The following is a 233,106-nucleotide window of genomic DNA, read 5'->3' on the forward strand; positions in this document are numbered from 1 at the left end:
ACCTAGATTTTATTTAAAAATATGGAAAACTTTTCTGACAGTAAGATCTGTACACCAGTGAAACATTCAACCAATGGAGATTATGCGTTTCCTATCTATGGAGGTTTTTAAGAGGAGAATTAAAGGTATCTCTTGAGGATGGTTTCATTGTTTTCCCTGCACATTGCAGAAGGCTGGATGGACGAGATGATCCTTGCAGATTTTTTTTTCCAGTTTCACAATTTTATAATTCTATCAACTGTTTCTTATAGGGCTTGGTTTCTAGACCATCTGACCATTTTGGTAGCACTTTTCTTAAGTTGTTTCAAGTTATTGCCCCTTTTTGCACAAAATCCAGTCTTCCAAGTGGAGTCCTACCAGGGCAGACTGGAGTGGAGCAACTACCTAATTTGGACTCTGTGGTTCTGCTCATGCACCCAACATTGATTGCTTTATTAGCAGATGCATCCCACTGCTAGCTCATATTTAATTTGTGGTTGACCAGGACATCCAGATCCTTTCCACAAGAACAATTGCCAAACCAAGCCTCTCTCATCTACATTTCTCTTTAAGTTCTACTCTCTTCATTTCAACCCATTGCTCAAAGCTATCAAGCACTCTTTAAAACTTTTGTCTCTCTCTCTTTAAATTAAATTAAAGTGGGGAGAGCTTGGATAGCCTGCAGACTTTATTAGCATCCCTCAACTCTCTTATTCAAGAGAGTTGAGCCCTATGGCACTCTGTTTAATACCGTACTTCCCTCCAACCTGAAGCCCTCAGTGAGTACTATTTGGATGTGATTATTCAAGCCAATTTTGAGTTCTTCTAACAACAGTATCATCTCTCCCATATTTTATCACTTGATGAAGGAGACTATCATAGGATACTCTGCTGAAAGCTTTGCTGAGCTTCACATATTCTGTATCTGTGACATTCTCCTGTTCTGCTAAGCTACTGTAATAACCCCTAAGAAGAAGAAAAGATTGGTCTGACATGATTTCTTTCCAATAAAACCCCTGCTGGCTCCTATTGCTGTACTTAATAATAAGTCTAAGTACTCACAGATATGTGGTTTGAGAATCTATTTGACTGCCTTGCTTGGCACAGAGTCAAGCCGATAGGTCTTTTGCTTCCCTGGACCCCTTCCTTACCCATTTTGAAGATGGAGACAACAGCCATTTTTCCGGGACCTTATCAATCCTTTGGAAGTTCTCTGTGTGTCTAGAAAGCAGTTCCACAATCTCATTCATTAGTTTTTTCAATACTTTAGGATGTCATTTGTCTATCCCTGGAGCCTTTAATTAATCAAAATGAGCATGCTTTCCTTCCCTAGCTTTTCCAGGTCTATCCTGAGCTGCAGTGCTCTCATTCCCCAATGGTATAATAGTGTCCAACTAGGATTCCATTTCTCTTCTGGGAGAAGACAGATGCAAGATAGAAAATAAGAAATTCTGACCTTTTACCATCACCTCTTTTCACCACTTTCTCCTTGCAATGGATTTATATCCACCTTGGCTTTCCTTTTGTTTTAAGGAAAATCTGAAACACAAAGTATATTCATTACCTTTTTCTTATCAAGTTTTAATTAAAACTGCAGCCAAGGGTTTTCTTCTAACTTCCTGAAAGTTTTCAGCCTCTTGCACAAGTAGCTTTTTGCCTTTCTAGTTCATTTTTAGAGTGCTTTAAAATTTCTTTACAATCCTTGCAAATAAACTGTGAGAACCCTAAAAAACTACAGATCCTACCTAGACAGAAGATTGTAGACTGAGAGATAGAAAATTCCCCTGGAAACTTCCAGTTCAAGTAGTTTGTATCTCACCTGCAATGGTTTCAATCAATGAATTATTCTTCTTTGGACATGTCTTCTTTGGAAGTATCTATCATTCAGTAAGAACCGAAGAAGCTTATTGGATGAGAAGCGAAACATCTCCAAGGAAAAAACATAGAAAAAGCATCTTTGGGATGTCTTCTTTGGAAGAAAACAATCTTGGTCAAATTCAGTGAGAATTGTTGAAAAAAGTGCATCTTGTTGAAAATGCAACATTTTCATGCATCTTAAAGTAAAAATATTTCCCATTTCTGTCAATAGAAAAACTTAAAGAATTTTGATAAATGCCTTTGTATTAAAATTGGTTCTCTTCTGTTTTATTACCCAATGCTTGCAATTTACACATTCCAGACTAAAAGGCTTCTTTTAGCTGAGTTTTAGGAAGTGGCCCTGAGGCTATAAGTCAGAAGATCCTCTGCCTGTGTATAACCCATTGAAATTCAGTTTAAGATTGCCCTGGCAGAACAGCTTTTAATAGTACAATTGAGCAAGTGGAAAGAAATACTGTATAGAATTTTGCTTCCCTAGAGATTAACATGCTGAAATGTCTTGCAGTTGCATTAAAGGTCTTATTTTACAGGCAGTAATACAGCTTTTGGTGATCCTTATTGGACGTAAGAATTGGAGTCTGTGTGTGGTACAGCTGGTCACTGTATATGCTTCTCACCCTCTCCTAGAAATCTCCAGTTAGACAGGCCTTAAAAACTTGGGATTTTACTGAACTAACAACCAAGGTGGAATTAAAAGGATAAAGCCAAAAGCGGTCCATACGAGTTTAAAAATTAAGCATATTTTGCACTGCATGCCGAGTACAAATTTGCATAATGACCACAGCTGATTGTAAGATTTTTTTTCTCTTTTCACTTCTAGCCTGGCCTTACATTTATGACTAGAATTCTAGATTTTAAGTCTTTGGCAGTCTTATGCAAGGAGCAGTGTGAAAAGATGTATTTCCTGTGGTTGATGAAAAACTCTGTATATACCCTTGACTTACGACCACAACTGAACCCAAATTTTCTGTTGCTAAATGAGACATTTGTTAAGTGAATTTTGTCCCACATTATGACTTTTCTTGCCACCGTTGTTAAGTGAATCACTGAAATTGTTAATAACATGGTTGTTAAATGAATCTGGCTTCCCCATTGACTTTGCTTGTCAGAAGGTCACAAAGGTCTCCATTGCAACCGTCACAAATATGAGTCAGCTGCCAAGCACCTGAATGTTCATCTCATGACCATGGGGCTGCTGCGATGGTCATAAGTATGAGAAACGATCATAAGTCACTTTTTCCAGTGCCGTTGTAACTTTGAGTGAACTTTAGTAAGTCAAGGACTACCTGTATTGGCTTTTAGGTGAATGATACTAGCTTTTCACATATTTTGTGAAGGAGCCTTGACTTCTGCGTGCTTTTACTTACATAGCGACTAGTGTATAATGTTGACGAGCAGATTCAATAAGGAGGACCTCTTGAGCAGAAGTATTTGCTTGGTGAGTGTTCTGGGGCACTTTAATAATTAAAATGCCTTTGGCTCTTCATGAATATGAGTTAATAAACATCCTCGGTATCTGTATTATTAACCTGTTAAATGTAAGACACAGTCTGGCTTTGAAGCTTAAGTGTGATCGGCATGTACTACCTTTGAGTGGAATCTTGAGCGACACATTCTGTCAACAAATCCACACATTCCATGAAGCTTGTATTGACTAGTAGGTGGGAGAAAGGGAGGCCTTTATAATGTGGCTCAGTGGCAGCTTAGGACTGTTTCATTCTCTGACTTGTAAGGCTAGATTTGATTACAAGCGGAGTCAACATGTCAGGGCAAGGAGAGGAAAGTTTGCAGAGGGCAGGTGTCACTTCCTTCTTCTCAACACAGCACCCCAGGGAGGAAAAGTGTGGGGTTTAATTAATTAATACGTTGCTTTATTCATTCATTCAGTTTTATATCGCTGTCTCCTGCTGTGCCGTTTTTAAAAGTTTTTTTTTTAAAAAAATTCTGTCTTTATTATTTTTATGAATCACTCAAGATGGTGAACGTACCCAATAACCCTCCCTCCTCCTATTTTCCCCACAACAACAACCCTGTGAGTCGAGTTGGGCTGAGAGAGAGAGAGTGACTGGCCCAAAGCCATCTATATCATTACAGGCTTTATTAATATAGATGATAAACTCCCTTATGACTGGCACATTTTTGCTGTGCTGTGTTAGAGTGATCTCCCTACTAGATTTGAGCTCCGATAGGACTCAAGATTACAGCGCTTCAGAGCTGAAATGTTTCTGGAGGAAAATATGTTTCTGGATTGCAAAACAAAGTGTTTCTCTTGATACAGATCCACCTAGGTTTCCTGATCTAAAAATCAAGACTAATATACAGGCACACAAACTTATACTGTACACTAATTCACATTTCTAGTTTTACACCATTCATAATCCCAGATTTATTTCATGGAATACTGGGGAATATATTATGATAGCAGTATGGATATTGCATATAGCTAAGGATAAAAAAAATATGGTTCATATCTGCAATATTTTCACATGAGAGGCTAAGCATGGCTTAATATTACCCTCATTTAAGAAATTAAGTACTGAATATGTGCAGGATATAATGACGTATCGGTTGTTTCCTATCCTCTCTTCAATTGCCTCTATGTTGATTTGCTGACACTTTTCTGATTGCTTTTATGAAACCAAAGAAAAGCCTCTGGGGCCAGAAGCATTGTGTGCAAAAAGGTTGAGTTTCCTTCCCTTCCCTCTGTGCTCCCAGTTCACACACCACACAAACTTGCTCTATGTGGGGTGAAAACAAAGTTGGAGTCAAGAAGACAATGCTGCAGGAGTAACCTCACTGGTGCAACTGTATTTACTCCCTAAATCTTTTTATCCTGGAAGTGGCTTATAACACAAAGAAGGCATTTGTCCTGAATTGGGTAACCCAATAGAAGATGGATAAGGTAAACTAGCCAATACTAGCATGGTTGCAAATTGTGTTTATGCTGGTCTGCTTTAATTGCAATTTGACCTGTGATCTGGGTTCTGATGGCATGCAAATCAGCTGCATTATAGCTTAATCTATTATATAGAATATAGAATAACAGAGTTGGCAGGAGTCTACCCTGTCAGTATGTGCAAAAGAAAGGAAAAACCATTAAAATGAGACCAACAGACCTCTTTTCTGCTGAAAAAAGAAAGCTTCCTAATCAGTGCAACGTAGATATTGACCAAGTTTATCCCAGGTGGTTCTTGTTTATTTAGAATAGAATAGAATAGAATAGGAACAGAGTTGGATGGGACCTTGGAGGTCTTCTAGTCCAACCCCCTGCTCAGGCAGGAAACCTGTATCATTTTGGACAAATGGTTGTCCAATCTCTTCTTAAAAACTTCCAGTGTTGGAGCATTCTGGAGGCAAGTTGTTCCACTGGTTAATTGTTCTAACTATCATGAAATTTCTCCTTAGTTCTAGGTTGGTTCTCTCCTTGATTAGTTTCCATCCAGTGCTTCTTGTCCTTCCCTCAGATGCTTTAAGAGAATAGTTTGTCTCCCTCTTCATTGTGGCACCCACTTGCATATTGGAACATTGCTATCATGTCACCCCTTAGTCCTTCTTTTCATTAAACTAGAAATACCCAATTCCAACAACCATTCTTTAGTTGTTTTAGCCTCCAGTTTCCTAATCATCTTTGTTGCTCTTCTCTGCACACTTCGTATTGTGATTTTCCTTGTTACTTACCCTGCATTGTTTTTGTTTAATTTTTTATTTGTTTAATTTTCCTTAACTTTTCTTGAACTGATATCTTGTGATAGTCCTGATTTTCTTTCTGCCTCTTGCTAGTCAACCACTGATATTAATTTTCATTTTCAACCTAATGTTGAGATTAGATCTAATAGAATAGAATAGAATTCTTTATTGGCCAAGTGTGATTGGACACACAAGGAATTTGTCTTTGGAAAAAATTATTTGGAAAAAGAGCTTCATGCCTGGATTTTCCAGTTTGGCCTTGATAGTCATTGATCTGCAGCTGTTAAAAAAGTTATTCTTGTGTATATTTTACAACACAGTATATCAAGATTCAAAAATTTAGAAGCATGCTGTACTCCATTGTTGGTATATTATAGCTTATTCTCCAAATTTATTGAATAAGAAAATTTCATCCTGGCTAGTGACTACAAGTTTGGAATACAAGTTTGGAAATATTAATGTTTTTTTTCCTTGGCTTGGGTTATACCTATTCAGGATTGCAATAATTACTCATTAAACACACATATTTCCTGTGATATTATGCAGTTGATATGTTTCCTATCTCATGTAAGCAAGTGAAGACTGCCATCCAAGCCACCTTAATACAGAAGTAGCAATAATTATGGGTTAAATTGAATGTATACAGAATTTTGCATTATTTTGACTGGGAGCATTTGTACCTAACTTTTTCACAATGTTTTATGTAACCCTCAAATCATAATTGACAGAAATGTAGCTTCATGCCTATCATGGTCATGTCTTCAGCAGGTGTCAGCAAGTAGCTAAACCTAGCAAGACTTGAAAAGCTAAGTTGGATCAGACCTGTTTAATACTTGAGTGGGAGACCATAAGGAAACCTAGGCTAAGCTGGAAAGTAAAAAAAAAATCTTCAGAACGTGGCAGTCCCACCTTCTTCTCTATTGTTGCTAAGAAAATCATATGGTCACATAACCATGGAGTCAGCAGGAGTGAAGATTTATGCTTAGTCACCCTTTTTATTCACTCCTTTGCTATGGATAATGAAGAATAGCACATCAATTTATCTAAGATTTCATGACAGAAGATTGCTAATTAATTATTCTCAATCAAAAACTAGTTCTATTTGTCATAATGGTTGCTGTTGATCCTACTTTTTAAAAAAAAATAATTTTGTTTTTTTCTGTGGTATAAAATGTGAAGCTCCTTCTCTTGCCTTGCTTCTAGATTTTTAATGACTTTTTTGGCTAAATTTGTTATCTTGACAAATTATTAATGAAGAAACTGAAATGTGTTATTAATGGTCTAGGAATATTATCAATTTGTTCTTGTGTTTTTGTATAAGCCGTTAAACAAATGGAAATGAGTGTATCATTGTTTTATTTCTTATGGGTTTAAATTATAGTCCTAAAGGACTATAAGCAAGCAAGCTCCGAACTGGTAGGAAATTTTTTTTGAAACACACCACTGGGGCTTAGCATATGTGGTTAATATCCAAAAAGCAAGAATTCCTTCTAGTTTTCTTTAGTATAGAGGTTTTGAAAAATTTGGATGTGTAGAAGACTTGGAAAGGGGCATGAAATTGTAAGTGGAATAAGATGTTGCTACATAAAGATTCCCCCCCCCCACTCTATCCAAGACATAGATGAGCAGGTTGAAAAGACTCTAATCCTGAACTTCCGGTTTGAGCTTCTTCGGCGACGGACCGAAATCCGCGATCATGTGTGGTTTCGATCCATGCACACCACCGGAGCACCCCAAGCTGGATGGATTTGGGGCTAAGCCACCCCGTAGAGGTGGTGAAGAGGGAGGAGACCACCAGCAGGGTCGAGGAGAGCTGCATCTCTCCTCCCTAGCTGGCCATTACTCCCTTTCCTGAAGGCGGTTGCAGCGGTGGTCAGAAATGGCCACCTCAAAGAAGAACTCGACTGGAAAAGAATGTGCAGGAGGAAGATAAGAGAAAGTTTTGGTTGACAGGTTAAACTGAAAAAGCAATAACATAAGGTACCCTGGAATTTGAACTATTAAGAATAACATTGTTCCCAAAGAAGATTTTGAAGCGACGAAGGAGAGAGGGAAGGGAAAGGATTTGGCTTTTTTTTTCTTTCCTTCCTCATATTGACAGCTAAAATATTTAAGTAAGAAACTGACAAAAATCCACTTTGACATCAATAGGCATTCAAGCTGAAAATAAAATGTCAAAGGGATAACAAAGACTTTTGGATATTCAAAAACCTTTAAAAGAAGGAAAGGAGAGAAAAGGAAAAAATAAAAGGGCGGGATCTGGAAAAATGGAGGAGACTGCCTGGAAGTAAAAGGAATTTACAGCGAAACTTCAACAAGAATCCTAAAAGATACATCCTAACCGAAACTTTGTAACAAGATAATAGAACCCCAGGAAGAGAAAGTGATAAAAAGAAGCAAGAAGAAACAGCTTTGGATTATTTGGGTTACTTGGTGATTTTTGGATTTTTGGTTATTGGATTTAAATGACTAAAATCAATCAGGTGGTTGTTTAAAAGTGTTTAAAATGGCATCACTCTTGGAAGAACTAAAAATGGAACTTAAAAAACAGAAAGAAGATGCACAAGAAGAAAGAGGCTTTTTTGGCTTCGTATTTCAATTTTTAGAAATGGAGATCTGGAACTATGAGAAACAACAAGAAGTGCTTGTAGAACAAGAAGGGTGGGACAAGGAAGAAGCCATCTTTAATGACCAAGTAATTTTAAGTGGGGAAAAAAAGGAAAGGAGGGAAAGAGAGTGAAAAGTTTAAGATTTGAAAAAACAACCCCCCCCCAAAAAAAGAATAGTTTGAAAAGTAATTACAATACTAGGAAGAAACAGAAGAGTGGATTACAGAAGAGAGAATTAGAATTAGAGAGATAAGGGGGCAAAAAGGGGAGGGAGAAGAAGAGGGGGGAAAAAGGAAAGGAAAATAAGTTATAAAGGACAGAAACAAGATATAGAGAAACAGGGAAAACATACAAGGATTAAAGGTATAGGCCTATTTAGAAGACATAGAGATAATGGGTGAAATTTAATTGAAAGAGGGATTCTGCAAGGGTACATAAGATAGTATTGTTATATTAGAAATAGAAATAAACTTAGAAAATATGAAACAAGTGTGATTAAAATGATAGATAAAATACTTACTGTAATGTAATAGAATGTTTGTTAATAAATAAGAAAGAGAGAATGAAATTGAAAGGATGGGAACATTTTAATTATTATTAATGATTTATAAAAACTTAAGTGAAGAGAAATATGAAAGAAATATGGGGAAAATTATGGAAATATTATAAGTGTTCATAAGGAAGTAAGATATTCAATTGAAAAGAAATGTTAAAGATGTTAAAGATTGTAACTAACATTAATGATAGAGCTGAATTGGAATAGAATAAGTGTTTTATTTGCTATTGTTATATATATATTTTCTCTTTAAGAACATAGTGTGTATTTTAAGAATGTACCAAGCAGAATTCGATTGGAAGTTATGTGTTATATTGAATGTTATAAATTGTAAAGGCATAAATTGAAGTTTAAATAAGAGTTGAATGGACAAAATTAAAAGATACAAAGGTGTCATACTTCAATTAGTAACTACAGGGGAAAACTTGTTTAATGAGTAAAGAAAATATGAAATTGAAATAGGACAGACAAAAGTATAAATATAATGATTAGAAAGACATTGAAACTTAGAAAAAGATATATAATTGAATTTAGATAGGTATGAGATAATTAAAAACAAAGTTGAGAAAACTAAGGGAGTGAAAAAATTATGGCGAAAATGTTAAAATAGTAATAAGATATGGAATAGAACACAAAGACAAATATGAAATTGAGTTTGTGTCTGTATGGAGAAGTGATAACCCAGGATCATGCTATTCTCAAAAAAAGATGTTTTATTTGTATTATGTTTTGTGAAAACCCAAATAAAATTTATTTTTTGAAAAAAGAAAAGACCGTAATCCTGCTCTTGTGCAATAAAGATTTCTGGTTCCTGACTCACTATAAACCACCAAATGTGTCAAGTACTGCGCTTATTCTAATGATAGATGCCTATATATAGTGTTAGGAGCAATCAAAAATATCTTGTTTGCTCTATTTTTAAAGTAATAATTGAATTACTGCCCAAGTCTATTTTTTTGTACATATTGATTGGTAAATGGTGGCTGGGAGTGTAGGTGGGAAGGACAGCTAAGTACAACTATCCCTGAGTGTTTTCCTGTAGCACAGCTAAATAAATACTGGTTGCCTTTTGAGAAGGAAGGAATAGAATAAGAATAGAGGAGACACACCTAGTCACCAAGGTTTTTTTTTAATGTACTATTTATGCTCTGATTTTTATCTGACCAGCATGCTTAAAATAGCCAACAAAATATAAATACAGAACTAAATTGGAAACAGACAGATTGAAACATTATGTGTACAGAGAGACAGACACATACACACATAAAATCATCAAAACACGAGAAATCCATAATTAAAGGATTGCTTTGCCTTTCCTCAGAATGAAAAATTATCCACTTAAATTATGATTGATTCCATAGAAAGCAAATACCAGTGTTATCTTCTCTTTTCACATTTTACTCCTTTTTACATTTTGTTTTGTTCCTTATCTACAGGTGCTTCCTCCACCAAATATCCCATTTTTTGGAGGATACAATATGTTCTTTTTCTTTGGATATTACACAAGAGGGAAGAGCTAGATAGAGGTGCACACTGTTCTTTCTTTTGACACTTTTTAAAGGAAACATTTGCATGAAATATGTTGGCAGCATGCATTTGAAAGATGCAAGGAAACTATGCTTTGATTGCTTTTGGCAGAAAATACAAGTTTATTCTTCTGCTGGCCAAAGAAAAACCAGCTTGCTGTTTGATGTAGATGTCAGATAAAAGTAACTTGAACTTGTACCTTTAAAACAGCTTGCAATTAATATGTATTGTAGTTTTGAAGTGGACATTTGTTTATATGATTGGCATAGACTTTGCATTATACAATAGCTTTTTAAAAAAACAATTAATGCATTTAATGCAAATTTAGTTTGTGCTAATAGTTCGCCTGGTCTTTCCCAGCCTGAACCTGTCATAAAATACACTATTTATTCTTTGTACCAATAAAGAACATTAGATAATTATCTGACGTATCCACTGGATAATCACATTTGCATTTCCATGATCCAAAGAATATGTTGTGTATTAATTGGGAGAAAGCTGGAAGTTAATGCAGGTGAGTGCTTTTTTTTTAAGGAAATAAGTCTGCTATGAATTAGAAACAGATTTACAGAAAGGCAAATGAAGATGTTTGTGTATCTTGACTTTCTGTTAAACACTTCTGCTTCAACTTGCAAACATAATGATATAGCAGTGGAATTAAAAATGATTTAAGATGTATTTGTAAAAGTCCAGGTGCATAGGGAGAGCTTCCACCAGTTATAAAAAATCATTAAGATGTCAGACAAGATGTTCTCAGGAGAATCCTGTAGGGACAGGGGTTGGAAGACCAGAACCCTGAGACATAGAGGGCTTTAAAGATTTAAGGTAACATTTTATTAATTGTGCTTTGGAAACTGACATTTGATGAAGTTGACAACACTTTTTTTGTTCAACTAGAATATCTACAATCTAACAACAGTGTTTGAGACTGTAAAGTGTTCAAGCCTCTTGTTAAAAGAGGCCAGCCTATGTTAAAAGTTTATTTTTTTGTTCTTGTTAATAGCTGGATTATGGACACATTTTGTGATGATTTTATAACATAATATATTGTAACTTAGTTTTCGATCAAATCAAGGGATACTTCCATTACAGGACTAATAGTAATTTATCTTAATATTTTCCAGGCTGTAGGTCTATTGAGTATTTGAGAATCCATAAAGAACTCAGACTTTATTTGCTTGATGGTCTGGCACTGAAATTGAATGAAAACATTAGTAACACTTGTCTTTTTGTTATAATTTGTTAAAGTGGCTTTAAGAAGAAAAGGATAAATGACTGAGGTTCATACATACAATGGAATAAAAGAATAAGTCTAAAGCAGAGCTTTTCTACATTAGATGTTCGGGGATTATTGTACAAGCATAAGTGTAAATACTGTGGAGGAAACATTTTGCTTACAATCACTTTTACCGATTACTATTGCATGTGAATGGAAGATTGGTGTAACTTCAAAAAACTCTCTGATCTGTGAGGTTATATGGTGGGTAATCCACAGCTATAGAATGCATATGGCTTCTATACTTCGTTTCTGGAATCCTGGACATAAGTGCTGAAAATTAAAGATGTAGCTTAAGCTTACCATTATTTGAACGGAGGGAATACAAAAACATTGTCACTATGTGCCACCTTCAGTCCTTGGTCTCTGCACTTTCCAAATGTTGGATGTAACCCGAGCCATGCAAAAGTACAGTAGAAATAACACTAGCACTTGGACTTCTATCTCTCTCTGTAGTGCTTTACCATCATACTCTCTGAGTTGTTTACATAGTCAGCATGTTGTCCCCAACAATCTGGCTACTCATTTTACCAACCTTGGAAAGATGGAAGGATGGGTTGAAGTTGAGTCCATCAGGATTGCCTGCAATGCTGTATTCTAACCACTGCACCATCAGCAGCTCACTTATTTTATCACTTTGATAAAAATGGTCTTTATCATGATGGGTATAGCTGACTGACTGTGTAGTTAGTAACTGTGTCAGCCCTCACTAAATTGGCTGTATCTCTGCTGCATTCCTTACGCTATTTAATTATTCCATTTCCCCCTTTCCCTGCTATTGATTTTTTATTACTGCATTTGATTTGACAGATTATTTAAGCAGAAATTTCACATGATTATTCCTCTCTAATACAGCCTTATTTTTTCATTTGCTTTTTTTTAAAAAAAGAAATTCCAATGGTCTTTTCTAAATTTCTAAGTACATGTGTACTTTAAAAAGAACAAACCCAACTCCCTTCTTTTTTAAAGAGGAAAGGAATTTTAACCAGGTAACATTTCTAGCTTTCTCACCTCATCGATTTGGATACTGAAAATAAATTTTTGGCAGTCAAAACCTTAAATATCTTTAATGAGGAAAAGCCCCCTCAAACCTCTGTTAAGGTCTACATTGCCCTTCCATTATCGGAGTACATTTTAGATGTACTGGATAATAATTTCTATTGTGCTCAACTAACAGTTGATGTTAGTTATGTTAGTTAAAATTGGTCATGTTTTCAAATGCATTTTGATAGCAGCAGTTTGGGGATATTGATGCAGGTAATAAGAAAAATATTTCTGGTTCTCAGTAGCTAAAATTATGAATCTTTATATGAGGACCATCCATACATTGATTCCAGGAGGGGGATTCTACCAGTTCGCACCTATTCGCTAGAACTGGTTGTTAACCTTCTAAGCAGTTCGGAGAACAGGTTGTTAGAAGAAATTACTGGCCTAATCTTGTAAGGAAGGCAGGAAGGAAACATTCTGGTGTTGCTTACAGAAACTGCCTCTCCGTTAACCCTTATTACATTCTTGGCAGGACTGGACTTTCTGTCTCAGGAACTTCTCAGGAGTTTCCCCCACCTCCTTTGCCGGTACTTTGCATGTGTGGAGTGACCATTCAAAGTTACAATGGCACTGAAAAAAGTGACTTATGACCATTTTGCACACTTAACAACTGTTGCAGCATCCCCACAGTCATGAAAGGCCAGGCGAGGAGATGTGTGCCTCGATATAAGTGATATTGAGTTGGCCACGCCCAACTCACCAAGCCACGTCCGAGCACATCCACCCAGTCACATGACCACCAAGCCATGCCCACCAACTAAGCCATGCCTACAGAACCGGTTGTTAAAAAATTTGAATCTCACCCCTGATTGATTCTCAAAATATACATTATAATTAGGCATTTCTTGTTTGCTCCCATTGTCCTCTCCCTACCCCCAAGAATACATTATGTTCATCTCTATCTGAAGACTTCCATTGAATTGCTGTGTATATTCAGGAGTAACTGTGTAATTGCACAAGTCCTTAGACATTGTGCTTGGCTCACAAAAATTGTACTCTCAGATTTCCAGATTCAGTTTCTGCTAAGTTATCTCCAAAGAAATAAACCATATGATAGTGTAATATTGTGGCCGATTCTCACAGTATGCTTAAAAACAAATTCCAACATGTTGAATCATAAACTAGCCTCTTAAACTAGATGTAATATATTGTGTCAACCCATCCCATCTGTAATATGTCTGCGTAACCAGGAAGTTTCAAACACTTGAGAATGGGAATTTTGAAGGGAAGGAGATATAGTCTACATAGGATTGGAATTATTTGCAGTCATGCTGTTGCTTTTTTCCCCTTCTGATCCTTTTCAGATCCTTTTCAGCTGCTATGCCTGGAGGAAATAATACCAACACTGCAAAGGATGGGTGAAGGGAAAACAGACATGATACTGGGAAGTAGTAGTACACTCATCCTCTTGAAATGCTTAGAGATGGACCATATTGAAGTGAGCAGAGCATCAAAACATTTGCATCTTTTCAAAAAATATTTCAAGTAAGATGCACATTCCTGTTGAAAAACAATAAATTAAATTGGCATTATTGTTATCAATATCAAGAAAACACCTTTTGCCTTTTCTTTTCCATCCTTGTTCTGGACACCATAGATCAAGGATCTTCAAACTTGGCAAGTTTAAGACTTGTGGACTTCAATTCCCAGAATTCCTGAGCTAACATGACTGGAGGAGGAATTCTGGGAGTTGAAGTCCACAAGTCTTAAAGCTGTCAAGTTTGAAGACCCCTGCATAGATGGACAGACACAGCCTCTTTGCTTAGTTCAAATGCAGGAGGAAAGAGCCTGCTCTCCTCATGGAAAGAATCGGATTTCCTTTAATTTATCCAGGCAAGCAGCTCCTGAGGACTCAGATGGATTCATCTATTAAGCTTTCTTGGCATGATGTCAAAATTTTGTGATTGCTTTCACCTTTTTTTTTTTTTTTTGCACTTTCCAATCTAGCCAACTGTCTTGATTTTATGTGATGGTTTTCCATCCAGGAACTTACCAGAACTGATTGGCTTTCTGGATCAGCTGAATTACCACTCATGTGAAATAGGATATTTTAATGTGATGGCTTTCAACCTCCCTGCATTCCTGGAGGTACTTCAGGAGCAGGAGAAATGTGAACCCAGCAAACCTAGGTGCTTTAAAAGTGATGACTAACTAGCCCAAAGGTTTGTTGATTTTAAAAGCTCAATAAAAGCGAATTTCCCTTGTTTGCCAAACATGGCAAAATGTTTAGTTTTATTGAAGTCATTTTTCTCAAATAACAAGAACAAAACAGGGAAAAAGACAAGTGAGCCATTTATTTGGGGACAATATTGCACTAATATAGTGAATAGGCTCTAGATTTGTGATCTTAGAAAGTGTGTATATTTCCCAACAATAGACTCTTTTTTATATATATATATATACCATATATATACATGTATCACTCCTTTTTTTCTTCCTGGGAAATATATGTTTACCCAACTCATAAACCATGACTCTGGACAGTGTGCAACAGTATTCTTTACATTGGTATACTCATGCCTTATTTTTAATAAAATTGGGTAATATGCAGGAAGAGAGCAGAAGAAGATTGAGAGCAGTAGCTTTTAATTTTGCTTTCATTTAAGTTGAAAAGTATCACCTTGGGTTTTGACATATAAAGCTATTTCTATCATTTTAGCATCGTACACCATGTATTTAGCCCTACTTGTTTGCAATTTGCAAATAAGTCAGGAAGTTTGTTTTATGGAGAGTCTGAGAAATTTGAGCAGGGAACAGGTCATATTATAGAATTAAGGTTATAAAAGCTGATACAAAAGCCAATTACCATTACAGGGGGTTTATAAAAAGGATAATCTAGTTGCTTTATTCTTGGTTAGAATTCAAGAGGTCCTTCTGTATTCAACGGTACCAAGTATTTCTCCTTCAGTAACTGGTTTTATGTTACTATTGACAATGAAATTATTTATTTTAAAGGAAGCCCTCAACCTATGACCACAATTGTGCCGAAAATTTCTGTTGTTAAGTGAGACAGTTAAGTGAGTTTTGCCTCATTTTACAACCCTTCTTATCACAGCTGATAAGTGAATCACTGCAGTTGTTAAGTAAGTAACATGATTGTTAAATGAATCTGGCTTCCCCATTGACTTTGCAAAAGATGATCATGTGACCCTGCAACCATCATAAATATGAACCAGTTGCCAAGCACCTGAATTTTGATCATGTGACCACAGGGAATGTGAAAAACATCAATGAGTCACTATTTTCAGTGCTATTGTAACTTCAACTTGTCAGTAAAAAAAAATGGTTGTAAGGCAAGGATTACCTGTATTAATTTTGCATGTGACTCCAGTTATTGCTGACTCTGAATACCCATCATCTGTAAACAAGATTAAAAGTAAAAAATATGAACATTTACAGTAACAGTGCCATAATGGGAACACCCTTTTTAAGCATGAGGGAATATCACAACTGAGCTGAATGAACATTTCTGTGGCCTATCTCTTGCTTTATGAAAGTCTTTAGAAATACGAATAACCGATTAAAGGCAACATAATCCTTACATGCACTTGTCTGGAGAGAATGTTTTGGGATTGACTATGTCACAGGATGATATTGTGTCAGGTAAAGGACATGCTCTTGGTGCCATTTATTAGTGATGACCTAAGCCACCTGTCAGTGATGCAGACTATCAGCCAGATTTTCATGCAAGGAGCCTCACCTTTTTTGAGATACGCATTAAAGAAGCTTTCTTGATCTAGTTTATTTGAGGAGACTTCCAACTTGCTTTGTGATCTCAGGTAAAAAAAAAGGGGGGGGGGGATCAGTATTATTTGCTAGTTTCAAAATTTGTAGTTCAAGAGCTCATTGTAATGCTCTGCATTATGTCTACTGATGCATTCAATGCTTATAAAGTGCTGCAGTTGGCAAATTGCTGCCTTTTATTACTGCTTAGCAGCGTAACAGTTGGTTATCAGCCCAAGAGTAGAAGGCAATCAAATAAAAGCTATTCTGAATGGCCATAGTAATGGGAGGGCAGTCTTTTTCAAAATCTTTTAAATGTAAGAGCAGGCTTTGAGGAAGGTTATATTGAAGAGACATCCTACCTTCCAGGTTGTGCAAAACATTTTGACTTAAACATGTTTTGGTGCTCAAAATGCTCGTCAGAGGTCAGTCAGAGATATATTGATATACTTCCTGGTAAATATTTTGAATGTACAATGTTTTGCACATAAGGGATTGTTTATAAGCTTGCAGGTTCAGAGGCAGCTGACCCCCTGAGCACGAGTTATGAAAAAATGCCTTTGTGGTTGGGACTAGGACAAGGGACTGTTGCCTTTATAATTTCTTGTTATTGCTTTTGTTTCACAGAGGCATTATTTTGACAAGATGATTTAATATGATATCCAAGTTCGTAACTTCTTGGGTGTAGAATTAAAAAATAAGGTGCACAAATGTTTTCTTGAAACCTCTCTTATTATATAGCAAGGGACTCTTTCAGAGAAAAATGAGTGAAGAAAGTTAGGAGTGTGTGCCAGGAAGTTGGGAGTGTGTGCCACTCTCCAGAGCAGGGGTCTCCAACCTTGGCAACTTTAAGACTTGTGGACTTCAACTCCCAGAATTCTCCAGCCAGCAAAGCTAGCTGAGGAACTCTGGGAGTTGAAGTCCACAAGTCTTGTCAGGGTTGGAGACCCCTGCTCCAGAGGATTGCACAAGGCATGAAGGTAATTCTTGTCTGCCCAGCTGTAGGAAACAGACACCTGTATTGGGTAGCAGTGATACAGGACAATGCTGGAGATGGATGATCTTTTCAGTGACAACCACAAAGGCACTGTTTCACATGACATGGAAGAAAGCAAGGTAAACCACTCCTATATTTTAGCAAAAAAACAACAACCCTCATGGATAAAGTAAAGTGACTGATGATGTATAACAGTGTTTCAAGTTGGATGATGCAAAACATTCCACTGAGGAAGAACTTAGAATCTTTCAGAGAACTAATTGTGTTTCTGGTGTGGCTTCAGGCTATCTAGTTGCTGATGTTGCCATATAGGAAGAAAAGTCTGAAACCGCTAAGATAGTACTACAGTGAGAACATGGAACATAAGAAGCATGAACATGGGGAAACACGATACAGTGAAAGATGAAATGAATCAACTATATATTAACTATATTCTAACTTCTTAGCAAACTGAAATAGCTTGGAATTGGACACTTTCAGAACTACTCAAGGTCAGCAAAACATGAGGAGGAGCAGCATTGATTTCATAGTCAGGGAGAACGTAGGAAAGATAATACTTGAGTACAATGCAACTAATGACCAAAACAACAATTAGACTTTGTGCACAACTCTTTAATATGATATTCAACTTCATATTCCAACCACTGATGCAGAAGAAGAGGAGGCTGATACATTTTATGGTTAAGTTCAATTAGAAATTGAGAAAACATGAAAGCAAGATGTGCTGCTTGTGGTTAGAGACTGGATTGCCAAAATTGAAAAATATTAAAGAAGGAAATATAAAGTAAGTAGACTTTATATTGATGTAGGAAATCAAAATGAAACAAAAAAAGTTTCTGCAAATCCAAGGATTTCTTTGTTGCTAATGAAGTAATCAGACAACAAAACAACACATATAAATAGACATCACCAGATAGAATACACAGAAAACCATTGACTGTATGACTGGTACAAGGAAGTGGAAGAGCTCAGTTATAATAGAAAAGACATTGCCAGAGGCTGACTGTGGAACAGATCATCAACTGTTTCTGTGCAAGTTCCAAGTCAAGCTAAAGCAGGAGAAGAAAGCTAGCCAATTTCCATGGTACGATTTTGAGTACAGGCCCACCAGTTTCAAGGAGAACATCAGGCATCATTTTCAAGTCTTTACCTCTTATTGATAAGGAACCAGTGGAACTGTGGAATGAAATCAAAGCTGTTGTTAATAAAGAATATGAAAATCAAATGGCAAAAGATCAAGACACAAAAGAAAGTAGTCTGGATGTCAAAACAAACAATGGAAATTGTCAGTGATAGCACGAATCCAATAATTGAGGTTGCTCTACAGCACAGTTCATAAATCATTGCTCTGGTTTTTGCTGTTGAGTTAGGTGGGACAGGATTATCCTCAATCTAAATGTAATATTTAGGCATTAATGTATGTGTGTATAGCATGTGTATGCAAGGGGGGATCTATCTGCTCTTTTATGCCTTGTTTCCATTCAAAATATTTGGGAAAACTTTATATATATACAATGCAAATACATACATACATACATACATACATACATACATACATACATACATACATACATACATTTTGAGAAGGTCAAAATGAGCTCACACAGCACAAAGGGATTTAAATTTGTAAAATATTCATTATAATGGGAGAGAAATGGCTTCTGATCCTACTGTGAAGCACTGTGGTAGGTCCTAATTCTAGTGCTAATGACCCATAGTCTTTGCTTTCGCATGGACCATACTGTAAAACAATGGCTGTGGAATTATTTCCAAAGAGGATGATTCATAGCACAAATCCCAAAGCACAGGATTTCCCTTTGGGTGGGAAAGTGCAGAAATTTTGTGGTTAGAGAAACATTCTTTTTTAATTCTTCTAAATAAATAAAATGGGCTCTGGAATCTCTGAAATGTATCCATGTCCCGGAGCATAAATGTTCCATCTTGTACGTAGCCTTTTAGATTATTTTCAGATATGTCGTCTTTTTTTATGTATGGAGCATGAAATAATTTCTGTGGTGGGATCACTTGTACTTCCCACTTGTACTTCCCAAATATCAGTCAGCATATTTTACATCTAATCTTTTTTAATCCAAAATTGCTAATATAAAGACTAGCTTAGTTGTTTCCTCTTCTGTTTTCTGCTAAGAAACTGGGTAATTCTCACAGAATAAAACATTTATTTTTATTTTAACAGCTGAAATTTATATTTCTACAAATGGTGGTCTTAACACTTTTTTCCTCCCTAGTTAGTTTTGGGAGGCCCTGATGCAACCTAATAATAATACTTTGAACATGAAAAGAACCAGGTTTCATATCTGAAGGTTTGTTGTCCTAACAACTAGAAATGAAATAGGTATAGCTATATATAAAGATTATATATATAAAGCTATATATAAAGATTAGTTGTGTTATTACTCCTGCCCTTTCTTCCTGACTTCTCATTTTCCTGATGAAATTTCTTGGAAATTTGAAAACTTGAAGTTTAAGCTTCAATTGGTGTAACAAAATGTTCTTCCCTAATGGCCAACATGTTTACTGTAGCTTTTTTGTATTTACAAACACAATTGTAAGGATTTGAATCTGGATATTTCTTTTTTTTCCAAATTTCAGAATTTTCATTGGAGCTCTAAAACAACTGTTCTTTCCATTATGATTTAGCTCAGGTTCAGATGTTATATGGAAGCTGAAGGCACTACCTCTTCCTAGGTATGGCCAGGTCCTTTCCTTATAGACTTTGTAGATAACTTTGAAAGTTCTTTTTTATCCATACTCTTTGCTTCTGTGGGTCTGGGGTAATAAAAGAAAGCAGAAAAGGATCAAAAAATTAGCTCAGACTCTAGCCAGTTGATCTGGAGAACTTCTATTCAAAGCTGAATAGTTAAGTAGGGTCCTTGGTGATATGGCTTTCTACTGGATGAGATTTCTCTGTCTTCTGTTGTCTGCAAGTTGATCATAGCAACTGGATTTCTTTTCTTTTTGGTTTGAAACATTTTCCAGCTTATCAAAATAGCTTCTTCTGTTTTTTCAAAAGCTACTCGGATAAGCAGTGAAACATTTCAAATCAAAAAGAAAAGAAGTCCAGTTGCCATGACTCAACTTCCAGACAACGCTGCCTGGATGACTGAGAATCTTCATCAACATTTTCTCTTTGGCTGTTGCAGAATAGCAGGTTAGCACAGTGGAAATCCTAATGGCCAGAAACAGACCTGGGGAAATGGAGTGGATCATCTACCAAAATATAATAGTAATAACAAAGGGGTAGAGTCAAGGAAAGATAGAATGCATGTAAGGATTTGGCTATTGTATAACATATCAACAAGAATCTTAGAAACTATTCTGCTTAGTATATAAGCAGAATTGATTGCATGGTTTGTGTTGCATAGTACATAAAATTATTTTATTGACCATTTTAGCTTTTGAAATATGTAGCTTGTTTGTGGGATTCAGTTCTTCTGCACAAAAATATTTTTTGCTCAGCATCTTTGCTTCCCCTTTATTGGAACCACACTAGAAATACTCTGCAGGATTCAATCTACTGCTTGAAAATATTTGGGACCTGAAATATAAAATATTCTTTGATAGTTTTCTGAGTTTACCCACACATACTATATCTGCACTTGCTCTGTAATTTACTCAGTTAATGCAACATAAATAATGATAAAATACTCCATCTCATTTCATCTTGCTATGTTTTGGAGATTCATGAAGTACCAGGCACTGGCAAAGAGATGACTGTTCTAATTTAGATTAAGTCTAGGAAAGAAAGCATTCACTGTAGCAGGTAGTGAAAAGAGAAAGGTGCGTTGGAGGTATTAAAGAGTTTAGATTTCACCCCAGGCATTTGGAGAACAAAGGCTGTGCTGTTCATTCAGTAGCTGATGTATCATCAGCTGCTAGAATCAACTATTACTGGGTGAAGCTGCAGATCTTGCAATATTACTTTCTGGCAGCCTTCAATTCATTATACGCTTGTGTTTGTTGCTGCTACCATATTACAGCTTAGGGTTGAATTCTAAGGGGAAAAATTCTTATCCACCTATTTTAACAGTTATATTTAAAAAAAATACATGTGACTCCTTTTTTGCTCATTCCCAAGTTTGAAAAGTAGTACTTTAATAATGAAAGCACCCAGTGACATTAATATTTTTGGGGAGAATAAGAAACTTCATCATGGATGGTATCCTTCTAATATTTGAGTTCCATTGTATTGTAACAATAATTTCAAAACTCAGCAGAAAATTTGTCTTAATGTTCTTTATGAAACTTAATCACTTTTTTATTCAATAAAAATATTTTTCTACTCACATAACAAAATCCATGAAATTATTTGTGCATGTCTTCTGAACAGGAAACTTAACTGTTTTCCTATAGCATTTAAATATATACTGTATATTTATAAACACATACTAAGTAATTGTCATTTTTCAACAGCCTTAAGTTTGAATTGTTAATATCAGTATAAACATATTATGAATCACAAAGCATCCCTACTTCCTGTGTTCTAAATAATCAAGGACTGCTTGATTTGTGTGCTTTAGATTTCTTGGGTCATGTTTAACATCTGTTGCCCATACTAACAAAATTTATAAACAAACTTCAAAGGTTTAAAAACATCACCCTCTTCCCATCTGATGTCCTTCAGTCATATTGGATATCAATTTCCAGCCAATGTTATAATGCACACTAAAACTTCTGGAGCTTGTAATTTAGCACATCTGTAGATTCAAAAAACTTGGCCTATAATGTGAAAATAATGGGAAGTGCTAAAGCCTAGTCTGTCCTGCTCCTTTGCCATCTGAGGACATTTTCCCATTTCTAACTTAAAATACTCCCTATCCGTTTTTGAGCTAATTGAAAGGCAAGATATGCAGTAAAATTATACCTGGGTAAAATTTTCTATTTTCCCCATTATCATTTCTTGTCCCTGCATCTATGACCCTTGTTTACATTCAGGCAAATGTAAATCACCTCCAGGGTATCAAGAAATCAAGCTAAAAAGATTTTATATACTCATAGACCTTATTGAAATAAGAGGTGCCTCTTCAGGAATCAAATGAAGACATTGTCATGGGAATATGGCAGGAAAATGATGTTGCCAGTGCACATTTGTATGATGATCAGATGCAACAGGAGAGCGGCCTTCCATCTTACCTTATTATTATTTTAAATCTGCTCCTTAGTCTCTAGCTGTGTAAAATATAATAAAAATCTACTTACAGATTTCTGGGAATGAAACTCTGCCATTAAACATGCAAACTATTTGTTTGTTTGTTTGTTTATTTAATATCCAAAGTATATAATTTATAGCCTTATAGTGTTAGATGCAGCAGGTAAATAGAAGGCCAGATGCAAATGGTTAGATGAAGTGACCTGAAGGCATTTGGAGTGAGATATTGCATGCAAATTCCACAATCAACCTTTACCTTCATTTCTCAAAATTGCTAACAACTGTGGTTCCTCCACCCCCCCACGCACACACCTGCTGAGCTGCCACTTGGAGAGAAAAGTTTAATTTTATTTCTTTGTGATTTTTTCCCCTATGGAATAAAATAGTTGTGGTTTGCTTTTTTATAAAAGTAAAAAAGCCTAATTGGGATCAGACCTAAGAGAAAGGCTAAGTAAGATGTGATAGTCTCAGTAAAAGTCTTCATTTGCCATATTTTCTTACTGTGCAGCTGCTACAGGATAGATGAGATCAGCAGATGTTTTGGAAACACAAAGAATCTCTCACTGGCTAGGAATAGATAGCAATTATGACTGAAGGGCCAAGGATCCCTGACCTATAAAAGATAAAGGTTTTCTTATCCAGTTGTGTCCACCTCTAGGGTGCAGTGCTCATCTTGGCTTCTTGGCCATGGGAGCCAGTGTTGTCTGAAGACAATTTCCCTGATCATGTGGCCAGCTCTATAGTACATGTACATCATCTGGGCCAGAAAGAGCAAAAGCATCCCAATGAGTCAGAGTATATTTTATAAGTTAGAAGTAAAAGAGATGGTTTCCTTGCTCCATGTAGAAGGTTTTAGAGCAAGGGCCTTCAAAATTGGCAATTTTAAGACTTGTGGACTTCAACTCCCAGAATTCCTGAGCTAACATGACTGGAAGAGGAATTCTGGGAGTTGAAGTCCACAAGTCTTAAAGCTGTCAAGTATGAAGATTCCTGTTTTAGAGGATTAATTAATCATTGTCACCTTCTGTTAAATCTACTAAAATGTTGACCACTTAGGTTGACAAAAATTATAGCTTCTTTCAAGTCAGGATCAGTTTCTAGTGACCATGTAGTTTTCCTGAGAGTGCTATGAAAGTGGTTTGTCATTCCTTCTTTTAGGGGTGTTGGGTCAGTCTAGTCACAAAGCACTATAATTCCCAAGGGGTTCCCCCACCTGTGTTCAGCATGTCTGCACTGAGAAAATATTCACGTTTCTCTATGGAGTAGTCATTTCTCCTAGGTGTTATAACTTTTTAAAAAAATAATATTTATCTTTACCAGTACAGGTAGTCCTCAACTTACAACAATTCATTTAGTGACCATTACAACGACACTGAAAAAGTGACTTATGACCAGTGGCCACACTTACAATTGTCGTAGCATCCCTATGGTTCTGTAATCAAAATTCAAGCACTTGGCAAGTGGCACGTATTTATGCAGTGTCCTGCAGTCATCTGCTCAGTATATGTGACCTTCTCAGCTTGCTTCTGACAACCAAAGTAAAGGGGGAAGCTAGATTTGGTTATGATCATGGGATTCACTTAACAGATGTGGCAAAATAATAATAATCATCATAAAATCAGGCATGACTCACTGAAAATTTCCTTGCTTTGTAATAGGAATTCTGATCCCAATTGTGGTTGTAAGTTGAGGACTTTCTGTAAAAGAAAGGCAGTGAAGGTTCACATGGGAGGAAGTGATCCATGAGATATCTTATTTCCAAATCATTTGAACAGACTATTGTAATCACAACTAATTTGAATCATGCCCAGAAGCAGCCTGAATGCCAAGCAGTGCAGATGATGTAGGACTAGAGCAATGTGGTGTTATGTATGTACCTGTTAGCCAATTGCCACAGCTCCTAGAGCCTCATCACAGGTAACTCCAGATAGAGTACATAATAACAAATAACAGAGTACATAATAACAAAGGGCTGCACTAAAGATGCAGCTCAAGAGGATATCTCAGTACGGAGCTGATAGAGGTACCAAATAGTACCCATCATTTGTTGCTAGCTATAAGACTTTGCCATATTTTTCTTATCTTGTAAAGAGAACCCAGTGGTGTAGTGGCTAAAGCAGCATTTATCAATCTTAGCAACTTTGAGATCGTGGTCTTCAACTCCCAGAGTTCCCCAGCCAGCATGGGAATTATGGAAGATAAAGTTGTCATATTTCAAAGTTGCTAAATTAGAAATGCTGGGCTAAAGTGTTGGCTTAATACCTGAGAAACTCAGGTTCAGATCTGTCCTTACCAGGTGATACCAGCTAAATCATAAGCAGGATCCCCAGTAGGATCTATCACACATCTATACCACTTGTCAAGGGAAAATGGCTACATTGATATATTAAAAATCTTCTTGGGTCCCACAGAAATACCTGGAGTGCCAATTAACGAACTAGTATAAACATTGGAGCTGACAGCTGCAGCAAGGTTTGGAGGTGCTGGCAGCATGTCTTTCAGGATAGTTGTAGTGGAAACTTACTGCTTTAAAAAAAGCAAAACATGGGCCTGTTTTGTTTTCTAAGATAGCTGTTCCAGCCTTCCTGACTTCCAGGTGTGTTATGCTTTCACTGCTTGTAATTTTGGGCCAGTGGCGAGGCATTGGGCATGCCAGCAGTAGATTGATAATGGCTGATGCTCATTGGAGTTAGTGGAGCTGGTCAAAGGATCACCACTGATGGATACCTACTTCTTGTTTACTTTCCACTTTCTTGTGAAGTAAGGGCTTCACTTGAAGTCCAACACACCTGAAACTCACTAGATTAGGGAAAGTACCTTTACGATCTCCTGGCAATCAATTTTGCTGCAAGTCAGAATTCAAGTCTCTTGCTGTCCAGAATCTGAAGCTGCAAGTAGCAAATAATGCACTGTGCTCAGTACACTTGGATGTGAAAGTATAACTACACAAGAAAAAGCAACACACTAAGGTAAAAATGAAGAATAACAAGGCAGTGTTGCAGTGTCTTGCACTTAAAAAAGAATAAATGAAAATGGGGGAAAGCAATTATCCCTCCGCAGAGCACGGGAGGTAATAATCTTCTTTCAGTTTCTTCTTGGCTAATTGAAGAATTGACATTATCCCATTCAGTGAAAGGACTCTTTGTCTGAGTTGGTTGCTGAGCAAATCAAAATCTTGGCAGTTGGATTGTGAGGCCTGAAATTCTTCTCTGGACATCACTTGTCTTAAAACAGGTAGTTTAATGGCCTTTTCATCTTTGATAATTTCTCCAATCAGCCCTGCTCCCATTTTGTCCTAGAAATAATTTGCTTTTCTTAGAATGGTCACCAACTCATGAACCCAGAATTTTTTTGCCAATTATATCCATCCAAGGGAAAGGTCAGGCAGTCTAGACGTTAATCCAAAAGTATGACATTTTTCCCCAGCTAGTTGCATAGCAACATGGATTAATGTTTAAGAATGACGCTGACAGTCATTGAATCTTGCTCTGGTATGTGGTGCCAGTGTTGTACCTCCTCTTGATTTCAACTTGTGCTCAGCTTGCAAATAGAGTTGCAAAAGCCTTGTCTTGATCTTAAAAAAAATGTTAGTTTTCTGTAACTTCTGGTAGTGGAAGACAGGCAAATATGGTCAACAAACTGTCTCAGTAGCTTTTTTTTTTTTTTTAGTTGAGAGAATTATTTGCAAAGTACTATTTTTTCATTGTTTAGGTTGTTCCTTTTTGTCAAAAAATAAATAAATCACAGTGACTCTCCAAGAGTTTGCTCCAGAGCATTAGTGCTGCACAAATGTCCCTGAACAGTACAAAATTAGCAATGCATGATCACTGTTCTTACTATTCAGAATTTTCAGAATTGCTTTCCTCAATTCTTGAGGTGTTTTCTTCTTCACTTATTTCCCTATATCTTAGAATGGCATTCTCTATGAGATTGGGCTGAAGAGAGAGACAAACACTAATCCTTCAATGTCCAGATCTTCATGGCTAATCTCTCTCTCTCCCTCTCTCTCTCTCTCTCTCTCTCTCTCTCTCTCTCTCTCTCTCTCTTCCCCTTACTCTCCTACTGTGGTGCAAAACAAGAAAATTGATTCAAAAAGGGGAGTTTGAGTTCACCCAGATTAGCTTTCTCCAGCCTCCTCCTCATCCAAAGTGTAGTTTGCTTAAGCCTTTATGTATTAACCATGTCCATATGCATATGAAAGTACCATCCAATGTCTATGGTTGAACTGTTTGATTTTTTTTTTTTTTAATTTAATCATTTATTGGAAACAATGGGCAGAGTGTTCAGTTCATGCTCATAAATGAAAATAAATATTGGCCAAGTAATCTGAATACTTTAATGAATTCTGTTTGGACAAGGGGATGTACCTACTTGACAGTCAAAGGAGGTGATGTGTTGAAACCACAATCCTTTTTAAAACACCTTTCATTAATTTTGTACTGTATCATAACTAACCTGAGATTTGCTCTCTCCCCCTCAAAAGAGGCGTAGCTCAGCATTGTATCTCTGACAGGGCCAGCCAGTTGCCTCTCTAGCAAGTCCACAGAAGGAAGAGGAAAGCAGCAACATTCATCAGTATGTTGTTAACAGCTATGAATCAGTTTCATAATCCTGCCTCAGAGTTTTCCTGTATTCCATGGCTGAAATCAATAGATTGAATTTTATAACCTTAATTATTATTACAAGCGACAAACGTCAGCCTGAAATACTGGAAGAATGAAACGACTTGATTCAGGGTGCTGTCAGGATATAATCTTAGGAAAAGAAAGAACAGTTAGAATGACCAGCCCCACCAGTGGGATTCATGCCATTGGGGTGCCGGGTGGTGATTTTATCTTCTTCAACCATTTGTACAACTCATATATTGTACAACTCATATATTGTTGCCACTTTTCCACTGAGAAGACAAATATGTGGTGGAGAAAGCTAAGATAAGAATAATGGATAGAGTGATAGCTGGCCAATTTTGGCATTCTCTGGCTGGTCAGCTGGTGGAAGCATTAATTAGGTTTGGTAGGTTCTCAGGCTGGCTGCAGTGATGCAATCACATGGCCCTTGAAAGATTGGCTCTCATATTCAGAGAGTGATGACAGAGGCTGCATGGAAGGACCAGGCAGAGGATCAACACAGAACAAAATGAAAATAAATGCACATGTAGATTAATTTCTACATAGACTGTCCTTAAGAGCAGCTTCTTAAGGAGAGTACCTATAAAATAACAAAGGAATCATAAAGGTCAAGGCTGTGTTCTCCTACGCTGTTAAATCAGAATTTGTTTTGATCACAAAACAAGCCAGATTCAGTCCTGCAGATGAGTGAAGCCATTTCCTGATCCATTAGTTCATTTAATAGATTTATAACCCTCTGAAATATATTTAAAAATATAATATAATACTTGGCACCAGGCCCCAAAACTCTGTTTTTCTGGAAGGTAGATAATGTCAGAGATAAATGAATTCTAGCAGGAGGTCCCTGCCCATCACAGAAAACAATCCTTTTAGGATTTACCTCTTGTCTTATTCCAGATGGGGAACAAGCAGCTGCAAGGAACAAGGAAGTGGCCAGGGCCAACTCTAGTATGTGTTACATTCCTGCAAGTTACATGGAGCGGTGCCTTAAAGTTTTAAAGAAGGCTTTAAACAGGGGTGTCCAATCTTGACAATTTTAAGACTTGTAGACTTCAACTCCCAGAATTCCCCAGCTAGGTTGGACACCTCTACTTTAAAGGGTAAAACCAGCCCTTTCCAAGTACTTTGCCTCTTTCCTCCTTTCTTCAGTCAAGAGACTCAATATTAATTGGAACATAGAATGCAAATTAACCAATAATTCCAGGCTCAGAAATAATGACAAGGCATTCTATTTTCAAAAAATTTGTAAACAGCAAGAATCTGTGTACAGATTGGTTTGTTGCTCCAAACAGATCACATTTATTTCTTTCACAAGAAGTTCAAAATGAATACTGTTATGGCATAGAGACAGGCAAGAATTGTGCCATTGTGCATGGTCAGTTGGGCTGTGGTCATCCCAGAGAGAATTAATATAATGTGCTCTACATGAACTGCCATTGAAGAACAGTTAGATGTTGCAATTGTTGCAGAAGGTGGTGATGTGCATAATTATGGGCATATCTTGATATGCACATGTTGCATCTTTTCTATGTGAGCTGCACTGGCTCCATATATACTTCTGTGTACAATTCAGTGTGCTGGTTGTCATCTATCAAAGCCTTCATGGTGTGGCAGGCAGCAGGGTTTCCTTTCTCCAGTTGTTTCTGCCTGTTCCATTAACTGGAGAAGTGGGACCTAGTGGGACCCAGGAAGCAAGACTTTTCTATTGCCTGCTCTGTGGAACATCATCATGTATAGAATATCATCAAAATAGAATGAGCTATACCCAAACACAGATAAATTATGTTTTCTGATCTCATTAATAATCAGAAGATATTCCCATATTTCTGTGGCTAAAAGTAAGTTGAATGGGATACAGTTTTATTGTTGTTATAGATGTATATGTTAGTTTAGAAAATAATTATCCTTTCATATGGCACCAGGCCATTGACCTAGTATGTTTGTCACTCTTTACGGTGGGCTTACAATTTAGGCAGAACTGTCTGGGGATGCTGATTGCATAAACTTTCCTATGGCAGGAGGAACAGCAGCTGTAGTTGCACAAACTTAGATGCTTGCTTATATTATGATTCCAATGTTGATACCATTTGCTGCATGATCCTGGGCTACTCTGAAGCCCACCAACAACTGTGATTCAAAGACAGTAGTTATAGAATTAACTTGGCAATCTAGTTTGTTTGTTTTTTGGAGGGCTATCACAAATAAACCTTACATGAACTGGATCCAGTCGCTTTACATTCTGCTTTCATCATACAGTGTGGAATTACATCAGTGGTGGGATTCATTTTTTTTTACTACCGGTTCTGTGGGCGTGGCTTGGTGGGCGTGGCAGGGGAAGGATACTGTAATATCTCCAGTCAGAGGGGGTATTTGCCGGTTCTCCAAACTACTCAAAATTTCCGCTACCGGTTCTCCAGAACTGGTCAGAACCTGCTGAATACCACCTTTGAATTACATATTGCAGTGCCTGAAAAGCAGAACTTCATAAAGGTCGTCAGTTAGTTGCCATGTCAGTCAAATGCTAGCCTTCCTAGAAAAGGAAAATATGAAGTATGCGGCTAATAAATAATCTGGATTTTTGTACCTTCAAATCTTTTAATCCCTTTGGCCTGAGTCATAATGTGTCATTCTGAACATAAAGCAGAAAAATAGGTGTATCGTTTAATTATTTTTTAAAAAGAAAAAAGTATATTCATTAGAAAAGTTGGGCCGGTTGACGTTCAGCACAGGTGCTCTTTCTCTTGTCCCCTCCCCTTTTGGTTGCTCCTAAGACCTTATTTTGGGGGCCTTTATTTTTTAAAAAATATTTGTTTTGACTATTTGGATGGCATATATGGGAATCACTTCTTGTGTTATGTTCTCAGCAGTCTCATAATAAATTCCAGACAATTTTATAGAACTAGTAGATGGCATCAAAGAGTGGGAGGTCTATGTAGCTCTTTGCTGCCAGCTGGCAATCATCTGGATTTTTGCAACCCAGATCTGATCATCCTACATGTGAAGTAGATGGGATTGAAAGAAAGTGAGTGACACCCCCCCCCCCACAAGTTACCCAGTGAGCTCTATTGAATGAGTTCTATTGAACCACATCTCCTCAAACCCAGTGTTAGTTTTTAAACAGTACAACATGCTAGCTCTAGAATTATTCTAAGAGTTACAGATCCAGGATATCTGAAGAACCTGGAAAGCAAACTCATGGGATAGGATAAATTCCTATCCCGTGTTCAGCCAAGGTATTCCTTGATCTCTATCCACTATATGACTAAACTCTCCCGTTGCTTGTTTTTAAAAATTCCTGGTGATTCTATATAACTAATTGTGGAAACTTCTAATGAAGGTAGGGGGAGTTATATATTTGCTTTTTCCCACCAATTTAATAAATTTTCTACATGTGCATAATATTACTTTTATAAATAAATTTCCTGATATATAAAATCATTTAATCATCTAAGAAGCATATGGTACCCAGTTATTTTAGATTTTATTTTAAGGATTTTTTTTCATTTTCTTGAGTTGCTCAAATACTAACAATGCATCATTAAAATACCCTGTTCATGATAATATTAAGTCTGTCTTAGAATTAAAATCCTCATTATTTGAGGAATTACATTTAATTCTTTCTAACTTCCTAATGGCCAATGATCAGCCTAGTATCATCAGATTTAATTTCCTCAGAGAATAAGAAAATATATATAAGTATGGAGAATTCCTGGTGAACAGTCTCAGTGATATCATTACTTAAGCAGAATGGGCTGAGCTGATGAACTGACTTTTTCCTCAGTCTTGAGCAGATTTGACACCCTTCAGTTGCACGAAAAAGAAATCTGCTTGCATAATCTTGGATTTAATCCAAACCTGGATTTTCCAATTTTAAAAAAATGAAGGTGAAAAATATTGCTAATTCCTTCTTTACCTTGAATGTATCTCCACAAAGTTGCTTCAGTGGGATAAAGCAATGCAGGAAAGTGCAGGTTGAGAAGTGAATACATAAAAAAGTTGTCCAAGGGAGGCCATCGTTTCTTCTGTGGGTGATAGAACACTTCTGAATCCATTTAAGCTATTTTTCTATTCAGTAGGCTTTTGTGATCTTGTTGCCAGGGATTTCTGATCATCCTCAATATTGCTTATAACTTCCAATGTGGAAATGGAGATTACTAGGTTATGTCTTCCCTGGTTCATTAGTTCTTTTCTGTTCTGTTTTATTTGTACAATATTTAGAAGAGAGATTTTCCTCAAATGTGAATTAAATGGGAGTTGTTTTTCAGAATAGTTATGGAAAATAAATTACTGCTGTGGAAATGGAAAATACTTAAAATTGAAGATTAGCCTAAAAACTAAACCTACTACAGTTCAAAAGGAGTGGTGAATTTTAACTTTTTTAAAACAACATTTTGCCCTTCCCTTCCCTTTCCCATATATCCATATGAGGAAAAATTACTTTTATAAATTCCAGTATTTCACAGGAAACCATTATTAATCTGAGTTATTAACTTAGTAGTGCTCTATCTCTTCCGTTGTTTGACTTCTGAGTGGTGACAATACGCATGCACATGATTTATAGAAAACATCGGTCATCTGAAACTGAGTTTAGAAACTGAGATTCCTAGCCTGACAAATTGAGGAAGATGGCCATTGTATAGATTTTTGTATCTATAATATAAATTGTTTCCTTTCTTCTTGGGGGAGGCATCATAAATTCAAGGCTAATCCTTATTTTTGAGTAAATATTGTGAAATCTTTGCTTCTGCTTGAGGGAACTCTGTGGGAGAAGACATGTTACAGATGTTTGCCTTGGCCATCTGAATTGGAGGAAGAAGTTAACCCTATCCTGTTACCCTCCTACCTATTACACATTTTCACCCTTGAGTCCAGTTTTCCATTTTTGTAGGCTGGGAATACCACAGCTTTTCAGTTTGTTAATAATTAACAATGGAGAGCAGAACAACAGTGTCATTGTAGCATAGAAAAAGAAGATCTAGGAGGGAATTCCTCTGTGCAATATTACGATTCTGTTTATGCTGCGGTAATTTACAGGATGAATATCCTTAGGACTCTTGATGCCTTGATTGAAAAGCCAGTGTACATTTGTCATGTACACATACTTATTATTAATTTGTGTAATCTTCACATTTACTTTCCATAATTGGTAATATTTTTACTAAGATTAATCAAAATTTCAAATGATACGCAAGTTTTTTTACCTCTTCAGCCTCAACCATGATATATCATTGCTATCCTCATTTTATATATGGAAAATAATGGATTGTGTTAGACTCTGAAAACAGATCACCTGTTTCCTTATGCACTAAATTAAGTGCATGTTTAAGTTAGCAGTGAGGTCTCATCTCACTCTGGGTTTTTAATGAGGAAACTATTTCCTCCCAATAGTATTTTAATGAATCCCTTCTGCCTGTATACAGTATATTGGAATGTACATGGTTTTTTTTTCAAATTTGGAAAACTAATTCATGATTACTTATTTTCCTAAGTCACCTCTTGCTGACACAGGCATTTGGGAGAATTAGCCTCATGCTGACATAAGAGAACTTTCTCCAGTATAGTAATAAGCATGGAGCTCATCAAACTTCCCAACCCCTTAGAAATATTATTTATATTCAGTCTTTCCTAATTGCAATGATAACATAAAAAGTAGCAGTAGAAAAAAAGGAGGGAACAAAACCAAGAAAACATTATTTGAAAATCCAAAAACAGTTTAATCCTAACACCCTCAGGCAGCAGTTTATAGCCCAAATAACTTTATAACTAGAAAATGTTTATTTTCTTCTATTTTTTTCATATCCCATTGAAAAAAGGTAAGGTCAATTACACCAATCAAGTTCAGTGGTGGATAACTTAATTTAGTTTCATAGTTTTGTTAAAGAATCTTTCTAGCTGTCCTATTTTAGGACTCTTTTTCTAAAGAATTTTCATTGCCGTTCACTTGAAAATACCTTGTTAGCTTTCCTCAAGATTATTGAATTTGCTAGCTGGCCTAAAATAATATGCAGCAAAATAGCAAACAGCATAGCCTAATAATTAGTTATGTGGATGCAAATATCATAGGAAATCATTGAAAGCTGGTTCTACAGGTCATTACTTTGTGTGATCTGCATCAGTGTTTATTCCAAGTCTGGTTTGGGGGGATCTGTGCTGGACCAACAACCCTCTGTGACAATTATTGGCCAATTCTATGTAGAAATACTGTATTAACTGATAGCAATATAATAACATTTTTTCTTGGAATCATTGTCATTGGTCGATGCCCTTTGTAATGTTTCTCATTGTGCACATTCTGATAATAGCATGAACATGGGTCATAGAAGAGGAATGGAACATCCTATCTCCCACCCAATGCCTCAAGGCAGGATCCTATTTATTATTAGTCCCCAAGTCCATGACTTGGTACTTTGTACTACTGAATTTTAAATAGAAAAAGAGCAGTTACAGAAATCCTTCATATTGAGCTTTAGGCACAAATCATGAATTACTAAATTCATGGTTGATTTTCACTTCTCATCAAGGGTTTAAGAATACAGACATAGAAAGTTCCAAATAGAGAAATTGTTGTTTTATTTAAAATTATGTCCTTCCATATTTTTGTCTCGAAGATGATGATAAATTTTACAGACAAAAACCCATTTCCTTTTTAAATAGAATGGCTGCATAAATGGAAGCCCAATAGCGAGCAACTTTCAGATATTCAGCTGGCCTTTTGTGTTCTGTAAACAAGTTTAAATGCGTATGTTTTTTTCTGCCTAAGTGTGGGAAGAGAGGGAATATTTTGCAAGTCTGTGGGTTGCCCTTGGAACAAAAAGATCTCATGGAAAATTGTGCTGCAGTATTTTAAATTCGGTCATGCTGTCTTAATCTGGAGTAAAAGTAATGAGAACCTATTTAAGTAGCAAATCTATTTCGTTCCTTGATTAAGGTTACTTGATATAATGTGTGTGAACCTTTTGAAAAAAGAAGCTCTACTCAGTTAATTCGGTTCTGGTATTATTATTATAATTAGTTTTATATCATTTCAAATTCTATATTTAAGAAGTTCCCAACTTTTGGAATAGAGAGCACATATGAAATTTTGAGGACTGTGAGGGAGGTTGCAGCAGAATGGATCGCCAAAATGGAAGCAGTCAATCACATATATGCATTTACCAGAAGGAAAACTGATGAGTTTGCTCCTCACAGACTTATCTTGCCTCCCTGAATTGTCCCCAGTAGCCAAGTTTATCTTTGTCTTTTGCTTGGGCAGGCAGGTTCCTGTGACATTTGCGGACCTAAACACAAAAGTGTGGTGCAACCTCCTCCACTTCCCCCGCTCCTAAGAATGCCTCTTGAAATTGTGTAGGGTTGAAACTGTGTAAGGCCCATTGACACTGACAGAATTACAGATTATGTTGAAGGTTGGTGCTCTGTATAGTACAAGGGTGGGCAACTATGGCCCCTTTACGACCTGTGGACTTCAACTCCCAGGATTCCTGAGCCAGCCTGGCTCAGAAATTCTGGGAGTTGAAGTCCATAGGTCATAAAGGGGCCATAGTTGCCCAGCCCCATCTTAGTAATATGCTAGCTGCTCTAAATAAATAAATTGTGAAAGCAATCAGGTGGGGCACAAAGCCAAGAGAAATTGTTTAGACTATTAACACTGCTGGGTGCTGGCTTGTGATCCAAGCACAGTTTGAAGCAGAACAAGGCTCTGCCCCTGTGAATTATAAGGAGTGTGCAAATACTAAAATATCTAAAATATCAAGACATTGCATGAGTGAACAATAAAGCCGAGGTAAAAGAAATACAATATGTATCCACTGCTTGGAGCTACAGTACAGAATTTCTAAAGGATTAATACCATAGAGAGGTTCTTCAACTGACCTGTACATTTTCAGGATGGACTGAGCCATGGGGAACATTTAATCTTTATTATTGGAGATTTAAGAGATGAGTTGAGAGCAGAAAGGGGAACAGCTGGAAAATATACTCTCTTGGGAACATGTGAAGGACAATACTTAGATATGGAATTTGAAGGCTACCAATGACCAATTTCCTCTTGATGCTTTTATGGGTCTTAGATAAGGAAAAGAGAAATCATCTTCATTTCTCTAAAAAAAAGTTTGAAACCTTCCCAGGAGAATCTTCTCCAAGCTACATTTGCCATATACTTAGTCATTCAAACATCAGACTCTTTGTGTCATGGCCATAAGCCTTCTGGGTCAGAAAGGAAAAGATAAGCCCAAGCTAGTTGTATGGCCATAAAAGCAGGAAATGTATTGAATGCCTGCTGGGCTCACAGGCATGACTGATGGGAGCTGTGTTTGGCTTGGTGGCTACAAGCTAGGCAGGTGGGACTTAGGATGCTTTTGCCATAGAATTCTCTAAAGAACCTGGGTGCCTGAGGGTAGAAAGGAGCAGAATATTTTGAGTTTATCACACCCTCTTGCTATCACGCTCCGATCTGCATGGAACCGTCTCTGAGCAACTGCGGTGCCTATGGAATGCATTACTCATATGCTGTCTAGATCACCTGTACAAAACATGCCTTTCCTTTGCCAGTTAATTTTCCTCCCAGCCATGATGCATGCTTCTTCCATGAACAGATCTTTAGATAAAGGCTTTCAGATCGCACTGAAAAGTTTCCTGTATTGATAGGCAGTTTTTGAAGAAAGAAATTAAGTTGATGAATCTCATTCCCCCACTGTGTCTCCTATCTAAATCAGACTAAATCTCTGTGGCTGGCCTTTTTGAGGAAAGGAAATTACATTAGGGAATTCCAATTATGGCACTTTACTGAAATGTACAGTTTGGCTGTAAGGAGCCAACAGAAAGAATTAAACATCTGTTCAAAAGGCCTGCAGTATAGATGGGTGCCTAATAGCTTTGTTTGAAAAGACGGATCTTTTGTTCTGTTGTCTTAACTTTTGGATCTTGTGTAACGTCTGGATTATTACATTTTATTGCTTTTTTTCTTGGCTTAAATTTAATATGGATTTTGACTTAGGTCTGGAGTAGAAAAAAGTGCACTGCACACATGTTGGAATATCAAGTGAGGTTATATCAGGTAATACAATCTAATACCGTTAAAATGTCCATGAATAAGCAGCCTCTAATCATGCTTTAAGTAAAATAACCAAATGTTCATAATGTTAATGGTGTGTTTTAATTTTCTTTTAATGATGATCTCTTGAATTGGTTTTGCAATGGAAACTAGATCTCAATAGACCACAATACTGTTCACAGGTAATCCTCATTTAGTGGCCACAGTTGGGACCAGCAACACCATTGCTAAGCGAAGTAGTTGCTAAATGAGTAATCACAAGACCACAGCTGTGATTTCTGATTCAAGATTGACAAGACTATTCAGTTTCACATCTTTGTTTTTTTCTTGCCTTCTAACCATTCACCCTGGCACTGGGATAATTAGCAAAAAGGGAATTGGTATTTGTATTTACTTTCATTGTAGAGGAAGAGATTCAAAGACACTAAGCAGGAACACACATTGAAAGTAATGCACTGTTGCTGGCTGTTTGCCTAGCCCACTCCCTCATTCCATGCTTCCAGTCCGTTAGGAGACAGAGAAAAATGGTGTGAAACTGGTTAAAGTCTTCTCAGGTACAGGTAGCAGCTGCCAGCCAGCTAATTAAGGTCACAAAGCTGAGCTACTTAATTTGACACTTTTTAGGGAGGGAGAAAATCAGCTCAAGTGAGCTTGTCTAAGCAATCTCTATGCTGGGGTGGGGAGAAAGAAACAAAAACAGTTCTGGCACAGGACATAAGCAAACACATAACCGAGAGACTGAAGAGGTAAATGTGTGCCTTGGTCACAAAATTATTTTTTCAACCCATCTTAACTCTGAATAGCTGCTGCATGAAGCAATCAATAAATGAGGTCTACCTGTATAACCACTTTAAGTTGATAGTCCTGCTGTGCTGATTATACATACTTTTGGCCAAGGCAAAAAGTTTCATTTTTTGAATGCAGACACAGAGCAATGAATGAATGAGCAAGAAGGAAGGTGGAAGAGCAGTTCTTTGCAGCTCTATCTCTCCATTAAGTAGCGGCTAGGCTTGCTTACTCTTTGCCTTCTGACTGAGAAGCTCCTAGTGCTCCCTAGTCAATGGAAAAGGACAGAGGATGATTTCATTCATCCACTTAGACATATCCATTTTACACACTTTTGGTAAAGACGTCACAATATTTATTTACCAGAACTACAGTGATGTACAACATTCAGATTAACTAAAATTATAATTAAATAGTATGACACACAAATTAATAAAAAAACATTTCTGATGTTTCAATGATTCTATACTGATCAATCTCCAAAGCCATTCTGGAAATGAAAGGTTTTGAAAATAAGAGCTCCTTCATCTCATATGGGAAGGGATCCTCAACAGGTCTTCTCAACTTTAAAGAACAACTACAATGCTGGTGGGAAAATACCGAACAAAGCTATAAGGCCATACATGTAAGTACCATGTAAACTTATGTATGTATATATATATATATATATATATATATATATATATATGTATGTATGTGTTGGCTTGTATGTGTATTTTCCCAAGTCATATATATATATATTTATAAGTTATATATATATATATTATATATAGAATCTCATCTGCCATCATCAGGCTTCTATCTATCTAGATTCTGCTATCTAAAGAGATATATATATATCTAAGAAAGAACTACAATGTGTGTGGGTGTGTGTGTGTGTATGTAATGTGTGTGTGTGTGTGTGTGTGTGTAACACCATATATATATATTATTCAGCTTTTTGTTCAGGTATTTTCATTATAGTTGTTCTTTTAAAGTTGTAGCAACGTTTCGGCAGAATCTCATCTGCCATCATCAGGCTTCTGTATTATGTTCGTCTGTGAGTCAGACTTTTACAGTTGTTTCAGTTTTAAATTTGGGGCTAGCCTACTGCTGTGCCAGAATGGTTTTTTTCTTCATCCTGATTGGTTGGGAGTCTTGGTCTGTGTTTATTGGTCTTGGAGTTTGCTGTGTTCTGCTTGATTGGTGTTTCTAATATCTTCTGTCTGTTTTGTGGCTCTTTTTGTGTCTTGATTGGCTGGCAACATTGTGTTCCTGTATTGGAGGCTTTTAGTGCAGCTTGACTCCGAGTAAATGGATGGCTATCATTTGTTAGGAAGCTAGGTTTCATCTGGGTGCCTGGTTGGGGTGTGTTTGAGCTGGAGGTATCAGGGGGGATCTGTTTGTGCCCAGGTGTTTGCCTGGCTTGTGGTGTGGAGATTTTTTTGTTTGTGAGTGCAGGCTTCCAAATAATTGACAGTCTGGTGGAATCATCTCTTCTATTCATGCTTTCAGGTCTTTTTTCAATCTCTATGGCTTCTCTGATAATTCTGTGGCTGGGGTTTTCTATAGTGGCTAGGGTTTTGGTGCCATTGAAGTTGATGCTATGACCTGTGGCTTTCATGTGTTGGACTAGTGAGGAAGTGTGTTCCAGCTTTTTTACTGCATTTTTGTGTTCATCCAGGCAGGTACTAATTCTTCTATTGGTCTGTCCAATGTATGTGGCCAGGCATGATGCACAGGGGACTTTGTATATGCCTTGGTTTTCCAGGTCAATTTTATCTTTGGGGTTTCTAAGGATGGCTGCTATTTTTCTGTCTCTTTTGAAGGCAGTCTTGATGTGATGCCTGTGTAGCATCTTACTGATTTTGTCTGTAGTACCTCTTATGTAGGGCAGGACAGCTGTTCCATAGGTCTGTTCATCTTCTAGGTCTCCAATATGTCTCAGTGTGTTTTTGTGGATCAAGCCCACACACACACATCCAAAATTCAGGACCAAAGCGTCCTTCAGTCAAGCTTAGTATCTAAGGTCAACATGATTTGTTATTTTGGTGATCTTGTGGTTTGGGGATGGGAGGCTTTCTTTTTCTTGATTGTACTCCAGTCTCAAGACATGACTGCACCATCTCTAGTTTAGTACATGATGAAGGGATTGTGAAAACAGCATTATTGATAGAAGGACTTTATGAGACTGAACTTCTAATGTCAATTGTGGCTCCTTTAGTTTTGTCCTCAGTTGCTTTGTTAAATATGCAGAATGGGAAGATCTAGTGGAATGACAAAATAAACATTTCCCCCTCTCTTTTTTTTGCTCTATTGAGACTGTCTTCTGTTAAGTTTGGCTGCTAGGTGATTTTTGTTTCAGTTTAGGACTTTCTTGTCCTAACTGGAGTTGAGAGAATTATTATTTTGCAATTCTGGCTCATTAACAATCTTTGTTGGAGGGAGCCAAGGTTGCTTATTAAATGAGAGCTTAATGTTCTTGCATCATGTGTCTGGATGCTCTCCTAAGTTTTTCCCAGCCTCTAGGCATTCTTGGCATTTGTGGCACTTTTGTTTGAGCTTGTGTTGCACCTTTTGATGATTGTAAACTGCATGATGCAATCTGACAATATCAATGTAATCGGATAGTGTTTGAAGCAAGGACCCCAGTTTGATGCCATCTCCCAGTTGGATTGGCCTGCTGTTGCCCACAGTCACTGGGGATGCTGGGAGTTCAGTTCAGTATATTTGGAAGGCATTACATTCTGTGACATAGTGTGTTGTTGAAATATAATATTCTGGTAAGTAATGTGCTGTCAATAATAATAATAATAATAATAATAATAATAATAATAATAATAATAATAACAACAACAACAACAACAACAACAACAACAGAATTCAAGAAAGTGTAGATCAGCAAGGCCACTGAATATGGCTTTTAAGTTCTCTATTTAAAAGGAACCCAGAAATATTTTCAGGGAGGAAAAGTTGAAGCAAAATTAATTAACGTTAGGTTGAAACAGAAGTGATTATATTTTTATGTACTGCTCACCCTGAGAATACCTCTGAGAGGTATCCTACCTCTTTTTTCTTTTGCAAAAAGAAAAAGAAAAGAAAAAATATTCCTTGGGTAAAAAATGAGCTTTTGATTCTGGTGTATTAAAATAATTAAAATACAGTATATTTGGCTTATTTCAGAAGCTTGATCAAACTATGGCTGTGTAATATCCTCTTAGGTCTGTAACCTTGCAAGGTTCTGATCTTGCTGTACTATAGATTTCATTCTGCAGCTTATTAATCAGAGACCTTTGCAAAGAGTTGTACTTGGATTCAACTCCTTCTATAAAAAGGTAAAGGTTTCCCCTGTCCAGTCATGTCCAACTCTAGGGAGCAGTGCTCATTTCTGTTTCTAGCTGAGGTAGCTAGCATTATCCGAAGGTGTTTCTGTGGTCATGTGGCTGGCATGATATACACTGAGGCGCACGGAATGCTGTTACCTTCTTACCGAAGTGATACCTATTTATCTACTTGCATTTGCATGCTTTTGAATTAGATTGGCAAGAGCCGAAGCAAGAATGGCAGCTCACTGCTTCTGTACCAAGGAATTAATTCTTTCACAGCAGTGGCATAGCCCAGTTTTTCACAGCAGGAAAGTCCACCAGGAGAGATCCATTTCAGATATGGAAACATGGAGTATTGCATATGAGTGTGTTTAGTAGCTGAGTAGACACATAATGTACAATTCACAGTAATTTAGAAATGCCAGAGAAATGACATGATCACAGTACACAACATAGTCTCTTCTAACTGACAAAAGGATGTCAAAGGCTCTGAAAATACAGAAAGGCTGATCCTGTGCTCTTTGCACTTATGAAAGAGTTTTTTGACACAGAATGTCTTGGGTGAACTCAGTGGTGGGATTCAAATTTTTTTTACTACCAGTTCTGTGGGCGTGGCTTGATGGGCATGGCAGGGGAAGGATACTGTAAAGTCTCCAGTCAGAGGTGGTGTTTGCTGGTTCTCTGAACTACTCAAAATATCCGCTACCAGTTCTCCAGAACTAGTCAGAACCTGCTGAATATCACCTCTCTGGGTGAACTGTACGGTTTATGTATTTATTTCATCATACAATATTTATAAGGACATCCATCTCATAGATTAAGTGTTTAAATTAAAAACAGATCTTATTTTTGGCTGTATATTTATTTGTTTTAGATCTTTATGAAATTTATCCAATATTATAAGTGAATAATATATTGTTTGTTTCAAATGTCTGTAATACATACACACACACACACACATATACTATGTCAGATAGATAGAGAGACAGATACATTTGAAATAATATATCTGTTACTTATTGTTATACATTTGAAAAATATCTGCATGTGAGTCTCTAGGTAATGCTTTACTGAGGTTTTAAATGTTTTAATTATTATATGAAGTGTGACTACAATCTGTTATATGTATCTCTCTCTCTCTCAGTCTCTCTCTATAGATAGATAGATAGATAGATAGATAGATAGATAGATAGATAGATAGAATGTCTGTTGTTCACACACTTATAGAAATACTCTTTTCAGTTTGTTATACATGTACATATTCTTCTATAGCTGATTGTCATAACCATATTTATAAGTGATTGGTTCATTACAGTACCTTTTTAACTTCAGGAGTTTTCTAGAAACACAATTGATTTGATGTGTTGCTTCATTATTTATTCAGAAATCAAAGCTAAGGCTTTCCAAAACAACAACAACCCAGAACAGAACAGAAGCAGGCAATGACTTGTTTGTTTGTTTGAATTTGTTTCTTAAAATGAACCCCAGTCAAGAGACTTTCACCAGATTTCAGTTCGGCCAATAAAATGTCCATAGTATGATATATATTAAACACACAATGAAATAAGCAATAAATAATTAACTAAAAATCATAAAAACAAGCATCCAACAGGGAAAAAAAGAAAGATGAATCAAAAACTCCCTTTGGCCTTATGAAATAGAAACTGTTCAAATCTCCTTTATATATTTGGAGATCTAGCTAAAACAAAAGTCTCAGATGGAAAATCCATTTTAAAACTATTACAGTATTGACATTAAGAACTATCTTCAGATGTAACATTCTTTGATGTACTGGGAGGGAATGGAGATTTTGCAGTATCCTTCCCCTGCCACGCCCACCAAGCCACACCCACAATACCAGTAGTAAAAAAATTTGAATCCTACTACTGGGTGCTTTAGAAAATAGCTTGACCCCTTCCTCTCGATTTCATTGAGGACCACATCAGAGTTGTGTTTGACCTTGGGGGGGCGGGGAGCTGGGTGTGGCCAGGTTGGGCATGGCCAGCTCAACATCACTCATGTCGGGGACACCTGTGGTGGCCTGAGTGCTCTGCCAGCAAAAACGGGCTCCCAAGCTCCATTTTCAGCTGTGACAGCCTCCTGCAACCCTCTGCCAATGAAAACAAGCTCGGGAGGGCTGCCTGTGGCCAGGACAGCCCCACAGGCCAGATCTAAGCACCCATAGGCCAGATCTGGCTCTTGGGCCTTGAGTTTGACACCCCTGGTCTACTAGAAAGCATAGATTATACATCTGTGGAATTAGATCCCTCTACAATTTTGTGTTCCCAAATTTTGCCATGTGTCATAATGTACTGGGTCAGTCACGCACAATTTAGCAGTACATCTATTCTTGGATGAATATAAGCACATGACTTGCCAAATGGCATTATTTTCAAGGGCGACAAAGAAATTTCATACAGGGTTTTGAAAAAGAAGTGTCAGCTGGCTGTAATAACTATTATTTTGAATAGACTAATTTTTAAGGATTTATTTTAGCTTTGTTATGTGTGTGAAAGAATTGGAAAGCTTAATTGCTAACATTTTAGGTCTATGCTGTAAATATTTGGTTTTTATCTATCTACTGTACTTTTGGTATGCAAATACAAATAAATATTTTGATTTCTATAATTCTGAATGAAACAAATTCATTTTGTTTATGAATACTTTAAAAAATATATTATTATAAGATAAATAAGCCAGTTTGGTCAAGTGGTTGAGACACCAGGCTAGAAAAGAAACTGTGAGCCTTAGCCATGAGAGCCAGCTGGGTGAGCTGGTCCAGTCAATCACTCTCAGCCCAACCCACCTCACAGGGTTGTTGTGGTGGGGAAAATAGGAGGAGAGAGCTGTGTTGAATATGTTTGCCGCCAGAGGTGGTATTCAGCAGGTTACTACCAGTTCTGGAGAACTGGTAGTGGAAATTTTGAGTAGTTTGGAGAGTCGGCAAATTCCACCTCTGACTGCAGATTTTACAGTATCCTTCCCCTGCCACGCCCACCAAGCCCCGCCCACAGAACCGGTAGTAAAAAAAATTGAATCCCACCACTGTTCGCTGCCTTGTGTTATTTATAAAAATAATAAAGGTAGGATATATCAACAAACAAACAAAGTCCCAACTGCAGGCAAAGAACTCTTGCATAACTGATGCTGTGACCCTCAAAATGTTATGCAAGAGTTTTTTGTTGCTTTACTTGGGGGATTTCCCCCCTCCCCAAAAAGACCATTTTCTGCAAAAGCCAATTGATAATTTTGGCTCAAGTACAAATTATTTTCACAAAGGTGTCCAATCAATGTAATTCCCACTTTTGCTGAGAACGAGGTGTATCCAATGCCCATTTTCAGTCTCTCTGAAAGATTTAATGCATGAGTGGAGCTGCACAGCATGGGCGAATAGATGGAAAGTTAAATAAACTATCTCCAGCTCTCCTAGCAAGTTAGTTAGTTGAACATTCTCAGATCCCATTCTGTCCTTTTCCGTCTTGAAGGTAATTTATTAATGGGGAAGGGGGCTGGGAAGCACTGTGTGAAGAGGTCACATTCCAGTCATATCCCCCTGTCACCTTATCTCTGGTCTGTCAATTAGCCCTAGGTGAAGTAAAACAGAGTCAATTTATCATTCAGTGAAAACTTAGAATGCTGGAGTTCTTCCTTTCCCTCCCTCATCCACTCTTACCCAAACTCCCTCTGTATTACTTCAATTAAATGTCTAAAAGGAGATCTGCAAATAGTATGTCTAAATTGTTCAGATAAATGGCTTATAATAACCCATTAACTCAAACTGGGTCCAGAAAAGAGAAAAACCGGGGCACACAGAGCTTACTTTTGAATAGACATGTATAGGATAGTGCTCAAATACAGATGTTAGTGATATTTTAAAAATAATATTAACATACCTTCATATGTGTCTTCATGGTATGTCATTTTGGGTATAAGCAACATTATGCAAAGAGCAGAAAAAGAGAACAAAGAAATAGCCAAATAAAAGCATGAAGTCAGAAAAAGAAAATACAGAGATCTGGTTTACACTAATACCACACCTTTGTAAATTATTCTTGTTTCCACCAAATTCATATTTGCTTCATCCATTCATTGCCTTTTGTTCTTAACATTTTCCATCCCTCCCTTTTAAGCCATACATCATCTCCTTCCACCCACAGTGTTCTCAATTTCCCCCTTCCATTTCCCCCATTTTTTTCTTTGTATATTTGATTTGTAATCTAATCTTCATTCATTTTCAAGATGACTAAACCAGTCAAAACAATCATTTCATTATGGTCAGTCACTTCACATTTCTTTATCACCTATTCATTTTGACACAATCTGCTCTTTTAGCACATGTAATGCTTAACTACGCCAAGCCTGTTGGATTCATCTTATTTCTCTCTCCTTGACACATACAACTCTCACTTCTATAGGCAGAGGTGAGTTCATTTTTTTCCCTTTTTTGACAAACATGTGAAAGAAGAAAGCAGCATTTGTAATCTTAAAATTTCTCAATTTCCCCAGTAAACTCTCAGGTAAACATTGTACGAGGTATTGTATGATATTGATCTACTTGCAGTAATGTTTCACCATTTATGCACAACTATTATTATTCACTCTATATTCTTTGTTGAATACAATTTCCTTTCCTTTCATTTGTTTTTGTTTTCTTTTTATTATGTTGTTATAAATCTTGATACATTGTGTTGTTTTGGTACAGTGGAGAAGAGAAAAAAACCATTCTATCAATATTAATTACAATTTAGGACATCAGTATTACAAACATGAAATTATTTGACTTTTTCACCCAAAGTTGAGCATCACATTGAAAAAATGAATTGCTTTGAATTGCATCAAGGGCTTTGTTGTATGATAAAGGTTTTGATCTTAAGCTGATTATTTGGTATTAAAGTCTCCATTGTATTGTTATACAGTATGTCAATAGATTAGGTAGATAGATAAAGCAAATTTAAGAAGAAATATCAAAAAGTAGAAAAAAAGGGGAAAATGAAAAAAAAAACATTTGGTTTTCTGTTTTCCCCTTTTTCTACATCTACTAATTTGTAATGTTTGTAGGCATTTAGACTCCCTTTGGAGTCAAAGGGATTGATATAAGTGATTATTTTTTTGCCATTTATATATTCATTTATTTGCTTGTATTCCACCTTTATTATTTTTACAAATAATTCGAGACAGCAAACATATCCAATACACCTTCTTCCTCGTTTTTCTCTAAAACAATAATTTTGTGAAGTGACTTGAGCTGAGAAAGAGAGTAAGTGGCCCAAAGTCACCCACCTTTCATGGCTAAGATGGGACTAGAACTCACAGTCTCATGATTTCTAGGCTAACCACTAGATCAAACTGGCTATGCTATATGAAGTATGGTAATAATTCTTGGTTAAATTTGGTTAAAATTCTGTTGTGAATATATACTGTTAGTTTTGCTACTGCTGCATATTATCTACATTAATGTTCTCAATCAAATGTTGTCAGAAATATATCTTTCTTCAAGCGCAGAGCAAAATTAATTCTTGCTGCCATGTTGTCTAAGGAATTCTGGGAGTTGAAGTCCACATAAACCCTTTTCTATTTTGCTTTGGGAAAGCTTTAAGTACATATCCAGATATATGTAGATAATTCTCAACTTACAACCATGGCAACTGGCATGAATTTATGATGGTTGCAGTGTCCCATGGTCATTTGATGACCTTGTGCAATCTTCAGACAAGCAAAGTCAATAGGGAAGCCAGATTCGTTTAAAAACCGTGTTACTAACTTAACAATTGCAGTGATTCATTTAACATCTGTGGCAAGAAAGGTCATAAAATGGGGGCAAAACTCACTGTGTTGCTTAGTAACAGAAATTGTGATTGTAAGTTGAGGACTACTTATAACTGATAATTGGTAAGCTTTGCAATCTGGTGATTCAAATTACTGTCAATATGTTATCAAAAAGTAAAGTACAACCTGTTTCAAAAGTAGCAATTTCCTCCAGTGCCCAGGGAGAAAAAAGAAGAAAATGACTGGTTTCTGAAATCCTGACCTATTATTTCCGGGCTCTGGCCAAACTGAGATTACCATCAGCCCAAGTAGTAAAGTTTAAAGATACCATCTGTCTCCAGATTTCAGCTAATTATTTTAGTCCTTCCTAGCTCATAAACATGCTTAACCTCAAGCTTTCACTTTATCTGTTTGACTAATTGACGTTAGGCACTAACACAGGATCTGATAACCTCTGTTTTGGACAAAAGCAGCTTGATTAGTGGAAAAGAATTTGTGAGGTTTGTTATCCACAACATTTGGTTATTTGCCTATCTTGGATTATTGGAGTTATTTAATTGTATTTCTGGGTAGTACTGTTCCTTTCAGTTGTACAGTTGTGCTTCAAATTTCCCAGGAAACCAAAAAAGGGGGGATTCCCCATATATTTGAAACAAATGCTTCTTTGTTTAGAAAGTATGGCTCCCAGCCTTGGACTGCAGAAATCTAGACAACAATTAAATGCCAGTAAAAGTGTTTTATGTATCTACTTGCTGCCATCTTGTGTCTGTCCCTATTTTTATAGCTGAGATGAGAAGTGCAATCAGAAATCATACTGCTATCTGATAAAAATGATAAGAGATGTAAAAGAGTTTTTTAAAAACTAAATTTGAGATGATTATGATCATGAATGCATTGGCTTTCTTAATTGTGCATTCAAGGTTGCTGTGTGAAAGGCAAAAGAAGAGTGATCATCTACCTAGAATTAGACCAATGTTTAGCGTGTGAGGCACACATGACCCTCCAGGTGTTACTAAATCCCATTAAAATTGAGGGAAGCTGAGAGATGTAGTTTATACAGATAATCAGAGTTGGAAGGGACTAGTCCAACGCCCGCCCAAGCGGGAGACCCTACACCATTTCTGACAAATGGCAGTCCAATCTCTTCTTGAAAGTCTCAACTGATGGCGCTCCCACAACCTCTGAGGGCAAGCTGTTCTATTGGTTGATTGTTCTCACTGTCAGAAAGTTTCTCCTTGTTTCCAGGTTAAATCTCTCCTTGTTCAGTTTCCACCCATTATTCCTTGTCTGGCCTACAGGAGCTTTAGAAAATAGCTTGACCCCTTCCCTCCCTGTGGCAGCCCCTCAAATACTGGAAGACCGCTATCATGTCTCCCCGGTCCTTCTCTTTACTAGACTAGCCAAGCCCAGTTCCTGCAACCGTTCGTTGTATGTTTTAACCTCCAGTCCCCTAATCATCCTGGTTGCTCTTCTCTGTACTTTTTTATAATGTGGTGACCAAAACTGGATGCAGTGTGGTCTTACTAAGGCTTTATAGAGTGGCATTAGTACTTCCCTTGATCTTGACTGTATCCCTCTGTTAATACAATTTAGGATTGCATTAGCTTTTTTGGCGGCGGCTGCACACTGCTGGCTCATATTTAGCTGGTTGTCCACTAAGACTCCAAGATCCCTCTCACAGTTACTGCTATTGAGCCTGGTTTCACCCAGTCTATATGGGTACTTTTGGTTTTTCTTGCCTAAGTGTAGGACTTTACTTTTCTCTATATTGAATTTCATTTTATTAGATACGGCCCAGTGTTCTAGTCTGTCAAGATCCATCTAGATCTTGAGCCTATCTTCTTGGGTGTTAGCTATTCCTGCTAGCTTAGTATCATCTGCAAATTTGGTAAGTTCCCTTTCTATTCCCTCATCTAAGTTGTTAATGAAGATATTGAAGAGGACTGGGCCTAAGATGGAACCTTGTGGCACCCCACTGCTTACTTCCCTCCATGTAGACTTAGATCCATTAAGGACTACTTGTTGAGTACGGTTTGTCAGCCAGTTGCGAATCCATCTAGTAGTGGTGCTATCTATTCCACTTTTTTCTAGCTTACTAAGAAGTAGGTTGTGGTCTACTTTGTCAATGCCTTGCTGAAATCTAAATACATTATGTCCACAGTATTTTGCTGGTCTACTAATTTAGTCACTATGTTGAAGAATGAAATAAGATTGGTTTGGCATGATCTGTTCGTAACAAACACATGCTGACTGCTAGTTATTACTTTACTTGTTTCTACCCTGTTTGATGTTGGCAGATCTGTTTTTTGTTGATTATCTTTTCCAGTATCTTCCCGGGTATTGATGTTAGGCTGATTGGTCTATAGTTTCCTGGGTCTGTTTTATTTCCTTTTTTGAAGATGGGAACCACATCAGCTCTTTTCCAGTCCTCTGGTAGTTCTCCGGTGCTCCAGGATTTTTGAAAGATATGGTGCAGTGGTTCTGAGATGACCTCTGCCAGCTCCTTTAAAACTCTGGGATGTAATCCATCAGGCCCCGGTGATTTGTTTTCATCAAGATCAGACAGGTGTTCTCTTACTATTTTTTTTTTTTTTTTTGCTTATTTTAACTTTTATTTCTGGTCTGTCTTTTACAGTTATGTTTTTGGTGGGTTGAGCTTCATTTGCATGTCAGGTACCAGATTTGGTGAAATTGAATTTTAATATCTGAACAGTATTTTAATTGGAAAATCATGTTAATTATAATTGGGGAGAAGACAATCGATGCTCTGTCAGCCCCTTCAGAGGTTTCTTTGGAACTGAGAGAACCTTGGGTCCTACGTGTTCTGATGGGGAAGAGGGTGAGCAGCCTTCTTTTATTCTAGCCTTTGTAGAAGGAGTTATAGACCCTGGGGTGTGATTTACCTTGCTTTGGGTTGCCTATCTCAGACATGTAGTTATATTCCTGAGAGAGCCTACCTGTGATATAGAGCCATGGTGGTTTAGTGGTTAGAATGCAGTATTGCAGGCTACTTCTGCTGACTGCTGGCTTCCAGCAGTTCGAGTCTCACTGCCTCAAGGTTGACTCAGTCTTCCATCCTTCTGAAGTCAGTAAAACGAGGACCCAGATTATGGGGGCAATATGCTGACTCTGTAAACTGCTTAGAGAGGGCTGTGAAGCAGTATATATAAGTCCAAGTGCTATTCTTATTGCTATACAGTAAAAGCATGTTGCGCTCCAAGGCTGAATGATAGAGAGCCAATATTCCTCACAACTGGCTCACTTGCATTTGTAACGCTTGAGGTTTTTGTTTTTTTTAACTATTGTCTCAGCTCTTAGGTAGAGGAAGGCATTTCCACTCTTTACTCAACTGTGGTGAAGGGGCCCAGATATCCAAGGAACCATATCAAGTTATATATATTTTTCCTCTCCTTGACCTAGGACTCAGAACTTGCAGCTTATAAGAAGGCTGAATCTTTTGAAGTTGCCCCAGTCTGAGTCCTCCATCAGCACTGTGGTTTTTCCAGGGCTTTGGGATGTTAGCATATTTTTAAGAAGCTGAACTTCATAGAGGCTTTTGTCAAGTATAATAGATTAAAAACCTATTGCAGATGCCTGGGTATAAATAATAGAAGAATACTTGCCAATCAGCACCTGCTTTTGAAAGTGGATAAAGGTGTTGTTCTGTTGTTTAAATAGCTGATCCTTTAGTCTGCCTGCTTCTCTTTCTTTAGGAATGGAGAGTCTAAAATGGTTTGCTAAGTGACACATACAGTTGTGGGAAACAGCTGTTTTGCATTTTGCTGATTAGCATGAAGAAAAATCTACTCTTCTGAGGCCAGAAATTAAGGGTGGTATCCAACAATATGCAGTGGCCAGCAGGATGGAGAATCTGGTGAAATGAATTTTTTCCTTCTTTCAGAAAGTTTCTTGAGATTTTTAAAACTCTCCTATGGGAATTGAGACTTCTGATTGCCATGATATATTAAGTGCATGGTACCCATAGCCTTTCCAGGTGCACCTTAGTAACTATCATCTCTTTTCTGAAAAATCATGGCCCTGTGCAAACCAGACTTATTTCAACTATGGTATGTAAAATAAGATCCAAAGCTGCACAGGTTTCCTCTTCATACTTATTCATAAGCTTCCTAAATATGCTCTAGAGCAGGGGTGTCCAACCTTGGCAACTTTGACACTTGTAGACTTCAACTCCCAGAATTCCCTAGCCAGCATAGTTGGCTGAGGAGTTCTGGGTGTTGATGTCCACAAGTCTTTTTCCAAAAGTTTTTTATTTTTTAAATTTTATGCATCTTTCCATGTGAGCAACATGTTTCCCGGTTATAACACTTGTATATAGTCATATTTTCATTTCCATTAATCTTATATAATATTAACTCATATAATTATCCATTTAACTCATCTATCAAACTCGCGGTGTCATGTTGTCATCATGTGACTTTTCATGATGTTTTTTTCCCCTTTGTGGAGCTGGGGTAGGCGTGGCCTGCATGTGACGCATCTGGCCTGCAGGACACCCTTGCAATGTTTCCCATCCTTGGCAATTTGAAGAGGTGTGAACTTTCAGCTCCCAGAATTCCCCAGCCAGTTGCTAGCTGGGACATTCAGGAAGTTGAAATCCACACTTCTTCAAATTGCCAAGGTTGGGAAAAGGTAAATGGAATGCCACTTTCCAGAAGGGGTGTCCCCCCTCCCCCGGTATTTAAAATAGCAAAATTAAAAGATTACCACTCTGCTTGCTGAAATAAAGAAAAGATGAGATGGGACAGGATTGATTTATGTGAGAAAAGGCTGAACATTCAGTTCTGGCAAAAAGAAATTACTGGACTGTGTTCTGTGCTCAGGGAACCTTTCCCTTTCTTTACTTTTTGTCCTTCCCACTGAGAGACTGCTGTTAGTGAATGTTCGGGATATTTATTGGTGACCATTCAAATAAAGACAAAGGAGATACCCAAAGCCTGAAGTCTTCCAATTTGTGGTTTAGAGTTATGGCCCATTCATTGGTTGAGATAAACTGTTTCACAATGTCACCCTTGCTGAGACTAATTACATGCCTACTTTTACTAGTATTTCTTTTGTTCTAAAGTGAGGGTAAGGGCAAAAGGAGAGGGTGAATGAACTCAACTAGGATAATGTTGTAAAATAGACAATGTGTTTAGAGGATGACTTTGGTGATGGGAAATCCAGACTCAGTTCTCTGGTCAGTTGGAAGTTCATTGGGTAAGTGGCCTTGAGAAAGTCTCTTGGCATAAATTAGTTTACAAGATTGCTGTGAGATTAAATATCATTATGGAAGAAGGTCAGAACACAAGCATGAGAAATAGAATAGTAAGAACACAGAACACATAAGATGTTGATGGTTAGATTTTGCAGAAATAGTTGCTAAATCTCTGCAATACTGTTGCTTTTTATAGACATTTCCTACCTCTGTTTTCATTTGTTCAGTGAATACTTTGCTTCACTTGAACATTGCGGCACAGAAAATTTCATATACATGTTTGTTAAGATTTTATCAAGTTTAAAAATACAATGAAACTGGTGGTATTTATTCATTGTTATTATTTTTTGAGTTGACTGATCCAGTTCAAAGTCAGATGATCTAGAACAGTGATCCCAACCTTTTTAATGCCGCGGCCCGGTACTGGCATCAGCTGGGCGCCGCGGCCTGGCACCGCATCAGCTGGGTGCCGCGGGCCGGTACCGGCATCAGCTGGGTGCCGCAGGCCGGTACCGGCATCAGTTGGGCGCTGCGGGCCGGTACCGGCATCAGCTGGGCGCCGCGGCCCGGTACCGGCATCAGCTGGGCGCCGCCATCTTTTTGATGAAAAGTGCTTCCGGTGACCTCACCGGAAGCACTTTTTCATCAAAAAGATGGCGCGCTAACGCTCGTGAGCTTTTCCGGATAGAAATGGCTTTCTACCGGAAAAGCTCACCGAAGCGTTGCGCCGCCATCTTTTGATGAAAAAGTGCTTCCGGTGAGCTTTCTACCCGGAAAAGCTCACCGGAGGCACTTTTTCATCAAAAAGATGGCGGTGCCCAGCAAACCAGCGGCCCGGTGGTTGGGGACCCCTGATCTAGAACAGGGTTTCTCAGCCTTAGCAACTTTAAGGTCAGTAGACTTCATTGAATTGAAGTCTACTCATCTGAAAGTTCCTAAGGTTGAGTTGAGAAACACTGTTCCAGAACATTGCAGAATGGCAGCAAATGATTTGCAAAGAGAGATAAGACTTAACAGTAAAAAGTCAGAAGTTAAGAAATGATATGAGCTACATCAGTGATCCCTAACCTTTCCAGCTCTGTGGACCGGCAGTGGGGGGGGGGGGGGGGGGAGGGGATGGTTTTGTGTGTGCGCCTGCTGCTGGCACAAATGGAGCTTTACATGCTTGCCTGCCACTTGCACGGCCCAATTTACAGCAGGCCACAGACCGATACAAGTCCGCAGACTGGGGGTTGGAGATCCCTGAGCAAGAGGATCTTTTTGGGCAAAACCCAAAAACTACAACCATGTTGCTACTTAATTTATTGAAAGTTTGGTTGGTCTTAAATACTGACTGTAGATGCAGGCTGGATTGTCTTGCATTCTGCATCTAAGTCTGAAGATGGAGGAGTGGAGGATTCAAGGAAGCTGTTGGAGAGCCAACAGAAGAAGAGACTGACTGGTTTTACAACCAACCTCAAATGTTGAGGGGGTCAGAGATCATGATATGGATAATGAACTTTTGCCCATGTAATTTCCCTCTCTTAAGTATACAAACAAGACAGCCGCATTAGGGATTATATAGCCAAACAATCAGTTACTCAATAACTTCTTGGTTGAAGAAGATAATACAGAACTTTAACCGTGGGAATGAAAGAAATGGAGTCATTTCTCAGAAAGGAAGAATAATTTCCTTCCTCAGTCATCATGATAGAAACCACTAGTATCCTTCAACCAGCAGTTTGGAGGAGGAGAAGCTGCTTGAGGGAAAAGAGTGGGAGAAACCAAACAGTTGGTGGTGGTGGGGAATCCTCTTCATTCTAATCACCTAGTACAGTAGTAGTAGACTAGCAGTAATAGTAGTCAATTCGGTTGCATTTATACCTAATGTTTCCTTAGACTACCTATGAAAATGATCATGAGGGCAATCGAAAGAGTACTCCTCTCACCATCTCCCCGCACATGATGTGGAGATATTTCTTCATATCTTATGGGTTGGAGGAGAGCATCACAAGACTGTTAGTGTTCATCATCTGAAGTAGGATTCTCCTGTATCTTTTTGTTTTCAGATCTACCAAATTGTGGAAGTGATTTTGTTTATATTAGTTTGAGGTGGTATTTGAAATCGTTGTCTTTTCTGTATCTCTTTGCTTTCTGTTTTTTTTTTTTTTTGACTTTGTTATGAGAGAATAGACCCTTTTATAATAATAGCAGGGCGAGATACAAGTGTTAATGAGTCTGGTACATTCTGGCAGGGGTCTTAAGGATTTGAGTGAAAAGTTGCTTCTCTCCAGGAACAAACACACATCATCCCTAGGCAACTTGGTTAATGGTTCTGGATGAAACCCATAATTTCACCTCTGATTAGGAGCAGAGAAGCAGAATGTGGTTTAATTGGATTATAGACATCTTGTTACTTATAGTTCATCTGAATCTTCATCAAACTTTTCTTTTAAGTATGCTAAGAATTGAAGCTACCTATGAACTGTAAAGAGAGATTGTATTGTTTCCAGGGAGAATGAGTGGAGAAAATACTTCTTGGAGCTCAAATGCCATTGTGTGGGGCTTCAAAAGAAGAGATTTGTACTACATTCAAGATCAGTAGATGTTTTCTTCATTTTTTAAATGTTCCTAACTGCTTTTTGTTATACTTATTTATAATTCTTGAAATGTTTGTGAACGAGACCTGTCAATTCCCTACTAAAATTACATCTGCTGCATCATGCCACGATGCATTTTGTTATTCTTTTAAGATTGATGAGGCCAGCTCTTTCAGGTAAGCCATGCCAGGAAGCAGTCACCCAAAGGACTACTGGAATTCTCCTTTATGGATGCCATCTTGACTTAGAAAGGCAAGATAGAAATATAATAACAATAATATCTTGAAAACTTGCCAGAGTTTCCATCTGCCCCATTTTTGGGTCTGCTTCCTCTGCCCAAGTGTAATCAAGACAGTGTTATCTTGAGTCTCTTTCTCACCCTCTCTTCTTTCCCAGGGCTATGCTGATGTTTATTTAACTGTTCTTTCAATCCTCCTTCAAGTTTATCTCTTCTCCAGATGATAACCAGGTTCCATAAAGGAAGGAGACAAAAAGAGGTCAAATGGAAAAGAAATGACCAGATGCCCAAACTGTGCGTGCTGTTCCTTTCCTCGACACCAGAGTTTGTATTACATTGTGAATGCTGTCCCTTTGTTCAGTTGCCATTAAAAGACTACCCCCCCCCCCTTAAAAAAAATGAGACAGTCTTTGTATCTGGCCTTCCTGATGTTGAATTCTAAAGGTCAGATCAGCGGTAAGGAGAGCAGTAATCCCCCTTGTGTTGAAATGAATTTCCTTTCATCTCTTTTTTTGGGGCTGCATCTCAGGTTACAGCACAAGAGGGGTTAAAGGGCATGGCTGCCCTGACTTAATTCCCTTCTGCAGGGGAATCCCTTTCTCAATAGGAAGAGAGTGTGGTCCAGCAGTTAACGTGTTGGAGGACAGATTTTGCCCCCCCCCTCCACCTGCCTTGATGTTGTTGCACATTGCTTAAGGACATGAAAAGAGAGAGTGTCAATCATGCTTGCTTTCTCCCAGGTGATTTGCCATTTGGGTTACTGCCTTACTCACAGAACCATCTCTCCCCAACTGTTTGGATCCTTTTTGTGGGACCCAAAGGGAGAGGCATGGACTCATTTGTTAGGGAATGCCCTCTGGCAGATAGTAGAGGGAGTGTGGAGTCTTTTCTGTTATGCTGATGGCCCTCTGCAACGTAATTCCCCGAAGATTAGACTTGCCCCAGCTCTATTGGCTTCCCATAATATTTTTTTAAAAAAATCTGGCTTTGTTGCTTTGTTGATTGTGTGATTGAACCTGTATCTTGGTTATATTGATGGTGTTGTTTGGTTTTATCTTGGCTTGTTATTTATTATTTTTATAATGTTTATCTGGTGTTTTTTTATTTCTATCTTTGAGATGGGCAGCCATATACATTGGATGTAATGAATGAATATTCTTACTTTGAGTCAAGGGATTGCTCATAGGACTGTTTGAAAGAGCTTACAATTCCACCAGTTTCATCTTCCTGGATATGACTGGCTGGTCACATCCAGTTGCTATTAAAAAAAAATCAGCATCCCAAATGACCAATAAATAGTAGGCCTAGCAGGAATTTTGGGCAATTATCCCTTGGAGATGACAACAGCATTGACAAATGGATCGTGTTTCCAGATCTGCAGAGATCAACCCTTTTCCTTTCATGGAAATAAGGCTGTGAATAAGTGAAGGTCATAATCCAAGGAACATGAACAATGTCAGGGTTTTTGTTGTTGTTGTTGTTGTTCTGTCTTCCGCAAGTCTCAGTGGAAGATCTGTAAAGTCCAATTTCTATGTTGTATATGGGACTGTTTATATGGAAGTCTAATGGAACAGGGTCTGGTTTTCTGTTCTGGTTTTGTAACCAATAACCATAATAAATGATGAGACATTATAAGATAATCTTAGATGAAAGAAAAGAAAGGAAGGATAAGGAAAAAAGAAGCAGATTTAGAGACAATGGGAATACAAGCACACTCAGAAGAAATCCTATTATTTGGGCAGTAGTATGGCTTAAGTCCAAGAACATAGAGTTGCCTAATTATTCTTTTTAAAAGTAGCTGATCTGATATTTGATTTTATTTTGGGTGTGGGAGACTGTATTAGCAATGTTTTAAGCAAATAATCTTGGTTTATGCTGAAACAATTTTAAAATGCCACTAGCAGTTAGGCAATATAACTTTTCACTGGACGCAGTACTTCAGTTTGGGATGTGGCTGGGCAGGAAATTACCTTCCACTGTGAATTCAGTTCACAGCAGACTGTTGCTCTCTGTGTGGCCAAAAACTATGCCGAGTAGGAGTATGTTATGGTAGGGTTATGAGTATAAATAAACCCCATCCCACCTGCTAAGATAAAAGCAGGGAAAGGATTGGTGTATATTTGTTAATTTTGGTGTAGTTACATCTGATATTTCTTTCTTTTAACATTGCATTTGCAAATGCTGCACATGATTGCTTTTTCAAGGTCAGAAGACAAGACTATTTTTTTAAAAAGAAAAACTCTAAAAACGTCCACTAAGCCTGATATGTAATAAGATCCTATTGTTTAATGCCCTTTTTCTCTGAAACAAACTTTCAAAATACACTATATTTATTTAGCTTCTACTAACTTGCAGTGTGCTGCTCAATGACTACAGCGCCATCTGGTGGTTCAGAATATATTTCTAATTAACTTAGCTTCTATTCTCTTGTTTTTATTCTACTGTTACTGATACTGAGAAATGGATCGTTTCCTAAAGAGTTTTGCTGGAAAAGGAGGAAAACAAAGCCAGGGAAATTCACTGATACCCATACATTATTCTAGTTGCAGGAAAATGCTGTGTTACACACACAAATGTAAATGCAGTGCATATCTTTTTGTGGCCAGCAGACTTACTTAAATTTTTCTTCCTGGTGTCACAGCAGCAATAGTCTTTGGAGGAATGGGTCAGACAAAAGTTTCATCACAAAGAATCCCCAACTAAGCTACACCTCAATCCAGTGAGTATAGCAATAGCAGTAGCACTTGGACTTATATATCGCTTCACAGTGCTTTACAGCTCTTTCTAAACAGTGTTCTGAGTCAGCATATTGCCCCCAACAATCTGGGCCCTTATTTTATACACCTCAAATGTATGGAAGGCTGAGTCAACCTTGAGCTGGTCAGGATCAAACTCCTGGCAGTGGGCAAAATTAACCTGCAATACGGCATTCCAACCAGTGCGTCGCCACTGCCTTGTATAGCACTCACACCTGCCTTATGCACGATGGGGAGACAACAAGTCCCATGTAAGAATCATTATCTGGATCCTGCTCAGTATGACTCTCTTTGGGGCACCTCAGTGACTTCCAGATCCTGGAAACTCTAAGGATACTTGTAGCCAGAAGAATGACCAGTACAGCAGCTGAGCTATGGACAAAGAGTGATGTGGACAGTGGATTAGGGTGGCTCTGGTGGATCTTCAGCAACAAGAGGAAAATGTAGCAGCAGATGGCAGCAGAAGTACAGGCATGCTGGTGCCTTCCAAAAGACCTCCAAACTGAGCTACCAGTTGAATATCAATACCCTAGGAATATCCCATGCAGCACTGATCAACACTGTCTATCTGTGGAAAGTACCTTCTGGAGGTACTTCAGTGGTACTGCTACAGGCTGTGGAGAGATGTTTTTCATTTTGTTCTTCTCTATATCAGGGCTGTTCACAACAGCTACAACATTTTCTCCAAATAATAGAATTGGAAGGGATCTTCTAGTCCAATCTTCTACTCAAGTAGGAGACCCTATACCATTCCAGCCAAATGTCTGTCCAGTCTCTTCTTACAAACCTTCAATGATGGAGCACCCACAACTTCTGGAGTCAAGCTGTTCCACTGGTGAATTATTCTTGCTATCAGAATTTTTTCCCCCTTAGTTCTAGGTTGGATCTCTCCATCCATTACTTCTTGTCCTGCTCTCAGGTGCTTTGGAGAATAGGTTGACCCCCTCTCCTACATGACAGCCCCTCGAATATTGGAAGATTTTTGTTACGTCACACCTGTTCCTTCTCTTTGTTAGACTGGATAGACTCAGTTCCTGCATCTCCTAATCATCTTTGTGGTTCTTCTCTGCACCCTTTATTTAGAGTCTCAACATCTTTTTTTTATCATAGAGCCCAAAACTGGACACAGTACTCCAAATGTGGTCTTACCAAAGCAGTATAAAGTGGTACTAACACTTCACATAACTTTGATACTATTCCCTCTATTGATTCAGCCTAGGACTGCATTAGCTTTTTTTGGCAGCTGCAGCACACTGCTGGCTCACATCTACCAGTAAGTCTCATGGTGAAGATAGATCCATGGTCCTATCCATCTATGGCTGGTGCTTCATACCATGGGCTTTGGCACCACACTAGTTGCCCTATACAATGAGATGAATGTGATAGAAATATGGGTAGGTAGTTCCATGACTGAGTGTTGTCTTTAACAGTACACACTTATTCCAGCCCAAGTGTCTTTAGTTTCATACGGCACTTTGTGGCTGAGTGATCATAAACCTTGGTTTGTGGGACCTCTGCTATCTACCTGACCCCATCAGAGTTCCTATAGCCACAATAGATTCTCTGAGTCTTTGCCTAAACTTGGTGTGTTTTTTTCAGGTGGAGCTGATTTTATTTCTCCTCCATGTGGTGCTCCATCCGCAATGGTAAAGAACAGTAGAAAAACCCAGAACTTTCATTAGTTTCAAAACTATGTTGAGAATTGGAACAGGAATGTTTGGGGCTAGCTTTTGGGTTGAGGCCTATTTGGGAGTGATACTATTGAGAGAGAAGGAGCTTGATGGCTTTGTCTCCGACAAGGTCCTCCTCATCAACCAATGCCCTGCAAGGAACTGATCTGCACTGAATGTCTCGAACACACAACAGAAAATGAAACAGTAAGCATAGCAATGGAACCCCTGCTGATCATATAATCCTATATAGAAGGAGTGGATCCCCATTGAAAAATAGGAGGCAGTGGAGTTCTGCAAAGAGCTGAACCACATGTGTCATAGCGCCTGCCATTCGCTAATATTGGTCCCTCAAACAATGGATTCAAAACTGAAGGTCATGTGAAAGCACTACCAGCATGGACATCAGTGGGCACTAGACAACACTTTGTTTGTGTTGCAGTGTATTAGTTGGTGGATCAACCATGTGGTGAATAACAGTGGTGTGCCACTAATTCTTCCATTTCCACCACAATGGCACAACAGAAGGGGAAGTGCATAGCTGGGACAACCTGTGTGAAGGAAAAATTTAAACGAATAAAACGGGTGAAGGAAGAAGCACCAGAGGAATAAAGCAAAAGGGCTATGAGAAACAGAATCTCTATCCCTTGTCTGGTTGCCTGGGCAACTGCGTAGGCTAAAAACGAAGAACAAAAGGAACCGGGGATTTCTGGTGAAAAGTGCAGACAAAGGAAGGATGGGTAAGCAGAAAGGCAAGGACTGGGTGGGGGGTGGTTCTAATGTTCAGAGGTAATACCAAGAAGAAGGGACCTTGGAGGTCTTGTAGTCCAGCCCTCTGCTCAAGCAGGAGACCTTATACCACTTCAGACAACTGTCCAGTCTTTTCTTAAAAACCTCCTGTGATGAAGCACCCACAATTTCTGAAGGCCAGCTCTTCCACTGCTTAACTGTTTTCACTGTTCGGAAGTTTCTCCTTAATTCCAGGTTGCTTTTTTCCTTGATTAGTTTCCATTCATTGTTTCTTGTCCTGCTTCCCTAATGTTCAAAGGCAATACCAAGAGGAGGCAGCAGAAGAAGGAAACTGCTTGAGCTCCCTCTCCTCCTGCACATTATAGCATCAAATTTGCTCACATGGAGTGACTCAAAGTGGAATGAGGGAAAACACCACTTCCAGAACAGAGCACTGGAACCTGCCTTTAGGATGTTTCATCTGCAGGCTGCCCTTAAAATCAACCGATCAACCAACCAACCAACCAACCAACCAACCAACCAACCAACCAGAACAGAGTGGAAGGGACTTTGGAGGTCTTCTAGTCCAACCCTCTGCTCAAGCAGGAGAACTTATACCATTTCAGACAACTGTCCAGTCTTTTCTTAAAAACCTCCTGTGATGAAGCACCCACAATTTCTGAAGGCCAGCTCTTCCACTGCTTAATTGTTTTCACTGTTCGGAAGTTTCTCCTTAATTCCAGGTTGCTTTTTTCCTTGATTAATTTCCACCCATTGTTTCTTGCCTTCTGGTGCTTTGGAAAATAAGTTGACCTCCTCTTTTCTGTGGTAGCCTGGAATATTGCTATCATGTCATCCCTACTCCTTTTCTCTAGACCTAATTCCTGCATCTGTTCTTCATATGCTTTTGTTTCCAGACCTTTAGTCATCTTAGTTGCTCTTCTTTGCATTTTTTCCAAAATCTCAACATCTTTTTTTATAATGTGGTGACCAAAACTGGATGCAGCATTCCAGGTGTGGTCTTACTAAGGATTTATAAAGCAGTACAGATACTTCATATAATATTTTCACCATTTGTGTGATAACAAAAATGAATTTTAAAATGTTATAAAACTCTAGAAAGTTTTGATTTGGAAAAATCCCTGTTTTTTCCCTTTTCCAAGGTACACAAATGCTGAAAATCTTGATTAAATGTTTATGACTGGCCCATAGATGGCGCTAAATGACCTTGAAATGGAAAACTTACAGCACAATTGTCTGTGACAGCCCAAACTCTTCAAAGTTATAATTTTATCTTGAAACTTTGTTTTGGTAGTTGCTTTACTTTAGTCCTGACAGAAAAAAATGAAATTGTGTCCTGTCCTTTTAATTGCTAAAGGGTAGGCTATGGCTATCAAGACTTTTAACAGGTTCCTGGAAAGTATGTTGTTGGTCTCAAGCTATATAAGTCTTCCTCATCAATTCATAGCTGTTTGAGCCTTTCACAATCATTGCAGACTGAACCACATTTGCTGTATTTGTTCAGATGAATAAACAGAGTTGGAGTCCATTAAATCTGAGTAAAGTAAACTGCAGTTACCACAGTGGCAATATATTTTTCTGGGTGACGGTGACCAAACGCGAACAGCATAGAACTCTGTAGCAACTTGCTTGGCTTGATGTGGAGGATCTCCAAAAATAAACCAACTGTTCATGATAATTGATCGTGTGTGTCACATAATCCCTCAATCAGAAGCTCAGCTATGTGGTTCAATAGTTGTTTGAAGCTCCACAAGGAATAATAGTGTCCAGAAGTAACAGCCCCATAGAGTGATTTTTGTTACCATTTATGAGGGTAACCACATGGGCAATTTGTCACATATCCATTTGAAGAACTATAGAGAACTACATTTAAACTACATTTAAGCTGGAATTGCTTGATTCTCATGGGAATCCATGGAGAATAGCAAAACAGTTTGAAATAATGATAAAAAGTTATATGAGAATCGCAAAAGAGTTTGAGGTCATGATGAAAAGTCATATGAAGCACAGTTGCTATATGTTACTTTGCAAAAAGAGAGCCAGGAGTAGGAAAGTAATACCAAGCTACTAGTACTTAAATGGCCTTTATTTGCACAAATATTTTGCTTTTTTAAAAAAGCAGTTTTATTACGATGCAGAAATATTTTTCATTGAGAAAGTCAGAAAGTCCTCATTTCATGCTCTTTGGAAGTAGAATTAAGATAATAGTAAGTTTCCCAAAGGTGACATTGATTAATTATGGGCTATGAGTTGTGGGGGAAACAACTTTTTAGGGACCACACAGATTTTCTTCAGAACAAGATACCATACTGAGCTTCATAAGAAGTGTTTCTTCATGGGTGGGTCTGTGCCATGTCCAAATCTAGTAAAATGCTCATTGTATTGTACTCGAAGCTCTACCACCTGAGAATTCTGCATTGACACAAAAGCAGCTTCAGATCTTTGTAAGGGTGTTGGCTGTGCCCAAGGCTGAGTTTGATAATTTGTAGCTCAGCTGTGAACTGCTCTAGTAAAACTGGACTTCTTTTTAAAAACACACTTCAGCTTAATGGAGACATTAGATGCTCATATCCCCCTTTACAGAAATTCCTACTTCTTTGCATTTCCTCGGGTTATTCAAGGGGGAAAAAGGTTTTCAATGTTTGTTCATTGAAACCACTTTTTTGCATATTATTGGACTAAAAAATGGCACAAAATAAGGATGGAGATGGGATAAAGCAATTAATTTAACTTTCCTTTGATACGAAGGAGATTTGCTTGCTGTGAGGTCTGTAGCAGCTCAAGCATGACAGTGGTTTTGCTTCTTAACATCCTTGTGATTGAAAGATCGTTTGTGGGTCCTCTCCAAATGCCTTTGATGGAAAGGGTGTGGATGTAGTACTGTGGCAATCTGGAAATGCTCTTAGAATCATACAGTGGGAAACGTTCTTTTAGACTAAAATGTCCAACCTCCTCCTCAGTGTAAGAATTCCAGTTAAGCATCACCATAAGATGCTACGAACAGAGGCATCTGCAGGACAATAGCCTTTCAGCAAGATGACAAAGCCATATTGCTATGGCAGTGCAAGCTCCATCTCTTTTGTATGCGTGTACAGGATCACAGTGCATGTACAAAAGGGCTGATGCTACTTTTCTCCCTTGGTAGATGCCTCTGCCTGAATACTTCTAGCAAAAGGAAGCTCCCTGCCATTCATTTGGGATTCATTGATCTATTGTTGAAATAGCTTTTATTGTTAGGATTTTTAAAATAACATTCAAGTAGATCTATCTTCTTGTGATTTAAGACAGTTATTCCATGTCCTGCATCAGGAATGATGGACCATCAGTTGTGGCTGCCTTCGGTATTTTGTCATTTGAAATTGCTGCTATATGCTTACCTCTTCCTTCGGAATTTGGAAAGTAGAGATGGGAGTTAGGAAAATACAATTATAGTAGATAGATAGGAGAGTAAACAATGAAAACCAGATGTCTTATCTGAACTCCTCCAGATATTTCCATCATATCTTGTGTTTCTCAGCAGACACTGAGGTTGCAAGATTGCATAATTCAAATTATGAAATTATAAAATATAATTATAATTTAAAAGGGGGCCTGCATAAGCGCACCAACGTGCCTACCGTCCCTGTCCAATTGTTTCTTTTATTTTTCTTATATGTACCCATTTCATGTATTCATAACTATGTATACACTTATACTTATTATCTTGTAAACAATTGACAAATCAAATAAATAAAAATAAATAAAATGTCATTTCATTCAATGGACTTTTGTTGCAATCAACTCCATAAGCTTCTTTGTGTAGCAATATTTGACGTACCTGGGAAAATCTGATGCTTTTTACGCTTAGGCCTTTTTGTTAAAATAGATGTTTGCGATCCATAGATTTCTTCCCATCTGCGGCTGCATCTGGACTTATTTTTGCAGGTGGAAGGTTTTGTTTAGGAAAACAATGAATGTAAAAGTTTGAGGTTATGAAAAAAAGCAGGATTGTTCTCAAGCCAAGGTTAAGTTTACCATGCTGACAGGCTGTCAAAAGAATATGCATTCTAACACCTTTTTTTATAGTATTCAGAATTACAATCTTGGTAGTTTTGGAGAACAATAGTGGCTCATTTATTGTTTCCAGGATAAAAGTTATACTTTGATCTAAAGACTAAAGCAGATTACTATTCTTTCTAAGAAGGATAGAAAAATGGGGGTCACAACTTGTTTAACAGATGATTTAACCTAACTCTAGGAATTAAAAATGGTTCTGATGTTGAAAAATAATCATGGGGTATAGGTTACTTAATCCTGAGAATGCACTCATTGTTCAGCAAAACTATCCAGATAACCTTTTTTAATTAAACTGGAGCAAGGAACTAAAATAAACTCTGCACCCCACGGAAAGAAAAATGCTAGAACAAATGTGGGTCTTCCAATGTGGTTGGAAACATTGGGTAAGTTTAACACTGAGAAGATTAATGAGAGACATGTCTTCAAGGATCCAAAAGGCTTTCAGATGAAATATATACAAGGTGGACTCATTCGAGGTTGTTTCAATAGTTAAGACAAGAAACAATAGATTTAAATTAAAGGAAATAAATTTTGATTAGACATGGGAAGAATTGTTTAACTGTTAAAGAGGTTGCTTGAGAGGTTGTAGAATATTTTACTGGAAATGTCTAAAGAAAGTTTGGATGGCTGTCAGTTGGAGATGTTATATCAGAAAATTCCTGCACTAGATAGGGGACCAGACTAGATAATTTCCAAAGGTACTTCCAATCATTATAATCTATGATGCTGTGGTGTTTTTCAATCATAGCAATGTTATTTGCAGCAAAATTCAATGTGCTTCATATTCAGTGCTGGGTTGAACATTTCTTCTGCATTTTTTTTTCAACCATTCTTCAATTAGATGTTCAGAGGAGAAGAAAATAGAATAGTTGAATGGAATGGAATAGAATAGAATACTTTATTGACCAAGTGTGGTGGACACACAAGGAATTTGTCTTGGTGCAAATGCTCTCAGTATACATAAAAGAAAAGATACATTCGTCAAGAATCATGAGTTACAACACTTAGTGATAGTCATAGGGTACAATAAGCAATCAAATCATACTAGGAAATAGTCAATACAAATCGTAAGGATACAAGCGACAAAGTTACAGTCATACAGTCACAAGTGGGAGGGGATGGGTGATAAGGAGTGATGAGAAGATTAACAGTAATAGTAGTACAGACTTTGTAAATAGTTGGACAGTGTTGAGGGAATTATTTGTTTAGCAGAGTGATGGCGTTTGGGAAAAAACTGTCCTTGTGTCTGGTTGTTCTGGTGTGCAGTGCTCTATAGCAGGGATCCCCAACCTTTTCGACGCCGTGGCCCGGTTCCGGCGTCAGCTGGGCCGGCCCGGTTCCGGCGTCAGCTGGGCGCCGCCATCTTTTTGACGAAAAATCACTTCCGGTGATGTCACGGAAGTGATTTTCAAAAAGCGGCGCCAGCGCTTCTGGTGAGCTTTTTCGGGTAGAAATGGCTTTCACCCGGAAAAGCTCACCACGCTGGCGCCGCCATCTTTTTGATAAAAATTGCTTTTTTACCAAAAAGATGGCGGCGCCAGCAACCAGCGGCCCGGTAAGGCTTGTTCCGCGGCCGGTACCGGTCCATGCGGACCGGCGGTTGGGGACCCCTGCTCTATAGTGTCGTTTTGAGGGAAGGAGTTCAAACAGTTTATGTCCAGCATGTGAGGGGTCCTCGATTGAAGGCAGGTTGGTAGTAATTGTTTTTTCTGCAGTCCTAATTATCCTCTGAAGTCTGTGTCTGTCCTGTTGGGTTGCAAAACCAAACCAGATAGTTATAGAGGTGCAGATGATAGACTCAATGGTAATATTTGGGGGTGGGTAGGATAGAAGATTTTTCTTTATTTGTGAAGTCTGCATCCATTCATACATGCATCAGCATCCTGTCTTTATTGTGCAGCCATTTCTTCACCAGCTTGTCTCTGTGGTTTCTCATGGTTTATATGTTATTTGATAATTCCCGTCAGGAGACCATTTCACATCAAGAATTAGGGAGTTAGGGTAGTTGCAAAGTAATTAGAGGTGTGCAAAATACAAAACGATGACCTCTAGCATTCTAGGCTAGAAACAAACCTATGGAAAACACTACAGGAATGATAAAATACTTCACAAATGAGATAAACAGATGCAACTGTTTATCTGTTTCACAGAGAAAGAAAATAGCTCAGGAAGCCGAAGGATAGGTTTTGGCATAGTTGTACTTCTGTACACAAAGAGATTTAGTTGTGATTTCGACTTGTATACCAACTGCATAAGGTCATTCAGGTTTTTATGTATACAGACATACCCACACAATATACATGTGTAAAGTCCTATCCTTTGTGATGCCTCAATAATATATAGTATCTTATATGTCTTGAAGATGGATAAGGAATTTAGAAGCATGAACTATTTCTGATGGAGACAGAATGTGGCAAAAGTTGGTGTGATATCATATTTTGCTTCCTAGTAGAGGTTTTGAAACCCCAAAGAACATGGCTTCCTTGGACAGCTACTAAAGTTTCAGTGTCTTCAAAATCTTGTGGCTGCCTGCTACGAAAGCTTCTTTGTCTCAAAACAACCATTTTGATTTCCCATTATGCTCTGGAATAATACTGTGTTAGGGAGACAAGTGATTTAAAAGGGTAGCAGGTTGATTTCTATCCACACCAATGTTGTCATCAGTGTCAGGAACTGGAGAAGTGGAAAGGCTGGTGATTATGATAGATGATGTTGGAAAGCTGGGCTGAACCTCAGGCATGCTTTTGAATAGCTCGAGTAAAAACAACCAGTGCATTGTCAGTTGTTTGGGAGGAAAACCAAGCTTTATCCTTATAGAAGCTCGTTTTATACTTTTGTGGCTGAAAACATGTAAAATGAGAACCAGTGGGTTGCAATATAGAACTCTGACATCATTTGTTTTACTATGCCAGGCAATCTGTGGAAGGTTTTAATTGAAATATGTGGGAAACGAATGTGTGGATTGTTCACACAAAATTTGTCATGGCACTGTGGCTGATAAGACTGTTAAATAGACTCAGAAACCATTAAGTTGCTACTGCAGTAGGAAAGATAATGTAAAATATTTGTAAATCAATAGCCATTAGTATTGGACAAGGCTGAAGTTCTCATTAGCAGCACCAGTGTATCAGGCGGCAAACAAAATTACAAACAGACAAGAGTTTCGTAGAAGAAAAGGTGTGATTCTTGATCCTGATGTTCATCCAGCTTCATTCTTGTAGCTGGCGAGCACACCAAAGAGACCATTTTAAATAAAGCAGTGTAGTAGCTAGTAACATTGGTACCTGTATAGTAGTTCACTATGCAGCTTGTGAAATAAAGCAATCCTTTATATTCATATGTATAACTTCGGCATACACATACTTCTTTAGAGATAGCTATACAGTGGTTGTTTGACTGTGGCCATCGTGTGTGAACTGGCATTTTGTTATGCAGCAAAATATATCAAATGCTCACTCTTATATCAAATGCTCCTATATCAAACCCTATCTACATCTTGTCACAGTGCCCTTGTAACATTCTTCCAGTAACATTCTTCCAGCCAAGATTTGTGCAAGGCAAGCCTCCTGGGCAAAGACCTTTCTGAGGATTTTTGAATATTTATTTATATAGATTAAAAAATGACCAATTTTGGAACCTTCTAGAGATATATTTGTGCAAACATAAGAATTCCCTTGCTGACTCCAAATAGCATTGGAGCATTATAGCATTATTGCATCATAGCATTATTAAGCAGCCTTCTGTTGCTTAGCCAAATGTTTCTTGGAAACTTATAAGACCGGATATATTGATGTTGACCTTCCCAACTTGTTTGCTTCCTGATAGTATTCAAATATATGCTAATTCTTTACACGCAGTAAATTTTCTTTATTGTTTGTAACAGAGGTTGGCAGGTCCACTTAGCAGTTTTTTCAAACAGCCATGTTAACCTAATGACATTTATTGTTTCCAATCTTAGTATCCGAAGAGAGGGGGAAAAAACTTTCTGCTTGTCTGCATCACACTCAATTTATTTTTAAACCTCTATTGTGCCTCTAGTAATTGTTCTCCTAGGTGGTAGTACTTGGTGAAGCTTGGCTGATCTTGAAAGCAGCTGAGAAAGGTTTGACCTGGTCAGTACTTGGATGGAAGAACAGTGAGCAATTCCAGGATAGGATAGTAAACTTGGAAAGTTTCAAAAAATATCCTGGATGAAAATAGTTGCAAGTAAGCTACATTGAATGAGTTCACGTAAGCAAGATAAACTTAATTTAAGGAATTGGTTCCTTTGCCACAAACTACAAACACTTTGGGCTTTGATCATAAGTAATACCTTGTTTCCAAAAGCTTTTTGACAGTATTTTGAGTCAAGTGAGATAATTGGATAATTATACACTGCATTTTGAACAAAGTTGGACTATACAGCTTTTGTTGCTTTTCATGATCAGCGTTCTGTATCTTCTGTCATAACTTGTGATAAACAAAACTTATGTGATAATAAACACGTTAATTTTTAAGGTTCTGTTGATTTTAAGACACTACAAGATTCTTTTGCAACAGAATAACTTCCTGGTTTTTTGGCTTGGTTTTTTGGCTTAATGGTTGTTAAGTGAATCTGGCTTCTCAATTGACTTTGCTTGTCATAAGGTTGCAAAAGGTGACCCAAGGACACTACAACTGTCATAAATATGAATCAGTTGCCAAGCATCTGAATTTAGGATCATGTGACCACGAAGATGCTTCAATGGTCATAAGTGTGAAAATTGGTCACCAGTCACTTTTTTCAGTGCTGTTGTAACTTTGAACGGTCACTAAGTGAACTATTGTAAGTCGAGGACTACTGTACTTAACAGATGAACAGACTGTGGCAAGAACAGGTCTTTTTCCAGCTGATAACCAGGTTAAAGGTAGTTTTACGTTGAATTCATTTTAATCTTAGGTTCTAGGATTCCTGGTTTCTTGCAGCCAAGTATCCAAATAGTTTACCTTTGTTGGATTTGATTTGGGATTTAAGTACAAACACTTCAGGATGGATTGGTTATAGATTTCCTCACAATCTTTGCACCCTTTTCGGATCTTTCCAACTGCACTAAGTTAACATGATCATTATAGTACTTTAGGAAGAATAGGAAAAATTTAGTAAGATGCATATCACTATGCAAATCCTTTTCATGTGGATTGCAAGACTTTATTTTGCTACCTAAGGAGTAAACTAGGTTCAGAAAAAGCTGAATATGATAGTTCTTCAATGGCACAAATTAGATTTATTTATAAATAAACCTAGGCTTTCTTAACCATGCACTCCTTCCCACAGTCTCATGTGCTTAGAACATGGAGCAAGGCTAGTTCCTGGAGAACACATGAAGTCTTTTGAAGCTAGTTCAGGAAATCCAGCTCTTTCAAGTTGAAATGGGATCTTGTTTCACCTGTCTGCCTTATATGGTTTGTATAGTCTGCTAAACTATAATACAAGCTAGATAATGATACCAGTGTTTTACATTGAGATATTCAAGCCAAAATAAAGCAAGTGGTACAGTGCTATTTCTTTAATGGTGAACAATAATTGGTATTTCTTTAAAAGAATATGCTTATACCCAGATTGTTGGGAGCAATATGCTGACTCTGTAAACTGCTTAGAGAGGGCTGTAAAACACTGTTAAGCGGTATCTAAGTCTAAGTCTATTGCTATTGCTATCCTAAACAGCATATTTCAACCTCAACAGCTGTATGACTTGTACTTCCAGAATTACCCAGCCAGAATGCTAAAACAATGTATAAAATGATGTGAGAGCACAATACGCACTCATTACAATGCATTGATATATTGTTGGTTATCCAATTGCTTGGATCCTCTGTGAACAATACTTAGAAGCAATGACACAACTTCTGGTTTCATTAAGCACTAGCACCAAATACTTAAACAACCATGCAAGAATCCAAATAGCCGTACAACAATTTCTATGCTGCCAAGAATCCACAGGCTAGACAAGGGATTAGACACAAATGGAGTTCTCTTCAGAGGGGGAAAAATGGATTGGCACCATCCAGGATGAAGTATAGCAAATGGTCAAACATTCTACCTAGTTAAAATGATGGGTCTGCATTTTTCTTTTTGGTGCCCATCTTCTAAAACTAGGGTTAATGTGAATTTGGTAAAGTTTAAACACATTTTTGCTAATCATATGATTGACCATAGCAATGATAATGTATAAGCGCAGATTTCAAATGCATGAAACTGGGTAAATTTTGTTTTGTTTATTCATTCAGCTTATATTGCTGCTCATATTAAGCAGGCAGCTAATAGAGAAGAAAAAACAAGATAAAAACTTCATTTAAAAATAATAAATATAAGATAAAACTAAGAAAACAATCAGCACAGCAAGGTATGGGCTCCATCACACAAACTGAGTCCCAGATTCAGCAATAAAGTCAGTTTTAAGAGCCTATGGAAAGCCAGCAAGTCTGATCTCCAGGGCAATGATGTTACAGAAGATGGGCACCAAAAAGAAAAGTATCTTTTTCTCAGGACCTACCAAATAACACTCCCTAACAGATGGAACCATATCTCTTCCACTAGAGCTCATTAAATAGGTAGGTACAACTGGGGAGAAATGGTACTGGAAATATCCCAGCCCCATGCCTTGAAGGGTTTATAGGTCACTACCAGTAGATTGAATTGAACACAGAAGCAAACTATCAATCAATGAAGTTTTCAGAGCAGAGATGTTACAAAAGCAAAGATACCCATAAACTGTCTGTTCCACTACATTATGCATCAGCTGAAGCTTCCAGATGCTCTTCAAGAGCAACACCATTTAGAGAGCTTAGCAATAGTTTAATCAGAAAATAATTGGGGTATCAGTAAACTGTGAGTAGAGCCTCTTGGTACAGGAACACATACAGTTGTTGCACAACACAAAGCTGGGTAAAGCACCTTCTAGCCATAACTGCCACTTGCTCTTCAAGGAATTATGAGTCTAAGAGGACCCCAAATAGTGCATAGGTATTAGCCCTCATTTGTACATGTAGGAATTCTAACAATAAACTATATTACTCACAGGATTTGTTGTGAATAGATACATTTATTTTCACTCGTTTTCCTTCAAACACAGCAACAACGGATATACTGGATAAAGTCAGCACTGAGATCATTTGTCTCTCAGCGCAATTTATCATGCAGCTCCACCCTATGCAGCTAACTAACATCCGCCCTCTCCATTAGTCCTATACGCCTCCACCCTGCAATTCTAAACGCAACTAATTACCAAACAGAATGTGGTTTCAATTCCCAAGTTGTGCTGTAACTTCCCCAATGATTGTTTGTGTTTGGTTTCGGATAATGAGAGGAGTTGGAGTGATAAACCTTCTCCCACCCCATCCTTGTCGCATGTTCATGCTGATACGAGATAGGTCGAACCGGGATGGGATCTTCATAAGTAGGAGACATTTTCCGATCAAGTTGATATATTGTAAACGGCAGGATCGGACTTTCATTCCCCAACCAAGATAATGTGTCGGGATTAACTCCAGGAGATAAACTGGTAGACTCTTTGAAGCCCGACAGGCAGCCCCTCTACCATTGTTCTTTCTGTAACAGAAAGGTTATTATTAGTTACATGTATACATCGTACTTCATCCCTCCCACCTGGCTTGGTAGAGTTTTTTACATGGAACTGTCATCTCAAATGAGATGCCGATATATCTGTATATGGTATCCATGATGCATCAGCTAATGGGTAACCTGTCCACCGGACTAAATATTCAGACATGATATTCTTCCGATTAAAATCGGAATTCCGATTTTTTTGGGAATGCCCCCCTTCCCCCTTCTCCTTCCCCTCCCCTCGGAGGCCCCGAGTCAGGAGTTGCTACCGCCGGCGCGGCTCTGCGTGGCTCAGTCCTGCGTTGCCTCAGGAAGGGAAAGGCAAAAGGAAGAGCGCGGCGGCGCTTTGCAATGGCAGCAGCGGCACCTGGTTTTGCCTTTCCCTTCCCGAGGCAACGCGGTGCGAGTGGAGGCCGGGCGGGCGGGCAGGCGGTGCGAGCGGTGCAAGCGGAGGCCGGGCGGTGCGAGCGGCGGTCGAGCGGGCGGTGCAAGCGGCGGGCGGGCAGGTGGGCGGTGCAAAGGGAGCTGGGCAGCGATTTCTTGGCGTGCGGTGGGGGGTCTCTTTTGGCCGGCCCCGATTTTTTTTTCAGAGGGGAATATCATGCCTGATATTGCAATACTCCACGTCTATGACGTGAATCGAGTATTTCATTGATTTCGTAATGGTCATCATGGACTGGTCCTGGGGTATGCAATCTAGGCTCTTGTCGTGTCATATTTGCAGGTTTTAACAGACTGATATGAAATACGGGGTGAACTCTTTTGAACCGAGAGGGAAGTCGAAGACCAACTGTCCAGTGTATTTTGGACCTAGTTTTTTACTAGTTAAACCGAGATGTAGGTATTTAGTCGATATATATACCCAATCTGCAATATTATATTGTGTTTGTGCTGATCTTTTTTTATCTGCTTGGACTTTATACGTTTCCTGCGCTTTTTTCAAAGCGAGACGAACTGAGTTCCATTGCTTATGTATTTTATCTGCCCAGGTATTTGTAGTCTCTATATTGAGTTCTTGTTCATTATAGGGCCATTCGGGTATGGGTACAAATTCCATACCACTTACTATTTGGAAAGGGGAATGACGAGTACTGCTATATACTGTATTGTTATATGCTATTTCAGCATACGGTATCAGATCTGCCCAATTACTTTGTTGATAGTTAACGTAACAATGAAGATATTGTTCGATGGCGGCGTTTGCTCTTTCAGACGCTCCATTGGTAGCTGGGTGATACGCTGTACTTAGTCCTTGTGTTGAACCAATCAAATGAATAAACTCCCGCCAGAATTTTGAGGTGAACTGTACTCCCCTATCGGATATTATTTTTCGAGGTACCCCATGTAAGTGATATATATGTTTTATAAATAATTCGGCTAACTTCTTAGCAGATGGTATTCCTTTACATGGGACAAAATGTGCTTGTTTGGAGAACAGATCAATAACCGTCCATATCACTGTGTAGCCATGGCTATCCGGTAGATCAACTATAAAGTCCATTCCAATGTCTTGCCAGGGTTTCATTGGTTCAGTCACTGTAATAATCCTGCTGGCTTTCCAATTTTATTTTTATTTATTATACATACAGGACAGGATTTCACATAATTCTATATGTGATCTCATGCCTGGCCACCAAAACTGTCGTTTTGCTAAATGTAACGTTTTTTAGGAACCCACAATGTCCTGCCTGTTTAACATCATGACATTTTTTAAATACTATTGATCTTAATGTGTTCGGTACATATATTTTAGTTCCCTGCCAGTTGATCCCATCTTTCATTTCTATTTGATTTTTATTATTTATTAACCATTCATCTTCTGCTAATATTGTAGGTAAGTCGGTTGTAAGTATTGTGGATCGTAAAGATTCTATTCTATTAGTAGTTGGTATCAATGGTTGGATTATATTCTCTTGTACACTATTATACTGAGGACTAAATTTCCTAGATGTATACGCACATGGTTGTAAATTACCTTCTTTATTTCTTTGCAATAAAACAGCTCCTACCACTACATCGCTGGCATCCGCTTGAATGATAAATGGTAGAGTTGTATCTGGGTGTTTCAATACTGGCTCTTTTGCAAACAAATTTTTTAGGTTATCAAACGCTGTTTGACATTGGTCAGTCCACTTTAACATAGCACTTGGTTTTGGATTTTCAATACCAATGGATTTAGTTCGTAATAAATCCATTAGTGGTATAGTGACATCAGCAAAACATGGAATAAATTGTCTGTAAAAGTTTGCAAAACCCAAGAAACTTTGCAGTTGTTTCCTGGTTTTTGGAGCTTGCCATTTTAATACCGCTTCCACTTTTTGGGGGTCCATTTCCACTCCTCGTTCTGAAATATGATACCCCAAATAATCTAATTGTTTGGTGTGAAATTTACATTTTGATAATTTTACATAAAGTTGGGCATCTAATAATTTTCTAAGCACCTGTCTGACTAATTTAATATGTTCTTGCTTCGAATTAGAATAAATTAAAATATCATCCAAATTAACTAAAAAACCTTTATACAAATGTTCATGTAACTTCATTTACACTTCATTTAACAATTGCATGAATACTGCTGGAGCTCCTTGCAATCCAAATGGCATAACATTATAATAGTAACTACCAAGAGGGCAATTAAACATGGTTTTCCATTCATCCCCTTCTCGAATTCTTACTCTATAATAGGCTTCTCTTAAGTCTAGTTTCGTGAATATACGTCCTTTGGCTAGTGTGGCTAGTAAGTCCTTCATTAATGGTAATGGATACAATAGTTCTAAACATGCTGATATGAGATAGGTCGAACCGGGATGGGATCTTCAAAAGTAGGAGACGTTTTCCGATCAAGTTGATATATTGTAAACGGCAGGATCAAACTTTCATTCCCCAACCAAGATAATGTGTCGGGATTAACTCCAGGAGATAAACCGGTAGACTCTTTGAAGCCCGACAATAGGTTTCATTTTGGATAGTGCAATCCCATCCAAAACAGGAGATTGAAGATCCTCCGAACTGTGGCACTCCAAAACCCAAAATTTCTTACTTGCTTGGGTTGAGTAGAAGCCTACTCTAGGTCATCTAACAGTGTGATTAATGCCATATCAATCTTATAACTGGATCTGAATCCTGACTGGAAGAGTTCCAGATCATCCAGAGTTCCTTGGAGCTACCGTGCAACTACCTTCTTCACAACCCTCCCTTAAAAAATGAACTTGTTCAGAATGCTTGAATCCAAAATGGCCTCATGAGGAAAGACAGACATTGTGTGCTTAAGAGCCAACAGAACTATCCTTTTCCTTAAAGAGAAAGGTTGTCACCACCAAGACCAAACCTCTAATCATGAGGGACATGGATCTAAAACAAAGGTGGCCAAGCTATGAGTTGTAAGAACCCTGTCCTCTTCCTCAACAAGATCAAACTCTTCCCAGGTATCCAATCTCCAGTAACTTCTACGGGACCTGCTCCAAGGCCAGAATCCAACCTGTCATGAATCTGAGCAACTTTATATGGCATTTGCTGAACATATTATTCAAAGTAACCTTGTAGGTGAAACTGCAAACTACATGATGTGATAAGAGCAAAGAAATATTGACATAACCTTAACCCTAACCGTGACTCTAGCCCATGTTCAGTCATATTCACTCTATGTTGCTCTCCAGCAACGTTCCAGACATCTGTTATCCCATTTCATCCTCCTCATCTCTTCTATAAGCCAAGTGGAGTTGCAGGAACCCCATAAAAGGTGATGCCACATAATGTGACTTGATCCAAAGCCCCAGTCACCCTGCAGTTCCAGACAGCCACAGGACTTCAATTGTACCATGCAGCAGACCATTAGGAACAAACCCAAATTCTATTTGGAAGCCACACGAATCATTAATTGCCTGGAGCAGACAGTTGAATGGAGTGGGTCAAGTGACCAGCTCCTTTCAATGAATAGCAACCCCAGAATACATGAGGACCAACAGAGGTAGGCAGGGAGGTTGCTATGGAGCAGGGAGGCTGGAATAATAGCAACAGTCCCAAGTGATTGTCCCAACCTAGCAAACAGGGTCTGCTAATTTGTGGAGTAGTGTTGCTGAGGCCCAACTAATTATCTCAGATGACAATCACTACACTCAACCCTTTCTCAAGGGTCATGACTGATGCCACATATGAAACCCAACAGGGCACATCTCTGATAGGGGGACAAGCCCAGCTAGATGTTAGCATTCTACAATAAGCATTTAATATCTGCGTTGTTCTCTTCTAGCTCACGGTTGCTTGTGTTACCAGTAACATTTTCATTTTGGAATTTGCTGGAAGTTTTTTTTTAATTAGATGCAAATAAAATGGGACAGCTGTACAGCAGTGATTCCAAATATTTTCCTTGCAGTATCAGAAAGAGCAGCAACATTTCCCTTTGGTCTTTGACTCATCAGCATGAGAAATCAATTTGGTTCTCTTTTTGAAGAAAAGCCTTCTTGTTAATGCTTTTGCATGACCTTGAGAAGAATGAGCTCGAATGTTCACATCCTTTTTCTTTCTGGCCCCTGTTCCCAAGCTTTAGGCATTTCACTTAAATGAAGTTTATTGACTCAATATTGAATATTGAGTGAATAAGGATGTTAGTAGAAAGCATCACAGCCCTGATCTCGTCATTAATCAGGCTGGTGCTTCTAAGAAATGGTAGCCCTGATCTTTTGTGCATGTTAAGATAGTTAAACATCATAATTGTCATATGGGAGTAATGAAAAATGAAAGAACAAATCCCCTAGTGCTCAGGGAACAGTCTTTCAAATCCCAGCCTCTTCCTGGTCAAACTGATTAGTTAGGGGGGGAATTTAAAATTACTTAGATGTAGTGGCTCAAGAATCCTAGATTAGCATCTTCAAATGAATAGAGGAGAGTTTTTAAGACCATTTTATGACATTAATCCAGGATACTATATATTCATTCTTTGGAAATAACTTTATCTCATTAAGTAGATAGCTTGTAGCCAAGAAATCATTTTGAATCCATAAAAATGGTTGAAAAGGTGATAGTTAAAAAGAAGTTTGCTCTATTGATCTTTGGCTGATTCAGTTCAGCAAAAGGCCTCCAAACTGTGATCTGGACATTACTAGATGAGACAATTCTACTAGCAAGATGCCTTTGTGAAACACGTCTTTCAAATGTGCTTTTGTTTTTTTAGCAGCTTAGCTTAGGTAGTTCTGAGGTAGTTCTTGTCTTGTTTTATGTCATAGGAGTTGAGTTTTGTAGGAATTCTTTTTTTAATTGATTGGGGAAAACCTGCTCAGGAAGAAAGTGGTGAACAAAACAAAACTGGATGCAGTACTCTAGGTGTGGTCTTACTAAGGCTTTATAGAGTGGTATTAGTACCTCCCTTGATCTTGATTGTATCTCTCTGTTAATACAATTTAGGATTGCATTAGCTTTTTTGGCTGCTGCTACACACTGCTGGCTCATATTTAGCTGGTTGTCCACTAAGACTCCAAGATCCCTCTCACAGTTACTGCTATTGAGCCTGGTTTCACCCAGTCTGTATGTGTACTTTTGGTTTTTCTTGCCTTAAGTGTAGGACTTTACTTTTCTCTACATTGAATTTCATTTTGTTAGATACGGCCCAGTGTTCTAGTCTGTCAAGATCCATCTGGATCTTGAGCCTGTCTTCTTGGGTGTTAGCTATTCCTGGCAGCTTAGTATCATCTGCAGATTTGGTAAGTTCCCCTTCTATTCCCTCATCTAAGTCATTAATGAAGATATTGAAGAGTACTGAGCCTAAGATGGAACCTTCTGGCACCCCACTGCTTACTTCCCTCCATATAGACTTAGACCCATTAAGGACTACTCGTTGAGTACGGTTTGTCAGCCAGTTGTGAATCCATCTAGTGGTGGTGCTATCTATTCCACTTTTTTCTAGCTTACTAAGAAGTAGGTTGTGGTCTACTTTGTCAATGCCTTGCTGAAATCTAAATACATTATGTCCACAGTATTTTGCTGGTCTGTTGAAGAATGAAATAAGATTGGTTTGGCATGATCTGTTCGTAACAAACCCATGCTGACTGCTAGTTATTACTTTACTTGTTTCTAGATGTTGGCAGATCTGTTTTTTTATTATCTTTTCCAGTATCTTCCCGGGTATTGATGTTAGGCCAATTGGTCTATAGTTTCCTGGGTCTGTTTTTTCCCCTTTTTTGAAGATGGGAACCACATCAGCTCTTTTCCAGTCCTCTGGTAGTTCCCCGGTGCTCCAGGATTTTTGAAACATATGGTGCAGTGGTTCTGAGATGACCTCTGCCAACTCCTTTAAAACTCTGGGATGTAATCCATTAGGCCCCAGTGATTTGTTTTCATCAAGATCAGACACGTGTTCTCTTACTATTTTTTTTTTTGCTTATTTTAACTTTTATTTCTGGTCTGTCTTTTACAGAGCTATAGTTTCTTTTTGCTTGAAGACCAATGCAAAGAATGAGTTAAGTAGTTCTGCTTTCTCTCTGTTGCCTGTTATTTCCTTGCCGTCTTATCTCTTTGGTGGACTGACTGTTTCCTTGACTTTTTTCTTGTTATTTATATGTTGGAAGAAACTTTTTTTATTATCTTTGGCTTTTGTTCTGAGCCTCTGCTATCCTGACTTCGTCTTTGCAGATTCTGGCTAACTGCTGATATTCTGTCTTAGTTGTATGTCCTTCTTTCCATTTTTTTGTACTTGTCCTTTTTTTCTTTAAATTTGCCAAAGTGATGGTCCTTTCTCCACAGTCCCATAGTCCTGATCCAAATTACTGTATTTCCTAACCCAGAGTCATACTTTTCATTAATAATTCTCCTGCACAGCATTTAATTTGGACCTAGCTGAAAGTCATGGTTTATTTTATCCTAACGGTTCAGTTGGCACGAGGAATATTTGGAACATATAAGAAAGGAAACAGTGTCCTGGCACATTCCCAAAGCAGCTTGAGCAGATTGCCAGGTTGTTGCTTCATAGTGAATTCAACTGTGTTTCCTTTCATGTGCAAACAAGCTCAGAAATCCAAAATACAATAGCATCTTAATGCATATCCTGACAGGAAGGAATTAATCCCACTTTTAAGGATATTTTTGTTGATTGCGGGCACCATGTTCTCTGAGCTATGACTATAGGAGGACATCCAGGTCCTTCAAAAAATGTATTGGGGCAAAGTCATGAACAACAAGTAAAAGCTAAGAATATATTTCTATGGAGAAGAATGTCCTTTTACTTAAGAGTGGGAGGCAGGGAAAAGTTTATTTAATCTCTGAGACTGAAAGAAACCTTGCATACAGTAGAAGCAACTATTATATCATCTAAAATGAAATAGAATAGGGAAGTAGATACTGTCAATAGCAACTTCCAAAGACAAAGTATAGTGTGAAGTCTAAGAAAACATCCAGAAGAAAAGGGAATCCTACTTATGTTATACTTAGGAGACATAAAAAATGAGAAATGTTTCAGAAATAGGCTTTTATTCCTTTCTATACCACCAATCAGGGGTGAGATGCTACCAGTTTGGCCCGGTTCTATAGAACAGGTAGCTCTGAAGAACAGCAGACACCGAACCGTTCAGTGTCTGCTGCTCTGTTTGGCCCAACCGCCCGCTGGGCTCTTGGCTATCCTTTATTTCCTGCTTTTTCAACCTCAGCTACTTTGCATGGCATAGCTGAGGTTGAAAAAGCAGGAAAGAAGAGTAGTTTGAAATGCTGTGCATCCGCGTGCAGAGCTTGTCAGCTGTCCAGGCGTCACAGCTGAGGTTTTTAGGAAATGGTCTACACACACGTGCAAAACACACTCTCACCAGGGGTGGGATTCTATCTGCCGGAGAACTGGCAAATCGCACCACTGGCTGGCCCCGCCCTGCCCCACTCACTTACTCCTTACATGGCATGGATGCCATCAAACTTGTCTGCTAAGTTGCTATTTTTCCTTCCCCCCCCCCCCAACCATCAGCTCTTCTGCTGTGCCAGGAGATTTAGATCAGCTAGAACGCAGGAAATCATCAGATTTCTTGCTTTCTAGCTAATCTAAAAGCAGAGCTAAGCCTGAAGCTTCTATTATTCAGTGCAGACTCAGGTAGCAGATGGCAGAAACACAGATGTCTAAGTGATTCTGTGATTCTGTGAGCAACTCAATCTACCTACCTGCTCTGCCTGATTTTGGGTAAAAGTTGCCCTTTTTTATAAAAAAATTCAATATTTACATATATGGTATGTTGTGAGTTAATTTTGTGAGTTTTCTTGCTAGCAAATTTTATGAATTTGCTTGCAAGCAAATTTTATGTGACAGACTCAGGTAGCTGATGGCAGAAAGATACATCTCTGAATGAATCTGTGATTCTGTGAGCAACTCAATCTGCCTGCCTGCTTTGCTTGATTTTGGGTAAAAGTTGTTTTTTTAAAATAAAAAATTCAATATTTACATAAATATTTATAATATTTACATACAAGCCATGCTCAGCCAGTCACATGACCACCAAGTCATGCCCAGTTAGCAAGCCACGTCTAGCCAGTCACATGACCACCAAGCCACACCCACAAATTAGGCCAAACCTAATGAACTGGTTGTTAAGAAATTTGAATCCCACCCCTGCACCAATCACTTATCTAATGTAAATGATTTTCAGCCTTGAAAGCCAACTTTATTCTAATGGTTGGCCATCTTTTCTAGACCTTGATGCTATCATTCATTCTCCAGATTGCCTAGAAAAAGCATATAATGCTTGGTAAAATTTTGGTTATTTATTAATTGTTTGTTTATTCATTTACTTTTATTTATGAAATTTATATTGCCACCTACTCGCACATGATGACTCAAGGCAGCTTACAAGGATATAAAAATACCATATAAAAGAAATAAAAATAATAAAATTAAAAAACCCCATCCCTCACCCCAGCGACAACACACATTCATACCAGCCATTTAATGGGCTCCATCCCACTTTGGGTTTCCCAGGCCAGCTGACAGAACCATGTCTTCAAGGCCTTCTGAAAAGGTATTAGAGTGGGGGCCAGTCTAATCTCTGGGGGTGGGGGTGATGTTCTACAGAGAGGGAGCCACCACAGAGAAGGCTCTTCTTCTGGGTCCCACCAGATGTATCTCCTTAGGGGATGGGAACTGCAACATTCCTTATATTTCAAACCTTTCTGAAAAATAGATACAATTTATTTGGTACATGAGTCTGCTGTTCCAAAAGCACCCTCCATGGCCTGCCCTCTGCTTTTACAGTGCCTTGTGCAACACAGTTAAATTTAGCATGCTTCACAATGGGGGAGATGGCATCCCATCTTCCTCCTGGAGCCCATTACGATGGAGAGCATCGGCTGCAGCCAGGTGGGGCGAGTGTCTCAGGGTGGAGATTATTTATTTCTGAATAAATAATCAGATTGTGCAACTTCATCTTTTACTCTTTCAATCTCAGATTCCTTTTTTAATCATATAAAAATAAGGTTGAAAATTGATTTTTATTTTTATTCTTTTTTAACTAATAAAACTTGAAACAATAAATCCCGCTTAAGCAGGGGGGGGGGGATTCAAAAATCCCAGCAACCGGTTTTCTGCCCAGTTGCTTGGTGGGCGTGGCCATGGTGGGTGTGGTCTGCCGGAACTTCTGGGAGGGCCGTTTTTCGTCTTCCCAAGGGCCCAGAGGCTTCCCTTGAGCTTCTTGGAGGGAGAAAACGTCCTCTCTGGGCTCTGGAGGCCCTCCGGAAGCCAGAAACAGGCCCACTTCCAGACTTCCAGAAGGCCCGTTTCCCCCCCCAGACCCTGCACTTACTTGCATCAAAAATAGGCTGCATGGAGACTCCTGGGAGGGGAGGGGCAGGGTGAGTGGGCCCAGGCGGTCAGGTGAACCAGATGCAAATTTAACATCCGGTTCTCCCAAACCAGTCCGAACTGGTAGAATCCCCTTCCCCGCGCTTAAGGTTATTTTGAGTATGAATATAAATTAATATGAATCAATTACACTACTCCTATATGCATAGAAAACACAGGCTCCTAATAAACTCAACTCAAAGTAGTTCTTAATCAACCTTATCAAAGCTGGCTAGGACATTGTGGGAATGAAATCCAGAACATCTGGAAGATATTGAATCAAAGTACAGCAGATTTAAATTTAATCCTTCAGATTTTCTATAGAAATTAATGATTTAGAGTATAATTTAGATTACACGCAAAAGCTGTAGTCCCAGGCCGGAAGGCAGTTACTATTAAATTCAATGAACTTTAGAGAAGGCATTTTAGGAGCACATTACAGGTTCGTATTAATAGTCTATCTAAATGGAGTAACATCTAGCCAACTTTGCCGATTGCAAAAAGCTAAGCAGGATTGGACATGTTTAATACCTGGATGGAAACAACCAGGAAATCCCACAACCCTAGAATGAATTGGGAGGTGAAACACTTCTGCTGGAAGGAAGCAGTGGTAACTGATTTTTTTGAAACTCTTGTCAAGAGAACAATATGGATGTGTCCAGGAAGGGAGCTCAATTTGAAGAAAACTTTATCTTACAATACATTGAATTCCACCCCTCTGGTTTTTACCAAATATTTATGCATTAATTATATACTATTTTGTGTGTGTGTGTGTTTGTGTATGTATACAATATATGTATGTATGTATGTATGTATGTATGCATGCATGTATGTATATATCAGAGATGGTATTCAGCAGGTTCTGGCCAGTTCTGGAGAACCGGTAGCAGAAATTTTAACTAGTTCGGAAAACCGGCAAATGCAACCTCTGACTGGAGATTTTACAGTATCCTTCCCTTGCCACGCCCATCAAGCCATGCCTACAGAACCAATAGTAAAAAAAAATTGAATCCCACCACTGGTTTATATGTATATGTATACACACACACATACACATACACACGTATATGTGTATTGTTTGCAACTGCTTACTTTTTATTCTTTAGTTCCTGATTAGTGCTTCAACAAATTCCATTTTAAATGCTGTGATTTCCACTAAGGTAACTCTCAACAGTTAAATTGCTGAAGGTAGCCCATGAGAAAAAGTGGCTTTTGGTTGGACTCCAGAACTCCAAAGCTCTGTGTGAAATAATGAAGTCTTTATTTGCGTGGATCTGTTTGAACAGCAAAAATCGGGGCTTTAAACACTGAAGGACAAGAAAAATGACTGGCCTTGTGTTCTAGGATAAGAGCTAGTTTAGATTTACAACATACAGAGCAGACATACCCTGAAAAACAGATTTAAAATATGTTAGGCAAATGGTCAGGGAGAGAAGAAAGTTGTTCACCATTCTCCGCTGCCGCCCCATGCTAAATCTTCCAGAGCAATTCTATGTTTGTGAAAAAGAATTACAATTAGCTGGCTTATTACAGGGACTCCTCTTACACAATGGGTGTGTTATATAGACATAAAACAGAAGCTACTTTGTTTTAAAGTTCAATGGAGACCATGTATGTGGAATTGCCATTTGCCTGGTAGCATGAGTGATTGAGCAATAAGCAGCAGTGTGGGCATAGCTGGATGGCCATGTTAATGTGCCATCCACCACTTCTTCACAAGAAAAGAATGCTTATGCTTCTGATATAACATTTCATATCTCAGTTTCTGGCAGTATTCTGCTTCAGAGACTAGGATGGTGATCAGGACGCTCCCTGATATTTTAATGTTGGATAGGTTAAGGAAAGCAATTGGTGGATTTTCTCAGCTTTGTTTCCCCTTCCAACAAGATGGAAAACAGCCACTAAATACACTCCCTAATATGGGGTAGGGCAGGGCTGGGTATGTGTGTAGGTGGATACTGGAATGGTGTGTTGGCTTGTGCAGAATTGCCCCATTGACAGGTTGTGGGCAGAGAGTTGCTCCGGTGGGCTTTTACTGAACATGGAATTGACTCAATCCACAAATAGCCCAGTTGACCGGTCACAGACTCCAAAGATGGGGTGCAGGAAGAAGCCATCAAGAACGAGTGAATTCCATCTTGGACTGTATTACAAGGTTCTCAGGAGTTTTGTTTTCATGTCCAGTAGTGCCTACAAGTAGCTCATGGACAGGCATGGACCTGCAGTTGAGTGGGCCTGATGGTGTCACTTGCTCACCAAAATAAAAACAGTAAAATTTTATTTATTTTATTTATTTATTTGATTTGCCAATTGTTTACAAGATAATAAGTATAAGTGTATACATAGTTGTGAATACATGAAATGGGTACATATAAGAAAAATAAAAGAATAAGAGAAACAATAGGACAGGGACGGTGGCACGTTGGTGCGCTTTATGCACGCCCCCTACAGACCTCTTAGGAAAGGGGTGAGGTCAATAGTAGACAGTCTAAGGTTAAAGTTTTTGGGGTTTGGGGAAGAAACTACAGTCGGGTAGAGTATTCCAGACATTGACCACTCTATTGCTGAAGTCGTATTTCCTGCAATCAAGTTTGGTGCGGTTAACTTTGAGTTTGTATCTATTGTGTGCTCTTGTGTTGTTATGGTTGAAGCTGAAGTATTCATTGACAGGTAGGACATTGCAATGTATGATTTTATATACCATGCTTAAATCAGACCGAAGACGGCGTAATTCAAGGTTTTCTAGTTCTAGAATTTCAAGTCTGGTGGCATAAGGTACTCTACAACGAGTAGAAGAGTAGAGAACTCTTCTTGTGAAATATTTCTGGACTTTCTCAATTGTGCTAATATCAGATATGTAATGTGGGTTCCAGACTGATGAACTGTATTCGAGTATTGGTCTAGCAAATGTTTTGTATGCTCTGGTTAGTATTAATATTACCAGAGAAAAAGCTACGTAGGATTAGGTTAACAACTCTTAATGCCTTTTGGCTATGTAGTTGCAGTGGGCTAATGTATTGCCGTATAAAACCTTTCGTTAGCAGAAGCAGGAGAAAATCTGTGATATACTCAGTGGTGGGCTGTTGGATGGTGGGCGAGGTAGTATGGGCGAGCCCCTAGATGTGATCTCTGGCTGGGCCCGTCCACCCACCCTTGTGCTCTGGTTTCCCTAAATAACTAACTTTTCCCCTGCCCAGGCTGCCCAGGCGCATTCCATGCCACCTTGCTGTACTCACCAGAGCTGCCTGAATCGATTGGCTGCCTGTTCGAAGCTGCGTTTCAGCCCCAAAATGTCCGTGACCAGTGAGCACCTTGTCAACGAAAGTGCAGCCCACCTCTGGATATATTCAGTGGTGACAAAAGCAGCAACCTGCCACTGGCAGATCCTAGTTTATAAGATGTATGTAACATCTGACAAAGCTTTGGAAGTCAAGTATTTGATCTGTCTTGCATCCAGGTCAAAAAGGCCATGGAGAGGAGTTCCCCAGGGCCGGAGGGGAAGAGACATGCCTGCAGCAGCCTTAGAGGCCAAAGGTTGGGCAGATCTCAGCACCTGACAGTGTTCTCAGCCTCAATGGTGATGGAATATGCTACATGAGCATTATGGCATAAGTTGTATTGAGACAAGAAACTTGCTTTAAAACTGGAACAGCTCAAGATCATTCTAAGCTGCTTCAGCTGTTATCTGGGGATGGGAGAAAGACAATATCATGAGGACATAAACAAATACATGGTTTACATGGGCAAGTTTCATGACAGAGTAAGGGAAATGTGATGCTAAAGCGCAGATTCTGTCATCCTGCAGTAAATAAAAATTATTCTCTGGGACCTTTAATTAATAACATTGTGCCTTCAAGTCAATATTATCTGCTGGATAAGTCCCTGAAGTTTTTTTGGTAATAGTTTTGCTTGCCATTCCCATCTTCCTAATGCTGTGACCAAACCTTTAGATATTTATGTACTGTATATATCTTAGGGCTATAAGACTATGCCCCTGTTTATATTGGAAGTGATCCCTCTTTCAAACCATATTCAGGAACCGGAAGAGGAATCCCTCTGCTCCAGGCTTAGAATAGAATAGAATAGAATTCTTTATTGGCCAAGTGTGATTGGACACACGAGGAATTTGTCTTGGTGCAAATGCTGTCAGTATACATAAAACAAAAGATACATTCGTCAAGAGTCAAGAATCATAAGGTACAACACTTAGTGATAGTCATAGGGTACAATGAGCAATCAAATCATACTAGGAAACAGTCAATATAAATCGTAAGGATACAAGCGACAAAGTTACAGTCATACAATCACAAGTAGGAGGGGATGGGTGAGAAGATTAACAGTAGTGTAGACTTTGTAATAGTTGAACAGTGTTGAGGGAATTATTTGTTTAGCAGAGTGATGGCTTAGCAACTTTATAGTAATTCAAGCTTCCCCAACACCAAGGGACAGGCAAGTTGTCCTAAAGTTAACAATTTAAATGATCAATTCAATTCAATTCAATGTAATATGATTAATTTAAAGTTAATGGTTTTATTTACAGTATATTCGGGATTCCATAAATTAATTAAAAGAAGTATTGTGGGAATATACAGCAGTTCTGTCTCTTGAACGTGTGAGTCACATTTGTATTTGAAAGAGTCAGATAAAAGCTAGTAGCTGGCAAAATATTTAGTCTATTCAAATGGTAATAAAAATAAATTGGAAATTTAGGGTGGTAGTTGGAAAAGTGAGGGTGGTAGATTATCACCACAATATTCATGATACTGGGTTACACTTGCACCCTTCTTAAAGGTGGGTAAAAGCAGGCAAGAATTCTTGTACTTTTTTTTTGTAAAAAAGGGAATTACAACAAGTACAGCTTGCCATGGAATTTACATTTGCTGAAATCCCCTTTTTACAATTGTTGATAAATCCGAGGAGCCCAATTCTCTTTTAAACGTGATCTCAATTGTACTGCAGAAGTTTTCTCTTGTTCTTACCATGTATTTGCAAAGCAGTGGAAAATCTGAGAAATGAGTAATGGGGTTGAGCTTGACTCATTTTAAGGTGAAGTGTTATGTTTTGCTTTTGAACTTACTTGGTTCCTTGAAAATCTTTCATGTAATAGTTGCCATAACATACAGTTCTTTTTCAGGATCTCAAAGAAGTATTAATAGATGAATACCCAATTGAGTCACTTAAAATGGGGTCTTAGGTTTGTTTTAAACTCTCTCCCCCTTCTGTAATGGAAAAATAAATTCTCTGTTCAGAATAAATCATTCACATTTGGTTTACATGCATAAAAATTAGTTAAAATGGGAGGATTTGGCTACAAAACAGTTCATCTTTGATTGTACAGCTGTCTTAACATTCACTTTATTTAATCCTCAGAAAAGTTTACATCACTGCCCATTCAAGCAAACTTTGAACATCTATATGTCATAGTTAAAAAATCCTGGCACTTGGCCAGGGCTTGGAATTGGAATCGGGGGCAAAGCCCAGTGATTTGGCGGAAGGAAGATTTGGAAGAATGGTTTCTGTATGTCTGATGAACACCTGTTGCTTGGGGCTATCCAAGGCGTTAGACTCTTAATTCCCAACCTGGTACATGTGGGAACCTCCATGGCACCTTAGGATTTTAAAGATATTGCAACCCAGTGTGGTTCAGTGATTTGTCTATTATGGGAGAGCAATCCTTTTTTTCTTTGCATGATCCATGGGGCCTCTCTGAGGTCATTAGAATAGGTTTTTCTTTAGGTACCACCAGCTCATCTCATCTTCTCATTTGTTCTCCTAGGTTGTAGAATGAACTTTCTGTAAAATACCAGAGACTGGCCTTCTTTGGAGGTTCTTAAGTAGCCTTCAAAACTCATAAGTTGAGCTTTTAATAATATTTTCAAATGGCTTTAATGCAAGTTCTGTATTGAGGTTAATGTTTTGTTTTAAAATTGTTTAAATACTTTTCCTCAATATTAATATGTGGCTGGGAAATTATTTCATCCATCTATCCTCCATGTCCATAGATAGCAGACTTTTAAAGAATCCCTCTATTTTTCTTCTGTATGTGCATAAATAAGAATAGCTTTCTTTTATGCCTAAGATAACAGCTGCATACAATACTAGCCTTGTAGCATAGGCAGTGCTACAAGAAAAAAAGCAGTTTCTGCTAGACAAGTAGCTTTTTCACATATTAGTACCCATTTGAATCAATGAAAGGAAGCTTTCCAGTGAAAACTGTAGGATGCTGGTAATTCTGCAGGATGCCAACCATCTTTTCGGTCTATAGAGAACAGATGCAGACTTTGACAATAGTCCAGAGGGAATTGATGCAGCTTTCTTCAATTCCACACCCTTGAGCTTTGATGACTTTCTGCTCCCATGCTCTTAGCCAGCAAAACTCGCACTGGTTGGGGGTGATGGGAGATAAATTCATCTGGGAAGCCCTAAATTGGGGAAGATTACAGTATAGCGTACATTTGTGCACTGATAGAAATTATTAGAAGATACTGGTGGTCTTCTAGTCTATTACCAACTGTGGCTAATCCTGCTTAGCCAACCTTGCCTGTATTTAGCAGCTAGGTTCTGCCACCTGTTGAGACAAGTATTTCATAGTTCCAGCCCAGCTTGGGTTTGCATTCGTGTGCTTGTGTGTGTGTTTTCCCCAATGCTCTAGACTTTTTAAGGTATTGCCTGCTTTGCTGTGTTGAGGGGATTAGGTTAGATATTTTAGATGAAATAAATTATATACCTCCACGCCCATCGTCTTGCCAGTTGAAAGGACACTAAACAAGATAAAAGCATTTTGCAGATGCTCAGCAGCTAAGCTGGGTGTCCCTTTTGCTGATCTAGGCATGCCCGGACCCTAGAATGGTTTGCTCAAATAGAAGCATACTCTTTGTCATCTCAGTAACACTTGCACACAATAACCCATCTTCCCTAGATAAATTGTAGCTTGTACAATACTCGTTCAACTATTTCATTCCCTGGGCAGTGAGACTTCCAGCCCATTCCTGCTTCCATTCCTGCTTTGTTTTAAGTTTTTGCACCAGAAATCCATCTGTTTCTTATCCTGGTTCTACTTACACAGAAGTAAGTTCTAATCCCATAGAGGGAAGTATAGAATTGAGAATTGAGAATAGTTTGAATAACTATGTACAGGACAGGGCAGTTAGTCTAACATGTTTTTAGGATGTAGGATGTTGACATTCATCACTTTCTGGGTGTTTATAAGGGCCAGTCTACTCCAAATACTACCAATCATTCATGATGGCAGAAGAGCAGACAATCCCCTGACATTAGAGAGTCTGCTTATTTAGAAAACTAAGCATATTGCCTGCCTAGGTTTCTGTTCAATCCTAGTCATTTCAGTAGAGCTTGTTTTATGTGCTCCGAATTACACTGGAAAGTTGAAAAGTATCTTGGCTTTTTAAAAAAATAAATAAAATCTCCCAACCCTTATGTAGAGATATTTAAAAAAACACCTGTCCAGAGTCTGATGCTTTTGTGGCTCTTTTGAGTATGGGTCAGTCTAATTTGGTAGAAATACAAAAAAGAACTTTTTTTAAAAAACAAATTTTATTCAGTTTTTCACATTAAAAAAAAAAAATCTCTTTTTAGTGGACAACATATTTCCGGGTCATCACCTTTACATACAAATATGACAGCAATTATACATTCATATATGCATACTTAATTCTATTATTACCTTTTCCATTCCAAATTTTCAGTAAGGACAGAAACAAACACGTTAATTCTAGCCTCTTTCATTAATCTCAATCGAAATATATTTTTGTTTCATTTCAATTATTTCAAATATAATCCTTTAATATCTATTTTAAAAATAAAGATAAACAATATGTGTTTGCCTAATAATAATAATAATAATAATAATAATAATAATAATAATAATAAGTTACCAATGTATCTCCTTGCTTTTAATAGTCCATATTAACATATTAATTTAGTTGGTTCTTTAGTCTGTCATATTCCCTTTCCATTACACATTCTTTTTATAAATTCTAGATTAATACAAATTTTAACACTAAAAAAAAACAACAAGTATAGGTTTCCCCCCTTTTACTGTTTTGAGTGTGACACCTCAATGATTAAAATATACCTTTATTCCCTCATCTTGATTCCCAATAAACCATTATTTTTAAGAAGTTACAATAATAATCATTACATCTTTTCATTTGGATTCCGCAGCATATTTTCCCTGCTTGATTTTTAATAAGAGTTATCAGTATCTATATTACCCTATTTTCTAAATATTTTTAATTGCAGAAATATTCTTATTACCCCTTGTCACCCTGCAGAATCCCCTTTTTAATTCATCAACCATTATCTCTGAAAAAACAATTTCTTTTCAACATTTTACTATTTCCATATTTCTTTATTTCATGCACCTGTTTCTTACTGCTTCTCCTTCCCCTCTTTTCCCCATATCTTTTCTCATTCCGGTTTATATCCTTCTCTTTCTTAATATCTTCTTTTCCCCTTTTCTGCTGGGTCTTTCTGCCTTTCCTGACTTCACAGGTATTCCCCCTTTTGTCTCTGAGCCAGTAGCATGGCTGACCCAGGAATTCTGGGAATGGAAGTCCACAAGTTGTAAAGTTGTCATAGTTGCCTACCCCTGGCATAGATTGCTATAATAGTCATCAGGAGTCAGGCTCAGCTCAGAACAGATTTTTTAAAAATGCACTGAAAACTAGTTTGCTTTGGCTAGATCACGTCCATGTTTCTGATCAGGATCTCTCTGGGTAGTACACTAGTGAGTAAAAAATGCTTTCTTGAATGAGTCAGAACATATTTCATCCTCTGCAGGTTTTTTTTGGATGCTTCTCTTCCCCCTTAGATGGGATTTCTCTGGAGAAAAGCATCTGTGCTCTGAAATTAATGGTTGGAGAAAGAACATGTAAGCAGCTAGGAAAGGGGTGTGTGTGAATCTCTACCTTTTGTTTTCATTTCATTTCAGGGCAGGGAGGAGCTTAAAGTGCCCAAATATTTTCTAAGGTTTGGGTGGAGGAGAGGAAGCGGCACGCTGCTGAAATTATGAAATTGCTAGCTTCCAGGCATGCTTTTCTATTGCTTGGATATAGTAAATAAAATGGAAGAATTCAGTTTAAGATCTACTTGTATATTCTTTCTGTTAAAAGCCTTCCCAGGCTGTGTTTCAAAAGTGTTGGTTTAATAGGAAACAGGCTGGAGGGGAGGGCTTGGTTAGCCACACCTCCCATCCTTTTACTGTATATCTGCCTGGCCGAGAGCAGCATGCTTCCTAACCCCACAACTCCGGAGGACAGATCAATGTGAATTCTTTCATTCACCACTCACTGCAGCGCACTTCCCCATAGCAACTTTTGAATGGCTCGAGTAATAGTCAGTGTTTGGCTTCTGCTGGTGCTCCTCTGCTGCTTAGCCAATGCCCAGGGCTGGAGGAATTGGTTTTGGAGCAATTCAAAAGAAACCACGCTGTCTCCCACAAGAGCTGCCGAGGCTGAAGATGAGACAAGCCAGGACCCTTCCACACCTGCAGCTACTGCCAGCCAAGATGCCCCCTTTGAAAGTACTACTGATCCTGAGCCCAGGGGGAAAGCGGGGACCATATTTACCCTGAAGCAACCGGACTTTACTCCAACCATCCCAGTCCCTGCAGCAGCAACATCTCCTTCCCAGGAAGAAGGCAGAGGAAGGAATATTACAGGAGTGGGAGTGGAGATCCTTAGTGTGGCTGAAGGCATTCAGAATTTGGTTCAGCTTTTGGATGAAAAGACAACCAACAGGACGGAGGGGACCGAGGTACCTACCACAACCAAGGCCAGAGCATCACCCAACCCTGTTATGGAACCAGGGAGTATCCAGAACATTACTGCTAACTTAACAGGCGACATACAGACCTCCCTGAAAACGAAGAAGCCAGAGGGGGCAACAAAGCTTGCTCGTCTGTGGAACAAAGACTTGGCTCTTCTGTGGAACAAGACGCGCGCCTTCCCGAAGAAACCTGGGAAACCCCGGCAAGGTAGTGCCTCTTTCTCATTTTCACCTGATGGTCATTTCAGTGGCACCATGTTGGTTTTTCAAGAATCTCCAGAAGAGGGGCAAGAAGTTGCTTTCACTCCCCCAGCAACAAGGGCAGCCTGGGGCACTTTCTCCAAAAAACAAGGGATTTTGTCCACTGCAAAAGCTTTGAAATTGCAGGCTAACAGCAGCAGCAGCAGCAGCAGCTTGCATGCAGGAATGCCGTCCAAGGTGGTGGGTACTTTAGAGAGCTGGGTTCTGCCTTATGTTACAAATCCCAGCCAGCCTGTCTCCAAAGGCAGCGGAGCACACCTCAGCTTTAAAAGCCACCCCTTCTTTAAACATTTTGGGATAGGAGTAGCTGGTGCAAAAACAAACCATTCTAGAGGTTCGGTTTCTAATTCCAGTGCAACTAATGTTATGGATTCCCCCCCTGCCAATAACTCTGACTCTCTTAAGTTTCTACTAACCTACGCTGTGCAACATAGCAATAGCAGTTCAGGGCTTCCTTCCTTCTTACCTGGATTGACTCCATCGGCTGGCCAGTGCTTGCCCTTACCGACCAAATTGTCGTATTGCAACCACCTGGGCACGAAGCATTTCCGAGTGCCAAATTATTTGCACCATGGCAGCGAGGAGGAAGTTTGGGCTGCTTTGCATGAGTGGGAGGGGCTTCTTAAATCTCGGTGTCACCGCTACTTGGAGTGGTTTCTCTGCTTGCTACTGGTACCTGGGTGCAATGCTTCTCTCCCGGTCACACCACCACCCTGCCGGGGGTTTTGTGAGGCCCTGAAAGATCTGTGTTGGACTCACTGGAAAGAGGGGCACCTTCCAATATCCTGTGAATCTCTCCCAGAGGAGGACGGTCCATATTCATGTGTATTTGTAAATGTTTCAGCAGGTAATAAGGCAAGGCTAAATCGTCTCTTTTCCATTCTTTCCCATCGCCAGGTAAGCTCATTTTGTAATAAATCCTGAAATGAAAAAAAAGAAAAGATCCACTCCATCTACGTGGACACAGGCAAAGGGTCTGAAAAGAAGGAGAAAGAGAGATAGCCACCATTCCTCCCTTCTTGAAAGATGATGTCCAGGCTTTATAGTGCCAAAGCAAGCATCGTTTTAATGTGAACTTCTTAATATGTCAGGGTTTCCAAATTGGGGTGCTCTTCTGATGTATAAACTTCAGTTCCCCAAATTCCTGGCCAGCACTGCCATTGCTGAGAATTCCGGGGGTTGGAAGTCCACAAGAGACAGGGCATCCAGGTTGGGAAAGGCTGCATTCTTCTATAATCATGATAGATTGCTTGGCAACCAGGAGAAAATGACCATCAGTAGTACGGGCAAAGAAGGAGGCAGTATTTGTCAAGGCTAGGAATTCTCTTTGTCATGGCTAAGACCAAGACTATTGCCTACACCCTTGATTCTGTAGAGTGGTGGCAAAGCAGCACTAACTCACAGGAAGGACCACGTGTTTCATTCATCAGTTTTTCTTTACCTCAGCAACTCTGAGATGTGTGAAGTCAATAGCTGTGCTGGCTGAGGAATTCTGGGAACTGAAGTCCATACATCTCAGTTGCCAAGGTTGACAAACACTGTATTGGATTAACATGCTGTTATTTTGTGGACCTCAGACAGTTTTGCCACCAAAGTTGTCAAAGGCTCTAGATGTAATCTTGGACTTTCAAGTGAAAAATGAACATATAAGGGGGACAGCATGTTAAAAATCAGGGTTTGTGATTCTTTGGATATGTGGGCAACATAGAGGAAGAACTTAAGTTCCTCCTCTGCTTTGATCAAAGTGGCTCAGGAATCAGTGGATTGCCATTAACAGGATTTTTCCTCCATTGCTTTGGGCAGAGGCGCCTTCTTATCATAAGAATATAGTCACAGAAGAACATATGTGATGATAAGCAGAAAGACTTTTCTTTAAAAATGCTTTGCAAGAAGCAATATGATAAGACAATCTTCTGGGGTTGGAAAGGTAGTTGATTGTGTGTCTGTCTGCGCGCATGCACATTTGTACACAAAAGAGGAAGAAAAAAGCATGGCTGCAGGAATTCTAACCGACAACCAGTGTAATATAATTTTGATTTTTTAAAATAATAGTATTCTTTAAAATTACAATTGCAACAACAGTGTAATGCAATTTTCAGAGTTGCACACATGGAACAATTCTTTGTTTCATTTCATTTTTGTACTCATTTTCAATTGTAGCATAATGCTTTTCGATTTATCCTTGTTAAAATGAGTACTGAAACAGTATTCCAATCCAAACTGTAGTTTAGAATTTCAAAAAATGCCTCCTATTAAACAGGTAAATATTTCCTAAAGCCCTTCTTTTCCTAGTCACCTGATCCTGGGTGTTTCCACATCTCCTATATCTTGGAGTTTCTTTTCACCATGTGCAGAAGCTGTAAGTTTCAGAAAACAAGTTCCTACAAGACAAGAATATTTCTTGGTGTGCCTGTGAAATCTCAGATTTCTGCTGGCAAAGAATATTCCACACTCTCTCAAAGATTCATCCAGAACATTTGTTTGGCAGTAGATTGAGGACAGACAAAAAGAAATATTTCATGCAACATGTAATTAATCTAGGATATAGAATATCTGGTCACAGGATGTTACAATAGCTGCTGTTGGCTTCAACAGTTTTTTCTTACTGATAAATCTATCCCTCCTAAACCTGTACAATGACAGCTATTCATCCTAATTATATAGGGGCATCCATGCTTAGAATCACTCTGCTTGGAGGTAGACAATAATCTGGAATTGAAAGTCATTTGAGATAGCTTTCCCTTCCTGTGATATTGATAGATATATGTTTTTTTTTGGCCCACTCATCAAAGGGAGTTTTGCAAGTTATTGAAACAATGGCAAGATCTGTTTATCAGAGATGAAAGATAGATGACTACACACACTATGATCAAACATTCTTCTTTGAAAAAGTGCTTTCCGTTCTCTGAAAAAGAAAAACTCTTGTCACTGATTAGCAAACTCTGGGGGCAAAAAAGAGGTGGCTGTTACCAATGTGACTTGCTTGAGATTTCCCAAGAAAGTTTAATTGCCTAGGCAATAGGATGAGAGTGACTGATGCTTGTTACATTCTTCAGTCTTTGTAGGTGTACAAAAAAGATGCTCCCCCCCCCCCAAGTTTAAAAATAATTTGAAGCAAAAATAATATACTTTCTAAACTAAGGAAACTTGAAGGCTGAGCTTGTCGAAGACACAAAGCACATTTTTTCATAGGTGTAAACCTGTCAGATTCAGGGACTTCCTATTGATATAAACTTCAATCGAATTTAAGGGATCATTTTCCCTTTTGATACTAATTAAATCCAGATTGGTTTAACCTCATCAAATTTGTTTCATCCTTTTCCTCCAGGTCTTAGTGAAGTCAGATGATACTGCCTCTTAAATTTAGAACAGATAGTGGGAAGATTCAAATCCTACACTAATCTGTAATATGTTTTTTTAGAGTGTATTATATGAATCTAGTCACTGAGGTTTGCAAACCATAGTTTGTAGGTTAGTATGACATAAGAATTGAGTTTCAAATTCAGAAAAGAGTCATTTTAAATTAACGTGTTCTGCAGACCTCTATTTAAATGAATACATTTTAATTCAACAGTTGTGTGTTGCACAGCAAGTAGTTGAGCAACTCCAGATTCCTATAAAACCAAGCACACACACACACACACACACACACACACACACACACACACACACTTTTATCAAGAACTGCATACTGAAGGTTGGCTGGTGATGAAGGTTGGCTGGTGTATGAACAACTATATTTTAGTCTTGCCTGTCACAGTGATTTGTGTACTTCCTTCAGAGGAAGCAGCCAAACTGATAGAAAATCTGCCTTAGAGATAATTTCACTTCAAACTTCTCATTTTTATCTGTGGCCACACTTTGCTTGAAAAGCCAAGGCCTTTGTGTAAGACCTTCTTCATCTGTCAGATTCTGATTGTACTCTTGATTAGATCATTAGAGATTTATGTGGGTGTTAATTTCATCTGTGGTGTCTCGATTGGTCTGGAAAGAGTGCAGAGAGAAGCAATAAAGAAGATGAGGGGCTTGGAGGCTAAATCCTAAGAACAACACTTAAAGAAACTTGGGAAGTTTAGCTTATAGAAGAGAAAGCTAAAGGGAACATGAGAGCGGTCTTTCTGTGCATGAAGAAATGTTAGAGAAGAGGAAAAATATTTATTCTCCTTAGCACCTGAGGAGAAGAGAAGTACATGTAGGTGGAAGCCCTTCAATGAGAGATCCAAACTGGAACTCAGGAGGAATTGTCCGACTGTGACTGTTTTCCAAAGCATTGGAGCAGTCTGCCTCCTGAAGTTGTGGGTGCTTCATCACTGGAGGTTTTCAAGAAGAGCCTGGCAGCCATTTGTCCAGAAGGCTATGGCGATTCCTGAACTGGGCAGGAGCTGGACTGGAAAACTCTTTAAGGTCCTTTCCAACTCTAGGTTTTTATGATTATAATCCTATTAACATTTAATAGATCCCATCAAAACAGTACACAAATATATGCAAGCTCTTCACTGCTCTAGAAGCTCTTCATCAAATAAGAAGTTACAAACTCCAGAGGACAGAGAAGAATCAGGGCGAAATTGCACTGTGGGAAAAGATAGATATTATAAAATTAATAGACTTGCTAGAAACGGATGCTGTGTGTGTGAATTAGGTTACAGCTAGCAATTAGGGAGAATGCGTTGGAATCGTTAAGGCATCAGGCTAGAAACCAGGAGACTGAATTCTTGTCCTGTCTTAGACACAAAGCCCCGTGGGTGACTTTGGGCCGGTCATTCTCTCTCAACCCTAGGAAGAAGGCAATGGCAAACTACTTGTGAAAAAACTTGCCAAGAAAGCTGCAGGGACTTGTCCAGGCAGTCTCCAAAAATTGGATATGATTGAATGGAAGGTGCAAAAAAAGCAATTCGGAATGAAAAATAATGGCTAATTGTACTGAAAACAAAAATGCCACTTTTTAATCAAAGCATCATGCAATCTTTTGAGACAATTCAAACATCACAGAGAACCTGGCTTGAATGTATCTAGGCAATTGTTCACTCCATATCTAATGCTGTGTTTAAATGCCTGCAGGACACACCCATCAATAACAGTCAGGGTGCATTGGAAGTTTCTAATGCCTAATTTGTTGCTTTGCATTTGCATTATGTATGCAAGAGGTAATTGGCATCTCCTGCTTTGTCTGCTCTTTCTTCTCGCTGCTGCCATAGCTCTTCTTTCTATGCTTTCTATGGTTGTTTCAAGTGTGTTTTCCGGGCCAGAGATTACTAGCAGTCACTCGGTTCTCTATATTTATCTGTCAAGTATAGGAAGACATTTGTGGCTCAAATTTTTTGGAGATCCTTTGTTTGCCACATAATCTTCCAGGCTTCTTTTTTTATTTTCCTTTAATTATAATAATATTGCAATATTAACACATTATTATACCATTTTCCTACATTGATCTAATAATGGATCATTTAAAATAGAGTATTGTTGGGGAAAAATACACTCTTCACATTAGATCATCCTTATTTTTTCCTGGATGGGAAAGATAAATCTATTTTAGTCACAGGCATCTTGCCTATAAAAACCATTGTTTTCCTGGCTGGGATTTTTTTTAATGTTCTGATGGTTGGTGAAGCCTGTCTTAAGGGCTGCGATCAGTCTCTATTGAGAAAGGCACCTCCTGACAATGTTATTTATGCCCAAGAACCTTTTCCCTCAAGAGGCTATGAATGCACCTCCTTCTCTTCAATGTGCTTCTAAATGCTTTCCCTCCAGGTAAGAGAAGGGTGGTTCCTGGCATCATTCCAGGCTGGGAAATATTTACAGGAACGGCAGAAATCCAAATGCCAAAAGAACAATGGGGGGGGGGGCATCTGAGCTCCCCCGGGTCTCATCTTCAGAAAGAGGGGGTTGAATTTTTCCACCTCTTCCTTTCCCTTGACAAATTCCCCCCCTGAGTGGAGAATTTGGCCCCATGTTCTTCTACGTGGCCTTTCAAAGCTTAGAGAGAATGGCTGGAATAAAGCAGCTCTGTTTTTCCATGGCTGAGAAGAGGCTCACACACAGGGGTGGGCTTCAAACATTTTAGCAAAGGGTTCTCTGCCCAGTTGCTGAATGGGCGTGGTGATGGTGGGCATGGCCTAGTCGGCCTCTTGTACCACGGCGGGGGAGGGGGCGTTTTTGCCTTCCCCGGGCTCTTGAGCCTCCGGGAGGGCAAAAACAACCTCCCTGGGCTCCAGAGACTCTCTGGAAGCCAGAAACAGGCCCATTTCTGGCCTTCTCGAACTTCTGGGAGGCCTGTTTTTTGCCCTCCCTGAGCCTCCACTCACACCTTGCATTTACCTGCATCCAAAACAGGCCACGTGGGGACTCCTGGGCAGGGACGGGTGGCCGGGGCCAGCCAGGAATGGGATTTGGGGGTTCTCCGAACTTCACAGAATCTTAGCTAGGGGCTCTCCCGAACCCCTTGGGGGTCGGAACCCCCAGCAGCCCACCTCTGCTCACACTCAGGATCATTGAAGCTCAGGATTTCATAACCTGGTCCCGTGCATTTAAGACATGAATGTGGACTGCCATGAGATTTCTGAAGGTTTCAGTCCCCCAAACATCTGGCAGTTGCCAAGATGGAAGTTGCTGCTCTGATATCACAGCAGGCAAAACCTTGGTGGCCTCTTCTGGTTTTAAAGTGTCAAGAGTGGCCTTGGGGAATGCGATGCATATCTCTTGCCAGCTTTTAATAAATACTATATTTATCGTTCAGTTACAGTGATTTTAGCTTTCATGGATTAAAACTCCTATATTTTCCAATACTATATTAGCTTTTTGAAGGTTTTTTCCCCTTTTAGGTACTGTGCAGAATAAATTAGATACTATGCCGAGTAAAATTTTGGGTAGAATTGAAAGTAATTTCATTGACAGTTGCTCCACTCTCTTTTGACTTGCTGCCTCGTGACAAAATATTTTCTTTTTGTTGGTTTGTTTGTGGATCATTAACTTCCACAGGTTGTGTGCTAGGGTCAAAATGTGCTTTGTGGGTTTAGGTTCATTTTAGTTCATGGGACTGATGTGTTTATCAAATAGGACACAAATGGATAAAAAATTTCATCATAGTCGAAAAATAAAACAGTTGTTGCACCTTATTCCTCAGCATCGGTGGCAGCTATAGCATGTTGGGGTATGTTGTATGGACAGAGAAATGGGATCAACTATGTCTAGAGGCTTATAGACTATGTCAAGAATAGACATCTTGATCTCTTCTACAGGTTTTAGACTACATCTCTTGAAAGCCCCTTCCAGCCTTCCCAATAGTCAAGAGTTCTGGAAATTGTAATGAAAAATATTCTAAAGATTACCAGCATATCTAATAAGTATTAGCTGAACCAGCAGTCTTCAAATTTTCCATATGTTTCCATACTTTTGAGCAGGCTCCAAACTTTCCATACATTTGAATGGTTGGCATGATTCCTCTTAAGTCAAGCTCAACATTCATATCGCCAAATAATTTAAAGACAGGGAATCAGGGTGAGATCAGCTAAAACCTAATCTAAGTAGCAAATATTGTGTGTGTGTGTGTGTGTGTGTGTGTGTGTGTGTGTGTCCAAGATTCCATTTATTTATTAACAGATTTATAAAGCTGCCCATCTTGCAAAACATAACTCTGGGCAGTGTACAAACAAAATAACAAAGCCACAATCACAGATTTTTTTAAATAAAACCATAAATAATAAAACAAAAATAAAACAAAAAAGAACCTCAAGATAGCAGTTTATTCCACTTTCCAAAGCCAGGGTAGATTTATAAATAGTTCATGAGCCCTAATATTGCTACTTACTATTCTTTAATTTTTCAATGTAACCACTTTTGTCTGAAATATTTGCCAGTTTCCTGCACATTCCTTCCTTCCTTCCTTCCTTCCTTCCTTCCTTCCTTCCTTCCTTCCTTCCTTCCTTCCTTCCTTCCTTCCTTCTTTCTTTCTTTCTTTCTTTCTTTCTTTCTTTCTTTCTTTCTTTCTTTCTTTCTTTCTTTCTTTCTTTCTTTCTTTCTTTCTTTCTTCAATGCCATAGGGATTCTAGCCCAGCACAGAGATCCTTCTAGAGTTCTCAACTGCAGAGAAAATGTTCTGGCTCTTCTCTTGAGAAATAATGCACACCAACAAATGCTCCCTCTCCTTCAGTCACTTTTTGACTCCAGAAATAGGGCTCTAGCAAACCACTTTCTTTCCCAGTTTCCTCTTCATATAAAATGTTTTATATTGTGTGGGGGTTTAATTGCTCTTCATCCCATAACATTTTTCTTGTAATTTATTATCTGAAACACAGTAAGCCAGTTGTCACCATTTCCAAGATTTGAGTCATCTTTGTGTTGAAAAATCTTGGGAGATGCCGTAGGAACTAAAGGGGAAGCTTTCTGCTCATTAGTAGTGGCTGTGACATCTATGAACCACAAGAGAAATTTTGTTCATTATGAGCCGCTGCTAGTACACCAATACCCCATTTGACTTGTAATGTTACTTGCCAAAGCAGCCTATTGGAGCTACATTAATTTGAAACATAATTCATGTGGGAATGTGGCTCCTTTGTCTGCCTTTTCAGTGTTGGCATTCGTATAGCTGGGACTGAGGGACCAGTTGGGCTACAGATGCTACTTAGAGTACATGTTTTGAACCAATACAGATAATATTGTCCCCCGTTTGGTGGACCAGTTTTTCTTCCCCTTTTAATATTTGCATGGACTCTCCATCAGATATATTTGCTCACCTGGTGTTTGACCCCCTGGATCTCTTCAGTTGTCAGTTAGTCAGTAGGATTGTAGGAGCCAGACTTTAGGATTGTAGGAACTTACAGTAGGAGGCTATGAGTGCTAATCCTGTTGAGCATGAAAGCCGTCTGGATGATTTTGGGCTAGTCTCTCTCGCTCAGCCCAACCCACCTCACAGGGTTATTGTTCTGGGGAAAATAAAAGGAGGAAAGAACAGTAGCTATGTTCTCCACCTTGAGTTACTTATAAAAGTGAGATAAAAAGATATATAAAAAATGAAATAAATAAAAAATTAGCACCGTGCTGCAACCGCAACAAAAGAATTAAGCAGCAAAGGTTTTCTCTCTGCCTTTGAGGTATGAATTCACAGCCAGCGTTCTTCTCTTGAAAAGCTAGATTTTCACATAATATTTTAGAACAGGGGTCTCCAACCTTGGCAACTTTAAGACTTATGGACTTCAACTCCCAGAGTTCCTCAGCCAGCAAAGTCCACAAGTCTTAAAGTTGCCAAGGTTGGTGACCCCTGTTTCAGAAGACTTAGATATACTGGAATTTAGATAGATACTAAATCCAGGTGTAATACAGGACTGCCGAGTCAAAGGACATCCATTCAGTGTAGCGTTTCCCCCACAATGCATAAGCACAAATAGATGCTTTTCTTCTTATCAGGAGTTTACTTACCTTAATAATTTAGAACATCTGGCATTTCCCCTCTTTTTCTTTCTTTTTGTGGCACCAATTCAGGACAAAGCATTTGCATCATGCTTCAAACTTGCTGGCATTCATGGCTTGTAATTTTTACAGCTGTCTGGAGGATATAGCATAATACACTATTGTAGTCAACAGTACTAGGAGAAAGGCCTCTTTGGTCAAGTCTGGACATGAATCCAGTTTGTGCAATCTGTTTCATTAAGAGCAACGTGATTATCTGATGAATCCAATGTTCTTGTTCTTCTCTTTCTACCTCCTGCCATTGTAACTACAAATACATCAGGGTCTCTTAACAAATGAAACCATTCTATTTTGAACCATTTGTCCTGTTGCTAGTTCTGTAAAAATAACAGCAATCCACACACACAATCTGAGTTGCCAAGTGCCTCATGAGAAAATGCTGTGCCTTTCATACGGACCCTTGACAGAGTCTGGCTGGGCTTATTGGAGAGAGGATTGCCTTAACTGAAATAACTTTGCTTAAGACAATCATGTGCATATAATACAATTGTGTTACACAATTGTTTATCATAGCATTTTCCCATATTACATACCGTATATTAGCTTTGGTCAGTTGGTCAAGTCAGTTGGTTGAGAGGCTAAGGCAAGGGCCTTCAAACTTGGCAAGTTTAAGACTTGTGGACTTCAACTCCCAGAATTCCTGAGCTAACATGGCTGAAGAAGGAATTCTGGGAGTTGAAGTCCACAAGTCTTAAAGCTGTCAAGTTTGAAGACCTCTGGGCTAAGGCATCAGATTAGAAACTAGGAGAGTGTGAGTTCTAGTCCCACCTTAGACATGAAACCAGATGTGGGACCTTGTGCCAGTCATTCTCTCTCACCCTTAGCAAGGAGGTAATAGCAAACCACTTGCGAAAAGCCTTGCAAAGAAAACTTCAGGGACTACAGCCCAGGCAACCGCTAGGAGTCAGTACTGAAATAGAGCCCCCAAAAAAAAAAAAGTTAGCATTGGTCTTTACTTTGGTTATCTTGAAATATTTCTTCTTGTTTTAAGAAGAGGTATGAAGTGATTATATGACAAGCTGAAGTGGTGAAGAACTTAGGATGGTGGTCTGGCACTGCAGAGACCCAGGTTCAAGTCAGTCCTCAGCCACAGAAACTTTCTGGGTGACTTTGGGTGGGCTGCTCTTTCTTGGCCAAGGAATATACCGTATTTAGGTTTATAGAACCATGTGTTGCAGACTTGTGTAGGAAATTTTAAAAAGATGGATAATTGCACTAATTGCAGTGAGCACAGAGCTCTTGAACAGATTTATAAGAAGAACTTCCAATGTTATATATGTTGACCAGCATTGAAAATACAAAACAAGAACTTACGGTACACGGGATATAGATTTCTGTAGACAGGAGAAGGTATGTTTTGGCTAGGAGTATATCTGAAAATTTGAACGTATAAGGAGGTGAGCCCAGGCCAACCAGACCAGGTAATGTTACCAGAAGACAAATTGGTAAGTATGATCCTCTGCCACCTTCTTCTGCTCCAACCAGGCATCCTGGTCTTGCCATCTCCCAGGCAGCACTAGGTAGAACACTGAATTGCAACCACCATCAGCACCACTATGGAGTACAGTACTGTGAGGCCAGATCCACTCTTTTAAATAAGATGACAGTAAAGACTAAGAAGAAATAAAAAGAAGGGGTGGAGGGTAGAAATAAAATGTGAAGTGGGTGACAAACTAAACATCTTTGAGAATTTGCACTAATGGATGACATGTTGCCGATATCTGCTGAAGGCAACAGCCTTGCAAATAAATTCCTTTTATGAAGCATATTTGCAAACTGTCCAGAATCCATGCAATTATATACACAGCTGTTTTGGGCTCACCAGGAAGTCAAGTTTCCTTCCATCCATTTATTCTGGTCAAGATGTAACTTAATATCAGGAAAAGAGAGGAAGCTCATTATTCCATCAACAACACATACCCAAAACCCTTTCATGTGAAGACCATTCCTACTGAAGACCACTGCAGTTATTGGTGGGTGGGTGGGAGAGCCACTCAGTTGCACTGGGAGAATCAGTGAGCTAAGGTGTGAAAGCTTCCTCCAAATTGTTTTCTCAATATTGGTTCTTTGGATCTGCTGAAAACAATGTTGAGAACAGCCATCCCTTTCCTACCAGCAGGTCAGTAGAGAAAAACAACAGGTACAGATAATCCTCTACTTACAACCATTTTTTTTTTGGGTAAATTTTATTTGAGTTTTCACAAAAAAAAAAAAAATACAAATAAAACATCTTTTTTGAAAGTAGCGTAATCCCGGGTTACATTTCTTCGTACAGACACAAATTCAATTTCATGCTCATTTTTATGTTCTATTCCATATCTTATTACTGTTTTACATTTTCTGCATAGCTTCTCCCCTCTTTTAATTTTCTCAATTTTATTTTAATTATCTCGTCTCAATTCAAATCATTATATTTATATTTTTTGTCTGTCCTGTTTCAATTATCTATATCTTTTCTCATTAAACAAAGTTTCTCCTGTAGTTACTGATTGGAGTATGACGCCTTTATATCTTTTAAGTTTATCCATTTAACTCTTATTTAGGCTTCAATATATACCCTAAAGTTATAACATTCAATATAATACATAACTTCCATTCGGATTCTGCTTGGTACATTCTTAAAATACACACTATATTCTTAAAAAAAGAAAAAAAAAATTATAAATATATGTAATTAAAACAACACATTCCATTCCAATTCAATTCTATAATTAATATTAATATTCATTAAAATCTTAACTTCTTTAACATTACTTTTCAATTAAATATCATACTTCTATAGGAACAATTATAAGCTTCCCATAATTAATTCCCCCCCTTCACTTATATTTTATAAAACATTAACTAATTAAAATGTTCCCGTCCCTTCCTAATTCAATTTTCTCATTTATTTTATTTCACTTATTTTATTAACAAACATTTCACTAAATTACACTAACTATTTTATCCCTCATTTTAATCATACATTGTTTCCAATTTTCTAAAGTTATTTCTATTACTAATATAACAATACAATCTTATGTACCTTTACAGAATTCCTTTTTCAGTTACATTTTCACCCATTATCTCTAAATAGGTCCTGTTTCTCTATATCTTGTTCCGGTCCTTTGTAACTTCTTTTCCTTTCCTTCTTCCCTCTCTTCTTCTCTCTCCCCTTTTTACCCCCTTGTCTCTCTACCTCTATTTCTCTCTTCTGTATTCCCCACTTCTGTTGCTTTCCAGTATTATACTTATTTTTCGAATTATTTTTCTTTTCTTTGGTTGTTTTTTTAAGTCTTAAATTCTCCATTCTCTTTCCCCCCTTTCCTTTTTCTTCCCCACATAGAATTACTTGTTCATTAAAGATGGCTTCTTCTTTGTCCCAGTCTTCTTGTTTTGCAGACGTTTCTTGTTGTTTCTCATAGTTCCAAATCTCCATTTCTAAGAATTGAAAAACGAAGCCAAAAGAACCCCTCCCTTCTTGTGCATCTTCTTTGTACTTTTTAAGTTCCATTTTCATCCAGAAGTAGTGCCATTGTATAAATTTTTAAACAACCACCCAATTAATTTTAGTCATTCAAATGCAATAACCAAGAATCCAAAGATCACCAAGTAATCCAAATACACGCAAGCTGTTTCTTTTTACTCTTTTTTTTCACTTTCTCTTCCTGGGGTTCTACTGTTTAGTTACAAAATTTCAGTTAAATGTATCTTTTAGAAGTCTTGTTTAAGTTTTACTGTAGATTCTTTTTAATTCCAGGCAGTCTCCTCCCTCTTTCCAGATCCTGCCCTTTTATTCTTTTTCTCTCCCTTCCTGCTTATAAAAAAAATTTTTAGTGTCCAGAAATCTTTATTATCCCTTTAACATTTTGTTTTATTTTTAGCTTAATTGCCTGTTGATGTCAAAGCGGATTTTTCCGATTTCTTATTTAAGTCTCTTAGTTGTCAGTATAGGGAAAGGGAGAGAAGAAAAAAAAAAAAACCAAACCTTTCCCTTTTCATTTTCCTTCGCTGCTTCCGAGTCTTCTTTGGAGTGATGTTATTTTTTTGTAAGTTTAAATTCCAGGGTACCTTAGTTATTGCTTTTGCAATTTAACCCGGTCAGCCAAAACTTTCACTTCTTATCTTCCTTCTGCACATTCTTTTCCGGTTGAGTTCTTCTTTGAGGTGGCCATTTCTGACCACCGCTGCTACCGCCTTCGGGAAAGGGAGTAATGGCCAGCTGAGGAGGAGAGATGTGGCTCTCCTCAACCCTGCTGGCAGTCTCCCCCCTCTTCACCACCTCTACGGGGTGCCTTAGCCCCAAAACCAGCCGGCTTGGGGCGCTCCAGCGGCGAGCCCAGACCGAAACCACGCACGATCGCGGATTTCTGTCTGTCGCCGAAGGAACTCAAACCGGAAGCCACAACCATTTCTTTAGTGATCATTGCAACAGCATTGAAAAAAAATGACTTAGGTCTGGTCCTTGCACTTAAGAGTGTCATAGCATCCCCACTGTCACATGATCAAAATCCAAGCGCTTGGCAACCAGCATGTGTTACAAAGGTTGCAGCATCCTGGGGTCATGTGATTGCCATTGGCAGCCTTCCCAGCCACCTTCCAACAAGAAAAATCAATGGGGGAAAGCTGGATTTGCCTAGCAAATGCCTGATCCACTTAACAACTGTGGCAAAAACAATCGTAAAATTGAGCACAACTCACTTAACTGCCTTACTTAGCAATGGAAATTCTGATTCCAACTGTGGAGATAGCAATAGCAATAGCACTTAGACTTATATACCACTTCACAGTGCTTTACAGCCCTCTCTAAGCAGTTTACAGAGTCAGCCTCTTGCCCCCAACAATCTGGGTCCTCATTTTACCGACCTCAGAAGGATGGAAGGCTGAGTCAACTTTGAGCCGGTTAGGATCGAACTCCTGGAGTGAGCAGTGAGTTAGCCTGCAATACTGCATTCTAACCACTGCACCACCATGGCTTTATGATATGTTGAGGGCTACCTGTATTCTGAAGCCTTGAAAGCCAAGGGACAGTACCCAAGTGTTATAAGTGGGCCATGGATTGCCCACTCGTACGTAAATGGAATCGGACTCTAGAGACATTGCACTGAACTGGAGACATCCCGAGTAAACGCCCTGTTGGTTACTTGGCTTCCCTCATCAAGGATTTTCTCATCATGCTTGATTGCCCTGGAATTAGCAGGGCTTTACAAAGGCTTGGGAAATCATCCGAGCATGGGACTGGGTTCCTAAGGCTAGAACAGAATAAGGAAGAGTAAGTTATTTTGCTCTTGCAACTCTTGGACGCTCAAAGCTATTTAGATACTTAATTCCTAACTTCCTGGAAAATTTTATTAATTTTCAGTCTAGGCCTCAAAGCTGTGGAATAGAGCTAGAAGGAACTATCTGAATGATTGTACAATAAACTTCTTTCATAAACTGTGATTAGAAATTAAATTGCATATCTTCATATACCTCTCCATGGGTGGGAATAATAAAAAGCCTGGATACTTGTAAGATGGAGTTAGGCAACCTTGTGCCTTCCAGATGATTTGGGCTATGCCCCTCCATCAACCCTGAGCAGTGATGAAGGATTACCGTATGGGAATTAGGACTCGGAACTTTACAACTCACAAATTACATCTTGGGACAACATAAATGACATTAAAGTTTGGACAGAGATCACCAAGATAGTGCTCTCTTTTAATATAAGGAAGAATATTGTGACATCAGAAAAGCTAACCCATTAATTACACCATATAACTTCATGAATTACAACCCACTTAATCCAATAAAAAGATGGAGCAAGAGCCATTTTGGTGCTGTCGTTTATACCTTTAAATGCCAAGAAAAATTTGTTCTTTGATCCTTCGTATGTTGTGATTTCTCTCCTTTTATATGTTATCTAATCTACTTTGCTTATTTGGTTGATGTTTTAGATTTCCATATGCTGCATCAGTTTGCATTAATATGTATAACAGAGGTTTTAGGATACACAGAACTCAAGTTGATTTTCCAATTTAAAGGAGCTCCACAGGCTTTACAGTTGGGGAAGGGTCTCTGTTTGCTACCCAGGGGAGTCTTGGCCAACTGGGACAGAGAAATTAGCTCTCTGATGTTCTCACACAGTCTAAAGGTCAAGGCAGTCATGTGAGTTGACCTTTGCTTGTCTGTGTGGTAGCTGAATACTGGCAGGCGTTATTAGGAAGATAGCTAGCTACTTTGGGAACTCTATTTTGGGGTGGGGGATATATAAAAGGGAACAAACATCTGGCAATCTCTTTTGATTGCTCATCTTTTAGGAGCCATTAATCTCCCTGGTGGTGATGGGTGACTCATAACTAACAAGGGTTATCTTTGTTCACAGTACAGACCCTGATCTGGGGTCAAAGGGGAGGCAGCCCTGGAGCAATGTTGGGTGTCCCTTAGCTCTTTTCCTGTGGGCTGTAGGTCTGTCAGCCTCCATTTACAGTGCTTGTGTGGGAGTGAAAGATTGTGGACTGCACATTTTATCTTTCTTAAATGCAGCTTTTCTGTTTAGTTTTGAGTATCCTATGCATCCAAACATAACATCTGCAAAGGCCAAATGGCAACATTTGTGGACTTGAAAGAATTAGGACTTGTTTGTTTATTTAAAAGGGGAAAAAACTGATTCAGTGTTCACTATCTTAATTTCAGGAGGGACCAGAAGGCTTTTGGTTGACACCTAAGATCAAGATCTCCAAGCTTTGCCAGTTTTTATCTAAACACTTACCACATGGCTGGGTTTTACTGGCCAAGCATTTTTTGGCGTTTGTTAGATGAATGTCTTTTGCAGATTGTAAAGCTTGTGGGTGCACTAAAATGAAAATGTACACAGTCTGTTGATTAGTTAATGAGTCATTGACTTTAGACGTTGAAGTTAATATTTCTCTCAAAAAAAAATACAGTAAAAGATGGCATTACTAGAGAGAAAATTTGCTTCTTAACCAAAAGGCAAAGATCATAACCCTGTTTTATGTAGTTAGAATCTCTTTTTAATGGTAGCAGTTTTCTTCAGGATATGAGAAGATATAATTATCTAATTATAATTAGATCATGACCTTTTTTTTAAAAAAACATTTTTCATATATAAAAAGACCATATCTAAGAGAATCACTGAAGTTGCCAATTTAACCCTTGATTTAATTTGATTACTCTATGAGTAAGAATAATATCCCAATGTCTCAATTCATAAATGCTTTAAGTTATGGAAAACATATTCTTATTCATGCAGTAATGTACTTGAGAAAAGGCACCATATTTTTATTCCTCAAATACTCTATTTCTTTTGATTCAGATACTGAATTTTAACATCACCAAGAAGGTGGATTTTAGGGTTGCTTATTTGATTCTTGATTTCTCTCTGCAAAATTATTTAGCACAATAATCAATTCTGGGTTTTCAATTTGAGACACATTTTGATTTATATTGTTGGTTTTTTCCTCACCTCTAACCTAGTCCAGGATAGTTTTCACATTGTAATTGTGTCCGGTTTTGTAACAATTTTATTTTTAAAGGGTGTTTTAAATCATGCCTAAAATGCATGCAATGGATAATAACGATTATAATATTTAGACTTTCATTTTTTAAAAATAGAGATGTTTAGTTGCATCAGTTGGCTCTAGCTTGTTTGCCTAACATGTATTGAGAGGGGGGGGAGACTCTCACCAGCTGTATGAGTGATTTAGAAAAGATGAAGAATTATGCCAGAAATATAATAATTTATTGTGTAGGGTCAACATATAAATATCCCAGTGTTCTGCTGGTGTTGCTAAATGAATTATTACTGGATAAGAAGTGACCAGCCTGTCTCGTGAGAAACTTGATGTTCTTCATAAATATTTCATTTTCCAAAATAAAAATATACAATTATACTGGGAAGCATGGAATGCCGATTGAGGCAGCTTTCCCAGGGAGGGAAATGGAATGGAATTTATTAGGAGGGGATAGTAAGGGAGCAGCAGTGTGGGTGTGGGTTCAGTATAATCATAATCAACCCTTTCAATGTTTTTTGTGCTTAACATTAAGTAGGCCTGCTTGATCAAATGGACATTCATTATCTCTTTTATTCATGTAGCCGATTCCTGCATAAATCTGTGTAAGATTATAAATTGAATATGGAACAATATTTTGCGGCTGGGTTTGCTTAATCTTCCTTCCCAATCCACGGTCATTAGCTCTCAAAGGAACATAGCAGGTTGCATAGACAGAACAGCACATCACTCCCACTGTTCAATTCCTGTGCAATATGTTATTCCAGGGTAATGTTGAAGTATTGTGTAACCCATCAACCTACCCAGGAACACCACAGCACCAATCACCGTGACTATTGTGATATATAAATGGAATGAACAATAATGGCCCTAGTATTGGCCACTCTTGCTACAATTGGTGACATTTCCACATACATGTTTCCTGATGGGACCATGGACCCAATAGCAGCAGAGAAGAAAACCCTGCACAAATTGCAGTACACTGTATATTCTCCACTACTCACACAAGGATGCCCTCAACCACTGGTCACATCTTAGTGTGTCTAATCTGACCATGCATGGCAGTCATGGTAAGGCTAAGGAGGAACCATGGAGAAATACATGACCTCAAGCTGGAAGCAACAATTGTCATCCCTGGTCAGTGAGCCCACTGACCATGTGTCTTAGGGGATAGGCTGCCCCACAGCATTCCCAGGCATGCATGAGAAAGAGTCTGGGAGGACGGGTGGCAGAAGGAATGGTCCAGATCATGTTGTGGAATAAAGCCATGTGTTCTTTTGGGCTCCAGCACATGATTTATGGAGTTAGTATCAAAGTACACGGCTAGATTTTACCTACAGTACATAAGCAGGAATCTATAGTATCAGCTTTAGTTCTTGTACTTTTCATTGCAAGCACAAAGAAGCTCTGTTGAATTCCAGATAATAACCAGTGCACTCCAAACATGAAGTGCCCTAAAATTTGAGCAATCAGCAATGTATAAACCAATCAGAGTTTTCCTATTGAGATTGTGCAATTTAAGTGCAGCTGTAGTACAGCAATTCTTCTTCTTCTTTTATTGGTGAGCACGTATCTCCTGTGTATTGGCATGGCAGTGAAACCTTTTGAAAGATACCTCAGCTGTGACAGGTTCTCAAGAACCAAAACCAGCACTTTTCAGGGAGTTCTATAACCAAATAGCACATTGCCGCTGGAGAACATTAGGTAGGCTACTGGTTGTGAAAAGCAAGCCCCGACTATTTTCAGCTACCCAAACTCACTTTGGGTGAGGAATGAGAAGAAGTGACAGCCCACCATATTCCCTCAGGAGCCTGTAGAACTTGGCCTTCACCTGCTCAAGTTGTATGCATGAAAAGCTTCCCTTGCCAGGAAAAGGTAATCAAAGAGCACCTAGAGATGGCATATAAATATTCTAACTGGGCTAAAGAGCAAGGTCCAACACAAATTTGACTTTCTCGTGTCAGTGACACAAACTATTTTGAGAAATCGTATCTCTCAAAACAAGTGCCTAATAGAGAAAACTGTGAGAGAATGGAGCTTGATGCTGACATGCACTGAGTATTATAGGACACGAAGAGGGCCGTTCGCTGGATAAAAGACACAACGCACACTCCAAACATGAGAGTCAAATATGCAGAAATTGTGACATAAATTTCCCTCTCTGGACTTCTTCTTGCAGCAGGACAATTATCAGAAAATGGGTTGATAAGTCAACGCAAAAATAAAAATCCAAGCAGTGAAAGATCAAAAGCTATTGTTTCTTTTAAAAAAAACCCACCTGTAAACAGGAGACTGCCTAGGTATCCTGTTCGTGAGCTATTTGTGGGGTGAAAATGATTGACAGGTTCAGTGGAGGAAAGCTGCCAATTGTGGATGATGCAGTCTGGCATGCTGAGTTGCAAAGATGCAGTGTGAGCGCAGGGTGCCCAGCTGACTCCAAGGCAACATAGAGGCTGCTGTGGATGAGGCTTTCATTCCAGAATTTTACAAGGATCTTTAATGAGGAAATAATGGAACCACTGCAGAAAAAAATATATGATTAGTTGTACTTCCTTTAATTGGAAATGCACACACGAGCCTTCTCATACCTCTCTGTGTGTTCAAACAGCCAGAGGTTGTCTTTTTCACAGACCCATATACATTTTAGTGGGCAACCACCCCTATAACATCCGTCCTCACTCCATTTGGATCACTCATATGCCTGTGAACACGGCATTGTTGTGTCACCCCTGCTGTTGCCAGAGTTAATCAGGTTGGCAAGAAACAGTGGGAGAGAGGAAGGACGGTAAGTCAGCTGCAAGCAGGACCAAATGGCACATCTGGAAAGCACTGGCTGGGGCAAGTTTGACTGATTGACTGCAGTAGTGAAGGGGCCAAGTGAGAAAACAGTGCTGGCCTTTGACTTTGGGAGAAACAAGAAGAAGCACAAACTTTTGGAACTGAAGCTCTTATTATGATTCAAGTCAAGATGCAAGATGACACAGAGTACTGCAGGAGATATCCTGGGAAAGCAATGGTTGCAGATGTGCCTTACGAGGTATCTTTGAGCAAAAATTGTTCTTCATTTCAGTGATTAACCAGATATTAAGGCATTATGGAATCACCTGGGTGAGGGGCTAGATTTTATCCATTTTTGTACCTTGTACCACATTATAAAGGGCCTATTTTATTTGACAGTTTTATTGGTATTTTATATAGAGGAATATAAAATAAGCACTTTAGAGTGGCTGAGGGATATTTGCCAGTTTAAAAAAAGAAAAAAGAAAAGTATAAGTAGCAATCTGTCAATTTAGCTTTTCCATAAAACGTTTCTCTGCAAAATATACATGTTAAGGCTATTATTCCCCTCTTGTGCATTTATACAATATGTCATCTTTATGTCTTCAGGAAATTGTCTCACTTCAGCACCATGTTCCCTCACATCCAACAAACAGTTGCTTCTGCAATTTGTCGTATTGCAATATATGTTGCTCAGTATTCCACCACTCAGGGGAAAGGGCAATTAGGAAAAAAGTTGAGTTCAGAGTGACTAATAACTGTGCATGTGAGAAAGAGGTCGTGGGTGGAAAAGCGAATGATAGGAGCATCATTCTTTCCCTAGTTGAAGTTTATGTTCTCGTGTGCATGCCAGTTTTTTTGCTTGCACAGGGCAGTGCTTTCTTTTTTGCAGAATCTTGGCTTTGCAAGATCTATTTCGTTTTACACAGAAAGTTACAGAAAGGTAATACAAGGTCGCTGTTAGGAGTGGAACAGAGATTTGGATGGATCTCCTCATGTCTGCCTCATCTAGCCAAAATCAGCAAGGCTAAAGATTTCTTTCTCTCTTGCAGCTGTGTTCTTCCCTGAAAAGGACAGTCCCTAGAGCATGAGCAGAATGACCATGAACTATTGAACGTGCTGGTACTTTAGGATATCACAGTCGCTTCAGAGTCCTCTCTTATAGAGAACACAGAATAACAGAGTTGGAAGGGACCTTGGAGGTCTTCTAGTCCAACCCCTTGCCCAAGCAGGAGACCCTATAGCATTTCAGACAAATGGCTGTCCAATCCCTTCTCAAAAACCTCCTGTGTTCTAGGACACACAACTTCCGAAGGCAAGCCGTTCCTCTGATTAGTTGTTCTCACTCTCAGGAAATTTCTCCTTAGTTCTAGGTTGGATCTCTCTTTGATATGTTTCCATTCATTACTTCTTATCCTGGAAGCAGAGCAATTCCCTGATGAAAGAGAGATACTCTGAAAATGCATTGGACAGATGGATTATGTGAAGCGGCCATTCATTTGATCTTTTCATGTAATACAATAAATTCTTAATCCTATGTTGCATGAGCAAATATCACATGGATTACAATCTGTTCAAGCACACGTGGAAGTGAAAAATTACAGTAGGATTTGAAAATTGTGACAGCAGGCACCAAATGCTTAGCAAAGTTTCAGTTAATGTTGATTTTCCTTAAGATAACGAATGGCATATGATGCTGGTTAATTCTTGGAGTTGAAGTCCATAGAAGTCAAGGTTGAGACACACCAGCATATGTCAGATCATCACCAAAGGCCTGTTTGCTGATGGACTATGGGAGGAAATGGCTGGGCCATTTTGTGTGGTGTAAACCTAATCAGAAAATATAAAGCTAAACTGCTTTTCCTTCATTATTACAGGTAGCAAGGAATACCATTGGCTATCCCATATGGCTCTCACATGAAGGTCTTCCATGACCATTCCTTCATTGACCGTGTATACCAAGTGGGGTCAGGAAGAAGAGAATGTGAAGCCTGAGCATCATAATGTAATACAAAATAGACCTTCTAGATATTAGGCTAAGTAAGAAAAGTTTGCAAGTTGAACTTTACTTCTATTAATTACATAGATACAACCAAGCTTGGGGTAGGGATTGGGGTGGCAATAATAATATAGAGGTAGCTTGCCACTGCCTTTTTTAAGGATCCCTCTCCCCTTTTTTCCCTACTTCCACCTGCATCCCTGAAATTTCCTTTATGGAAATTGAATTTGAAATGATGAACCCTGCTCAGTTTTTTTTCAAGATTAGCCAAAGGTTGGCTGGGTCCCGCCTTCTAACTCATCTTAATACTTGACTTATGAGCACAATTGAGCCCAATATTTTTGTTGCTAAGTGAGTTTGCCCCAGTTTATGACCTTTCTTGCCACAGATGTTAAGTGAATCACTGTAGTTGTTAAACATTAGTCAAACTGTTGCCAAGTGAACCTGGCTTCTCCATTGACCTTGCTTTTCAGAAGTTCGCAGAAAGGAATCATGTGACCCAGTGGTAAGATTCAAACTTTTTTACTACTGGTTCTGTGCATGTGGCTTGATGGCCGTGGCATGGCTTGGTGGGCGTGGCTTGGTGGGTGTGGTAGGGGAAGGATACTGCAAAATCCCTATTCCCTCCCAACTCCTGGGGGAAGGTTACTGCAAAATCCCATTCCATCCCCACCTCACTAACCTGCTTTCCAGCTCCATTCTCCTGTGCAGGACAACAAAAGAAGACCCAGCCGATCAGCTGGGACTTGGGAGGCAGAGAATAGATGGGGGCAGGGACAGTCAGAGGTGGGATTTGGCGGTTCTCTGAACTACTCAAAATTTCTGCTACCAGTTCCCCAGAACTGGTCAGAACTTGTTGAATACCACCTCTGATGTGACCCCAGAACACTGCAACCACCATAAATATAAGTCAGTTGCCAAGTGTCTGAATTTTGATCTCATGACCGTAGGGATGCTACAATGGTTATACGTCTGAAAATTGGCCATAGGTCACTTTTTTCAGTGCCGTTGTAACTTTGAATGGTCACTGAATGAACTATTGTAAATCGAGGACTACCTGTTGGCTATTGTACATAAGATGTCCCTTTGCTCAAGGTGGCTGGAGATCAGCACTGTCGGGAGCAGAGGTGGTATTCAGCAGGTTCTGACCAGTTCTGGAGAACTGGTAGTGGAAATTTTGAGTAGTTCGGAATACCACCTCTGACTGGCCCCGCCCCCATCTATTCTCTGCCTGCCAAGTCCCAGGTGATCGGCTGGGTTTTCTTTTGTTGCCTGTACAGGAGAACGGAGCTGGAAAGCAGGTTAGTAGAATGGGGAGGGAATGGGGATTTTACAGTATCCTTCCCCTGCCATGCCCACCAAGCCACGCCATGCCCACAGAACCGGTAGTAAAACAATTTGAATCCCACCACTGATCGAGAGGACCATGGGTTCTCCATTTCATGCTTGTTTTGACTGCATGCTGCAAATGTGTCATATTATAAGACAGGCAGCTATGGAAATGTTTTAAATAAGTAAATAAACAACTTGAAAAAGGCATAGGCTGGGCAAGACCATTTGCCACGGGGGTGGGGGGGGAGCTTGGAGCTGACATTTTACAGGAACAGCAACTATGCTTAGGGCTTCCATATACAAAGAGCATAAGGAGCTGTAAGTACAAAGAATGTTGCAGTTTTGCATAGACTATTAAAAGAGTTCTTGTGGCAGCAGTTTCAGCCCTATTCATACATTATGTGTACATAGGGTGAATGTGTGTCTGTGAATGGGGCAATGAAAGACCTTGTCATTTCCCACCCACACTCATTATCATATCTGAACAGAGTTTGAGTCTGGAGGAGGTTTCTGTTCAGGCAATGTAATGAATGCATATATTTTAGGAATTAAAGTTGACATGCCGTCTCCCTATCGTGCGTCTTCATTTTATGTTCATGTAAAGTGTGACTAAAATTAGCTCCTTAATTCCATACAGAACTACAAAATGGTTATTAAATCAGAACATATTTGCATTTTCTGTCCGTGTGAATATTTTATTTGTTCTTGTTCTTTCAAAACGTAGTGAGTTTTTTGTTCTGGCTTTCAGGTTGCCCCTGTTGTCCATACAATGGTGGTATTTAAGGTACTTTGTGGATGTACCATTCTCAAAGTTTTGAGGAACAGGAGCAGTTCCCTTTAGTGCAAAAGGAGGGCTGGACAGATTGTTTTTTTCAGGCTGAGTTGACACTATTTGCCATTGCTGGTTGCTCTCCAGAACATAGCAGATGGGCCGGGACAGGGCAAAAGCTACATTTCACTTCATTGACAAATCTAATTATTACTATTGGATTATGTCTAATTCCATATACTTAATAAGATTGTTCTCCAAATTTAAGTCATGCATTTAATGTTTCTTATTTTATCAGATTAATTTTTCCCCTTTATTTGCATCCAAAGATTTCAGGACCTGGATGCCAAGTTACTCATCCTGTTTTATGGGCAGAAGAAGCGCCTTGTTGCTTATTATATTCTGGCTGCCATATGAAAGAGATTAAATTCATTACCTAAACCTGCCATGCAAGAAAGTCTATAAAAGTGGCTCTACATTTTAAAAAGTAAATTGCCTGTCATTCTGTTTTTGCTCCATCCGGAGCCAGGTTGAAATTTATATCCAGTGTCTCTTTTCAGATTGCTTAGAAATTCTCAGCCTTTTTATTTAGATTAGAGATGGTGAATGACTCATTACAATCCTGGCTTAAATACAGCTGTGTGGTTGCAAGAATGATGTTTATCTGAACAGAAGATTATTTCAATTCTTCGAGGAAATCTGTAGGTTTGAACTGTAGATTCAGCTCACAACTTTGTTATCAGTTTTCATTTATCAACTCTGGTTTTCCATTCTCATAGTTTCTTAAACATATGCAAAGTATTTGGGCTCTCACCATTGGTTATGCTACATTTCTAGAATATATTCTATGCAAAATGATTTTGAATCCTCAGCCCATTCTATCCAGAAAAAGAAACGATGAGATAAAAATGACATTCTATGTCTTGTCTCTCTTGGGGCCACAACGGGAAAGGAAGCAGCCGCTGCAGAATCTGTATTCTCAGGATGAGCTTTCCAGTGAGCTTTCCTTTAAGCAGAGTCACTAGAGACTTTGTGCAGGGATTTCCAGTTGTAGTGCAGGAAGAAATGTTTTCCCATCCAAATAATACAAACTGAAACAAAATAGATCCTGTTGTTGGTGTGAATTAGTCCCTTGTGTCTGGTCCCTGCCAGCAAGCAACAGATGCTGCGTCTGTGATAGATTTCATGGAAGTCTTGAAAATCCGTAAAATGTTTTTCTTGTGGAACAGAGCCCTGCCTGAGGGTGGATTTTGAATTCCTGCTTTTCCTTGACCTACTTGTCAAAATGAAGATCTTGCAGTCTAGGCTGAAACTGTGGAAGGCTGATCACTCCATAGATATACTGGGTCCTTCATTTTCAATGGTACAAAAATATCAGTAAGAAATGAGGAATGAGCAGTATTCCACTAACAATTCTGCTAGTCAAACTGGAAGCCAAATATACCCCAAAATAGGTAGTCCTTGACTTACGACCATAATTGAGCAGCTTATTATGTGGCTGCACCTGATTTTATGACCCTTTTTGCAATGGTTGCTAAGAAAAAACTGTGGTCATTGTGCAAATCCATTGTTTGTAATGAGTAGATTTTTTGCTGGAAATTGGAAGTAAATGCAAATAAGTCACAAATTGCAATCAGGTGACTATGGGATAATGCAAACAGCTATAAATGTGGGCTGCTTGCTGAGCACCCAAAATGCGATCACATGATTGTGGGGGGACATGGCCATTGGTACTTTGAATCTGGGTGGTAAGTAGCCTGGGCAGATCCATCACAAGTCAAGGACTGCCTGTAATGTATGTTCCAGCTGTCTTTACATATTGCTTGGAAGCTGTACTTCATTTAAAATATTTGTGCTGAACTGCCATTAGAAAATGTTCTTTATTGAACTTTAAATACTTTTTTTTAGTATCTTCCAGTTAGTTTCCAAGCACAATTCAACACTTGAATTGTAACGGAAATTGCTTTTGAGCACCAGGTTAAAGAGTTCTCCCAACTTAAGTTTAGTTGTTTTAACTACTGCTTTTGTTGCTACTGTACACAGATGTGCTTCCAAACCAGGGATGGAAGCGATAGTCTACATTCTCCAATGCTGTTTTTGAACTCATTTTCCAGATTTATTTCTTGGAGAAGGAGGGAAGAAGACATTGCAAGAGGAAGATGGTCCCTGGAACGGGGTGCTTGACCTTCTTCCCTCCACCTAACAATTCTTTCCCTTGAATCTTTTTAAATTGTCATTTTCATCATTGATTTTGAAGAAAGGCCGACTGGAATTATGCCTGGCTGAGCTAATGTGGGGAGGGAGAGAAATGATCTCATTAAATAACTTTTCTTGCCTATTACACTCAAGGGGGGCATTTGTAAGAACTTATAAGCAAGTTATAGTAGGCGCTGATCCTGAAAATAGACAGTGCAAAGTGCCTTTGCTATCTCTACTGTCCTGAGAGTCTGGACATGGAGCTGTAGGCTATCTGTTCCCTGAATCAGTTCCCTGAATTGTTTTAAGAAAAATATCATATGTTGAATTCTGTACATAAAGCATAATGTGCTGCCTAGAAAGAAGAACAGAGAGACTTGTTCATTTCTCTTTTAAAAATAGGGTGTGTTTTTTTTCTAAAAACTTGCTGATTCCAAGTTTGCTAGATCACTGTTGGTCCTGTGTAGTACATTTAGCCATTCAAAGGAACTGGTATCTTTCTATTAATGCATATGCAACTGCCACTAATTAGAATTAAAAGATTCTATTCTATTCTATTCTATTCTATTCTATTCTATTCTATTCTATTCTATTCTATTCTATTCTATTCTATTCTATTCCATTCCATTCCATTCCATTCCATTCTTATCCCTATCCCTATCCCTATCCCTATCCTACCCTACTCCACTCCACTCTTCTAGCTGGAGTTTGATTGTATGCATTTACAAGAGAAAAAGTCCTAATTAATGCAGTAATTTAGAAATGATTTTTCTAACATGAAACTTGCCATATGAAGTTTTGACAGCAAAGTCTAATTTTAACTAATAAATTTATCCAATATTTATTTTATTTATCTAATTTATATAGCCACCTATCTTATCTTGGGTGAATTAATAGGACTGGCACTTAATTTGACAGTGAGTTTTTCAAATATTGAATTAGCGTGTTGTTCAAATATAGCCATGGTTAAAATGAGATTGACTGATTTGTGGTTCAAAAACTTACTCAAACCCAGCCAATTTAAAAAAACTGTTGGGTTAGATGCTGTGACAACATGTCTGTTATTATTCACAACTGACTTGGTAGCCTGAAATAAGAAATCATTTATATATATTTCAGATCAGTTCTGAAACCATTGAAGATTTTTTGTGATTTGAGAGATCAAGACTGAGTATCTGAAAAATTGATGTATTCCTCCTCCCACCCACATTCTTCATGTAAGGAGAATGCCAAAGTGGTGGGATTGCAGAATGTGATTTTATGCCTGAAGTTTCTGGTCAGCTATTGTTTTAATTCATTCTGATTCCTCAGCACTATCTGACATATTTGTTTATTTCTTGGTTTTATGATATTCGTATACCACCTGCATCACTAGGATTCTGGCCAATGTCCAATAAACAAAAAAGACAGTTGATATAATGTGTCATAATCTTTAACACAATAAACACTGTTTGACCCCCAAAGATATGATTGGACTGTTGGGATAAAGAAGCTTCAGGGGGCTTTCTTGATGAAAGGAAAATCAATGGAGCTGAACTCCTGGTTTGCAATAGCAGACTCTTTCAAAATGCTGTTATTGGAAAGTCTGGTTACCTCATTTCAGTCCTATGGATTTCTCATTGGGGTGGGATTTCCAAGAGGCCCATCCTAGCCCCACAATGTATAGGTAATGACCAATTCTTTGAATTGGGCCCAGGAGCCCTTTGGCAATCAGTGACCTAAGAATAGATGTAATCCTGCACTACCAAAGTTTTTAGCTAGTAGATTGCCTGCCACATTCTGGACCAACTGAAGCTTCTATGTCATTTTGAAGAGCAGTTCCATGCAGACTATACTGCAATACTCCAGTTGGGGCAGGGGTGATCAGGGACGGGGGGGGTGAGTTTCTGTTAGCAGAGCATCCTGGCTCATTTAGGACCATATCTAGGTTTGGTTAGGTTAGTAACTAACAGCAACTTTGTCTATTTAACGGAGAGAGAGGGAGGGAGGGAGAGAACTGTTGAATCTTTAGAAGATTACAATTAAAATTTAAATAGAATTTTGTCACACAACCACATTTCTTGAAGTGAAAGCAGGTAATCTTGTAGAACACTGGACCCATCTGGAAATCCTACTTGTTTCAGAACGATGACACTCAACATGCCTTCCTCACTGTGCAACAAGTTATTTAAACTGAATATTTTGGGGAGATTAAAAAAAAATCTATAGCTTGGAAATAGCTGGGCTATATGGATGGGCAGAAGAAATGGGATTCAATATAGAACTAAGCTCAGGATTATTCTTTTTCCCACTCTGATTCTTAAGAGATTTTCCAGGGGATGTTGGGCACTGTCCTTGGTGTTTCTGAAACTACCCAATTTCTTTTCTTAACAGAAAATTTCAGCAGAGAAGTTGGTCTCTTAGAGTTGATTGGAGATCCTCCACCAGACCAGATAACCAAAATCTATGGCCCAGACAAAAGTCCTGCTTACGTGTTTAGACCGGATGCCAATGCAGGACAAGTGGCACGGTACCATCTCCCAAGCCCCTTTTACAGAGACTTCTCACTCTTGTTCTACATTCAACCCACTTCAGACAACGCAGGGGTGCTTTTCGCTCTTACGGATGCCTCCCAGTCAATCATCTACGTTGGTGTGAAGCTTTCTGAGGTGAAAGATGGAAAACAGCAGATCATATTCTACTATACGGAGCCTGGCTCTCAAAATTCCAATGTTGCAGCCACATTTTCTGTCCCTTCCCTGGTCAATCTGTGGACTCGTTTTGCCCTCAGCGTGCGGGATTACAATGTGGTGCTTTATATGGAGTGTGAAGAATTTAAGACGGTTCATCTTGAGAGGTCATCTGGGAAGATAGAGCTGGAAGAAGGAGCAGGACTTTTTGTGGGACAAGCTGGAGGTGCAGATCCTGATAAATACCAGGTGAGCTTGCTTATTTCCAGTGAGATGGTTATCATAAATGGATGTTTTTCCAAAAGTGACAGTAGCAAAGATTAATTATTTTTCCCCTAATGATGTGGGAGATTTCTCTTGATGCCCATACTCAATCTGTGTCTTATCCTCCATCATATATCTGTCTAGCTATCTTTCATTATCTGTTTGTTTTCAACTGTGTATAATTCAGGAACTATTAGAAGTACTGGAATGAATAAGCATCTATGTTTTATGAGTTACTGCAAAACATTTTGGATAATATTTGTTCTCCCCAGCCCCCATGCCACCAACATTATTTGGCATAAGTGTTAGTCATTCTGGAAAAAAAATCTATTTACTTCCTTCTCTGTTTTATGCATCTGAGATCTAGGATTATGGAAGAAAAAAATTGAAAGAGGGCTGCGACATCCTTTCCGCACTTATATAGAAGAAACCACATTCAATATGTGGAATGCATTGAGAAACATGTCAGGTGTGCAACTAACAACTCTCAATCTAGCTTTGCATACTTGGCAACTCAACAGACCACAATCAATAATGTGACAGAATTGAGTTCCTGAGTGTTCACGTTGCAGCAAACATAGGATAACCTGTATAAATAAATATGCTGGTGGTTAAAATCTGTTTTCTTCCCCATTCTATTTTCTCTGTGTGTGTGTTCATTCTATCCACATATCAAAGTGCCCTTTGGATTTTATTCTCTCTCTTTCCTTTCTTTTAACGGCATTTGTGAAGGATTGGTTGAGAAATATTTGCAGGTAATGGTTGCAGACCATTTCTGTGGTAGTGATATTCAGAGGCAAAACATAAGAAGAAGAAGTGAAAATAGTTAACATTTTTCATCTTCAAGTTCATGTTCAGACACTGGTTTAATTTGCCAGTCTAGTGATTCCTGAGGTTTATCCTGGGCTCCCCACTGAGATCAAATCCATTGCTGCATTCTTCTTTTTGCTGGATAGAGAGAAGCAGAAATCCTCTGACGCTAATGGCTCCAGACAAACATGGAGGATTCTCTCCCTCTCCCCGCCCCCCCAGCAACCCTTGTTAAAAATTAAGTAGGAAGGAGGATAAAAGCAAACTTTGCTGCTTTTCAGTGCAGACTTTAGAGAGGACTTTCCTCCCCACTCAGAAACAGATGTAGGTAATTATCCATAGTACATACATGCAGCTGATGTTTTCTTCAAGCTTCAGGTGTCGCAGAAATACAGTATATAGGAAGTATAAGTGCTAAACCTTAGTAGGAGGGGATTGACCCAGACATACTAAAATATTTCCAGTTGCTGATTTAAAATGGAGACTAATGTAGTCTCTCTAAGAGCAAATACCAGCAAGCATAGGTGACATATGTAATTATGTATAGACATTAATTGGATTTAAGGAACAGAGTGAGAGGAATTTTATTTTGCACCATCTGCAATAGCAGTTCATTATCCTGTCCCAAGAAGCCTGCTGATAATGTTAACTCAGACTTCAGGCGAGGAAGCAGCAATCACTGAAGTGATGTTGATGTATGTTAAGAACAATCAGAGTCATTCTTATCCATGGTCTACCACTGGCATAATGATAAGCTCAAAGCCATCCAGCGAATTAGTCCAACACTATGCCAGAGCTTACATGTTTAATGATGCTTTGAGACAGTATGTGATTAGAACTTGTATTGCTGAAGGGCGTAAACAGCATCTTATAGGTTCAGTTTCCCATTTGTGCAGGGTGCCAAGGAGACTAGAAAGCTATTGCTTCTTCTGTTCATAGTTAGAATAAACCATGTTTCCCCTAATAGGTTTCTAACACATTTATAATTCAGAGGTGAACAGAGAAGTTTTCAGTTCTGCCTTATGGGGGCAAAAATGGCTGGATTATGGGGTTAGACTCTTGGCAACCTCATTTTTACAAAAGTATTATAGAAAATCTGTATATAAAGTTATCCTGTACTTGTAACAATCAGTTATGGTTTTTAGCTTGCCCAGAGAGACTCAAAAGTCCTGGACATCATCACAGAAGACTATAGAATAGGTTTTTAGTTCTCTTGCCACCTGCAGTACTACTCTACTGCTCAGAATCATAGTGATGCTTCAGGTTCCGAATCTAGGGGGCTTTGTTCATCTCCGTTTCTTAGCCAAGGGAGCCAGTGTTATCTGAAGACATTTTTCACCGTCATATGGCCAGCATGACTATATGCCGAGGCTCACAGAATGCGGTTACCTTCCCATTGAAGCAGAACCTACTTATCCATTCTCATTTGCATGCTTTCGAACTGCTAGGTGGCCAGGCAGGAGCTGGGACAAGCAACAGGACCCCCCCCCCCCATTGCATGGTGCTTGGGTCTCTTTAACCACTGAGCCATCATGCCCCCAGATGCTAATTATGAACACCAATCATGACTGAATATTGATATAATTCTAGTAGTGTGCTGAAGTGTTTACCCTGCTCTTTAGCCACGAAAGCCTTCAGGCAAGTCTATGCATACTTGACAGATCCAGCACTCAGCCACATAGCAGAACTCATCCAAGGTACTTATTTGCTGTCTGGTGTTTGTTTTTTAATTGCCAGGTTCAACTTTTTTTCCTAATAAAACTTATAAGGTGTTTTTCTGACCATTTTTAGGACAATAACACTTAGCCAGTCGTTTCACTTTAATCAGAGAAATTGCAAACAATTGATAAGTAATAGATAACTTCTCTTTCATGAATAAAAAATATAGTAGGAAGGATAGACCCTGTGATGTCATACTGGTTACATGATCACAGAAATATCTTCAGACGGCACTGTATCAATGGCCTTAATATAGAGATGAGCACCGTCCCCTATAGATTGGCAGAGTAAAACCTGCAGGAACTCCTTTACCTTTTCCTTTTTTTTCTTACCAAGTAATAAAGTCCAAAAGGCAGCTATGGTTTTTACTCCCTTGATCAGTGGTAAGTTGTACATTTTTTAGATTGGCAGGTTCTTTGGACTTAAAAAGTTGTTGTATTTCAAATGTATACTGTACAGCAGCAAGACTAAACAAATTCACAGGAAATACGGATTATCTTGAGGAACACAAGCACATAGTAGTAACATGACATGCTAATGGATGAAGAATTGTTTAGAGAACACTAATAAACATACAATACTGAGAAATTTGAAGTGATTTTCTGCCTACTTTTTGAGGTCAGGGTCTTTCCATGAGAAAGATCTGCACAAGAAGGCTAAAAACAAAGGCCCATATGCAAACTCTGATGGTGGATGTTTAAGGTAAATTTGGAGAATTGCGTTTAAAATGTTATTGGTACAGAGATGGTATTCATCAGGTTCTGACCAGTTCTGGAGAACCGGTAGCGGAAATTTTGAGTAGTTCGGAGAACCAGCAAATACCACCTCTGACTGGAGATTTTACAGTATCCTTCCCCTGCCACGCCCACCAAGCCACGCCCACAGAACCGGTAGTAAAAAAATTTGAATCCCACCACTGTATTGGTGTATTACAATGTATAGTGGGAAGTTTTATTTTCAAAATCCATAAAATACATTAGTTTTATACTAAAAATGTTTTGTGGGGATTCGCCCACCAATGAAAATGTGAAAAGTAAGAACAGGAAACAATGATTTCATTTTTATTTATTTTCATTATAACTCACAATAAAATTTGATTGGCTGCAAGATATCATAAGGAAGTATTTTCAGAATCAGAGCTAGCCTCCCGGGTTGAATTTGGTTGCATGGTCATTTAAACAGAATTACATATTAATATCATGCCATGACTACATAATCTTGCATTGTCTAGAATTAGTTTATGAAGAAGGCAACAACTATTGCTAAGATTTTTAACAACCAAATCTCTCAGCTAAGGAAAAAAGCAATCAATAGCATGCTAAAAAAATAAACAAGGAATATTGAAATTCCCTATTATCTTCCATAAGTTCGGAACTGGTCGTTATGTTCAGGTGTAATTACACTGTTTTCTGTTAGCAGCTTCCACGTGCCTTGTTCCCATGACACAGAGATGGGATTGATTAGCAGTAGGGAATCAACTGAGCAGTTAGGTCATTGTTTCTCAACCTTGGCTGCTTTAAGATTGGGTGGTCTTCAACTCCCATGATTCCCCAGCCAGCATGCTGGCTAGGAAACCATAGGAGTTGAAGTCCACCCATCTTAACCCTGCCAAGGTTGAGAAACACTGAATTAGGACCTGAGAGGCGGTGTTAAAAAATTCTTGAGAATAATTTCACAGAAGGCCAGCCTGTCCATGCCTTTTCTTCTCTAAGAATGTATAAACATCATGGAGGGATCTTTTTCTTGCCATTTCTGGTCATGCAGCTACTTGCAGCCTCTGGCCTGTCACTGCCTGCTTCTATTTCCACTTACAGTATCTATCCTTGGAGATTGAGCACATACTATATGTGTGTTTACAGTGAGACAAGATATCTCAGCCATACCCTTGAATATGGCAATATCCCAGATCAAGATCTCACTGCACAGAAATGTTTGCCACATCTTGTCAGGAATCTATACATGAATGAGAAGAGATGCTTCAGGAGGCAGAGTGGCGGGGTGTGGAGAATGGATTCTAGGATTCTGTCGTAGAGATGTGAATGACGGAAAAGAATGGGGAGATCATTTTTTAAACCGAGGAGCTATCAAAAGAGAGAAGGAGAGACTCTCTTGTTCAGGGTTCAAGCAAGACAGGAACTATGGTTGAATCATAGGGTTCAATAGGGACCTGAGTTTAAGAAACAATGCAATCATTGTGTCTGCCTCTTTAAATCTAACCATTCATTACTCCAATATGCCGGAGGCTACTGAGTTGAGACATAAATCTAGGTTCTCCATTTCCAGATAGATTATACTATTGTTTAGTTATAATTTCTTGATAGTTTAGAGCTCAGTAAATTAGCAGCAGTACCTTTTTTGTGGCTAGGGCTGGAAGTTTCATATTAGTTCTTCTTTTTCAGCAGCATAAGTAATGATATTGTTATTATGGAGTTTTGTGTATTTGTCCCGACCCTCCACAAATGTAGTGTTATTTTTTAAATCACAGATAGATGTGCTATTGTCTGCTCAATGCACCAGTTTTCTTTTCTTCCCCACCAAAAACTTGCAACTCAGTGGTTTGCTGTCAAAGTTTGGAAGCATAAAAATTAACAATGCAAGAAGGTTGAAAGAGGGGGAAGGTTTGGGATCCTATGGCCCATGGCTGCCCTTAGTGCGCTTTAAGATGATCTCAAGCTACTAGCTCCTTGAGTCATCTCAATGTGATGTTTGGAGCTAGGAAAGTGATATTTCTCACTTTTTCCTGAAGAGAAAAATCTGGGCAAGCACAGATTTGTACTGAAGTATGACTTCACCCACAGAATAGCCTCCTCTTTTGGGTTGCTTAGTTTTCATGACCCCAGAGAGAAAAAGAGATGAGTGTTGTAAAATACCTTGGAATCCCTGCTTCAGAACAGCTTTGAAAACCAGCTGCACACACAAAACTCTGAGTAAAAAAACAACAACTTGCTCCTCCTTGTGATTTTTGTCTGTGACCCCATTAAATCGGCAGGCTACAGCAAGAATGTTCTCAGTGTATAATTCCAAGGGGCGTCTAGTTGCCTGACAGTCATGTTCTGCTCTCCGTTTCTAAGTTGTGAACTTGAAAGGAAAGGCCTCCACAGACTCAGAGAGACATTTCTTTATTCTTTAATCTTGTTTAAATCTGCATGCTCATTCTGCTCACTGGCTGTGCAGTCCGTCATGTGGCTGAAAAATTCTTACCGTGGGTCTGTCTAAAATCTGACGATCATGAATCACAGAATAGTAGGAAGCATGTCACTGCTTTCATCCCTACCTAAAAAAGAACCTTGCATATCAAAGGTTCATCTGACACTATGGTATGATTGGTAGACAAGTAATCTACTTTAACCACTGCAGAGTCCTTTTAGTCTTTTCCAGATCAATGGCAGTAGATTAAGAGTCAGTTCACTAGGTGTGTGTTCCCAATCAAAGCACCTAGGCTCATGTTGGGAGAAATCTGACCTCCATGTGGCTTGGTGGACGTGGCTTGATGGGCATGGCAGGGGAAGGATACTTCAAAATCCTATTCCCTCCCCACCCCACTAACCTGCTTCCCAGCTCCATTCTCCTGTGCAGGGCAACAAAAGAAGATCCAGCCTATCAGCTGGGACTCGGGAGGCAGAGAATAGATGGGGGCAGGGCCAGTCAGAGGTGGTATTTGCCGGTTCTCCAAATTACTCAAAATTTCTGCTACCGGTCCTCCAGAACTGGTCAGAACCTTCTGAATACCATCTCTGCTCCATACTTCCTATATGGAAACTTTTTAAAATTAATAATAATTAAAATATTGTAAAGTACTTTCATAAATCAATTTATAAAGGAGTTCAGTTGCTTAATGCACGATCTGAAGATCTGGCATATCTGAACAATATGACAACTATGTATCATGTGCCTAAGACAGGTGGGAACATTTTAGCATGCAAGTCTTCATATTCCAATGTCTTCATATTCCAAGTCTTCATATTCCACATTTATTTCCTTTATATTGCCCTGCAAAAACAAATATCTGATATTTGTTGGTGATGGATAAAATGGCTAAAAGCAATAGCAGAATGGAATGTGACTGTTTGGTGATTCAACCCTCTTATGGATGTTTTAAGCATGGTGGACGCTTGCCATGTCTTTATTTTGAGAGTGGCAAGAATAGTGGTACCTTCTGCTGCTAGTGTTGGGAGCCATGTTGGGCCAGACTGAAAGTGCCTTGGCCTCCAGTAAGTGCCCCAGGCAAAGTTTTGAGCAACCTTTGGAAGGACAAAGCCAAGGGCAAGGGCAGGCCTTTAAAACATGTTTCTTGTTCTCCGTAATAAAAAGAAGCCTTACCTTTTGAGCCATGAAATAGACTGTTCTGAGCTTCTGAAGTGAGAGATAATAAATTGAAAGGTATGCTCCAATATGGAGGAAAAGGAAGAAAATGCTGCGGGAGCTGCCACTGGGGAAGCTTCTGCTATAAGGCCATAACTTTGAACAAGCACTCCCTTAAAAAATTTTTTTTAGCACAAAACAGAATGTTGACCCCAGGGCAAGGGTCTTCCCAAAGGCCAATATTACTCTAATTATTGCCCCCTGCTCTATGGTTTCTTGGTGAAGCTCTGTTGTCTTCATCAGCTAAGACAGCAGCCCCCAATCTTTAGGGCACCAAGGACCAGTTCCATGAAGAAAGGTTTTTCCATGGACCGGAGGGGTTGTGGTTTTGCATATTACCTGCATCCCACAGATGGGGTTTTTCTTATTTGCATGGCCTGGTTGCTGGCATGCCACAGACTGGTTCTGGTCCATGGACCAGGGGTTGAGGACCCCTGAGCTAAGTAGAAATGTCTATGGAGGCATAGAGCCCTATAGCTTGGTGGGAGCAAACAATCCTGAACTGACTCCTGGAAATTATGATCCTCCCTTAGAATCCTCCATCCAATAGAGCAGATTCCCCAACCTTTCTGGATTGGTGGCCTGGAGTGGGGGAGGGGCAGGCAGCTTTATGTGTGCCTGCACACGCACAAATGGGGCTGCGAGCATGCACGCAATGCAAATAGGCGTGTGATGCTCGGGGGCTGCGTGTGCATGCTCAAGGGTGCGCACTGGCCAACCACTCACATGGCCTGGTGGCCAACAGGCTGCGGCCCAGTAGTGGAACACGTCCCACAAGTTGTGGATCCCTGCAATAGAGAATTGAAAATCATATTGCAATTTCTGATAGAAACAAGTTTTTGCCAGATTACTTGGCTCTAGCTTCAATCTGCTAGATGGAGGTTCTGTTGTGATGTTTTCAACTAATGGTAAACTGGCCATCTTGGAAGTCGTGGTAAAGAGACTGAATGGATGAACCCACTTTGAAAAATATCTTGATGTGTCTCGTTGAGATGGTTTGTTTGAGCTAGTGCTGTGCTGCCAAGTTGTGTCTAAAGGTATTACAAGACAACCATAACAACCAGTGCTTGGATTTTGAGTTAGAAGCCACTATTTTTAGGAAATGTTACTAGACTTACAAAATCATGCACCTTGCTGCTAGTTGGCCATCCAGATTGCAAAGGATCAGCAGAAAATAGCAGCAATCTGTAAATAGTTTATAAATGTTGGAAATGCCAAATCTGTGTGCTCTCAATCTTCCAAAAGCCATTGCAATCAGAATAATAATCTGGAAAAAATTAAAAGGATTAAATCTAACCCTTCCTGCTACAAAGCACAATGTATTGATTTTGTTCTCCTGCCTTACATTTCTTATTTTTTCCATTGGGTATTAATACTTCAATCATAAGCTAACAGTGTTTGTGTTATAAAAAATATTGACTTAAAATAAAATGGTCATGGCGGGGAGGGGCACAGACCTGGGAATTCTATATTTCCTTAAACTGGGAGTGAGGCTCTTTTTGCCTCTGTGAAGCTGAAGATTTAGTAATATTTGTTTCTGCTTTTGTAGGGCATCATTGTAGAGTTAAAAATAAAAGATAATCCTTGGGCTGCTGGTTACCAATGTGTCGAAGAAGATGATGACTGTGATACGGTGAGTGACTCTATCTCAGATATTTTTTTCCAACATGTAAACATATGTCTATGAAAATTCTCAAAACTTTCAGTTCATGGTTGTTCCAAAGGTGCTTTTTCAAAAAGGCAACCGGACTTTCTTGATTTTTTTTTCTTTGAAGCTTCTCGGATGAGAAGTGAAACATTTTTAAAGAAAAAACCAATAACTTTTTGGAAAAAGCACCTTTGGGACATATGAATACATGGGAGCCCCTTTATGCTGGACAGGTTATGTTGGAACCTGAATTTTAGTTTAACTTTCTGAGAATGATCTTGGCTTCCTGTGAAACCTACATTTCCCTCCAGTAGCATTTTCCAAATCTAACTGAATTTTGATTAATCTTAGCTAAACTTGAAACATATTTTATTAAGTTGTTTTTACCAATCACACTTAAAATGTCAAGTGACATGCTCAGCTGTTATTAATTTGAAACACAAGCAGAAGTGTTTAATCTCCTTGTGTCTAAGAAATGGAAACATGGAAGTTTAAAGGAAGATTAAGTTAGTGAGGCCATGGAATCAGACCTAGTAGTAGTCAATTTAAGCCAAGATTGCCGTTCAGATGGCTATACAGCTTTGCTAATATTTTATATTAAAGCATTGTGGCCGATGAGAAAAATTAAGATAAACCCAGTTAGGTACGCTGTAGCTTTTGAAATGTTCCTGAACTACAGTTCTCCGTATCCCAACTAGCATGCCAAAACAGGGTAATATATTAAGAATTGTAGTTCATCAGCATCTATATAGCTTTGTTTCCACATTTCTGATGTAGACCACTTATTTTTTTTCTTTCTTTCTTAATGGAGCTATATCTGCTGGTTTAATGTACTGGTATTTTAAAAAAATCTCTTTAGTGTGGTGGTAGTGGAAGTGGATTAGACATAAAGCAACCATCTTCTGAAAAGGAAAGCGTGAGTATAATGCCATTTTTGTAATCATGTTATTATTTTCCAATATAAAAGTTTCTTTCCTCCACTTTCTTTTTCACCATTTCTCTTTCACCTCATCATCAGTTCCTTTCCCTCCCCTTTATCCTTCCATGTCCTTCCCTTTTTCCTCTACTTGTAACATTGGGTGGTCTGGTTTCATGGTATTGCTTAAACCCACAATGAGGAGATTTAATTGGACAAGCTGCTAGCATCTGCTTGTGGTGAACCATTTATCACATGCTCAGGGCTGCTGCAGGCAGAGGAGAAACAGCAGTGATTACAAACCATTAGCTGACCATGTATATCAGAATGTTGCTGGTCTCGGATTGTAATAGAGTTCGTTTTTTTTGCATCAGCTTGAATGATTTCCCTTAGGGAAATGCATATGAAGTATGTATTTTAAAAGATCAGAAAATGTTTTTATTTATTTCTCTCAGAAATGTTCCACCTTATTTATGAAACGTAGTTATAAGCTATAAATGCACATTGTGTTGCATAATTATATAACATAGTGGATAAAAACAGTGGTATGGAAATAAATGAAAATCAAGACTACAACCCCAGCTTTGCCTGGAAATTCACTGAAAACTTAAAACATCTCCCTCCCTCCTTTCCTCCCCCCTCACAATAAGAGATAAAATCCAATTTTCCTTAATAAAACTGGCTTTCACATTTGCAAAAAGAATGCACAATTTACATTGTATAGATTGCATATACAAGTTGCATATAAAACAATTTTCTTTTGCCTTGTTTGTAGTAGTGGAACAAATCAATTGACTCGCTCTACTTAACCTGACTTTCCCTCATACATTAAAAATGCAACTGTCTTTCACCACAACACCAAGTGTATGGGGAAACATAGTAAGGCACAATAAAATTACATAGATCATCTCACTGAGTTTGAAGCATGACAACACTATGAGTTGCATGTGTTTTCAGTAGCACAATCACAATACTGACTAGGAATTGCAACATTTGGCAACCAATTTGAGCAATAAAGCATTAGGTTGCCTAAGTAGTGTTAACTTGCAAAAAAATCTGGGTGGTAACAGTACACAATCTTGGAAAAGTCAACATGTGATGATCAGCCCCTAGTGGGCATGTATCCATTCTATATCAGTTTGCTGATTGATCAATTGCCTTACAAGAAACCTGATGTTGAACTGATTTGCTCTCATAGGAAAGACTTTAGAAAGAACTCTTGCTGAGCTCAGGGTTCCAGCATAATCCATTCTGTCCAGAGAGATTAGAACATAAAATGGATAGGCAAAGAGGAGAAAGAGAGACTCCAGAATTTTGGCTAATGAAAGATTAGAAAGATCATATAGGAGAAGACAAGTTTAAAGAATAAGTTTGTGTATGGATTCTACACAATGGAGATGTGCTATTGTGGTTTTGTTGGCAATGTGCAGATGTTTAGCTAGGCACTCCTGACTTCCTGCTGATTATTTTCTATGTCATATAATTGCAAAATCCACGAATTCTCTTCAGGCCAACAATTTTAGTTTCTGGTTGGTCACATCTAATTATCACTACAATACTGACCATAACTAATAGGATTGTTTTCTTTGATTCCCTTCTTTTTCTATCAGTATCATTTGTAAGCATTACCCCTTTGGAATGGCATTGCATAAACCCACTGATCTTGGCATCAGCTTCTTATTACTTACTGTTTCATATAATTGATACTGACGTGTAATTTGTTTGAAACTTCTCTTCTAGGCACAGTTTTCAGTTTTCTGTTTAAGAAGGCTAAGCAATGCAGCCATCTCTTTTTCTTAATTTTCCAACTTCATGTTGATCTTCAGCAAATGTTACGATTTATTTATTTTTCATGTTTAACAGGAAACAGTGGACATTAGGCCTTCATTGGGGTGTGGACTGGGGGCTATGTTCAGTTGTGTTGTACATCTCACAAGGATGCTTCACAGCTGTGTTGGAGACCCTCCCATGTTAACCTCCCAATGGGTAGCTTACCATTGTGACATATCATCTCTTGCCACACATTGGATTTGGAAGTATCTCCTTTTGTTACTAAGAACAGAAATTGTTTGAATTTGCTAGTAGCCCTTTAGATGGGGAGAGGATATTTTGAAACCTTCAAATATTGCTGATATTTGAATATTGTAGGACTGTAGCTCAGCAAGCTATAGGGTCCCTATTTCTCCTTTATTGTCTTTCACTGAACACTGATTCAAGAATTTTATCAAAAATGAATAATAATATTGTCAATCTTACCATGTGGACCAGACAGGAAACAGACCATAGCGGTTAAATCTGCTTTATTGTAAGGCCATATATATTATTTATTTCTTAAATGTATTTGTTGACTAAATTGCCATGGGAGTACTCTAGGTGGCTTATAATAATAAGTAGGGAAAAAAAAGGAAAGGAGTGCAAATAGTACAGAAGTAAAATAATAGAACATTAACATAAACAATGACAAATGAACACAACAATATGATAACCCAAAAGATGGATGGGTAGAGAACAGAGAACAAGGTGAGGGAGCTGGAGAACAAAATCTTTAGCAGATTCTTTCACATTAGCATTAATTAACTAACATTTAATAGTAACAGAATCTCACAAGTTTGAAAATACAGTTTTTCCGGCATCTTCTTTAGAGCTGATAACTTGGGGGGGAGGTGGCTCCTGAGCTTTTTGCTCTGCCCACTAAGCGGCCATGAGCTATGCTCTCTCTTTTCCTCACTGTTTCCATCTTTTCTCAGGGTCTCCCAAGGTCATTCTCACATACCATTACATATTCAGGAAAATACAGACCCACTCCCCAGCTTCTGCAATTCTTTCTAACAAGATTTATGGGTATTACTATTATGGACACAGATAAGTGGTGGATTTTGGGTTTTGTGTGTTTTGTATTTTCCCCAAAAGTTAATTTTCCTTTATATCTTTTCTCAAGGGAGTAATAGAAAGCTCTGTTTGACTTTGACATAAACGTCATCCACTCTGCCAGAAATAGCGCAAGATCAATTTTCAAAAAAACAACCAACAGAGGGATGACCTTCCCATGGTTTATTTTACCAAAGTACAGTTTTACACATCCTGATATCAGTTTTGATTTTGCTCAACTTACAGAAATTAAGGCCAGTATTATTGGATTGTCAAAGCAACAGAGTCATGAATGGGTGATATAGAAGGACTTCTTTTTGTTTTGTTTGTAATGAAACTTTTGTCTTCCAATTCTTTCCAGATGTGTCTGTGTGTAATTTACTATAGCTGTTTAATCTTAATTGTATGCAACACAGAGCATTCATTGGATGAAAAGACAATTTATACATTAATGCAATTAAGTACATTTAAACATAACAATAGGCAGAATTCAGATATATACTCCTTTGAATGAAAATGATTCTGTTGAGGGGATGTTTTCTTTCCATGCAGTACTTTCTGTATTTACAAAACATGCCCTAAATTTCTGAGACAGATTTGGCAGACGTTCTGTATGGGAGAAGAAAATTGAGGGAGGGGAAATGCACCCCCTCACATCTTTCTGGATGTGGTATTCTGTCTTTCCCCTCTAGAATAAATGGAACAGTAACAATTTGTAATACCTAAATTATTTTTATATTCTATATATTTGACACAAGTAGCTTCAATGTATGCATCTATTCTGAACACATTTAATATGATTAAATATGAGAAGGGATGAGCAAACACACAGCCATAATAAACAGGTATGGCTTATGCATAAAGCCAACTTCCACGGTTCCACGCCCCCTCCAATGTCCATTTATTGATTAATTATTGAATTCACAGGATTGTAATATGTAAGACTGGACTGTGATTATTCAAGAGATCTTAAAGCTTATGATCTACTACACCCTGTGTTTGAGTGAGTCTCTCTATGTGTGTGTGTGCTAGAAATATATTTGTGAGTAAACATATACTGTAGTTGTCATGTCTTTTAAAGAGTTACATAGAGATCTTGACAACTAATCAGTGTGGAAGCAATGGAAATATTTTAAAATTGTCTAGTCACTATAATGCAAAGACTCAAGCTCATAAATAAAGTAACATATTGTATACAAGGCAGAGTAGACAGTGTGAGTTTTAATTTTCTCCACTTGTTTGTTTGTTTGTTTGTTTGCTTGTTTGTTTGTTTGTTTGTTTGTTTGTTTGTACATTCACTTTTCCACTTCAAGTGTTCCTAATGATATTGGAAACATTTAAATCAACAATGCAATGAATTTAAAATAATCAAAAGGAAAATAAGAAAATGTGCTGATAGCTCTTAAAGTATTATAGATATACCCTTCATTGTCTCTTCCCATTTCACTTTCGTAGCAAATCTGTGAAGCTGGGCTGCAAGAGTCCAGCTCACAGTGAGCATCATAGTTAAGTAAAGATTTCAGTCTATCCCATTTGTGTGCCCCATTCCTACTCTGTCACGCTTAAGCATCATATCACAGGCAACAGTCTTTTTTATCAAAACAGGAAAAGAGCACTAAGTGTGGCGGGAAAGGCCGACTGTGTGGAAAATGATGGTAGACATATAGCATGTCCAACTCCGGCACTTAATGCCGTGAAGAAAACTTGATGAATGCAGAGCACAAGTGCCACCCAGTGGCAAGAAACATGGTTGTCCTACATGATCACCCATGGATTTTATTCAAATGCATGAACTTTCACAAATTCAAAAGGGATTACGTATTATCCAGAGGAACCATCTGTGGAAAATTGGAAATACAGTATGTGCAATGTATATTAAACATAAGCTTCCCTGCCACCGTCCTTGACAGAAAAGAAGATATCTGCATGTAGGGGTGGAAATTTATCCCCAGAGCCCAACTTCTAACAACAACAGAAAGCTACTGTATAGAGACTGGTAAAGGATGAGAAGTGCTATAGTGAACTGGAGATCCACCTGGAAATAGCATGCTTACATTTCCTTCTAGTGAAAGGAGAGTAAAAATATAGAAATCACAATCAAGTGCAAAAACAGCCAACCTAAAAACAAACAGGGCGAGAAAAGTACCACACACTTTTCACTTGACCATCCAGAAAGATTTAAGAAGTAATATTTTTTTTCTTTTAGAGATTGTACTCTATGTATTCCCCTTGCTTTCTTTCAGAAATAATTTACAAATATCCTGTAAGTTAAAAGTGATGCTATGGGACTTAGGGCGTGTCAAAATTTTCAGCTTTCAATTTCCAAACATTAGGGATGCTCAAAAGTTGTGACGTGCCTTGGGGAGTGTAAAGATATTTTGGTTACTTTAATATAATTTAGATGTGCTTGGTAAGTAACTACATAAATATAATAATTTTTTAACATTTTGTTTCATATGGGTAGTCCTCAACCTATGGCCACAACTGAGTCCAGATTTTTGGTTGTAAGTTGTTGCAGTTGTGAAGCTACTAACCATTGACCTGACTTGATTGTACAATCATTTTTACAATGTTGGTTAAGCTAATTACATGCTCATTTTTAAACCTGGAAAGTTTTAAAAATGTTTTATTACCTAGGTTTAACAAGCATGTAGAATGAATGAAATATTTGAATATTTCCCCATATATATCATTTTTCCCACATGCATGAGGCTTGTTCTGATTTTATAAAAATAAAAATAACCCTTCCCACCCCTCAACTAGACTGACAGTAACATTGTATTGTAATCTTTTCTCTAAAATTTACAATAGAAGGAAGTTGTTGATGCAATATTTTCTTTAAAAAATCACTGCTTTAATAAATATTTCATTTCTGAATGAGAAAATATAAAATATTTTTTTAAAACTTTTCTCACACAATTTGTCCAATTTATCAATTTCAGGTCTGATAATGATAGGGAAACATTCCAAGTTTTTCTGTTTGTTTTTACTAACCGAAACCATAATTTCTCCAGTGCTAAATATTAAGGTGTTAAGTGGGCAAGTGTTCTGTTAATGCAGTGAACTTTTGCATATTAAAAAAGCAATATCTTCACAACATGAAACTTTCATTGATAACATGTCTTAATGCTAAACTTAATAGACTGAATTAAGGCAAAATTAAATGCTCTGTAGTTTAGTTTGACTGAAATCAAGTTTAAAAGAATTCACACATCATGCCAAGCATGATTTTGTTAACAATGACGGAATAAGCTACAATTGTGTAGGTTTAAATGTGACACAATCATAAATCTTGTTGTGCAAACTACACAGTGGATGGAATCATACATCATACTAAAAAAATGAGTTAACCTTTAGCTTATCAGGGTTTGTGGGTCTAGTTATTAACTTGCTTAACCAATCTGAATAGGGAAAAAAACAACAAGGCAGAAAACTCAAAATCAGACCCTTTAACTGAGGGCCACATGAAGACTATGACCAAGTTTTGTGCCATCAATGGGATTTTTCCCTATCCTAATTTTCCCCCAGTATTCTCCTTGGTTCATTTTCCCTCAGTATTGCCAGACTGATAGTGGGAACAATTGAGAGAACTTTTGGCAATTGATGGGACAGAAGAATTATGTGAAGGGGTTGTTGCAGGCTCATCCTTCATTCTTTTCCCCCAACAGGCTAACTTTCCTCTGTGCTTGTGTGCATTGTGTATGCCCTTCATGTGTAAGTGGGAAGGAGAAGAATTGTTGACCCAATAGTCACTTTTTCAGAATCAGTTATTTGTCTTGGGTTGCCAGCTCTGGTACAAGAGGAGGTCTAATTTAATTCTTTATCTCTAGGTGATTCCTCTGTTGTCAAACCTGCCACTGCCCACACCTGTTACTTCCCCTGCCGTTGCCAAAAAAACTGTGCAGTTAGAGGAGACTGAATATATTGAGAGGCCAACATATGTTCCTGCAAGTAAGTTCTTGTTTCCTAGTACTGGCAAAAAATATATCAAAAAGTGGATAATCATCATCATCATCATCATCATCATCATCACAATAATAATAATAACAACAACAACAATAAACACTTGGGAAGTGTTCGACTAGTGATTTGTGATACAAAGCCCAGCATAGTTATCTCGTTTGCTGTGTACGCTGTCGTTTTTGTTACTACTACTACTACTACTACTACTACTAATAATAATAATAATAATAATAATAATATTACTATTAAGCACAAAAAAGTGTTTTTTTCATGTAATGAAAACAAGCAATGTTCACAACTCTCTTACTAATGTTACATTGAACATTTCTATACAATAGTACAACTTCAATAACTATGTACCTATCTATAGATATTATCTTTTGGGGGAATCTTTATGTAACTTTTATTTATTTATTTATTACATTCATATCTTGCCCTCAAGACTCTAGGTGGCTTACAAGATAAAAACAACAATATAAAACATTAAAATACAACTTTCTTTTAAATAAAAGCAAAAAAATTTAAAAGTGGGGAATGTTGTCACATAGCTGTGCAGAAAGGAGTACAAAGGTAATCAGAATCTTGTACATCCTCCAAGTTAAGCTTGTATAGAGCAAGCCGAAATATTGGTGACATAGTACAGTAAAGAATTCTGCACCTTTTATTGAGAAGGAAAAGGTGTGTAAATGAATGTGTCACCTGAGATGTGGAGAAGAGTCTAGTTTTACAGTTGAACCAGTTTATTGGTAAGTAAGTTCAAATGTGAAGCTACACAAAAGTAAGGATTTTTTAAAAAACAAAAAATAGTAGCTAACTGGTAGGCCTTTTGTATGTCACATTATAGCTTTCAGTGATGTTGTGATGTGTGCTATGTGTGTTAACAGTATGTCAGAAAGGGTCAGTAATCTTTGTGATATATTTTTTAATTAATGCATTAATTTGATGAAAAGAATACTTTTTACATGCCATGCATGCCAATAGTATGATTATGCACTGGCACAGTGTTTCTCAATGTCAGCAATTTGTAAGATGTGTGGCGTTCAACTCCCAGAATTCCCATTTAACAGAATTTTGGGAGTTGAAGGCCACACATCTTAAAATTGCTAAAGTTGAGAAACACTGTACTACATAATCTCCCTAAAACAGAATTCACAGTAATAATCTCTCGTCTATTCAGTTCATTTTAAATTTTGACTTAACTCTGAACACCAAACATTCTGGTTTCCAGGTTCCTGTATTGCACAAAGTGGATAATTCTGCACAATTCTTTTTCATTCTCCTTGTAGGTGGGACCAAAGGTGAAAAGGGAGACCCTGGAGAGAAAGGGGGCCGTGGCCCCAAAGGAGATCCTGGGACTGGGGTTTTGTCAACCAGCGGTGATAAAGGAGAAAAGGTGAAATAGCAATAAACAGCTTGCTCTACTTTCCTACTTTTTATTGAAAGGCAACCATGTTGTGATCAAGCTCACTCAAAGAAGGAAAATAGGACGGCCTCTCCCCCTTTTCTTTCCTCCTTTATTAAAGGTATTCCAGTTGTCCCCTTCATTCCCGCCCCTCTATCCTGAGCCTTGCTTCCATTAGATATTCCATCTGAACGAAGAAAACGGTGATTCCCAATAGGCAGTGAAGTGACCTTCCACCATTTAACAATTATTTCATGAATTTACGAGAATCTTCTACAACATATTTCTGGGTGTGTGGTGGGCCAGCATGAGAACTAGGCCGGCATGGGAAACAAAGGCATTTCAGATGGACAGCCTGGGAAAACTTGTTTTCCTGCCATTGCCTATAGTAATCAAAAACTAAAGAGAAAAGAATTAGCCACCTGCCTCTATTCTCTAAATAATGGTAACATCTGATGAGGAAGGCATAAATCTGAAGTAGTAGAACTTTCTCACTTTTCCAATAAAAGGATAGAAAGATTGTCCAAGACCAAAGTCATTTGGAGGTAAACATTGGAATGTGTGAGATCAGGAGGAAAGACAACTTCTTGTAAAGGTGATTTTTTTAAAAAAAAAAATTCCCCTCTCTTAGGAAGAATTGTTTCCTTCTAATGTCTGGTCACTGATATTTTTATTGCTCTTGAACCAAAGTGAACTTTATGGGAAGTGAACTTGGTGTGTGTGTTCATAAGAGATGCCTGCATTCGTTTAATGTTAAATGTTCCCTTTCCCAACGCAAAGCATTCCCACTGTTGGATTACAACTCCCACCTGCTCTAGCCAGCTAATAATAACTGATGGGAGATGGAGAACAACACATCTAGAATGTTCTAAACTAGAAAAAGCTGCTTTAGCAGCAACGTAGCTCCTTTCTTTTCCCTCAGACAGCAGCTCGGTGGATAATTAATTTTGCTTAATGTTGGATTGATTGTTGGATTTTGTTGTGTGTTAGATTACGCAATACTGAAAAGCTTTGCTTTGCTCTGCTTTGCTCTGCTTTTTGCTTTTGTAGGGAGAAAAGGGGGAGCTGGGTGTAAAGGTAAGCATTGCAACAAACTTTTTTGCCTCTAAAAAAGTGTTAAAGGAATATTGGGGTGAGAATATAGGGCATACTTATCTGACATACTAATAATTATTTCACTATATGTAAATTAAATTCAGGCAATAAACATTACCATGGTTTAACACAGGTGTAGGCAACTATGGCCCCTTTACGACTTGTGAACCTGCTGTCTCAGGAATTCTGGGAGTTGAAGTCCACAGGTTGAAAAGGTGCCATAGTTGTCCATCCCGTGATAACATAATAGCCTTGTTCACAACATGCTAAAGAAATAGCTGAATTCCCACAAAACACTGAACATAAACAACACCAGCGTTCTCTCTAAACCAGAGGTTTCTAAACCAGGAGTCCCCAATCTATGGGCCCCAGCCCACTACCAGGCCATAGCTTATTTCCAACCAGGGCGTGTGTGCACAGCCCAACTCAGGCGAGTGGCAGGTGCCAGCACTCACAGCCCCACTCGTGAGTGGCAAGCACACACGCACGCTGCTCCCACAAATGAAGCTGTGTGCACAAGTTCACACATGCCTGCCCATTACATAAAACCATCCCCTCTTCACACCCCCTGCACCAGGCTGCCAACCCAGAAAGGTTGGAGAATGCTTTTCTAAATCTTTTGCCATCACATCTCTATTTAACGTAATCTTAACGTACACACCTTTCCAAAAATGGCAAATGCCAAAATTAACAGAAATGAACAGTGATAACAATGTAATAAAACTTTGGGAAGGGTGAATTTATTTTAACAATGTACAACTCAAAGTTTCTTCACCTTTCCTGGATTCTGTCTGCATCTCCCTAAAGGAGCTTTATCTCTCCATTTTGGAAATTCTGCTGTAAACCAGGGCAGCAGGTGTACAAGTCATCATTTTTCTGAGCAGAAGCAGGGATTTTTGGAAAAAAAAATACATAATCTACTTTATGTTTATAAATTTTATAATTTCTTTATTCTCTCACCTTTATTATTTTTATTAAAGCATGGTGAATATACCTAATACTCCTTCTTCCTCCTGTTTTCCCACCACAACAATACTATGAGGTGGATTGAGCTGAGAAAGAGTGACTGGCCCAAAGTCACCCAGCTGGCTTTCATGCCTAGGGCAGGATTAGAACTCATGGTATCCAAATTGTTTGTGTTTTTTTAAAAAAACATTGAGGATACATATTTTATGCAACTAGAAAGATAACTATATATAAAATGATATATCAAAACAAAGTTAAAAAGTAAAACACGAGTGCCTGACTTTAAAATGATTGCATTCCCAATTCATCATTTCATTATTAACATGAGCTGCTGTTGTTCCCCTCAGTTTTTGCTAGTTTTTATCGCTTTTCCAGAAGAAGTCATGGAGAGAAAATCCCCCCTTCCCCTTTTTGCTGTCTTTTTGCTTGAACGTTCCTTTCCCTTTCCACTTAAACCCTCCTTCAGCTAGAGCCCAGTAGAAGGTTTTAGCTTCTTCTTCCTTCCATTTATTTGTTGGTTGGTTTATGTATTTTTATTTTTGTTTGTTTATTATATTTATATGACTTCTATCTCACTATCTAGTGACTCTGTGCTTATCTTTTGGGCAAAATACACTTTGTTAGTGCATCATATGTGGCAGTGGGAGAAAGACCTTAGAGATCCCTGTCAAACACCATTGTAGGCTAATGTTTGGTGTACTGCAAACCCAGTCAGCGGTAGATAGTAATGTAAGCTAGTTGTTGAGTGGGTGGGCAGGGATATAGAAAACTGAGACAGGTCAATCAAATCAAAGGCTATTGTATTTATCTAGAAGTCTCTTCATTACTACTGGACTGGGGGCAATATGCCTCCAATAACTGTAGTAGGGGAAACAGTTGCAGGAGAAGCTCATGTCTCCAAGTCCCTGGCAGAGATATGGCTGCTATTTGAAATACAAAATGCTGGACTAAAGTGAGCCTTACCTGGTTTCATCAAAATAGTTCTTGTGAGACAGAAAGTGGGTAGGAATGAAGTAGAATAGCCAGGAAACATAGTAGTTTGACAAGGCCCATGAATAATATTCTTTCTCATGGCAGCATGCTTTTAAAGTAAAATTAGATCATACAGACATTAATTTATTTATAGGGTAAGTTATCCCTAGGGTAACTCCACAGCCTCCAAATTCTGTTTTTACATCTTCCAATCCCAAGGCTTCAGCAAAAGATAGAATGAAATTACGTTAGTTTGAGGGAATCCTTCCTGATTCAAATGAGTTTGCATCTAAAACACAACAGTTTCTTTGTGCAGTTATTTATGCGCAATTGCTATTCTTTGCACACAAACAAATTTTTTTTTTAAACTAAGACACTCATTTTGATGGCTTGCACTCAGAATCCCTAAATATAGAGATATCCCCTTCTTTATATTTGCTGTTGCGCTAACTTGCCTCTAACATCCACTGGTACCAAATGAATCATTGCTTGGAACTTGCCTGGGGAGTGAAAGATGCTTATTGTGTTAGCAGAATTTGGAATTAAGATATTTGTTGCAAACAGCACTCAACTTTCCATCGTGAGATTGAATGGAATGCTTTTCTGCTTAACAGCTTGGTAAGAAGTCCTATTTTTAGACTAATGTTATTGAGCTGTTTCTACAAGGCAGTTAAATCATCCTATGCTTAGTCTAATATTGCAGGAAATATAAGAGTTCCTTTCATTTAAAAAACAATTGCTTTCCTCTCCTTTTGCCTTTTAAAATATGTGCTAGAATCTCTACATACATTAATACTCTGTTCTGGAGAAATTGGGCAATGAAGAGCCTCCATAAGCACCTACCAAAGATGGGGAAATATCCTGGAATTTAGGGGGATCAAAACAGAATTAATTTCCCGAAAAGAATAATCTCAATTAGCAATATAACACCCTGACAAATGGTCAAAACACAGGTCAAATATTTCTAGGTTTATCCCAATGAATTATTAACCTGCATTCTTTGAAAAGGGCCTGTTGTGCAAAAAAGAATAAATAATCATTGCTAAATTCTGGATGGCTCAAAACATAAGCAATTGGAAACCCAAATTCTTCAGGAAAGAAAATAGTCAAATAAAAATAGGGACGTTCCTGGAATAATGCTAGCTATGATATTAAAGAGGATCTGTGTCTAGACTGGAGTGTCAAACTTGCATTGTCATGGCGGCATCATGCGACGTATTGGGACTTTTTTCCCTTTTGCTAACGCGGGTGGGGGCAAGGCCAGCACATGACACATCTAGACCGCAGGCCATGAGTTTGACACCCCTGGTCTAGACCTTGAGTCTCCTGGATGTTTCCTCCCTTTAGGAAAGAGAATTAGCAGTAAGTAAAAACTTTTTACTTTTTAGTATTGTTTCTCCTTAGTGGACTGAAGGCCTTAGCTGCCTCCATTTCTCCCCCTTCCCTCTGCATCTGCCAAAATCATACTCTCAGCCACCATGAAAATTGTTTATATCCCTGCCCCTCTGGAGGGTGTGCTTCCTCCACTGTCCCAAATGGGCAGGTGGAGTGGGCAAATAGCATCCATAGATCAGATTCATGCGGGTAGTAAAGGCATGACATGCAATAAGATTTAATATATATTTCATTTGCTTTGGCAATAGCATACTTACATAGCCTTTGCTCACAGGCCAGCATATTTGTTTGCATTGTTGTTTCTGATGTATAGGTAACAAGTTGCCAGCAGTAGATCTTGCTCCTTCTTCCAAAATAGTATTGTGTAAAGTACTTGAACTTATATGAATATAAATTCTGATTTAAGGCTAGAAAACAACACAAATACACAATAATTAATATTATCATAGGGGAGAAGCAGCCTGATGCCCTCTAGAAATTTTGAGTAATAGTTCCTATAGTCCTTTGCTGATGGGGGCTGAAGTCCAATGTGACTAGAGGCTTCAAGTTGCCCGTCGCAGTACTTCCGGTATGTGACAGAAGGAAATGGGAAGATAATAATTCCTACCCATGTTCATTTCCAATGTAGAAGAAATTATATTTGTCTTGTTTTCATTTTTCATATTTTCTTCCCCTTTAGGGAAGTGCAGGCTTTGGCTATCCAGGCTCTAAAGGACAGAAAGGTGAGCCTGGTACTCCAGGGCTTCCAGGTCCAATTGGGCCCCCAGGACCTCCTGGAACCATCATGAGGCATGATGGCTCTACTGTTGAGCACCCAGGAGCCATGGGCCCACCAGGACTTCCTGGAAAAGAGGGTCAACCTGGAAAGGATGGAGAGCCTGTAAGTAACCTTTTTAATATGATGGTTGACTTCAGCTAGAAATGTATGAAGGGGTTGGACCAGCTTACCCTTTAGAGTTCATTAATTTATTGCTGCTATACATTGGCATTCATGCAAGGTATAGCCAAGGGTACCAGCTTTAACTGGATTCATGTCACATACAGCATTTCTTATTATGTTTGGGCAGATTTTTACCAATATGCAACAAGCAGAACCAGAGTCCAGTTTTATCCCAAGTGTGCTGAGGAAAATTGGGATTTTTAACCTAAAGGCAGCCTTGTAAACCAATATTGTTGCCAACGTTCTACCATATTGCATATCATCATTTATCAATTTAGAATACATATACGATAAAGTGAATAGTTTGGATTCATGGAACTTTACATGTATTTGAAGACAAAAGTTGGTTGTTCTACATGATGGAAGTAAAACATGCATGAGTATAAACTGCTTACAGAAGAGAAGTGGATAAATTTATGTACCTCAATACAATTTACTAATGAAATTATATAGAGACCTTTTTAAGCATGCAGATGTTGGTTAAAAAAAAACAGGTGGTATATAGTCTGTTGTAATGGAGGGATGAATGTTTGTGTGTAAGAACATGTTTTTACCCATTTGTTATATGGAAATGAGAATTGGGTGTATCAGGAGAAACTTAAAAGTAAGTTGAATAGCATAGGACTGAAACACTGAAGAAATGTGTATAGTAAAACAAGAATCAAGAGTACCTGGATACTATAAATGAATTTGGATTAAATTCAGTACTGAGTGCCCAGCATGAAAGAATTATGTTGTATAGTTTTGCACATAGAGAGAGAATAAATAAAGATTGAATAAATATACGAAGGCATGGGTTGAAAGAAAGACCAAAAAATCCTCCCACCTGTGATTGAATGAAGTTGGTGACATCCTCAAGAAGAAAAAGTTGAGTTTATGAAGCAATGCACAAATCAGTGATTGGATGTGGTAGAAGGAAAGATGGTTTGAAAAGATAGAAAGCTATGGAGAGAAATGCTGAATGATATTGGCATAAACCAGATCAATCTATATTTTATTTTTTCTTATCTCATGGCTTAAATTTCTTTAGCTTACTATTTCTTACTCCTTTTCTGCTCTCTGCATAACATCACTTATCCTGAAAGGGAATAGCCTCATAGGTATGTATATACATGTATGCACTATACATTGGAATGAGCAAAATGTGGTTACATTCTCTGTATACAAATAAATCCGTATTGATACAACCTTTCAGGTTCACCATACAGTAGAAGCCAATAGTCCTCCTGAAGATTTTAGTGAATTTGTTCTGTCCATTTTCTTATTTTCTACACACGAGTTTCCTATTCATTTGCTTCCCTCTCAGTTTTTGTTTCATGCACCAGATTTAAGACTTATTTAAAAATGAAATCTTCGAAGTGCAAAAAAATCCTTTAATTGGTAATTATTTTTGAAGGCTGTAATAGGCCATTTAATTAAGGGCATATATAATGAAGCCATGATGGTCTTTTATACAAAATCCATGATTGTCCCTTATCTGTTAGAAATATGTCACAAAATAGTGTGCAATCAGGTTTTGAATTCTAGTGATTGCTTCCATAGACAGGAATTTTTCATTTTCAATGGAAAATTTCACCTGAATTTTGATGTGTTTTTGGTCTTTCGGGTAACTGTCCTCAAAACAGATTCTCTCTTTCAAATATATTTTAGTTTTGATTCTGCTTATCTGCCTGCATATTTTGTCCCTCTAGTCCCCAAATCCAGTGTCACATGAATTAGATTTGAAATATCCTCCCTATCAGATTTGAGAATAAATAGATGATCATTGGGAAGAAGGGAAACAGTCCTTTGTCTTAAAGGAAAAAGTGTGCCCTTCTATTCTTCCCCCTATTGGTGCTTCTTTTAGATATTTTCATCATTTGCTTCTCTTCTCATTAGTAACCCTAATATTTTCCCCTGTTCTTTTCTCTTTTGCTTCCATTCTAAGCTGCTATATTGTTGCACTCTTTTTAGTACAGTCAGAATTAAGCCAAGATATTCTTCCTGTGTTTTGTGCAAGTCTGAGTGAGCTATCCCTGTGTAGCTGATTTAGCCAAATATCATATGAGTGTGAGAAGGTAGCAGAGGAAATTATCCTTATGTTTGAAATTTAAATCACAACAGTGTAAAAGCGCCTAAGTTCTGTTTCCAATATTTTGCTCTTTTTAGGGGGATCCTGGTGAAGATGGCAAACCAGTAAGTTCTGTTGTTTTTCCTCACATTTCAGATATGAACTTTTTAGGTTTGAACTATACAGTTGTAAAGAAATTCTGTATGCCATGCAAAACTGTCCTGAGCGTCTAATGGAAAAATGATGGCAATCTTATAAGAGTTTGCTCAGAAGTTACTCCCCTTATGTTTAATGAGTTAACTCTCAAGTAGATGTGAATAAGATTGTATCCTAAGCCACGTTTTATATAGACATTTCCAGACCAGTCTTCTAATAAAAAAGCTGCATGCTTGTTCTAAGTTCATTCAAATGAAATGTGTAATGATTAGGCAGTCAAATCTGTAAACTACCCAGTATCATAACTCAGTTAATGTAATCTCCACAAATGGCCCCCCAACATAAGAAATATGAAAAACAAAACTCGAGATGCCAAAAGAGTAAACTATTGGCATGTTAGTATTATATTTAGAATGCTCTTACAAAATGTATCCGTTTTTCTAAAGTATGTCTAAATGCAGTTTGTCACTCTCAGATATGCTGCTGCATATTTGTTTATAAATAATAAACTATGTTGAAATGTTGCTTGAAATATTTGAAAGGGTTGAAATATTGAAACAGAAATCAGCAGATTTTAAAATGGGAAGAACACTTCTCGGCAAAAAGTGCTTCTCGGTTGTATCAGACAGAAGATGACTCATACATTGGACTAAGCCAAGGGTTCTCAAATTGGGGTCAGGGCCCATCTGAGGGTTGTAAGGGACTTAGAGGGAGATCACAAATTTTTGTACAGGTAAACAAAATTATGGATTTTGAAACATCAGCTAACTAGGCTTGATCAAAACACATATTTATGTACTTATTGTATAGGGTGATGTTGGTCCCCAAGGATTCCCTGGGACTCCGGGTGAGCCTGGCCTGAAAGGTGAAAAGGTACAAATGCTCTTAAAGCTATAAAAATCTGGCTGTACTGTTACTGGAGCATTTTCTGAGTAGTCGGTTTTGACTGGGGGATTCTGGGGGCATTTTGGGGGGTTAGGGGTGACTGTAATCAGTATTCTCAGCTGTGTAACTTGTTCTCTCCATCTAGGGAGAACCAAGTGTTGGTGCGAGAGGTCCTCCTGGGCCCCCAGGCCCACCTGGGAAACCTGGATTGAGTTCCAAACTGGATAAGTTGGTGAGTTCCAAAAGCTCGTAACAAACGACGGAGTGGAACTTGTTTCCGTGGCTTTATCCCACCCAGGAAATGATGCTGCACTGCCACGATGTTCTCTGCTTTTCTCTTTAGCCAAATTATCTAACCTGAGTTAGATCTATATAAGTTGCTCTCCATAGGCTGAATTAAAATACCAGATGGTGGGGATTGCATGCGCCCCTGCTGCCCCCATTCTCAAATTTGAAACAGATGTTGGGAGCTATGCAGGAGGTAGGAGAACAAGGGAAAAATCATTCTACAACACTGCAAACCCACTTCTGTATCTTTGGGTGGAGCGTTATTATGTACCGGCTAAGTCTGTTCCTTCCTTACTCTAGGTAGAATCCTTTAATTTTCCCCAGCTTAACATTCTAAATTGCTTGAAAATATTTGTGGTTCTGCCTTGAATAGTATTGTATTTTTACTGTTTTAATGCTTTATTATAAATATTTCTGGGAGAATTTACATAAATATTAATTACTCATTGGCTCTTCACTTAGTCTTCCAGGTGGAAGATTTAGTATATAAAGTACATATGAAATTGCATAATTCCACCCACCCACCCCATTTTTTTTAAAATTAATATGCCCTCTTTGTCTGGATTTCTTCTCAATGTAAACCAAGAATACAGCAGATGAAATTAGATGGATATATTATTTTGAACTATTTAGGTCTTTGTTTCAATAGCGTTTAGCTTTGATATGTTTAACCATTTGTTTGCATCTGTGCTTTTTTCTTCCAGACATTTATTGATATGGAGGGCTCTGGTTTTGGAAGTGAGTTGGAGTCTTTGCGAGTAAGTACCTAAGTTGTATGAATAGGGGAAACCGATGTTCCGTTGATTAAACTGAATTTGGGAGGAAGAAAGAGAAAAACAATAATAGTGGCATTCCTAAATATTGAGTCATCCAGATGTTTCAATACTCTAACTCCAAAAATAGCTCCATTAATTTTTAACCAGAAAGCCCAAAGTCTCTGTACAGCATGATCTTCAAACATGAATGATGTAACATTTGCTCAGCAAATGGCTGTTTCCAGTTCTGTTGTGTCTGCAAGCAAATTAACTTGAATAAGCACATTTATTTATTGGTTGCACGTTAGATTAGAACAGAGGTCTCCAGAGGTCTCCAAATTTGGCATCTTTGTGGACTTCAATTCCTGAAATTTCTCAGCTAGCCATGCTGGCTGGGGAATTCTGGGAGTTTGAAGTCCACAGATCTCAAAGTTGCCAAGTTTGGAGGCCCCTGAGTTAGAACATACATTATATTTATTATATTTCAGGGTCCTAAAGGACCACCTGGGCCTCCAGGTCCTCCTGGTGTACCTGGTTTACCGGGACAACCTGGAAGATTTGGGACAAATGGCACTGACTTTCCAGGCCTCCCAGGCCTTCCTGGAGTTCCAGGGAGAAATGGCAACTCAGGAATCCCAGGACCTCCGGTGAGTAAAAGGAGAAAATATTGTGCAACTCCAAAATATCATGTGTCTCCAGAAGCTACTCAGTGCCTCACTCTGTCATGGTAAGCAAGTTTTCTGTTGTGTAGTGTGTGTGTAGTGGGAAGAGGCTTGCCCCTTTGCTAGCTGTGCTTATCATGCTGAATGTTGGGTGTTAATGAAGAACATGTCTCATTGGCATATTTGTAGAATTTGAGAAGTGTCTGGAAATGAGAGTTGGATTTGTTTTGTATGGTCTAATAGTTAAGGTGTTGGACTAGAATAAGGTTCATGTGCAGCCTCAACCATGGAAGCTCACTGGGTGACTTATGGCATCCATCAGACATTCTCTCAATCCAACATACCTTGTAGGCGTAGTGTGGGGGGGGATTTAGAGGAAGGAAATGATGTATGTTGCTTTGAGCTCCTGTAAAACTAATAAAAAAAATAAAAAAAATACAGGCAGGCTAATGGTGGTAAAAAAATCCAGCCTTTATTCATCTGCTGTGGATGTAGATGTCCACATTTTCCAAAGTATAAAAGCCACACAAAAATCCTGCATAAGATAATGTCTGAACAGTTTGATTTAACTGAGGAAAGAAAATTGATACTGTTTTCCAGGGGCCACTTGGGCCTCCAGGAAAAGATGGCATCCCTGGTCAACCTGGAGAAAAAGGAGCACCGGTATGTATTTTTACTTTTCAATGAGTCTCGGGATCACCAGGGTACCCACTGAGGACGACTAGCCAGGGAAACTGGACTTCATCTGCCATTACCTACTTTGTCAAGGTGTTTTCAGCACTTCAGTGTAAATTCACTGGTCTTTTCCTTTCCTGTTTCCAGGGAGAACCAGGTGAAATGGGCTTCCCTGGACAAAAGGTATAATTACTTATTTTCTAAAGAAAGAGTTACTAGTCCCTATACTGATTCTAGTTTGGTAACATTACGACATTGTAAGATTTTTGAAAAGTATATACTAAGTTTTTTCCGTGCAAGTGTTTAAATTTTTTCAATTTTCAGTTTCACCAAATCAGGTTCCAATGTTGGTGATTTCACAAATATGTCCATGTAGTTTTCTTAGGAATAATATGAAACTAGTATATCAATCTCTTCTTCTTGGTGGTGGTGGGATAGGTGCAGAAGTGGGATTCTACAGGTTCGCACCTATTCGCTAGAACTAGTTAACATTCTAAGCAGTTCAGAGAACCAGTTGTTAGAAGAAATTACTGGCCTGATCCTGTAAGGGAGGCAGGAAGGAAACATTCTGGTGTTGCTTACAGAAGCTGGCTCTCTGTTAACTCTTATTACATTCTTGGCAGGACTAGATTTCCTGTCTCTGGAACTTCTCTGGAGTTTTATCCTCCTTTGCTGGTACTTTGCTTGTGTGGAGTGACCATTTAAAGTTACAATGGCACTGAAAAAAGTGACTTATGACTGTTTTTCACATTTATGACTGTTGCAACATCCCCACAGTCATGAGAGGCCAGGCGAGGAGATGCGTGCCTTGATGTGAGTGATGTTGAGTTGGCCATGCCCAGCCAGTCACATGACCACCCAGCCATGCCCACCATCTAAGCCACGCCCACAGAACCAGTTGTTAAAAAATTTGAATCCCACCCCTGGATAGGTGGGTGGCTGGAGAGACAGAAATTCCCAGATTATCCTACAATCTTTATAGTGCCTGTTGCATAGGATAGGATTCAACTACAAACTAGGTCATATCTTTCTTAACTTTTCAAGATCAGTCAAGGCTGGTGCTTTATTTTTCTGCTAACCATTTGTGTTTGCTATGTATAACTGATTTTATCAGTCCCATTTGAAACTCATCCCAGTGTTCTGTGGAAGGAAACATATTTTCAGCTCATGCTCCCTTTCAAAGAGCCCAGAGCTTATAAGGCATTGTAAGTGTTCTAGTTGCAGGTACTGAGAATACAATATTGTGTTAGAGATGTATTTTGTACTTACGGAGAAATGCAATTTTCTCCCTTCTTAGGACATGGTAGCAAAACAGGTCTGTAGTGGAAGTGTGATCCAAGACTGCCATCCAGGAGAATATAATCTTATTTTACAAAGTTACATATTATGTGATACATTTTTTAGAAAATAGTTTCTCCCACCCTGAAAGCACCTTGGTCTGGTTTCAAAAGGGGACTTCTTCAGCTATTGTTAACTTTATAAAACTCTGCACAGTTTTTCTTTACTCTCTGTGCTGAGGATATGTGCCAGAGAATGGAATTATGCCAAAAAGCAGTATTATAATACATTATTAACCCAGAAAAATCTGTATAGCCCACTGTGAGATGTGGACATAATTATCAGCATTTGATATTTTGACTGAAATATCTTCCATTATTGCCCCACCTGATTGGAATTTCTTTTATATCAACATCTTCCTTTAGTAAATACTGGTGGGGTTCTTTGAACTACTTTTAACCCTCTTCCAGATTCCAGCCTTCATGCCATTATATTTTATAAAGTACACACATTTCATTTGATTAATAGCCTCTGTTCATAAAGCCATCTGCTTTTGTTAACATTTTCAACCTCTTCCTCTTTGCCCTGTATACGATTCTTTAAAATGTTCATGTATAAGTTACTGTGGTTGCTAATGCAGGAGTATTACCAATGAAACATCTCTGACAAGTGCTCAGTATCTGGCCTTCCTAGGTTTTCTTGCTGGATCTTTTACTCCTCCATAGCTTCCATTGATATAGCTGATAAATAGCATAGTTTCCATCTAACAAGCTGAAGAAGCAGCAGCCAACTTGGCTCCCAATGAGAAAATGTTGGCCTAAATTCTCAACTCCTTCACAACAGAAATTTCTCATGAAGGTTTACAATTTAATGTAACATTCCATTGTTATCATTCTAAGAAGTGGGCATAATTTATAGATTCATGTACCAGCCACTTAATCATACAACTGCTACAAGATAAGTTAAATTTCCACTGTCAAACACAACATGCAGAACATAAGAAGAGTCCTGCTGGATGAGGCCAAAAAACTATCTAATCCACCTCCTAATGCAGGGACTAATTAGACACATTCAGAAACCGCAGCGAAGACAATGGCTATGATGCTCCCTAGCAGGTGTTGTTTAAATATGCTGACTGTGATTCAGAAGGTAATAAACAGCCATCAAACCCGAAAGCTACTCATCATTTGGTCTTCCATTAATTTGCTGAGTCCTATTTTAACTTGTTTTTTAAATTGGTGGGCTTCAAATTCTATCAGCCCCAAGCAAAGTGGCCAATAGTTGGGCACAATAGGAGCTGCAGTCTAACACATGAAAATAATCTGCTTGAACCTGAGTTAATGAAACTGACACTCACATTTCAGAGATATGTGTGTGTGTGTGTGTGTGTTAATTAACAAATTGAATGGTAAGAGCAAAAGTTTATTAAATATAAAAAGGGTTGTATTTGCTGATGTGGGTTGTATTTGTTGCAACTGCTTTCCCCTTTCAGCATGCTCATTCTATCATGCAATACAAGGGTATGAATGTAATTTCTAAGCCAACATATGTTCTCAAATGTCTGAGTCATAGAAAATTCTCCCTATTCATTTTGCTTATGCGAGATGCTTATTTTTCACAACAATCCGTAAGCACAGTATCACATCACAAGTTTTGATGACACACCTAAAATGTCGACTGGATTCTTCAGTTTTGAGCAAGTAGTCATAATGTGTATAGTCTTGCACTTTTACTGCATCTCAAAGCAATGTGTGGTAATACGTGTAGCAAAATCCTAACCATTTATTTTGTTTATTTATTATTTTTTTATGCCATCCCATCTTCCCTTTAAGCTGATTCTACCCATTCCGTAGAATGTAGATGCAATTCTGGGATTTGGTTCAAATAAATATACTTAGCTTAATGCTTGCAGAGGAACATTTTGTTCTGTGAATACCTTGCTTGGTATGATGTAGTAAGGCAGGGGTCCCCAACCACCGGGCCGCGGACCGGTACCGGGCCGTGGAGCACTTCTCTACCGGGCCGCAAAGAATTTTTTTTAAAAAAAATGGCGGCTTTCTTCACCTTCGTGAATGCTGCTGGGATCGGGATCAAGGACACAAATCAAGGACACAAATGAAAGAAGGGGAGGGAGGAAACAACCGAAGCCTGTCCTTCTCTCTGGGTCAGCTCTCAGTCGCTCTCTCGCTCCTCCACCAGCCCAGGAAGAAACTGCTTCAAAGAAGGGCGGGGGCTTTCCTGTCGCCAGCAGCTCCAGCGCCTGCTTTTCCCCACCCCACCCCGTCCACCCACGCCCGCCCGCACGCGTGTTCAACCCAGTGCTCCTTACTGCCTGCCTGCCTGCCTGCCTCGTTAATGGTTGAATCGGAACAGCTTCGGCTGAGTAAAAGAGGCGAATAGTTATTATTCTCAGCCGGAGCTGCTCCCAAACAACCAGAAACTAAGGCAGGCAGGCAGGCAGGCAGAACGGAACACTGTGGATTGAAGACAGGCGCTGGCGGGCGGGTGGGGTGGGGGTGAAACGGCGCGGAATAGCTGCGGCGACAAAAGCCCCCCTTCTTTGAAGCAGTTTCTTCCTGGGCTGGTGGAGCAGCGAGAGAGCGAAGCCTCCTTCTCTTCTCTCCCCTCCCGGTCCTTGCAAAATTTTCTGCTTGAAACCGGTCCCTGGTACAAAAAAGGTTGGGGACCACTGTAGTAAGAGATGAATGATATAATTAGGCATCTGTATACATCTGCAAGCAAAAAAACCAAGCTCAGAGAGCACTCCATGGATGTGTATACATACATATAAGTGCAGACATACATATGTAATCCAAACCAGATTATATATAATAAATCCGTGATGCATTCCTATCTTTCAATATTGAAATTCTACACGGCTCTGAATACTTTACCTCTTGTTAGAAATAGACTTATTTTAATTTCCCATGTTCTTTTAGGGCAGCCAAGGAGTGCCAGGATTGCCAGGCTCACCAGGTGAACCTGGTCTCGCAGGACTTCCTGGGCCAATGGGACCCCGCGGATTTCCTGGTCCCCCTGGGCCAGGCATTGCAGCAGAATTTGTGAGTACCAAACATTAGAGTGTGGTTTAGAACAAGGTGCAAAATGCTGAAGAACACCGCAATTTCTAGTATGATCTATTTGTTACTCTTTATTGCTTGTACTGAACCGTCAATGCCCATGATAGTTTATAGGGAAATTGTAGAAGTTGACCAAATCTATAACAATTTGAGATCCAATACAGAGTGAGAAGACAGCTAAAATCGAAGAAATACAGAGAAAATGTCCCTTCAATTCATTTATTATAGCCAGCAAGGTTTTGTGTTAAGTTCCTGTTGGTCAATGTTAGAACTCATGTTGGGCAAGCAGTGATTCATGGATGCAGTTCATGGATAAACATGTTTATTGCGAGAACCAGGTTAACCAGGTGTTAAGAAGGAATTCCAATAACTGCTAAGTATAAAATACAAGCCTCATTTATAGTAAAATCAGAGTTTGATTCTTCTGCTTCTTTCTCCCACCCACCTAGTGCAACAGTGGGGAGACCTCCCTCCACCCTTTATAATGGACAAGGTTGTTTGAGTCTATTTGCTTCTGAAATAGAAGGATGAAGACTAGAAAAGATTAAGGCAGTGGTTTACTGGGAGAGGAGGACATTCTGTGGAAAGCTTTGTTGGAAAACTCTTTAAATGAGGGGATTACCACCCATGCTCAGATCACAGGAAAGACAAATCTGTCCCCTCCTCTTTTTATTCCTTCAATATGAAAAACTTCTGCTAGAGGGAATCATTGTAGGCTAGAAGACCAAGGACAAATGACAAATATTTTTGGCAGCAAAGGCTGCTGTAGAGAAGAGAAAGGCTACAGTGATGATGGCAATCACCAGAAAGGGAGACTGTGTCATTGATGACATCCTGTTTCATTGAGAGCACAGAATATGGGGTTGAATAATCCCCCCCCCCCCCCCCCCCCCCCCCCCCCCCCCCCCCCCCCCCCCCCCCCCATTTGTTTTATACATAAAACTATCTTACAAATCTAACAATTCGTACACATGCACACAAACTGTACAATTGTACAATTGTATTTTTTATTTTATTTATATCCTACCTTTATTTTTTTATAATAAGGGGGCAAACGTTCCTAACACTCCTTCCTCATCCTACTTTTTCCCTTATCAACAACCCTGTGAAGTGTGTTAGGCTGAGAGAGAGAATTTACTGGCTCAGAGTCACCCAGCTGGCTTTCAAAGAATAATAAATATTATGATTTGAATTGAGATGAGATAAATAAAATAAAATTAAGAGAATTTAAGAGAGAGAAGAAGCTATAAAAAAATTGAAAATGGTAATAAGATATGGAATGGCATATAAAATGAATATGAATTTGAGTTGGTGTCTGTACAAAGAGTTTTGACCGGGATTAAGCAACTTTCAGAAAAGATGTTTTTTTATGTTTATATGTTTTGTGTTCTTATGTGTTTATGTTTGAATGAGCTAATAAAACCTTGGAGAAAGGTTAGAAAAGGACAATGGAGAGAAAGATAGAAGAAAATAAAGCAAGTTAGAAAGGAAAATATGTGATTGTAAGGGAATGTGTTAATGTTGTAAAACTTTCAAATAATTTTTAGAAATTTTTAGAAAAAAGGTTTTATGTTTATCTTGTATGTTTTGTATGCGTTTAAAAATTAATAAAATTTGTTTTTTTAAAAAAAAGGAAGTAAGATGCAAGAAAGAAAAACACAATCCTCTATGTAGGGTTTAACAAGCTAGGAAATGAACATATGGATTGGGCTGTCATTAGGACTATACTCCTTCCTATCTTCATTCATTGGCTTGTTCCCTTCAAGTATTTATAATTTGTTGGGCAGGGAAAGAGACACAGCCTCAACAAAATGACATAGAAAGAAGACACTTACCTGATAACATACTAGTTGACTAATAACTTCTATTACTTTTTAGGTCGACATGGAGGGCTCAGGATTCCCATTTGTCTCTGGTGGTCCTGGAACTCGTGGGCCAGAAGGTCCTCCGGTAATCCACTTTATATTCCTTTTCATGGATAGGAATATGGATATGCAAGCATAGGAAGACTGACTGAATTTAGCTGTAACTTCTTTCTATTTGCAGGGGCTTCCAGGCCTCCCAGGACTTCCAGGGCCTCCAGGACCCAAGGTCTGGATTTTAAAATTTTGGATGCTTTTGTTTCATTATCTGAAACATAGATAGTTTAGCAAGAGCAGCTTTGTCTATTTTAATTTGGAATTGTCTTTGCAAATGATAAGGGGCATTTTTTGAGTGACCACAGGGGTGGGACTCTACCAGTTCACACCTATTCACTAAAACCGGTTGTTAAACATTCTAAGCAGTTCGGAGAACCGGTTGTTAGAAGAAATTACTGGCCTAATCCTGTTAGGAAGGCAGGAAGGAAACATTCTGGTGTTGCTTACAGAAACTGCCTCTCTGTTAACCCTTATTACATTCTTGGCAGGACTAGACTTCCTGTGTCTGGAACTTCTCTGGAGCTTTTCCCCCCCACCTTTGCTGGTACTTTGCTTGGGTGGAGTGACCATTGAAAAAAGTGACTTATGACCATTTTTCACACTTACGACTGTTGCAGCATCCCCACAGTCACGAGAGGCCAGGCGAGGAGATGTGTGCCTTGATGTGAGTGATGTTGAGTTGGCCACGCCCCGCCAGTAACATGACCATCAAGCCATTTCCCCCCAGTCACATGACCACCAAGCCACGCCTACCAACTTAGCCACACCCACAGAACTGGTTGTTAAAAAATTTGAATCCCACCCCTGAGTGACCATGACCATAGCGAGAGCCATCCATAAACTGATCTCCCAAGCCTTCTGGTGCCCACTGATTCTAAAAAGTTTCCTGTCCTTAGAATACACTTAATGCTATTTTTTTCCCGTTAGCCTATTTAAATTCACTTTGAAATAAATAAGGTCTACAGAACTGGTGCAGTATTGCTGATTGTGCTGTTATATTCAGAAACTGCACTCATAAGAGTGGTACATATATGCTGTATTTTTCACAAGTAATTGATCTTGCCCAAGATTTTGCACAAGTAGAGGAGCTATGGGGAGGTTCCTTGCTAGTCTTATTAAAGAGACTTAGCTCCCATCTTTCCTTTTATCTCCTTTTCTACTTAAGACTATATCTTTGTTGCTTGTATCATTACAATTTATATTGTTTTTTTAGTTTCTAGTATGATTTATGTTGATTGCTTATTTTATACCCTATGATTATCACTAATTATCACTAATCACTGATTATCTTATGATTTATGATGAATATATTTTTATGAGATCATGATTTATCCCTTATACTGTAGCTTTTATGTACACTGAGAGCTTATGCACCGAAGACAAATTCCTTGTGTGTCCAATCACACTTGACCAATAAAGAATTCTATTCTATTTCTATTTTTTTAATGATATACAGTGATCCTATGTTTGGACTACAAATCAGGAATAACTGTTGGACCATTTGTTGTTCCAAAAGCAAGATAGGTAGACATGCAAATGACTTATTTTTCTGTGTTTTATTTAGAACCTGTGTCACATTGTCACTCTGTTTCGTATGTCTCCCACAAAAAAAGATATTCCTGTGTATATTAACTAATATTTGGAAAAAGAAAATAGTCCATATATCAGTCTTTTTTTAAACTCTAGGGAGATGAGGGCATCATTGGACTCCCGGGCTTGCCAGGTGAAAAGGTAAATTTACATCAAGATGTTTGATTGAAAAAATTACATTTATCTTCCTTGATGCTATCTTAAAGAAATATTTTATTCGTATACCGTTAAAAAATTAGGGCTGTACACACATAAAAAAATGACCTACAGTAAAGAGGCATTTTGGACTTTACATGTGTGTGAGCATTGTTCGTCTCTGCTATTCGTGAAAGCAACTTATTATTTTCAAGATATGGCACAAAATGTAAATAAAAAATGAGGACTGGTTTAAGGATATTTATTTGATTGGGTGTCTTTAAGGAAAAAAGATACAGGCTTAAGGATATTTGTTTGTTTGTTTGGCTTATTTGGTTACCCATCTTTTGTACCATAACACCGGGCAGCTCATAGTAGCAACAATAACCTATTAAAAAATGCAACAGGCATCCAAGCAAAATAACTTGTGGCACCCTAAACCACATTACCCAATACATAAGCAATTAGAATCAATGAACCTCAACCTCACACAATCCCAGCCCTTGGAAGAAGAGCCAGGTTTTTAACACCTTCCAGAAAGCTAGGAGGGTGGGGGTATTGCCAGTTCTCAGGGGGTAGGGTGTTCCACAGGGGAGAGGCCACTGCCGAGAAGGCTTGCTCCCTAGGTCTTCCTAGATGATATCCTCAGGGAAAAGCAGACCTGAAAGTAACCATTCTAACTGGCTGTAACTTTCAGGTATCCTTCAAGGGTGGCCCTAGGTAGGAATGAATGCTTCACTTCCATTAATGGGGACAATTAGAACCCAAGAAGAATTTGTGCAATGGCCCTACAGCCTCAGCTGCTGGCTGCTACTCAAGCAGGAACCCCAGGTCCAGATTGCACAGTAGCTCCATTGGGGATGTGCTATCCTAATCCAGAGTCAAAGATAATGCATCATCAGATCCAGAGGGGCCAAAATTCCAAAGCCATTCTATTTTGCTAGAGTTCAGTTGAAACCTGTTCCTTCCCATCCAGACGTTCACGTCCTCCAGATATTGGGTCAACACATCAATGTCATTGCCAGCCTGGCCTGGGGTAGAGTTGTACAATTGGTTGTCGTCATCATCATACTGATGATACTGCAATTAGTTCTGTTGATTGACCTCATCCAACAGTTTCATGTAGATATTAAGGAGGAGCAGTGAGAGACATGAACCTTAAGATACACCACATTACAGGAGTCTGGGGTAGACTTTCCGCCCTCTCCAACACTCACCAGAACCAGCCACAAAAAAAGAACCACTTCAAAATGGCATCCACCCTGAAGCCAGTCTGGAAGGATACGGTGGTTGATGATGCTGAATCTATTTATAATATGGCTCTTAAGGGAAGCTCCAGATTTTTTCATGCTCACATGGAAGTCTGAAATAAACCAGGCTGCTTTAAATTGATAGGAGTGAAGCCATGTTAGCTCTCCCGGGAAAACCTGACAGGAAACACAACTAAATAAACTAATTCTATTTTACTATAGGGCTCCATTAACAGAATTTTGGAAGTCTGGAAGTACAGGCTTTTTGCTGCCATTTTTAACTGCTTGGTCTATTTGGTCCTTCTTAAGTTTCTTTCTCTGACTGTTAATTTATTGGGGGCTCCTCCACCCTCAAATATCTGATTGTTTCCCAGGATTGTTTCCCCACATCCTCCAATGTTATCCATACATTACAGGCCTTATGCTTTTATGAAGTCTAAAGCACTTAATCATTTTTGAAGCATGCACAGCCTTAAATACATTTTAATGGGAGTTGAATTGTTAAACTATATTTGTGATGAAAACCAGGAGTTTTTTTCCCTTTCCCACAGGGATATCCTGGCTTACCAGGATTAGATGGTCGCCCTGGATTAGAAGGTTTCCCAGGACCACAAGTGAGTAGGGCATTCAGTCCAAGTTCTACGCCTTCCATTTCCCTATGATTTTATGAATTATTAGAATTATTTCTTTAAATGCTTCTAGCCCTCAGACCTGGCAGATTATAATATAAATAAACTGTATACAAAGTTCTCCAGAGAGCATCAAGTAGCGGGGCTGCTGCTGAAAATGGACGTTGATTCCTTATACTGGACATATATGGTGTCTGTTTCCATTTGGTTAATTTAAAGCGACAGTGATATTTCTTCAATATCTGTGAGTGACAACACATGCTTCAAATATTTGTTGTAATGGTGATGATTGTTCATAGCTTTTAATTCATATAAATAGGCTCTATTCATTCATGAGAGAGATCATTTATAAAAGGAGAATAGATTGAGTTGTTGTTCCATTTCTAAGTTGTGTCTGACTTTTTTCAACTCCATGGACCATAGCATGCCAGGCCCCACTGTCCTCCACTGTCTCCCAGAGTTTGCCCAAATTCATGTTCGTTGCATCAATGACACTATCTAACCATCACCTCCTCTGCCATCTCCTTCCCCTTTTACCTTCAATCTTTCCCAACATCAACAGTCCTCTCTTCTCCTTTGAGATACTTTAATAGACCAAATGAAATGGAGGTAGCAAAGCAAAAGTCAAACAAGTGAATCAAAAGTGATCTTTTTGTCGTATCACATTTTCTGGATCTTAGCTCATCCCTCAACATGCTAAACCACAGTCACTATCATTTGCATAGTTGTCAATTGTATGAAATTGCCTTATTTCCTGAAAATCTCTTTTTCTCCCTATTTCAGGGACAAAAGGGTGAAGAAGGAGGGCCAGGGTCTAAAGTGAGTACCCTCTAGATTTGAGAAGAAATTATGTTTGTGTGTTGTGTAATGAACATTTTGATTTTTTTTTCCCTGAGGAATTTTGTTGAAGTCTGAAGAACTTTACAATTTATTTTGTTTTAAAACTGCACATTTCAAAACTTTTAGGTGATGATTCCTATGACATTTAACAAATACCTCCAATTCACCTATTGCTGAAATATGTGTGCAATCTATATCTTCAGTGATCTAGTTCAGGGGTCTCCAATCTTGGCAATTTTAAGCCTGGAGGACTTCAACTTGAAGACCTCCAGCTTTAAAGTTGCCAAGGTTGGAGACCCCTGATCTAGTTGGCATTATAAAGCATGAGGCTTATCTATACCCAGCTCTTAGAGAAGACTGAGAGAACTGTTGGCTAAGCAGGAGAATGAATGACTAGCATTAAAATGGCTCCATCTTTGAATGTGTCCTCACCACCCCCCACCCCAGTAGCAACATATGCAGAACTGAATTTTGCATTAAGAGATGTGGATGGAAAATTTTTCTTTTAAATATGAAAAAAATGTTCCTCCAAAATCCAAGTTAAAAATCTGAAGTTTGCAAATATTTTTCTAAACGATGCAGGAATACAATTTGAGCAGGACATCTGTCAAGACTTTTTCTTTCTTTCTTTAAGGGTGAAAAGGGTCAAGATGGAATAGGACTTCCTGGCCCTCCTGGCCCCCCAGGACCAGCCGTGTACCTGTCTAGTGAAGATGTAAGAATATTTCTACCTGTACCACTATTTTTTATTACTCCTTCTCAGCTACTCTTTGGCACAAATGCAGAGAGAAAATAAGACACTCTTTGCTTCAGTATTTCATAACACAAAAGCTTATTTTTTATTCTTTCCTCCGCAAGGAGTCCGAGGTAATAGCTAAGCAAACAAAATAAAGTTGGATCTAACCCGAGTTTCCTGGGACTCAATATTTATAATGATTTCCCCTCATTACCCCTGCTTACCCTTATTACCCATGATTACCGTTTTTAATGATAATTATTCATATGAACTCAATCACATGAATCATGGTTAATGCATAGAGTTTCACCTCACAGCATTTTACATAGACCGCACGTATAATTATGATACAGAGTTTATTCTGATGAAGAGGAATGCCATCCTTCAGGTCGCTGTGGCTTCAATGCAAATGCATGTGTTGCGTATTCATGACACTCTTCCAGAATAATGTTATCTGTGAGGGAATGATGCTCCAGACATTACAGTACTTTAATTCTAAATGTTAAGTATTTGATGTTTAACCCAAAGTTTCTCAACCTTAGAAACTAACATGTGTGAGCTTTCACTCCCAGAATTCTAGGAGTTCAAGTCCATACATCTTAAAGTTGTTAAGGTTGAGGAAAAAAATGCTGTAACTCTTTAAGATATTACAATACAGTTACTGCTATTGTATAGCTAGACATCTAGAATGAAGGTACTTTGGATTTTTTTTAAAAAATAATCTAAATCCTGAGTTTCTGAGTGTTCAGGCATATGCGGAATAGAAGTATTTGAAAACACAATTATATGCAGATACAATGCATACAATGTAGACACAGATTTAAGTGTGCTCATTAGCATTTTATGGTGCTTAACTGCTCTCTTTAAATGTTTTGCTCAGCAATCTAAGGAAAAACAGTCATGATCTCATGTTTAACAAATGGTTTTATTATTTTTAGAAAATTGCGCCTGTTTTGCCAGGCCCAGAGGTAAGTAGAAGGGAAGGCTTTATAAATATTGCTTCCAGCTTTAGAAACATTTAATTTTTGTTGCTAGGTGCCTAAAATAGGATAAAGTATAAACTTTAGCTTTTCCTAGGTAAATCTGGTCCTTATTTGAACTTTTATTATTAAGATTAAAGTTATGACAATCTTTTCTCAGTATAACTCTCAAGAAGTAGGGCTAAATTTCCTCAGTTTTTCCTTTGGGACGTCCTGGGATAAGTGGACAGTGTCCTGGAGGTGGTTGAAGAGTAATATGCATGAAATCTGTGATCTGAAGTTGCTTTTCTTTGAAGGTCTTATCTACTTTCCCACTCTGAAAGGGTTTGCTCTACTTAGATTTCTCCTGAAGGCATTCTAGGGAGTTCTGTTGCAGATTTTGAAGCAATTCTATTCTGTTCTGGAAAGGGATCATCTGAGGTCTCTTCAGAACAAATGTACAGTGGTGGGCTACTGCCAGTTTGGACTGGCTCACCCATACCAGTAGTTATGATGACTGGTTGGGACCACCCACCCACCCAGGCGCTATCCTGTCCTATATATCTCACCTTTTTGCTCGTGCGCCCCGCCCTCGTAGCCCAGCTTTCTGTGCCTCGCCCGATCTACTCACCCTGGCTGCTGCAAGTAGGAAATTCCCTCGGTTTTTCAACCGTGCACAAGCAGATCACATTTCTGGTGAACCGGTTGTTAAAGTATGTGCAGCCCATCTCTGCAAATGTGTGTGGATTATGAAGTGGTCCTACAGACAACTGGTATCCCACATGATGTAATTCCAAGCTTCTGAAACTGCTCTTACCCTTGAAGTGCTCTTATAATTAAGGGAGGATCTTCCATTCTGATGAAAAATAGCTGTTTTTGAACCTTGGCAGTGAGGGAGAGCTGTTGTGTAGTGGTCAAGAATTAGGCAGGTACAAATTGGACATGTAGGAGAAGGAAGATGGCGGCTTATAACTAGCAAGGTGAGGCTCTCGGTCCGATAGTCATTTGATCGTGAGTGGGGTCCCTACCATTTCCCTTCCTGATTGAAATAAATAGTTGATCGTGGGAAGATTTGCTATCCATCCCTGATCAAAAGAGACTCTGTTAGGTCGCCACCTGCATCAGTCATCGGCAATAATCACCTGATCCTGTGACTGAGGGCCGGTTTTGAGAGCACTTGCCATCCTCGTGGCCACCCTGAAGGACTGCTTGTGCCTGGAGCCACTATTTCCTTCAAAACGCTGTAGCCCAGAGCCCGTTGGAGCATTTCCCACCTATAAAAACCTATAAAATCATTGCCTGCACTGGAGATCCTGAGGAGCCGAAGCTCCTAATTCCTAAGGGAGCGCTGTAGCCCTGTAGCCCTGTTGGAGCCTCGATCAACGGCAGAGCTCCAACCGCCGAACTTCCAATGGTTGAGGGCCTGATCCCGGAGCGCTGACCTTCCAGTAAAACTGCTGCCCAAACTGCCACCTACACCATCGATCATCTGATATCGTCAAATCCCACATCGGAGGTCCTGATCTCAGAGTGCAGCCCTGCTAATTCACGCAGTAGCCTAATTCCTAAGATTGCTGACCAAAGACAAAGGTATCCGTGAGAAGACAGACCTAATCCCTAAGATTGCTAGCTGATGATCTAAAGTAACGAGTGAAGATTAACTTTCTGCCAAAAGACTTTCATCTTTACTTTCAGCCTAATATATGCCCGAAGACAAGAAGATCCGTATGAAGACAGATCTGGTTCCCAAAAATAGCTAACTGAAGATCTGAAGAAATGAGTAAAGAGTAACCTTCTGCCAAAAGACTTTCATCTATACTTCCAACCTAATATATGCCCTCTTCCTATACCCCCCAGGAGCCATCCAAACCAAATCTTCTCCTCTTCCTCCCATTATACTCTTCCTGCCCTAATTTTTCCCAATATAACTCGGTTTAATTGATTAACTGATCTTACTAAATGATTAATTAATTTTTACAATTATTTATCATTAGTGACTACACTTCTTGACCAGGGTAAATCAATAGATGTAATTTACATTGATTTCTGCAAAGCATTTGACTCAGTGGTACATGACAAACTACTATTAAAATTAAATTCTTATGGCATTTCTGGATCCCTTCATAAGTGGATTACTGCCTTCCTTTCAAATAGGCAAAAAATAGTAAAAATAGGAAACGCCCTATCAAACCCTGCACCAGTCATCAACGGCATCCCACAAGGGAGCGTTCTAGGACCCATACTCTTTATACTATATATTAATGACCTTTGTGATCACCTTGTTAGCACCTGCGTCCTCTTCGCTGATGATGTAAAACTATTCAACACCACTGTCAATGCTACCATCCTTCAAAAAGACCTTGATTATATGTTTGAATGGTCTAACAGTTGGCAACTCCAAATCTCTACCAACAAATGCTCTGTCCTACACATTGGTAAAAAAAATATCTATATACCAAATACAAACTAGGCGGACCTGACCTTGTTGATGACCCTCACTTTGTCAAGGACCTTGGAGTTCTGATATTGAATGATCTAAGTGCCAAAGCTCACTGCAACAGTATTGCCAAAAAGGCTTTAAAAGTTGTAAATTTAATTTTACGAAGCTTCTCCTCTGGTAATACTGATTTGCAAACTAGGGCATTCAAAACCTTTGCTAGACCAATACTTGAATTCAGCTCTGCTGTCTGGAATCCGCATTGTATATCAGACATAAATACAACTGAGCGAGTCCAGAAGTATTTTATCAGAAGAGTACTACATTCCTCTGTTCGCAACAGAATATCCTACAGCACCAGACTTGAGATTCTAGGCTTAGATAACCTTGAATTACGCGGTCTAAGATTAGACTTAAGCATAGTACATAAAATCATATGTTACAACGTCTTACCAGTTAATGAATATTTCAGCTTTAACAATAACAACACAAGAGCACAGAACAGATATAAACTAAATGTAAACCACTCCAAGCTTGATTGCAGGAAGTACGATTTCTGCAACCGAGTGATCAATGTCTGGCACTCACTACCTGATTCTGTTGTCATTTGCTCAAACCCCTACTCTTTTACCCTCAAACCTAACCTCTATTGACCTCACCCCATTCCTAAGAGGTCTGTAAGGGTCGTGCATAAGCGCACAATCATGCCTACCGTCCCTGTCCTATTGTCCCCAATTATTAGTTCCTATTTCTTGTATTTAAATTTATGTTTGTTCTTGTTTCTGTTATAATGTAAGCTCTTGACAAAATAAATAAATAAATAAAAAATAAAATAAAATGTAATGCAATCAGACAAGGTAGTATGTGTTATTGGGGTATTGCAAAGCTGTCTTCTTTCTCTTTTCCTTTTCAGCATGTTAAAGGCAACTTTAGTTTGCAGAACTATTAAAATTGTCTGGTGCTCCTTTGTGTGAGGAGCTGAGAAAGTCATTATATTTTTCAGGCCACAGAAATATTTCTGAGCTTTCCTTTGACCCTAAAGCTCTTCTCTTCTCTTCTCTTCTCTTCTCTTCTCTTCTCTTCTCTTCTCTTCTCTTCTCTTCTCTTCTCTTCTCTTCTCTTCTCTTCCCTTCCCTTCCCTTCCCTTCCCTTCCCTCCTCTCCTCTCCTCTCCTCTCCTCTCCTCTCCTTGTATTAATTTTTCTTGTCCTTTATAAGGTATTCAAATTTGTACCTGGAAAACTTCATCATCTGTCTATCTGTCAGTCAATTGATCGCCTTCTACAGGAAGAGAATACAGGATAGCATTCTATGCTCTGAGATAGCTAAACTGTTTACAAACTGTTTACAAGAAAAAAACATTTTAACAATTGATCTTCAGGAAACCATAATATTCAGGGCAATATTTATCCAGCAGGTTCTATTTCCAAGTAGGTTAGTGTAAGAAAGAAGGCCCTATTAGCTTACCACATGCTTTAATGTGCCATAGGAGAAGCATATGCAGTTAGTAAAAGTGCTCAAAAATAAAATTGCTCAGTTAGCCCCATGAAAGAATTGGACATGAGACTTGATGACATGAAATGTGTACCTTCCTCTTTAGGGACCAAAGGGACCTAAAGGTGACTCAGGAACTCCAGGTTTACAAGGCTATCCTGGACTGAAGGTAAGATTGTATAAAGCACTTTTTAAAAAGAACTCTGGGTTGCAAGATCATTATCATAATGGAAAATTGTCTGTAATCCAAGATATTTTTCGTTTGTTTCTAATTTTACTAGTGCTGTATATCCAGCTCTGTTTTATCACCGGAAGTACCATCCCTGGCTCATTTTCACCCTTAAATTAAACTTCTCTTAAAGTTTTCCTTAAGTTAGAATAATATTAGCAAGCGCTTTCGTTGGTTGGAATTTGTGGGAAAGCTACATGGAAAATGAAGCAGGAGAAATTGGATTTGATGGTGTTCTGGTAATATTACATTGAATTTCTGGAAAACAAAAAAAGTATAACTGAAAATAACTGATTAAATGGCTATTGCTATTAGTCAGGTTCCCCTATTTAAAATGTCTTTTTGTAGGGTATTTTATTTTTTCCTTTGTTAAATGAACAATATCTCTTACTTGTGTGATCAATGGTAGGGAAAAAAAACATTTTATTGCAAGATCATCTAACATTGCCATATTCATGTGTTATTTCCACTGTAGAAATTTACAGCAAAGATATACATAATGTGCAAATACTGTAGGAAAGACCATATATAGATCAGTTTAGTTAGATATCACATTCCCTTGTACAAATTGTACTGACCATGTCTCAGCATGATCACCCTAGTAAAGAAGCACAGTCAGAAGTAAAAATTATAGCAGTTTTTACCCAAAATGCATGATTTGTCTCATTCCTGTATTGCAGCTTTTACAGTACGTGCAACTTGCTTACCGAATAATTTATTTTAAACATTGAGAGTTGGGATAATTATTTATTTAGATTCAGGATAATAGTTGTAGTCAGTACTTAACTTGTGCCAGGGATGGGAGTATATATACACCTTGGACATAAATGCAAAAGTATTGTTTGGTACTTTGGAATCCAGTTTAATTTCTCCTTGCTTTAATAAAATGATTGCATTGTACTAAAGAGATGCTTATAATGTGTGCTATATTTGCTCCAGAAATGATATAAACCACTGTTTCCTTCTTGTGTTTTGCTCCCTGGACAGGGTGAAAAAGGAGAGCCAGGAGTTATAACTACGCCTGATGGAACAATCCTTGCAGCTGAAGCAAAAGGAGAAAAGGTATAGCTTTTTTCTTTCTTTCTTTTTTTGCTTACATTTGAAAAATGTTTCCCAATTACTATTGCTTTTGGGCAGCAAGATACTAAAGAGTCCGCTTCTCACATGGTAAAGAAGGACTTCCTTGCACGAGGAAGAAAGGAAAGAGGGCCCTAAGTCAGCTTCTGATATAAAATCTCCATTAGCTTTAAGATTCTTTAAATCTATCTTCCAATTAGAAGTTATTTACAGATTATGCTAAACTTCAGTTCTTGTAATTCTGCGGTAATTAGGCGATGCTGAAGGAGGAAGTTCTATACAGCAGTGTTTAGTTAGGGGAAACTGTTCCAAAAATGATGTGCCTTTCTGACCATACACCCTTTTATTTACAGGGTGAACCAGGCCCAAGTGGACCCATGGGACCAGCAGTAAGTTATAAATGGTATCTTTACTTTTATGCAAGGAATTAATTTCAGAATTAAGCACTCTTCACAATGGTTATTACTTTATTGTTTTGGACTGATGAAACTTTAAAAATTCTCATAATTGTATTCATTGTCCCCGATTGTGGTTTAAATACTGCTGCACTCTTTCCCTTTATTTTGGTAGGTGCAGTTAGGAAATCTTATGGATAGATTATGAAAGTAAAGTCTGCAACAAAATATTGTAGGCATCCTCACCTGAAAGCGACTGAAGCCTGCCAGCCAGACCTAGCTAAATCTAAAAAGTTCAGGACATCCATTTCTATCCCATGTCCTGTGTTGTTTTTCATACTGATGCTTAGTTTTTTCATGATTGTCCAGCATGCTCTCATTGGGTTTTCTGTGGGGCAGAGGGCAATATTAGGGTTTTCTCTAATACAGTGTTTCCCAAACCTTGGCAACTTTAAGACGTATGGATTTCAACTCCCAGAATTTCTCAGCCAACAAGATGGCTGGGGAATTCTGGGAGTTGGTCCACATATCTTAAAGTCACCAAGGCTGAAAAACACTGCTCTAATATATCCAAATCTAGGTATTTTCTAGACCTCTGCAATTTCCCCAGAAGCCTTAGTACTATTTTTTGTTCAGTTACTGCATTTTGACCTTGATTTTGCTAGCATTCATGCAAAAATTTTCTGTTGGAAGGAACAATGACATAGCCCTTCAGCTTCCTTCTGGGTTTATGAATCTTGTGGTATAAATATAGCAACATTGAAATGATTCTGGGTCTTCCCAATTTACCATCTCTGTCTATCTTTTTAAATAGAGTTTTCCATTTTGCTTTCTTTTAGGGGTCACCTGGGCGATATGGACGGAAGGGAGAACTTGGCTTTCCTGGAAGACCTGTAAGAGTTTTGTTTTTTATCTAGCTAGTTATTTATTTAATTTATATGCCGCCCATCACTCCATTCAGATTTTATTCCATTTCCGAGATATATAATATTCTTTTCTGTAAATGAAGAGAAGGAGAAAATTCTCAACTCATCATCCTGTATTTGACTGGAATTAAAGAAGTGGCAGAAATTAAAATTATATATATTTTCTTGCAAATGAACAATGAATCAATAAAAAAAGGAATGCAGACCCATAATGTTCTGCAGACAATTCTCCAGAACATAAATACCAATGGCACACATTGTAGTATCTGTCCAAACTAAAAGTAACTGCTTTTCCAACCACTATTCTCAGAACCTCCTTAGCAAGATTCATAAAGAGAAAAGTCAGGGTGTTTCAAGAATCTAGCAACTGAACTATTATCCTTTTACAAGCAATATATTCTAAAGTCATTAGGATAAAGTCTTCTTCATTGTATTTTTATTGCTTTTCTGTGAACTGGTAGACTGGTGAATCAATTCACTGACAATAATGAGTGAACCATCTCCCGAATCTTTATTAATATCGAAACTGACCATTAGAACATGAGTCTGTTCCTCTCCAGAGCAGAATTCTGGCTCCATACAGATACAGCTATGTCAACTTCATGGTATTTTTCTATCTTCCTTATGAGCACATGGCTATCTCACTACAGTGGTGCCCTTTCTTTTAGGGCCTGTCCTTTTCCAGCCAGGATCCATCTGCTCAACAAAATAATCCCACTAGCCCACAATTACTTACATGGCACATCTGCAGCTGCTGTTGGAATGACTCTCCAGTGTATTTTGCACTTCAGCTAGATTCTCTGGCAGTGTCAAAACAGCACTAAGGAAGGAGAGCAGCTGTCACACAAGGCACCAGCCAGAATCATCCATGAGCCAAGGGACAAGAGTGTCCAGGGCCAAGAGTGTCCTTCACACTTTTTGGCTATCCTCCAGTGGTCAAGCCTGAGCTTTTTAGCTTATCCACCCCATTCAAGATAAACTGTAACATTATGGCTCTCCCTGATGAGTTTTTTTAAACACAAGAATGGTCTTCACAAATTGTTCACAAATAAATGCACAGCCATAACTTCTTTCCTCTCCCCACTTTTTTGCTCTGCTGCACCCATTAGAAGCAGGAAAGATGATGGTGGCTGAACTGTGGGTACACATTCCCTCCTCACATTATATCATTTCTGTAATCCTTGTAACAGAATGTAATTAATTAATGTATTAGGTTGTCAATTTTAAATTGTTGGGTGTTTTATTTTTATTGTTTCATTTCGTTATAAATGTGTTTGAAAGATTATGCAATAGTTTTAGTATAAAAAGACCATGTCATTATACTTAGCCTTTTATAATCTAAGTCTGTATGTGGCTCATTCATAAATTGCAAGTAACATAAGATCTACTGAATAAAGTCATCCATACAGCTACCTTTCTGATGTTGAAAGAGTAGCTTTGCATACATGTATAAGCCCAAATGTAGGTTATATAAATGAAATCGAGATAGATAGAGATAATGTTTTGTTGCATTGCTTTTATTTTTTTCTCTTTTTTCTTTCACTATTTTTTCTTCCCTGTTTTGTTTTTTTAAATAAATAAATCCTATTATAAATGAGCAAATACAGTACTTTCTTTTTGTGGATATTTCATTGCATTCTATTCAGCTACTCCTCACCATCTTTTGAAGGCAATTCCATTGATTTGTTGATCCTTTCAGGGCCGGCCTGGTATGAATGGATTGAAAGGAGAAAAAGGTGACCCAGCAGACTTAAGCGGAGCGCTGGGCTTAAGGGTAAGTAAGCAATTCTTTGAATGATAACAAAAGAATAGATGTGCTGCATCAGACCAGGGGCCTCTCCAGTAGCTTTCTGTGTCCCACAGTGGCTTACCAGGTTTATTTGGGAAACTCAGAAATACAGGCTGTACAATGAAAGCTGTTTGCCATTGTTCCTTTCTAGCAGTTGGCGTTCAAATATGCAGTTTGTATATTGGAATTTGTTTGTCCATTTAAATCCATTTGAATACAATTCCAAGAAGTTTGAATTTAGTGTAGTGGCTAAGGCACCAGGCTAGAAATCAAGAGACCTTGAGTTCTAGTCCCACTAGGCCAGCTGGGTGGCCTCAGTCCAGTCCCTCTTTTTTAGCCCTAGGAAGGAGGCAGTGGCAAATAATTTTTTAAAATCTTGCCAAAAAACCTGTAGAAACATAGCTGACCAGAGTCAATACTGACTTAGAGGGACATAATTACATTGTACCTTAGGCTGAAGGATGGTGGGAAGCAATGCTGTCTATGTTCAGCCAGTATTTATTTAGTGAAGCTTCTCAGGCTCTATTATTGGGCGAAAAGGAGAAAAAGGTGAAGTTACAACAACATCATATTTAACCTTCAGTTACTTTGGTCCACCGTGGATAGTTGCTCAATGTTTGGCCAAGCTTTTTGACAGTCAAGTCCCTCTACTACAAAAGTACAACTTCATAGGGGATATATATTTTGCTCTCTCCCTTGGTTGCCTGAGAACTAAAGCAGAGGGAAGTACCACACAATTGGGGGGAGGGGGGAAGCAGCAATAAGTTCACTTGTGGGTTCCCATGTTCTAATCCAGGGGAAACCTGGATTCCAAGAAAACGGATATGAATCCCCCTAGATTCCTCAAATACACTGAGTAAGCAGCCATCTGCTAGTACAGACTAATGAAAGGGGATATTGTTAGTTGTAGTCTTTGCAAAGCTGCAGGCAGCAAATTTACTTTATTTTTTTAATCTATGACTGATGGAAAGACACACAAGCGTGTATATTTTCATCATTGCCTATGCTGTAAACGATAAAGCTGGAACAAGATTTCGCTGGCAATGATACTTTCCATTTCTTTCTATTGTGTTTAGGTAGAGTTGAGTGGCTGCTGATGTATTGCAATCTCTCGGACCTCTGTTTAATATTTCACCCTATTAAATGTGATGAATGTCATGTTTTTTCCCTTTTCCCCTAGGGTCCTCCTGGCCCCCCAGGGCCTCCAGGCCCCCCAGGCAGTCCTGTACCAGTTTACGAGAATAATGTGAGTAATAGCTAAAATACATCTCATATTCTGGGGAACTAAGGGGACATATTGTTTTAGGGCAGAAAATGGAATGCCTAATTCTTTTTATAGCCACACACTTTGGTAGAAACTTTTTTTTAATTATTGTTTCAGGCATTTAGTGATTTGGGCCCTCCAGGACCTCCAGGATTGCCTGGTAAGAAAGTGGTAGATCTAGATAAAGGAAGCGGGAGGTGGATTCAAGAAGGCCTACAACCATGGTGGTTCTTGCCCATGTTTTACCCCTGAACTGGGAGCAGTGTTTTTCAACCTTGGCCACTTTAAGATGTGCAGATTTCAACTCCCAGAATCCCCCAGCCAGGTATCCAGCCTCAATTTTGCCAGATGGGTTGGATTCCTGCTTCCACTAACCCTGCATATGGGCCACGATGGCTGAGGCTGATGGAAAATATGATTCAAAACATTTGGGAGGAACCCAAGTGGGAAATACTGTGATAGAAACATAATAATTTTTCCCTTCCCCTTCGCAATGACTTGAGTTGCCATTAACAAAATTAATTTCTCCCATCTAGTAATTATGTATCAGAACCATTGCATTGTTCTTCTCCCAAAGGTTTTGTTTTATTTTGTAAAAAAAATTGTTTAAAATGAAGCCACCATTTAAGCTTTTGTTTACAGAGCTGTTTAAATGAACAGTTTCTGAACATTTGGTTTTGTGTTAGATTTCACTTGGATTTGGAATGTGATGCTTCCTCATTAGTTCTTGGGGTGCCAAGCCTTATGCCAGTTTCTATTTCAGGCTACCATGGTCAGAAAGGAGAAAAAGGTGAACAGGGTATTCCAGGACCTCCAGGTAAGATTCCCTAAAATATGATACATGTTTAATTTCACATTTACTTCAGCTCTTATCAAGACTTGTCATGAATCATACAAAAACGGAAAGATAATTTAATTTCCACAATGGGCGGCTGCAAAAGCTGATGGAGTTAGCAGAAATGGCTAAATTGACTGATTTAATCAAAAAGGACAGCTAACTTTGTGTCCACTTGGAAATCATTTCTGGACTTAGTGCTTGAGGTGTCAAAAAGATGAAACTTTGACATTAGGTTTTGTTGACTAGCTAGGTTTGTAGTTATAGTAATGGTTAGAATATATTACTGCATAAAGGTTGGGACTATACCAGGGGTGTCAAACTCAATTTCATTGAGGCTGCATCAGGAATGTGTTTGACCTTGGGGGAGGGGGATGGAGTGGGTGTGGCCAGGGTGGACATGACCAGATCAATGTCATTTGTGTCGGGGTGCCTGTGGTGGTCCAAGCGCTCTGCCACAGAAAACAGGCTCCTGAGCTCCATTTTCAGCTGCGACGGCCTCCTGCAACCCTCTACCAATGAAAACGGAGAGTATATATATGCTGACTTTGAATACAAATTTGAGGAAGATAGTGAACATTTGCAGATGATGCAGGTGTTTTGATATTACCTATCAAATGTTCCTAGAATTCACGATGTGAAACTAGTGAAAAAGGCAAGCTATGTCTGCAAAAATAACAAACACATCCATTCTGAGTAACCAGCTTTTACATGCTTTGCTTTAAGCACCAAATTCCCTTGTCTTCAGACACATCCTCTTTGTTTTCTGGGAAAAAAAAGTGATAGTTATTTGTCTTTTTCCTGGGTGTCGGTCTTCTATATTTACTTCTTCCCACTATCATCAAAATGAACTAAAAGATTTTGGGGGTCTGCTTTTCTTTGGTAAAGCTCAGCTCTCCAGTCTGTGTCAGAAACTGGCTTATGCCTCTCACTTCAGCCTTGCTTGTATTTATTCAGGAAGAGCTATGGTTATTGGAAAGCGAGTTCCAAACTGTCCATCCAGTAAATATAAATATTTGTTACATATAACCCTGAGTGATTTGGCAGTGCCTTGAAATTTCATTGTAAAAGAGAGGAGAAAGGAAGCAAGTTTCTCAGCATAGTACATGCTTTGCCAGGAGGACAACTGAATTCTCGATTTCTGTTTTTGTTTCTTCTCCATCAGGCCAGTTTCCTTATGACCTCAGCAGATTCAGCTCCACCTTCAGGGTAAGTAGTCTTCACTTGGGAGGAAAGTGTGGGTTTATAAAGAACCCAGATTTCTTTATCCTAGGAAGATTGCTGGGATAATTGATACATTGGACCTCAGAGCAAGATGGCAAATCCGCCCAGCATGTGTTTATTAGACTGGATAATAATATAAGCAGGCATGGGATTTTCATTGCAGGAGTATTACTGTGAGTTACCTTAAATATCAATCTGCATTGGTGATATAATGGTGAGCATAGCTCCCTTCCAAGCAGTTGACCTGGGTTCAATTCCCAGCCAACACAATTTGCTTTGCTTTTTTTCCAATATTATCCTTGCTTCTAAATTTCAACATCATTGAAGTTGTATTCTGCTAAACATGGCTGAAAGCCCAGCCCTAATGTGGGTTTGCAAGGGCTAAACTTCTGCTGCTATACAGATGAGGATGGTGGGCGATTCAGTGAACCAATTTCACGCAATTTTATTTGGATTAGGTTGATTTCCATATCTTCAGAATACAAAAGATGCTCTGCATTGCTGAAAATGTAGCTTTTTAAACCAAGGAGCCTCAGATTATCTGGTCTTGCAAAAAGCATGCCTAGTATGTTATTTCTGGTTACTTATAGCTTATCCGTGATCAGGGTATGCATATTCAAAATTGTTGAATGTTAGCCTTCAGACGACTAAATAAATCATTCATTCACTCAGACTTCTCAGTGACAGATTCACAAATTGCACAAACATTTAATATGTTTACCTGCTTATAGTTTAACATTAATTAGGATTTCCCAGATCAAACTGTCATGGCAACTAGTTCATTAGCCTACAGACTACAGAAGCTTTTTCATACAATAATTTAAGTCTCTAGGGAACCAAAATTAAGTGTGTTGCAACATGCTATTAAACATATATTTATTAAATAAAAAACCGTTTGTACTTTTGACATTTTACTTGGCTGCTACTCTGGCAGTGATTATTATTAAGTAGAACTTAGTGTTTGATTCTGTTGCTGAATACCAGCATAAAAGCTTTGAACCTAATCATCTGAAACATGTCTGATTTACCCATTCAGAAGAGGCAATGGTGTCTGACTATTATCTCCAATGAGTTTTGTCTTCTATTGGGCATGTATTACCCTCTCTTAAGAGTCAGCTTGTTTTAGTGATTAAGGCAACAGGCTAGAAATGGGAAACTGCAGCTTCTATTGCAGCCTTAGGTACAAAGCTAGCTGGTTTCTCTCGGCCCTAGGAAAAGGTAGGAGTTTCAAAATCTTGGTAAGCAAACTGCAGGGAGTTGTCCAGGCAGACACCAAGAATCAGAAACTGACTCAAAGAACAAATATAATAATAAAAATTATCATCACCTAAATCAGCCTTGCATTTATAGAGCATGGTAGCCAAAGTGGTGTTTTAGTTCAGGATGAGAAATTTTGTCCTTATGTCTTATTTCTGTTTTTCCTTTGCGATTCCCATTGGGAGGTTTCACTTGTTCCTTTGCCGCAAGTGGATGCATTTCAGTTGAGGATTGTTGCATATTCATTTACTAATTCTCTTTCCATAGGGAGAAACAGGGGAAAAAGGTGATCCTGGGATGAAAGGCGAAAAGGGTGAATCAGGTGTTGGATCAAGTGCTGCTGGACTTCCAGGTCCCCAAGGGTATCCTGGTCTTCCGGTGAGAGTTCTCATAGCATACAACAATGTCTTTATAAAATGGCATGTTCTTCCATTTTATTCCTTGATAATTTTCAAGATGGTGAAAATGTTACTATGTGTGTAGCAGCTTTGAGTGTCTACGTGGTCTTGAAAAGGAAAAAGACTAAACTCTCAAAGAGCAGAAGATTTTCAGTGTTGCTTCTTAGCAAAAACTAGTGTCCTCTGGTGTAAAGACATAGTAGTTTAGAATAGTGTTGAGGCACATTTGGAATACAGGCTTTACGTAAAGGTCCTGCCTTGCCAGTCTTCTCAAGAAAGCAGAACTCTTGAAACAAATAGCATTTCAAAAGGAACTTTTGTTGGAAGACAGAGATAGCAGAGAGAGTGTAGGCAGAATCTGAATTTCCCACACCAAAGCGTCAAGTTAAACCACTTCTTCAAGGCCCCTCCCAATGCCTAGTTCAATTTTGAGCCAATTCCAAGGTGCAGAGATGTTGTGAGGCGGTGAAGGTGATAAGAGGTGGTTCCCAGGCACCACCTCATTCCTCCGGAGTTGAGACATAACAGATGGCCCAAGGCAGATTCTTCCCCTTTCCCAACTTCCCAAAGGTACATCAAAGCAGAAAAAGGAACAAAGGAAAACCCCATGAAAGTGTAACCCCAAACGTCCCCCCTCCCACCAGAATGGAAAGGTCCTGATAGAGATCTATGGGACCTCACATAGGCAGTCCTTGCTTAGCAATGGTCACATTTAGCATCCATTTGAAATTGCAATGGTACTTTAAAAAAAATCAGCTTTGCAACCAGTCCTCACATTTATGACTGTCTCAATATCCTGTAGTTAGGTGATGGCCATGAGGGAGTTTCACAACCAGCACACTTTTACAACCATTTGCAGCATCTTGTAGTCATGTGTTTGCAATTTGCAAGCTTCCCAACGGGCTTGTAACAAACAGAGTTAGTGGAGAATGTAGGAGTAAAAATCATAAATTGCAATCACAACAACCAAATGGGAAGTTAGATCAAAAGCCCATTGTGGTCACATACTTTTCTGATCAGTTGATTATAATTGTGGTTGCTAAGCAAGTATTATCTGCAGCTTACAGCAGTAACTGAAGAAAGCAAGAGGGGGGTTTATCAGCTTGTCACTCTGAAGTTAATTTCTTCTCAGTCTGTTCCAAGTGTAGGCCAGATCAATATCAACAGTGTCATCATTACTGACACTGTTGATATTATAGTTACTAATATTTGGCTCCATTCTTCAAAGATCTCCTTTAAAATTTCTAATACTATGAAATTTTGTGTCATTTTGTAAGTCCTAGTTAACTGACACCAAAAATTAGCTTGTGATTTTTTTTCTTCTACTACTCAGAATCGTTAGTCCCCTCTAGTGTCCAGTTTGTTAAATCATAAAGTCACTTATCTTTAATATGAACCAAGAGAGTTAAAACAACTCATTCTGAGCACATATTCCCTCCTTATTTGGAAAAGTTCTGAAGAATTGGTCTAATTATACAGGTTCTTTGGTCTTTGCCATGGTTGTTGGCTCCACATGGAATGTCTCTCCATTTGGATTTTCTGGGCAGCAGCCTGACAACCTTCTCAACAACCTTCCCTTAAAAGAGAATGTTGGAGATTAGATGAATATTTTTTTAGATTTTTTATTTTTAATCGCATATTTATTATTTATATTTTAACTCAAGGTGGCAAACATATTTAGTACTCCTTCCTCCTGTTTTTCTACAACTGTTAAGTCCAGCAATGGCTTCTTAAGTTGGGAGTATACCACCACCTCTTTCAAAGCAGTTGAAAGCATCCCTTGCCTCAACAAAGCCAATATTTTTCCATGGACCTAATCATATCAGATCCTGGGCAGTCTTCACCAAACAAAAGGATCTAATGCAGGGGCGTCAAACTCAAGGCCCATGGGCTGTATCCAGCCCACAGGGTGCTAAAAATCCGGCTTGAGGGGCCAGCCTGGAAATATCAAGGGACCAGCCCATGGAGCCTCTGGCAGCTAAAACGGGCTGTGTGTGGGACCTCCACGCCTCACTTTCACCCTCTATGGCCTTCTGCAGCATCCTGCTAGCCAAAACCAGGCCAAAAAATGGGCTGAAAACAGCCCCCAAAACAGGCTGAAAATGGGTGAAAAATGGGCCAAAGAATAGGCCAAAAATGCCCCTGCCGCCGCCCCCCTCACCCCCTTCTTCCACTGGCCCGCAGAGGAGAACTACAATGCTAATCTGGCCCTCAAAGAAATCCAGTTTGACACCCCTGATCTAATGGATAGGTAGCCAAGACCTGACAATCCTATACACTTCCTTGGAAATTAAAAGCTTGAATTCATCTCGGCTAACTATGCAAAGCCTTGCTTCTGATATCTTGATAGGAGCTTACATAATCTGAATGAATCAGACAGATTTTATCAGACAGATTTTATCTACCAGATCCCAAGAATATTCCTCATGGTAGCTTTACATGTAGTCCTGTGGTTTGTCCTCCCCAACAAAGAACAAGTCACTGTAAAAAGGGCTACCAGATCACATCTGCAGATGTGGTAAGAGTGGGAAACAGCTATGTAAGATTAATGTACCTCTTCTCAGGCTTAGAATAATAATGGTGGTTATTAATTAACAACCACATTCCTTCTTTTGGGCAAAAACTTAAATATATATTTGCTTTTTCAGGGTCCCAAAGGCGAGAGCATTAGGGGCCTGCCTGGCCCTCCAGGCCCCCAAGGACCTCCAGGGGCAGGTTTTGAAGGACATCCAGGGCCGCAAGGGCCGCCTGGCCCTCCTGGCCCTCCAGGACCACCTTCTTTCCCAGGTCCCCACAGGCAACGTGAGTAGACACTTAATGTCTCTTCAATTAATTTGTTACAGGTCGATCATGGTTTAAATATGGTTTTGCTTTCTTTCAGATATCAGTATTCCAGGACCCCCAGGACCTCCAGGACCCCCAGGACCTCCAGGCATTAGTGACCCACCTTCTTTGGGAGTAAGATGAAAAACCTCATATTTTTAGAGCATTATTCTCCAACTTGTTACATTCCAGATTGTTGAGTCTAAAATTAAGCCTCACGGATTTAACCTGGGTTTACACAACATACAGATAAAACCAAAGTAGTGTCAGTCTCTGGTTCAATAGATTGTGAGAATCCAGCCACTGTCTTTACACAAGGGTGGACAACCTGTTAGGTTTCGACAGCCTTCCCCCTCAACCCCCCAAGACTGCAACTGCCTCCCCCTGTGAAACCTCCCAAGATTGCACTGCTGAAATTTGGCCACAGAATGGTCAACTGTGGCTGGTAGTATTTGGTTTAATTAAGGTGAGAATGATAATATTGCACATCTTGGAAGCTTCTCATTTCCATTCCACCCTTGCTCCCCTTATATTGCTAATGAACAGTAGCAAAAATGCAGAGTTCTTTTCCCTCACATTTTTAAAATGCTTTTTCTCCCAAAGGTCCGGATTTTAGCAACCTACCAGAACCTGATGAGCAGAGCTCATGAGGTACCTGAAGGGCAGCTCCTTTTCATCCAAGATAGAGAAGAGCTCTACATCCGTGTCCACAATGGCTTCAGAAGAATCCTTGTGAGTACCCTCTGCCTTAGCATTGCTCAACTTCAGCAATTTAAGATGTATAGACTTCAACTCCCCCACATGCTGGCAAGGGAATTCTGGGAGTTGAAGTCCACTTAACTTAAAAGTTGACAAGGTTGAGAAACACTACTCTGCCTCAACTATGGCGGTGTTCCTAAGGGATGAAACTTTAGATGCACAATTATTATGGCAGAATAAAAACTCTCTTCAGGGAAAAATAACTAGGTTATTCACATGTATAAAATGAGAATGGGATCTGAAACGAACACTCTCCCATAAGGTTGGATGAACTTCCCTCTCTTGATTTAGAAAGGGCTTGCTTAAAATAAACTCATGTACACTTGATGTCTGTGGAGATTCTCAGTCATAGAAGATCATAGTTGTCTCAAAGGTGTTTTTTTTTTCTTCAAAAGGCAACTGGACTGGTTTATTTCCTCAAGGAAAAAAGCATCTTTGAGATAATGTAAGCTTAATTCACACTGGACTCTGTAATGTCAGTTCAAATGTAACCAGATTTTAGCATGTAGTCTTCTCAGGTCTTAAGCTAGGTAAATAAACAGAACTTTTATGAACACAGCTTCACCATCACTAAGTTCTCAAAGCCTTGGGAAAACCATTTATATCTTCGAACTCAGAAGATTGAGGCAGCAGGAAATAGACTTGTCAAAATTGTTATTGTCCCGACCCACCCACCCAAACTCTTGGAAAGGAGAATGACATGCTGAAAATATTTGGTTTTCTTTTTTCCTATAATATCTATGTGTCAGTAGTATTATTTCCAAACAGTTAGCTTTTTTCAGGAGGTTGGCTGGGAATTGCTGCAAGGAAGTGCTATATAAATTCTTCAATCATTGTTTTGGTTCAATTTCAGCTGGAGGAAAGAATATCCATTCCTGGCTCTGGACTGGTAGGTGGAACATTATTATCTAATACTAGCCATTAGCTAGAAAAACTATAAAAAATGGAACATCCTACGCTTGCTGCTAGGACTTTTCTGTTTTGGGAATATCTATGGTTCTATAGTATTTGCTTAATGTTTGGATTTCCGTAGTTAATTATCTCCTTTGTGCCCTTGTAACAAATCAAGACAGCTTTTATCTGAATGCAATATAACTAGAGTTATTAGGTGGTGGAAACTAGGAGGAAATGAAGTTTTCCCCTATGCAAATAAATTATTTGATTTCCTCATTCACATGAATACAGGTACTCTTTGCTTAATGACTTAACCAATTGTTCACAATTACAAAAGACGTCTTCAAAGCTACTTACAACCCATTTTCAAAGTTCTGATGTTACATTTCCTTGTGGTCACATGGTTGCATTTTGGATGATTTGGAATTGGTGCACATTTATGGCCATTTGTAGCATTCCATGGTTAGCTGATCATGATTTTCTACCATCTCAAATAATTGGGCGTGGTCGTGCAGTGACTTTTTCAATGACTCCATGACTTACAACCATAATTCCTAGCTCAGTTATGGTTATAAATCAAGGACTACCTGTAAAGGGAGAAATTGCACTGCTAAAAACAAAACAAAACCAGAAGGTACGGAAGATCCTATTGCTCAAAGATCCTAAAAAATTGAAATTCTTGGCACTGGGGCTTCTACCTGGGATTCTGAGTGAGTGGGGGAGAAGCCATCCATTGTCCTTGCAAAACTAGATTGGCTATGACAGTAGCCACGTTTCATTGACTTCAGCACAAAAATATCCTAAAAGCCCTTTTTTTGTGCCAGATCGTCATATTGCCTTTGGCTCGTACACTTTTCATACCTGAGGCAGCTTGGTTCTAGCTATTTCAGTTTTCAAGTAGTGTTTTTCTTCTTCTCCCAACAGTTTTTGCCATTGATATTGTCTAGGATGTTTCATTAAAAATGTGACAGTAGAGACCAGGCACTTGGCTTTAGCAAAGGCACCTGCCAGTGACTATCATTTTCCAAAATATGTGTCAGCTCCTTACAAACAGATTTAGCACTTCTTCGAGTACACTAGAACTCTTTTTTTAAAAAAAATACATGGCTTTCATACTTTTTGAGACAATGCTACTTCTCTTATGAGCAGAAGGTAGATTTAAATTGGGAGAGGCAGGCAGTTTCTGCCATGACTTGCTAGTTTGTAGTGAACCAATGAAGATATGGAAGCATCAATACTGAATGGTAGACAAATGCAAACCAGCATGCTTGTTGGATGGATGAGCTGCACTATGAATGACAGAAAATGTGGGAGCGGTATGAAGGGTTCTGCTCTGTAGCACTGATTACTCAGACAAGCACTCCAAAGGAACCTGATTCTTCATTCCATTCCAGGACAATGAAGTCTATGAAAGGTCTTCCAGCATCCACTACTCTCATGGAGGGACAGCCTCCTCTGGATCTCATCGTCCATTTCAGCCACACTTACCAGTACATGCACGTCCGGAATATAATGCTTATTCTACTGCCAAACCTTGGAGAGGGGACGAGAGTGTGGTCGACCCACACCACCTTCCCGAGCAACCTGCCGTCCACCCACCTCGTCAGGGAGCACAGCAAGAGTCCTTGGACCATTTCTTTCCTAACAACCGCCAGACTGAGACTGCTCCTTTGGCAGTTCACACACATCATGACTTCCAGCCAGCTGTGAGTGTCCCTGTGTCATCAACGTATCCTTCATTCTAGCATCTGCCGCAGCTTGTTGTCAGTTCAGATTTAAGTTGCTAGCTATGAAAACAGCTAGCAACAGCAACTCAATGTAAATGGAGGTTGAGATCAGGGTTGATGTCACATGTTGGGTGGCTTTTGGAGAATGGACAAAAAAAATTAAAACCCCTGAAATGATTTCTTTAGGTTGTTATCCTGCCCGTGAGCAGAACAAACTGAACTCAATACAAATGCAAATGGAAAAACATGAGGACTCGGTTTTAGGGGCAAACATAACTTCTTTCACTGGGTCATTTTGCCATTTTCACCATGGCATTCATGCTTCCATTCCTCCACTAAAACAGTCCAGACAAGCTAATCTGATACTCATTTCAGGATACAATATCTGTACAAAACATGATAATGATAAGAAATGCTGGTTTTGCCTTCTTTTTATGGATTGGCATGTTATACTAATTTGTTTGGTTAATGTATGGCTCCGTGTATTATGTATTTCCAGACAGTAGATTGAATAACCATGCTAAACAACCTGCGTGAATATGATCACTGGACTTTTCTTCCATTTTATCTTGAAATAGATTAGGCTAGAAGACGATGATTTGCCCCAAAACAGCGAGAATCAGTGAGCTTCAAAAGTGAATCAGAATTTGAAATCTCCTAATCACTGTATCATACTAGCTGCTTTTGAGGGTGCAGGTGCTAAATAGCAAAAAACTGTTAAGATCCATCTGGGCAGCAGTGAGCTGAAAAACTGGTCTGGATAACTTGGATTTGATAAGAGCAGATACTTTCCATTGCTAGGCTGTCACAGCAGGCATCAACCAAATGAAATATTTATCCTGGCTCTTCCTGGAGGGTGAACATCTGTTTGTTTTTCCAGCTGCATCTTATAGCCCTGAACACTCCCCAGAGCGGCAGCATGCGGGGCATCCGAGGAGCTGATTTCCAGTGTTTCCAGCAAGCTCGGCAGGTTGGACTGTCTGGCACTTTCCGAGCATTCCTCTCCTCTCGGCTGCAAGACCTCTACAGCATAGTGCGCAGAGCAGACAGGAGCACAGTGCCAATTGTCAATCTCAGGGTATGTTGGGTCACAGACCCGTGCAAATTAAGTTTCATCAAAGTACTAAGAAGACAATTTGCTAGCCGTTAAAGAACAAAATACTTCCAGAAAGCAGGAACGAATCATAGCAGACTAAACTTAGCTAGTCCTTCCCACAAATAATTGCAAAATTATAATTCTGTACTATGTGACTAGTTAATTTATCTTACTTTAAGCAAGACTTTGCACAAGATAGCTCACAATGAAATAATGATATATGGTTTTGATGATTAGAAAAAAATAGATTATAGAAAAAATATAAGCATTGCAACCATGGATCAAGAGGTTAATTTATATTTGTAACTGCTGTAAAAGAAACCTTTTATGTTTTCTTTTTTTTCTGTACTTTTTTTTCTGTTTTTTCTTCTTTCTTTTCCTTCTTTTTTATTCTAAATATTAATTCTTATTTTTCATCTTAAATTTTTAATAGATGATTGATATAGATAGATGATAAATTAGATAATTAGAAAGATAGATAGATAGATAGATATAGAGGAGGAGAGAGATGAAAGATAGATGAAAGGTAGGTAGGTAGAGAGATAGATGATAGATAGATAGATAGATAGATAGATAGATAGATAGATAGGCAGAGATAGATAGATAGATAGATAGATAGATAGATAGATAGATAATTAGATGAGAGATAGATAGATGATAGATAGATAGATAGATAGATAGATAGATAGATAGATAGAGATAGATAGATAGATAGATAGATAGATAGATATAGATATAGATAGATAGATAGATAGATAGATAGATAGATAGATAGATAGATAGATATAGATAGATAGATAGATAGATAGATAGATAGATAGATAGATAGATAGATATAGATATAGATAGATAGATAGATAGATAGATAGATAGATAGATAGATAGATAGATAGATAGATATAGAGAGGGAGAGAGATGAAAGATAGATGAAAGGTAGGTAGGTAGGTAGATGGATGGATGGATGGATGGATAGATCGATCACAATATTCTTGTTGGTATTGTGAAAACCAACAAGATGTGAGTGGGTATAGCTGATGTCTGTCTTTCAATAGGAAGGGTCATTTGCACATATATAGGTTCTATAATCCCTCAAAATAATAAAAGTTGTGAAAATAATTTTTGACTACAAACTAAATATGAACCAGCAGGACAGGACAGCAGCTGAAGTCCTAGAACAATTCTAGATTGCCTCTACAGACATTGTATGGCTACTTATATCTATGGAAAAAATGTCCGTAGAGGCAATCTAGAATTGTTCTAGGACTTCAGCTGGTATCCTGCCCTGCTGGTTCATATTTAGTAAAATCTCCCCTGGAATATAGTAGTGTGTTAAATACAGATGTTTAAAGGGTATTGTTTATTTATTTAGATTTATGGGTGGTATATAAAATTAGGGTATTGATAGAATATGGCCAATAAGGTGGTAAACAAAGCAAGAGATTAATTTTAAAGGTATTTTTTTTTAAGCAAAGGTGTCAAGGCTCCAACTAATGAGCCCAAGCAAATCAGAACTCTAAGACTTGGCTCCTTCTCAAAGGTCTTCTTTAATGAGTACATCATATTGGCACAGCTTCAGTGGGAAACCAAATCTAAATCTTTCCTGTGGTTTCAGTATAATTAAAGTAAGAAATAACCCCATCCCCAAGTGTCACCGATCATGTTGGCCAATTGGGTTAATTGGCAGGCTCTTCAGGCACTCTTTCCCCAACTTTATCTGTTGCCAGTAGAGATGACCTTGGTTCTCACAAGAAAGTCCTTCGTTGTGTAATGCATTCCAACCTCCTTCCCTCCCTTCCCCATGTGTGGCAACTGAGGAACATTTCGGCCTTAACAAAAGGCCTTGACAAAAGGTGAACTGCAGGTAGTCCTTGACTTACAATAGTTTGTTTAGTGACCGAAGTTACAATGGCACTGAAAAAAGTGACTTATGGCCATTTTTCACATTCATGACTGTTGCAGCATCCCTGTGATCAAAATACAAAGGCTTGGTAACTGACTCACATTGATGACGGTTGCAGTGTCCCTGGGATCATGTAATCACATTTTGCAACCTTTTGACAAACAAAGTCAATGGGAAAGCCAGACTCACTTAACCGTGTGACTAACTTAACAACTGCAATGACTCTCTTAAAAACTATGGCAAGAAAAATTGTAAACTGGGGCAAAACTCACATAACAAATGTCTCGCTTAGCAACAGGAAGTTTGGGCTCAATTGTGATCATAAGTCAAGGACTACCTGTAGTACTGCAAATAAAATTCAGCTCTGAGCAACGCAAGATAGGACCATATAAATGTCTTTTTTGTCATTTTGGAGCAATCAAAATTGACTAAACTAACATCTTCTCTGTTTACAGAATATCTCTCTTTGCAAGAACAATTTTTACTTAGGATAGGCACTTGAGCCATGGCCTTTAAATGCCATTTGACCCCCTTTAAAAAAAATATTAATGCCTTTGTCCAGATCAACAAGTTCTACGTTGGACATTGAATGTTTAATTTCCAAAAAAACATTCAAAAATTAATTTAATACAGGTAGTCCTCGACTTACGACCGCAATTGAGCCCCAGATTTCCCTCAAACAAAGCAATGAGTTGTGTCACGTTTTATGGCCTTTTTTTTTGCCAGTTAAGCAAATTACTGTGGTTGTTAAACGAATCTGGCTTCCCCCACTAACTTGGTCGGAAGCTGGCTGGAAAAGTTGCAAATGGTGGTCACATGAACCCCCAGGACACTGCAAATGCCATACTATAGATACATGTGAAAATTTCCAGCCATGTGAAAATTGGTTATAAGTCACTTTCTTCAGTGCAGTTGTAACTTTGAATGGTTGTAAGTCAAGGACTATCTGTAGAAACTTAAACTGTTCCTGGCAACCCCAAGATTTAGAGTGCTTCAACCTAGCAAGTCTTCAGATGATCTCTAAAAATCTGTCTTTTCTCCCAAGCTCTGGGCTAGATTGATGGTGAGCCCAATGAGATAGTATTCCCTGTTGTGTTTCAATCTGTTCTTAAGTTCTTTCTTTAGCTATTATGCTAGCTTTAATTTTATGCTGGCCAGAGTTTGGGTTAAGTGTGGCTTTATAAAATAAATGAACAAATGAATGAACAAACAAATGACATATATATATCCCCAAAGTTGTAGACAGGAGTATTTTCTAGATAGGTTATCCAGGTTCCTTCAAATTGGAAAGTCTGTTTCGGTGGATTCTTGAAATGGAAAGCTCAGACTAAAGATTATTTCTAGACAGAAAATGTCTTTTGAATACTGCTTAGGCAAACACCTTGCTCTATTTTGTTTCTTCCCAGGATGAAGTGTTGTTTAATAACTGGGAGAACCTCTTCTCAGGCACTGAAGCTCCATTCAGAACTGGGGTTCGCATCCTCTCCTTTGATGGAAGGGATGTCCTGAGAGACTCTGCATGGTAAGTTGGGGCTGAGGAGAGAGATTGAGTTTCCAGTGAAGATTTGGGAATGTGCTTAGATTGTACATTTGTGCTACTTCCTGCCGAGTGGCACAGTATTTTCAAAGGCATCCAAGGTCTCCTTTCTGATTGACCTTTGTAAGCAATAGCGTTTATGTCTCCACCCTATCCCCTTTCCCAGCTCCTCGTGATGCATTTTTAAGACAACAGATGCAGGAATGAGACAAAAAGCTTTGCTTTGTGTTATGTTGCCCTTTAGCAACATTTATTTGTGTAATTTGATTCAGAGCAGAGTAGATGTTTTGTGTATAACCACTATATGGCCCCAGCCTATTTTTTTCCCTTTCCCTGGGGATAGGTAATAAGATTTTCTCAGATTTTCTTTAACTTTATGGCGCATGAGTAGTGATCCCAACAGCTAAGACACTATTAGGCACTGCAAAGCCTACACAAAATCATGGTCCACCAAATAAGGGGGCAGGGTTCATGCATCAGATTAAGCCATAGGATGGTTACACTGTTATGAACCTAGCCACTACTCTTAAGCTATGATTTATTCCTTATTAAGTTGCACTATTAAGAGCCATGGTGGCGCAGGGGTTAGAATGCAGTATTGTACACTAATACTGCCAACTGCCAGCAGTTCGATCCTGACTGGCTCAAGGTTGACTCAGCCTTCCATCCTTCCAGGGTTGGTAAAATGAAAACCCAGATTGTTGGAGGCATTAGGCTCACTCTGTAAACTGCTTAGGGAGGGCTATAAAGCACCGTGAAGTGGTATGTATACCTTAAGTGCAATTGCTACTGACCCAGCCTAGTTGACTCAATTATAGCTAAACAGCAACATAGAAGGCAGTCATAGTGCTTTTGTGTATGAAATGGCCTTGATGTGAAGATATTTTTCAGGCCTCAGAAGTACATGTGGCATGGCTCCGATTCCAAGGGACGGCGACTGACAGAGAGCTACTGTGAGACATGGCGGACGGATGACACCGTGGTGACTGGCCAGGCTTCCTCGCTGGCATCAGGCAAGCTGCTTGAACAGAAGAGCAACAGCTGCAGAAACGCCTTTATCGTCCTGTGCATCGAAAACAGCTTCATGACATCTTCCAAGAAATAGAACCCCTGAATGTGCTGATTGCAAGTGGAGGCGAGGAGTCCAAATGCCCCCCCTTCTGCAGTGGGGAACAGGCAAGGGATTCCTCCCCCTCCACCATCAATCAGGATAATGTGTCCAGCCAGTTTCATAATATAGCAACCAAGCAGATAAATGGACAGGAAAGCCAAAGAGCGTCTTCTTATGATTTCCAACACAGATCTGATGCTGTGTGTGTGTGTGTTTTTTGTTCTTGTCTCCTCTCAGCACATTTGCTGGAGGGGCTCAGGCAGAGCAGGATTTGTGTGCAAGGCAGTCTCCATCCAGGCAAGTGCAGCTCCCAAAATGATTCTGTCTCTCTCTCTCTCTCTTCCCTGCTCGTATGTAACATTTCATGTTTTCCTGATCACCTCCCTTTCCCTCTTGCCTTTCCAAACAGTCCACAGGTTCTTTAAAAGAGAAAACCAAGGTCAAGTGGGATGTCAGAAGATCTATTTATTTGCATTGACTTAGAACAAGAAGGCTTCCCCAATCAGGGAAAGTGCCAATGGTGTTGCATTTGGAAGCCCTCATTGTGAGCATGTTAAATCCCAATAACTTGCCATGCAGGGTACCATCTGCTCTTCTATGAGGGGCATGGAGCTAAATATGAACTTGCTGAAAAATTCATGACCAAAATTAAGAGTTGTATAGGCCTCAGGCAGGCTTTCCTGCAGCTGCCCTGCATTACCTCAAAAGCTTCCTTTTCCAAAAAGGTTGCCCTGGCAACTCTGCTGGCCCTGCCAGCTGCCTCAACTGCTTTTGCTTTTTAAATTTCAGACACAGAAGGAAGTAATACTGCTCCCTTCAAAGGCTATTTACAATTCCTGCTACAGAGTTTACAACATCCGTTGCAAGAACAGGGTCAGAATAAAGTGATGAAAGACACTAGTCTTTATTAGGCACCATTCTTCTCATGTCCTTTAATTGCCCATTTCTTGTTCTTCAAAGAGAAGTGTTGAAAGGAACCATCTTAAATGTAATTTAGATGTAGGATTTTCCTTAAGAGGCTTGGAGGGAAGCACAATCAGAGAAAAGTTGCCACAAAAAAGAATCTGTATTTGTTCCTTTATCAAGGTTTTTTTGTTTTGTTATTGTTAAACATATTTTTCTTCTCTGCCTTGCAGGGAAGTTGCCATTCTTTTACCACAGAAACTGGGTTACAGCAAAATCTGGGGACCCCAGAGTTCCCGTTAGTTATCAGAGCCCTGCTAATCTTGTTCTCTGGCCCTGCTGATAGCAGCCACTTCTTGGTTCCAGGGCAACCCTCCCATTCACCTTCAAATCTCAGCTACAAAATAAGCAAGGAGCACATAACACGAGCAGTCTCTGGTTTTAAAAAGCAGTTGCCAGGTAACAGTGGATTAGACAAGAAAGCCAAATGCACCTACAAGGAGCTGCTTTCAGCATGTCAGATCAGGTTGTCAAATCCTGACAACCCCCACTCCCCACGCTAGTGGAGGCTGGAGGTCCAAATCCACTCCTGTTAGCCACCCCTCTCAAACCAAAGTTAAAAGAAACCCACCCCTCCAGTCTTTGTGTCTTCCCCTGCTTCTAACACTGGGACAGTGTTACACATTCCAAAGCATTAAAGCACATGGATATTTCAAGGGGTAGAGACCTCTGGAGCACAGGCTGGGGTTGTGTCTTAAGTGTTTCGTTCCCCTATAAAAGCATGGCTGGATTCCTGGCCTTGCTTGCAGCCTTTCTAAACAGCCACAGTAAGGACAAGTTGCAGCAAAGCAGCTTGGCATTTCTCCTCTGAGTGTAGACTTAACTGCTATGGAATGTTTGATCCATATCAACAGTGCCCAAAATTCAAGCCAGGCTGATGCTTGTTCCATATCCATTCATTTGAGTTGGTTGTTAAAAACCAAGGTGCTAAATTCCTACGTAAGCTTTGTTTTTATTGTCCTAATAAAATGTTAGTACTGCGGTGGGGAAAATTCATTTGTGCAAGTCCACACAGTCAGTTTTCTTACTGTCTACTGTATTTTGTGACATTTTAATTCAGTTTTAAAAGCCTATGGACCTTTATATCTTTGTCAATTGCGTGTTGTGTATTATAAACTGTTTTCTAAAGGCACTGAATAAAGGAAAGTATCCTCCTGACTGGGTGTTTACTGTGGGTCTTTACTAAAATCTTAAATCTGGCCTGGAGCATAAGAACTGGTAACAGATGCTTCTAGCTATCTATGAAGCATAGAGACCAGCATCTGGGGAGGATCCATAAGCCATAAGACTTGCTGTCTTTTAAATTAAAAAAAAAGCATCGTAAAGTAGAACTGCAGACATGTCCAACAAGCTTAGAAATACATACACGCTGCTGCTTGAAATTTCTCTGCTTATGTTCTGACCTACTTTCCTTTCAAATCGTACTTCTCCAGTGGGCATCCTAAAGGGATCATGTGAGTCAGCTCCACTTAAAAAATGGCTTGAAAAGAAATGCTTGAGTTTTGTGAAAGAGGAGCACTGAAACCTTAAACCTGGCCTGGAGCATAATTCATTAATCAAAATGCAAGCTCTTGCTTTCTAATGAAGAAGATTGGATTGCCTGGTTCACTTTGGTCCCATGTCAGTACTTTCCTGAATTTAAGGGCATTTTTTTTTAAGCCCGGTAATTTCATTCTTTGACATGTGTTTTCTGAGTGTGGCAGCTTACAATCACCAGGGGTCAAATGCAAATAGTATCTCTGTTTTCCTATAAAGGGAAAACAAAAATGTGTCTTACGTTATTATGAGTCATATCACAGTATATTAACCAGTATCAACATTAAAAAGTGCCTTAGTCTCACTTGCTCTTGGTGATTGGCAAATTTACACGACAGAACTAAGAACATACATGTTTAAAAGCAAATTCATATGATCAAAAAATTAAGTGCCCAATTGCAACATTGGTAAATATTATTTCAGCATAACTTGGCTCAAGAAACGGGGAGAACTGTAGCTGCCAGAAAAGTCAACTACACCAAAGTTGCATTTGAAACCAAGCAAGCTTTTCTCTGAGCTTCTGCAGAGATCCAATATTGTGAAAATAGGGTTGCATTGACTTTGATAAGTGCTGATTGTTATGAGAGGTGCACTGGTCTCATGTCAATGGAGATCTTGCAGGAAAATCCATCTCCATGTACGTACGCAGATGGTAGCGTTTCTCAGGCTTTGGAACTAGCCAGTTCTGGGTTTCCCTCCTTGTCCGAGTTCTCCTCCTCAACTGGGCTGCAGAGTTCATTGGCTGGTGTGGTCTCTTCTTGGGGTGTTTTGCAAGCATTGCACCTTGCCATCATGTACGCAAATGACAAAAGATACAGTGTGGTCAGAACAGTGAAGTAACCGAAGTAAACGTAGAACTGGAAGAGAATAAAATGCACAAGTATTTTGAGAAATGCAGGGCTTCATTAACCTCAATGCACACAAAAAATATGAAAGCCTCAATCCACCTAAGAATTGAAAAAACTTTAGAAATGGACCTTTAAATGAATAATAGTACAGGCATTCCTCGACTCATGACAGTGGAGTCCAAAATGTCTCTTAAGTGAGACATTTGTTAAGGGAGTTTTGCCCCATTTTACACCTTTTTAGCGAATCATTGCAGTTATTATTGACACGCTGGTTAAGTGAATCTGGTTTCCCCATTGACTTTGCTTGTCAGAAAACTATACACATGATTTAGGACAACCGTCCTAAATATGAACCAGTTGCCAAGCATTTGAATTTTGATCACGGTGATGCTGCAACAGTCTTAAGCGTGAGGAATGGTCGTAAGTCACTTTTTTCAGTGCCTTCGTGGCATTGAACAGTCACTCAACCAACTATTCTAAGTCAAGGACTGCCTGTAAAAGGGCCTTGAAATTGGATCAGCTCAACAGAGCCATTCAGTATAGCATCTTACTGTCCACAGTGGCCATCCAGAGAGCTCTTGAAAATTCTATTTCCCCGCCTGCGATAAGCCTTGTTATTTTTGAGCCATAACCTACAGTGCCTGAACACAAACACTGGTCCTACCTAACCATCAGCAGTCAGACCCAACCTGACTGCTGAACACTTGGGAGAAGAGAAACAGGCAGAGGAATCTTGCCACCTCAATGGGAATGACGTGGAGAATTGGAAGTGAACGAAATAAGTTCATTGGCTCTTCCTCTTAGCTCAGAATTAGTTTAGCTTTAAGTAGCCCAACCAACCTAAATGGAAAAGAGTCCCACTGTGAAGAATTATCTATCTCCACGCAAGCTTGTTGGTCAGGGCAACCACAACAGGCAAGGCAAAGCCTTCCCGATAGGCAGTTTCCACTGAACAAAGAGCAGCTAACATAACTGTAGGGTAACTTGCTCTTTTCCTTACCTGGGAATGGACTGAGAGAGCCAGACCATTCTTATCAGTTATGATGATAGTGATGATGGTTTTGAGAACTGTGGCAAGGAAAGTATTGACACCAAACACCAGAGCGCAGAGTTCTTTGGACAGCGAAGATGCAATCTGGAAGCTTCAGTCAGAGAAAGAAAACAAATTAGCTTTCCGCCACTACAAAATACCCTGAGCAGAAAGAAGAGACACTTCATGGCTGAGCTTTTGGCTGGATTCTGCTGATTGGCTGAAACCTCCTTGCCAATGAGGGTCAGTCACCCACAATTGCTACTATCAGTTTTATTTAAAATCTCAAAATGTTACAACGGACTCTTCCATCCACCTCCTGATATTTATACTATATACGCCAACGAACTCTGCAGGATTACAGCCAACCCATCTGAGGACAGCAAACTAGGGAAGAGTATGCTACAGCAACACTACTGCTATACATTTGAGGGGGAGAGGCTCTTAGAAAAAAACCCCTGGAAAATAAGATATTTAGAAGGCAAACTTATTTGTCATCACCATTAGCGAACTATTTTCAGATTAGGTGCACGAACCCATTGGACTGGTAGGATAGTAAGAACACCTGATCCAGTATTTCCCAGTTTTAACATCCTTACAAAAGTCCTGCATTATCCTGGAATATTGCACTGTGTTTGGATCTCGCTCCACACACTCTGCACATGTTATGTGTGCAAGCATGTAACTTTACAGACACGTGAACAATAGCTCTCACACCAATGCTGAACTGGTTTCCTGGGTTGACAGAAGCTCTATATATCCATTTTACCAGTATACCTAATGCAAGTTTAGCTGTCAGTTCTCACCACCATCACTCACATGGCTATAGGCACAAGAAACTGGTAGGAACCCCTGAAGAGGACATAGGCCGCATAGCACAGCCAAATATTGGCAGTTGTGTTCATCAACAACAGTAGGCTTGCCTGGACTCCGGTCACAACCCCAATCACCAGTTTTGACCAGAAGGCCCATCGGATCTTCACAAAGCCAGCAGAAAAAGCAGTGATGGCACCTAGGAAAACACAAATGATTGTCAAGAGGGGACAAGTCCTTTACAGTTAAACAGGGCTCTAGTTTTTTATGCAGTATTCTACCAAGGGATGAAGTACATATATCCCCCCTCAAGTATCCCATGGGGAGAAAAATATCTTCAAAACAGAATTTGGCAACTTTCTGGTTTACTGGAATGCGAGACTCTTAGCAATCTAATTGTTCTGCATCCCTTCATTATGTCTGACACATATATTGACTACATATAGGCTATTCTAGGAGGCTGCCTCATTTTGAATAGCATTTAGGTAGTAGATTTTGTCCAAGGCCAGAGATATGATGAATCAAAGTGAATGCACCCAGACTCACATGGATTTTAGGATGGTGTAAATTAATTTGGGGTGGGGAGTGTAGGAATAAAGTTGCAAATTTAAGAAGATATTATAATTGCAGCAGAGTGAAATAATATAAAAAGAAATATCACCTCAGGGAAATATCTTTCTTCTTATAAGGTGTTCATCACTTCTTCCAATGGTGTTTTCTTCTTGCAGGAAGTGATGCTTCCCTATCTTTTTGACTTAGATGACATGAACTGAGCCTGTGAGTTCTGCCATTCATTTTACAAACTTGGCAATGGGGAAGTTACATACCTAATAAGATTTGACCAAGCAAAAGCACGCTCACTGGGGGCCTAGCACCTTGGCTATGTTTCCTTACAACTTTCTATGTAAGGTGACTAACAGGTCATATCATCATTCCCAAATGACTTTTACAATAACAGCTGTAGATTTCTTAGTTCTACAAGAATGGGAATCAAATAATTATAGAGTATCCACGATGACCTTAGTATGAATAACAGAGACTGCCTTTACATGAAGCTGCTTAGGACAGTGGAAATGGATAGTCTACTTCAGGGGTGTCAAACTCGATTTCATTGAGGGCTGCCTCAGGGTTGTGTTTGACCTTCTGGGGGCTGGGGGGGCATGGCTGGGGGGGGCATGGTCAGCTCAACATCACTCATGTCAGGGGCACCTGTGGTGGCTGGGGGATCCATTGTCTCCAGTGGAGGAATTTCTTGACACCTCCCTGCCTTGTGATCAAATGCACTTTTACTAGTAGTTTGTTTTGCTAACCCTCTGCCATCAAAAACAGAACTCGGGAGGGGCGAGCATGATCCACCTGTGTTCTGTTTTCAGCTGCGACAGCCTCCTGCGGCCCTCTGCCAGTGAAAACGGAGCTCGGGGGGGGGGCATGCACAGCCCTCTAGTGCTCCGTTTTTGCTGACAGAGGCCCTGTGGGCTGGTCCTTCATTGTTTTCAGGGCAGCCCGCAGGCCAAATCTAATCCGAATCCGGCCCCCAGGCCTTGAGTTTGACACCCCTGATCTACTTCATTATTACTGGAGCTCCTGATTAGTCCTTGTTGGGGGCATAGCAGACCAATAAGATAAATACAAAAAACACCACTTCAGAGGAAAAGAAATATCCATATATACCAAGCAGGGTAGAAACTGCTTCCACTCCCCCATTGTAGACGTTTCTGTTGTCCTTGGCAGGATATATTTCATTCCATAAAATATGCACATAATAAAGCATCAGATAATAGCCAGCAGAATTGAATATCCACCAAAGGGACCAAAGTCTCAGCTGCGGCATTCTTACAATAGTCCCCAACTCCTTTATCAGCCGGAATAACAGCAGATTTTTCCAGGAAGAAGCCTTATACCACATGGGCTCTCCTGCCTCAGGGTTCATTTTGTCCAGTTCTGAGGGCGAGGTACCATTACACAAGCTCTTGCTCCTGTTGAAGAAGAGGCTGCGTTTCGGACGCTTCAGGAAGAGGGTCAAGACCAGCCCAAAGCACATGAAGCCCAATGAGATATAATTCACTGTCATGAAGGTGGTGCCTCCAACTGTGACACAGAGTTGTCCCACCATGGAACTGGTGAAGACACCCATCAGCACTGAAGACCGGGAATAACTGGCCATGCGCTGATAGCACGATGGAGAGATCAGGTTGAAGATGTAGGAGGAGTAAGCTATCCGCGTAGCCATCGTGATGCCATAGAAGAATTCCATGAACTGCATGGCAATGATGCTGGTACCAAAGATCAGCAGCAGCCAGATAGCAATGTGACTCAAGCTCTGCAGCACCAATATGGGCTTATACCGCAGATAGTCTGTGAGTAGAAAGATGGGCACCAATACTGCCATGTAGGAATACGATAGGACAGGGGTAATTTCATTGGTCACCTGCAAGAGAAAATGAAACGAAGTGCAACTGATTTACACTAGTGAGTAAACCAAAGAGATAAAGAACTCTAGAAGAAGCCACATGCATTTTCACCTCACCTCACCTCTATTCTAATCATCTAGGATTCTAGGTCCTCTTTTTACTAATAATTTGGATGCTTCTTCTTCACATTCTTTTTTCAGCAACAGGCACCAAGACTTATTTTAGATACTAGCCATCCTATGTTTGGGAAACTGGAAACAAAACTATACACGAAGAACCAGCTGACTCAGGGACACCAGGGCTGGGCCTGGAGTATCCATAAGAGAAAGAAACCTCCAGCAATATACTTGATGGAATTCTGGGTGAATGGAAATACATTGATCACTGATTGGGCAGGACTGAAAGGAAAGAAAAACAGATTCACAACTAATACAAACTAAAACTATCAAACGTTACCTAGCTAGATTATGTCCTGGTTCATCAAACTATTTTTTATCAAAATTCCTAGGGATGAAATGGAGTTGTCCAGAATGGGAAATAAAATAACAGCATGTAGCTTACAAAAGAAGACAAAGCACCTTCATCAAGAAAGGACCATGGTGGCTGAAAGGGAGAGAGGAAAAAATCTCCATTCACATGTTATAGTTATTTGGAAGAACACCCCCTCTCCCCGCCCCCCACCAATTTATGGAAACACAATGTATAGGAAAACTGAAACCTGCTTTACACCAAACCAGCTGGCTGGTAATATTACTTTGATATTTCAGACTGGAATTTTTCACAATATTTTAGTGTCTTAGACACACACACACACACACACACACACACACACATACATACACATCCCCTAGTTTTTCCAACAGTCACTCTGAGATCTCCGCTCTGGTTGAAATCCACACGTATTGCTTGCCAAGGAGGTTGATTAAGTTTCTTACAGTTGCTTTAGACTGGAATTTGACGTTTTTTAGCCATGGCAACAGATCAGCATGAGACTCTGAACTTTGGCCAGACTGAGTTACATTTTGTGCTGACCAACCTTCTCCCCTAAATTTCCCACAGACAGGAGAATGGAAACACAGAGAATATTAAATTTCAATGACAAGAATGCCAAAGGTTTTGATTCAAGAGATCTGACCATCCTGTCATTTTTAGAAAAATAGAAGTCCGTAGTACTCCCCAGCCTGATATCTCCCAGAGGTATCTCTTCAAGCTTGCTTCCTTAAAATTTGGGGAGCTGAAACTCAACTTTCTGGCCTACCCCAGGGGGAAGGATGGTATGCAAGAATATACTTCAGGAAGGATGAATAATTCCTTTCTGTAACTCAAAGTATTATCAGCCCTGTTAACATGAGTTCACTACAACTTGGCATCATTCCTCTCTCTTCTATCCTCAAAGGATGTCTGTCAACTTGAGCAATTTATTCTGGTCAAGGAGTTTGGGATATTTTAGCAAAAGTAGCTGGGAACACAGTTTACAAATGGAATTCATGCGGAATATACGATGCCATCTCTATATCTATACTTCTAGATCAGGGATGGACAACCTGAGCTCCAGGGATCAGTTGACATATGGATTGATTGATTTGCAGGACTGGAGCCCCTTTGAACCACAGCTGCTGAAGATCAGTGACATGATTTGCTGAGGTAAGGAACATGCAAATACTGTAGCATAAACCCTAGAATTTAGGCTTAAATTTAGTGAGAAGTGCACCCTCCCCAACTGCCTCCCACAAAGTTAGACAAAATACAGATAATACGCCAGCTCCATTAATAGAATAGAAGAAGAATAGAATAAGAATAGAATTCTTTATTGGCCAAATGTGATTGGACACACAAGGAATTTGTCTTGGTGCAAATAACTCTCAGTATACATAAAAGAAAAGATACATTTGTCAAGAGTCAAGAATCATCAGGTACAACACTTAATAATAGTCATAGAGTACAATAAGTAATCAAATCACACTAGGAGTCAATATAAATCATAAGGATACAAGCGACAAAGTTACAGTCATATAGTCACAAGTGGGAGGGGATGGGTGATAAGGAGCGATGAGAAGATTAATACTAATAGTAGTGCAGATTTTGTAAATAGTTGGACAGTGTTTGTTTATTTATTTATTTATTGCTTTTTATTATTATTTATTAAGATTATTAGGGCAGTGTTGAGGGAATTGTTTGTTAAGCAGAGTTATGACATTTGGGGAAAAAACTGTCCTTGTATCTAGTTGTTCTGGTGTGCAGTGCTCTATAGCGTCGTTTTGAGGGAAGGAGTTGAAACAGTTTATGTTCAGGAAGTGAGGGGTCTGTAAATATTTTCACAGCCCTCTTTTTGACTCGTGCAGTATACAGGTCCTCAATTGAAGGCAGGTTGGTAGTAATTGTTTTTTCTGCATTCCTAATTAGTTCTTATAACTATAGTTCTAGTATATATAATAGCTAGTATATACAGTATAATAGCTATAGTTCTGCTACTGTGGTACCTAGATTCCTCAGAAATAATGAAGTCCTGCACCCCACAATATATTACCCTTCATGAGATTCCTGTTTCCAACTTTTAGCATCTTATTCAGCTGTGAATTTTCTCTGATAATTCCATCTGCAAATGCTTTCTCCTATGGTATGCCTATTGAGACATTCATTCTGATGCCTTTTTAATATCAGACCAGCCCATTTCTCTTACAGAATAATTTTGGTAACTACAGGTAGCCCTTGACTTACGACCACAATTGAGCCCAACATTTCTGTTGTTAAGTGAGTTTTGCCCCATTTTATGACTTTTCTTGCCACCATTGTTAAGTGAATTATTGCTATAAGTTAGCACCCTGGTTGTTAAGTGAATCTGGCTTCCCCATTATCTTTGGGGATCCCATGACCCTAGGACCCTGCAACCGTCATAAGTATGAACCAGTTGCCAAGCATCTGAATATTGGTCATGTGATCATGCAGATACTGCAAAGGTTGTAACTGTGAAAAACGGTCATAAGTCACATTTCTCACTGCTATTTTAACTTTGAACAGTCACTGAATAACTGTTGTAAGTTGTAGTTTATTAATTTAATTAGTACTTGCAATACTGTGTTCCAGGGAACAGTTATTCTTTGGGTTTTCATATTTTAAGTAACTTTTATTATTGGCTGTTTTTAATGTTTTAATTGGTTGGGTTTTAATGTGATTTTATATGTCTTTGTTTTTAATGGAGAGCTGCCCAGATTAAAGTGAAAATTCTACCCCACAACTCTCCACCCATTAATAGCAATAGCACTTAAGACTTACATACGCCTCACAGTACTTTTACAGCCCTCTCTAAGCGATTTACAGAGTCAGCATATTGGCCCCAACAATCTGGGTCCTCATTTTCCCGATCTCCAAAGGATGGATGGCTGAGTCAACCTTGAGCCTGCTGAGATTCAAACTGCCAAATTGCAGGCAGCCAGCAGTTAGCAGAAGTAGCCTGCAGTACTGCACTCTAACCACTGTGCCACCTTGGCTCTTTTGTGATACACAGCACTACAAAAAAGAGAGGTTTCCATAAATCAGGAGTGATTCCTTTCCCCCCCAAACACACATCTAAATCTGCTCTCAGCATGTGAAGAAGCTGCCATGTACTAATTGATAACCTAGGGTGCTGAGCGTTCCCTCATCCAAAAGGCACAGCAGTCAGGCAGAACAAAGTGTTTGGGAACAGATTGCCTGTGTGTGTGATTGTTTTTTGCCCAAACGACAAGAGCTGCCAATGTCCCAGAGAGACCTAGCAAGGGATCAGAGAGAAAATAGATCTTGCTCATTACTAAAAGAAGATCAAGTGTTCAAATAGAAACTTAATGACGCCAGAGCAGCAGGTCACAGCCACCTCTGCACAGCTATTGCAAAAGTCCACCTTTGGGGAAGGCAGCTAATTCCTCATTCTAAGCTTTCAGTTCTTTAAAACTACTAAATAGAGAAATGCATACAAGTGTTTTAATTTTTTCTTTTTCTTGTAAAGAAACAAACCAGTAGTTTATTAGCTAGTTGAGAGATTGGTCAATGGATTCTTAAGAAAATAGCCTGGAAATAAATATTAGTCTGTATTTAGAATGTTTATTTTTTTAAAAAAAATCCCTGGGACCTCATAATCATTTTTACCATAGATATATTTATATTTCTATAAAAATAGTTATATCCACCTTTCTACTTAAAAATAAGTGGAACAGTGCAGTATGTTACTGTATCAAAAATCAGTATCTCATCATCAAAAATCAGTATCTCATTAGGAATAGCAATAGCACTTAGACTTATGTACCGCTTTATAGTGCTTTTACAGCCCTCTCTAAGCAGTTTACAGAGTCAGCATATTGCCCCCAACAATTTGAGTCCTCATTTTACTGAACTCAGAAGGATGGAAGGCTGAGCCAACCTTGAGCCTGGTGAGATTTGAACTGCCAAATTGCAGACAGCCGGCAGTCAGCAGAAGTAGCCTGCAGTACTGCACTCTAACCACTGCGCCACCTCGGCTCTTTTATGATATACAGCACTACAAAAAACAGAGGTTTCATATTTAAGACTTTACAGTGCTTTACAGCCCTCTCTAAGTGGTTTACATTGTCAACATATTGCCCCCAACAATCTGGGTCCTCATTTCAGCAACCTTGGTAAATGTTAAATGCAGTCTTTGATCAGCTTGATTTTACTCAATCCATGGAATCAGCTGGGAATAATCATTCATTTGATAAAGGTGACAGTGTGATACTCAAAATTTAGCCTACCATCAGCTCATCAACAGAGTCAACATCACAGTTTGGAATGGGATGAAGGAGCTCCAAGCAAGCTGGAGAAATTGTTAATTGGTTTCACTAAATTTAGGAGATCACCTGTAATTGTAGATCACCTGTAATTGGCAGAAAGTATTAAATGAGGCAGAGCTGCTATAGAATAATCATGGAGTCCCTTCTACAAAAAAGAGAAACAGGCAAGAAAATGGTAAAGGAAAAGGACAAAATAACCACAAAAGAGGAGGAAAATGGTTTATTTTTGGTATTTTTAAGGGTACTAATATGTGCCATATACCTTCACCACAACCAAGATCATATCATGAAGCACAGCCTTCCCAAAGTGTGTCCTCCAGATGCACTGCACAACTCCAAACATAACTCATCGTGGCTAAGAATGATGAGAACTGTAGCCCAATTAATCTGGAAGGATCCAGAATGGAAAGAATGGAATGGAAAGAACAGTCATAGAAGTTGACTCAAGCAATCGGATTAGGCATTTACTTTGCTAGCTTGCATTGTCAAACTATTTGCTGAATCAGAAGTTAAAATGTAAGTCTCCACATCAGATTATGAGGGCAACAGACAGCAGGTCAGGCTGAGATTCCTTTCAGTTTTATTTTAACTGGGGGGAAAGGCAGGTCATCCCACTCCTTTATTATTCCAAAGTAAGTTTTAATAACTACCATTACTGCATTAATATGTTGGAGCAGAATGCAAGCTTACCCATACATTTTCTAATTTAACTCAGAAGCAAGCTAGCTCTGTGGAATTCTCTTCCCATCTCAGCCCTTATTCTGGCCTTTAGAAGGTCTATGTAGGTCTGTTTGTTCCTAACCCAATCATCCCTCTATGCTCCATGAGCCCATGATCCAAGAGCCAAATAAAAAGGAGGAAAAATGAGAATTTATCATTCTTTCCATGCACTGTTGCAACATACTCTTTCCTCCCTCCACTTTAACAGAGACATTCCTAGCATTTTGTCAAAACCTATTGCTGCTCAGAAGGTCTTCTGCAAGACCACTCAACACTCCACACTTCGGTGCATTTTTCAGACCACTGCAACTAATCTGTCCCTTGTGTGGCTAATATGTCAAATGACCTCACCTCTTTCTTTGTGAAATTCTTCTCCGATCCCAACAGGTAAGGCGTGATGAAACTCTCCCCAGGTCTAATCTGGCCCATGAAGCCGTAGAAACAGAGGTAGCCAACAAGGAACTTCCAGCGTGGGTCTGGTGGAGGGTCAGGAGGCTGTTTTTCCATTTTTTCAGCCTCTTCAGACATAACTCCCTGGTAGCTTCTTGATCACTTTGAAAAGGAACACATTCTTTTCAGTGAAAGTCACAATGCTGGATTTACTGTTTGTTCAGTTTCTCTTTTCACTGCTGTGTACAAACTCCAACATGCAGAGGTATGCCTTGCTGGTATTTCTGTTTAAATAAAAAGGAGAGAAGGTGGTACCTCAGAAAATTTCCTGGTGAGAACATCACAAACTAATCCCCACCTTCATCTTGCCAGGAATGTGTTGGCTTTGCAATATTTCCTGAACAAAATTGTGCTGTTTCCACAAATGTCTTCTATGGTCCAGCAAATATTTACTTGATACCAGTCACCAATACAGTGGAATGTTTCAGGTCAGCCAGTTCAGAATTTTTTTTAAAAGGTTTTTTTTTTTTTAAGGGAAATTGGGGAATCCAAATAAAGAAACATGGAACGCTGTAGTGAAGCAAAGTTTATTCAGCTGGATTGCTGTCTTTATAAATAATGCTAATATCATTTCTTCATCTGCTACATTTAAGTTTTGTCAGTGAAACACACTTTCACTTCACAACGTCTGTAGGACAGACTAGGAGGGTTCCTCGCAGTGGAGGAATGAGTTGAATTAAATTCATAATTTAATGAATTTAACAATACAATACACATAAATTCAACAATACAATACAGAATAGCATTCTGTTATACTAAATTCTGATCATAGTATTGTAAAGATTCCCCTTGCACATATGTGCTAGTTGTTTCCAGCTCTAGGGGGCGGTGCTCATCTCCGTTACAAAGCCGAAGAGCCAGCGCTGTCCCAAGACATTTCCGTGGTCATGTGGCTGGCATGACTAAATGCCGAAGGCGCTTGGAATGCTATTACCTTCCCACCAAAGTGGTCCCTATTTTTCTACTTGCATTTTTACATGCTTTCGAACTGCTAGGTTGGCAGAAACTGAGACAAGCAACAGGAGCTCCCTCAGTTACGCGGTGCTAGGGATTCGAACCACAAACTGCCGACCTTTCTGATCGACAAGCTCAGCATCTTAGCCACTGAGCCACCGCATCCCAAGTATTGTACTAATTACCAATTTAGAAAGTACATATACTCCTTCAAGTCAACTTTGACGTCTTGCGATTTCATGTTCATATCCACACTTTTCTTACCAATGCAGAAATATTTTTCTGTTGGCTTTTTTGTGTGTTTATTTCAATTTTCCAGTCTAGCTTACATTGTTGGGATATCCTGGTAGTTTCCCACCTATATTCTGCCTAATCTTGAAACTCAAGGTAAGTCAGCTGGTGCTACCATCTGTGAACATTGGTAATTAGCAAGAACTTCTCATTTTTTTCATTCATCCAGTTTTATCTCAGTTGAATCTTATTCTAGTTAGGGTGTTGTAATGCACTGAGTATAAAAGTGTCCTTCAAGGTTAACTGGAACTTTTAATCATATCACATGGCTACAAAGAAGCTCTCACTAGCATCCAGGACAACAAGCCTGCCAAGACAATAGTTGCTTAATGGTCAAGGAGAAATTCCAGTTTCTGTTAAAGACAAGAAAGGATTGGATAAACATTACTAAGTGATATGGACCAATGATTTAACTCAATAAAAGACAGCTTCCTATTTTCTTAAGAGTTGCACTGGCAACTGCAATGTGTTGAATGGTCTATATTTCACTTCAGATAAGGCATTTTCCCAGTACAATTTATAGCATCATCTAAAAGAGTATTTTTTAAAAAATATTTTGCTCTTAGGATCCCTGCCCACTTAAAAAAAATTATAGAGGATTTTAAAAGAGCTTTTGCTTGTGTGGGTTAAATTGGTCACTATTTATCATATTAACAATTGACACAGTCATAGAATATTTATTGAATCATGTAAAAATAATATTAAGCCCGTTCTATATTAACATAAATAAAATACTTTTTATGAAAGCCTTATTTTTAATAAATTAAAATAATGAGGAGAGTGATGTTAATTTAAAAGTTTGTAAATATCTTTAATATCTTACAAATAATTTTGATTTCAAAGACCCCTGAAATGGTCTTGGGGGATCCTCAAGGTTACTTGTATCACATTTTAAGAAATACTGTCCTAGAGTCATCCATTTATCATTGCCCAAAATAACAGCAAGGGCATGCTTTCTATTATTTCAACAAGGGCTGGTTGATAGTTTGATGAGATTACAAGTGACTAGTAGGAAAATAGCTTGAAACCTGGTACAAGAATGGCCTGAATAGTCAAAATCACACACTCAGGGAAGTTTTTAATTATTATCACAGGAACCCCCAAAGCTTGCAATTATTATGTTTCAGTTACTCAGAAATATTCAGTTTTACAGATTTTAGTCTTAAGCTATATGAATAAAAAGAAGAAAAATCCCTGCTGTCACAAGCAGAATGTATTTGCATCTATAATTTAAAAAAAGACTGAAAAATAGAAAACAAGATTTATCTGCAGCTCAGAGTTCTACATACACTTTCACTGAATAGATTGTCAAGAGTAGCTGTCCATCTTATCCATGCTGATTCAGAAATTAAGCCCTGTTCTGCTCAAGAAGGCTTACCAATAGATTAATGGATATGGGACTACAATATGTGTTAATTTACCTTCCCTGTTTTTGACAACATAATGACACAATTTGAAATGTAATAACATGTACTGGCTGGCAGAAGTGAGATGACTAATGTACACACTCTCTTATTCTCTGCCTATTTTTGCAATCTGTTTTAGTGTTATGGAATGGGTTTTGGGTTCCTCCAACAAGGAAAAACAAGTCACCAAACTTTGTACAGTGTTTAAACCAGTGGTCTCCAACCAGTGGACCGGGGACCACTGGTGGTCTGCGAGAAAATTTTGGTGGTCTGCAGAGAAATGTCAACCCCAAAACACCCCCAAAGCAATTATTCCAGGCTGCGTGGGAATACAAGGCTGCACCACCCACATGGTCCGTGAGAACACAAGGCTTGCATTGCTTGCATTGTGAACAACACAAGGTAGTAAAGGGAGGCGGAAAAGGACGGAGGGGGGGAACTTGCCCCACGCGCCTCGCTTGGCCACCAAGCTGCTTCTTTCCGCTTCTTTCTTCTTCTGCTTTTGGCTGCACACAAGGAAAGCAGCAAAAATCTTTCTTTCTCTCCCCCAAACTCCACCAGAAATGAGTCTTTGGGACCCTGCAAGGCATCCTGCTCCAAGAGGCTGCATCAGCAAAGACTCATTTCTGGCGGAATTTGGGGCAGAGAAAGAAAGACTTTTGCTGCTTCTGCTGCTTCTCTCTCTCTCTCTCTCTCTCTCCTCCCCATAGAGGATTACTCAGAGGTAAGTCCCACTGAGTTCTGTGAGGATCAGAGATGGTATTCAGCAGGTTCTGACCAGTTCTGGAGAACTGGTACCAGAAATTTTGAGTAGTTCAGAGAACTGGCAAATAACACCTCTGACTTGAGATTTTACAGTATTCTTCCCCTGCCATGCAAACCAAGTCATGCCCACAAAACCAGTAGTAAAATTTTTTGAATCCCACCACTGGTGAGGATGTAGGCAGAGACCAAGAACTGCGGCATCATGGGTACAGATAACAGAATAACAGAGTTGGAAGGGACCTTGGAGTTCTTCTAGTCCAGTGGTCACCAACCAGTGGGCAGGGGACCACTGGTGGTCCATGAGAAAATTTTGGTGGTCCACAGAGAAATGTCACCCCCAAAGCAATTAATCCAGGCTGCGCCACCCACATGGCCCGCGGGAACACAAGGCTTGTGTTGCTTGCATTGTGAACAACATGAGGCAGTAAGGAGAGGGAGGAAAAGGTGGAGGGGGGGAACTTGCCCCACATGCCCCACTTGCCTTGCCTGGCCACCGGGCTGCTTCTTGCCCCTTCTTTCTTCTTCTGCTTTTGGCTGCACACAAGGAAAGCAGCAAAAGTCTTTCTTTCTCTCCCCCAAACTCCACCAGAAATGAGTCTTTGGGACTTTGCAAGGCCTCCTATTCCAAGAGGCTGCACCGGCGTGACAAGTCTCACAAAGACTCATTTCTGTCAGAGTTTGGGGCGGAGAAAGGAAGACTTCTGCTGCTTCTGCTGCTTTCCTTGCATGAACCCAAAAGTCTCTCTCTCTCCCCCCCTGAGAACGGAGCTGGAGATGGTATCCTGCGATCCCAAATAAAGAATGATTGATCGGTAGGAAAACAGGGAAGGGAATTTTCCTGCAGACTTTTTGGGGGATTTTCCCAGGGTCTCTGGTCTGCAGAATTTAAAATTATGAGTTTGGTGGTCCCTGAGGTCCAAAAGGTTGGCGACCCCTGGTTTAAACCATCCTACAACACTCAGTTATATATGAAAGTTGTACAGTAAATGAAAAATGATCCCTTCATTGCAGAATCGATGCTACCAGTTTGCTGCTGTCATGGTCCAACCATCAGACAGAGAACTACTCTACACACATGGTTAAAAAAGGCAGGGCAGATGAATGTCACACAGATTTACTAACAAGCTGTTGCTCAAATATAACTCTTAAGAGATCCATATTCTAATTGGATCCCACCTTCAACCTCCTCTAGATTGAATTACGTTAATTCATACAGTAGTTACTCTATTTTGCCTTTTGTTTAGCTTTTACCCATTTGCAGAAAAGCTATTCTCAGTTATTACCATCTCCTTCAGAGACATCTTAACTTATCTCTTAAGGAAAAAAACATGAAGTACAAAACACATGGAGACCTCTAGGAAGCAATTACTAATATACTAGTTTTAGTTCTCTCTACTACCAGTCTTTAAAGCCTCATTTGTTGCCCCTTTCCATTTCCTAAAAGACCGCTTTTGACCTCGCTAGGAGGAGAGCGTTCATGGTTTCACAAAGGTTTCAGTCATTCCAGTATCCACTCAACCAGTCTTCTCCAGTCTCTCTCCAAAGTTATGGAAAATGAATAGATGAGTTCATTATATATCTCTGGTAAGATCTTTATAATGTGCTCAAGATCTAAAGAATCAACAAAGCTTTACATATCCCCAAAAATTACCCCACTCTTCAAGTATATTAGCAACCCCCTCCTCCAATCCTAGAAAGTCAAACTTAAAAAGCCACAAGAACTCCCTTTATAAAAAGAAACTATCGGATACCACCTCCTAAAATTCTGAAATCCGGAGAAGTAAGATTTTCTCACTACTGCTACATATTAACTGCATTTAGCCAAGGAACTGTCTAAAAAGAAAAGTGGCAGACTCGATTTAACAAGTCAATTATTGCTTTGTCAGTTTATTTCCTAAAAGGCCTCAAAACAGCACATGCAAACTTTACAAGTGATCATCTCAGAGCAAAGTTCAAATCTGCTTAATTGCATAAGATAGAAATGAAGTCATTCTCCAAGTCAATACATATATCTCACTTTATTGTGCTTCGCTTGATTGTGCTTCACAGATATTTGAATTTTTTTTTTTTACAAATTGAATTAACTTTTTTTCGCAACAGAGTTTTTTAAATCATGTGCGCACACTGTTTTTTAGACATAATGCTATTGCACATTTAGCAGACTGAAACATAGCGCAAACGTAACTTTTATATGCACCGGAATCACAAACCTGTGTGAGACGAACCCGCACTATCTGTGAGATATGCCTGTAGTCACCTTTACCTCGAAAACAAACCTTTGCTCTGATTCAAGTATGTTGTATTTATGGTCAGCAATATGAAGCTAATTAAGTATTTGCTATCCATTACTTTTTTTCCCCTCTTAATTTCCTCCTTGCACTTAAGCCATTTGTATCTTCTGTTCTGTAAGCGGACCATGGATTAGATAGCATGCTTCTGAAGACATTTCTGAGGAAGAAGGCCTTGCAAGGCATCAGGCCAGGCACAGACAGTGGGAACAAGAAGATGGCAATAGTCAACTGGGCTAGTGGAGCACAAAGGGGCAGAAGTCATGAAGAGCAGGGTGCCTGGGGCTGGGTTGGGGCTGTAGCTGCCCTGGGCGACCACGGCCTCATGCTGGGCTGTGGCTTCTCGCAGCCCTAGAGCTGTGTCATGCCAAGTGGCCTCAGAGCGGTGAAGCCTCAGGAATGGTTTCTGGCTAACGACTGACAGGATTTGATTCATGATGATATAGAGAATGCTGGGATTGCCATCACTAAGTGATGTGCTCATGTGACATGGAGCTTTACAGCAGCATCATTTAAGGATGGAAATCCTGGTCTCAAATGTAACTCACAATATTGTAGCCCTTAGTGATTGTTTGAAATTACAAACCCCCCCCCAAAGAAAAGAAAGAGTGACAACAGTTCCAGCATTCTGATGGCAACACTTGCCATGCCACATGACCATATTTTTGGGGCTTGGCAACCGGCTCACCTTTATGGCCAGGTGCAGCATTCTGTGTTCACATGATGTGATTTACAATGTTATTTTTTTGCCAGAAAAAAACAAAACACCCGTAAGAACGCATTGTTTCACTTAATGATTGTGCTATTTGCTTGACAACCACTGCATGAGCTTGACAGTCATGGCTTTCACTTTATGACTACCATGAAAAACGTCATAAAATCTGATCAATCATGTGATGTCTTATCTTACAACCATCATGACTTACCACGGAAATTCCAGGCTCCGTTATGGTTTGCAAAACGAGGGGTACCTATACCTGTACTCCATATTAAATATATCACATGTAGGTTTTTATATAATTTTAACTGTACTACCCTGTTTCTCCAACAATATGGCCTCCCCCAATAGGAAGTCCCAGCATGTTTTATAGACATGAAATGAAATTAAGCCCCTCCCCCCAAATTAAGGCCTATATTAAAACATGTGAAATGGGGGGGAATGGTGGGGGGGCTTGTCATTAGGAAGTACTTTTGTTGCACACCCGGATATGGTGCTGCTTGCGTTGACCCCGATACGAAGTGCCCCACCAACGCCGAGGTCAACATCCAAACCATCGCTGCCCGCCCGCCCGAAGATGCAAGGGGGGGGAATTAAGTCACCCCATGAAAAGACGGCCTAGCCATTTTGGGGGGGCTCAAAAAAAAAATAAGACCCGGCCTTATTATATGAGAAACATGGTACAACTGTATCGCATACTCCAGAAAAACACATAGCTTGCAAAAGGTGTACAGGATAGTAAAATTATATGTAAAAGGTGCTGTTTCAAATGGCAATTGGACTTTGTCTTTTCCTTGAAGACCTTTTGTTTCTTCAGTGGCCTCAACAGCTCTCAGAGAAAGTACTAGCAACCAGATGACTGCAAAGGGATATAAATCCTCCCCCCTCATCCAACTGAACTGAAGAAACTTCTTGGATGAGGAGGGAAACATCTTCCTTAAGGAGAAAATGAAGTCCAGTTGCCTTTTGAAAAAGCATCTTTGAGGCAACCACAACCTGGATGACTAAGAATCTCCGTAGACATTGAGTTATATGTGAAAGAAGATACCGACACATACAATCTTTATGCTGTCTTATTAGTAAAGTTTTGTAATAAACACCCAACTAGATTTTGGCTCGCAGAGCTAACCAAAGTTAGGCTTGCTTAATACATGGAAGAGGAACCACTAGGGCAGGGGTCTTCAAATTTGGCAGCTTTAAGACTTGTGGACTTCAACTCCCAGAATTCCTCCTCCAGTCATGTTAGCTTAGGAATTCTGGGAGTTGAAGTCCACAAGTCTTAAAGCTGCCAAATTTGAAGACCCTTGCACTAGGAAATAGCAGGATTTGGGAAGTTTTCAAAACGTTTCAGCAGGAATCACTGGTAAATCAACTTCTATGCTGTTTCCAATAATGCTAGAGACAGACATCGCTTATATGATATCTCCAGAGGTTGACTTTGACCTGAAGGAGTGTTTACATTACATACTCACCATTAACTGAGATAAATGAGGCTTGGTGCCAAGGTAAACAAGTGCAGGATTTTCAACCTAGTCTGAAATCCTATGCCAACCTCCATGGGTTAAACAAACTCAATGCACTTATAAAAGCAGAGCAAATATGCTCCAAAATATATTGTTAATCTTTTTAAGTCACTTTTCTTTAGAGGACAAAGAACTGGTCTCCTTCAATAGCCATTAAAACAGGCTTTAAATAAAAATAATGAGGTACTTGATAGTGCCCTACTGGAATCAACAGGTCTGAGTTTTTCATGACTAACAAGCTTCGTTGATTCTTATGAATGTATTCTGTAGTATGGATAAATTTGAATGTTGTCCAATTATGTTGTTCTAAGTTAAATGAAAAATTCCATATGGCTGTAAAATTAAATAATGAGTGTTTTATGTATTTGAAATGAAGGCACTTGGTCTTTCTCCAGCCAAATACACATGAAGGCACATGGAGACTCAGAACCAACGTGCATATATCAGGAAACTCCTTCTCAAAAGGATAAGAACTATATCCTAAATTGATAACTGAACCATTAACTTCCAGCTGAACTTTTAACTCTCGGAGTAACTGAGTTACTCACTTTCAATAATGCAGAGCACTCAGAAAATAGGTCCTTAAAAATAGATTTAAACAAAATGTTTATCCTACTTCAATTTGTAATCCACACAAGTTACATTTTGCAAACAATCAAGCAGGGCAATTCAATGGCCCTTCTATGCTGGCAGTCACTATAGCTTAATTACCCCAGCTTGATGCACTTGATGTATGAAATTTGTTTTTCCAGAGCACACAAGCCCCTTCCAAAAATTCACTGTTCTGAATGCCAGTTTGTTACTGGTTCCATTGACAGCTCACCAGTGTTGATACAGAGGGAGGTCTTTGAGCCCTGCGCACACAGGCGCGAAGCACAGTCTCCAAACCGGTAGGAAAAAATTTGGAAACTCACCACTGGGTATGAGCTATTTCCATGTAATGCAATGGATGTTATGATTGCAATTGAGTTTGGTTTGCTTTTTCCCTGAAGTGTTTTTAGGGTTTTATTCAGGAGTGGGATTCTACCAGTTTGCACCTATTCGCTAGAACTGGTTGTTAACATTCTAAGCAGTTCGGAGAACCGGTTGTTAGAAGAAATTACTGGCCTAATCCTGTAAGGAAGGCAGGAAGGAAACATTCTGGTGTTGCTTACAGAAACTGCCTCTCCGTTAACACTTATTACATTCTTGGCAGGACTAGACTTCCTGTCTCTGGAACATCTCTGGAGTTTTTTTCCCCCTCCTTTGCTGGTACTTTGCTTGTGTGGAGTGACCATTCAAAGTTACAATGGCACTGAAAAAAGTGACTTATGACCTTTTTTCACACTTACGATTATTGCAGCATCCTCATGAGAGGCCAGGCGAGGAGATGCGTGCCTCAATGTGAGTGATATTGAGTTGGCCACACCCAGCCAATAACATGACCACCAAGCCACATCCAGTCACATGACCACCAAGCCATGCCCATCACCTAAGCCATGCCCACAGAACCGGTTGTTAAAAATTTGAACCCCACCCCTGGTTTTATTACTGTTTCTCTGGCTACCTGTTTGATTATTTGGATTTTCTTTTCAATTATAATGTGTTAAACAATTAGAGCTGCTTCCTGTGCCTGGGCCAGCATTTTGCTGAAGTGTATGTGTAGGAGGAAGTAAAAAAATAATGATGGCACTCCTTTATGTGTATCACAGATATGATACACATAAAGATTTTGACTTACAACTATTTGTTTAATGTCCGTTCAGTTACAACAGCAGTGAAAAATGTGACATGACCAGGTCTCACAAGTACAACCATTGCTGCACCCCACAGTCATGTGATCAAACTTCAGGTACTGGGCAACCAGGATGCATTCACAATAGTTGCAGCATCCCAGGGTTCTGGGATTGTCATTTGCAACCTTCCTAGGAAACTTTTGATAAACAAAGTCAATAAGGGAAGCCAGATTTGCTTAACAACCGCATGATTCACTTAGCTGTAGTGATTCGCTTAACAATCATGGCAGAAAGGTCATAAAATGGGGCACGGCTCCTTAATAACATGGCTCCGTTCCTTGCTTAGCAACTGAGATTTTGGATTCAGTTGTGGTTGTAAGTTGAGGAGTACCTGTACACATAAAATATGACAAGGCATTAAGGCAGCACAGTCACAGCTGTCATTTTGACTTTTCTGAGTCCCCACCCTTGCAGATGTCCCTAAAATTGATTAAATAATAAAAATTGTTTTCCCATAACATACAAGATCTTTGTTTTGTCTATTTAGTTCGCCATATTTCATCTGGAAGTTCATCTCTTAAGTGTTGGTAAGTTATTTTTCACTTTCAAATTGTTTTTTCTCTATAATTACAATCCCATGTAATTCCATTTTTTTAGTTTCCTTTCTTCTATAACCATAGTTCATAAACTCTATCCTGGAAATCAGCTCCCCATTCCCTGCTAACTTTTTTGCCAGATTCAGAATTGTGTCATTCATCCTACAGGGTTTCTAGTTTAAATACCGTATTTGCCGGCGTATAAGACGACTTTTTTGCCCTGAAAAAGATGCCTCCAATTGGGGGTCGTCTTATATGCCGGGTCGTCTTATACGCCGGCAAATAGTAATTGGGAAGCACTGCGGCTGCCCACGGCTGAGGCACTTTTGCGCACCGTGGAAGCGAATCCCATGAAGCCGAAGGGCAGCCAGCCTTCTCCCAGCTCCCAAGGAAGCAGGGCTCGCACCGCCCGAGCTCCGCTGAGGTATCCGGCTGGGGCTGTCAGGAGTTGTTACCGCTGGCGCGCTCCGCGGCTCCAGTCCGCGTTGCCTCGGGAAGGGAAAGGCAAAACCAGGAGCCGCTGCTGCCATTGCAAAGCGCCGCGGCGGCTCTTCCTTTTGCCTTTCCTTCCCGAGGCAACGCGGACTGGAGCCGCGCGGAGCCGCGCCAGCGGTAACAACTCCTGACAGCCCCAGCCGGATACCTCAGCGGAGCCCGGGCGGTGCGAGCCTCGCTTCCTTGGGAGCTGGGAGAAGGCTGGCTGCTCTTTCGGCTTCACGGGATTTGTTTCCACGGTAGACAAAAGTGCCTCAAAAAAAAAAAAAAAGTGCAAAAGTGGAAGGTGTGCGGAAGAGGGGGCGAGTATATAACAAACTATATTTTGAGTGGAAATGTTGGGGGTCGTCTTATACGCCGGGTCGTCTTATACGCCGGCATATACGGTATCTGAAATAAACAGTTAAATAATCTCTGCCCAGTGAACATGTACAGAAACCCAGCCAGGAACCAGACAGCTAGATAAGGTTTATGGGGCACCTTCTGGAAAGTAATAAACACAAAGGCAACAGTCAACTAGTGATTAGAAGTGGATTAACCCCAATTAATCCTAGTAAGTAGCAATTATGAGTGATTGCTTGCACCCTATGCCTCTTGCAACAAAGATATGAATTTTGCTCAGTCAGAATTCAAGTCTAAGGTATTTATGGCAATAAAAGAAAAAAAATCACGCACCATTAAACACGGGTATTAATATTTTAACTTGGCCTTGCCTTCTTAACCACAAACCTTGCCTCAACCTATTTAAGACAGGACTCTCCACCTTTGTCTCAGTCCAACAATTTTCTAGCACAAAGGTAAACATATGTGACTCTAGAAGTTATTGAACTGTAACTCCCATTTTCCTGATATAGCAGGGTCAATGATGAGATACTGAGAGATTTGAAATATATTAACATCTGGAGGTCTTCCTACTGTCCATATGCATGCTAGCACTATCATGTGCCAATAAATCTACACCAGTGGGTCTTATCTGTCTCCTCACTGGGCCATATATGCTACTGTGTATTATTATCCAAAATCACAAAACACATCAGTATTAGTCTTCCTCATTCTGTAGAAAAGACTGCACAGTGAACACTCATTCTGGTCTTTTTCCAACAGAGCACACAGATCGGTAGACAAAATAGCCTGTTGCAGCAAAAATAGATCACGTGACAACCCAATGACTAAATATGTATTATAACTTTATCAGACATGTTGACATATACTGCAACTACAATCCAATAATCTGAAAACACAATTTTAAACTTAAGAAGGAATAAATCTTATGAAATGTAATGTAATCTACTTTGTGAAAACATGTTTCACACTGTTACAAGTATGGACATTTTCAGGTTTTCTAGACTATCTAGAAAGGCTAAAGCCTCCTAATTTAACCAGGTTTTTCAACCATGAATGGCTCTTAAATGCATGTATTATTTTGTTATTAAGTGTCCTTAAAATATAATGTTAGCTACATTTGACGAAGTGGGGCCTTAGCTGAATTTGCTGTATGGAATAACTGTTGAAAGATGCCTAATTATTTTTATCATTCCAATTTAGTTGCCTTTAATATACTATTTTTATCCACCTTTAAAAATGTAAGAGACATCAATGGATAATTAAATAAAAATGTTTTTAATTCATAAGCTCCCACCTCCCAAATAAGATAAAACTTTGAATACAATCACATGCCCTTTTCTAACCTTCTCTTCCCAATAAGATTACCGGTGTGCACTCAGGACCAGATAGATGCTTCTGTTCTCTTTATCTTCTATCACAGAAGTAATGAATAATTAGCGGGGAGTGCAAACGTGACAAACTAAATCAAGGGTCTTCAAACTTGACAGCTTTAAGACTTGTGGACTTCAACTCCCAGAATTCCTAAGCTAACATGACTGCAGAGGAAAAATTCTGGAGTTGAAGTCCACAAGTCTTAAAGCTGTCAAGTTTGAAGAGCCCTGAACTAAATCCATATGCATGTGTTGCGCACTATAGTCCCACTTAGTGCAAGTGCACCTCGTTATTCTGTACCCGGTATACAGCAGGTGATCACCATTCCCACGCAGCCTCCCTCCTTCCCTTCTTAAGAAGATAACCTTCTTAGGAAGATAAATAACATAAGACATTTCGCTGTCCTGAGGCTTCCTGGAACCCCGTGGATATTCTCCGCCAGCTTAAGCCTACCCCCTTCCCCGACGGGCCTACCTTACCTCGCTTTCTTAATCCATTGGCTCGGTTTCAGCCTTCCTCTGCTTTCTGAACTGGGAACGTTTCCCGCGCTTACTATGCGTGAGAGATTCCCTCACTGCAGGTTCTTGGTGTACAGACCGCACTTGGTGTACAGATTAAACCGCAGTTCTCGCACATGGAAGACGGGAAGTGTAGTTCTTTACTGTGGGGCAAGCAGGCGATTAAACTACTATTCCCACAATGCAAGCAGGGCGGAAAAGGAGCAATAGAAATATGAGCTTATGTATACGCCAACATATTCCACTCCCTTTACGGTACTTTAAATCAGCTGTGCTTCGATGACCTTATGAAGGATTCTACTTCGAAAAAGAAGCCCGTAGAGAACTTGCGTGGGAGGGGACTACTGTTCATGTGAAGGGTGCAGCGAAATCGGTGTTTATTTTGCCAGCTAATGTTCGTCTAATCATGCAGGGGTCTTCAAACTTGACAGCTTTAAAGACTTGTGGACTTCAACTCCCAGAATTCCTCCTCCAGTCATGTTAGGTCAGGAATTCTGGGAGTTGAAGTCCACAAGTCTTAAAATTTGTCAAGTTTGAAAACCCTTGGTCTAATGCCTTGATCTTTAACCCAAGAAAACGACGCGTCCTGTTTGGAATAAAGTGATCATCGCGCTCGCGAATATTATTAGTCTGTTCTTGCCCTCCGGTTGCAATCCAAAACCATTTACTTGGTAATAACCACGTGTGATATTATATTTGTATAACACTGGAAACCGCAAATCACTGGCAGACCCGCGTTGGCTTTGTTTATACAATGTGCTCTAAAAACAAAGAACACTTTGCATTGTTATAGTGGTGGTCCATCTTATTTATTGATTGATTTGATTTGTCAATCGCTTGCAAGATAGTAGGAATAAGGATAAACATGAGTAAGAATACAGGAAATAAATACGAATAAATGTGGACAATCGGACAGGGACGGTAGGCACGATTGTGCACTTCTTCCTAAAAGTTAAGTGACTTTTAAAATGCAAAGCGGCTTTTGTTAAGATTAAGCATTCGTTTACTTTCGAAACGTTTCCGTTTCTTTTTCTCCTTTTTAAGACAACACGTAGCAGCAATGATAAAGCACACAAATGGAAAGGGGCAGGGGCAGAAGGACAAATGACATGATATTCTATTTACAATTAAAGCCACAATCCATCCAATTCTCTCTTTAATCTATTCTAGGGTCTAACTATCTGAGCGCACTTCTAATGGTGGGCTGAAGAGAATTCCATTTCCCAGCTCTTTATCATCAAAGAGGCTGCCTGCCTTGGGTAGTAAAGTTGTGGAAGGAATTTTGTTGTTATTGTCAAGGCTTGCCAAGGAACAGCCCATCTGTACTAAGTGAATTACTTCCCTGCCCTTGTAGCCGCTGGACTTCTCCACTAGAGTTCACAAGCGTCTCATCTTTAATGAAACAGAATCGGTGCACACTTTCTCCAACCTTAGACAAACTTGACAGTTGTGACTGACTCTTAAATTTACATTGCAAAGGAATAAGAACACCTTCGAGTCTACCTTGACTCTTTTTGAATTGTTTTTCCATGCAGTTTTTTGATGGTACTACCGAAGTGGCTTTCTTTGCAGATATTTTTTTTTTCAACTTCCAGCCCTGGGACTCCCAGGAGTCACTCATCCAAAAGCCTCCCTCTATATTGCCCAAAAAGAGAGAGCAGAGGAAAGCAGAACTCGACTTTTGGGCAGGAGATGGGAGAACGTTTTTGCATAATGCTTTAATAACATTCTGAGATGCATCTTCAACTTCAGACGTGGGAGCCCTGTTCTTCCTCATGGCAGAAAATAAGGATGTTGAAAAGGGGTTTGGCAGCTTACTTTCCAGTTACCTTGCATTGGGTCAGTTTCAATCATTTTTCCTTGCTTCCCCTAAAGAAAGAGCCCACTTCAGGACTCTACTAGCCTCCCTCTACTCTGGAACAATTTTTCCCAGAAAAATTGGGAAGGGCATCTGGCCAGTAAATGCTCAGCTCTATCCAGTCTCACCGATTAGCCCCAAATTAAGGGTTTAGCAGAGGGTTATAAAAAAGTGTGGGGGGGAGTTTCCCCAGAGGGTGGTTTGTGCGTGTGTGTGCACACCTGCACTTTTAAGTCAATTTTTGACTCTTGGCAGCTGCCTGGACAAGCCCCTGCAGTTTTCTTGGCAAAGTGATTTGCCAAGTGACTTGTTCAGAAGTGATTTGCCTTTTCCTGCCTCCTGGGGGGTTGGGGGAGGGAGGGAGGGAAGGTGAGAGAGAGAGAGTGAGAGACCCAGATGGCTTTGTGTCTAAGGCGGAACTAGAACTCACTGTCCTGGATTCTAGCCTGGTGCCTATACCACTGTACCAAATACTTCTTCCAGTTATCTTTACTTCATATTATTTTATATTAGGAGATTCTGTGGAAGAAGGGCAGATAAACCACTTTAGAGAAATTCTGGAAAGCCCTCTTAATGACACATGCATTTACATATATTCTTCCAGAGACATGCTGAGTGGCTGGCTACCTCAAGTGGGTATCCTAAGATGTTGCCTCATAACTCTTTGGCAGCTCCCGTCCTGTGGAGCACCATTCCTCTGGAGATCCAGATAGCTCTGACCTTACCAACCTTAGGCAAAGCACTAACAAGCCTGATTAACCATTAGATCAGGGGTGTCAAACTTGTCATCACAGTGTTGTCACGGGATGTATCGCAACTCCCCCCCTTTGCTAAAATGGGTGGGAGTGGCCAGTGTGTGATGCATTCAGGCTGCGGTCCGCAAGTTTGAGACCCCTGCCCTAGATGATCCCTCAGAAGTGAGCTCTGTTAGTTGATTGGCTTTAATGTTGTTGTTGTAGTTTTGTAAATTGTGAATAATTTCCAATCTCTGACAATTGCTATCTGAGTTATTTTATTGTTCGATTCTAATTTGTGTACATGACCCAGAGTCCTAGCTATGGGACAGATGGCTATGCAAATCATTTAAATAAATGCATTTAAATAAGTAATCCCAGACTGTCACCATCCTCTAAATCTGGAGGGAGGGGGAGGTCACCCACACTTTTATTCAGGGACCAATTTTCTACCCGTGCTTTACTGGGCGGGGGGAGCAACCCCTTTTCCCTTTCCTGTAGCAAGCAGAGAGCCCAGGACTCATCCAGGGCTCACCCAGGGCTGTATGATTGGCACAATTCCTGGTTAGAATGAGAGTACAGATTTCGGAAAAGGCCGTGAGTTTTTATTATCTAGGTCAGTGATGGCTAACCTTTTTGTCATTGCATACCGAAAGTGCGCATGTGCATGCTCCTCCCTGTGCTTCCCCCACCCCTGCACATGCGCACATGACCCCCTGCGCTCCCCTGTCCCCCTGCGCATACATATGTGTGTGTGACCCTCCCGTGCTCCCTCCACCCCCTGCGCATACATGCACATCTTCTGCATGTGCCCCATCCCCCACGCATGCACAGCAGATACCCCACAATCAGATGGCTGGCAGGAGACGCGTGGACATGACACTGCGCTGGGGTGACAGCTCAAGTGCCAGCAGAGATGGCTCTGCATGCCACTCCCAGCACGCATGCCATAGGTTCGCCATCACGGATCTAGGTCAAGATTAAGCAGCTAATTGAGGATGGAAGACAGGAAAAAATATTGGGTCTTGCAAGGTAGCAGCTCCTCCTTCACCTTTCATAGCTAATCTTTCAGGCTGGAATTCACACAATGGCATGAACACAATACAGGTAGAACAAAACAGGACTAAATTATAAAGAAGCAGCCCTGATCAGTCCTGAATACATATAATACTTTGGTTCTGCCCTTGAATCAACCGCCACACTAAACTAGCTCTCATAAACAATTGTAAATACTCTTAAGTCCCATCTAAGTCCACATTCCTTCTTGTTGGAATCAAGTGTGTTTTCTCTCCCTTCCAGACAGTCTCAAAGTTAGACTCTTTCCTTATGTGGGCAACATGACACTGGCTGATGGACCTTTTCCCAGCGGCTGGTGCAGTACATTTAAGCTAAAGGAGAAAAAGCATTGCTTGTAAGCAGGAGAATCCCATTCAGCAATGTCTCTGAACAACCCTAGAGAGGTTTAGCAAGAGGGACAACAGCTTGTGTATGCACACACACCTTTTCTCTTCTATCCACATAGCTTTTCAACCTTGGCTCTGAGATGGCCAGTTTACTGTTTGCTGAGGACACATCTTCAACATTTTCTATTTATTCTGTACACCTCTCTGTTCCAATGGAATTCAGATGGAAGGGAACTTTCGTCTCAGGACTAGCTTGCTACTGAGGCAGCCTTGAGCTGACATCTCTAGCAAATGGGGAAGGGAGGAGAGTCTTGAGCTGGGTGACCCAAACTTGTGTCTATGACTATTCGCCATGACCAACTCGCCATAGCCAACTCACCACAACTAACTCGTTACAGCCAGCTTGCTGCAGAACAACTCACCATGGTCATCTTGCCACCAGACAACTTGCTGTGAGGCAAGAGTTACCCTAATATCAAAGAAATGGTGGAACAGAATCATTAAAGAAAAGATGCAAAAGGAGGAACAGAATAAAATGTGAATGGCAAAAATTAAAATATTTTTTTATTTATTTTAAATAATTAAAAAGAATTGTTACATTGTCCTGCAGCGAATTGTCCCATGGGGAGTTGGCCATGGCGAGTTGGCCCACAGTGAGTTGGCCGTAATGAGTTGGCTGTGACAAATTGGTCATGGTGAGTTGGCCACAGCAAGTTGGCTTTGGCAAGTTGTCCCATTCCCGCCAAACTTTGGGTAAGGTAAGCTGAAACTCCAGTATTTTATGCTGCATTGTGATCCTTAAAAATTCCTCCAACTAATGATTTATGATATTTTTTGTAGCAGTCATGAACACCATGGTCGTTAAGCAAACGCTGTGGTCATTCTGCAAATCCTTCGCCTGCAATGCACATTTTTGGGCAGAAACCAGAAAGAAATGCCAGTTTCCAGCAAAAAACATTGTAAATTGTGGTCATGTGACAACAGGACACTGAAAAGGGGCATAAACATAGGTTAGTTGCTGAGTGACACAAATGTGATCATATGACTACGGGGGTTGGGATTCGAGCTGTAAGTAGCCCTGGGGAAGTCTGTCATAACTTCAAACAGTCACTAAGAGACTGGTCGTAAACTGAGGAATACCTGTAGCCCAGGGGTGGGATTCAAATTTTTTAACAACTGGTTCTGTGGGTATGGCTAGGTGGGCATGACCATGTGGACTGGGTAGGTGTGGCTTCTTTTTTTGCATCAAACCCCCCCCCCCATTTTTTGCCTCCTGGGCCTTAGGGAAGCCACCTGGGGGGCGTTTTTTACAGGAAGGTTCCCTGGCACCCAGGAAAGCAAAAAACGGAGCGCAGGGGGGGCAGCACCACCCCTGCCCCACACGCCCCTTTTTGCCTCCTGCGCCTCAGGGAAGCTTCCTGGGCGAAGCAGTAAGACAGTAAGGGGAATCCCGGCACAGCTGATCATCAGAACAGTTGATCGTTGGGAAGGGGGAAAAGGAAATACCTTAAGGAGTGACTGGGCGGAGGAGAATGCAGTCAGCATCAGGCATGCACGCGATGTTGCACATGCACGATAAGGACTGACTGGGCAGGGACGGGCAGGTGGTGCCAGCCAGGGGCATGATTTGCCGATTCTCCGAACTGTGCAGAATCATAACAAGTTCTATAGAGCCAGTCCGAATCGGTAGAATACCATCCCTGCTGTAGCCACAAGGAGACACGAGGGCTCAGAAAGACTGGTAGCTCATCCCCATGCAGTTTTTCTCCAGGTAGAAAGTAAGCAAGCACTATTCTAAGTAGGCACAGATGGAATCAGTGCAACTAAAATAAGCACCAGCTGCTGAAGCATGGCTGAAAGCTGGATCCTCAAGGTTTGAAATTATTATTTCCTCTCTCCCCCTCCTTTTGGATTTTTTTCCCTCCCTTCTTCCTGTTTGTTCAGTCACTGTTCTCCATACCCTGAGCTGCATTCTTATTTTCACCTAGTTTCACCTAGGGCTTTGAACAGAAAACAACGGCCCTGAAAAAATGACTTATAGCTGTTTTTCAGAGTTACGGCCTTCGCAGCATGATCATGTGATCAAAATTCAGATGCTTGGCAACTTCTTCAAACTTATGGCCGTTGCTGTGTTCTGGGGTCATGTGGTCCCCTTTTGCGACCTTCTGACAAGCAATGTCAATGGGGAAGCCAGGTTCACTTAACAACCGTGTTACTAACTTATCAACTGCAGTGATTCACTGAACAACTGAGGCCAGAAAAATTGTAAAACAGGGCAAATCTCATTTAACAACTATCCCACTTAACCACATAAATCTTGGTCTTAAATGTGGTCATAAGATGAGGACTGCCTGTAAAGCCTGATAGGTTTAGTAAAGGCTCTTAACAGGATCAAGACTGTGAATAAGACATATATATGTGTAGAGTGTGCCGAATAAAGAGGAAGATCAGTTCATGGATTATACTGAGCCAGTTTATTTATTTCAGGGTTATTGCATAAAATACATTAGTTAGGTTTACACAATGCACTAAATGCTCACACATGCATCTGCATTGGTGTTACTTTAAATCAAGGCTCTTCAAACTTGGCAAGTTTAAGACTTGTGGACATCAACTCCCAGAATCCCTGAGCTCACATGACTGGAGGAGGAATTCTGGAAGTCCACAAGTTTTAAAGCTGTCAAGTTTGAAGAACCCTGCTTTAAATGTTCTATGGAAATTAATGGCAAAGTGCAACTCAATTGTTTTGCAGGAGAATGGCATAGAAATACAATCAATCAATTGCAAAGTATATGAGAAGAAAGCCATTGCAAATTACTGGATAGTGTTGCCAAAAAAATAACATGGACATGTCCCTGTACTCACTAAGAGCTTGACTCAAGAGAAACTTAACCTTTAATTTCCTTCAAAGAACTGTAATTTGGCACGCATGTAGAAAATTTCGCTAGGAATGCCAAGTCTGTATCTTGCTTATACAATAAATCTTCCCAGGATTATTAAATACCAAATAGATCAATTTGAGTCTGTCTATAAGTGTAAACATTCCAAGAAGGTATAGATGTCAGCCCTGAAGCTGACCTGGCTGTGGCCATTTTGGGGCTTCAGTGTTGCACAACTGGAGCTGTGGGAAAGGGAGGGGGAAGTAGAGATAGCTGGGATACTATAGCCAAAATAAAATACTTTCTCTTGGGAACCAAGGACATTCTCACCAGGTGTCCAGAAGCAGGGAACTGGAGTCATCTAGCAAGTGGACTGTATTCTGATTGGACCATGTGACTGATTGTTTGAAGAAAGTGAAATAACTTTTAATTAGGTGAAAACCCCGGGGGAACATTTAGAGTCAGTTTTCACCAGGTCATGCCAATATGACATATCCAATAAATCTATTCTTTGAGGAGTCCAACTGCCTCCGAGTGTTGATTGCTGTGGGTGTTTTACTTGGAATCCTGACAACTGATGTTTGTATATCAATGGAAAAATATTAAGAGAGAGTTTTTCAAGAGTTTTATAGTGGAATGATCTCTTCCCAGTTTTAATTGGCAGTAAAGTTTACATCTTTTCGTCATCAGGTTAAGATATGCTTCACTGCCAAGGTATTTCATATTTTCTAGTTCTGTGATGGCGAACCTATGGCATGCGTGCCACAGGTGGCACTCAGAGCCATTTGTGCAGGCACGTGAGCCCCTGCCAAACTTACCTGCACTGTGCATTCACGCGCCTCCCAGCTGATTTTTGGCCTGTTTGAGGCGATTTTTGCCCTCGAGGGAAGCCTCAGCTGGCCGAAAAATGGGCCTTCCTTCTAGTAATACCTGTTGTTGTTTTTTTTGCCTCCTGAGGCTGCGGAGGCTTCCCTTGAGCCCCCGGGAGGGTGAAAATGGGTTCCCTTGGGCTCCAGAGCCCCTCCAGAGCCTGAAAATGGGTACTTCCAGTATTTCTGGAAGGCCTGTTTTTCGGGCTCCTGAGGCTGCAGAGGCTTCCCTCAAGGGTGAAAATGGCCTCAATCAGGCCGAAAATCAGCCGGGAGGCACATGCATGTGCAGTGCAGGTAAGAGGGCAAGGCGGGGGTGTTGCGTGTGCATGTGCAGGGGGGACAGGACGCATTACATTGTGGGTGCCAGCACGCACTCACCACAACTAAAAGGTTCGCCATCACTGATCTAGTTTGTCTCAGCCTATGCTAAAACTGTGCTTAAAATAACCTGGCAACAGCTAGCGGGTGCACGGAGTAGGAGGAGGTTAGATCGTGAAATGGCAGGACTTTCTCCTGCCTTACTGTGCAATCCCATCACCACCACTGCAATACTCCTTGCCTTCCCCCCACCCCTCTTGCCATCAAATCTGTCAACTGTTACTCAGCTACTTTTAAAAACCAACTCAGCACTTTTCAGAAAGAAGGCTGAATCTGTGTTGAATCTGGATTTAGTGCTTTTTCAGAAGATTATTAAATTCATGTTTACATGTAGCCTCTAAAGCAGCTGACTATGTAAGTTCCCAGAAACCAATATGAATTGAACTTTGAGGCTTTGTTGACCAGCATTGGAAGATTACAGTGTTGCCCAGGTGACCAGTTGCTAGGAGCTTGTGCAGAACCTGGAGTGAGTTTTCACAGTGGGTTAAATCTGAGAGTCTAGCCATTTGTCCAAATTCACTGGGTCTCACTTCAGTTTGGTAGGATGGGAGGGAGAGAAGGAAACCAAGGTAAGGGAATCCACCAACGTTTAGCAGTATGCTTCCAGTGGCAGGGTACTAGCAACTGGCAGTAGGGGCAGCAAATATGTTGGCATAATAGTCTGCCACTTGAAGGACTGATGGATGCCACTTTAATGAGACAATGGGAAAGAACCCTTGTTAGCACTAGTTATTGTGATGGTATCTTAATGTTTCATTTTTGAAAAGATTAAATGCAAATAATTCCTCATCTCTGCTGGAGACCTAGTCATGCATAGCTGAGATTCACAGACAAAGATGTACCAAGTTAAGTCTCCCATACACCCTAAGCCTAGCAATATTCAAACTGTATATCTTGCTAATGTTACAATATGTAGAAAGTTAGCACCCACCCCTCTCCTAGAAGAATGAAACATTTTGAGAAATATTTAAAAGGTAGAATATTATATTTCCCTAGATGAGAATTGGAGCCCTCACCTTTCTTAATAGCCCTCAGCAGATGTCAGCACTTATAAAGAGATAAAGAGATAACTAGCTCTATTCATAAGTGGGTTCCCTGCAGCAAGGTCTGAATAAAAATAGGATTAGCCCTCAGCCACAATAGGAATTGCCCAACAAGCCCCTTCATTGCATCAGCAATCCAAGCTTCAACCAAGCTTGGCTCAGACAACCTATGGAGCCAGCTATGATCCCTACAACAGCAAATAGAATACATGTTCTTGCACAGGAACAGGAAGCTCAAGTTCAAAGCCCAAGAGAAGGTATAAATACCCATCACTCTCAACTCCATGTGGTCAGCTGCCCAGAACCATGTGCTTGATGGCTCTGCTTGATGGTTAACTCAAGATTAATCGCACCAAACTTGATTGCAGGAAATACGACTTCAGCAACAGAGTGGTCAATGTCTGGAATACTCTACCTGACTCTGTGGTTTTTTCCCCAAACCCCAAAAACTTTAACCTTAGACTGTCTACTATTGACCTCACCCCTTTCCTAAGAGGTCTGTAGGGGGCGTGCATAAGTGCACCAAGGTGCCTACCGCCTTGTCCTGTTGTTTCTTTTATTATTTTATTTTTCTTATATGTATCCATGTATCATAACTATGTTTTTACTTACACCTATTATCTTCTAAGCAATTGACAAAAATAAATAAATAAATAAATAAAAACAAAATAAAGAGAGCCTGCCAACTCAGGAAGAAGTAACAGCATTTCAATAGCAATGGGGAAAAGCTTTTAGTTTCCACCAGAGTGTCCATAGAGTATGGCTGAAAAGTAAAGATGTGTATTGCATATAGAAAAAGGGCAGAAATTCAAGATCATAGCAGACCTTTCTGATCATACCTTGTGGATGTCCCTAATTCATACAGAAGCAACAAAGAAGCAATGCCTTGCTTTGTGCCAGAAGTGGTATTCAGCAGGTTCTGACCAGTTCTGGAGAATCGGTAGTGGAAATTTTGAGTAGTTCGGAGAACCAGCAAATACCACCTCTGACTGGAGATTTTACAGTATCCTTCTCCTGCCATACCCACCAAGCCACGCCCACTGAACCGGAAGTAAAAAAAATTGAATCCTATCACTGCCGTGACTTGCTAGTTTGTAGTGAACCAATGAAGATATGGAAGTATCAATACTGAATGGTCCCCACCGCCATCTATTCTCTGCCTCGTGAGTCTCAGCTGATTGGCTGGGTCTTCTTTGTTGCCCTGCACAGGAGAACAGAGCTGGAAAGCAGGTTCATGGGGTGGGGAGGGAATGGGATTTTGCAGTAACCTTCCCTCAGGAGTGGGGAGGGAATTGAGATTTTACAGTATCCTCCCCTGTCACACCCACCAAGCCACCACCCGGTAGTAAAAATATTTGAATCCCACCACTGGTTTGTGGTGTGACTTGCCAAGTGTTTGCCAATCCTGCATTGCTACCATTTCAAACAGCCCTAAATTAAAAATTACATTTAACTAATGATTTATTGAAAAATTTACAGATGGCTGGCTTAGCACAACATGCAAAGGCACTAGTTCTAGGAACCTGAGTTTATGAATACAATACCAGCTCTCTTTTTTCTGGGAAGCATTGTGTTGAGGAGTCCTTGGTGCTTTCTGAGCTTGGTTGTTCCTTGCAGATGTTTCATTACCTAAACTAGGTAATGTCATCAGTGCTAGTCCATCATCATGTTGTCCTTCATCTTTGGCTACTTTATTGAAGAACAAGAATTTTGCTTTTTTCTTCCCCCTACAGTTTTCCGTCTTTCCCATTTCCTCCCCTATTTTCCCATTATTTTCACTTTTTTTGTATTTCTGTATTTTGTATTTGGATAAATTAATAAAAATTTGAACTCTGAGGGGAAACAGCAATCTGTTTCTTAGAAAACAAAATTGTTCATTTGCAGTTCCTAGGCACATTTGCTCCTCTCAGTTGATAGTTGACAATGTGTGAGGAATTGGATTGTTCTAGACCAGGGGTCCCCAAACTTGGCAACTTCAGAGTTGAAGTCCACAAGTCTTAAAGTTGCCAAGTTTGGAGACCTCTGTTCTAAACCCTGAACTCTTGCCTGAAGAATGAAATATAAGCATATGTGGTCAAAATACAGATTTCACCATACAGATTATTTTCATTTAGTGAGGAGGGGATGGGCATTCCATCTTATTTTGCTGCCTTACATTTTTCAGATATTTTAATGTACCTTAAATCCCCATTAGCAAATAAATGACAATAAGCCAATAAATCCTACATTTTGAAAAGTTAAAGTTCTGACATGTTTCAAATGGAACAAAACTTTTTATAAAACTATAAAGGTAAAGGTAAAATAACAACCCTAAGATGATAGCGACAAAATTAAGAAATCATCACTGTGATAAGTCAGTTCTCAAAAGGTTTTGATGGGGATGTAGTAGCTCACATAAAAGGTGAGAACTGCTGATCTATTTGAAGTAAGTTGTGTGTGTGTGTGTGTTTGTGTGTGTGTATTGGAGGATGGTTCTCTCTCTGAAGAAGTAGTTGTATCATTCTGAGATGTTTCTAGAATTATAATTATCCCCAATTACCAAGTGGCTATGGGGACTAATAGCATTTTATAGCATTATTTAGCCATCACTAAGACAATATAAAGCCTATCTTCATAACATTAGATAAGCACAATGATCATTGGATTATGCCAGAAGCCAGTAGAAATCACTAATGATGAAATAACCAAGAAACATCTTAGATTAATATACCAGCTATAAGCATTCCTGAACAAAGATTACTTTGACGCTGATGCTTTTTGGCCCCAAGCCATGAATGACAAAAAAAGTCTCTTAGTTACCATAGTGGAATCTCTACTCTGTTACCATGGAGCTACCTTTCTCAGTGGTCCAGAAACTGCAACAAGAACAGAACAGTAAAATTATTGACTAGTGCACCAAGGACACCTGCATTACTGGATAGAAGCATTCCTGTCAAACAGACAACAAATGGTCAAAATTGGGAGCGTCCTATCAAATTCTGTACCTATCAACAGTGGTGTCCCCCAAGGCAGTGTTCTAGGACCAACTCTTTTCATACTCTACATAAATGACCTCTGTGATCATATTAAGAGCAACTCTTCGCTGATGATGTAAAGCTATTCAACACCACAGACAATACTGCTACCCTTCAAAAAGACCTTGACTATGTATCAGAATGGTCAAACAAATGGCAACTTCAAATCTCAACAAATAAATGTGCTGTCTTACATATTGGCAAAAAAATCAGAAAATAAAATACAAGCTGAATAGTCAAGACCTTGTTGATGACACAAACTCTGTCAAGGATCTTGGAATTTTCATCTCAAATGATCTAAGTGCTAGAGCCCACTGTAACTACAAAGCCAGAAAGGCATTAAGAGTTGTTAACCTAATCCTATGTAGCTTTTTCTCTGGTAATATCACACTACTAACTAGAGCATACAAAACATTTGCTAGACCAATACTCGAATACAGCTCATCAGTCTGGAACCCACATTACATATCTGATATTAACACAGTTGAGAAAGTCCAGAAATATTTCACAAGAAGAGTTCTCCACTCCTCTACTCATTGCAGAATACCTTATGCCACCAGACTTGAAATTCTAGACTTAGAAAACCTAGAACTACGCCGTCTTGGGTCCGATCTAAGTATAGTACAGTATATAAAATCATACATTACAATGTCCTACCTGTCAATGAATACTTCAGCTTCAACCATAACAATACAAAAGAACACAATAGATACAAACTCAAGGTTAACCGCACCAAACTTGATTGCAGGAAATACGACTTCAGTGTGATGACCCGTAGTCTCTCAAAATAATCCAAAACCCAAAACATATATTAAAGTCCGGTAAAGCCTTCAACTTAACTTCACTGTTTTATTAGGCACAGTTTAAAGTCACAAAAGTAAATAATGAGGCAAACAGAAAACCAAAACAAACCGCATTGATGAGAGTTCCGAAGCAAGCCAAGATAATTAATCATAAACTCCAGGAAAACAACCGAGAAAAGTCCATGGGAAGAACGCCAGCAAAGATAAACCTCTTTCAAGGTGAACACTAAATTGACTCCTGCAAATTCTAACTGCGCAGTTGCAAACTTATATACATAGCTCCCACCTTCAAGCCATGAGGAGGATCATGGTAATCTCGTCTTGAGTAGACCTCGCTTTTCCCTGATCCTCTCCTCCCTGCGTGACCTAGGATGGATAGGGGATGGGCCTGGATCCTCCTCTGACTGCTCAGCTGGCCTCTGTCCTTCCCCAGCCTCCTCCACCACCTCTGGAGCCATACTCCCACTCCCTGTTGGCTGTTCTTCCTCTTCCTCAGAGTCAGTCTCACCAGGGGCATGACATTCAGCAACAGAGTGGTCAATGTCTGGAACACTCTACCTGGCTATGTGGTTTCTTCCCCAAACCCCAAAAACCTTAACCTGTCTATTATTGACCTCACCCTTTTCCTAAGAGGTCTGTAGGGGGCGTGCATAAGCGCACCAACGTGCCTACCGTCCCTGTCCTATTGTCTCTTTTATTTTTCTTATATGTATCCATTTCATGTATTTATAACTATGTTTATTCTTATACCTATTATCTTGTAAGCGATTGACAAATCAAATTAAATAAATAAAAATAAAATAAAAATATAGCTACTGAGAAAATTATCCATGGTATTCTTGGCTTCATTGAAGTTGTTGGCCAGTCACTCTTGCTCAATCCTAGGAAGAAAGCAATGGCAAACCACTTTTGAAAATGCTGTCACTTAAACTGCTGGGATTTATCCAGGAGTCTAGAATACTAAAAATATCTCAGTAGACTGAGCGGGAAGAATGATCATCTGGTGAATGTTCTCCTCACTATGGAGAGGCAGAGGCCTATTTTATTAGTAGTTATTCCTAAATTTCTTTTTTTCTTTATTATGCCCCTTTCCTTTCTTTCTTTCTTTCTTTCTTTCTTTCTTTCTTTCTTTCTTTCTTTCTTTCTTTCTTTCTTTCTTTCTTTCTTTCTTTTTGTGGGACTTCTCACTTCTCTTTTACAGATCCTGCAAGGCCTCCCTCCAGTCACAGAAGGAAAGAAAAACCAGAGAAATTGCCCCCTATGTAATTCTAGCAGGAATAAGTTCATTGCAGTATGCAGATCATGTATCATTTAGAATAGAATAGAATAGAATAGAATAGAATAGAATAGAATAGAATAGAATAGAATAGAATAGAATAGAATAGAATAGAATAGAATCTTTATTGGCCAAGTATGATTGGACACACAAGGAATTTGTCTCTGATGCATAAGCTCTCAGTGTTCATACATCAATAGTGATAGATCATTATCATAGTCATTGTAAAATACATTCATCACAAAACATTAGATACAACACTTATTGATAGCCATGGATGCCAAATAAGCAATCAACATAAATCATACTAGGATATTAAGTTAGCAATATAAATCGTAAGTTACAAGCAACAAAGTTATAGTCATAAGCAGATAAGGAGATAGGTAATAGGGAAGAAGTTCTTGACTTACAACAGTTTGTTCAGTGATCATTCGAAGTTACAAGAGCACTGGAAAAGGTGACTTGACCATTTTTAAAACGACTGTTGCAGCATCCCTGTGGTCACATGATCAAAATTCAGATGCATGGCAACTGACTCATATTTATGACCGTTGCGATGTCCTGGGGTCATGTAATAACCTTTTGTGACTTCTGACAAGCAAAGTCAATGGGGAAACCAGATTCACTTAACAACTGTGGCAAGAAAGGTTGTAAAATGGGGCAAAACTCACTTAACTGTCTCATTTAGCAACAGAAATTTTGAGATCAATTATAGTCATAGATCAAGGACTACATGTAGTGAAAATTAGAATCTTGTCAGATTATTTGTTGCTTCCTTTATAGGCATGTTAAACATTTTTTCAGTGAAAAAACTTTCCTTTATTTTTATTTTATTTTATTTTTTGTTTGCTTTTCAGGGTTCAAGAACAAAATAAAATCATTGGAGATTTGAATTCAGCAGAAGCCTATTTGAAAGAATAGGCTCCTGAACATTAGCAGAGTGCTGAAAAAAATATTGAGGAACTAAGTAGCAGAACATCCTATTTGAAAAAAAATCATGTTTTTAAAAACTGTGTCAAAGTAATTCTAATAAATAATAAAGGAGAAAGATATTTTCCCCCAAAACTCTTATCAGGACATTTTAGAAGCAAACAATGCATTTGTTGTGAAAAGGTTTCTCAGAAAATGTACACTCAAAAATACATTAGGGTGTAAAAAAATCCTTATATATTAAGATTTTGATTTGTTTTTTTTAAATCAGCATTGAAAAAGAAACATTGAAAATTCAAGGACAGAAATATTATACCAGAAATGGGGATAGAAAAAATGAAATAAATTAACATGAACTACATATCTTTGAGTTATTCTATAAGAAACATGTTTAGGCAATTTTAAATTACTGATTTCATTCCCTGATCACAATTTTCAGGGATAATACTGGAAAATCTTTGCTCCAAATCCTTTATTGTCTCTTTTATTCATAATCTCCCTTTCAGGCCTTCCATAGTTGAAAAACATTGGTCTATACCACATTATCTTTTGATGAGACTAGGAAATGGGATTTTTCTGCAGCAGGACCTGCTCCCCTGGAGCACCGTCCTGCCTGAGATATAACTGACCCTCCATCATGGCTGTCATGCCCCTGTTGGAGTCTGACTCCGAGGGAGACATGGAACAGCTGACAGGGAGTGGGAGTGTGGCTCAGGTGATTATGGTGGAAACTGAGGAAGGGAACAGGCTGGATGGGCATTCAGAGGAAGACTTAGGCTCATCCCCTCTTCATCCTAGGGCACAGCAGGGAGGAGTGGATAAGGGAGAAATGTGAGTGTCGTGGTCTATGGGTGAGGAAGGGGCCCTCCATGGGCTGCAGCTGGGAGGACTGGTTAAAAGGACAAACTGCGCATTGCAAAGTTGCTGGAAGCAAAGCGTGCATTCTTGTCGGAGCTTATCTATGTTTTGGCTTTCTCCCAACTGTGGTTGCTGAGTTATCTGGTAGAAGTCTGCAATTAATCATCCTTGCCTGTCGTAGTAATTCCTTCAGTGTGGTGTGTTGGGTTTTTTATTTCAAATTAACTTTACTTCGGATGCGGACTGCATTTCCTCCCTCCATAAACTGTTTTCTTTAAGAGTTTGATATCCAGCCGAGAATATTTGGACATTGGGGCCAAGTTGGAGGCATTAAAGGGACTTTCTTCTATTTTTGTGACTTGGTTATTTTTGTGTCACACCCCAGGTCATCACAATGGCTGTATTTAAAAGAGTTTTCAAAACCTGGATCTTCTCACCAGCCTTGCTTTAAGGTTGCTGTTTTTATTGCTTTACAATGCTATTCTGGATGTTTGGGGGTTTGAGTTGTGTTTTAGTATTGATTTTATTGTATGCTACGCAGAGTTGATACAGAATTGGGCAGCCTCTTTATAAATTCCATACAATAAACATATTGTTTAGAGATAATATTGTCCCATCTTTCATAATACAAGCAATGACATGGCTTGGCAGTGGTTTTTAGCATTGAAAATGAAACACCCTTCACACAGTTGCATTCTAAAATTCATTGCTAAGAAGTGTTAAAGATAATGCCTGTCAGTCAAAACATGGTATCCATACTGAGAGGCTGTATATAATCTCAGCAGCTGAAATGAGAAGGAAGGAAACAGGGGCTACCTGCTCTGTAAGCTTCCTGAATGCCTCAGTCTGTCTGTTGTTGGGATCAGAACAGAGGTGGTATTCAGCAGGTTCTGACCAGTTCTGGAGAACCGGTAGCAGAAATTTTGAGTAGTTCAGAGAACTGGCAAATACCACCTCTGACTGGAGATTTTGCAGTATCCTTCCTCTGCCACGCCCACCAAGCTACATCCACAGAACCGGTAGTAAAAAAATTTGAATCCCACCACTGGATCAGAACTTACTTTGGCCTAGGAGTTCTTGAACTCTGCTTAGCTTTAACCATGTAGAAATGTATCTGTATCTGAAATAAAGAAGCTCTGAATGAAACACTATCAGTAGAAGCTTCTTTCCCTGGATCTCAGGTCTTTAGCAGATTAACAGAGTTGGAAGGGACCTTGTAGGTCATCTAGTCCAACCCCCGCCCAAGCAGGAGACAGGTCTGTCAAAGGACATAAGTATGCTCCCTCTCACAGCTCATCCCTCTCACAGCTCATCATGCAACCCTGAGGATGTGCTTTCCTTTCTTCCCTAAGATGAGAACAAAGCATGGCACTCTGCAAACCAATGTCCCTACATGCTGCTTCTTGTTATATCCCTGAGACAATGGTTGCCCCCTCAAAGTGGTGGGGGGGGGGGAGGGGACATTTATCTGCTCCAGCTGCTATAAGTGGCAATATTCTTCTGAAGCAGTGGAAAACAGTAGGTCCCAAAGAGCCTTCTATTATTTTAGAATAAAAATAAGAAGGCCGGCGGATTCAAGTGAAGGTAGGAAAGACTTCAGCAGAGGAAAAAGAGAGGTGTTTATTTAATCATATTTTCACAGGACTCCCACTCAGCTGACTGTACTGCAGCTTACAGTACCTCATCTTCAAATTTAGCAAGACAAAAAAAAAAAAAAAGAACGAAACCTGGTCTGATTATAAATAGTCGTCTGAAAACAATGCCTCATCCCAAACCTATACTTCAAGTTACTTTTAAAGGAAACAAAAACCTCTGGAGGTTGCCATTTCATAGGGCATGGCTGGCAGTCTCTGCAGAAATCATCTCTCCAGCTGAGTATCCAAAGGTGGTATTCAGCAGGTTCTGACAGGTTCTGGAGAACCGGTAGTGGAAATTTTGAGTAGTTCGGAGAACCGGCAAATGCTACCTTTGACTGGCCCCGCCCCCATCTATTCTCTGCCTCCTGAGTCCCAGCTGTTTAACTGGATCTTCTTTTGTTGCCCTGCATAGGAGAATGGAGCTGGAAAGCAGGTTAGTGGGGTGGGGAGGGAATGGAGATTTTACAGGATCCTTCCCCTGGCATGCCCATCAAGCCACGCCCATAGAACCGGTAGTAAAAAAAATTGAATCTCATCACTGGTCATTCTCCTTCACCTTTGCTCTGTAGACTTGGCTGGAATTATACCCACAGCAGACGGTCTCTGGGTGGGGCTGGATGCTCTTCATAGCTCACAGAGAACAGGCGTATCAGGTAAGTACCAATGCCCTTTCTCCAGATGAGCTGTTCAGAGCATCCATACATGGGACATACCAAAGCTTGGCATGTCCTTCGGGAGGGTCTCTGTGGCGCAGTGGTTAGAGTGCAGTACTGCAAGCTACTTCTGCAGTCAGCTGCCTACAATTTGGCAGTTCAAATCCCACCAGGCTCAAGGTTGAGTCAGCCTTCCATCCTTCTGAGGTGGGTAAAATGAGGACACAGATTGTTGGGGCCAATATGCTGACTCTGTAAACCGCTTAGAGAGGGCTGTAAAGCACTATAAATCGATATATAATTCTAAGTGCTATTGCTATGACACTAATGAGAGCTGGATTGTGGACACAACAGTGTTCTGATTTATATGGAGGCTTCCATAAATACATAAAACCTGCCTCTGCCAAAAGCAAATGTTCAGTAATGCACAGGATGGAAATCAGTAGAGTGACTTAGCTTGTCTGCAATTGCACGGTTCTGGAATCAAAGGAGGAATTAAACTTTTAATAGATTTATAGCCCAGCCCTACAGATGATTGCTCAAAAGGGAAATTGCACCTGTTTGTGTTAAGCTATGTGTCAAATTCCTCAACCCTTAAATTTCTTTCTTTCTCCTCCCTACTTTCAAACATATAACTAACCTGGGCTGATCTTGAAAAACTTAGTAAAATCAGATTTGGTAGACAGATAACTGGAAAACATCAGTCTTGCAGGTTAAACCTGGAACCCCCTCCACTCCATATAAGAAGCCAGTTGCAAAAAACTGGGGTGGGAGGGAACCCTACCCAAGTACTTCTATTAAGGCACTAGTTATTGAGTCAACCCACCTCAAGGGTGTCTTTACACATTCATGATGGCCGATGAGTCAGATAATTAGGATACACTGAAATGTCATCATAAAAATCCTAATACAAGGCTATGCTTATCTCTGGAACGTTATACACTTAAAGGTCCTTGCTACTCAGCAGTTTCAGCTATTCAGTTTCTGTGAGCAATATTCTCTTTTCTTTTCCATGTGTGTATGTGTGAAGGGAGTTCCTGACTATTTTAGATGTTGCCATGGAAATATTGATTTCAGAAATATCCTGAATCCTAGTTTATTATTTTATTTGATAACAAATGAATAGGCACATACTTCTCAGTAGCATCTACAACTACCTATATTAGTGCCGGCACAATGATATCCTTTAGATGACACCATTCTGCCAATGTCCCACCATGTATTTGCATCCTGACAGCTGATGTAAGTGCTTAAGTCATGACATTTATATGAAGATGTTGCAACATCTAGCATTTACTGTCAACCCCCACCCCTCCAATAGCATAACACTAACACTCAGACTTATATACTGTTCCATTGTGCTCTACATCACTCTGAGCAGTTTACAAATGCTAGCATATTGGCCCCAACAAGCTGGGTCTCATTTTATTCAACCACCTGAGTCAACCTTAAGCCAGTTAAGATCAAACTCCTGGCAGTAGGCAGGGTTAGCCTACAATACTGTATTCTAACCATGCACCACCACAGCTCATGTATACATCCATGGTGCACCTGTAAACAAGGAAAACTATTTTTCTATCTTCCATCAATCTTCCAGGAACTCAGTGTGGTTAAATGGGAATCTCCATTTTATCCTCATATGCTGTAAGGTAGATTGCATGGGGAAAGTGTGGGCTAAAGTTTCTAGGTAGGTTCTACACCATAATCACCACACCAAATGTCTCGGTTTAAGGTTGAATTAAGATTAAGAGAAAAAGTGCAAATGGTTCTTTGTAGAATGAAGATGTGAAAGGAGCTGAAGATGTTTCTCTGCTGCTACTTACAGAATATCAGTCAAGGGAACTGGTTTTCAGTTAATCACTAACAAGGAGACACCATGTCTATGGAGATTCTCAATCATCCAGGTGATGGTTGTCCCAAAGGTGCTTTTTCAAGAGGCAACTGGACTTTCTGGTTTTTCTTTGAAGTTGTTTAGCTTCTCATCCAAGAAGCTTCTTCAGCTCTGATTGGATGGTAGGGAAGGAGATGCCATTCATTCATTTAGTAAAAAGCCCAATTGTTGTGGTTACTATTCCAGTACACTTCAAGTAGAAAGCAATCTCTACAAATAACACAAAGGTAAGATAACTAAGCTCAGGAGTTTGAAGGTGCCAAAAAGGAAATTGGAGATACTGCAAAGAAGCCCTGTTCCATGACAAAAGATGCATTTGAACCAGACTCTCTGTGGTTTTAGTCCATCAGTAACCTGTTGGTAAGATGTAATGGATGGGGAGTGCAGGAAGAGGAAAGAAGATACATCATCTACACCGATGTTAATGTCTTGGGGGGGGAAATGTTTGCATGAAACCCAAACCAACCAGCATCATTTTCATCAGAGGTATTAACACCACCATGGAGAAGATTCGGGGAACTTTTCTTTACTGACTACAGAAGATGGCTCCCAGCCACTTTTTTAAAAAATTGCCTTCTCCTCTGTCTGTGAA

At 39.3% G+C, this 233,106-nt stretch overlaps 2 protein-coding genes and 2 long non-coding RNA genes across 11 annotated transcripts in view; 2 read left to right on the top strand and 2 right to left on the bottom strand.

Moving 5' to 3' along the window:
- The window catches only part of LOC148133246 (uncharacterized), a 15,644-nt gene extending 1,642 nt beyond the window's left edge, over positions 1-14,002 (top strand). The window contains exon 3 of the long non-coding RNA XR_015746609.1: positions 13,864-14,002. This is a non-coding gene — a long non-coding RNA (uncharacterized LOC148133246). The remainder of the gene's footprint in view (positions 1-13,863) is intronic.
- Positions 14,003-84,699: 70,697 nt separating this feature from the next.
- On the bottom strand, positions 84,700-91,248 carry LOC148133247 (uncharacterized). Its single transcript, XR_015746608.1, has 3 exons — positions 91,142-91,248; positions 87,353-87,479; positions 84,700-85,844 (listed from the first exon to the last, which is right to left on the bottom strand). It is a non-coding gene; the product is annotated as an uncharacterized LOC148133247 (long non-coding RNA).
- Positions 89,847-187,869, top strand: COL18A1 (collagen type XVIII alpha 1 chain). Of its 5 annotated transcripts, none has more exons than XM_026685364.2 (41): positions 89,847-90,622; positions 119,075-119,619; positions 128,075-128,158; positions 129,033-129,089; positions 135,788-135,908; positions 137,207-137,313; positions 138,373-138,399; positions 142,430-142,630; positions 144,839-144,865; positions 145,707-145,769; positions 145,927-146,013; positions 146,774-146,827; positions 147,313-147,471; positions 148,087-148,149; positions 148,309-148,344; positions 152,379-152,501; positions 154,398-154,469; positions 154,566-154,610; positions 156,125-156,169; positions 157,965-158,027; positions 158,826-158,861; positions 159,517-159,597; positions 160,557-160,586; positions 164,614-164,676; positions 165,724-165,798; positions 166,167-166,202; positions 167,048-167,101; positions 168,834-168,908; positions 170,104-170,169; positions 170,305-170,347; positions 170,951-171,004; positions 172,188-172,231; positions 173,771-173,881; positions 176,550-176,703; positions 176,783-176,859; positions 177,328-177,456; positions 178,337-178,372; positions 179,772-180,083; positions 180,985-181,182; positions 184,507-184,622; positions 185,529-187,869. In XM_026685364.2, the coding sequence occupies exons 1-41, from the start codon at positions 89,968-89,970 to the stop codon at positions 185,740-185,742; spliced, it is 4,638 nt and encodes a 1,545-aa protein (XP_026541149.2). In that variant the 5' UTR covers positions 89,847-89,967; the 3' UTR covers positions 185,743-187,869. The 5 variants fall into 5 exon arrangements, with proteins under 5 accessions (XP_026541149.2, XP_087806704.1, XP_026541148.2 ...); XM_026685363.2 differs by having other exon boundaries at positions 89,869-91,522; XM_087950578.1 differs by lacking the exon at positions 138,373-138,399.
- Positions 187,870-188,602: 733 nt separating this feature from the next.
- Positions 188,603-212,397, bottom strand: SLC19A1 (solute carrier family 19 member 1). 4 transcript variants are annotated; one of them, XM_087950579.1, is made up of 7 exons: positions 212,247-212,397; positions 199,202-199,524; positions 197,974-198,213; positions 192,610-193,366; positions 190,945-191,137; positions 190,096-190,237; positions 188,603-189,104 (listed from the first exon to the last, which is right to left on the bottom strand). In XM_087950579.1, exons 4-7 carry the CDS (start codon positions 193,325-193,327, stop codon positions 188,910-188,912), a joined length of 1,248 nt encoding a protein of 415 aa, XP_087806705.1. In that variant the 5' UTR covers positions 193,328-193,366; positions 197,974-198,213; positions 199,202-199,524; positions 212,247-212,397; the 3' UTR covers positions 188,603-188,909. The 4 variants fall into 4 exon arrangements, with proteins under 4 accessions (XP_087806705.1, XP_026541151.1, XP_087806706.1 ...); XM_026685366.2 differs by lacking the exon at positions 197,974-198,213; XM_087950580.1 differs by lacking the exons at positions 197,974-198,213; positions 199,202-199,524.
- Between the last annotated feature and the right edge of the window lie 20,709 nt (positions 212,398-233,106).

This window comes from Notechis scutatus, chromosome 1, assembly GCF_049901735.1.
Source record: "Notechis scutatus isolate UNSWTSFEM ecotype Mainland chromosome 1, rNotScu1.2, whole genome shotgun sequence".
Lineage (NCBI taxonomy): Eukaryota > Metazoa > Chordata > Lepidosauria > Squamata > Elapidae > Notechis > Notechis scutatus.

Bases quoted from the DNA above. Each gene is read 5' to 3' on its own strand.
- COL18A1 (XM_026685363.2), top strand. From the start codon at position 89,968: ATGGCTCGAGTAATAGTCAGTGTTTGGCTTCTGCTGGTGCTCCTCTGC. The intron at 172,232-173,770 runs GTAAGTAGTCTT...CTCTTTCCATAG, and splicing joins GATTCAGCTCCACCTTCAGG to GGAGAAACAGGGGAAAAAGG. The intron at 177,457-178,336 runs GTGAGTACCCTC...GTTCAATTTCAG, and splicing joins ATGGCTTCAGAAGAATCCTT to CTGGAGGAAAGAATATCCAT.
- SLC19A1 (XM_026685366.2), bottom strand. From the start codon at position 199,378: ATGTCTGAAGAGGCTGAAAAAATGGAAAAACAGCCTCCTGACCCTCCA. The intron at 190,238-190,944 runs GTGAGTGATGGT...CTCTGACTGAAG, and splicing joins TTTCTTGTGCCTATAGCCAT to CTTCCAGATTGCATCTTCGC. The intron at 189,105-190,095 runs GTAAGGAAAAGA...ATTCTCTTCCAG, and splicing joins CTCTCTCAGTCCATTCCCAG to TTCTACGTTTACTTCGGTTA.